Source organism: Astatotilapia calliptera, chromosome 7 (assembly GCF_964374335.1).
Source record: "Astatotilapia calliptera chromosome 7, fAstCal68.1, whole genome shotgun sequence".
In the NCBI taxonomy this organism is placed as follows: Eukaryota; Metazoa; Chordata; class Actinopteri; order Cichliformes; family Cichlidae; genus Astatotilapia; species Astatotilapia calliptera.
The window spans coordinates 21,119,651-21,408,008 of record NC_137428.1 but is presented as its reverse complement, the minus strand read 5'-3'; the positions used below and the strand labels follow the sequence as shown (position 1 = coordinate 21,408,008).

The 288,358-nt window shown below is 41.0% G+C and overlaps 9 protein-coding genes and 1 long non-coding RNA gene across 19 annotated transcripts in view; 4 read left to right on the top strand and 6 right to left on the bottom strand.

Annotated features, from left to right (window-relative positions):
* The first annotated feature begins 21,476 nt into the window (after positions 1-21,476).
* On the top strand, positions 21,477-81,296 carry ctif (CBP80/20-dependent translation initiation factor). Of its 7 annotated transcripts, none has more exons than XM_026173597.2 (14): positions 21,521-21,677; positions 34,355-34,584; positions 35,842-35,913; positions 37,420-37,542; positions 38,752-38,825; positions 40,389-40,493; positions 40,625-40,703; positions 58,741-58,817; positions 63,503-63,583; positions 66,627-67,200; positions 69,431-69,730; positions 72,400-72,552; positions 78,580-78,633; positions 80,952-81,296. In XM_026173597.2, exons 2-14 carry the CDS (start codon positions 34,417-34,419, stop codon positions 81,171-81,173), a joined length of 2,082 nt encoding a protein of 693 aa, XP_026029382.1. In that variant the 5' UTR covers positions 21,521-21,677; positions 34,355-34,416; the 3' UTR covers positions 81,174-81,296. The 7 variants fall into 7 exon arrangements, with proteins under 7 accessions (XP_026029383.1, XP_026029382.1, XP_026029379.1 ...); XM_026173594.2 differs by having other exon boundaries at positions 34,355-34,593; XM_026173595.2 differs by lacking the exon at positions 21,521-21,677 and adding an exon at positions 21,841-21,858 and having other exon boundaries at positions 34,355-34,593.
* Positions 81,297-115,565: 34,269 nt separating this feature from the next.
* On the top strand, positions 115,566-116,270 carry LOC145429855 (uncharacterized). The gene is made up of 2 exons (XR_013910188.1): positions 115,566-116,036; positions 116,127-116,270. It is a non-coding gene; the product is annotated as an uncharacterized LOC145429855 (long non-coding RNA).
* Positions 116,271-131,706: 15,436 nt separating this feature from the next.
* smad7 (SMAD family member 7) lies at positions 131,707-147,378 on the bottom strand. 2 transcript variants are annotated; one of them, XM_026173593.2, is made up of 4 exons: positions 146,492-147,378; positions 145,586-145,639; positions 142,317-142,388; positions 131,707-132,624 (listed from the first exon to the last, which is right to left on the bottom strand). In XM_026173593.2, the coding sequence occupies exons 1-4, from the start codon at positions 146,955-146,957 to the stop codon at positions 132,086-132,088; spliced, it is 1,131 nt and encodes a 376-aa protein (XP_026029378.1). In that variant the 5' UTR covers positions 146,958-147,378; the 3' UTR covers positions 131,707-132,085. The 2 variants fall into 2 exon arrangements, with proteins under 2 accessions (XP_026029378.1, XP_080160321.1); XM_080304195.1 differs by lacking the exon at positions 142,317-142,388 and having other exon boundaries at positions 146,492-147,106.
* Positions 147,379-157,228: 9,850 nt separating this feature from the next.
* Positions 157,229-217,722, bottom strand: dym (dymeclin). Of its 3 annotated transcripts, none has more exons than XM_080304191.1 (17): positions 217,474-217,716; positions 216,251-216,457; positions 211,717-211,769; positions 211,417-211,510; positions 209,676-209,812; positions 208,844-208,916; positions 205,693-205,818; positions 202,458-202,597; positions 193,288-193,473; positions 192,071-192,249; positions 190,996-191,121; positions 190,766-190,879; positions 189,475-189,569; positions 185,043-185,142; positions 170,691-170,873; positions 167,353-167,466; positions 157,229-158,418 (listed from the first exon to the last, which is right to left on the bottom strand). In XM_080304191.1, the coding sequence occupies exons 2-17, from the start codon at positions 216,388-216,390 to the stop codon at positions 158,269-158,271; spliced, it is 2,010 nt and encodes a 669-aa protein (XP_080160317.1). In that variant the 5' UTR covers positions 216,391-216,457; positions 217,474-217,716; the 3' UTR covers positions 157,229-158,268. The 3 variants fall into 3 exon arrangements, with proteins under 3 accessions (XP_080160317.1, XP_080160318.1, XP_080160319.1); XM_080304192.1 differs by having other exon boundaries at positions 208,844-208,910; positions 217,474-217,715; XM_080304193.1 differs by lacking the exon at positions 170,691-170,873 and having other exon boundaries at positions 217,474-217,722.
* Positions 217,723-220,124: 2,402 nt separating this feature from the next.
* Positions 220,125-235,570, top strand: rad1 (RAD1 homolog (S. pombe)). The gene is made up of 7 exons (XM_026173589.2): positions 220,125-220,245; positions 220,586-220,823; positions 220,937-221,045; positions 221,137-221,294; positions 221,512-221,612; positions 222,564-222,662; positions 223,913-235,570. Exons 2-7 carry the CDS (start codon positions 220,629-220,631, stop codon positions 224,088-224,090), a joined length of 840 nt encoding a protein of 279 aa, XP_026029374.1. The 5' UTR covers positions 220,125-220,245; positions 220,586-220,628; the 3' UTR covers positions 224,091-235,570.
* On the bottom strand, positions 224,691-228,871 carry bxdc2 (brix domain containing 2). The gene is made up of 10 exons (XM_026173588.2): positions 228,722-228,871; positions 227,427-227,538; positions 227,290-227,333; positions 227,136-227,206; positions 226,996-227,045; positions 226,832-226,905; positions 225,811-225,861; positions 225,512-225,613; positions 225,281-225,409; positions 224,691-225,187 (listed from the first exon to the last, which is right to left on the bottom strand). Exons 1-10 carry the CDS (start codon positions 228,869-228,871, stop codon positions 224,942-224,944), a joined length of 1,029 nt encoding a protein of 342 aa, XP_026029373.1. The 3' UTR covers positions 224,691-224,941.
* dnajc21 (DnaJ heat shock protein family (Hsp40) member C21) lies at positions 235,430-251,731 on the top strand. Its single transcript, XM_026173587.2, has 12 exons — positions 235,430-235,570; positions 236,087-236,180; positions 236,311-236,434; positions 237,990-238,121; positions 238,270-238,574; positions 238,661-238,812; positions 242,734-242,827; positions 242,991-243,146; positions 243,462-243,510; positions 243,610-243,743; positions 250,264-250,348; positions 251,192-251,731. Exons 1-12 carry the CDS (start codon positions 235,474-235,476, stop codon positions 251,351-251,353), a joined length of 1,584 nt encoding a protein of 527 aa, XP_026029372.2. The 5' UTR covers positions 235,430-235,473; the 3' UTR covers positions 251,354-251,731.
* Positions 251,732-255,391: 3,660 nt separating this feature from the next.
* LOC113027328 (alanine--glyoxylate aminotransferase 2, mitochondrial-like) lies at positions 255,392-274,146 on the bottom strand. The gene is given in 14 exon segments (XM_080304194.1): positions 255,392-255,714; positions 258,444-258,542; positions 259,349-259,498; positions 261,127-261,215; positions 262,066-262,198; positions 262,468-262,560; positions 262,758-262,858; positions 264,519-264,662; positions 265,158-265,166; positions 269,888-269,996; positions 270,074-270,197; positions 270,302-270,492; positions 273,637-273,725; positions 273,827-274,146. Coding segments are annotated over 14 exon segments (1,452 nt in total). The 5' UTR covers positions 273,846-274,146; the 3' UTR covers positions 255,392-255,612.
* Positions 274,147-280,028: 5,882 nt separating this feature from the next.
* LOC113025630 (alanine--glyoxylate aminotransferase 2, mitochondrial-like) overlaps positions 280,029-288,358 on the bottom strand; it is a 17,725-nt gene continuing 9,395 nt past the window's right edge. Inside the window, exons 12-14 of the mRNA XM_026173585.2 lie at positions 288,238-288,358; positions 281,335-281,433; positions 280,029-280,629 (exon numbers count right to left, since the gene is read on the bottom strand). The exon at positions 288,238-288,358 is cut by the window's right edge and continues 29 nt beyond it. Coding sequence (XP_026029370.2) covers positions 280,528-280,629; positions 281,335-281,433; positions 288,238-288,358 — 322 coding nt within the window. The 3' untranslated portion in view covers positions 280,029-280,527. The remainder of the gene's footprint in view (positions 280,630-281,334; positions 281,434-288,237) is intronic.
* LOC145429999 (uncharacterized) lies at positions 281,440-288,229 on the bottom strand. Its single transcript, XM_080304189.1, has 2 exons — positions 285,141-288,229; positions 281,440-284,961 (listed from the first exon to the last, which is right to left on the bottom strand). The coding sequence occupies exons 1-2, from the start codon at positions 285,334-285,336 to the stop codon at positions 284,369-284,371; spliced, it is 789 nt and encodes a 262-aa protein (XP_080160315.1). The 5' UTR covers positions 285,337-288,229; the 3' UTR covers positions 281,440-284,368.

Sequence of the window (288,358 nt, the reverse complement as noted above, 5' to 3'; positions counted from 1 at the left end):
TTAAACAATGAACTTTTTCTTAAGAGTGTACAAAAACACATAAATTCTATATGTTCAGTAATGAAGAAACACATGTACGATTGTATAGTATAGGAAAATGTAGGTTCTTATTTTTTGGAGGGTTTTCCATTTTTGTGCAGCAAAGTGTAGATCGGTATGAGCAAGAGGTACAGCCTGTTTTTGTATAAACATGAAGATTTTCCTCTTAAATTTTCTTGACTGATATATATGAGTCTTATAAGTGAGACTAGATGGCGACTGTCTCGTAAACCCGGTCACTAAAATGTGTTCCCTGACCATTTGACGAGAGGTAGCAGAAGATTGCTTTATGTTGCTACAGGAAATTGGTCAAAGACAGGTACACAGCACTAGTAGATCGCCAAAGTCACTTGTAGTTTGTATTTGCCGATTTGCCTGCAAATGCTTGCCAACTTAGCTTGCTAAGCAGTGAAACTGTAAAGCGTTTGACACAAAATGGAAACAGAGACAATTTGGCTTTACAGTAAAAGCTGCACATTTTGAAACATGTCGGTTTCAGCGGTAAGGCACAATTTTCACTTAGAAGGTAAATGTCCTGCATTTCAGCTTTGCATCTTACTAACCACTTAGTGATTAGTTAGCCTGAGTTTAAAGACAAACTTCAGGCGACTGCAGCAACCTGCTGGCAACCAAGAGGTTTTTGATCCAGCTCACCCCTTTGTGACAGATTTCGCCCAGCAACAACCAGCAACTATTTGCCAACTGTTTGAAGAATACGCATGGACACTGTCAGGGCTAAAGACTCATGTTGATTCTTTACTTGCACAAGTGCAGAGTTATGTACCTCAGTCCAAAATAATACTAGGAGGTCTAATTGCTTGCGTTGCTTATTGAAGAGAAGGTGACTGGAGTCTGTGCGTTTAAAGTAGTAAAGGATCTTAAAAATACTGGCATACAGATATGCTAATAAAGATCCTAGTTTAGTTCATTTGCAATTAGAATTCAAATGAAACCAGCGAGAAAGGTTAGAGGGAAGTGAGACAGGCTGCAATACATAGCATACACGTACACATTTTTCTAAGTAGGTGAAAGACAAAAGGATTGAGCACCAGTGGCTCAGTTTTTAACAGTGTACTGTATTTTAAGTTAATGTAGTGGAGTCAAAAGTTCATATTAAAATGTACTAGAGTGGAGTACCTTTAAATTGTTGCTAAAAGTACAGCAGCTGCTGTAAGTAGACATAACGTGGTTACTGTCACGGTCAAAAAAGAATTGGTTGATGGAAGAGAACAATAGCTTTGGTTCAACTTGTTTTAATGCCGCGAGAATGAAGTTCAGCTTTAGGATAATAACCCACACACATTCACAAGATGTCTTACTAAATGTGGCATCACATTTTCAGTGCCATGTACACGGAAAGAGCAGATAAAAAATCAACAGTTTATTTTAAGAGCAAACAAAGAAAGAGCCTAGCAGCGAGAAAGGACAGGGAGATCAAACAACACAAAGGAGAAAACACCACCTACAGCAACTTCACAAGTGATTGTATTAAACTCTCCTTTCATACCTTTTCGACATGTTTAAAAGATCATGTCAGGTTAGCAACAGATGTGTCCCATTCTGTTCTCATCATAACAGACTGAGTCTGATTGATTTATTTTTTAACATAATCTGTTTGTAATAATCTCTGTTGCCACGACTTTTTTCTTCATTATCTTTTAACTTTACTTTTCTTGCTTTGAGCTGTTGTAACAAGTAAATTTCCCCAGCGTGGGATCAATAAAGTCTTATCTCATCTTATCTTAACATAATTTTTGCTACAGCTATGCCAGGCTTTGGATGGCACTTTTGAAACTCACTGATACCCACTTTGCAGTAACTCACTGATAACTGCGTCAACGCGCTGACTGTCTTACTCATGGCAGAAACGTGGCAAACACCTACTGAGACATAAATAATGATTTGATACTGAACCATTAGAAGCTGAGTGGGCCTAATGACAAATGCAGGAGGGAAATTTTGCTGCAGTTGGTGGGCCTTCTACATCATTCATTGTGAGCCCCGCTCCTCAAACTCTACTAAAATCAATTGAACCAAAACTGTTTATGCATTCACTCCTTATACTCAGTGGCACATTACGTTCTGCAATGCAAATAAGGGTGCTGGTAATGAAGCTTATACAGTGTGAAAAGGCCAATTATTCTAGTATGTGGTGGCTGGGACAAGAGTGTGCTTAGGCTCCCTCCAGGCTAAAGACAGAACCTAGTAAACACCTCATCACCTGATGAGACACACACACACACACACACACACACACACACATATATATATAGTGCAGAAGAGCCTCATGACTATTGTGAAACGTGCAAAGACACCCCGCAATAAAAGGCGCACATAAACGAGTGCAGGGGGATGCATTAAAAAGCATATGTAGATGATTGCATGTAAACATAAACAGAAAACTACATCCAAGAGGTATAAGAAGGTGCACATGCATCAGATCAGCATCGAAACACTGTATACAGAAAATAATAATAAGTATCTGCATATTTGCAAGCGCAACCTTGCCAGTGGATGAGATGGGAGGAGAGGACAGGGAGTGGAAAAACGTGAGGTGAAGATCACGGCTTTGTGGGTTTTTTTTAATAATTATTATTTCAAGCATTTGCTGCTCACTTGTTGTTTGTTTCATGCATATGCTTACAAAATGTGTGTTTGTGTGTGTGTGTAGCGTAAGAACAACATAGAACTGAGAAAAGTGAAGCATGGCGGAAATAAGAGCAAATCGAGGAGACGGGGAAAAGGGGGCAGACGGCAGAGGAGAAAACAGGAGAGGCGTGCAGCAGGAGGCCACTTGTGTCACCAGTTGCAGAGGGTCATGGAGGGGGAGGTGAAAATTAAAACACGCAGGCGGCGTCTTGCACCTCAGCCCATGCCCTCGTTGGTGTCAGTGGCCTGTAGATGAATGTGTGTGTGTGCAGGATGGGTTCTTGGGGTGGGGGTGGGGGAATGGGTTAATGGGTGAGGGATATCTCAGAGGTGCAGAAATGCGCAGGTGAGTCACAGGTGTAGCCGCACGCTGCATATTTCAAGAGTCTCATCACAGTGCAGTAGGGGCACCTGAGCGTGGGGCGCGCCATGTGCCTCCCTGCTCGTCAGACAAATTATTCTGATGTCTCATTGTGTAGAGCAGGGAGTGTGGATTAGAAGAGGCGAGACCTGTTAGTTGGGTTGACAGAAAAGTGTGCGAAGTAAAGTAGTTAGTCATACTCGGAATGGTTTCGGAGAAGAAGCCGCATTTACCTGTTAATGTGCCAGTGCTGTGTTCTTAAAGCGGGGATGGGAGACGTGTTTGGAGTTCAAATGACCTATAATATTCTATAGGATGTACATAATAGTAAATGGTGAACGGGTGTGTTACTAGATGGATTTGTATAAGCAAGATTGTCACTGTGCTGGTATAGTTTCTATTTTAGGTACATAAGTTCACAGCCAGTGTAGGTACACAGTACATGGTTGGTGTAGTCATGAAGGTAAATAATGTTAGTGCGTAATGCTCTATATTTTCTCACCCTCAGTGGTTGCCAACTTGAGTAAGTAGCCAGCCAGTTAGCGAAAAGTTTTCAGCCCACAGGTGGAGGCTATTCCCTCAGCAGTGATGGCAATGTCAGTGCTATTTAGCTAGCTAACAGGTACACATTTATGCTTTCACGCACGGGGTCTTTAATTTAAAAAAGTAATATACTACATATTACTGGTTACTTTTCTTAAAAGTAATGTAGTACATTACTTAATTACTTGCTGGGTTAAGTTACATTACTTTCTTGTTACTCTATAAAATGACCTGGAACAACTGTCTTATAATTCGTAATAACTAGTTAGCAATACAAACCATCCATCCATTCGCTTATCCTTTTCAGGGTTGCGGGGGAGCCTATCCCAACTATCTTAGGGCAAGAGGCAGGGTACACCCTGGACAGGTCACCAGTCTGTCGCAGGGCTAACACATAGACAAAGACAACCATTTGCACTCACATTTGTTCCCACATTCACACCTATGGGCAATTTAGAGTTTCCAATTAACCTGTCCCCCCTACCTGCATGTCTTTGGACTTTGGGAGGAAGCCGGAGGACCTGGGGAGAACCCACACAAACACGGGGAGAACATGCAAACTCCACACAGAAAGACTGTGCCACCGCGCAGCCCAGCAATACAAACCTTAGGCTATAATCCCAAACACCAACATAAGTCCCTATTTTGACGAGGACACATACATTTTTATATATGACCCGCTCATCACAGCTTTTGTTACCTGAAGAAGTTTGGACTCTGGCTGCTATGATGAGGTCGGCATTCACTTAGCTTTAAAATCACAATGAGATTTTAGCTAGCTTGGTGTTAGCATCCTGTCTATACCGATGCTTTGCAAAGAGTGAAAGTTGTGTCAGCAGTACAATCCAGTTGTTGCTGTCCTGGACATTTGCATTTCACCATCACGTTTGTCCTGCACACAGACTGAAATCAGCTGATTGCAGCGCAGTTGCACAAAAACAAAAAAGCACGTCTCTGTTTGATATTTTTCAGCGTGCAGACAACTGAAGAGGTTTTGTGACGCAAGTGACGACATAATTGTAATTTAAATGTAATTACATAATTTAGTATAATACGTTACTTTATCGCGTTAATGAAAAATGGTTGTGGGGAAAGTTTTAGGAGTTTATTGGTACAAACTTTGTTTTTCTTCCTTTTTTTCACAGAAAGAAAGATCTTTATCATTATTGGTATTGTCATTTCCAAAAAGTGCGAAACTTGCTGTGTTTGATTTAGGACGCTAACGCTAACCTATCAAAATTCCCACAATAGACAAGAAAGCACATGTGTATAATCTTCAAACGGAAGTATGCAAATTCAGACACAGCACTTCCCTGCACCAGATTAGCTACCCACACGCTTTTTGACTCTCACTGGGTTGTGGTGGTGATTTAAATTTTACGTAGCATGTGGATTGTGTTTGTAGCACAGGTCTAGCGCTGCTGGAGTGTACCGGATTGCCTAGCATTCTCCACCACATTTTTTCTCCATGAAAGGAAATAATTTCTTTTTCTTTTGGCCTGTCAAAATGAAATTCACTGCTGAGTCAGAATAACACGCAAGAAAATGGTCCACCTTAAGTGAGTAGTAGTGATTTTTTTTTGTCAATAATTAACTAGAAAAAGAAAAGGCAGCAAAAAAAAAAAAAAGAAATAAAAAAAACTTTATGTATTTGTTTGGGGTTTTTGTCGGGGGATGTGGTTAACACAATAAAAGTTCATTTAAGCTAATATGTTATATACAGTTATTTATGGCTTTGACATCTGGTTAATAATTTAGATTTTACTGAAGCTGGTGAGAAAACCAAATAACTTCATGATCTATTAATGAAGCCAGTGTAAATTTTTATCATGCACTTAGTTAATGGAATTACCTCTTGAGTACCTCTAAATCTTGAGTAATAAAAGACAGTGTATTCAGTGCATTAGCTGGGCTAGTGATTGAGATATTTTTGGTCACCTTACCTGTTTTGTTATTAACACTCATACACGATTGTTACACAGCCATTACCCCGGTACTCTTAATATGCAAAACCGACTTGATTGGGTTATGGTACAAAAACAACAGGTTTATGAAAATGCAGGGTCTTTGTTGTTGTTGCAACAATAATAAACATGCAGCTGAGGTTATGGGAGAGTCATGGGTAAAAGACATGTTGATTACAGGGTTAAAATGGAAAACAAACAGCTGTCTGCATGTTCGCTGTTTTTGAGCCACTTACCTAACTCAGTCTTCGGTGGCTGTGTGACCTCGTGTCAATATTTGCACAATGAAAGTTAACTATAATAAAATACTTTATAGTTTCAAAAATAAAAATAATAAGGTATTACTGACCAGTATGATCATGATCACAATGATTTTAGTTAATGATTGTTCTGTTTTAAGAATTGTTTAGTTGTGCCATAGAATATCTTCATTTTCTACCTAAGACATCAGCAGGGTAAAAAGCTTAAAATGCTAAACATAGCATTTTAAGTTCTTGTTGCAGACAAATCTCAGTACAGCATAAAAATGAAACTTATTTTTGGCGGGTTACAATCTTCCCTTTTAGTGGCTTACATATTTTTGATCATGCATATTTTGTATGATAGTTAGGTATATCCTGTATTTTTGTATATGACGCACAAAAAAATTGCAATGCTGAAATCTGTATACCTGGAATAAGTATAAACACCATAATGGACAAAATGAGAAAATATAAATGAGTGATTTTCAAGTAAAAAGTTAAACTCTGAAAGGTTTTATGCTCAAAAAAGCAAGAAAGTAAAACTGTGAAATTCACTTCCACATATAAGAACAATAGAAACCGATTTCTGCCTTCAGTTATGTAAATAATGCAAGAAACTAAAAACATTATGTTATGAAATTATTACTGAGGAACTTCCTCCCTGTCTCTCTGACTGCGCGCCTGTTTTTTTTTTTTTTCTTTGTGTATCTGTTTCATTCACATCCTATTGCTGACCTATGTGACTCAGCATGGGTTTTTGTGGTCGTATAATCGGGATGCCCTAGCACATAAACCATAATCATCTTCCTTTCCATTTCTCAACATTAAAGGCTGCTCGTTTTTTTCTACCATGTAATAATAGGGAGCCTTCAATTCATGCCTTACAACGGCTTGTAACTTTGTACAAATCACATGCCCATCAGAAAGCTGGCGCTTCCCCGCTGGTGTTTATTTCCCTCGGTTCCTCAAAAAAATAAAAACGCTTAAACAAATTCTAAAAGATTTTTACCAATTGTTTTTTTTCAAAGTCAGTGATGTAAAATAGGCTTAAAAATCAGGTGAAACTGAAACTGCATTAACCTTGAGAACAGCATGAAAGAGAGAAACAAAGACTGTCAAGGGCAGCGTTACAGACAGGGGGGGTGACAGGAGACGAATCTCTGAGAAACTCTCCAAATAAAGCATTGAAATGGGAGGAGGGAGTAATCTCTCTGCCTCACCAGGCACTACACACACACACAGAAATACACACGCATGCACACAGACGCGTTTCCATGCAAACAACTTGGCCATGCCGGGCGGTTAGGTGGGAGGATGTAAGGGAGAGGGCTACACCCTTATGCGAAGCTTTGTTGTGTGACACATAGACAGCCCACCCTAGCATTCCCACCCCTATATTTGGCCTTGAATACAATTGCAGGTTTGAGAGTGACAAATCGGATTGGGTCAGGCAGACTCAGCTGAGGAAAAGGACGAAATTACATGAGTAGAAGGGGAAACCACTATAGCGGAGTGGTTGTTTTGCCATAGCATTAAAGAAACAAAAGGCACTATTAGTTCAATTTCAGTTTTAAGAAATTCAGATTTCATTAAAAGAATTTAAGAAATAGGGATTTGACTCTTGCTCATTGTGTGGATAGTTTTCATAAGGTGTAAAGAGGAGAGAGTTTTTCTGTCTTTATTGATCTATAGATTGGCTGTTTTTCCTGACCAGTCCACACACTGCATGCCAGGAACCACATTGCTCATCTGCAGAAAAGGGCAAAGTGTAAACATAAATAACAAGTATTAAAATAAAAGTTTCAGTTTTAACAGCTGTGGGCTTATGGTTGACTTTTCACACAATTTGTCTGAATCATCCCGAGTGCAATTTTCCTCATGCAGCAGTCGTGCAGGTGCTGTTTTTAAAAATGTATTTAATTTGATTTTTGATGCGTACCTTTGACTGTCTGGTTATGCAACCCACCCCCAGTATCACCTTCAAAATTTTTCCAAATTTCACAACTCTGTTTCTGCCTAAGATTCAAATTATTAGAACCTTTTTCTTTTTCCCATCTTTGCTTCAATCGTTAATAATTTCTCTGATCCTACCTCATTTTTGTCAAGCAAAAATATGAAACTAAACTTCATGTTCTTGTGTGTGCATAAATAGCATCTTCCCGTTTATTCTAATCAGGGCTGCAAAGGAGGCTGAGGTATATGTGAGTATTAAATACTTAAATTAAACACCAGTAATTGAGGTAGCACGTGAGTTTAAAATAAAATAACTAAAATAACACAAGAGTCGAACATACTTTTGCCATGTACTCAAAAGATAGCAATAATCCTGTTAAAGGGAGTTTTTCCTTCCCACAGTCACCAAGTGCAAGGGTTGCATTTATTGTAAGGTCTTTACCTTACAGTATCAAGTGACTTGAGGCAACTGCTGGTGTGATTTGGTGCTATATAAATAAAAATGAATTGATGGAAATGATAAAACACAAACGTAGACCTGAAGAAAATAAAAACCAGCCCTACAAGCTGAAAAGATCCATCAGTGTAACAGCCATGTTAGTCTTATCCATGTGCATATGTACTGTACAGTATGTGTGTGCTTGTGCTATGTGACTGTGTTTGTAATTATGAGTGTGAGTGTGTGTGTGTCTGTGTGTGTGTTGGTGTAATTACACAGTAGTGGACTGGTGGTGGGACAGTAAATCAACTGTAGAATGAGTTGGATTGGTCCGCTCTGCCGGCAGCACTCCTCACCCTAACCGGTCATCAGGGAGGGATACACTCTTAGAATAAATACTGTGTGCCTACAGAATGTGTGTGTGTGTGTGTGTGTGTGTGTGTGTGTGTGTGTGTGTGTGTGTGTGTGTGTGTGTGTGTGTGTGTGTGTGTGTGTGTGTGTGCAAGCGTGGATGTCTATATCCATCTGTGCACACAGCACATTTTCTGCTTGTTCCTGTCCACATGTGTGCACATGTTTGCTAGGGATGAAACTGTGTGCACGATGCAGTGCAGAGCATGGGCGTGTCTGTGTACGAGTGTAAATGCACGCGCACAATTTTTTGGTGGTGTGTCAGCAGAGTTCCTCACCCAAACAGTTCATGAAAAAAGAGGGACTCTTGACTGCTGCCTTTTCACCACAGCAGCCACTCGGCCAGCAGCCACACAGTTAGCTGCTATTAAAAACATTCCCCACAAACCCAGAGTGAAAGAAATATTTCAGTGCGTCACTCACAATCTAAAAACATTTCTCAAATTTTATTAGATGATCCTGCCAAAGGAAGTGGTATTAGTAATGGTGGACTTAGGGTTTTTTAGTGCGTGTGTGTGTGTGTGTGTGTGTGTGTGTGTGTGTGTATGTGTGTGTGTGTGTGTGTGTGTGTGTGTGTGTGTGTGTGTGTGTGTGTGTGTGTGTGTATGTGTGTGCATGAGTGTGTAATCTTTAAGTTGGGCAGTTTTAGCTTTCTTTGCCCGGGTTCTGAGATGAACAACGTTTAGGTTTAAAGCAGCAACAATACAACGCACTACTGTTGTGAAAACTCCCTATTCATTTTTTGTAATTAAGTAAAAGTTCTTTGAAAGTATCATCAGAAACATGACCTGGAGCTAAAGGTAACAGAAATATTAGACGTCCAGGGAACGAGAAATTAAAAAAAAAATCTATTAGAAATTATCACCAGTATTTAGTTTGCCAAAACAAACTTCTGGATATATATATATGAAAGGTAAAGGGTAAAGAAAAGTAAAGAAAAGAGAACATGGAAGATACAATATGATTACAGATGGCTTTGGATCAAAGACTTCTGACAGTGTTGTGTAGAGGGGGGAACCATTAGATGATGCAATATTAACTCATTAAGATAACATGTAATGCACTTTATCACCTTTTTCAACTACAATTATGTCCACAAAGTTAAACTTTGTCAATATCTGTTTTATCCAGTAAGATATAGCTATCTCATATTGTTTTGCTGCAAAATGAAATTATCAAGTATATCAACACTGTCATTAAAACCTGCCACAAACTTTGCCAAGAGACAGAGTCAGTCTGCTCTCAGTCTGCAATTGATTGGAGTCAAGTTGGCAATTGCATGCAACCTGTTTCTGATAATACAGCAATTAAGTGTAATGAAGGGTCAAAAATCACAAATATGGTGCTGTCTACATCGCCAGAAATATACATTTAACAGAAATTTACATTTACCTATTACATTCCTGTTTTATAGGATATAACCAAAATACAACCAGCTCAAGTTGTGCACATTAACAGTTCAGAAAGGTAGCAACATATTGGTAATCTGTCTGAATTTGTAAATTAGCAGTCCAAAAGTTGCACAAAGTCACTGAGAGCAATTCCAGACAGGCCAAGTCAGACAATAGCTGTTGGTTGAAAGGCTGCTTCCTATCAGGCAACCTTGCAGCCCTCTAGTATTTTCTGATTGATTTAATAAAACATCGATATTTGGTTACACCGTGCAAAATATCACAATACTTTGGTGTATTGTTTTTTCCCGCCACTCCCAGTGTTTTGGCTGAATCTGGATTCCACAAAACACATTTTTTTGCGGGATGGTCGAGTGATTGAGCCACACCAAACAGTTTTCTTATGAACTCTGTCACTCTGGGGAAAACAGTGCTTGGTGACTGAAATCTTTGCAACTGTTTACATTGAATGAACTTGTGATCTTGTTGCTTTTGAAATGATTACTTTGTGGTCTGAGACCACTCACAGTCAGTTGCTATCTTCAAAGCAACTTTGGCTCTTCAACACAGTGATAAAATGGCAAAAAATACAAACAAACAAAACCAAAACCATAATCAGTGAACTTTTGGTTTGCAATAGAAAATTGTCAAGTTAGCGATTACATGCAATCTGTTTGTGATGATACAGTGATTAACTGTGACGAATCAGCAAAAATCATAAATTTCTTGCCATCTGTTGCAAATCTGCTGCTGTCTACGTACATGGAAATTCACACAAAGCAAAACTTGCATTCAGAGTCCAGCCGGAACCTCAGAGATTTGAAACAAATTCAGAAATTCCCCCACAAATAATAACGTAGTCATTCCACTGCAAAATGGCATAGGCATTTAGCCAGAACATAACCAGTTTGCTACCAGTTGAATCAATTTTCCTACTGTAGAGAGACACGTCTCAGACAAGTTGAGCTTTCAGACAATCAGCATTTATAAATTAGATGGAAATTTACAAACCTTTAAAAACCCGTCTGAGAATGACTGCAGTCAATCTGAGTTGGACTGCAATTGTTTGGAGACAGGTTTCTTTTCCCCAGGTGACCTGTGCATTCACCTTCCAGCTGAAAGTGGTCGCCGAGATGTTGAGAGTGTTGCACCCTCAACCTCTGGGTAGCCACAACTATTTGCAGTTCATGCAATCACTGGGCAATGACTTGGCAACCACAGATTTTTCCCAGGTGCAAGGAGGTTGTTGTCCTATTTTTACTCTTGTGTGAACGAGGCATCAAATATATTTTAAATGCTCCATACAGTGAAAAGTCAATGTGGCCTCATTTAAACATGATGACTGAGTTTCTTTATCTATGTGTGTATTCGTGATGATGTTAAAACTGCCAATTCTGCCAGCACACAGAACGTGACTGACTAAAAAACTCAGAAATCTGAGATGCAGGCACGTTCCAACATGAGTCACAACCACACACACACAAACACAGACTGTCCAGATTATTGGAACTAGTGATTATTGGCAATAAACACCAATCAGCTTGCTTGCACGGTATGTCGGTGTATATGTAGATTTTCCTTTACGAAGCATGAATGTGAAACTTGGACACAGCATGCCATTTGTTCATGATGAAAAAAAAAAACCCCACACACCATTCTTCCTTCACATATGACCCATTAAGCACCATCCTTTGAAGCATGGGGGTGGTTTACTGAAGATATTTCTACACACAACAAACGTTAGTAGTTCTGATCATATCACATCTTTAGCCATTGCTACAGTGCAAAGCCCCTAACCTCTCCCCACCATGAAGACCACAGGCCAACCACACGTAAAAATACAAATACACATATACACACACGTACAAAGAGACACCCATACTCTATGTTCTGCCTCTCTAGGCCAGTCATCCGCAAAATATGGCTTCGGTTCCAAAACTGGCTCACAGACCATCTCAGTCAGGCTGCTATACAACTTACTATTCCACTTATGTGTGCTGACTAACCTTTGCTATCCAGAACTCTACATCACTGTGCGGATTCTGAGTGACGGATAAACGTCTGTCCTCTTTTCTGCATATTTCAACATCAGCGATGATGTTCAAAGTGTGGCATCATCGCTGATGTTGAAATATGCAGAAAATATATATACTAACATACATTAATATTCATAGCTTCTGCAATATTTAACTTGTGTTATTAATACAGCCCTAAAACTGTGACTAAATCTCAACCATGTTTTACAGATGGCTGCAAACACTCTCTGTTGTACCTCTCTCCTGACCTTTATCGTACACATTGATGATCATTTGAGCCAAAATTTTCAAATTTGGATTCATCATAAGACCTGTTGCCACTGGTTTTCTGTGCAGCTCTTCTGTACTTTGGCATACCTCGGCCTTTTCTTACTGCTTTCCTTCCTTAAGAATGGCTTCTTGACAGCCACTCTTCGACAGACCATCTCTGATGATGCTTTAGTGAACTAATGAACCTGCTGATGGATGTCTCAGGTGCTGTGTCAGGTCTTTGCTAGATTTTTTTCTTATTGCCTAATTAATTCTAATTCTAATTAATTCTAATTTGATTCTCCACATTTCCAGTTTCCTCATTTTTTTTAAAAAGCACACTGCACACCATGCAGTCAAATTGGAACATCTAATTATACAGTTTAACACTGGTTCTTTGCTAAGTTGAGAGTTAATGTATAGATGGTCAAAGAAGAACTGGCAGATCTTCAGAAAACCTGAAGAACTACTTAAAAATATTACAAGAACGTGAGAAAATGAGGGGTAGCTCGAAACTTTTGCACATTACTATTTACAACTAAAAGGTTGTGTGTCTTTATTAACCAATCTTGCATATGCTGGTTCTCAGATTATGCTGTTCAAAGGGATTTTATTGCTAGCTGAAACAAAACACTAATCAGTGCACACACTGTAAAGAAAAGAAAATCCCTCAGTGTTAAACTCCTTGACTCAAATCTGAATTTAATTGCCTTTTAAAGACACACGTAGGCTTGTATGTGTTGCACTGACGCAGGTAAGGTTTCAAAAATAACTCTCACTTTGGTAACTAATGGCATGCAAACGAATGCCATAGCAACTCTATGATTTAACAGCTCACCTGGCTGAGTTCAACCCGCAAGTGAACCATCTGATGGAAGTGCTTGATCTATAACTTTTATTTCTCTTGTAAATAGAAAATATTCAGCCCACTTCAAGTGTCAAGTGCTATAAAACGCTTCGTTTCTGCCCATATAAAGCGAGTGTCAGAACAAATAAAACACAGGTACTGTGAAAGCATAATGTCATGTTTAAGGCAGCGACTGAGTGGGAATCACAGGATCCAACAGCTTTAAAGATGCAAAATTATTGAACAAACACTGATATTTCAATGCTTATATTTTAGTACTGGAATTAAATTTCCTGTCATTCGCTTTGTCTGTTATTTGTTACGGTAATTATTATAACAGTAATGTTGTCTGTACACTCTGGTGAATGGAGTATTAATCAGTATGCATTATGTATTATCTATATTTTATATAGTACTTGTGATCATACACACACACACACAGGAAAGTGAGGAGTTTTAATTAAAAAAAAAAAAAGTCCAGAGGAGCCAGCAGTCTCTAAGCCTTGTGTGGGATGTAGTTTGGCCGGGCATGAACGCAGTATAACCAGACACCCTCCTTTTATTTTCCCCCCTTCCAGACAAGACACACACAAACACACACACACACACACAGATGTTGTGCTTCATAATTTTAACACCCCTCTCTGACCTGAAGGCATCTCTTGTTAGCACTGTGTGTACTGTACAGTTCAGACAAGGTCAGTAAGTGGGCTGAGGTTTCTTTTTTAACACCCCTAGTTGGAGTCCTCCTGCTCAACACACACACACAAGAGGAAAAAGAGTGAATGTCAAACAATGTAGCTACATCATGCAGAGAAATATGCATGGGAAAGTAAGTTACTGTAAAGCTGCTGTTATAAAAGCTACTTTTTTATCAAAATCAGGAGACAGCGTAGCAGACCTCGCTCATATCTGCAAACAAGGGGGGAAGAGAGAGGGTGAGAGAGTCTCAACATTGGCAAAAAGCTCATCCTGATGAGTTTCTACATTTTGGGAAATCTCAAGGTTGAGATTAGGCCAAATCATTAAATACGTCTTGGTCTCAGGAAGTTGTCATGTGCACATTTAAACCGGAGTATTTCAATACTTGGCTGTAATTGCAATTCGTCGCCTTTTTTTCTCTTTTTTTAAAACTTTAATTTTGTCTTCAAATGGATTCAATTACCCCAGCACTTACTCATGTCCAGACAGTGTAATGCCGCTACATAAACCATAAATGACAGAGACCAGAATAGAATAAAGTGACCGTGCATTGACACGAGGGGAGATGGTATAATGAAAAATCCCCCGAAAAGTGACGCAAATGAAGAGAAACGCAGGAAACATGTCATCGGGATCTGTCACGAATGCTCAGCTTAAAAGTTGGATTTAATAGTTTTAAACAAACCCATTACTGTGCCTGGTAGTGTCTGGGTTTTTTTTAAGTGGGTACATGAGAATAGGTCTGGGATGTTTTTATGGCTGGAAGTGCTGATATTTTTCCTCTTGAAAGCTAGCACGGAGCAATTATGCTATTCCCCCCTCGCCTCAAGACCGTGTTTTTCTTATTACTTTGATGTTTGCACCTTACAGATTGAGCAACTTTGCACATGTATCGGCATTTATCTGCTCCTCTGAGACTACACAACAACCTTGAGTAAAGAGGATACCGCCCCACCCCACACACACATACATACACACACATACACACACACACACACACACACACACAGAACAAACAAACTATTTTTGAAGGTCAAAAGTATGTTTCTTCCTCCCTGCCATCTTCCAAAAACAACCCATCCTCTGGTACCCTCCCACATCTCCTTAACACCCCCATCTAAACTCCTATTCCTCCCCCCCTCTATCCATACCTGTCACTCTCCCTCCAACCCCTGCTGCTTGTTGCATCTCTCACCTCCCCTGTTCCCCTCTCCTCCCCATTTTCTCTGTCTGGCTCTTCCACTTTCTCCTTCCACCTGCTACCCTATCCACCCCATCTCCTTCTCTGCATGCCTGTCCCCTACCTATTGCTGTCCCCGCGGCTCCCTCCGTTCCCCTCCCTCTCCGTCCTTCTCTGCTTTCTGACACTCTATGTGTCGTTGATGAACTTCCTTCTGTGTTCCATCTGCCCCTTTCCCACCTCTCCCACTCCCTTCCAGCAGACCCACCTACTCAACGGGTGCTCACCATACATGCGGGCGTGTACACACACACACATGCACGGCCCAGAGCTGTCAACGTGCTCCTCGGACACTCCGAGTTGTACTGCAGATTAACAGCAGGGGGAGTGCCAGGCTTCAGAGGACAGAATAGAGGGGAGAAGAGAGAGCAGAGCTGCCCCCTCTGCTGCTACACCTGCGGGAGGCATGATGAAGGGATGATATACAGAACACATGCACAGAGTTGTTCATTTGCAGCTTGAATAATCTCTGTTTATAGCTGATAACATTTTTTTTATTAAAAGCTGTTTTGATTGTTGTTTATGTAAAATGCCAAAAAAAGAATTCAGTGGTTTTCACCTTGTACTGTAACTAGTAGAAAACAGTGTATTTTGTATGATGCCATGGATTCTTCGGCTCCAGAATGAATTGCATTGTCAAGAAAATAACCAGCAGATAATTAAATCTTCTTCTTCTTTCAGTTGCTGCCTTTAGAGGTCGCCACAGTGGATCCAGATAAATAAAATCAACAATTGCTGATTGCAACTCAGTATTTATGAATTTGGTCTATTGGTGATTAGATCTCTAAAATAAGTATATAGTGAGGTATCAAACTCCTTCTAACCATATTTTTTTTAAAGTGCTTTGGAAAAAAATTGAAATTATGTTTATATTATTTTGCCACATAGTTGAGTACATGCCTGCCTGACACAATCTGTGTGTGTGTGTGTGTGTGTATCAAAAATACCACAGGATTGTTTATTGCAGGAATCATTTGAGATTTCATTAATATATTCCATCATTTACTTTCCGCCTCCATGTAGGTTACAGTAAATCTGTGACTTACTGCACATTTTAATAGCACTGCTCACACCACGGTCCTATGATCTGTCTGCTGCCCCCACCTGCTGGTTATAACGCTATCGTGTTTTTGTTACTCAACAAATTGAACCCCAGCCAATCGTGTGTGTGTGTGTGTGTGTGTGTGTGTGTGTGTGTGTGTGTGTGTGTGTGTGTGTGTGTGTTTTATTTGTCCGAGTATTCATGTGATTTTGTGTTTGCGTGCCCGCGTGTGTGTGTTTTACACAAAGAGATGTTCAGTCACTTCCACCCACTCTCTCCATCTAGTTCACAGTGATCTTTCTCCCACACCTATCTCCTGCAGCCATTCAACCCAACAATAACAGAGCAGAGCTGCAGAAGACCACTGCATCAGGGCTGCTGGCCTGATGAACCTCACAGACTGACAGGCACAAATAATCAGCTGCCCTTTAAAGAAAAAAAAAACATATATACAGTACTAACAGTTTCCTGGCTGGTGTTGTTTATATCACACCGTTGCTCTCAGAAGCCGCAGGAGGGGAGCGTCTGTGACCTTAAGAGATGTGGGGCCTGTACTGTCTAATTCCATGTTTATGGTTTTGCCTTTTATAACACACACAGACGGAGCTGCCCAGGCCACAAGCACACGGAAATATCATCATGCGCCCTCTCTGCTGCTAATTGGTGCCTTGCTACAATCCCTCTGGGGAGGATTCAGCTTTGTGCTGGGCGACCTGAGGAGCAGCTCCAGCTGCAGATTTTGCTTCTCATTCTCCCACTTAGCTAAATGTTCTGCACGACTATCAAACCCACTTCAAAATACATCTTACGAGAAACGTTTATCACAGTAAAAAGATTTAAAAGATAAACCCAAAATATACCTCCATGGCTGGAACGTAACAAAGCAAATAATTAATTCATGTTCATTCACAGCTACTGGTTAATTTAAACCCTTCCAATCTGCTATTTTCAGTGTTAAAGTGATGCAGACAAACTGATACGTGATCATTTTATTATTTTTAATTTAATCTAAATAATTAAATGCATATGCTTTTGTGCATTGCCATATGTTAACAGGATTTGAAATTTTTTATTCTGCACTTTGTAGCATTGCTAGGACTCACTCCACTAGTATGTAATTATACAGTGTTTGAACTGATCTGTACTCACACGCTGTTAGTGCGGCCTAAAAATAAATATAACATTACACGTGTTCAAAAATACATACAAATGATTTATCTCTTCTCTCTGTGTTCAATAAAAACAATGTTTGACTTTTTGTTCGTATTGACTTCACTGACTGACTTTCTTTTTCGAACAATTAAATTATATACCAATTTGACACTATGGTTTCCTTGGCAACAGTGCAAATTACTTTGACCAGCATTAAAAAAAAAAGCCTCAACAAAAGCCTTAAATCAAATGTTCAGTATATTCATTGATTTAACACAGACGCGGGGCTGAATTAGGTTAGATGCATAATAGAAAAAGTTTTCTCACATTCTCAGTTAGCAGACTACAGATTTCATGATGCCACTTCAAAGGTTTTGCTTTATTTTTTTCCTGAAGCACACATCTCAACGAGAAAGCTCCGGGTTTTAGCACACGTGAGAAGAAACCAGACAAAATGGTACATGTGCACGAGAGAAGCCTGCTCAACGGCATGGGTGGGAATGGAAGCCTGAATTGGCTGGAGTGCTGTGGCTGATGCTGAGAGGACAACAAAGTAATTATGGGACAGTTAAGGATATGCATAGCACTGAGAGAGTGAGTGAGAAGAAACCAGAGACTAAGAAAAGGAAGTAGCAGAAGAAGAAAGGGTCAGGAGGGGTGTAATGACCTGCTGCAATCTCCATCACGCCAATTAATTAGCCTCTGACTAGCAGCCATCTGGAACAGAGAGGGCACTTTTTCACTCGGCTGTCTGTCTACCTATCCACGCTCAGATTCATACATCCTCATTTTAACACTTTATCTATTTTTGTATTGCTTATTCTTCCATCTGTCTGTTTCCCGTATGTCTAACTATATGCAGATCTAACTGACAGTCAGACTGTTTTGGCTCTCTCCTCCAACTGTGTACCATATTGACTAAAGACCCTGATGAATCCCAGTTGTACGGGTACATATTCATAAAATGTACACATCTAACGTCACACTCAAACACACACAAAACCCTGACAAAGGAGTAGCCGACTGCTCCAGCTGCACTTTCTTCTTTTTCCACAAGGGGTCATGATTACACTAAAAAGACTCTTTCCAGTGTTTTTAGCCCTTCTCTGCAGTCATTTGTGTCTGTGTGCAGGTGCAACCAGACTGTGGGATTCTTTTGTATTTGGATGGTTTTTGCCTGGTGGTACAACAAAAGCAGATTCACATAAGATAATCAATTATGATTCCACATTCAAGCTGCATTCACACCTAAGATCCCCATAAATCAATGCTGATTGCTCAACCAATAGCAACAAGCATTCCACTGTGAAAGAGGAGCAAACATTTAGAAAGAGATGAGTAGTTCACTTTTGTTCACACACGTTTTACATCTGAGACTGGAATTTTGAAAAGGTTATGAGCACTGCAACAACAAATACAAGTAGCACAACAAACCCCCAAAAAGCTAAATAAAGACAACTTTTCAGACAATAAATAAAAGAATGTTGGTTTCTGTGACAGTCTCTCTGCGTGTCTGTTATTAAATGTGTAAGCTAGAGAGAAGACATTCAAAACAGCTTTAGTTTTTGGGATACACCTTTCAGTGATAGAAGAAAGTACAGCAGTCATTTAAATTCTCTAAAGCCTCCCTTAAGTGAAACGGATCCTTGTATAAAAATACTTCTTTATTGAGTAAAATAAATAAAAAGGTGTCAGACACCCTGAAATTGGTACAGAATCTTTAACAGGTAAAGTCACTATATTGGCTATAAGAGATATTCAATAGTAGGGTATTGTGATTAACCTCACGCCATTAAAACACATGAAGTTCTAATTTGATCCATTTCTATGAGCCACAATCAACACAACTTCATGAAACGGCCAAAATTATCTTTTGAATATTTTTATAGGATTTGAAAAACTGATAGTTAAGAGCCTGATCAGCTGCTAGCTGCAGTTCTTCTGTTCTGTTTTGGACTAAGCAGCTGATTTATTGACAACCAGAATAACTGCAGTGTTACACTATAATACTTTGCACTGACAATAACTCTCAGGACTATCATACGACTCCTGTTCAGGTAATGAACAAATGGTGCCACTCTCTTTTGTGACACCATAATAAAAAATTTCACCAGCTTTTAAAATCACTAATACTAATGCACTAGTTTGTTAAACTGTAATAGAAATGTATCTGCACTGAGTTTATTCAGTTTGTGGTTACATTAAACGTGTATTCTGATCTCATTTAATTTATTTATGCGCTTCTAACAAGTTGAGAAACAAAAGGGGAGTTTAGAGTATTATAATGCTTATTTACTCTTCCTTTGTTGCTTTGGTGTCTTATGTAACTGTTTTTGTTGGAGGGCTGCAAAGTTTCAAAGTCCACTTCAAATTGAGTAATTCTCTCTGGCCGAAAACCGTGCCGCTCGATAGCCTGAAACACCTTTTTCTGCAGGGCTAGACTTTCTTCAGTGCTTATCTTCCTCACCGTGTGATACATTTGCATGATGCTTACCTAACAACCAAAAAGGAGAAAGCAGCAGCCTAACGGTCCCTTCTCTAACTAAAAGCTGTTCTGTTGCTCGCTGCAAGAGCAAATACAAGAGTCTTCACCCACTTCCTGCAACTGCAGAGCTAAAGTCCCTGTTTATTATATTCATTTAATGGCACCGTCCCCAAAGCAAAAGGAAAACCCTTAGTGAAGACACTATGACGAGCGAATGAGCCTAATGTCACCTTTAGCTTTGATCATTTGCCCCTGGGGCCATTTGGAACTTGTAAGGCTAAAAATCATAGTCTGTGTTGGTTAAAATCACCCGGCCTTTTTTTAACATTCCCAGAAAATGCATGTTAACAAAAGAGAACATATTTTGCCAAATTTCTCAGTTTGGATCTTGACTCAAGTATAACAGAATCCTTCTTTCGTCTTGTTTCATTTCCAGCTCTCTGAAAGTTTAACCAAAAATTCATCAGGGTGGCTTTTTGGGTATGCTGTTGATAGACGAACAAACAACTCTGAGGAACAAAAGTTCAGCATGCAAGTACTTACAGAAATGGTTAAGCCATTATCTGAAAGCATTGTGCACTGTGTAACAAAACAGCTTTTACAGGAGTCTCTTCTGTCCCCAATCCAATTCTGGTTGAGCATGTAGGGTTGAACTTAGAACTATATAAACTGTGCGATTATCAGTTTGGGTTTTTTTTGGAGGGCAGTAATTTTAGGTGTCCGCACTGGGCCACCCGAACTAATTACAGAACAGAATTTCTTTTGGAACAGGCAAGTATTGGATTCACAAAGCAAAACAACCCACCACAGAAGAATTCAGCATGCCCAGAACTATCCCTTGCTCTTTGATTGAATCCAGCACACAACTATAAAGTACAATAGGTGACCAGTGACTTATTTTTGTGTGGGTAACTGACCACTGAGAGCAGGGGGGGGGGGGGGGGGGGGGGGGGGGGGGGTGTAGCCTAGAGGAGAGTGAAATTTAGTGTTATGTAAAAAAGTAACTGGAATTTATTTTGAACAGTGTAGCATGTAAACCTTTTTTAGTGGACCGTGCTAAATAAATAATGATGTGCATAATATGGCCAATTTAAAAGATTTTTTGTATTATTAACTAAAAAACACATCTGAAAAAAACCCAGAATGCTATTTGTATTTTTATTAACAGAATTAGGTAGTAGCAGTGACTTACCCCTGTTAGATGTGTGTATATTTTTGGATAATCAGTTACCCTGGTTAAAATAATTCTGTAAAAGTAATTATATAATAATTAAAACATTTATAGGACATTTATAGGAGGTTAATGCCACTGGGGGGAAATGAATAAATGAATAAATAAAAATTAAAAATTATAAAAATTTGGTCTATTGAAAGTTCATGTTAGTTGTAAATAATTATCTGAAAATTCTGACTTAATAACTCAAAGGATTCGAGATGTTATTTCCAGATTTAACATAAGATAACATGACATAACAATTTGAAACTTTGACGTAATAACCCACAATCTTAACTTACTTGATCTTTAACTTACTTTTTTGCAGTGTTGGAACCTAGCTTCAATTGTTATATCTAAGGGCTGTAATAATTTAAGGTTTATATGTTTTCGGTAAGTAGCACAGAGATTCACTGGGTATGGAAATTGTGGATAACGATTAATGCGCTAGTAATAAACCCGTAACAATCTGTTACTTAACTACACTCTATTTCCCACAGTGCTCCGCTCTTGAGTGCACGTGTCAATGATGCCAGCAGACCGGACTGAACGTCACATTCCTGCATTCCCTTTTTCCTCAGTGTGGGACGTCGGAGTTGCCACTGGATAGCTAACCCTCTTTCCCCCTCGCTTTCTTTTAGAGAAACACACCCATGACACGGCGGATTTAATCTCTGGAGGCGATCCAAGGTTCGCCAGGAGTTCGCATTTCACTTCGGGTGAGGATTTACTTCGTTTTAAGACAACAGAAGGTGTTTTTCGGTTGGAGCGTTTCAACCGTTGTAACGAGATAACAGTTTTAAGAGATGCGCTGGATTTGCTGCGAGTTGTCTCAGTGAGTGACCTGGTTATGCTGGGATTGGTTAAGCCTCCACCAGCAGACCTGTTGATACGACAGAGGTGACGGAGACTTGTTTGAATTTGTAATTTATAGCCTTTCGGTTACTGCTCCTAAGGGCTAACGCTAGCCGGCTGGTTAGCCGCAAATCTTGCGTCACCATTGTTACCGGCGATACGCGGGCACACGCAGACACACAGACACACACAACAGGGCGTGGAAGTGCCCCCAGATGTGGCTTTGTTACCTTAACAGGAACAATGCTGTGCAGCTGTTTTCAAAACCTCTGACATAAACGAACCGTCATGTATCGCTTCACTGACCCCGGTACACACGGTACTAGCATCACAGACAGCATGGGCGTGGTTCTAAGTGCTAAATTTAAAAAAAGAAAGCTTAAGCTATAGTGGCACAGGTTGTTAGTCTTTCTTCGGTTTCTGTAACGTTGCGTCATACTTGCTTGACAGGAATCATGGGAACAGTCGCTTAAAGCGTTAAAGTCAATCAGCTGTGCTGAGCTAGCTGCAGAGCAGCACACTGTCTCAGCTGTTGGCCCTCACAACAAAGAGTGGATCATCACAGCTGCGACTGTGGCAGGACAGAGGCAGATCAACATTTCTGTCAGATTTGGAACGTCTGTCTAAATATATTTTAACATAAACTTTAGCTCATACTCCAATGATGAATGTGTTACATGTTATTCATTAATCATGCAGTCCTTAATGAGAAAACTTGGCAGACTTAATATTTTGATCACTAGCCGACCTGACTGTTGCTCTTTAGCTCATACTTCGGTGAAGTTTGCGCATGGCATTCCTGGGATTCCAGCTGTTTAGGGACTGATTGGATCAGAGTGACTTTACTGATTTAAGGAATGTTTGCATGCTGCTACAAGTCAAAAAGCAGAGACCAAGGTAACCTTTTTTAATGCAGACTTAGAAGCTAGACCTATTTTGCATGATTGCATTATACAGGTGGTATTATTAATAGAGAATTTAAAAAAAGATTGTCTGCAGTGATGAAAGCATGTCTCTGCAGTGTATTTACCTTGTCACATTACTGTGATCACTCAGGAGACATATGCTGTTTCATTAGAATGCCAAGTGGTCAGTCATGCTCAGCCACTTTCTCATTCTGTACATGTACATGTAAAGTCCACCCATTTGGTAACATTTAGCTGTTGTGAAGATAGTTCAGTCAATTATGATTTGGCCATGATCTGATAGTACATGAGCAAAGACATACTTGGTTGAGATTTGCCTACAGTTGCAGGGAATTCAAGGATATGTATGAAATTGAACTTTGATAATATGCCTATATTACTATCATCAAATAGCTGATCAAGAAAAAGAAAGATCTGATACACTATGTGCCCCACATATGCTCAATAAAGGATACTGTGGATTCTTAATACACATTGCTACAGTTAGGAAATATTAGAAATATCCATCCATTTGCTTTTTCACTTTGTGATATGTTGTGTAGTTAGATTGCTCTCACATTAATATAAAACTGAGTTTTGCTGATGTGTAAATGTGGCCTGAAAAAAAGTTTCATTCATACTAATCTAAGAGTCAGTGCATCATCATCACCCCTGTGATCTGCCATCATGGCGCATGTGAATCCTGCATTGACGTGATGAACGATCGTTATTGTGAACTCTGTCCTGGGAGACCATACAGGGACAAAAAAAGAGAAAAGACAATAATGAAAGGCTGATCTCACCAGTGATGCCAGGGTTAATTTCCATAGCAGCAGGTAACTCTTACCTCTGTGTTGTATGTCAACGTAAGCATTAGAAAAGAGCTGGTGTTTAGGTCATGATGTAGACCCGGTTCCCTGTATGTGCGTGTAGCGCTTTGAAGAATGTGGAGGAGGCACAAATATAGCAGCAATCTTACGGAGAGAGTGGGAGCTGCCTGCACAAAACTGGATCATCCTGAGTCAGGCTGTAAAGCAGAAATCTAGCCTTGTTTCAGTGGGGGCTGCTCCTCATTACATTGCTTCTCTGGAACGGATGAGTGAGTGGGAAATGAGAAAGTGAGGATAGAGTGATTACACGGTTGATGAATCAGAGAAACATACAGCAGTTCTGTGAGAGATGACGGAGCTCCAACATGTTATATACTATGGTTTTTGCAGTAAGCCATTGTGTTGCTACTAGTTGTGTTGTTTGTGTGGTTGATCTCTTTGTCATCATCTCAGCCCTGACCAATAATAGCCACAGCTCTGTTGAACACTCACCTTTGTGCCTGTCTTTTGACTTTTGGTTGCTGTTCACCTTTAAGGTCTCAGGACTGTTATCTACCCTCCATACATGTTAGGAAGCCTGTGAGCAGGTCAGCATGCCCTCATTTGTTTGTCACACCTCCACGCTCGTGTGTCCGGACAGAAGAGCATAGCAATGTGGAGCTTCAATCCCAGCAGTTCTGTAGTACTGCACATGCCCAGTCCATTCCCATTTGGTCAGTACAGGGACAAAGAGGGACAAAAGAGGACAATGAGGCTATTGTTTTAAGTATACACACAAACCATTGTACCTCCCCTCTCGTGTGACATGTGCACACACTGTTAGTCTCTTCCACTGGATTCAGGTCGTTCTAATCACACACTTGTACACATAAGAGGGAAAAAATGGAATATTTTTATATTTTGTTTTATGTAACTTGTATTGCAGTGTGAAAGAACAGGTAGTATTTTATGACTTGAATAGCTCTGCTAGGAGAGTTGATCTTTGTAGAATGACTGTGTGATTTTGCAGTGGAGCGCATCTTTGTAGAAAAAAAATCTATATTTATAAAGTGCCAAAAAAGAATGACCTCTTAAGCTGATTTACATCAGTTGTTCTTTAGAGAACTTTCATGCAGTCGTTTTCAACACAACAATTCGTGGAGGAGAAACTCTTCCAGCGCTAGGGAGATGAATGAGGGCAGGATGTCAGACAAATGAACGGCATTGAGCATCCAGTTAATTTTCAGAGTTAACTGTGGGGATTAATTGCTATCAGTGTGCTCTGAAGCCATCAGCAAAGATCATCATCATCAAGTATAACTGAAGCTGAATGTCTAACCTTGAGGCTCCCTATCGCACATAAATTTATGTTTTTATATTGTTATGACTGTAACTTTTAGCTATGTAAAGGGATATTCCCCTTGTTTAGCCCTGACAATTCCCTTGTATCCATGTCATCTTTAGTAGTAACAATAATAGATCTACAAAGGCAGTTTTCTCGATTGTTGCCACCTGTTGCTCTGGTAACAGGATTTCTGCTTCTGTTTTGGTGCTGTACTTCCCGATGCCTGTCAGGGGTATCCTGAGGTTGACTACTTACCTACGTTGCAAACTTGACCAACAAGCCACCCCTCTCAGGCTTACGGAGGTTTGAGAATGCCCTTTTTTTTTGCCTTTGTATGAAAACCATAAGATGGACAAATATAGGGGATGCACTCTCTAAAGTGTGACGAATGTCTGAAAAGAAAATGAAATAGAATTTCCAGTTTCACTACCGAGACGCATTATGCAGAAAAAGTGTCGCGGGAGAAATTGTGATTGATTGGTGCCAGCCACATAATGCTTATTATTATCCCTCGGCTTTGTCAGAGAGTGGCACGCAATGTGAACAGTGACACTTTTTCAACTGCATTTTGTAGGCGATATATTTAAAGTGTTCATGTTTGCTAGGTAAGAAGACGCGCTCATCCTGGTACTACCGGTTCCAGTGAATGCAAAATAAGATGCAGTATTAAAAGGATTTATTTGTCATTTACTTATAAAATAAATGAAGCACGTTGTGGAGTCCTGTATTATGATAGAAAATTGTCCATTTGTCATTACATACTGGCAGAGGTGTAAAAAATCTTTGAATCTCTGTGTCTTCAGTGACTGTTAATGTTTCATATGCACACAGGTGTTATTAGTACCCTTTGCTGACTGTAAAGCCCTTGATCCTAAGCAAAGTATGTGGTTGCTCCATTTAACCTATTTGCATACATCTATTACAGCAAGTATGTCTGCTGAATGATTAGAGTCAAAGAAGGCACGCAGCTCTTCTGCTCTCAAGAATAGACTACTCCAAATTATATTTAAGCTCAAGTGTGAGTTTCTTAAGCTGCCAGTCAGTAGTAGACCAGATTAGACGTATTACCAGCTCTCACTGCATGGGGTGAGAACATTGACTTGGATTCCCACTGGGTAGACGGGGTCTCATGTTCTGCTCTGTTTGGCTTGTGAGGATTATGGTTCTTACTGATTGGTTGTTGTGTAACCATATCAAAGGTTGCAAATCACCGAATGGTTTAGGCTTGTTTTTCTGTATTCACACAGTAGAAGCTGTGTTCTTTCCATTACAGCTGATTTCTTTTTAGTGAGTAAAATCCACGAAGAGAGTGACGCACATCACGTGAAAGAGTCCAAAAAGTCTGTTCCGCACTCTGACGCTTAAATTGAGTTTGTGCTTATGTGTTAAATTTTCATTGTAGGTACACTGAAACCAAAACCCCCCCTCCCCCAGCCACAAAAACCTACACCGAAACCTGGTGTGGTCCTCGACAGAAATGGAAGACTGGTTGGCCCGTTCAGTACCATTATTTCTTCCTTTTTGTGGATTTTCCATCTTCTTTTTCTGCTGCCAGTTTTAGAATTGACTGGAACAACTCGAAGTTAAAAGCTCCATCATGGTGGTAAAGCATGGTACAGGTACAGCATGCACAGGTATAAATGCTGGGAAAGGCATCAGCCACTAGGCTATGTCATAGGCTCAACATAGATCCAGGGCACAAGTCATATTTAAGCTTTAGGAACAATAATTCAGTTTGTTCAATATCTCATTCAGTAGGCCTGGCAGTGTGTTAATTCAGCACATCAACAGGCTAACTTGTGCAGTGCATTCTCCAGAAGTTTAAGATAGTTACTAATTATATGTATGGTTTTCCAGAAAAGTTCCACTTTCCCTACAATTTAAAAAAAAATACGAGCCTGTGCATATGTTTTCATTTCATAAAATTACATTTTTGGATATGCCCATGCTTCAATGTTCCTTTTGGACCACAATTAACTTCTAAACTAGTTGTGACAGTACTCTTTCATTATTCAGACATTAATTAGACACATTGATTAGAATGTCTACAGCAAAATTGATTTTTTGTGTGTGTTTATACACCACTCCTGTTGTAAGTTTGCATATATTTGTCCATTAATTGACAAATATATGCACTCTGATTTTGGAGATACATCCAATCACGGACATGCATAGTGATGAAAGTATATCTATCGGTCCTGAAACAAAGACACAGTGTGCAGTCCAGTGCCACGCTGTGTCTGTCTGGCCAGTTTAGTATCAACATGAACACTGCTTCACTTTGGGCATCGATGCAGCTGACCTCATAGTCTGCTTTGCATTTTATAGGGTTAATGTTTCTCTGCTTGCCTGGAGGGTCACTGCCTGAGGTAACCAAGCTTCTCACCACACATTGTTACTAGGGCTGCCACAAACGATTATTTTGATAGTCGACTAGTCACCGATTATTTTTGCGATTAGTCGACTAATCAGATCATCATCCATTGGACGTAAAGCGTACAGCTTATTGCACCAGCAGCATCTGCTCTTATATAACTATCATTAGCTTACAGCTTTAAGTGTTTCAGGTCTGTGGTAACTAAAAATAAAGACAAGATGATAGTTTATTAAATTTTAATGAAATCTGCAGATTGTTTTGGTGAAGTTTAATAAACTCCTTGCTATCTAAAATATAACAGGACACTGGAGTAAATTCTCGAGCATCTCACACTTCTGATAATCAGCTGTCTGCTTGATGTTTATTCAGCTGTGTAAAAACTATAACTTTAATCTCAGCCAAACCGATTTACTCAGGAACAAATAAAATACTGAAAAAAGCCAAACAATAACATTTTTAAGTTATCTAAGTGACTTATATATGTTTAACCTGAGTAGCGAAAGACGGCGGTGGGTTTGAAAACGATTTGCCGGGAGTCCGGTGTTCTCACGGCGCTAGTGAGCCTAGCCCCCGGCTAGCTATCGAGCTAGTGGGTAACAGACGTCTCCGAAATCGTCTGAGCGCTTTTGAAAATATGTGGTGTCTTGATAAACTGAGCAGATATTTGAGGTTTACACAGCTACATTCTCGCCTGAAAATATGTTAAACATTTATTTTGTGACCCAGAAAGAATAATAAGAGTAATATTAAAACTAACCAGCTGCCGCCATTGTTGGAAACTGAGCAGGGCTGCGCTATGAATTCTGGGACACAGCTTCTTCTTCGTCGGAGTTTAACGGCAGCTGGCATCCTTGTACATGCAGTGCTGCCATCTTCTGTTTCAGTCCGTTATTACACTCTTAAATCCTACTACTTATTCCTGCGTCTTTTGGGATCTTACAAAGCTTCAAACGACGCGTCGACTATTAAATCAGTCGTCGACGATTTTGATAGTCGACGTAATCGTGACTAGTCGACTAATCGTGGCAGCCCTAATTGTTACTCCACTATTCATGCTGGAAAGGCTTTGTAATAAGTAATAATGTGTGTATTTTTTGGCTGATAACAAGCTGTGAGACTCTAAAACATAGAGCGGCTCAGGTAAATTGTCCCTAACCCTAACCGGAACCTGCCAGAACCACTCGGCTAATGACAATGGATAGTAATAAATTACGTGGCTTGTCTAGATTCAACTGAAAGGTTAGGAGGAGACTTTGATGTCTGCAATTGTTGTGTACTGATATGCAATTTCTTAAGCGGCTTAAGTTTAGCAGTGAAGTTTGAGGGGAAGCTGGACAGGATGGCAGGCAGTTCTTTGTTGTAACAGCTGTTAGGATTGGGGCAAAAGAGCGAAAAGATGGAGACAGGAAAGAGCAGAGGAGTTAGAGCATTGTGGGTCAGGGGACTGAAAAATGTAGTTTGAGAAGACAGAAAAGGAGAATAGAGAAAAGAGGAGAGAGTGTGTTATACTGTGATGATTCTACAAGCAAATTAATACTACATAAACAGGTAGTATAAAAAAACTCCACAGTGCAACAACCACTGCAAAAATTGCTTGAAATCTGGAGACATGGGTCAGGATATTTTATACTTTCTTACATGGTGCACACAGCTGGAATAAGTGGATTCACATGTGTTTGCACTACTGGAGATACGCTCTGTGGTGCCGGTGAGGGAGTTTGCAGGAAGCAGGACACATGAAGCCTGCTCGCTAGAGGTGAGTGTGCTGGACCGTTAACTGGACTGTTTGCACACTGGCGCAATCCAACATTACACAAACTTGTAGTAAAAAGCTGGAAAGTTTTAGACCGGCTAATGCTAAGCTTCATTGTGTTGAACACTTATCTGCTTATATGCACCTCGAATGCTTATGCACGTTTGTCTGCAAACCATTTTATACTACTTATCTTGGTCCAGGTCATATGACCCTGCTGGTCGATGCACATGCTTTTTTTGGAATGCAGTCTAAAATTTTCGCCACCCTGTAGTTCTTATCTATTTTAGAATAGCTATAGTAAGTAATTTAAACAAATAGTTGACAGTACCTGGGGTTGATGACAACTGGTGTGTTGAGTTTTTATCTAACCAAATTCCCTGCGCCAGGAGGGGAAGACATTGTTGCAAATCAGTGACTGTTTCTGTCTTGCTCGATACTTTTCTCTTCCCATCATTCTTTTACAGGTCAACCTTGGTTTCATCTATACAAAGAATTTCTTTTATCAGAAAGATCATAGCTCTTTTAGATGTTTTCTGGCACCAGTGGTTTGCACCTTGTTGCAAATCCTCTGTTTTTACGTTTTTGCATCTCTGACAGTGATACATCTATCTATTTTAGAGCATTCATGACTTGGCAAGAAGCTGAGAAGTTGTTTTTCTTAGGCAAGGAAAGAATCCTTCAATCATCTGCTGTAATTACCTTCTGTAGCCTTTCAGGCTTATTGGTTTTGCTAAGCTGGCCTGTGTCTTCCCTTTCTCAGGCAATTTACCACATTGTTGATTTGGCTACGTTTTTGCAATCTCTCTGATGGGTTTAGTTTGCTTTTTTTTCACTCGCTTCAACATTTTTTTAGACGTTCATTGGGAGTTCTTGTGAAAAGATATGAAACTACCATGGCCATGAAACTGCTTGTCAGTCAATTGTTCAATGGCTAAACAGTCAACACGCTATTTTTGTAAATCTCCTCGAATTAAAGCTAAAAGTCTGCACTTCAATCACATCTTGATTGTTTGGTCAAAAATCCCCTGTGAAAAAAGTACAAAAATTATGTCATTGTCCAAAAGTTCATACATTAAATATTTCAGACAAACAGGTCAGGATACAAGGATGACGTAAGGAAAAAGTCACATTGGATGTTGTGTTAAAAATAGGCATTAGTGCCCACCCTGTAACTGTATGGATCTTCTCTACTCCCAAGTTGAAGATGTTTGTAAAGTATGCGTGTATCATAGGAGTCAGGTTAGGCGTGGATACAAAATGCAGCTTATTTAAATGTCAGAAATCTTCTCATTTCATGTGAGCGTAGATAGAAAGGCTGGACGATCATTACTAGTAAGTTAAAATGCAAGCAGGACTTCAGAATGATTTCATCATTGTCTGCATCTTTTTGTTATTTGAGAGCTCATATCGCTGATTGATCTTAGCGTGTATGGGGAAGATGAGACCTGTGTTTGGTGAATCTGAGCTGCCTTGCAATGCTATTTGTGTCCCTGACCTTGCAGAGTCAGTTCCTCTGTTTAGTCAAAGCTCTAAGATGGGCTACCAGCCTGCAGAGCATCTTTATTTGTTATTCCTCACATATACACCAAATACAGTAGTATCCTTTTCTTTGTGAAGAGCAGGTCCTTGCTTTAATATCCTATCCTTTTCCTGCAGCCTATAAGTACAATAATAGTTTGGCTTTTTTTTACTGTTATACGTGATTGTGTTTTATGACTAAACACTTATTTTTCCCTCATGAGAAAAAATTTATTTTTAGTCAATGTAGCCATGAAACAAATCAGAACTGCAGATTTAGAGTGCTGTGTTATATCTCCTGTGATATGCAGAACAAGCTTTATATCCTGAAGTTAATGCCATTGAGATGGACCTGGTGATTTACTCATCCCCTACAGAAAGCACATAAAGGCTGTAATAGCACTGTAGAAATTGTCATAGATAGCAAGGCAAAAAAACCCAGAAGCTATGTGTATTTTGCATCAATCAAAGGGTCAATAATTGCTGGCAGCTGTTTACCCTTAGGCAGTAATCCCACACTACATATCAAGGACAACAGTAGGACAACTGACTGGATTGTAGCCACTATCGATATGCATCTATCAACATACTGCATTCACACTATTATTGATTGCAGCTCTACTTATTCAAACTGTGTTAAAAGTATTATAAGTCAACACTTTTAACTTCAGAGCTCGAGTGAATAAACACAGTGCTGTAAAAAAAATTAGTTTTGATTTCTTTTGTAATTTTTATGTTTCAGATTATCAAATTTTAATATTAGACAAAGATAAGTGAAAAAAAATACTAAATGCAATTTTCCAATTATGATTTTTTTTAATCAAGAGAGAGAAGATATCCAAATCTTCCTCGCTTTGTGTGTGCCCTAAACCAGCGGTCCCCAACCTTTTTTGCGCCACAGACCGGTTTATGTCAGACAATTTTTTCACGGACCAGACTTTAAGTTGTCGCGAATAAATACAACAAAATAAAACCAGTACCGGTAACAAAAAAGGAAATGCATTCATAACACAGGGGAAAAGACCCAGGGAAAAAAATGACGATGAAAACTGCTAAAATCTCTGAAAACCATAAATTTCACACCCGAGGTTCAACTCTCGCGGCCCGGTACCAAATGACTCACGGACCGGTACCTGTCCGTGGCCAGTGTGTTGGGGGCCGCTGCCCTAAACCTAATAACTAGTTGCACCACCCTTGACAGCAAGAACTGCAGTTGAGTATTTGTAATAACTGGCACTGAGTGTTTCACATCCTCGTGGAGGAATTTTGGTCCACTCTTCTTTGCAGAATAGTTTTAATTCGCTCACACTGCTGGGTTTTCAAGCATGAATGGCCTGTTTAAGGCCATGCCATTATCGGATTTAAGCCCAGACTTTGATTAGGCATCTCTTATATAAGTTTATTATATATAAGTTAATTTACCATTAATTTTTAATGTCTGAAGTGAGTTTGCACTGTCCATGGTTCGTATACAGTGGGTCCATGTAAAATAGTGGTTTACACATTCGATTAACACATGACACATGAAAGGTTGCTGGTAGAGCAGTGGGAGACACAAATCCCTTTGGGGTTCCATGAGTAAGGGCGTCTGGCATAAAAATCTGCTAGGTCAGATATGCAGAGATACCCGCTGTGGCAACCAGCAGGGAGTATCCAAAAGTAGCAGGTTGTTACCGGTTTGGCTGAGGACATAGTGAGGGGTACAACTTGGATTGATTGGATTGTCAGATAAATTTGTTGCCTTTTTGGGCTGCATATGAGTATGAAAAGTGTTAGTTTCAGTCTTAAAATACACCAAATACCATGAAGATAACAAATGTCTCTTGAGTCAGCAATGGCAACGAAAAGGGACAGCGCAGGGAAAACTTGTAAACCTCTGTAGAACTTTACTAAAGCCAACAGTGCACCCTTTTATGGTGTGCAAGTTTGCAAACAATCTCATCATAAATGTCACAATATATTTCCAAAGCTGGATTGAACTACTAGAAAAAAAGCCCTCCATTGGTTAAAGCCACAGAATTGTTTGTCCTTCCTTAAAATGGGGTCTCAAGTCCATGTACCAAGCATGACTGCGATAGCTGTGACCCTACATCCTGTTAGGCAGCTTTCTCAGTGATTATGATTGGCAATAATTGCAGCAAGTGACATAAGATCCAGTATCGCTAAAAATTAATTAAGGAAGAACTATGCTTGATTAAAGCAAACAAATTTTACTCAGACATATGGTTTAAAAGTTAAAGGCACCAAAATGGACCCCCTTTTTAAACCCTTTAGTTGTACTGCACTGCTGGCAAGGCAGACACCATTGTTTAACAGGTTCTTGCTTTCCATATGCCCCAGCTCTCTTCCTACACTCATAAAAAGCATCCTGTCAACTTGTGCATAATCCTGCTAACAAACAAAAAGACAAACCAGAAAGCAGTAGTGAAAACAGAGTTACCTCGGCAGAGGTAACAAGTAGTGAATCACTGCATCTATACGGAGATTGGAGAAAATATGAAAGCATGCAAACATATATGTAGATATATGCATGGGTGTGCCAGGGGATGCTTGTACTTGTACATGTGTGCATGCATTCATAAACTTGCAGGTCCCGTGTTGCTGAGCACACACTTGGTTTGAGTGTGCATATTTCTGTAACCTACTAATTGCAAATCACCAGGCTAATCAAAGCCCTGGCATTAATGTATGGTGGATTATATTATTGACACGTATGGATTACAGTGCTGACTGTGAGTCAGATGTATAACATGTTGACCTGCTAGTGTTTGTGGAGATTCAGGTTACTGTCTCTCAACAACAGTTCAGAACCTGAGGTCTGATCTTCTAGTGGAGGATGTTGATGTTATTTGCTGACTGTTCTAAATTTGTTTAGAGTTGTTGTTATGCTAGCTTAATTTAGAAATGATCCTGCCTTTGTTGTACGTCTGTTTGAAAAACATTGCCCTTCATGCAGTGCAGAAATTAGTAAGATCAAATTTGATCTTGGAAAAAGAGATTGCAGAATATGTTTAGGAAATACCACTCCCCATTACTCTGGCATTAGGCAGCACTGTTGCATCATAGCCAAAACAAAGCCTTTAGACTTTATGTGGCTGACTTGTTGGCTGCAAACGCACAGGACTCCCCAGCGAGTCCCAAGGGCTCAGCAGATACCATTCTGCTTGCTCCAGCCATAAATCCTCTTTGCATGGCTGGTGATCAAGCCGTGATGTAAAGGAGCTTAGTAGCAATAGACAGACAGCCAGGAAGCTGCTTCCCTGTTGGCCGGGGGTCAGGTGATCACACAAAAACACTGACAGGAGACAGAGGGAGAGAGACGGCGAGGTAAAGGTGGGAAAACAAACTGACATTGAGAGGTGTGTGAATGGTGACAGCCAACAGGGTTTGTGGAGCAACTTTTCAAAAGTTGGATTGATAAGCTGAGTGCCTGCCTGGGCCTGCTGTAGCTCCACCTGAACACAAGTTTTCTATCTTGTGTGTTGGACAGTTTGTTGGAAGCAGGCAGTGCATGTATGGGTGTTTGCTGACAGCAGGGAGGCTGTGTACCTTCTTCAAATGTCAGGGAGTTGAGGTGGAAAAGGTAAGAAAAATGTGTTTAGCTGTTCCTGAGCTGCAAGCAGTGATTATTTTAGGTAAATCTCCCAGGGATATATTTGATCAAGTGACTCAACAGTTTGTCTGTATTGGGTCGTTGGACTGATGTCCACGCACCTCTTTGACAGTCAGTGTCTCGATATTGAAACATTTCTTATAATGACTATATAATGACTGTCAAAAAGTTGAGCTTCACTTACTCTTGTACATTTCTTAAACTTCCTTTCCCCACAGGTCACTTTCCTTCCTCCCTCCCTCCCCTTCCTCCCCCTCCACCCATCACTGCACCCGTTGCCATGGAGAGCTCTTCGGTGGCGTCTGCGTCGTCCGAGGCTGGGAGCACACGCTCGCAGGAGATAGAAGAGCTGGAGCGCTTTATCGACAGCTATGTGCTGGAGTATCAAGTGCAAGGGCTTCTGGGAGACAAGGCAGATGGAGACTTGGACTTGGACAGTAGCTGCAAGGTACCCCAGGTCAGAGCTATATCACATCAGCAATACTGTATTTGATTATTCCAGGCCTTGGTGGTGTCTGTGGATTTTTTTTTTATCTTCCCAAAAAAGACTGGAAGGTTTCTCTCTGTGTCAGCTGCCATTAGTGTTGTAATGAATACTGTGTAAATAGAGAGAAAGTGGAAGGGCATTCGTCAGAGATGTACCACGAAGATAGATTATTGGGTTAGGGTGGTATTTTGAGGTTAATGTCAGAGCGTTCATTGTTATGAAGGTAGCTGTCTTTTTACCTAGTTAGATTACCATGGTAACTAATGCCAAACACATAATATGGCCCGGAGCAGGTTATGTTCTGAGTTTCAGTTCGCAAATGACTGTGTGAGAGCCACATTCTCACAGGCTCTTACATTTTTGGTATGCTCTATGTGCCATATAGATTCTCTGATGAAGATATATGTTTATTCACAGTTTTCTGCAGGATCACTCTCATTTTATTTGTATGAACAGTGATTTGGCATTTAATGATTTAGGTTCTTTATAGATTGGTATCATCTAATACTGTCTCTGATTGGCCGGTTTTGCACTGAAGAAAAGTAAAATAACACATCTAATCTCAGACATTTGAAACAGAAATTTAGAAGTTCAACTTCAAATAGTGACTTGACTGATTCAGGACGGTGATTTAACTACAACATGACATAGAAGCTCAGTAGTCTTGCTCTTATATGCGAACACAACAGAATCTAACCAGTTGGCATCCAGCTGAATAGAGTTCCCCATTGCAAAGAGACACATCTCAGATGATCTCATTGAAAGAGAAAGATCGATTCCAACATGTTGGCAATCCGTCTGCATTTATGAATTAGATATATTCAATTAGTCAATTATTTGCAGGCCTTGCTTTCCACCAGGGTGACCTTGGCATGTGCCATTTGATCAACCAATGTACGGCCAATCACTGGACAACCACAGATTATTGGTTAATTAGTAGCTGTCCCTATTTTTATTGTAGTGTGACAGAACCATAATGCAAAGAAAGCATGGCAGTGTTGAACTTACATTGTAGTTCACCTTTAGCTGCTTCAGCTGCCTTGACCTAGTTTATTGGCTGCTACACAAACTATACACCAGGCTTTAAGATTTGGTCAGAAACATAATTTTGAGTCCGTTTTAAAAGCAGAACTTCAAAGTAAATTTGAATATGCTTTAATAAGACTTTAAATATGCCGTAATTGTTAACCTACCTACTTTGTTTTCTCTCTTCTTCAGTGGACAGATGACTGCAATGATAAGAAAGATGGTTGCTGGACATCATCACAAGGACGAGGCACATCTAAGCCAGTGAGTGTTTGTCTGTTCACAGCTCTATCTTTGCTAAATAGAGGTGGGGATCACCAGATACCCTGTGATATGAAATTATCACAATATATGACTCACAATACAATATTATTGCAATTTTTAACATTTTGCAAGATGCTGACCATTGCAATAACATATAGTGGGACTTGTCATGTTTTGTCCACCGCAAATGACATTACACTTTGTCAACATCTGTTTTATCCAGTAAGATGAGATAAGTTGCCTCACTTCAATTTTTTTGTTTGCTGGAAAATGAGCATATCGACACTGTCGCTAGCATGTGCTATAACTGTTGCTATAAGATGGAATCAGTTTGCTAACAGTCTGATATGAGTGATTGAATGGGGTCAAGTTGGCAATTACATGCAATCTGTTTCTGATAATATAACAATCAACAGTGATAAATTGTGAAAAATCACATATCTGTTTCTGTTTACCTAGACAGAAATTCACATTTACCTATTACAGTTGTATTCAGCAACCAGCTGGTAACCAGTTGAGTATCCTTAAGTTGTGCTCATTGACAATGACTTATTCAGACTGATGGCAACACATCTGTCTGCATTTGAAAAAACCAGATTATTTGCAGACCTTTGACAGTCTCTCTAAGTCTGATTGCTCTCAGTCCAAGTCAGACTGCAACTGCTTGCAGACAGGTAGCCTCCTATCAGTCAATTGCCTTTATGCTTACCATTATGCTGAACATAATGTAATGCTGCTGTTGTGTTAATATAAAGATGTTAAATCACTAACAACCAAAATAATTTGGATGCCTAAAACAATAATACAAAAGCTTTAGTCATTGTAACACATCTCCTAGGCAAGGTCAGATGTATACCGTTGCACATAGTAGTTGCTGATCTGAAAATAGTCCTAATTTTACCCAGTGCACCCTTTCAGTCTGCTCGAGCTGCATATTGACTTACTCTCTGGTCACTGGATCACCACAATGATTAAATCACATGTTTTCCTTCTCTCTGTTCTGTACATGCTCGTCCGTTTTCTGGGCTCTGTCAGCTCTTCAGTGTATGATTGAAAGAGCTCTGTAACACCAACCTTTAGTCATTCATCTACACTTTCTACATTGAACGCATGTTCATAGTGACTGTCATGGGACACTATGACGCTAGAGCCAGTAATTAAAAAAATACTAAGTGAGTTACCAGCTAGTTAGTCTGTTAAATCTGAGTCTGTGTGTGTCGCTCTGGTGCGTTCTCACAATGCAGATTTTGGTGATTTTTTATTGTTGTATTGTTGCTCTCCAGAGTTGACTTTTTAGCAGCATGGATTAGAATGATCTAACAAAATAAAGCAGGGTAGCTGAGGTCAATCTTTTTCCATTTTCCATGTTCAGCAGGTTTTGACATTGACTATCTAGAGCAATGGTCTAATATATATACACACACAAAGCATGAGCAAAAAGGAGGAAAAATGGAAAACCAAAAACAAAGACCATAATTTCTTTCGTTAACTCTCTCAACTCCACAGGATGAATGGGAACACAGCAGTAATGGCAGCACAGGTTCCAGGCCCAGTTCAGGGTCCAGACCTGGATCTGGCTCACGATCTGGCAGCAGGGGGCACAACAACCAGTACAAAGGTTCTGCCAAGGTACAGAAACACATGGGTTTGTCTGCTTTTGAGTTGGATTAACTTTCTGAAAGTGCCTCACTAACATGACTTTAATCAAGATGAAAGTAAATGGAAAAAAACCCTGATACCATGGTCATTTGTGCGTTCAAGCTGTCAGAACAGATTTAGATGCTTCAATGCTCCAATTTATCCTCTTTAAGGAATTTCTCCTCCTGAGAAGCCAGGTTTGTTCTCATTTGTCAGCTGGTCCAGCAAAATGAAGGCACATTAGTTACATTAGTTACTTACAGAGCAGACACCACCTTCAGTGAGTTGTATGCCTACAAAACATTAGACCAGGAACACGGGGAGCTTTGAACAGAGATCACTGCATTACACAGTACATGATAATGTAATGCCCATGACCATTTGTTTCTCTGCCACAGCAGTTAATTTTTCAGTTCCATCATGGTAAAGACTGAAAAGGTCCTGAGCCAAATTATGAAACCTTGTAGAGAGATAGAGCGTTAAAAAAGCAGGGGCAAAGGAAGAGCCAGTAAAGCTTTGGTTTACCTCAGCAGAGGAAAAGTTTGGAGGCTTCCTCATGTCCTGTTGGTTAATGTTAACATAAAATCCAGATAGGCTTAGTTTGTGCCACAGGACAAAGTCGTTTAATGAAAACACGTTAACATACATGGATTCCTTTCTTTTCTTTTCTTTTTTTTACTGATTTCAAATCATTCACTCATTCAAATCACTGATTTCATGTTTCCACAGTTTCTGATTAAAACTTCCACATAGTTCTGGCATATTGATATACAGTCACAGCTGTTGGTCATGTTAGCCACATTAGCTGCTCAAAATCCTGAGAGAAACAATTTCCCTTTTGTTAGGGATATAACAGTAGTCAACTGGGTCTCGGTTTCAACAGCAGAATGCTTCAGAATTTTAGGCTCTAAACACTGCTAACAATGAGGGAATGTAAAGCAGGAAGCTGCTCATTCTCTACACAAGGCCTTGCTTGTTGAGGATTTTGCTTCTGGTTATGGTTGGTTATGGAGTTAAGTCACAGAAACGTCTAGGCTACAAATGAAGTCTTTCTAGAATACCTTTGGAGGAACAAATGATTTGGAGGATGCTTGTGAAAGGTTACATACAAGTTGAGTAATGTGGACATGGGATTGGTGAGAAGTATTTTGTAGTCATGCTGAAAATATTTTTTCTTCTTTTTCCTTGTGTGTTATCTAGAATGGCAACAGAGAGGGATCCTTTGACATCCTGGGGACAGACATATGGGCTGCTAACACAATGGACTCACATGGGTAGGTACCTTTCTGTTTCACACACCTGTCTGCTGGATATAGCTTTTGGATGGTCATGTGACAGACAGTAGACAGCACAGTCTCGTAGCAATTGTTTGTTCCTCTCTTTGGTACATTTTGTAATTTTGTTTGGTTACTCTTTTCACTTCTTTAAGATTTCCTCTCCACTTGTGGTCAGCGGTTGCAGTTTAGCACTTGAGCTCCATTAGTGTCCTGTTTTTAACCTGTTTTATCTTTGTAGTCCAAGACAGTAGTTTCAACATTCAGCTTGACCTTTAGCAAATCTGTTCAGCTGTCGTTCCAAACTAAGTATCTCTTCACTCAACCTTAATCACGAGGGAGAAAAAAAACCACATTTAAACTACATCTGAGCTACCGGAGGCTCGACTGTTTAGCCCCAGTGCTCTAAATCCTGTTACTCTTTATAAATGACGTCTCTGCGTGAATCAGCTTCTGTGTCCAAGAGGTTTTTCAAACAAGAGCTAGACGTGAGACTTAAGAGCAGAGGGGGGAAAGTCAAAACGTTAGAGAAAGGAAATGAGCGAAACATAAATCAGTTAAAAGTGGAGGCAGGACTGGTTGCCATGGTAACATCTGCACAGCAGCGACTTCCGTCCACGCTGGCACAACGGAGCATGCAGTGAGTGATGCAGCCAGCATGGTGGGATGATGTAAGCAGTTTTTTCCTCACGCAGGTGGAGACGTGTTACAGGGTTAAATGTTTTACTAAAACACACTGATTCATTCAAGTATGCATTCCTGATAAAAGCTGTGTGTGTGTGTGTGTGTGTGTGTGTGTGTGTGTGTGTGTGTGTGTGTGTGTGTGTGTGTGTGTGTGTGTGTGTGAGAAATATGGAAACATAGTGTATTATATATTGTATATCAGATGATATAATAAGAAAAACTAAGGGTCTCATTAGCAATGGTACCCTGCAAGTAGATTATAAATTATACAGTATAAAACATGCAGAAATGTGTAAATCATTTTATACACATATAGAGCCAGAGATATAGATGCATAAACAATTCACATATTTATACATCTGCATTCACACCAGGCATTAAAAAATTACATACATTACGGTAATCAATGACAACCTGAAATATTAAGAAAAGCAAGCCATTCATTATATAAAATCTCATGTCCCCCCCCAAGGGAACTGGTTCTTGAACACCAGTTGCTTTCGTAAGTAGAAGCTTGTGAAGTTTTATCTGGATTTAGTGAAAGTATAATTAAAGCCTTTTGAAAAGCCAAAAATAATTTGAAGGATAACTTTAAAGGATGGTGATGTAACAAGAAATCAAGAAATATCACAATGTCTCTCTATATCTTCAAAATAAAAAGGCAAATAAATCATTTCTAAGGGATTTGATTAAAAAGAAAATGTCCCACATCATTTATAAAATGAGTTTTTGCAACTTTGTAGCAGTTTTCATGCAAGTGATCCAAATAAAGTCCAGATTATCCCACACAAGACCTGCTAAAGATCTGCATTTCCCCTCATATGCACTTATGCAGAGACTCTCCATGACTCTAACTGTTACTTTGTCTCCTCCTTGTAGAGGTGCAGGCTGGGACGTGCAGCCAGAGAAGCTGGATTTTAGCCATTTTCACAGAAAACACTTCAGAGGAACGCCAAAGCATCTGCCACACATTGACAGAGAAGGGTAAACTATACATTTATTTATGTTCAGTTATTTTGTCTCACTGGTGGAACTCAGAACAGTTTTGATTGCTCTATACCACCTTAATTTATAGCATCATACAACCTCCTGATCTCACCCTTTCTCTCTTACAGGATAATCAAAAACAAGTTTGAAGAAGATGATGGTATAGACATGAACGACATAGAAAGGTTCCTACCCCATCTTCGCTCGGTAAGTCTCTGATTTTTTTCTTGTGTGAAACTAAGCCATCCCAGTTTAGTACTGCAGTGAACAGGTGTGAGAAAGCCATTCACAGGTCACAACTTTAAGAAGCTTTAGCAATACTGTGTGATTTGCTGTTAGAGAGTGACCCCTGGTGGTTAGGTGAAGGAATAACGTGCACCAAATGGAGTTCAGAGTCAAGAGTGCTGGAGTCCGGTTTTTGATTAAATTACTATTAAACATAATTACAGGAATGATCTTTCTTGTACTAAAGGAGCAATTTGTATTGTTAATTTCTTTTTTTTTTAAAGAAAAAAAAGGAACTTAAGGGTGCAAGATGAGTCTGTGTTATATGTATTTTCTGAGACTTGTTGATTGAAAATAAAAACTTTAGTGACATCCGCTGGTCAGATGCAGGAGTGAGCTGTAACTGTGAATAATGATGTTATATGTCCCTCTAGTGGGCAAATGTTTGCATAACATATATGCATAGATGCCCAAATGATTCACACAGAAGAGATGTGGGTTGTTGGTTTCTGAGGCAGTCGCTGTTTTAGTCAGCGTCTGATTATCTCTAACAGACTCGTGCAAAACTTAATGAGTAGGTTCACATTTTCTCCAAGTGTGTCTCAAAACAATACTTGTACCGTGATAGAAGTTATAATACTTTCTCATTTCAGTCCACAAAATACAAAAATGTATGCCTCAGTATTTCTGTGTACGTGCATTCTTTAGTTTAGTTGAAGTCCCCATGCAGTGTTTTCTCGCTTTGTAATAAGACAAAAAGGCAAATGTTGTACAAACTATACTGTCAGGTCAGTGTACAAACAACAACATAAGTTGACCCAGAGTCTTCAAGCAACTTAAAGAAGTCCAGACGCTTTTCTTTCCAAGCTCCTTAGACTACCATGACCTGGATGGCTGAGAACCTTCACAGACATATTGACCCAGAGTGTTTTCCAGATCACCAAGAACCCAATAATTTGAAAAACAAGAATGAAAAGAATGAAAATATAAATAAAATCTATGAGTGTTCAAAAGAGTCAAATAAAAGAGCAATAGAAAACATTTACAGTGAGCTGTAATAAAGCATATAATAGAGCAGAAAAAGAGCGTCCTCTAGAGATTTAAGAAATTGCCAGAACCTCCGTGACACAGAGGAAAAATGCGGAGATAAAAGATTTTTTTAAAAGAACTTCTTCAATATATTACAGATATATTGTGGACTTTAAAAACAAATAGTAAAATTTTAAAATCTATTTGAAATATCACAGATAGTGATGTGCTATTTTCATTGTACTGGTTAAACATTGATCAGCTGCATTTTAAATCATCTGCAACACAGAGAGAGAGAGAGAGACAGAGGTTTGAGGTAAAGTTGCAGCAGTCCAGCTGAAATCCTTTAGCTGCTAAACTGGCTTTAACTTAGTGATTGGTTCTCAGTTGGTAAAAGCTTCGTTTAACAGCATCCTTGATTTGATCGTTAAAACTCAAATAACTCTCCATATAAACACCATGATTTTCAACTGCAGTTTGGAAGATAAGTATCTTATCTTGATGTTTGTGGAGCGTGGGATGCCAAATCAAATAATAAGTAAAGTGAAGTCATTTTGTTGAAGTGTTTGTTTTTTTTGCCTGCATAACAGTGATAGTGAATTTTGTATCTATGAACAATAGAGCAAGAGAGGTAGCGTGTACAATTTAAGTAAAAAAGGACCTAAAACGGATCCTTGAGGGATGCCGCAGTTAATGGAAGTTAGGAATGGCGAGCAGTTTGGACTCTAAAGGTGCCATCAAATAAGGAAATCCAGTTTAAAAATATTTAGTTTAGATCATTGTCTAAATGCAGTAAAGTCCAGAAGAGCCAAAATCAGCAGATAAAAAGATATCATTATAAACTCTTAACAGGGCAAAATCTGCATCTTTCTTAAATTAGACTGAAATCTCTTAAACATATTAAAAGTATTCAAGTATGAAAAACTATGAAAAAACTTGAGAAAGGCAACTTTTTCTAAAATCTTGACAGGGAAAGTAACCTTATATATATTATAGGGTTATTCTGAGTTCCTGAACTATTGAGGAGGTTTAGCATCTTCTCTAAATGGGATCTAAGTGCCTCTTACTTACATTACTTGCAGTCTAAAGGGCAACAGCCGTGTTTCTGAACGTGACGTGTCTCGCATCAACAGAGTAAAAGTCATCTTGCAGCTGGAATGCTTCTCTGTATAAGGTATTGAGCATTGTGTTTTCCAACATGATTTGTGATTCATTGAGGTGACGAGAGTTCACATTAGGTCACTCCTGTCACCTTCCTCTCTTCCTCCCCTGCTTTCTGAGCCAAAATATCCTCCGTCTTTCATGGTGTTTAAGCTACAGTGTCTTCCTCTTTCCTTCCCCTCTTGGCCTTTGAGCTGAGCTGCGCCGCTCACGCAGCTTGGGCTAAGATGGATCTAGGTGAGCGATCGAGATGGCTTCCTCACTGTATCATTTCTGAGCCAAGATTGTCGTTTCCGTTCATTCAGTAAGGGCCAAAAGATAGATGGGGTCATCAGCGTTTCTGTGCTGCGATCGGGATCAGAGACGCAGAGCTGGGAATTGAGTGCCACATTTTCTGTTTTGTTTTCCCTGACATTTCTCAGCTGTTTCTGGCAATTCTCATCTTCTCCCAGTTACTCTTTCACGTTCCGATTGTGTGAATATCGAGCCCTGGCAAGCTGATCGCAAAACCATGCCCTGTGGGGTCATGCAGCTATAAAGCAAGGCCACTGATGCCCAGTTGTTTGTCATACTAACAAGGCCATTCACTGACACTCTCTTTGGTCTTGAATAGCCCTCAAGATAACAGGAAGGGTACTTAAGTCTTCCACAAGAGACCACAGTGTAAAATAAAACAAAATCAATGTAAACCTTGGTTGGAATGATAAGCACAGGGGTTTGTGTTTGAAAGTATGTACATCTTTTTGTGGCTCGTTAGATGACTAGAATTTTTGTAGTTAACTGATAACCAGCATTATTACATTAAATTACAAACTGCATACCCCACTGCGCATGGTTTTGTTACTAATAGAAAGGGAGTCGTGTTTCTTCAGTATTGTCATCGCTTTTATTGTCATGAATCTCTATTAAATAAATATATATTCTCAGCATCCTGGCTCTGTATTTATGTTTGCAGGGATCTCTCTTTTCTGCTGGTAACTTGCTGCACTTAAGCAGTGATCCTTGGTCGTAGACATGGACAGCTGAATATCCCATAGACTAGTAGTTATTCCGGTTGTACAGTACTTTTCCACTGGAAGCCTCCCTGATGAGCACGTGCATGTTGTTGCAGACAAGTCTTCCTGGTCACAATAAACTGGCAGACATGCAGACATCCTCATGGGGTATCTTGTTCACCTTCTGAGGAAAAAAGCATTTAAGCTTATGCCTTGACATGCTCACAAATAATGAAACTCTAAAAAAAACATCTGTATTAGATGCCCATTCTCCTTTACGTAATATTTAGTCATCAGGGGATTTTTATTTATTTCTTTTGTCTTTGAATAGTTTCATTTTGTGCCGTTATATACGTATTTTTTCCAACATAAACATTTTTGCACCCATGGCCTTGCAGCCTGCTGACAAACCAATTTCTGACAATTCAGATTTTCATTCTAAAAACTATAATTGGCAGCATATACATTTAAAAGCTTTTCTTCAATGCAACATTTTATTCTCATAATAAAATCTTTTAAACTTCACACTTCCTGTACACCAATCTTTACCTGATATAAGCTTCTTTTCTACTTCTACTTACTCAGTTTTGCTCGACTTGACTTGGTTTTCCGTTTGGCAGTAGTATGGGCTACCAGGTACTTTTTCAGTACCTACCTGGGTGGGGTTCAAAGCCAGTTGAGTCATGCCAAAAATGTGATGTCAACAGACAGAAGGGCACCGAGTGACATCACTGCATGAGCCATGAGAGCGACTCCTACACTAGAATCAAACCCACCATTTTTCCAACCCTGCCAATTTAGTTTGGCCAATTTTGTGTTTTCCTCAGTAAGAACTCGCTAACAGATCACAACCACACCAATCACAGTGTTGTTGATCACAGTGTTGTGTGTTTGCTAATGTGAAAACTGACTATTTTCCTGTGCTACTATGCGCATGCATGAAAAGAATGGGCTCGTAATCTGACATTGGTGATGCTGCCCAGCCAGTCACCAAGCGAGGATGCTGAAAAGTATCTGATTCCTGTCCCTGGTCGGTTGATCAGTGTGTCTTTATATATAATATCAAATATTGTGATTTGGAAGCGCACTTTTAGAGGGCATCTTCAACCAAATCTCCAAAACAAGAGAAAACTGGACTAGGGTAATGCAATATGGGGTTCTTCCTTTGCCCACACTCTACCAAAGCTGTTCTCACATACAAAAACTGGACAATGTCATGAGAATCAGGTCTAAACATAGTCTGAAGTTGTTTTTTTCTCACATGCAGCACACACAAGGTTCCACCTCCTTTGTGGAAGAAACAATTAAACCACTGATTCATAACTATTTTGGCTTAACGGGCACTTAAGAAAAAGCTGTGAGTAGACATTGCTCCTTATTATTTGTCAGTTGTTGATAGTTGTGCCATAGAAACATCACTCCTCTCAACTTCTTAGATGGTAAAATTAGCCTTGGGGGCCCACTTGGGGCTAAGATATATCAGTTTTAATTAAGAGGCAATAGAATTGCATCAAGATTAAAGGTGAAAATATAAATATGTATCACAACTTTGGTTCCCACATTCCGATCCGATTACTCCTATTATGACTCTATATATTTATCATGTGAACCCTTTGCTGCTAAACTGCCCTATTGTATAATAACTGCCTCCACGGATGGAAGGATAAATAGATAGAAAGAAATCATCAGGTATTTTTCCACTCATAATGTACTGGACTTTTCCAGAGTCATCACTTCCTGCTACTGCACGGCAGGACTACATCATCCAAAGTCCCCGTCTGCAATCCACGCTTCCTTCCAACATTCACTTCCCCTTTTTCCAGGAGCCACAATGCGCTTACAAATAGCCCTCGGACGTGGAAAACCTCTCATTTGTGCGAGGGCGTGTGAGCAACCCAGTGAGAAAGGGCTTCCTCCCTTTGCTTTAAGGTTCTGCTGCACCTCCACTGGCCTCTGTGGAATGTCATCCTGCAGTCACAATGACCTGCCTTCACGTGCAATTTCAGGTTGTAACGACAGAAGCATCCAGGGGTCAGGGAGCAAGTATTTGATTCATGCCACGTATCCAATGGATGCTGGGAAACATGAAAGGCTGTATAAAAAGAATACTTGTAATCGCCCTCACGTACAAATTCCTTCACACAAAAGCAAATAAATAAGACAGAGACAGTTAAAATAAAACAGGTATAGACAAAACATGGATGTGGCCACCGTGTCATGGACTATCATTTAATTGTTTGCCCTAAAGTATACCCTCCTTTTTCATCCTTATTGCTTGTAATGAGTACCATGTTTACCAATTGAAGATGCTCGAAACCAGCAACTGAGACCATAAACTCGTCAACAAAGTGTTTCCTGAGGTCACCGGTCAAGTGATCAGTAGGGTCATTTTCCCATTTAATGCTAACCAATCTGACTTATTCTTGCAACAACATGGCTAGCCCCCCTACTGGCCATTTGAAAGAATGCAAGCCACTTTCACATTCAGTTGACTTTTCGGACCCAGAGCCAAATTCCATACCCTAATATAGAATTTATGCAGTTGTTGTACTGTGTTGTCTTGTGACTTTTATTCTCTGTTGTTCCATATTTAATTGTGTGTAAGAAAGCAAAGTGTAAAAGTATGTGGGCGATTGTGGCTCAAGAGTTGGGAGTTCGCCTTGAAATCGGAAGGTTGCCGGTTTGAGCCCCGGCTAGGACAGTCTCGGTCGTTGTGTCCTTGGGCAAGACACTTCACCCGTTGCCTACTGGTGGTGGTCAGAGGGCCCGGTGGCGCCAGTGTCCGGCAGCCTCGCCAGTGCGCCCCAGGGTGGCTGTGGCTACAATGTAGCTTGCCATCACCAGTGTGTGAATGTGTGGATGACTGGATATGTAAAGTGCTTTGGGGTCCTTAGGGACTAGTAAAGCGCTATATAAATACAGGCCATTTATTCCTTTGGCAAAGTTTAAACATTTTCTCAGGACATGTCTACTTTTGTATGTATAGTTGTTCAACTGTTTGTTAATACAAACATTTAATCAACATGGGAGCAACTCAGTGCATTTAGGCATGTAGACACAATTGAGAGGTCCTGCCGAAGTTTAAACCGAGCCTCAGAACAGGGAAGACAGGTTATTTAAGTAAGTCTGAACATGGTGTGTTAGTTGGTCCCAGAGGGGCTGGTCTGAGTTTTTCAAAACTGCTGATTTGCTGGGATTTTCCCACGCAACCATCTCTAGTGTTTACAGAGAATAGTCTGACAAAGAGAAAATATCCAGTGACCAGCAGTTCTCTAGGCAAAAATGCCTTGTTAATGTCAGAGGTCTGACGAGAATGGCCAGACTTCGTCGGCCTGATAGGAAGGCAACAGTAACTCAAATAAACACTTGTTAAAATCAAGACATGCAGAAGAGCATTGCTGAATGCACAAAATGTCAAACCTTGAAGCAAATGGGCAACAGCAGTAGAAGATCACCCCGCAGGAGACTCTTGTCAGCTAAGAACAGAAACTGAGGCTACAGTTCACACAGGCTCACCAAAATTGGACAATAAATGGATCCATATTCCCTCATATCAACTGTTGAGGCTGGTGGTGGCAGTGTAATTGTTTGGGCAATGCTTTTTTTCTTCTTTTTTCCTTGTAGCACTTGAGCACTGTTTTAATGACACAGACTGGCCGAGTATTATTACTGAACGTGTCCACGTCTTTATGACCACTGTGTGCCCATCTTCTGATGGCCGCTTCCACCAGTTTAATGCATCATGTCACAAAGCTCAGATACTCAAACTGGTTTCTTGACCATGTTGAGGAGTTCACACTACTTAAAAGGCCTCATGTCAATATTTACCAGCATCTCTGAGAAACCTTGTTGAGCCTGTGCCATGAAGAATTAAGTTCTGAAGGCAAAAGCGGTTCAACCTGATACTAGCAAGTAGGGTATCCAATGAGTATATACTGTACTGTATTGTACAGCAGTGGGTTCACATGATAAATATGTGGTGTCATGTTTTAATATTAAGGGGTTTTTTGTGTTTGGTTCAGTAAAAAAGAAAAAAGAAAGTATTTTGCTTCTCAAAGAAAGAAGCAATAAAATAAAAATAAAGGGCACCAGATAATGAGGAGAGCACTTGGGTGCAACCCGGGAGAAAAGGAGAGTGCAGCTAGTCACTGAGAAGACATCCGGTCTCTGGTCTGTGAACAAAGCCGTCCAAACGGAGAACAAAGCAGGAATCTGGAGCTGGGATATTACAGACTGGTTGGCCCCTCAGTGTGGAAGTGTACGTGCCGCAGAGCAGGACTCCGGTTATAGAATGACACTGGGGGCGGGGTGGGTTTCTTTGGTGGTCTGTGTGTCAGCTGTCAATTTGTCTGAGACGTGCAGGTCATACGCACTCATTTGCTGTTCTTTCCTGTAGTTTTAACTTAAGCTAACCTTAAACCTGTCTCCTTCATGGCATTTTTACTATCTGTTACCTCTTCTCGCTTTGTTTCCTCCAGTTTGCCTTTTCCTACTTATGACCACTACCCTTATGCTCTGCCTCCACCCTCCTTATGGTGTCCTTCACTCGTCCCCTCCATCCTTCAAATCTTGGTAGGCAGCAGAACAATATCCATAGGGTCATGGTGACCGGCAGCCCCCCTTCACGTGGTTACTTCCTGCTATTGTCTCTGGTCCTACTACCGATTGGCTCCTACACTCTATTAACCGCACACATACTGGATTAATCATCATTGTACTCTGTTCTGCTCTGGGCTCTGGCTTGGGAGAAAGACTGGAGCCATGCTTACACGCATGCATGAAAGCACAATACCATGGGAAATGTATGACCACTCACACAGAGGTATTCAATACGTCACCAGTGACTTGACCTGTTTTATCACATATGAGTGGCAGAAAGAATATGGAGTGGTGTATGCAAAAGCATAAAATATATCGTAGTGGAACGCCAAAAATTAATTGGTTCATTGATTTTAATCCCTTTTAATCAAATTTTATGGTCTTTTTTTAAAGAAACGGTGTAGCACACTCTCCATGAGTTTAGGTTTTTGTCACAGTAATTATTCCTACTCTTCATAGAGACCTTTCTCCGAGAAGTAATTTGACAGGAATTCCCAAAGCTTCACAAGTGTACTTAGTACAGTCTTCACTGAATATGTTTGCTTGTTGAACTTTAGAAGATGCATACTTTCTTGTAGACACTTAGTTAGGCTGATATGTCAGTCAATATTAGCTATTTGCCAATCTATTAGTATAAACATTTATAATTGCTAATAAATAAAACTTTAAAATTTCAAGTTTAGAAGGGGGAAATGCACTTTATCCATGTTTTGAATGTTGAGCTTGCATAGTTTATCCACCAGAGGGCAGTCTGCAAAGTATTTAGGTCATTAACATACCTGCGGACTAGCTGAGCCAATCAGAGTCAGGCAGAGTGTAAATAAATAATCCAGTCCAATAAGGACTCATGTAACAAATGGTAGAGAAATCTGTTTGTGTTTGAAAGAAAAAAATATACAACTTGATGTATCAGATTCTTAATTATTAACTATTGTTATCAGTATGGGCCGTAAAAATTAGTTGGGCTCTAGTATAAAGAGAATTGCCAAAGTTTTAATGATTTGTGTGTGTGTGTGTGTGTGTGTGTGTGTGTGTGTGTGTGTGTGTGTGTGTGTGTGTGTGTGTCGAAGCAATACTATAATACTTACATTGCCACGCACCTTTAGTTTCTCGTGATTAACGCATTATGTCTTTTTTTGGACGCACCTACCCCCTCGGCAGCTGCTCACAATAGGCTCTGATGAATCAAGCGTGTCAGTATGTGTAGTAATCTTTGCAATTGAGCTCACAATCATCAGACATGTGGCTCTTTTGACAGCTTGCTGTTTTACGTCAGAATTTTTTGTCCTACTGTGGTCCTCTGAGAAATAGGCTCAGCCAATTAGCGGTAACGTGGCCTTTAAAGGTTTCCTCGGGGTAAGTCTAGGGAGAGCTTTCATCTAATGCTTGTTACTTTCAGATCATCCTGGATAAACGCAGACACCAACCATATTCTTATACACAGCAGAAGTCCACTCATAAAGGCAGTGTTGTTTTAAGACAGACTTAAAAATGCCATACCTGCACTTTAATCATAATAAATTGCATTCCTGTGCGCTTATTCCTAAGGAATGAGGTAATCTTAAGTTTGTGATTACGGATTGTAAAGTTTCACTGTAAGAAGCAGCAAAATGTCTTCATAAAAATGTATATATGCTATTTGCAGGTCTTTATAAATATACTAAAAGAAACATCACACAGACACACACACAGAGTATTGGGATGTAGAGAGAACATATGATTGAAGCCTTTTTTCATTATTCTGAGAGCTGCCAAGAGCACAGCTATATGCACTTAAAACCCGCTGCAGCAGCAGTTAATTTCTATAGGGTACTACAGTTTTTCTCCCTTTTTCAGTCTCCGACACTTTGATCCTGCAGTGTTCTCCATATCCTCCAGTAGCAAGACCCCTGAGTTCTTTGATGTACCTGTCTCAGCATCTGTGGCGCTGGCCTCTGATCACTTATTAAATGAGACATGAATGTCAGGACCTCACATCTTTGCCTCTTATCACAGATCATCCTGTATACACGACCGTGGCAGCTCTAAATCTCCTCTGTCTGTACTGTTAGCATGCATCAGCTACAGACTAAGTTACATGAAAGGCAATGCGTATCATGAAACATGAAGGAAATCCTGTACTAGAGGGGTTTTATAGATTCTGAATACTAGCGTGACAAGATGGTCCGATAAAAAAGATCCAGGATCAGCATGTTACTGCTAATTTATCTCTTCCTGCTACTTAAATCTAACGGTAGAAATGCCATCTTTCATCATATAAAGTTAGTAAGTTAAAGTAATAAGAGTGCTAATAGTTTGCTTTTCGTGAATAATTTATAAAATGAAATCACTTAGTGCTGTAAAAGTCACACTGTGTGTAAAATTTCATATAGTACTGTGCAAAAGTCACCCTATATTTCTTTATACTTACATATGTTTCAGTAAATCCTAATTTTCCTATGAAAGGATACATGGAAATACAGTAAATAGGACAAAACAGTTTGTACAATTTTAGCTAACTTGAAAGTCAAAATTTGGTATGGCCTCCTTTATTCTTCAAAGCTCTTCTTTGGATGTTGGCTGCCTTTTGTTCCTTTTGTCAAGGTGATCCCACACTGCTTAATATTGTTGAGGTCTGGGCTCTGGGGAGGCCAATCCTGGTGTGCTTTTACCAATGTTTGGGATAATTGTCATAATACTTATTGTAATTTTCTTGGTGAACTCCATCTTTTGATGAGATCCCCAACATCACTGCCTGAAACACAACCCCAAGTTGGATACATGACTCCATCAGCATAGCTGCTGATTCTCAGTCCAGTTCTTGTTTCTCTTTCTTAACAATGGCTTCTGGACAGCCACCCTTCCACTGAGACCATTTCTGTTGAGGCTTTGGCAAACAGTAGATGGATGAACTGAAGAGCCAGATGCATCTCTCGGTTCTCCTATTTCTTAAGCATATGACTCAGATAATGTTCATCTGATGTAGTTTTTAAGCCTGCTAGTAACAAAGTTAAACAAAGAAACTGTTTAAAATCTACCCCCCACCCCACCCCACAAAAGACAAAAGACAAAAACTTCCAACTCTAATTTCCTTACAGACACAGAAAGGAGCGTTATTTGTTTGGTTTGGCCTGTGAATGAAACGTTGAGGAACGTTTTTGTATTTTCATTTTACGTGCCTGCTGTCTTGTATTGACAGCGGCTTTTGCTCTCAACAACCTGTCCTGTAATGCCACCCTTGGGTCAGCTTTAAATTTATTGCTTTTGGCTGAAAGCCCTTGCAACATAAATAAACTAAGAGAAACAATGGAGCGACTCAATAAGCATCATACCAGAATTGTTACAAAGCAGAAGGGAAAGGAAGACATGCATTTCATTTTCTATGCTATAGCAGACAAAGTTCTATAATCTTTATTCTCCATTTCCATTCTCCACATTTCCACCCTGTTAACATTTCTCATTTCCTTACTTTCCTTCCTTGCAACTTATACTCCTTCCATACTCATAATTGTTATGAATGGATCAACAATGGCATTTGACCTGGTACGTGACTGTTTAGGCAACTCTTTAGAAAAACTGAATCCTCTCAAATGCTACTAAGTATTAGTGGGGCCAGACCAGTGAAACTGCATGATAAATGTGTGAAATTGGAGAAACTGACATTTTTATATAGCAGACAGTTTAAAAACAGACACTTTTCTGTCATTTAATTATTTATCTGTTACTTAATTACTTTTGTGTAGTATAAGGAGAGTCTTTATCAATAGGAAAAGATGTAAAACGCATGAAAATATTGTTCAAAGTTCAAAATTTATAGTCACATTTTACAGTCACGTTTTTGGAATTTTCAGTTCAATTCAATTCAGTTTTATCCATACAGCACCAAAACACAACAACAATTGCCTCAAGGCGTTTTATTTTGTAAGGTAGCCCCTAAACTCGTTTTTTTTTAACATATTAACTGACTTTGCACTTTATTTCAGCTACATGAAATGCTAGTAGTTGTTTAGCGTGTTATTAAGCACTAATTATCTGGACATCTGCGAGCTTTGACTTTAAACTTTGCTAGCTTGCTACCATTAGCTAATAACTAGCTAATAGCTAATAACACTCCACACTTTCATCCAAATATGGCAGCTTCTGGCTCCAAAATGACAAAATAATATGGTGGCAGCTAAAATGCTAACATCAAAACTCCAGTATGTGTAGTTCAATTTTAGATAGGTTGATCTTTTTTTCTTTTTTTTTACCTCTATTACTAACATTGACAGGAATGTCGACAGGAAAGTATTAGCAAGGGGGAATGATGCAGGACATGAGAGCTATAATAGCATCCCATGTTTCACTGGTACCTAAACAAAATAGGTTTCTAAACAGGTTTTCCTTTTTTTTTCAATTTATAATTGAGCTGGATGGAGAAAAAACAAGCACTATCCACTAACTATAATTAATGACTACTGTGTGCCAAAGTCAGAACAAATGCGTGGCAGAGGTGCTGCTCATGTTTCAGACTGCTCCTGGTGCAGATGAACACCTGAAGGTAACAGTCTGAAGGAATCTGCGTGGTTGTTTTAGGCAGTCCTGTAACCATGTCAGCCTGTGTCTAAAGAAAATTCCAAGATGCTAATGATGACAAAGAGTTCACAACCCAACTCCAGAGTGAATTATTTACTGTGATTTATGTGCTAACCTGTGAATGTCCTTGGCATGCTACAGGACCAGACTTCCCCTGAAGGCGGACGCGCAACACCCAACCGCAAAACACAATACACGCATAAAAGAGACACCACAGTCAGGCCTGTAAAATTCAAGCTGATTTATATTTCAGCTGTTGGCACGCTGTTTGACATCTGAGACTCGATGTTGTTTTAAACTTGGAAAAACTTGAGTTTGATGGTTTACATCACCATGCTGTTTACTTTTCTACAAAATAAGGCTGCGTACTACACATGCATATCCACAACTGAAGTCTAAAACTGAAGACTGCAGGAACGATCATTGTTAGCTATTAAAATGCGTGTGTTGTGCCAGCTCTGGCTTGTTAAGGCTTCGGTTAAAACAAGTGATGAATGTTTTAAAAGGAAGCTCTGCCTTCACATTAGCAGGACTCGAGCCCTCATCACTGCCAGCCCCTTTATTGCCGACTACTTCAAGCATATAAAATCCAAATTAAAAATATTCCTCAAATTTAGCTGTCATGAGTCTGAATCCTCATTATTAGCCCTAATTGTTCAATGGACGATAAAATTAAGAGTCTGAATAAAAGACTATTGACAGTGGTGATGAAAGGGGTTAATCCTTCTTTCGTCATTTTTTGTAGCACAGCTCGTCATTCATCTCCACCAGTGTATCGTAATCTTTGAAGAGCTACATTTGTTTTAAAAAACATACAGATGTGATCAGATCCACAGATAAAAATCAGTCTCATTTTCTATCAGCTCTTGCGCAGGCAGTCCCTCCCCTCCATCCTTGTCACGTCCACAGGGCTAGCACGGCCTGCCTCGAGGTGAGAGGTCTTCTGGCTGGGGACCAGGACAGTATGGGTCCTCACTTTGATCTGCCTTAAACTGGCTGCTACCTGCAGATAGCATATTCACACATGCAGCTGCTTGAGAGGCCATTCTACATTTCTCGTTTCCTGTCTCTCGATCACGCCTCTCTTATCTGATAGAAACTACTCACATTTTTTTCTATTTTTCTATTAATAGCGCTTTCTAATGAGATCTAACTAGCAATAGGAAATGCAGCAAGTAGAGAGTTTAAGAAATATGTGGTGGTGGTGGGGTGTGTGTGTGTGCGCGCGTGCACTCACTGTCATCTGGTTACCATTTGAGGGCAGAATTATAGCTAATGATATCCTAGAGGAGAACTACAGTAGCTAAACATGCAACAGTTTCTCCGTTTTCCTCCCTCTCAGATCATTCCAGTGGTAAGAAGAGTTAAATTATGAGGGAACAAAGGCAGAGTCTATAATATGGGTTAGTTTGTTAGAGGCTAAAAGCATGTGTTTATTTACATTTCCAGACTCTTTGCATCTCAGATTTCCATCAGAATTCAACTATAATAATTTTGGGCTCTTCAGTTTTTCTTTTGAGTGTTTTTAGATGATGTCTGAGTTTGCAGTGCGATGCTGTACAGGTATGTTCTGTACTCTGTGTGTACTCACAGTCCTTGGAGGAAGTTTATGAAAGGCTGGCATAAGTCATTACAGGACTAAAGAACCGCTGACAAACATTTTTTGTAACACAGTTTTCTTTTCACTTTATCTCACTCTTCTGTAATATATGGAAACCAAAGCTTGGAGCTCTAAAAAGTTCTCTCTCGTGTTACTTCTAAACCAGAGTGGTCATACATATACCAACCAGAATTGGCTTGCCAGGGTATCCAGTCTAGTGCACTGACTGGATCACTTCGCAGTGTGCCAAAAAAAAACTACAGGGGAGGATGTTTTTTTTTGTTTTGTGCACTAGAACGTATTGTGTTAGAAGTTGTTAAGAATGCATCATGTCACACGTGGTTGTCTGAACATTTAAATTCATCCAAACCGCAGGTATGAGTCATTATCAGTTTTACGGCAGTCTTACCAAAGCAAGCCAAGGAGCCATGCTGGTGCATGTCATTATAATGACAGCAGACTGAATTAAAAAAAAAAAAAAACAACAACAACAATTGAGACCAATTCTTAAATTGATCTAACTTCTCGACGTCTCAGGCTGTTTATGATCTATTGTGTAAATGGATGATTCGTTAAATGTATTCCTAACATTAAAATAACGGCAGAAATGTACTGATATTTTAGTTATTTTGCATTGAATTAAAAAGTCTAAGAGTCCTGTTTCATGTCAAGGTAAACTAAAAAAAATGGGAACAAAATATTAAAAATGCTCATGTGATCATTATCAAAAGGCATTATTGTCATTATACGGTCGATATTATCAAGTCATGAGACAAAAAAATCTTTGAGATTTAATATCGACCGTATTTTTTGTCATTCTTTTATGTAGAAGAAGAAAATGATGATACAGTATTATACAGCATCGACCAAAGACTGCACAGCACTCTGCCTCATGCACCTTTTTTTAAAATCCTGTCCTGTCTGGTAGCTTTTGCAATCAGAATTATGATCTGAATGCACTGTTGTGCCAAACGAGCCAGGTTCAGCTCTATAAATTCTGATTAGGCTCCTCTTGTTCAGGGTTTATCTGACTATTTCTTCATTTCTGGTCATTGTATTTAAAGTTATTATATTATATGTGGTATACATTATGTCAATGTCTAAGGCAGGACAGGATAGAGTACAAATAGAAATACACAACGTGTCGCCAACTGCTGCACCTGTAAGGAAAAAAAACATACAACACCTGGGACACAGAAATTCGAAAGTGTGTGTGTGTGTGTGTGTGTGTGTGTGTGTGTGTGTGTGTGTGTGTGTGTGTGTGTGTGTGTGTGTCACACAATGTACTTGAAAATGAGGGTGGGAGACCTGAAACCAGGAGTACCAAGCCTCCTGCACTCACTCTTATTGCACACTGCATGTGCTAGTCCTGCCTGTAACCATGGTAACAGCGCATAATGATGATGTTTGACTGACAGGGCTGATGTTTAATGGATGGCAGACAGTCTTATGTCCTTTTCACAAGAAGTGAACTGTGTAAGTAAGACATCCAACACAGTGTGCATTGGAAATATCCATGTTAGAACTAACTGTAAAAACATACTCATGTTTCTTATTTGTTTGATTATACTTTGTCGCTTCCAATGCAGGGCACCTTGTGCTATTTATTAAAACCCTGGGAAGTGTTAAGTCTTGATTTAAACTAAAGAACATTAATAACTGTTCCTCGTCCCTCAATGAATTATTGTTTGTTTTCATATCTCTGCTGTTTTCACCTGCACAAAAGTGAGGATATCCTGCTTTCCTCTTTCCTATCACATTTTAAACAGAACATATTTGAGTTCAGTTATTGGTACAATAAAAAAAGAGGCTTATAATAGCTTTTGTCTCTCTCTTATCCATTTTTATGCAGTTTTAGACACTTGGCTTCTTTTTAATACATTTGTATGATGATTGCTGGTGCTCAACTTCTAATGATTCCAGAGTGCATAAACACACACACACACACACACACACACACACACACACACACACACACACACACACACACACACACACACACACAATGTACTGGTCATTATTGAGTAAATTACTGAGTGTGTCTGTTTGCAGTGAATGACATGAGGCAGTGGATTTTCGCCATAGCCATCCTATTACTGTACAGTTTGTCAAAGTCATGCCTGCGAAAAACTAATCGCAATCAATAACTCTCACTCAGCTATTACTGTGGTAATAGTTCAGTCATCCTTTGGAAATGAAAAGGATGTTTGAAATCCTTGTTTGAAGCAGCCGATCAAAGAGATCTTCAAGGACAATTCTACATACTATAGGTGGATCAAACAGTTCCAGGAACTCCCTGAGGATCACTGCCCAGCAGGGAGCTCCGAAGAGAGATGGCTTATGCCTTAAAGGGATTTTTTTTTTTCTGTTTTTATTTGCATGGCCAATGAGAACTCTACAGTGATGCAACAGCTATTCAGTTCAGTTTTAGGTTACTCATATAGCACCAAATTATAACAACGGTCTCATCAGGACTCTTTGCATTATAAGGTAAAGACCATACAGCACTAGAGAGAAAACCTCAACAATCAGACCTCCTCTAATGAGCAAGCACCAGTGGCGACAGTGGGAAGGAAAAAACCCATTTTAACAGGAAGAAATCGTCAACAGAACCAGGCTCGGGGAAGGGCAGTAATACACCACAGCCGGTTGGGGCGAGCTGGTGGTTGGCAAAGGAACAACAGCAGCAATGACAGGATAGAAGATATCGCCAATAGAGTGTGTATGTTATATACTCTTAATGTCCAACAGGATATTAGGATATTTTTTCTTTTTATTCTTCTTCTTGGGGCAGCACAGTTGTACAGTGATAAGCATTGTGGCCTCACAGTAAGTGGGTTTGAATCAAATGGTGGACTGGTGCCTTTCTGAGTGCAGTTTGCATGTTCTCCCTGTGCCTGTGTGGGTTCTCTCAGCGTATTTCAGCTTCCTCCCACAGTCCAAAAACATGCAAACAAGGTTAACTGGTGATTGGCTGTAGGTGTAAATGTGAGCGTGAATGGTTGTCTGTGTTAGCCATCTGTGACAAGATCGATGGATGTTCTCCTATTTGTAACACCTAAATAGAAAAGCTTTTAACAGAAAAATATTTATGCCAAAATGTGACACTTCATTTGAAATGTAGCATATTCTAGTTTCTAAAATAGTCCCTATTTAGCATGTGGCTAAAACAAAACCCAACCCTAAATTTAGATTGGTTGCTGATGAACCAACAGATGCTAAGAGGCCTTTAAGTCCCATGGCTATGGCCCTTCCAAGGGTAAGAGAGCTGCCATTTTACAGTGCGGAGCTGCCTACCTGAAATGCTTTTTGTGGCACAGACTCACAGCCTAGCTTTTCACACACAGCATGAGTGTGGTCTTTTTCTTTCTTCTAATCCTGTTTCTTTATTTTCTTCCTACATCACCATCTCTGTGAATACTTCAAGTATCAGGCTGAGAGAAAATTGCGAGCTTCATTTCATGAATGAAATTTTCAGTGTATTTCCTCCAGCACATATAGGCTCCACTCCCGGTCCATTTTCCCCCAATTTTGTTCAATTTTAAAACCAGAAGTTGTTTGCACAGCTGATGCGGTACTGAGATTTTTAAAAATGGGCGCTGGTCTTGTGAAAAAAATATGCTTGTGTCTTATCATGTGCTAGTGAGTATGTACCTTGAAGGACAGTTTGAAAAAGATCCTGAAAACAGGTTTCTATGAACTTCGATACTTCCTCATTTCAGAAGTATCACAAGCACAAACGTGGGGGGGGGACTTCCTCCATGACTTACAAGTACTGTGGAAAAAGTTCCAGCAGTCACACAAGCCTGAATAAAAATTGTTGGTCAACTATTACTGTGAGAATTCTTGTAGCAGTACTTTAGTCATCCTGTGGAAAGGAACAAGATGTTCAACACTCTTCACTCTCTTAAAATCAAAATCATCATCAAGGACAGTTCTAACTGTAGCTGTAGACATTTGTGCACATACTAGCAACTCAAGTGTGTTTTAATGGATTATTGTTGAAGTCATGTGTATATTCTTTATGCTAGTTTTGAAAGCAGCGATGCTTACTCTTACTCTTTGATTTGTCTTGTTACAGGTCTTCCCACCCCTTCCTAACGAGGCTGAGATTGCACACACCAAAAAGCTCTTCCGACGCAGGAGGAACGACCGACGGTAAGCCTACACACACACACACACCTACCTCAGTAAGAGGAAACATTTTTCTGTGTTGGTGTCAGTGCAGTCAGGCCCATAGCCCTGACATCTCTCCCCATCCAAAGAAAAGTTGAGACAGTAATGCAGGTTCCACACTCCACTGCAGATGGGGAATAAAGAAAATGCACGGAGGAGACAAGTTTCTCCTCCATTTTCAAGTTGATTAGGTCTCTATAATAAAAAAGTGCCAGCTTTTTAGTCACTCGTTTTTGTGCCTACAATGTTCAAGTAATCTCAAGTCCAAACTAGGTTTCACACTGGCACATCTACTTTAATTGTATACAATGAAATCCAATTTCACCCAAGTCTGACTTCATTGAAACCAGGTCCTTAAAAGAAGAAAAGAAAAAAAAAAATCGCTCTCTCTCTCACTCTCTGCCCTGATGTCACTGGAAAACTGTTCTTCAGTTGCTAAGCGACCAGCGAAGAGAAAATATTGTGATTGTATTTGTGGTTTAAAAAGAGGAAATTGTCTCTAATTCAAATGGAAAAAAAGCACTTTTATCCTTGTTTTTAAGCTCAGAGGATAATTACTTTTGTCCAGAGCTTTTGTATTTATGTTTGATGGCCGCAGCAGCGAAGGCTTGGCAGAAAGAAAAGAACAAAAATATGGACCAACATCAGTTTGCTTGGGTTTTGGTCTATTTGTTTTTAAATGGGAAATATTAACACAAGACCATCCTGTTTTCTCGTGCACTCTGCTCCCAGGCAGTCTTACAGCTTACATGTTAGGGGAAGTTTTACATAGAGAAACTGCTGGCCTGTGTCTGGTTTATGCACAATTGTCAGGAATTTACACAACTCTCGTCTCATAAATTTGAATCTGCCGCCAACATTTGCATTCAGCCATCTGCGCCTGAATCCAACTGAAAAGGAATAACATTAAACGCGAAGAGGGATCTTGACAAGAAAACCTTGTCACAACCTTCTGTTAAATTTACATTCATTTACATTTAACCACAATGAATTACTTGGCAAACAGGTTTCTGCTGAATGACTTGTTGATGGTGGACTCTGGAAGTGTATTCACATTTTCAAACCATAAATTTCTTTCAGTGATGAGTGCATGCTGTCAAAGGTGCCACCAGGCTACCACTAGTGCTGTGCAATCAAATTTTGGTATTGATCCAATACCATTATCAATACATGGCCAGTATTACCAATACTGATATTTTTAACCTGCAAAGGCAGCTTGTGTAAGGGAGACCAGGGTATCATACTGTATGAGATGAATTACCTTCAATTCTGAACACATTTTTGTGACCACTAAACCACTGTGATTTTCACTTTCCATACAAAGTATCGATCCTATCATGCTACTATGGGTCTGATGCCAGTGATGCTAGCTACCACCCTAAGGCATCACAGTCACACAGGCCTAGAGGCAGCCCTCTGGAAACATCTAGTTGATAGGGAAAGAAGTACACTCCCCTTTTCACAGTTTCCCTACCACTAGCTGAGTAAGTGGGGGGCGTTTGCAGACAAGTCAACATCTTCCATGCAGATTACAGGTGATTACGGGAATCTGCTAATAACCAAAGCAATCACAAAGAGCTTTTGAGGGCAGCACTTATGCCTCTTTGCTATCAATTTTACCTAGTGACAGCTGGCAACCTCTGCATACTACTCACCAACCAGACACATTTTTCCCTAACGACCTATCGTTGTCAGGGGTCTTTCCCCTAGTGACCGAGGGTTGCTGACCCGGTTGTGTTACTGGGAACTAAACTGTCTGTAAATCTTTTTTGGCCTGACCTACTTCGGAAGTTGATTAAAAATGAATGATAAACTATGGTTTCTTTCGCCCCTCATAAATCATCTTAATTCACTGTAGTTTAACTCCATATTTTCCCCCTGGTCCTCAGTAAACAACTGCTTTACACTAAAAAGAAGCATCACACAGAAAGCAAAATGAAGCTAAGGATGAAACATGTCAAATGAGGGATGAGGCAGAGGATAAAAAGCTGGGCGGACATGAAATGGGGATCAGTAGAGCTGGAAAAGCAGGGAGCAAAAAGGAAAAAGCCGTGATTGTTCTCACAAGCCAAACATGAAAGCAAATTATTATTTTTTTTAAACAATGCAATTATTAATGAAAAAGAAAAGCTGGGAGTTGAGAGAAGAAGAGTGTGGAGTAGAGTTAAAGTGGAATGGCTAAAAGTAGGTGCAGATTTTATATGTAGAGGGTCAGGAGAATGAAAAAAAAAGTGATATGATTGGGTCATGCCAACAGAGCTACCTATTACAAAGCTAAAAGCCTTTCTACCGACATGTGGTTAGTAAGCAAAGCCAGTTAACAAAGTGAAAGGTCTTTATAAAGCTTAACATGTCTGCTCATCAAATGCATTTACCACATTTGCTTCTTTGTAAAACATGCTAATCTTTTCCTGTAATTGTGCAACTAAACACCAGCAGTCACTGTAAATGCAAACGTTGTATTTAGTGATTTATTTTGTCTAATGTCTCAACACAGCTGAGGTAGGAGAAGGAGAAAAAAAACATGAGCAAACGTGCTAAAAGCAGAAGATGTTGAAATATGGAAATAACTATTGATCATTTGACTATTTGTCCGAGGCATGCAGGCTGCGCTGAACAAAGCTCAAGAAAGAGAAACAGAGTGGGACTGAGAGATTGAGTAAAGGAAAAGTGTAGGCTGGCTGTGGCAGGAAGGAAAAGAAAGGGGAGGTAGTGCATGTGTTTCTACTTTAGTAGGCACGTCAAGCAGGGCTGAAATTAGTTGTGATTTACTGGAATGTGCTGCTTACCGCTTTCTGCTTCAAAACAGAAAAAGGGGGCAAAGAAAGAGCATAGCAGATCCTTTCTTCATCATACCTTAAAGTCTTTCTTTAAAAAAAACCCCATTCTATTAATTAACAAGAAGCTTTTTACACATATTGACTTAATTTTGTCTTTGTTGGAAGAAGTGCACTTTCTCCACAGCATCACTTTAACTGTACTCATGACTAAACAAACAACAAACACTAATCGAGGATGATAAACATCCCATTTACAACACATCATAGCTGAAACCTGTTAAGTGTCATTGGAGCTGTTGAACTGAGAGTTGAAACGATTTAAAAACAGTTTGTGTGGGACTAAATGTCACCGCAATGACTAACAGTTCCGCTATCTTTATGATTTTTATGCTCTCAAATATGAGTAAACATCTGGGGCCAGAGGCATGAAATTGTGCACCAACAAAAAAATACAAAAAGAGAAAACCAGAAATGCACACTTTCTGTTAGATTTATGAAGATGAAAGTAGGCCTGGTTCCGTTTTTATACATCTCAGTTCTAGTACGAGCCTTATGTGCCCTGCTGAACTCACGATTTCATATCAGGGCTTATCCCCGCTCAGTGACTCATTAAGCCTGTGAAGTAAATGCATTGTGTGGCACTTGGCGATGTCTTTGAAGAGCTGTCATTACAAAACGACTGCGATTATTTATAGCACCTGTTTTATCGCGTGTATGCACACACTCACCGGCCACACGCTCGACGCAAATATCTAATCAGCCAATCACATGAAATCATCTCAAACTGGTTTCCTGAAAATGACAATGAGTTCACTGCACTCAGATGGCATGCACAGACTCCAGCAACTGTGTGATGCCGTCATGCCAATATGAGCCAAAGTCTCTGAGGAATGTTTCCAGCAACTTATTGAATCTGTGTCATAAAGAATTAAGGGAAAATGCAAAAGGGGTTACACCCAATACTAGCAAGTTTTAAATAATAAAGTGACCTGTGAGTGTATATGACATGTCATTTTAAGCCAACATCAGGTAAATGAGCCATACTGAATAATTGATAACCCTCCTATTAACCATAGCCAATATTTTGAGGGTTTTCCTTTTGTTTTGTTAACTAAATAGTCAAAATTATTTAATGTGAGTGATTCTCAAATTTAGAGTGATGGAAACTGCAAAATTATTTTTAAAAAAAATCATCAACATAGAATGCATTATACAGAAAATGGTGTGTGACAGACATCTGAAAGAGGTCTGCTGCTTCTTCTGCATCCACCATGAAACGCCTGCTTTACTGACTGTAATCAATAAAAGCTCTGCATGCATGTATGCACACACGCTCAATATGCTTTGGACTTTTAAATCTCAAGACTTAGCAATGCAAATATTCAGTCAAGCAGTCGAAACCCATCTCCCCACAGTCCATTAGGCCAGCGTGTTGTGTTCTTTATGAAGCTTTGGCCCCGTTATTGACTCGTCTGGCCTCCGGGCGTCTTTCCCCTGGGCCGATCAATTGTCCAGTCTGGGTCAGCCGGTGGTTCCATGAATTCTCCATCCACATAACCGTGCACGGCAACAGTCGTGATTGATCATCAGCATCCTGCCTCCTCCAATGATCATGTCTGGCCATTAATTTCACCTTTTTAGTTACCTTAGCATTCTTTCTGTAGTTTTGTGCCTGTTGATTTTATGACCATTATCAACCTGTAGTTTTTGTTTGTTTCCCTCTTTGCCGCTTTGCTTTTCCTTCTCTTAAAACCTTCCGTTTCCTCCTTTTACGCTCTCAATTAAATCCCCCCTGCTGTTTTCTACAAACTGCTGCCACTGTACTCAACTCTTCATCCATCCTTCCAATCACCTGCACTGTGGCATCCCCATCTCTCTTGTCTGTAGAGCATTTGATCAGTTCACCCGAGACCAGTTAACCGTACTTCTGCCTACTGGCCCAGGGGGAAAGCGTCAAGTCTGCGCCAGGTTAGTGACAACATAAGAAAGATGCTCAGAACAAGACCTGAGTACAAAACGGTGGAAAGTGCATTTGATTGATTCTACTCAAGACACCCAGAGGTCAGATAATGGTGTGGTACTCACCCCCCCCCCCCCCCCTTCAATCAAACACACAAATGGCTCCATATAATGAGGAGGTGGAGCCCGCCAGGCAACATCAAACACTAATTTAAACCGGTTAATACCTTCATATTACCAAACTCATCATCCTCAGACAAAAAAAAGAAGTAATTTCTCATTTCATTAGAAGCTCGGTCACGCCAGAGTCAGGTCTGTTTCCAAGTAACAAGACAGTGCGAGATGAAATTTCATCAGTGGCCCCATCCCTAATGCAAACATCTCTTTGGCATTAATATGACTGATGGGCGGTCAATCTGAGCAACGCTCTCTCTACCGCAGAGCTCACAGTCATTAAATATGATTTACATTTTATTTCATTCTCACTTTCACCCCTCATCACCAACACCAGTAGATCAGAATGGATTAGTGTTGAGCCTGAACTAACAGCTACTGTAAATATCTAATGAATCAAATCAGAGTATATATGTGTGTGTGTGTGTGTGTGTGTGTGTGTGTGTGTGTGTGTGTGTGTGTGTGTGTGTGTGTGTGTGTGTGTGTGTGTGTCAAAGACAGACGTGTCATATTCCTCAGCTCTCTTGTCTTGCAGTGAGCAGCTTAGCAAATTAAACATCATCATTAGCACTGAAGTCCTAATCCGTAAGGCATCTGATTCTTTAGTCTTAAACCTACAGTAAATACCCCTCAGGTGTAAACTCTCTCAAAAATAGAACTGCAGGACCATCTGTTTACAGCTCAGCCTAATCAAAAATGTAAAAAATAACTTGGACACCAAAGCGGGGACTGTTAAATTGGTCGCTCACAATGACCATAAGCCAGATAATTTAGTGATTAAAATAAAGCACTGGTTAAAAAAATAAATATATTTTTTTTAAATACAGGAAAAGTTACAGGGTAATTTTTTGATGCAAAAGAAAATCATTCCTGTGAAAGAGGCGCTGTCGTTCTTTACAGAGGGAACCGCTTCAATTAGCAGTGCGATTACAAACACGTCAGGCCAACGCAGATCAGGCTGAGACGGAATATTTATGAAGTGATGAAGGTAGGCTCTTTGGCAGAGGAGACTCACAAGATGAACTGTCTTCCAACCTCCCAGAGAGTGGAGGAGGGAGGCCGGGCGAGACATAAACCACATGAACACACGCACAAAAACAATAAATACGTTCACACAAACACTCCTTTACCGAGAGAGCTGCCAGACAGGAAAAAAAGCTAATTGTTTTTTTTATTACTGATGGAATCAATTATTTGTAGAAAAAAATTCCTTAAATATCATGCGCAAAACTCTCTCCCCAAACCATGAATATTTCAGTTTACATTGCTTTAAAACAGAGAAAGCCGATCCTCACAGGACAACCTTGATCCAGCAAATGTTGGACAACTAAGCCTTAAATCCAACATAAAGTCTGTTGTACTTTGTAATTTATTTAGTAACTTAACAGGCTATGCCTATCAGCGTGCCACTACCAGTTAATTGAACCATTTAAGTCAGGGGTGTCAAACACGGCCCGGGGGCCAGAATTGGCCCAACAGAGACTCCAATCTGGCCCACTGGATGGTTCTGAAAAATTAGAAGGACGGTGTCAATTTTAGACATTTAACTTCGTAGGTTTTACAGAGTTTGCTGCTGACAGACCTCCTCCACAGCCATTTATACGACTTAAGTATTTAAGTAATAGATTAAAAAAAATTCAGTGAGAGAAATATTTCTGGGGTTTATTGCTTTTTTTTAAAAAAAACAATGGTTTCAAAGTTAAAAAAGGACATTTTCTGTGAATTAACAAAAACTTTCTGTTCTGTAACTTTGCACATTTATTAACTACATTTTAAGCCCAAAGAGTCACGCTGATAGATTTCTTTCAACTACAGAAGTGTAGAAAAACTAAATATAAATAAATAATATCATGAAATATCTGAGCGATTCAATGTGTAGTTAATCGTCTATACATGGACAGACAGGTGAGTGGTGTGACCCACCATGTACGCAAAATGAGTTTGACGTTCCAGATTTAAGCTATTATTTAAATTGTCCTTATGCAGCACTTATACTGTAACTGAACACTCTTAGTGCTTTATACAACTTGCCTCATTCACACGAGCATCATTTTTATCCTTTTTTTGTTTTGTTTTTTTAAACGCTAGTGCTTTCTATCTAACATTCATACTCCAAAGGATACATCTGAGTGCAGCTTGGTTTTAGTCTGTTGCCAAAGGATATTTGACGTGCAGACGGGAGCAGCCAGGGATCAAACCACCGACTTTCTGATTAGTAGATGACCCGCTGTACCTCCTGAGCTACAGCCGCCCCACCCCTCCACCATGACGTTTCATTGTATACGTTTTACTGGGTTCATGTACAATAGTTAAACAACCGTATAGATGCTAATTTATAATATTTGGCAACTAGCTACTGTTCATTTGCAAGTAAAGTTTGTAACCACCTACACCAATATGCTAAACATACTGATTTCATTTCCTTCATTTACAGATCACATCAGTCAAAAATTAACATTAAATTGCCTACATGGATACAGTTAGGTATATCTAAACAAATGCTTGCTAGCTGCTGCTACCCTTTGAGCTAGTTCACTGGCTGAGGCAAATAATAGGTTGCCTTCTCAGTGCCAGGGTGACTAATCCCTTGGACCATATGTCAGCGGCTTGTCAAGCCCAGAGCCAGTGCAGCAAAAGGACACAGCAATGCAGGACAGGAAAACACAGACACACTGTGCGTCCACATGTAAGCAGGCACTGGGCTTTTGATTTTCTAGATGTAGTTCAGTAGTGGTGGGTTAGTGCTTTTGTGTAGAGGTTCTCACAAGAATAATGTTTGATCTTTGTGAGAAGGTGCGTCACAGTGTCACAGAGCCGTTTAAGATATAAGGCGGCTGCCATTTCATTACACTGCACCTAAAACTTGCCCTCATTTCAGGAAACAGCAGCGGCCTCACGGCGGCGGAGGTGGCGGAGGAGGGAAGAACCAGCCTCAGTCACCGCAGCAGCAGAGGGATCAAAACCAGCAGCAGTCCCCAAACCAGCAACAGCAGAGTTCAGCAGAACAGGGAGATAACAGAAACACTTGTGCCGGTCGACCCCCACGCCAATATCAAGGAGGACATGGGCAGCGCCAAGGAGGGCCCTTACATCACGGATACAGCCAGAACCGGCGTTGGCACAACAATCAGAAAGGTCAGGGGCATGGACAGACAAACACTACCGGTGATAAAGGAGTACCCCCAAGAACAACCAAAGACAAAGAGACTGAGAATGTAAAACTGGGTGACGAGCACATGAGACCTCTTCTAGACTGCAGCAGCAAGAGTCTCAGTGAGTCACCCAAATCTGACTCGACGGCAAACACGACCGCTTTCGCCGATCTGACGGCTTACAAGGAATTTCCCAACACACCGCAAAGTGGAAAGGCAAGCGAGGGCCAGTCGGAGCAGCCCAAAATCTGCCTTCTGCAGTCGTCAAAGGAGAGGCTGAGGAGGAGACTAAAGGACAAGGTACTGAAAAGCTGCTTAGTGACTGTCAGTCAGTATTAAAACAACAAGAACCGATGTGTATATACACACACAAACACAGTCACACGACACCATTTGCTCTCATGATTACCTTAATTAAGTTCAAAAACATGGGTGCACTGTCATTATGTACACACATGGAGAAACACTTTCCTCCCTGCCTTGCTTGTCTGTTCATTTTTACAGCATTCAGGTTGAAACACACACCCAGACTGGCAGGGAGGGGAGCACATGTTCTCACTAAGGAGGTGAAGGAACTAAACCAGCATTAGCTTAACAGTTTTTGATGTTTTCCACTGTGCCCCAAACTGATGAGTTGGCCAACTGTAGCTGCCCCCCTACCCCCCCCCCCCCTTTTTTTTTCTCCTTACAGCTAATTCATTACCACCAGGAGACCATTGATTTGACAACACGGGACTTCCCAAGATGCAGCAAGGCAGGAATTAGTAAATATACCCTCTGTGATGCCAGTGAATCAGTGAAACCAGTCTAGAAGGGAACTTTTGGTTGATGGGATGCACCGAGAAATACATCTAATGTTTGCATCATCGTTGTTTGCAATAACGTTTTTTCCTAACTGGTGACAAAACCTGGTGTATTCGCAACATTTTGCAAAACCTTGACTGGGTTACAAGTCACGCGCTTTCAGCAGGGCTACACAATCTGTTGCTTGGCAGTAGTCTGATTGCAGACGATTTTAAATCACATATATTTTGCTACAACTCTGCGTGCACACGGCGAGATGAGCAGGGAACAGGTGGAAGGTGAATTTATTCATCTAATACGAGCAGCAGCAGGGCCTCCCGCTAGATCAGACTCAATTTTTTACTTTTTTTTTTTCCCCAATACTCGAGCCACCTGAAATCGAGTGAAATGAAACGGCCACCTTGCTGCTCATGCTGGCCTCCTCGCATCAGTTTCTGCCAGGATTCCTCTGTGGCGAGAGGGATGGGGCAGGTGGGCCCGTCCTATTTCTGGTCACCAGTTTAGGAGGTGCATCTCTGCAACCCTTTCCCTGCTTTGTTAGAATGGTAGCTGAGCAAGGGAAACACATTATAATTGTGCCATGAGTCACCACCTTTTAAATGATAACGAACCCACTGCCTGCTTTGTTCTTTTCCCTCCTTTCACTCATACTCCTACACTTTTTTTCCCAGTGGCATTGACAGTTAACAATGGAAAACAATGTGTAACAATACAGTTAATAATACAGTTAATAGGTACAAAGGCTCAATGTAAGAAAAATGGATATACCTGTGATTTATCTCTATTTTTCTAATCAGCTTAATTATAAACATAGTTATAAACTTGCCTTTGAACCAGAACGTTATTGGAAAAGGATATAGGAAAACTGGAAATACAGTATCAGTCATACCTGCCTTGGCTCACTCTATGTCTACTGAGCCAACATAGCAATAATCGGAGCCAGGGTGGCTATCCACTTAAAATGACACCCCAGATAGTGCTCTATGTGAAAAATCTTGAGTGGTTATGAATGTAAATTAGAGTTTCTGTGACAATTTCTGTGGGAGTGTCAAGGACATTGCATGATAGAAGAGGAATGTTTCAGCAAAAAAAAAAAAAAAAAATCATCATATGACAGCTTATAAAGAAGAAAATGTTGAAAGCTGTGGCCCGTGTACGTCACTGAACTTAACTGCTGACCCTTTTTCCACTGACCAAGTCAGTCAACCCAGTACAAGAAGTGTCTGTACCCAAACATGGAACTGTCAGAGGTTATTGGGATGTGTTTCAACAAGAAATGTAACAATGACTGGCACTGAAGCCAGGACTTTTTCTCCGCTGTGAGAGAACTTAGTAAAACAGAAAAAACCCAAAACAGAAAAGTTCAATGGTGTTTAATTTCACATGAGAGATCATTACTAGTCAGAGTAATGCATCACTGTGAAACTGTACCATTTTTGAAGCATTTGCTATTTAAGCTACAAATGAGCTTTAATATGTCTGTCCACATATTCAGGACTTTAACTAGAGCAACTGTTCCCTAAGGAAAGAAACATGACGTATAAACTTCCTAAACATTCTCATTAACTCAACTTGCTTTGTCATTCATCGCAACTCATGTGTCAGATTAGCTGACATTTATTTCTCTGTAGGAACATCTGATTTGTGTTGAAATCTACTGTGCTCTGAATCTAATATCATTATCCTCACCAACCACTTACATGCATTATCCCGTCTTTCCCCTCAGGAGGAAGCATGCGTGCAGCAGTCGGGCCCCGGATCACGGAATATGGACCGACTAGTGGCGCTTCTCAACAGCATGAGGAGCAACAGCAGTGGAGTAGAGCAACAGCTGGCGTCCTTCATGGAGGAGGCGCAGTCCTCAGCCCGTTCGGAGGAAACCCTCGCTCAGGTGGTCGGCGCGATCTACTCCAAGGCCGTGTCGGACAGGAGCTTCGCGGCAACAGCTGCGAGGCTCTGCGACAAGATGGCGCTGTTCATGGTGGAGGGGACCAAGTTTAGATCGCTGCTGCTCAACATGCTGCAGGTGAGATGACAACAACGGCGTCCAAAGCTTATCCTGGCTCCTTAATGTTTTCTCTAAATACTGAAGCAGGTGTAATTTATTTATTTATTTATTTTTTTGGGGGGGGGGATTTTTTTAAATAGTAACTTTTACTGAAAAAACGTTGTGTGCTAAACTGTTCTTAAAAAAACAACAGTGTTTGCAGCCATGTGCAATGAACTTGAGAGCCTGTTGCCTTTTGAAATAGCTGCTTTGAAGATGGGGATGAGGTCTGTGACCACTTGCAGTTAGTTAGTGTTTTTAAAACAACGTTGTTGCATCAAAAAAGGCAGATGGAGTCAGTCAGTAAGTCTGCAAGTGAATGGGGTGGCATTGGCAATTGTATCCAATCTGTTTGTGAGAACATGAGTAACTATGATAAACTGGTCAAAATGATAAATCTGGTAAATCTGAATTTAGATATTTTAAATCCATGTCACACTGTTGAGCTTCCAGCTAAACCATTTTTGCAGTTAATCATTAAAAATTAAGCAGAAAACAGTTTCATATTTAATTGTTTGTAGAGCAACAAAACCTCTAGTCTGAATCATTTTTTATATATTTTGGGAATAGACTAAACACTTTTAATTGATTAACCAAAACAGCATTTTCAGATGAAGCAATAATGACCCAGAAAATCTTTTGTCCAGTCTATTGCTTTAATGTTTGAATCCCCCTGACTGTACCTGCCATTTTATGCCTTGAAATGCATGAGTTATTGTAAACAAGAAGTTTAAATGAGCATTAAACATCATATTTTATACTCTATGTTTTAACACAGAGGTAGGCAACTCCAGGCCTCGAGTGTCGGTGTCCTGCAGGTTTTAGATCGCACCCTGGGTTAACACACCTGAATCAAATGATTAGTTCATTACCAGGCCTCTGGAGAACTTCAAGAAATGCTGAGGAGTCGTTTAGCCCTTTAAATCAGCTGTGATGGATCATGGACACATCTAAAACCTCCAGGACACCGGCACTCGAGGCCTGGAGTTGCCTACCCCCGTTTTAACATAATAATCTGTCATTTCAGCAGCTACTTTCAAGCTTTGCTTTTTTGAGAACGTTCAGGTGGAAGCCCACTGTGTGTGTTTGTGTGTGAGACGCCGTAAATGTCAGTGGGCACAGCAGCTAATCTAAACACCCAGGGGGGAAGAAAGAAACCCGTTCCCCCTTTTTCCTCTCCGTGTCTTCACTTAACTGCACCGTTCCAGTCTCGCACCCTCCGTGAAAACATCCCCTTCGCCGTTGCATACTTCACTCCCCCTTCCTCCTCATCCCTCATGAGCTCTGTATTCCAGAGCTGCCCCATCTTATCACCCTCCCCTCACCTAGAATGACACAGGCCACTGCCTCACTACTTCATCCTGCATAGTTCCCAAGTGCATCTCTCACCCGCCAAACTTTTCCTTTCGCCCTTCGCAAACTCCTGAGAGCAGCAGACAAACTAGAAGTAGACATACAACACATCCTTGATGCCGGCAAGGACTAAATGTTAACCCATCCGCTTCTATGCCCCCCCCCCCTGTACTCCTACGCTCTTCTTTTTCCTCCTCCCTTGAGCTTTAGTGTTTTTCCACCTCTTCCTTTAGATGCTAAACTTGTTTTTATCCCAAATCCAGCAGCAGTGAATCTTGCCTTGATCCTTTTACACCCCACCCCCTTTTTTTTTATTCACCCCCTCTTCATCTCAGCTGTCAGGTCCCTTCTTTTCTTTTATTCCTCACTTTAAAATCCACTTCCTAGCTAGCCAGCCAGCATGCCCCCCCTCCCCCCTTGTCTTTGACATTTTGACTTTTTTTTTTTTTTGCTTTAAAACATTTTAAATGTCATAAGTGGGCTCATGAAAGCTTTAATTAATGATGCTGCTTTCAGGCCCCTGGATCTCAGTATGGGGTGGAATTACTGTGCGTCTGCTGTGGCTTTGCTTGAACATAGTCAGACTTTCTCATAATGAAATATTTAACACAGCTCAGAAGTCCCAGGGGCCCCTTTTTGTCTATTACTGTTGACACCTTTTGATATTATAATATGATATGATAATTTGCTGAATCATTTTAGTTTAATTTTGAGCGCGTGTTGCGCTTGTTTTTAAATGGGCGGAGCTTCCTGCCAAACCTCTTTACGTCTCCGTTGTTTGTGCACAGGCAGACTTTTAGTGTAGCCGTTCAGCAGCCCAACAGGCAGCAGAGCGAGCGGCTCTGATTGTTGATAAAGTTTCACTTTAATCTGCTGAATAACATCTTTACAAGTGCACATTAAGCATTAACACATATTAACCCCGGCACTTTAACAGCACCACACAGTTCACCACACTTCACTTTCAAACTAAATTAACACACTCGCATCCACTTCTGGCAGTTAAAAGAAATTTGGGAATTTTTTTAATGCATTTTCAAGCTGCTTTTTGGCTTCAAGTACGTTGAGGAACAAGGTTAATATATGTGCCACCTACCAAAAAATCCCATTAGAGAGATGGAAAAGTTGTTAATAATGATTAATGGTTCTGCCAGGAAGATGGTTAACCATCTTCACTTATGAATTTAACACCTACCTACCCACTGCCTACTTGTACTACACAGCTACTGAAGCTGGATAACCGGGAATGTTTCAGTGTGTTTTCTAAACTAACCAAGCATCCTTTTTCCACTCAGAGGGATTTTTCCTGTCGCGAGGAGCTCCAGCAGTCAGATGTGGAGCGGTGGTTGGGTTTCATCACCTTCTTGTGCGAAGTGTTTGGTACCATGAGGAGCTCCGGCGAGCCGTTCAGGGTGCTGGTGTGTCCCATCTACACTTGTCTACGAGAGGTTTGTATCTGTTTTCTTTTAGGTCACTAGCCAAAATTATCAACCCCTTTCACGCTTTTCGAATAAAAGAAAGTGCCCGGCTGCGTCTCTGTATCGTGCTTGCTCAGTTCAATACATGCACTGAATCAGAGTTTCCTGTTTTTGGCCAGACTCAGTCTAGACTCTTGAAACCACAGCTCTGTTTGGTTAGTGGTGCAAAAACAGCCAGGACACCATCAGTTCCAGTAAAATTTTGTGACCCCAGGTTCACTTCTCATCAGCTGGTCTTGCTCACTTAGACACGCTCTCTCGGTCTCCATGGAAACCATTAAGGGAAGCCGCAGCAGACGCACGGCGATACAGAAGTGGTTAATGACAAATGAAATACTGAAAGGGGAAGCAAGCGAGGTGAGGGAGGTGAGGGGAAGTGGGGGAGACTGTGGCTCAGGTTGACTGTCAACTCATGGCACAACAGGTAAAAAAGAAACCAGCAGAGAGGAAGCTTGGTTTTAATACAGGGTCTGAACGAGAGAGGAAAAACAAGGTCAGGTGTAGGAACTAGTCTGAACACTGTCCAAAAATACACATCCACAAAATAGCATCACTGCTTGGTTAGGTACACCTGTTCAACTGCTCCTTAACGCAAGTATTTAAATCAACGAATCACATGGCAACACTAAGTCAAATAACTGAATAAGGCTGTGAGGGTTAGTGTGTATTCCCTTCAATGATCGCAGTAGGCATTAACTCACAGAGGCAGACTCCACTTCTTTTGCTAGCGGCAATTTTTCTAATTCTTCATCCCACATTTAGCGGTGAGTTGAACAAACGTCCACCGCAGACACGCATTTCGGACCACATAGAATAACATGGCATTCACAGAGGGATGATGAACATGAGAATCAAAACAATTGGGATTTATAAGAAATCCATTTTAAAAAGACGGAGAATTAAAAATTGCTGTATGTGTGACAAAGTTTCATTCAGATAGGCCCACCCAATAAGGAGGAGATGGGGCAAAGACAGTCATACGTACACTACAGTCGTTATAGTAAGATTCTTTATGATATTTCCTTTGTTGTTTGTATCTTCTTAATGTGATTTTACATTAACAAATTCTATCATCTGCTGCACCACATGCAGCTGTGAGATGAAGTTCTATTTGTTGTCGGATCAGCAGAAGGAGAGTGAGGTTTGGTTGCATGAGTGAGAGGAGATAGAAGTGAACTCTATACGGAACAAAAGGATTCGTGTAATGACACTTCAAACCTCCCCGCATCTGATTTGAAAACATATCGTCCAGCCCTCAGGGAGACAAGTAATTTTTTGGCATCACTGGAGAACATTTCCTCATATTGAAATTCAAGTGGGGTAATTGGAGACCTCTGCACCCCCTTTTTTTGTTCTGTTTTTCCAGGCATTAGAAAATCTAGCCAGTGAGATCTTAGCCAAGCCCCAGATCAAGTGATGTAGTACAAAAGGAGCAACAGCCCAACAGTCGGAGCTGGTTAAACAGAGGACCTCCTCGCAGGCAAAGAGGCGTCAGCCTCCCAGCATCTATGCTGGATATTTGGTGACATTATTTTTAACTCCTACACAGTGCGTGCATTTTTCTGGTGAGGGTGGAGGGCTGGATTCTGAAATTCAGCTTTTGTTTCACTTCCATATTTCTAGTGTAGTTTGAACACACCTGGCGTCTCATTAACAAACAAAACAATCGCAAACAGTTTAAGCCATCCACACCCTGTCTGAGGGTATGCCCAGGGCTTTATCTCAGGCTTGTTAAAAGGCTCAACAGCATGACCAAGGGTGTGGACTAACCAGTCAGCAATACACACAAACACGCCTCTATAATCTACATCAGCAGTATGAAGGGAGCCCCGAGAAGACTAGAGGTCAGAAGGCGCCTGTGAACAACTTAAACACTAATAATGAGGATATATGGTGTGTGTGTGTGTGTGTGTGTGTGTGTGTGTGTGTGTGTGTGTGTGTGTGTGTGTGTTTTTTCAAGCCCACATAAACGGTCTAATAATCAGTTTCCTAGAGACAGTCTTCGTGACTTTGATCTGGCCGCTGTTTTGATTGTCCTGTTGTAACATGCGATTGTCAGATTCTTGCTACAAGCTATGTGCAATAGGTGTTTGCATATGCACACGCACACCCGCCTTATACATGCGGTCTAAGTGTTTGCATATGCATACATATGTCCCTGCAGAGGAGACACTTCTCCAGTAAACGTAGCCTGCACAACAGGATCAGGTAACAGCAAAGGTGTGTTAGTGTTTGGGCTTAAATGCCAGCTCCTATAGCCAGAGCAAATTAATGAGTGCTGATCCCATCCATTAATAACTGACAGGCTGCTATAGCTCCAATCAAATGGAAGATTTGCCCCACACAGAACAAACTAAAAGACATAATCCTCAAGTAAAATTAAATTTAAAGCACACCTTAAAACGAATGACTTTTTTCCAATTGACACATCCTGCCATTACAGAGCAATATTTGCATTTGTTTGAGTCCTACTTTTGACTGAAGCTCCAGGACCTGCTGTCCTGTTTTAGCTCAGTTGATCTGTGACTGCTCACCAACTAGCTGCTTTTTTTGCTAGATTAAGTGACCCGTTCTACAGCTGTGCATGCGTTGTAGCACAATTAAAATGACACGTTCATCTATCTTTTTGTCTCTTGGGCTTACTTCTTTTTTAATATGTTGCCATGGTAACAAAGGTTGGCAAAAACCCTTCAGGTCAGAACTTAATAAAAATCATATAAAAGATTTTTGACTTGGACCTTTAGCCTTGAGTTAAAGCAACATTCTTTGTGTACCAGTAATCATACACACTACCAATTATTGAATCACTTGAGTTCAACTCTGTTATTTTCAAATGAAGGGGAAAAACTGTGATGCAGTGTGGCTCATGATTCTACCCCAAAAGATCATCATGTCATCATGTGACCCATAGAAGTTGCCATCAGGATATTGGTTTGCAGTCACTCCTGGTAGACAGCATGTACATACCCTCCGGTGGTGACATCAGGACCTATTTATATGGTATCTTGGCTTCCCTCTTAGAAAGCTACCAGTAGCTGTTTACTAACTTGTTCAGTGGATTTTAACTTTTTCCCCCATTAAGATTTGACAACCTCTGTATTCTTAATGACAAGTTGACACGTCAGTATGTATTAATAAAGACGTGGTTAGACGATCATTAGAATAGTTTCCGCTCACTTCTGATGCACACTCAGTCATTTTGTTCTATGACAGAAACCACTCAGTTCAGAAGACAGCTTTCAGGGTTTTCAAGGGGGGGAAAGTTTAACAGTCTTACATTGTTAAACTCTGTATTATTGTAGGTGTTTACCTTACAGTATAAAGTGCCTTGAGGCAACTGTTGTTGGGATTTGGTGCTACATAAATAAAACTGAATTAAATTAAATTATAACAGATACCAGACAAATATGGGGCTGGTCCTGAAGCGTGAATTCCAGTTTTGTCTACTACGTCAGAATCCTTCGAGTTTGTGTGTTTTTAATAAAGCATGTTTCGCTCTGCTTCATCCCGTGCTGCAGTTATTGAAGATACAACCTTGAAGATACACTAATGCAGCGGCCCCCAACCCCCGGGCCTCGGACCGGTACCGGTCCGTGAGTCGTTTGGTACCGGGCCGCGAGAGTTGAGGCTCAGGTGTGAAATGTATGGTTTTCAGGGTTTTTATCGGTTTTCAGTGTTATTTTGTTATCGTTTTTATCGTTAACTCGGTTTTCCTGGGTCTTTTCACGTGTGTTATGAATAAATCTTCTTTTTTTCGGTACCGGTACTAGTTTTATTTTGTTGTATTTATCCGCGACACCTTAAAGGCCGGTCCGTGAAAATATTGTCGGGCATGAACCGGTCCGTGGCGCAAAAAAGGTTGGGGACCGCTGCACTAATGCACATGTGAAGTCCAAACTCATTTAAGTCACTCACAGAGCCGTGTTTGGATTTATTTCTTCTCTTCAGTGCTGTGAAACAATCAAAGGGAAAAAAAATAAGACGGCTGTATTTTCTAATCCTGATGTCTTTTAAATAAAAATACTGTAAATGGAAGTCGCACAGAATCCCGGGTTTTCCCATGGCAGTAAGATTAGTTTCTTGATGATATAACCAACCAGACATCCGAGTGTTTTCAGCTTCAGCCGGAGAGACTGAGTGTTAAGCTGTCTCTCAAAAACTTTTTTTTTTTTTAAATGCTGATTTTTCAGCTGGAACACACCATGTGTTACGGTGCAGCAGTGACAGGAGAGAGAAGAGAGGAAAAGCTTATTGCAACGGATAGGAAAGCCGATGATAGATGAGTATAGATTAGATCGTTATAAGTGTATTGAACAAAACTTCCTCCCTCGGTTCCCCGGGGAACTCATTATGAGCTAATCCCGCTTGTCACATAGTTCTCCTGCTCTGGAAAAGGACGGGACTTGAGTTTCCACATCAAACAGCCACACTGTCACCACACCCATCTGAGCATACTGAGGAGCTGACGTCTGAGCAACTGTTGGACCTAAATGATAGGTGGAATACCATTAAGCTTACAGTGTGGAAATAAGAGGCCTGCTCACAGTGAATGTGGAGCATAGCATCAAATGGTGGAGGATTACTTTTTTTTTTTTAAATGTTTTTACCTCTGAGGAGTCAGACATTTGAATGACTGGTTTTGATCACAGCGTCTTTCCTAAAGCATGCATTTAAACAGGGTTTGGTTTGTCTGCTCAGTTTTAAAATGAAAACACAGTGATCGTGTTATTTAGCTCTGAAATACTGAAGTTGGGTTACTTGAGTGGGTTGGAGTCTCTATGATGCATTCTATCTAGTACTCACATATTATATCATTGCCGTTTTTATAGTGAACTTATTCATACAAAATTGTTTGTTTTAATCATTGAATAGCTTCAGAGCAACATGAGCCTTTATGGAGAGTCAGTCTGCCATTTTTTTTAAACTTCCAGTTTTAAGATGCACCAATTCCTGTGTGAAATATCGGGATTTGGCAACTTCATGCTGCTCTCTGCCCATCAGCTGGTTGCTAATTATGTCTGTCTGCAGTCTGGTAGCATGCAGTGGGTTTAAAAAGCTTTTCTTTTCTGTTTTTTTTTAAGAGTGAGCCAACACTGCTAAGCTGTGGGACAGTATGTTAGGTAATACAGATTCAGGTGATAAACCATATAAGAGATTGAACATTTTTATATACAGTTGGCATTGAAAAACAAATTGGATTTATGGGTCGTTCTCCTGAACAAGGTGATGTCCTGTTTATTCCCTCCGTGATCTCACTTATTTTTTCCTTTACTCTGTCGCTGGACGGCGCATTGATACGTGACAGTATTTTCCTCATTTTCAAAACACGCTCCCCCCTTCCTCCATGGTACTTCCTTCCCTCCATCAGTTTAATCAAAGCAGAGCTTTGTAAACAGTGTTATGAAGACTAAGGCAGCATTAGAGTTGAGCATTTAGCCAAAGTCGCTTCTGCTGTAAACTGAACCTAGAAGCTCGTATTCTGGCATAATGTTATTCTACCTCTCTCTGCCTGCATTGTTTCAGGGGAGTATTTGTATGCCCATCTGTGCATGCGGGCCGGCATTGGTGTGTGTGTGTGTGTGTGTGTGTGTGGTAGTGGGTGGGAGGGGGCTAGCATGTTTACCCAATCCACTGTTTGTTTTTGGCCACGCTGTGTGTTTACGTGTGTGTGCTACTGCGTGTGTATGTACATTGTGCGTAAAGGAAGGCATGATGTGTGATGTTTGCTGGCAGCCTGGAAGCTCAGTGTGTTGTCTTCCAGGATTTAAAATGTTAATGTCAAAAATATTTACAATCAGGATTAGGTCCCTCCCCGTTTCTTTGTGAACTCATGAACACATTTTTCTGTTCTCTTCATCAAGTGGTTTAAATCAGTTTTTGTATGTATACAGTGCATCTTCCATCATTTCTACTGTGCTACTTCTGGAGTTGTGTTGTGCTAGTTTGCGCAGCCCTTTGCTTTGTAAGTCTTACAGTGTCTGTTCTTGTCCTTTGCAGCTGCTAGAGTCGACGGATGTTAAGGAAGACGCAGTCCTCTGCTGCTCCATGGAGGTATCAATGCATAATTACTTAAAGTCAAGTCTTCATACTCAAAAGTCAAACTGGCCCCTACAAACACAAGTGCTCGCCTATACAGACACCACAGACTGTATAGAGATTGACAGACCACGTGACTTTCGCGCATTGCATTGTAGGTACGACTGGCAGCAAAATCAAAACACTGCATCAAGCGTTAGCATTTCCAGCACCGGTAATCATTAATTCTGCGGTTTTAATCCCTACTTGCATTTTATTTGCCCCTAAAACAGTTATGTACAAAACGACGGAGAACACGGCAGGTCCGTACAAAGACAGACTTGACGAAAAGGCAAACCAAGAAAAAAAAAAAGTACAAGGAAAAAAATCAAAGGAGTGAAAAGGTTAGACCTATACGAGCATACAGAGTGGAGTAAGGACGTTAGCGTGCTGCCCAACTTTTTATCACGCACATATTTATTATTATATGGTCCTAAGTGTGGGTGCATACACTCACAAAATGTTTGGTAACTTCAGATCGCTGCAACAAGCCCAGGTCCAGTTTACTTTGGTGATTTGGACTATTCCATTTCACAGCTGTTGTTAATTTTTTTTTTCTCTTTATCTCCCGTACAGGCAAACACAATCTATTTGTCTTTTCAGGTTGTAGTATTACACTACATTTTCAGATCCAGTAGAAATAAAATAAGTGTTTCGTAATTCATTCAATTTATTGTCTTTATTTATAACTGGCATTATTGTTTCATTCTATTATAGGATCTTACAAGAAACAGGCAAAATTGTAAAAATCCACTATGCTTTATTAGCTGCTTCGGTGAAAAACAAATCAACAATGCAAAAAATAATAATAATAACCATTGCAAAACAACTTACTTGAAAACAGTTATTCATCACTTGATTGCTTCAATACAACACTTTGGGCACATATATGCGGGACTTTTCGCGGCTGTTTTTATATCGCTCTCTCACTTAACCGATCAAATCTCGCTGTGGTAGCAGCTTTAAACTCGGTATGACCCAGGTTGATAGAGGGGGCCCAGTCTGGATCGCCACAGTGAACAAAGCAGCATAGTGCAACGAATTCAATTCAAATCAATATAAGACTTATTTGTAACCCTCATCAACAATTATGTTATGATAAATTACGTAATAACTACAACAGAAGCCATCAGTCGGCTCTTTGTTACTTCGGAAACATGGCTTGAACAATTTCTCTTCCACGACAGAATCCGATAAAAAAACGATCTCCTTACCCGTCGGCTTCCCATGGCTGTCATGCGACCGGCTATTGCAGTTAATAATGCCATTCTTTGTTTCTTTTTATCGTTGTGTGACTGTTTTCTTATGAAAGCCTGCGTGCCCTAGTACCGCTTGCCACTCGTACCTACAATCCTTTGCGGTTTTACCCCGGAAATTACATCACATTTTCGATCTCTATACAAAAGATGGATATAGTCAGTCATTGGTTTCTGGATTTGCATATTGAAGCCTTAATTTGAGCATTTTTGCTGCGTAGTGTTTCTAAAACTGGGAAGCAAAACTATATGCTTATCAGTAGCATTATCAGTCGAAGCATAACTAAATTGTACTCTGCAGATGGATTTAACATCACGAAAGACTTGAAAGTAGCGACCACAATCATAAATTTATTAGGAAAGAATTTACTCAGGTCATAAATGTGGTATGCAGATGGCCCGTTTTCCCATAGACTTCTATACATTTGAACTTCTTGTTGCAACAAGACTAGTCGCCCCCTGCTGGCCATAAAAGAACACAGTTAAAGTACCTAATTGGCTTTGCAGTGGGTTTTTTAGACCAGAGGCTGTGTGTTTTTTAAACGAAGCTAGCAGGATGTAAACGTAAAAACACAGAAATTTAGCCCCCTGGAACAACTATCTTGCAAACTATATCAGGGGTCTTGTTATCAGGGGTGGGTGGGGTGGGGGCGAATACAGTCTGCATCACCCATAGAGCCACAGCCTCCACATTTAATGGGAAATCTGCCAGGCAGCAATAAATCCTTTAAACGGCAGAAAGTAATACCTAGAACTAAAAGGACAGAAAGGGCTAAGGCAGGTGAGCTCTGATTGGAAAAGAGTTCCCAGATGCTCGCAAACACAATGTTTGCAGTCTTGATTACATACTGGCAGCCTCGGCATGCACACATCTCCATGGCCAGAGGGTGTGTGAACCTCTGCTTGTCTGACTGTATCCACAATAACAAGGTGCCAGACATTGTGTCTTGTTCTCAGTTAAGGACGCACACACGCACTCTTTTCTCTGACCTCCTACCTCTTTACTCCCCCACCCTCCCTTCCTTGTCTCTCCACCAGCTGCAGAGCACAGGCCGACTGCTGGAAGAGCAGCTCCCCGAGATGATGACAGAGCTCTTAGCAGCTGTCAGAGACAAGATGCTTTGTCCCGCCGAATCTCCGCTGACTCGCTCTCTGCTCATGGAGGTCATCGAACTGCATGCGCACCGTTGGAGCCCCCTGGAGGCTCTCACTACCCAGTACTACAACCGTACCATCCAAAAGCTCACCACCACTGCCTAGGTGCCAGCTCCCACAGGAGAAGAGGAGATGTGTCCTCCTCACCCCAACACAACAGATGTTTTCTGGTTATGCATTGTAATAATCTCTGTTGCCTAAAGAAGTAAATGTCGCTATTGAGCTTAACTGTAAATTCCATTATTAAAAAACAAAACGGATAAGAAAAGGTGACCACTACCACAGACAAATCATGTAAGAGCCTCCTAACAGGTAACCCAAAAAGCCAACACTACATGTGCCACATTTGGCACACATTTGAGAAGATGGTAACTGATAGGTAGTCAGTGTGGGTGTGTTCGGCCACATGGAGCCTGAGAGCTTGGCTGGCTGCTGGATAAAGGAGGGAAGAGACAAGAGAGGGGTCACGTAGCAGAGAGGAGGAGAGGGCAGCGGTCTGTCCGTGGGGAATAGAGAGATCTGTGCCCAGAGATGAATAGAGGACGGAGAGCGAAGGGGCGGGTGGGGGTCTGTGTCAGTCTCTTCATTGTGTTCGTTTGCCACACCTCCCCTCCTCCCCTTCCCTCTTCTGTCTCTCCGTTAGCCCCCAGGGTCTGTGTGGCTGATAAAAGAGAGGAGGAGGCAGGGAGCAGACACAGTGCTGTCTGTCTGGGCTGTCTGCCCTGCCAGGCCAGGGACCAGGTCAAAGGGCCTCGCTGTGGAGCCCCCCCACAGCTCCTCCCTGCCTTTGTCTCCCCGACACCCCCCACCCAGCAGGAAGCCCTTTTGAGGAGATGAGACAGCGGGCCTGCTGGGCCAGGCTGGGTTGGGGATAAAGATCAGGCTGGCTAGAGTAGGGTGACAGATGGCTGCTTGAGCCCCTGTGAGACGACACACTCCGAGCACACCCCACTGGCACCCCAACTCCCTGTTCCCCAAGCTCAGGCCCACACAGCCAATAGAAGCAGTAGAAATATTGCAGAGGGTGGGGTGAGGGGGGAGCAGCATTAGGAAATTAAATCAGACACTGCTGTCTGATAATTCCTTTGTTTTTGTCTTGCTACGGAATGTCTCTTCTGCTGTTAAGCCGTGCACGTCTATGCTTTGTTAACCACATCATCATCATCATTATATTTTTTTTATCATTTATTGTTTTTGGTTATCAATGTTTCATTTTGAAGTCCTGTTTCAATGGTAATATGTATGAGATATTATAGTCATAGGCCTTATTGCACAGGATCGATTTGTTTTGCACCGTTTTGAGGCGATTTGCTTTGAAAACTCAGAAAAAACAGAAGTAGGAAGTTTGAATTGGAATCAGCGTTGCAGAGTAACGGCGAATTCAAGTAGAGAGAGATCTGAGTTGAGCATAGTGAGGGATTGGAGGATGTTTTAATGGACTAGTGGCCTTGTCAATTGCCCTTTTTTTCTCTCCGTTGTTTAGGGCACAGCAGCGAGCGTGCTGAGGACTTTATCGCATCGTTGTGTTGTTGAAGGAAATATATATAAATATAAAACAACTGAAAAAGTGATGTGACAACTAAAAGAAAAAAATAAGCATGGCACACAATGAAGCAGAAGTACAATGCTTCTTTACAATTTCCTCCTACGCAAGCCATTCTTTGCAGTGGATGTTTTTGCAAGTGTTTAATATCGACTGTAGTTTGGTCTTGATTTTTTTTTCCTTTTGGAGAGAAATGACAACTATTAACCTGTGTATTTGAAGATGACAATGACGACAAGAAAAATCTTAACTGTTTGACCTCATATTAGCTAGTCATGTGTGACCCTTATTCCAGCTAACGTGTGTACTGCAATAGTCATACCAAGCCAATCACGTTTATTTGGGGGTTTTTTGTTTTTGTTTTTTTAAATGGGCTCTCTATATATAATCTGCATACGATATAATTACAAGTATTACAAAAAAACCTCTTAAATTTGGGGAATAATGCAGCAGTGATGTTACACATAGGAATACCGTGGTTGTGTGGCTACAAGTTAGCTCATCCTTTTTCATCAGGAAGTAGCTGTTTGGGAGTAATCACACACACACACATATATATGCTTAGTTCCCACTGATTCTCTGTGGGCTGTTTTTATATTATTATTATTTTCTGTGTCTTGCATCAAGAATTAAGATCCTGTGTGGTAGAAACACACCCCAGAAGATTAGTTAGATGAGATGGGTGACAATTTTTTTTTCTTTTTTAAGCTCAGATGTTTTTTGAAGACGCATCCCAATCATCTGTACGTGTGTGTGTCTGCTTAAGAAGTGATCTGTTTTATTGTTTTGTCTTTTGTTGTTGTCTTATTTTGTTTTTAGGTTTGTATTTAAATTATATTTAGCTCATTTATATATATATATATATATATTAAAAATAAACTTTTTTTTCTTCTGGTGGGTTTTTAACACATCTGAAGCAGTGATACCTAGCTTGCTGGCAAGTGTGTAAGTTTGGAATTTCTGGAGTTTCCTTTGTGAAAAAAGAAAAGGCCATCAGTCAGTATCCATTATGCAAAGAGCGGTTCCCTCTCTCAGCAGATTGGGGCAGGTGGGGATTGCCCCCATCATCTGTGGCACCCCCTCCCCCCACCTCCAACCCCTTGTGCCCTTAGACCCCTGCGCTCGGGTCACGTGACTCACTCGACGACTGAATGAGATGCACCCTCATTTGGATTTTCTCGTGAATCTTGACAAAACGAGCGGCCCGGCCGACGCGCGGACGAGCTTTTGGGATTGACGACGGTGGGTCATCTGTGATGAGCTTTTGTTTTTGTTTTTCTAAGCAGCTGAAAAAATAAACTAATAGGAAAGAAAAGATGTGCTGGAACAAACTCTGGTGTGTGTTGGGGGTTTTTTTTCCTTCTTTTCTGTCTCGTCAATTTCTCAGTGCAGTCACATGGAAGCTGGCGTGGTATCACTAGACAAAAAAAAAAGAAAAGTCATTCAGACATGACAAAAGAAACAATGGCACACACGTGGTTGGCTCCGTCGTCAGCAGACAGACTGCGTAACTAATCGTGGCGCCGCAGTGGGTCATTTTACTAACAATTCATACGTGTGCACGCTGCAGCTCATTTACATCGTCACACATTAAGCCGAACACACTTTAGAAATTAACAGCGCCGTCTGTGTTGGTGTGCACGACTGCCACGCAGCGACCTTCATCAGTGACTCGCCTTTGCTGAGCCCCCCAACATATGCCTGGGGGCTCCACGACTTTGGCGTCCCGATGGGCGCTCTTAATGCAGGGGTTACCTCCCTGCTGAGGGCCCCGTCCCTCAAACCTATTGGATGTCCTCCAGCCCTTATCCACAGCGATCAACATAATCTCACGTGATTATTCTGAACACGTAAACACATGTGAAAGGCTGAAACGTTAGATTTCTTTGTTTTATTTCACGCAGAATCACAACACAAACAGGGCCAGTAAGGATGTTATAGATGTTCTAATCTGGCAAACAGGGAAGTGAAAACACACCAACAGCAGATGCAAGAGGGGATAGAAATGAAATACTAAAATGAGTGAATGCTCATATCATACAGGGGATGATTAATGAATAACTGACACTGATGGCCGGCACCGGTCACACTTAATTCAGCTTGGTACAGTAAGAACAGGCAGAAACACTGTAACTTTAAAGAATGAAGATTGTGTCTCTTCCTTTGTCTGTCACTGGGCCCAACACTGACTGATGAGTGAAAGAAAGGTCTGTAATCCAGAATTCGAGATGACATCTGCCCATTTTCCTATTGCTCCATAACTATTCCATAACTATTAACTCTGGGCTGGAGGTGGAAAGAAGGCTGGGTAATTACAATTTTGGTTTGCAAAGATTAAAACAACATAATTGGGGACAAAACTCTTACTGCTTTTGGGGGCTGAAGCCTATCCCAGCTGTCATACGGCGAGAGGCGGGGTACACCCTTGACAGGTTGCCAGTCTATCACAGAGCTAACACAGACACTGACACCCACATCCACACCTAGAGTCAGTTTAGTTTCACCAATTAGCCTAACCACATGCATATCTGTGGGAGGAAGCCATATTACCTGGAGAGGACCCACTCAGAAAGGCCCTAGGCTGGAGTCAAACCCGAGCCCTTCCTGTGCGGTGACGGTGCTAATCACCACACCATCCTAGATGCTAGATAAGCTATATGGAGCAAAAAAAAAAAAGAAACACCCACACTTTTCTACTTCTAAAAATGTGCATATAATTAACATAATTCTGCTTTTGTTATTCACTATTCTGTTTTCCATTGTCTCATTCCGACGTATTTTTGGTTGTCAAAATCAAACTGGTTAACAACGGATCATACGTTTTGGATCAAACCGAACCATTAATCACCTTGTTTGAGAAAACCATTGGCAGGTCCTTTTAGTGTCTAAACAACCATTAGTTAAAGCCCATAAATAGAGCACACGAATAAATATAATCAAGCCTCGGGGCACCGTATGATGACTCGAGCTTTGCCGACTTTGTGCTGGCACTGAAGAATGAATGGATCCGTGTGCGTGTGTGTGCGCAGGGTGACTCACACCAGCATCATCCATTGTGTGAGCCAGACAAAAAGCTGGCTGCATCTCTGCTGGCCTCGATGACGAACCAAAGCCGAGGAGGGAGGACACTCACTTTAAGATGACGGTTTACGAGCGCAGACGCACTCCCACAAACTTCAACACACAAGTGCCAGCACAGCTCTTTGTGGCTGCGTCTTGTATTTTTATTTATTTATTTATTTTTTAAGTTGTCTGATGGCTCACACACTGTATTTTTTTAGACCCTTGGTGGGGTTTTTGTGTGTGCGTGCCCTCCCGTCTGCACAGCATGCGCGTTTTTGTGTTTGATCGGCGCACAGGCAAAGCCGGAGGAGAGCACTCCAGATTGTTTTCTGTGTAGTCCGAGGGCTGCAGAGGTCAAACATTGTGTAAAACAAAGTAGATTTGAAACGCGCAGAAGCATCCCCAGATGTTTTTTTTTCCTCTACTGTATGCTTTGCTGTGGGAGAAATCAATAACTGTGGGCTACCAAGTGGTTTTAGCTCGCTCTCTTGACCTTTTCCAACTCAGCAGCAGCTACTGCGCAGCAGTTTATTCCACTCTCCCAAAAAAAACTGACTCCATCTCAACTATAATTGGATTCAGACATTTTTAACTGTGTCAACATATTCTGGAGCTAAAGTAGATACCGAGACGTTTAATGATTAATCATATCATCACTTTGTGGCTGCTGCCAAATTAAATCCTACAGTCATATCCACCTACAAATCTCTGCTGTGTGCTCTGTAAAAATACTACTCGTCCTTCACTATACACTCACCAGCCACTTCATTAGATACACCTTTCTAGTACTTTCTAGGACACCTTTTACCTTCAGATCTGCTTTAATTCTTCTTGGCATAAATTCAACAAGGTGCTGGAAACATTCTTCAGCGATTTTGGTCCATATTGATTTGAAAGCATCACAACAGCTGCTACAAATTTGTCAGCTACACCTCCATGATGCGAACTGTCTGTTTCACCACAATTCGAAACAGAAAATTCTCTCTGTTACACTGAGATCTGGTGACTGTGGTGTCCATTTGAGTACAGCAGACTCAAATGGACTCACTGCATTTGGATGCTGGAGACTGGTTGTGGTCTTAAGTTGATGCTCAAGAAAGTACTGATCACCAGCAGCCTGGCCTACTGAGGCAGTATGGAGTCATGCTTTCATGTTGTTTATGTTAAATTCTGATCCCACCATGCAAATGTTGCAACAAAAATCACGATTCATCAGACCAGGCAACCTATTGCCAATCTTCTGTTGTCCAGTAACAGTCCACGGGAACGTTAGCCTCAGTTTCCTGTTGTTAGCTGACAGCAGTAGCGCACGCTGTGGCGTTCTGCTACTGTAGCCCATCTGCTTCCAGGTTCATTGTGCATTCAGATGCTCTTCTGCACACATTAATTGCAATGAGTGGTTATTTGAGTTACTGTTGCTTTCCTATCAGGTCAAAACACTCTGGCCATTCTTCTCTGATGTGTTTTTCACAGCATTCTCTGTAAATGCTAGAGATCGTTGTGTGGGAAAATACCAGTCCGACCAGCCTGTCCTGCACCATCAACCATGCCACTTCAATCTTTCTTTCTCATTCTGAGGCTCAGTTTGAACTTCAGCAGGTCATCGTTACTATGTCTGCAGGCCTGCAATAAGAAGCTGCCATGTGTGCCACACACACACACACACACACGTTTAATAGTAAAATGGTGTTTTTTGAGAAAAAGTAAAAGTAAAAGGTGATCTCAGGCAGAGCGGAAACTGAAAAGCCATAATACTGTTTCCTGTACAGGCTGTGGAGGAAATGATGTCATGACCTGCTCACTTCCTGAATGAACTCTTTCAGTGGCTCTTCTGGTGAAGAACCTGCCGACTCAGCAAAATAAACAAAATATAGGTTTCTTTGGCTCTAAATGAAGTACATCCACAACTCACTGACTCATTTGCACCAGGCTGAGATATTGGATCTATTCTGAGAAAAGAACTGGAAGTCTGCTCAAATCCACAAAGCTGCTTTGAGCTAAACACTAAAATCCTCATGCCAACATGCTTACAACACTAATAATATATCAGCCAGCCAGCACTGACCTTCCTGACTGCCTTCATATTTACTTTTTTTTTTGGCAAACAGCATTTATCACTGGCAGTGACTGATATTTATCCATTTTGTCACATCAACTAAATGGTAAATGGCCTGTATTTGTATAGCACTTTACTTAGTCCCTAAGGACCCCAAAGCGCTTTACACTACATCCACCCATTCACACACACATTCACACACAGGTGATGGCAAGCTACATAATAGCCACAGCTACCCTGAGGAGCACTGACAGAGGCGAGGCTACTGGACTCTGGCGCCACCGGGCCCTCTGACCACCACCAGTAGGCAACAGGTGAAGTGTCCTACCCAAGGACACAATGGCCGAGACTGTCAGAGCTGGGGCTCAAACCGGCAACCTTCCGATTACAAGATGAACTGCCAACTCTTGAGCCACATTTAAAGACAGCATGAAGAAGAGTTGAAATTGTTTTTATTTCAAGTAATTGAGATGTTCGTGTATCATTGGCAAAAAAAAGGATAATCTTTCGGGCTCCTCACAGCTCCATCATGAACACCCACTATCCTTCCTCTGAACATCTCCAAACCATCTTCAGACCATGCATCAAAGCAGCTCTCACTACCATCTTGTGAACCTTCCCTTTCACTCTTGCTGCTGTCATCCTGTCACAAATCACCCCCAACCCTCATCTCCACCCAATCCGACCTGGCTGCACTCTCTTCTCCACCTCTCTTGTGCACAGTCTGTAGCTTTGGATGGTTGACCCAAGGTGTTTAAACTCATCCACCTTCTCTACCTCTGCTCCTTGCATCTTCACTGTTACACCTGTCTCCCTCTCATTCACATACATGCATTCTGTCTTGCTTCAACTACCTTTCATTCCTCTTCTCTCCAGTGCATACCTCCACCTCTCCAGACTCTCTTCTACCCACTTCCTACAGGGAGTGGGAGTCAGAAGTTGGCACGCTGCATCCATAAACTGCACATGTACAACAAATATTAGCTAATTAAGTAACGGACTAATAAAATATAGGATTTCAATCAACAAAACTACAGTACAAGCGAACGACTCATTTAAACACAAATAAATAAATAAAATCACACTCCCCGGAGCTGTCGTAAAGCAGGAGGCCAGGCAGTAAACATGTTTTAACGCTGTGATGTTGGGCAGTTTAAATGAACTGTAGTTTTTGCCATTACCAGAATGCCTTCATGTTTTTTTCTTTTTTCCATCCAACATGTCTTTTTCATGTTGGACTATCAGGCTAAAATTTCCCCATCGGCATTCATTTGAGGATGCGATTAACTGTCACCTAAAGTGTGGGAGCAACTGGGATTGTGATAGACTGGCGCTGTTATTACAATTCATCCTAAAACTAATTTCCTGGCAGTGCCTCCAACAGATTCGACAACCTCTTGGTGGAGGAAAAGTCAGGGAATAACCCAGATAGTTGCACTTCACCCCATCAGGATCAGGAATTTCCATTAGTAGCAAACAAGTCATCGCAGTCCGTCCAGTAATTGTCGAGCTATCACAGATCGGACCAGAGTGGTTAACCAAACACCCAACAGGCTTATGTCCCAACAGCCAGACCGCAAGATGACTAATAAACACAAGACTCTGCATCATGGAAAATCCACCATCACAATCATTCTACAGAAAGTATGAAAAATAAGAAAAACACAAAGAGGGACTTAGCAATTTTAAGGATGTGCTCTGCAATACGATGAACACACATCAGCAGCCTGAGTAAGTGTGGTATGGCAATTTGAGCTCAGTGAAAAGTATAACAATGTACACAGATTAACACTGTTTTTGTTGCAGACATGTGAATCGCACGCTGTAAAGCATTTCATTCACACAAGCTTAGAGCAGCTTGCTTTTAGGGGAAGTGTGACGTCTTTGTTGTTCAGGAGCATCTGTGCCCTCACAGTGGCCTGGCTGAAAACGGAGCTGCAGCAGGCTTCTCTCACTTGCTGCCAGAGAGAGCTGATGCGACCGGTGTCAACAGATGGACTTTCATACTGGGAGAGGAGTGGTGAAGAAACACGAGGTAGAGCGGATTTTTTATTTATTTATTTTATGGAATAAACTCGCAGACTAGATAAAGATTTGCAGCAGAGCAGAGAAAATAAATGGTGGGGAATGATCAGATCATTCTATCCTTCTCTCTCTTTATCTCGCTTACAATGGTCATCTCAGCTAAATGCTTCAATTTATAAGAAGTGGCATGTGTGTGCACACGAGTGTGTGCGTGTGTGTTCGCATGTCCGTGTGACATTTCCTAACCTGACCAGACCAGCCACCCAGAAGTGTCACAAGCCGGCGTGAGCAAAGCTTCCACTGTGAGCTGCACTCAGTAACCGACCACTCGAGCAGAAATCAACACAAACACACACACACACACGTGCACACTATAATTAGAGATGGTGAAGGGACACGGATAGCGTCTGCAGAACCTCTCCTGCTCACCAGAGCAGAAGTGAACACACAAACCTTGTGCACACACGCACACACACACAAACACACACTATAGCCATTGGACGTCGATGGAAGTGTCCACAGACAAGCAGTGGGAAGTAACACCTGATGTCTTTGTTGCCAGGCTCCCGCCTAGCGACTGTCAATGTGGGAACCTGCTGCGACAAGCACGACCCTGTTGCTAGGCAACCCGAACTTATGCGACAGATAGTGGCAAAGTCGTACAGCAAGAGCAAAACTGAACGATACGGGGGGGGGGGAAGAAAAAGAAAAAGCGGTGTTGGATTCAGACCTCCATGAAAAGCATAAAAATGTTTTTTTTTAAAAAGGTCTGTGGACAGCTTATCAAAGAAGGCACTGAAGCACAACAGCAAGAAGTTTCAACTTGAGTGTGTCTTCAAGAAAACCGGTGCAGCTGTCTGCCTTTTCCTACTTTTTACAGACCTGCTTCCCTGCGTGCCAGCAGTCCTTTGATTTGTGAGGTGGCATGCAGGGCGAGGCGTGTTCCTAGTATACTGTGTGTGTAAACACACACATAAAAGAGCTCTGCGCACAGCCAAGGGATCACATGAACTCTTGTACAAGGTACTGCTCTGTCCATGGACATGCAGGCTCTACCTCAGCCTGCTCTGGCACCCCCCCCCCCCCCCCCCCACCCTCAACACACACATACACACTCCCACACATTTCAAGTCAAGCCAAGTGTGTTTTATTGATATAACACAATTTCACAACTCACAAGTTTGCCTTTAGAGACTGCACAATACGTGTAACACCCACTGTTGTTAGGCCCGTGAGTGATATAAGGAAAAACTCCCCACCAGAAACCCTTTAACATGAAAAAATGAACTAACTACTAACATATTCCTAAAAAACAAACATAGCCCGAGTATACCTCTTCCACACAAATGCCCCAATGCACAACCCTACATGTTTGCTTTGCAGAAAGTGCATGCACTACCCCAGATTTCATCCTCTAAAACACAATAATATCCCACAGTACTGGCAGCATTTTGAGTTTCTGCACAGCAAATGCATGCCCGCAGAGCTTTTGCATGAATTCACTTATTTATGATACAGACGCACATGGGAAAAATAGTCAGTTGCTTTCCTTCTATACTGATTCAATCTCTTTGTGAGACTACAACAATACAATGTGATAAAATGGCGATAAATATTCCCATCTATTTTATATCAGTTGCAGCTTAGCCTGGCAACCAGTGGTGTTGAGTCTTCTTTTGAGAAGAGATGCATAGCTGACAGGTTGCACTCATCAGTGCAGACTGACTGACAATCTCTCTGTTTAGAAATAGATGCAATTATGTGCAAACCCCTCACTAATCTGTTTCAGTTTGACTGCAGTCGGTCCTAGTCAGACCACGATTGTTTGGAGTCACGTTGCCTCACATGCTACAAACTTTACCAGAGTCATTTAGACAGCCGTTAGCACAGGATTCTCCTTATGGGGACCTGATATGTTTAATATGCTGCTGAGAATATAGCCCAGAAGAAGCGTATAGTATAGCTTTTATTTTGGAAAGAGCCATTTCTCTGTAATAAACTCTCTTTTCCAAAGATGAGTGATTTCTCAATCAGATATATTATTTTTTATTACTTTGTTGTTTCAGCAACATTAAATTTAAAAACTGTACTTTTGAGTTAAAATATATATTTATAATTTTAATAAATGACAAATTAAAAAAGCATGAACATTTTTTTTTGTATCGAAAAAATATCGAACCGTGACACCAAAGTATCGAACCGAACCGTGAATTTTGTGTATAGTTGCACCCCTAAGAAAGAAAGATAGATAGATGATATATATATATATATACCAGGGTTCTAACTGGTCAATGTGTAACATTTACATGTATTAAGACACAAAATTTTAATATTCAAAGTCAGAATTTTTCATAGTTATTCACATAGATGACATGATCTCAACCGCATGAGACTGTGAGGGTTTATCAGGGTTTGGCCAAGTGTAAAAGCCCTTTCCAAATACAGAAAAAAAAGGTTGAGCTACTATTGCCTAATTGAGATTGTTAGTCAGTCCCCCTCTGTGAGCCAGGTATGTCACAGAGCCCACTCCAATGAACTCACAGACCCCTGCAAACTGTTCATAAAACATTACTAAAAATAACCTCCTTTATCTCCTTTTCCCTCCGGCAGACCTCCAGTCTCTTCCTGTTAAAAGGGAACTATCCTTTCCTGCTATTGCTAAGTGCTGTTCATAAAGAAAGGTCTGACCACCGGGGTTCTGCCTAATACTGTAGGGTTTTTACCTGGCAACATAGCGCCTTGAGATTTCTGGTGCTGTGAATAGGCACTGTATAAATAAAACTGAAATTGAAAAGAAAATTGAGTTCTTTTGCCAAGTTGCCAAATGGAACTTCAGTATCTCAAGTACACTCAGAAGTTGTTTTCCACAGCACGTCCACATCAATGAGTTTGACATCTGCAGATGTCTTTCATTTGTGTTCGTTTCTCTTTCTACCACTCCCATTGCTGTCATCACAAAGACAACAACTACTGCCAACAGGTTAGCTTGGTTTTCAACTACAGTTGGGTGCACATTCAGGCATGCTCTGGTTTGCACACCAGCTCAGCTCAGACAACCTGTAAGGCTGTCAATCTAATGCTGAAGCTTGGGTTCAAAACTGCTCCAAGGCCATTTATTGGATATCTTTCTCCCAGCTTTCCTGTTGTCTCTCTCTAGCTACACAAAAACGGTAACTGTGAGGATAGTCACTAACATGTCAGGAGCTAAACGAGTTAGAAAACCTGACGTGCCCAATAATGGGCAAGGATGATTCACAGGGTTATGCATTGCCCCCCCCCTAAATATAACTGTTAGCATCCAAACTCCTTTAGTATTGGCGGTGTGAGAATATTTGTGATGTGTGAGTCAGAGTGAATTCGGCTGCTGAGTGTCGTACACCCACGAGATCCGGCAGTCGCTGTAGACTCTGTTTCTAAATGATGCTGTGTTTCAGGGTGTTACACAGGCTTTTTTTTTCCTCTGTCTTTTTTTGGATGAGTGATCAATTTAGTGAAAGTTGAATCACAGTATCTCAACAGTACTCGTTCAACCACATCCCCTTTCTCTGTTAACCGTTATGTCTTGATTTTGTTGAGCACACGCAGTACAGTACAACCCACACACAGCCTACATATCTAGGAAGACACGCTATGGCCCCTGAGATACCAGAGTGAGTCTTTGCAATGTGTCCAGCACAAAAAACAGCAACAAAAATAACAAATTACTTCTGCGTGTTCAGTGGATATTGGTTTTCATAGTCAGCCTCAATTAATTTGATCATTTCTAAGAAAAACAAAAGAAGGGGGGATAGCTAGGATGCTTGCTTTCAAATAGGAAGATGTAACACTTTTCTTGTTTTAGTCCTTTAACTGCACCAGTCAAAAAAATAAGGGATCACTTAATCACAGTGTAACACAAAATCAGTTAAACTTCAGGGATATCAAAGGCAACCCTTCCTCTTACTGATTTTTCTCTACATTTACTTTTTGCTAATGTCTGAGGCTGAAAACGGCTGAAATGCAAACTCCAAATGAGTTGATGCCCCAAGTAGAGGAGTTGAAATATCTCTGGGGCTCAGGAACTTGTCATGAGTGAGGGGAGTGTGAAGCAGGAGACTGACAACGAAGAGGGAGCTGAGAACGAACCCGCTTAGATTACTGCCTCATATCAAGATATCTGGCAAAAAATTTATGGATTGACCTGCAGCCCGCTAAGGTTGCACAGCTAGTCCGACTCCTTCACGATGCCACAGCCACACATGCAGTCACAAGAAGGTTTTCTGTGTCTCCCAGCACAATCTCAAGAGTGTATCAGAAATGGGCTGTTACACAAGGACACCTGGACAGGGCTGTAGACGGGCATCAACCCAGCGACACGGCCGGTATCTGCTCTTTTGTGCAAAGAGGAAACTGAGGAGCACTGTCAGAGCCCTAAAAAATGACCTCCGGTGGCTGCTCGTCGTGCATGTTTCCGACCAAACTGTCAGAAAGTGAGAGACGCCTCCAAGGTTCGCACTAAGAGCTGCCTGACCATTCCACAGTAGGGGTGGGACAGACTACTGATAAGCCAGTCTGATCAAACTGGTCAGAAATAGGTTTCATCAAACTCAGCACTCTGAATATATTCTCCCGCAGACTGACACAGCAAAGCCAGCACTACATGGTAAAAATCGAATGAGAGAACAAACTCTCGAGGGGAACATTGCAGACAGTGTGGAGAGGGAGCTAATTACAAAGCTAATTCTTTTAATTGACACATTTTTAAATGAGTAATAATGACAACGTGCGCACACATTGACACCAAAATGGAGCGAATAAAAAAGTAATTTGTGCTTTATGCATCTTCAGAGAGATTTTTGCATTCTCTTTAATTCATCACAGAGTTGAGATACGATTATTACTGTGGGCACTGTAACATGTTAGCATTGTACTGTCAGTTAGCCAGCCTGTTTCTCCTTCTAAAATGTGACAGATTCATACCGTCAAACTGAGACTGTGCAAAACATGACAGTAATTTCCAACAACGCAGCGAGCTGAGCTGTGGCTGAGGGCCAGCAGGAGAACGGGGATCACGATCATAGAGCTCGGCTAATTCATCTAATTAACAGCACTGCTGCAAACGTATCAGCACATCACAGCATTTTTAGTTTACTTGTCCTAGTTTCCCTTTGAAGTATGCAAAACAAACAGTTAAAAGTGAATTAATAACCACAAGACAATTGGCCAGTGGGTGAGTTATTCATTTCTTCTTTTGTCTGTTTCCATTCCAGCAGGTTAATGGCTCTGAAGTCTTTCATCTTACTGGAGACGCAACACTAAAAGATGTTTTCTTTTTCTTTACTCCCTCATTTTTGTCCTCATCCCCTCTCTTTGTATCTTTGTGGTTTTTGTTCTGTTACACAGCAATAACATGATTTACACATAAATTATAAAATGGCCCACATGGTTATGAAGGTTATAAAAACTTTTAACAAGCATGACTGACATGCATACGTAATGACAAATAGAAGAAAAGTCGTCATAACAGAATGCTCAAAAGCAGCTAAGCCAATAAACTGTGCTTCTGTGCAAATCATCGTCTCCCAAAGTCTCTTTGACTGAGGTGATGAGTGCAAAGTTGCCTTTTCCCAGTGGGAAATGCGCCAAGTTCAAATACACTGGAATTTCCCTTTTTTTTTTTCTTTTAACAAGTTTCTGTTGATCTCATACCACAAATCAGCTGGCAATGAGGAAAGTATAGACGCAGCTATTCGGTAGAAGAGCAAGTGGAGCTGTAGTTTGGTGCACGTTAACAAAATAATCACTATTAACCATCAACAAGGTCCGTCAGGACAAAAGAGACACTGTGGAAGAGAGCCAGAGGTTAATAATAACTAATGATTAACTGCACACAGAGTGAAGAAGAAACACTCAGTGCATCGTGGGAAGCCCCCAGCAGCCTAGGCCTATTGCAGCATAACTAAGGGTCATCTGAGCCAGCCTTAAATATAAGCTTTATCACAAAGGAAACTTTTTAGCCTGATCTTAAAAGTAGAGAGGGTGTCTGTCTCCTGAATCCAAACTGGGAGCTGCTTCCACAGAAGTGTGGCCTGAAAGCTGAAGGCTCTGCTTCCCATTCTACTTTTAAATACCCTGGGAACCCCGACTAAGCCTGCAGTACAAGGGCAAAGTGCTATTGGGGCGATATGGTACTATGAGCTAATAGAAGCTTATGCCACACAGGTAAAAATCAGCTATACAGGACCTCTGAGTCTATTAGAGGGTTTGCGGGATGACTGGGCTCTCAGAGACTTGGACAGTTTTCCAGACATGGCTAAGCCTAGTCCCAGACTAAAAGAAAAAATTCAATACAGAACTCCATTGAATAAAGGTTATGGTCTACAACAAGACTTAATCCATGTCTGGGAAACTGAGTACATGTTTGATCTGTCACCCTCCTGTGTTTTAAAGCTTATGTTGCATTTCCATGTAGCTTAACTCATAAAGGCTTGTGATTGCGATTTTTCCTCATTTATTTTGCACTCATCCAGTTGTCTGACAAAACAAAACATCAAAAATAATAACAATATCACAACCTAAACACTGTCTGATGAACCTGCCACATATTCTCTGCAGACGCAGGTCCAGAAAGTAGCGCTAGTCATGTGTTTCCCACACCACTTTCAGTCCAGGAGGGTCACAGTAGGAATGTTGATCTTCCATTTCAGTCTGATCTGATCAGTTTGACAAAGACGAATAAAATGGTTTCTCTTTTTCCCTTTCCTCCTGCACTAAGGCAGAGCAGACAGTTTGGTGTAATTCAGCCTGATTTTTATTCATCTTGTTTTCAGCACAGGGTCACTTGGCAGTGAAGAAATACTTCTTTTTTTTCCCTCCCTAAAACATAAGTGTATTTTCATTACCCAAGAAAAGGAACTGAGAGCAAACGAAATAACCTTTTCAGATTGTTAACCTGGCAAACGGTTTTACTCTAAAGCAGCGTTAAAATGAAATTTGTAGCGACGTGAAAATGAATTTCCTTTACAGCGACTTTATGACTCCCAGAGGTAAGAATCTATATTATTGCTTCTTTATGACAATAACAGGCACGCCCAGTACTCTTTATCCAGCAGTCACACTTTCATTAAATGTGTACATTTTTTGACACTGAGCCACGAGCGATATGCCAATACAATATATATGATAATTACAATGTGTGGGTTGCAGCAGCTCTTACCTATTTAAAGTCATTCATTATCACTCTGTTTCATATCTGAGCAGCTGTGTGTGTGTGTGTGTGTGTGTGTGTGTGTGTGTGTGTGTGTGTGTGTGTGTGTGTGTGTGTGTGTGTGTGTGTGTGTCTAGCCTCTACCCTACGCTAAACCCTGTAGATGGATGTAACAGCGCTGTGTGTGCCTTTGTGTGTGTCTGCACTTCAGACACGAGGCCCACAAACAAAGGACCATTCATCGTCCCATTTGGGCGATTGCGAGGGCCCTACTTGGAGACACTGGGGCTGACACTGAGATTCGTGCCACTGGGCGACACAATAGCAACATTATGTGGTGTCAGAACAGCTACACACACTTCTTGGAAGAATGATTCAAGGCTCCAAGCTCTGAATCCCAAACACACACACACACACACGTAAACAAAGCATGTGGGATATGTTTGTGAATCAGTTGCGCGTGCGATTCAAACTCTCAGAAACAAAGTAAGGCCGGGATTTGGTTTCTCAGGAGCAGTAGCCATTTACATTGATGAGTTTAAACATTCTGAAAAATGCTGCAGCTATCAAGTTTGTTCCTCTTACAAAAACTGGTGACAGGAAGCACTGATTTTCATGGCAATGACCTCCATACGACACTTTGTCTGCGCATTTTTTCTAGTCATCGTGAGTTTGTAATGGTCAGACACTGTAGGACATAATTATTGTACATCATTGTGACATCAGCATGCGTCTCCACAGACAGATTAAGACTGACTCTTCACTACAAAACATGACCATTATGTTTAGCATGTCCTGCGGCATGTGTTTTCTAGTCTTACATTATAGCCCTACATTATACATTGAGTGCACCTCTTGCACGTGTACATGTGAAAGTAGAGGTCTAAGCAAAAGGCAAGATTGTGAGCTGAGGCAAGTAAAAGTAGGCAGAAACACGGGGAATGAAGAGTTAAATGGAAAACAAAGCACAGAAAACACGACACGGGCAGGTCTGATTAATAAATAACCTCAGTCGTGATCTTCATGAGCTTCGGTGAGTCAAAAGCCGTCCTCGTGGCAGTTTAATGCGCGCTTACTTTGTGTTTTTACAGCGCAGTGTAACTTATGTGGGGAGTGACTGCTTGGCGAGCAATTAAGCTCTAGTTTGTCTTAACACTCACGTCAAAGCCAAGGGAAACACTAGAGTGTCAAAATTAACATACAGGTGTAAAAAGCTGTTTGGCCCTTTTTATTAGGTCCACAGCCTTGGCTGATCCACCCGTGTTAACACACAGGCTCGTACACTGCAAACTAACCGGCACAGGCCAAGGTCTATTTGAGTGTGCTTTCACGAACCTTTTAAAGTACACATATAACAACATTTCTGACTTCAAATGAAAATTGCTGAAAAATAAATGTAAATAAAGTGCCAGCGTTTTTTATTTTTCTGTGAAGGGTGCCATACTTTTGTGTTCTTATTCAAAATGTTAACTATGAAGCTATTTTTATAAGCATCTCCTTTAAATTTGATTTGCACTCTCGCACTGGTTTATATTTTAATCAAGCTCCATTACTTGGAAATACAAATCCACCCTTTAGGATTTGGAAAGGTTGCCACATGTGTCCTTGGAATATGAGAAAAGAGACCTGGAAATGCGGAACAGTATAGCCCTTCTCCACTTTCAGGAACAAGAGATTCTGCTTCTAGAAAATTAGGGATTCAGGTTTTTGCAGGTTGACTGAATTTGTGCATCATTATATTTGGATGAGAAACATTGGTCCCTTTAACGGCAGAGACAGACATAATGGACGATGGACCGCACCAGTCTACAGTCAACTTTAAAGTCTCCTTGCATTATCACCCCTCTCCTGTTTCATGTTGACAAGCAAAGCAAGAAGACCAAAAAAACCAAATGTGATGCACAAAATGAGACACACACTAGACGAACTGTTAACTTCTTCAACCCACTCCCATTCATCTTTCCCTCACACACAACACACATTCACTCACCCTTTGTTCCAGCTCTCCCTCTCCTATCTTTTTTCTTTTCCAACCCTCTCCTCCGCCTCCTCCTCCCTCGCTGCCTCTCTCTATTCAACCTCTTTCCTCTCAGTCACTGCCTTTGACCTCGCTCCAGTATAAAAGCTAACCTTACACGTCAGAGAAAGGTCACTTGCACACAGGGGGAGGGTCACGGTGAGGTTGAATTCAAGCCCTGGGGCGCTGCCTATGTCCCAGAGGACTGTGGGCAATGTGACAAGGATGAGGCGGGAGGGGCTCCCACTTGACCTTAGGGGGTGTTGTTCATCTGCACACATATACAGCTGTATGCAGTCACTGTGCTGAATATACGGATCTAACATCTAGAAGATCATTCAGATACCAAGAATAAAAACCAGCAAAAAAATGAATGGGCTTTGGTTTGAATAAAGGCTTAGATTCACATCAGTGAAAAAACATTAGCACACGTTTCTCGCCCACATGGAATAAATGTGCTCGCTATATCTTCATATTATAAAGCAGCTGGTCATAACTCATTTGGATTATTCTTACTTTCTATATGCCTCACTTTTCACCAGTTGTGCGCATGTGTGCGCATGGGTGTCCAGTGATTGCCTCCTCCAAACTGATCTGTCTTCCTCAGAGGAGGGTGACAGGTCCCTCTGTGTCTCACAATAGAAAGACAACCCCCTCGTACGCACACACTGAGTCACACTTACCATACAGCCAGATGGGCTTGTGTCCCCCATCGCCAGACAAATTAAGTTTGGGCCTCCAGATTAATATTCAGGCAAAGCAGCGGCTCTATATAATTGAATCATGGTGCCATGAGTGTACAACAGGGGCTACTTTAGATGCAGTCACCATGTGCGCACCCACACACACAGACACACACACACACACTCCAACATCAACACTTGGCTGCCAGCTGCGCTCACTATCCTGTCTGCTGGTTGGGGACAAGACATGAATACACAATCACAGCTCTGCATGCACCACACGCTGTTTTATGGTGGGTTTTGTGTTTTTTACCTGTAGGTCTCCGCCTGCTACCTAAAACTCTATTGAAGTACACCTTCTGAAAAATACAGTAGAGACACACAAAGGTTTATATTGTTTTTTTAATGTCGGAAAAATATGTCTGTACTGTCACTAATGAAGTAAGCAGTAAAAGTTTTTTTTAAAGTAGACGGTGGTGTTGATTTTTAAATTTAATTAATTTAAAAAGAGGTGATCATATATATATATATATATTTTATTGTTTTGTTTAAATATTTATTTTAATATTTTCTTATCAATTGGCATAAGTGTGAAGCCTCCACTGACACCACACAATTAGAAATGGCCACGCTAAGAAAGCCTTTAAAATACATACAACTTATCTACATCTATACTTTATACGTTGCTTTTCTAGTGACATCTAACGACATCGCTATGAAATACTGAGGACAAAACAATATCTCATTCTGGTTTTCCATCATGTTTGGATGCTTTGAACGGTGTAACTGTGGCACGGGTATTAAAATGTAAAAAAAGAATTAAAAAACAACTTGATGTTAAGATTGTGTGTTTATGTTACACTAGTGCATCTCAAAAATGTAGATCATCTCGTATTTTAATTCAAAAAGATAATTTTTTATTTTCTAGACTTATTACTTGGCAAGTGAAACATTTTAAGCCATTTTTATTATTTTCTTTGTTTGCTTTTAGCTCATGAGAGGTCAGACATCTAGTATATCAAATTATTAGAATATTTCCTATGACCTGTAAATGGACTGTTTATACAGCGCTTTTCTACTACCAGAGCACTTTATGTAAAATGCCTCGTTCACCCATTCATATAAGCACTTTCTTTCTGTTCTTTCTTCTGTGCTCAAGTGCTTTCTGTCCAATGCTGACAGACATTCATACTCTCGTGGGTGCATCTGAGAGCAACCTGGGGATATTTGGCGTGCAGTCAGGGATCGAACCACCAACCTTTGTAGTCAGTAGATGACCTACTCTACCTCGTGAGCTACAACCACCAGCTCCAGAACAATGCAGAAATGTCCAACTTCTGAATTCACAACTTGGTTGCAACTCATATTAGCATAAATTACTACATCAGTGTGACAAGGAACGGAGTTGATCAGCTGGTGGCTCTGCTGAGGTTCAGCTCATCTGTATTTTGGGGTTTTTGGGAGTTTTTCTCATCATTCTATTGATAATACGTCACAGATTGCTTGTGAGGTTCCGATTAAGTAAGTTCACTGTGAGCAGGTGGAAACACTTAAGCTGCGAAAATAAATCTCTAATCTCTGGGACCTTGATTTCCAAATGAAATGCACAAAAAATGACTTCCATCAGAAAAGAGCAACAATCCAGCTCTCTTTCTTCTTAGCCCATGCAAGATCTCTGGCTTATGACTGACTCGATATTAGTAACGCTACAGTTGTAGCTTCTTTCCTGAACATGTCTGAGCGTGGTTGGTGCACTGACACCAGCCTCAGTTCCCTCATCCATTTGTTGAACCAACTTTTCCGCATTTCCAAAGTTTGAATAATCATTCAACTTAAAAAAAAAAGACTTGAAATGTTCACTAAATGTCGAATGAATATGGAGTACATTTAAATCACGAAGAAAAACGTATTTCTCGCGTGTTCTTTTTGATCAGCTGTGATACTTGCTGTTCATCATTGCTAGCCAAGGATCAGGCTGCTTAGGCTAACTCCACTTATAATGCTTAACAAATTTATTTATACCACCATCCAATATAAGCTTTATGCTTAAGGTTTAAGCTCCACTGATTTTCATACTGACTGTTTTACAAAGAAGGAGAAAATAATAAAATGTGTTATTGTTTTTGATTAAGATGCCAAATTACAGTTATTTATTTGTATTGCTGAGCAGAAAAATTAATTTTAGTGGTTAAATGTTATGCTTGATTAATTTCTGTGGAGTTGTGTCAGCTCAAATTTGGCTATAAAAACATTCATTCAAGTTCTCATTTGCCAAATAAATACTACTTTTAGTTTTAAACAAGGTTTTGATGGATTTCTAAAATATGTTGTGGACTAATAAATTTATTAAGCACTGTATATGACCTGCAGCTTCAGATGATGTGCCTGCATCAAATGCTGCCATCATGTCACCTTAATATTTAAGTATGTATAAATAAATAAACACAAAAGGTAATTTCCTTGAACCTGTGATGGTTCATGCATGTCTATACATGTTGTGCGGGTGGAAGCCATAGGTAAATTTTTTTTAAATAAATAGTAATTAAATATTTAAGGTTCCTTTTGATGAAGATTTCTTTTTGATGAAGCATGCCTCTTGAATTCAAGTTTTATATGGTTACCGTCTTAGCACTTTAACGTAAAAGTATTGTTAGTGCTCCTTTGAGGAGGAGAATTCAATTAATCATTACCTCCAGGAGCTCACTTGGAAGAACGTTTTGGGTTTTTTTAATTAGCAGAAACAATAGTGTGAAATGCAATAATTGATCAGTGGCTTTCTTCCTCCAAAAGACACGCTTTTTGGTCCCACAGGGAAGAGCAACCAGGTGCTTCAGAAAATTAATATTGGATTTCGAAGTGCAGCATGTACCTGTCAAAGCAACGATCTGACCGTGCACATCAGCCAAGCTGCAGTTTGGAGGAAACATGCACAGAAAAAGGGGGGAGATTAAAAACGTTGTGATTTTTAAATTTTTTTTTTTTTAAATCACACTTTTATATACTTTGACAACATAGTTGTTGTTCCCCAAATGCATTTTTCGCACCTTTTTTTTTATTGTTTCAAAAAGGTGACAAAATATCGATCCTAATAATAGATCAAGTGCTAGCCGGCTCAACAAGCTGCTACACTGCCCACAAACACCAACACATACACAGACTCACACCTCCACAGTCTCTTTTGCTTCCTGTTCCTCTCACAGGCTGTCACCCTCACAAGTTTTGGTGCAGAGAGAGGAGGTGACATGGACAAGCGAACACACACACACACACACACACACACACACACACAAAATTCATTTCTCACCACTCTTTTGCAGTTATCCCACACGACCACCTCCTCTTCTTCGCTCCTTTCTGTCTCTCGCTCTCTCTGTTACACACAAGGTTCAGTTGTGGGTTATCTGCCACTGGCCCTGCTCATTAAATTTCATGGCGAATATCCAACATACATCCACTTTTGTCTTCATCATTTCTTTAGGGTTTTGCATCATGTAAAAAACATTATGTGCAAATAAATCTGCATTCATTCCCAGCTCTTTCCAAACACAAAATGATGAAGACTTTCTGCCAGTGAGGCGGTAATAGCACCCAATTTCTGCCTTTTTGTTAATTTCGTGACATCTCTACTGGCAAATATGAGCACAGAGGACATTCGAGAGGACTGAAGGTACCAATTAGAGTCATTTTGGCATGAATACCACCTTTACTCCTCTCACTGTTCCAACCCAGTATCAGCACACAGACATACAGTCTTTAGTTTGCAAAGGCGCTTCCACATACTTTAAGTGATTAAGTCCCTAATGGCAACAAGGCCAGACCGGTACAGTGGTATCTGGCATCCACAGCCGCTTGGATGCTGTGTGAGAACTATCACTTCCAGTGATTAAATCCCAGCACTCATCTTATCTGAAGGCAGCAGGGCAGGTAAAGTGCACTGCAGTGGCAACGGTTAATCTGAGGGAAGTGCTGCGCATTCTCAAAGAGCAACCCGGTTTATAAACACCACTTCCTGTGTGGGTGCCTTGTTGACTGAACCACACTTCACTTTGTTTCTCTCTACACTAAACTGGCTCTGTGGATTTCACAAGGCAAAACATGTTTAGTAAGTTGTAAAGGCTGTACGAGGACAAAGTGTTCACGTGGATGCCAGATACGGTTGGTTTCGTCCCAGTACGTGCAATTGCAATCTACAGCACTTGAGCACAATGTCACATAGCCAGATAGAAAAAAAACGCATCCCACGCAGTGCACTCAGCCAACACTCATCCTAATAAGATATTCACAGCTGTATCCTACAATTTACCATGGTTTATGGCAGCACACTAGTCCAGCTACTGGGGGTAGTGCACCTGCTGGTTTCAGGACAAACAACAATCAGCAGACTCAAAAATTAGAGGACATAGAAGACTGAAGCTTCTTATGGTGCATTCGCACATTCTTTGTGTAAATACATGCGTGTTGAAAAAACTACAAATGTTCGCCCCTGACAGCCAATGAGGACTACGAGTGATAGCTGGAATCACGTTACGCTAACCGTTGATTTCACTCACGTTTCTTCCTGTGCATTAGTTGAGAATGACCGAGCTAAAATCCTGTGTGACTTCCATATACAGACAGAAAAACTGGTGATAGCTAACCAACCAGATATAGCAGTGGTAGCCAAGTAAAGGAAGACGGCCAAGCTAGGCGAATGGCTTCAGCATCAACATCTAAGATCTCTGTCCAGAAGAGCCCAATCCTACGAACAGCAAAGATACTGCACAGGCCTCTGGTGAAGGACCCAAGCTTGAAGGATAAAGACCAGTTTATTCCAGAAGAAGAAGAAGATCCAAAAGTTTTTCACTGAAGCAGAAACATTTTAACCTTCACAATTAGAATAATATTGCATTTATGACACTTGGACTGATGTTAAATATGTTTTGTTTTTTTAAAACAGTGAACTTATTTGATCCGCTCCGATCTTCCTGTAATATTACACTTAGTGTTTTTTGTAATGCATGCTACATATGTGTCGTACTATGATTTAATCATGAGGTGGCCTGTTTTCTGGCTTAAACATCATAATTATCATAGATTGTTAGTATGACTCAAGTAAACACGTGAGAGGAAAAATGTCATTGGGAAATGGTGGAGCCACATTTATGAGTTATTCATAGTAAGAGTCATTTAAGTCTTAAGTCTTAGAGAGTGATGTATAAAACCTAAATGACAGAAAATGTTTAAATTAGGGGAATAATGAAAACACTATTTCAAAAGTCTTTTATGTACACTGCTCAAAAAAAGGCCCACTTTAATCAGAGTATAGCATCGAGTCAGGTAAACTTCCAGGACACTGATGAGTTCGGTTAAGCAGCAGAGGAGGTTGTTAACCAATTTCAGCTGATTTAGTGTTCATGAAATTAACCGGTGCACTAGAGAGGCAACGTGGAGGAAACTGACAGTTTCTCCATCCTCATCTTTTCTGTCAGTTTTTTCACTAGCTTTGCATTTGGCTAGGGTCAGTATCAATACTGGACACAGAGGTTGCACAGGTAGTCCAACTCCTGCAAGACGGCACACCAATACGTGCTATTGCCAGGATTGCTGTCCATCCAGCGCAGTCTTGAGAGCATGGAGCAGATTCCAGGAGACAGGCTGTTACTGTAGGAGAGCTCGATGGGGCGGTGCAAGGTCCTTAACTCATCAGCAGGGCAGGTATTTGTTCTTTTGTGCAAGAAGGAACAGGATAAGCACTGCTCGAGCTACAAAATGACCTCCAGCAAGCCACTGGTGTGAATGTCTCTGACCACACGATGAGACAAAGACTTCATAAGGGTGGCCTGAGGGCCTGACATCCTTCACTGTGCCTTGTGCTCACTGCCCAGCACTGTGAAGCCACACTGACATTTACCAGAAAGTACCAGAATTGGCGAGTTGTGCAATTGCCTTGTGATTGAAACCGATCGCTAAAATTACTTGAGGTCAGTCGCTAAATGTTAAAAAATTCAGTCTAATTGTTCCATTAAATTTGTTTTTCTAAGGCAATACAACACATTAGCTAGTCAAACAGTTCACTTCATATTTTTATTTTTTTAAATCTCCAAGAACAAATGTAATCAATTAAAATATGAACTACTTCAATGCTTATGCACTGACAGAAACGCTGTCTATGAGTTTGCTCGTGTTAGAATCTGCGATCTCATTTAAGAACCAGCTGTATTGTTGTAAAGTGGAGCCTACTTATTTGTTTATTATGCTGATTTTATTAAATTAACTAAATCATGGAACCATCTGAGCCCAACTTGGCGGTGTAGAGGTACGCTCCTTATCAAATTTCCAATTTCATTGTACTACTGTATGTATGACTGTGCAATGACAAAAAAAAAAGAGTTATCTTATCTTAAATAAGTATGTCTAAATGCTTTCTGGAATCTTAACACATGCATCTGTGATTTCCCAATCGTACCCCACATACGACAAGACGTTTTGCCACCTTGTCTCCTGAAATCAACAGTTACTGTCATCTATTAAGGTGTGTTGAACTCACAACATCCACAAACAGAAACAGCGAAGGAGTAAATTGATCTCAACGCCCAAAAAAGACAAAAGCCCAGAGAGCTGCTCTGTTTTCGATAAAGGATGACACACCCTTAAAGCTAAACCTTTAATCGCAGCAAAAGCACTACTAGTGACATGCTTTATGCTTTGTAATACCACACCTTTATTAACCTGTACCACAACATAGCTAATCAGGGAAACCTAGGCCTTTGAACTGCTGAAAACAACATACTGTAAGCTGCAGTGCTGGCAAGATGAAAGTCTCAGCAGCATGAATAATTAGGCCAGCAACACCCAGCTACTCTCTTTTCACAATTTAACACAAGTAGATAGGAGGTCATTGTAAAAGAGGCACAGGACAGTCTGCAGAACTGGAGAGGTGATGACGTCATGGCGACACAAACCAGGAATAGTTCATATCATTGAAGAGCAAGGGAGTGAAGAGCAGGTAAGAGAAGACCTAGATATCGCCGCCAGGCCCTGCAGCCATGTTTTTCAATGTCTGAACCACTTAGCGAATGAGAGAGACACAGAGAGAGAAAGGGCAGAGAGAGAGTGACACACCAGATATTTCATAGCCTAATGCAGCCTGGAAAGTGGCAGTTCTGTTGAAAAGCACACGAAGCCTCCAGGCAGCTTTCTGGACCTTGGTAATCTTCTTCAAATCGCATGCCTAATGCTCACTCACACCCAAACACCCATCTGAAATGTTCCCAAAAAAGAAAAAGAAAAAAAGGCTGACCGGCCGCCTGGATGGCTGGATGGCCGGATAATTGACTGGGTGAGTGAAATCAATGCTGTGAACTGGATGTGCTTTTCAGCTCCACTAACAGCACGCTGGTTCAGTAAGAGTTCAGCATGCCACAGTAAATGGTCTGGGGGGTTTGTGTGGCTCAGCTGGGAGGACACTGAATCACCGCTCTTCACATGAATCCGCTACAAAGGCTGCTCTGCTGGCGCATGTCACCGAAAAGGACTTTAGAGACGAAGAGGCGGAGTTCATGTTACACCGTCCATCATTTTGACTCAAATGAAACGTGAATAATCACTAACCATAAGGTTATTTTTCATTGTTATCATTCGCTGGAAGCAGCAGCCACTAACACACAGCTGTCACTGTGCCCGAACAGGCAAACTTATATAATGAAATTATACAATTAATTAAGACAGTACAATTAAAATATGAGTAAACCATTTACAAGCAATTACCTCAACAATAACAGTGCAAGTAGAAGTGCATTAAACTGTAGCTGCATAAGCCAGTAACACAGACAGAGACACACACACACAGCAAAAATGCACAATTAATAAAGTGCAAAATACAAAAACAACCAAAATCTCTGAATTTATGCACCAATAAAACCTAAAACATCAGTAAAATTTGTTTGGGCAAAATATTTAAAAAAAGAATAGGGGCAGTGATAGGCAAAACATGTGCAGCCTGAAGAAACTGCCTCCAGGTCATTTAAAAATCACCTTAAATGTATTCACCCAAACCAGCTTCTTAACTTTCAGTTGATTTTGCAGCTGATTCCAGGAGCTGCAAATGTGAATGCTCTTTTGCCAAATTTAGTGCAAACCTTTGGGCCAGACAGAAGGAACGAGTCGCAGGACCAGAGAAAATTATTTCCTACACTTAATAAGGGTATTCTGATAATGTCAAACGCATCCTTGTAAATAAATACATCTACTTCTCATTAACTGTTTTATTTAACTGAAGATTAAAAGCTGAAAAGCACACGATCTGAGAGAGGTATCTTAGTATGATTTTTTTCTAGAGCAATTTCTTTGCTTAAAAAGCTTTTCATCTGAATGGAAACTGTTGCATGTCAATGGCATACAATGAAGCTGTAGTTGGAAAAGAAAAAACATGCACAGCTAAAAAAAATAATGCCCCTCCAGATTTCTGCTGCATTTAGGAATAACTTGTTTTTTACCTGATACATGGTTTCCTGTGAGTTCCACCTTCATGCGTCATTTTCTTCTCTGAGATAATGAAATGAATTAATATATTAAGGGGGATTTATAATGAATATTGTTTAATACATAGGGATATTAATAACTGTATGCCTGTATGTGACAATGTGATTAGCCCACATATTAAGGAGGAATGAAAGTACATGCAGGTATATATGCACATATAGGAAGATATCACCATCTGTTGCTTTGGCTTGCTCTTAGCAGCACTTGAGATTTTTTTTTTTTTAAATCATTCAAATAAACCTAAAATAATAAATAATATAAAAAATATCCAAGTAACAGACAGTTTAAAAGATGGAGGTAAGCTTCAAAAATAGTGTTTTGGTTGATGCCATATTGGGGGTTTTTGGCATCGGAAGTAGCCTTATGAGCTAGAACTAGCTAGCCTGGTTTGCAAAACTCACAGGCACATATTGGCTAATTAGCAAGCTAATAAATTACTAGAACTTCACTCACCAAAGCTGAAGCACAGACTTCTTGAATAGTCTGTACCACATAGCAGGTCATGATATTAGCCATATAATCTAGATAACGGCTAGAAAGAGACTCTGATTGGAAAACATGTCAGTGAAAGTGGCCACACCCCTAACGCAATTATCAAAGTGGATGATTTTTATTTTTTTTAAAGAAAAAAGAAATCCCCACACTCACAGCTGCAATGAGAGAGGGGTAATAGCCATATAAGCTTAACGTGTTTTTGAACCAGGGTGTAAATATGCTGTAAAGTTGGCCATTTTAATATTTTAATATAGTGTAAGGGGTCTGACTCGCTTTTGGGTCCAACGTGAAGTGGCACCTAGGGGAGCTGCAGTTGGCTTAATTTTCCATCCCTTCACTTGGAACTCAGTGTCTCCTTGCTTTTAGGCAGCACCGATGACCACCAGTTATAGGAAAAGTCATACTAAATATAGCGATAATGAGGTGATGATCACTGCTGTGGGTGAGTGGGATGTGAAGCACTCAACCTGTGTTGACATGCATTTCCACATTTATGTATATATGATCTTTCCTTGTTGATGAAGCTTATAGTTAGTGTGAGAACAGGTGACCCTGAGCCCTCTCTTAGTTGTGCTTAAATAGCCTTAGGCTGCTGGAGAGTTTCCCATGCACTGAGCATCAGCCATTTTCACTTTCTATGTGTTTATACAGCACTACTGCATTTAACCATTAGTAATTATTAAACTCTGGAACTTTCTCCCACAGTGTGTCTTTTGTTCTGTCTCATTCCCCTCACCTCCACCTGGTCACAGTGGATGGCCACCCTTTCCTGAGCCTGGTTCTGCCCGAGGCTTCTTCCTGTTAAAAGAGAGTTTTTTCCTTCCCGCCATTACCAAGTGCTTTCTCATTGGGTGCCGTTTGTTTATTGGGGTTTCTTTCTAATATTGTAGAGTTTTCAGCTTACAATATAAAACTCCTTGAGGCGACTATTGTTGTGAATTGATGCTGTATGAATAAAACTGAAATGACTTTAATATATTTATGCCTCTGTGTTCAAAAATTCCTACCCAACAAATAAAGATCCAAACAGTTGCATGTCTGGGTGCTGAGTGGGAACACCGGCTCAGTCATGTATAAAATATGACCATGTTGAGCACTGCAATGTTCTCCCTGCACTTGGCCTCCTCTTCACATGTCAGGGCCTTTCCTCTCCGTCACATGGGCTCACTCATCATCTGCAACTATCACCGAGCGGGCAGGCTTCCACTCTTGCGCCCAGGGTACCTCCAAGACAGGCGCAATGTTTAAATCAGTCCCCAGGAAAAACTGGATCTCTTCCACTGTTTAATTCCACAGACTTTGAGGCATGCAGTTGCTAGGCAACAGTAGAAATGTGTGCCCTTCTCTGATATCCATGTTGGTTTCATTTCTGCATATGCCAGCTTTGACTCAGATCTAAGTTAAGGAGATAATTGTCATTTATAAAAATACACCCCCAAAGCATTAGGCGAGATTTCGCAAACAAACAGCTTCAAATGAAACTGTGTGTAGTTTTGATTTTCCATGTTTTTATTTATTGTACAAAGGGAGAACGCTTACACTAAAGTGTTTGAGTTGTGGCTGAAAAAGGGAGTTTTAATGAGTTCTGACTCAGAATACTGAGTTATTCAAATATACTCAACAAACACACTCAGCTTCTTGGTATGCTAACATGCGAAGAGCAAACAAAGTTTCACTGTGTCACGGCATCTGGAACAGCGAGAAATATTTAGCTTCAGAAAAGAAACAGCATATTTTGGCATCTCTTTAAACTAGTACATAGACACATAAAAAAAAAAATCAATATTTTGTTGTGTAGCTTGTCCTTATCTTTACTGAACGAACCTTTGCTTGTAACAGACACACATCACAGAAAGCGTGTTTCAGTTCCGATGAAACAATCAGTGCACGTCTTTGTGTTTTTGTGACTGTGAAGCTAAAGAAAAACTGCATGGGATTGTGTGGCTTTTGTGTCTGCTGCTATAAAACCCTCTACTGAACATCTCCATCCCCGGGGTGTTATGTTTGTGCATGAGAGGCCATTAGAGGTGGAAACTGGAATTGAAATGACTGTGTGTGTCTGCTTTTCTTTGTTGTGTGCATTTTTCCATCTCTCTATACACTAGTATGGTATCCAATACAAAGTAAATATGGGGCCAGTATTGCTGATACTGATATTGACTCGGACGATCGAAACAAAGTATCGATCCCATCACACTACTATCAATGCTATCGATTTTTGGATCAATCTGCTCACCTCTACTACACACATGCTACACACAGACCTTCGGCACAAATGCTTGGTGGGACATAGTCAACTTGTTTTGATTAGCAGGCTTTTTTATTAGTTATGTCTTCAGTAATCCGACTTATCCAGGAATGTAGAAGTACTGATCTTCTTCCAGGTTGGACTCTTTAATGACATTTAGGCTTTTCTCTAATCCACACAGGCTCAAATATATACAAACGCTTATCATAACAAGTGCTGAAGGTCTACGGTGCATTAGTGATCACGACTGTTTAAGGGTTTTTTTCTTCCTTTTAGGTCTCCGTCCACTTCAAAAAGAATCAAAGAATGTCTCTCTGTTGTCTTTCCAAATATTTGATAAAGCTTCACACACACAGGTAGACCTTGGACCCTTGGAGAAATTCCTCGGCCAACAGAGGCGATTTCATTACATGAACAGGATTTGCTGTGTGTTTGTGCGTGTTCATTCTGCTTTGAGGGAGAGACTGCACCAAGCCGAGGAAATACAGTGCCTTCTCATCAGTGCTGCTTTGCTAATCTCACCATGTCTGCCTTTGCTATTTAAGTTTTCATGCGCTGTGTTTGAGACATCAGTGGTTTCAGATGGTTGTTTGCAGCCAGCTGCGCTCTGTACACTCTGCTCCCACTATCTCAGTGTTTTCATCTCCTTCTCAAACAGATTTCATCTGTTTGGGCTCTTGCTTGCTTTGTGCTCTCTGTCAGCGAGACCCCAAGCAGAGAGCATCTTCTGCGTCTCCCTTTTTCTTTTTTCTTTCTGGTCCCCACAGGTAACAATGAAAATGTTTATGTACAATTATAAACTCGCAGGCCACTTTGTTAGGTACACTTTGCTAGTACTTGGTTGGACCTGCTTTTGCCTTCAGAACTGCCTTCATTCTTTGTGGCATAGACTCAAAATTACAAAGGAAATAAGCAGCCTAAAGAACAACTCCCACAGAGGGACAAAAAAAAAATCCTGAACATGAAACAGGAGAAGGAGAGTCTCTCTGTCAAGCTCACTGAAAACGGTCAGAAAGATGAGGCCTTCACAAACACATGCAGCTCTCTGGAGGACACCTTAAGGTACTAGGAGAGAGAAGGTGGAGCAAGACAAGAGAGTTTTGGAGGACGAAAACAGCTCAACAGCTCCTGGAAGTCAAGGAAGACACCAAAGTAGCCAAGGGAAGAAAAGAAAAAAGTAGAAAAGAAAGATCTGTATGGAGAGCATAAGGAGTCAAGGATAAATGCAAAGATAAAGAAAGTCGGGCAAAGAGAAGTGCAAAAAGCACTGGAAGAAGAGAAAAAGTGAATAGAAGAGGCAAATAAAGCAGCTGAAGCTGCACAGAAAGACACGGGAGTGAGAAAAAAAGCATTAGAACAGACGAAAACAGAAATAGGAAAAACAAAAATGTCGGAGCGACCCAGGACCCTGAGCAGTTATGAATTATTTTGTTATATGTATAGGTGATACTGTGCTGCTGTTCTGTGTCCACATTTCTGTATAGGCAGGTGTGTGTGTGTGTGTGTGTGTGTGTGTGTGTGTGTGTGTGTGTGTGTGTGTGTGTGTGTGTTTGGCTGTAGGATGGATGTCAAGCACCTGCAGGCCTGGTGGGTGTGTCCCTGCTAGGGGACTGGCCACACCCAAAGCTCCTGCCACACACATGCTGCTGGTCAGGGCTCGTCGGGGGAGCTACTTAGGAGAGTCTTGGAGCTCCCACCGGCGCGGGACCACTGTGTGAGACTCCACGTTAGTCATCCAGTTGAGCTTAGTGTGTGTGTGTATGCCCGCGGTTGTATGTGTCCTGACGGCTGCTTCTATTGTATCCCCAGGAGAAGTGTGGAGCGCCAGACAGCAGCCAGCACGAGGAGTGCTGAGACACGGACTTTTCATGGAGAGACACGACACGGGAGTCAGGGGAGAGCACGGGGATTTATTGTTGTTTTTTCCATACACTGTAAATAAATGCACTGTTTACATACAGAGCTCCGCGCCTGGGTCCTCCTTCTCTACATCCAAACCGTGACGAAAAAAGAAACTGAAAGAGACAAAATTAGGATTCAACAGTCAGAACTGGAAAAATTTTGGTAAAAAAAAAACAAACAAAAAACGATACTACTGAAAAAGAAAGAAGAAATAGACATGAAACTGCTGAGAATGAAAGAAGCAAAGAAACATCTGAAAAAAGAAAAAGAGGCAAAGAAACTGAAAGAGCAGATGAGAAGGAGAAGAACTGGAGTGGCATCTGGAGGTGCTTTGGTGCAGCTCAACTTCCTCTTCCTCCTCCTTCACCTTACCTCTTTATATCCCCTCCACTCCCATTCTCTCTAGCTTAATTATCACCTTTTCATGTCCGTTCATTATCTTAATCAGTCTTCCACACCCTTTCCCTCTTTCACCCTCCTATGACCCTTTGGTCATTGGGATTTCTCTCTAACACTGTAGGGTCTTTTACCATCCCATTCCCTCTACCCATACTCTGCTACACCCTCTTTCAAAGAGCATTATAATAATTGCCCATCCATGCATCCACAGATGAACATAAACAGACCTCAGCTTGTAGGTGGATTTAAACCAAACACCTTTTAACTTTTAGGTGACAAAGCCAACCACTACAACTCCACGTTGGCCTCTGTTAATAATAATAATAATCATCATTATTATAAATCATTCAAGAAAACCAAATCATATTCCTGCCTGGTTGCTGCATCTATGATTAAAGAACATTTTCTTTCACATGGTTATCAGACTCTTTTAGGATTCTTAGAATACCTCCACAACTCCAGTAAGTGTTGTTAAATGAGATATAAAAATGTTTTAGGAGACCCTGAACTTCCTTTTACTGTTAAAACATCAATAACAGTAACTGAAAATGGAAACCAAAAATGTTCCCAGTAAATATTCCCATTGCTCCATGTCTGCTACACTGGAAATTCTTTGCTTTGTTAGAGTCCAGGAAGAAGTCCATAAAGTCCATAAATCGTAATTATCCAACATCCCCAGATCTTTTTTCTTACAGTTAAGTGGAAGTTTGCACAGTGTTTGGTAAGTAATCAAATTCTCAGTGCTATATTAGAAACCGGGCTGTACTGAAAGAACATAAAACCATAAACATGAAGGGATGCATCACATGACAGAAACACCCATCAAGATAAAGACTTGTTTTTCAAAGCTTTAAAGTTTTATTTATTAATGGTTTCTATAAGAGAGATAATCAGGCAGATTCCTGTTATGGAGTCACAAAATAACTGAGTGACTTTATTGCCTGATCCAAGGTTAAACTTTCTGTAGACGAAACAGGAATTTAATCTTTAACAGTCACAATCGTCAAATGGGATGACGAGAAGCCACACGGGTAATTGCAGATGTTTGAAAATCTGACATATTCTTCTAAAATAATAATAGCTGTTATCTAATTGAAAATGTGGCATGAATTACTTTTTTCCAGTTGATCAGAAGGCCTTAATAACTTAATATGGGGATTCATCTATTAAAGCTGGTAAAACATCAACGAAATATCTTATAAAAGTATGCATGACTACCGTATGGCAAGTTGCAGAAGATTCGATTATTTTTCAGTCGTTCTAGAGCCTAATCTTTAGAGAAAAATTAGACTTGAATACAATTTATTGGGATGATAAAATAAAACAAAATGCTATTTGAGCAGTGACAGCTTCTGGAGCTATCAATTTCACAATATTTGTTTTTTTAAAATCAATGAAATAGAATTCTAAGAACCACACGAGTGTTTATACCCAGAGTGGGTATAGCAGAGCAAGGGCTGTATGTTTAGGGCAAAATTCTGTCACACATACAAATGTTGGTGAGGCGATGTATGTTGAATGTGACACGTGAAAGAAACGCAACATTGCACTGGTGTCACTGGTGCTACCGTGTGAGAAAACCTTCCTTTAGCCAATTTCCTGAAGATCTATTAAGAATTACTCACAGTCAGTACAATGTCTCAGGCAATTTATCACAATTATTTTCTCTTTTATTTCATAATTTCATAGGAAGCCTCTTTTTCGGTCACTGCTTCCTTATGATGATGATCAGTCAGTAAGATGGAGAGTAAGGATCTTTGGTCGTACGTATGCTACCATGTGTGGCTTTGTTTCTGTCACATCAAATAAAATGTGTTTCGTTTGGCATGATAATAATTTTACATCCACTGAATGTTGCTACATTAGAATAAAGCAGCAGAAACTCATCTTTCAGACACTTTAACATCTTTAGCTCTAAAGATGAACAATTATTGGCCACAGGCAGTATCAGGCATCAGACCCAAAAATCACAGTCAATAATACAAGGACATCCAAAAAGTCTTCAAAATTAAAATAGGTTATGTCATAACATCTTATATAAAGTTTCACATGTATGGGAATAAAGGAGGTTTTGTCTGCCTTTTCATAGCCAAGTAAACTTGCTGGCCATGATGGTAACAGCTGAAAGGACTGATGGAGGGTGCGAGAGCTGTATGACCAGCAGAGTCAGACAGTGGTGCTTAAACTGTATCTGTTTTGTCTTGTGTATAACAGTGAGGCTATTATGCCAGGATTAAATACTGAAGGTCCAGACAGATTCAATGAGTGACTCGTAAACCAGGCTTGAAACTTCTTTACTGATATTAAGACTTCTGACCTTCCTCGGCAGAGTTTGAATCGTGGCTGTTGAGTTATCTTGTCATATGCTGTGGGAGTGTCTGGTTGGGCGTGGTCCAGGTTCCTGTCATTTGTCCCTGGGAGTGGAGTTGGCCAGCTCATCACCTGTTGTCAATCTCCGGGGCTCCACCTAGAGGGTTTTTAAGCCAGCACGGCCTGCCACTCCTCGCCAGTTCGTCCTGCTACCATCTGTGGTAAACTCGGCCTCCTCTGAGCTCTGACTCTGTATATCTGGACCTTGGGTTAATATGTTTTTGTTTCCTGTATTCTTCAGATTCTCCACCCATCGCACTCACCAGTAGTGCTGTTTTTGGTCTCCATCCTGTCCTCCCATCTGCTCGGAACCCGAGGATTATATACTCCACTTCTCCTCAGCCTGCCCTTCAGTCTGTATTCTCCATCTCTTCGAAATCTGGACCGGACTCTCCACTCTTGACCCTCTTTGGAATACACCCCTGGCAGCCTTTTCCCCGTTAAATGACTAGGGTCGCCAAGTAAGCCCAAGACTATTCACTGGCACTCCGTACCTTTGTCCCTTACTCGTTTGTTTCCCATTCAGTAACATTTCTCCCCTGTGTTTACAGAAGTTCCCGTTAGAAGTCTCCCCGTGCTCTACGCCGGTTTCTCCGCCCACGGATTTCCTTTAGTTTTCTGCGTATGGTTTTTGTTAAACCCAGTTCCGTTCACGTTTTGTTCTTTTCAATAAATTATACACAGTTCTAAGCAAATTGAGTCTGCTCTTGAGTCCACCGCATTCTCGTCCGTGACATATCTTGTATATTGAGTCAGAATATACAAGAAGAGAGAGAAAGAGGTACCTACCTCTGTTCCCAGATATTTGAAAGACTCCCCTGCTCTACCAGCTGTCCTTGGGGTTATGCATGTCGCAATTTGCCCCTACAACACTGCTCCTCTGTCTTGCCTATTACAAGCTTTAAGGTGTTTTCCATCAGTGACCTCATGTCACCAGGGCCATATCATCTGCACAGTTTAAAAGAGTCATTGTCATTGAACAAATCATGCAATCACACTTCCAAACCCGTTAGAATAAATATAATTATTCTTCTCTGATTCTGACAAAGTGTGCTGAAGAGACAGAGAAATAATATTTCATCAAAGTACCAAAGGAGTACGATAATATCTGCCACAAAGAGACGGCACATGTGGTCTTTAATTAAATGCACAAAAAAAGATTTAAAATAATTTTTTTTTTTAGTTGCAGTAGTGTGACCAAAGTTCAAATGTTAGAAAAAGAAATTAATTTTAAGACATCTGTGGAAGGACTCATGTGATGAATGTGTATGAATGTGAGAGTGAATGAATAGTGGCATTGTAAAGCGCTTTGGGTGCCTTGAAAAGCGCTATATAAATCCAATCCATTATTATTATTATTATTATTATGAAACCAGAAACAGCGCTCACTCATATCGGTAACATTACTCTTCTTTAAAAAAGTCTGACATCACCGTGTTTGTTTTCCTTGTTCACCAGGAATTAGACCAGAAGGTCAACATCAGTTTAATCTGTGTGCTCAGTTTAGTAATAGGTTGGAGACATGGTCAGTCTAGGTTAGCTGTGGATGCAGTTTTCAATGCTGACTTTCTTCTTTTCTACTCAGTGCAAAGGCTGCAAAGTAAAAACATCAAGCCAGTCAGGCCCCTGTTGCTTCTCTACTTGCCTCTGCTGCTGCCACACTGCTGTAAAGCATTTCTTGCTTCATACCATAGAATTATTTATCTTATCTAGCTTTACAAAAACGTCGGCTTCCCTGTAACAATGGCAGAAAGGGCGGAATGAAAAACATTTTCTCAGGCTCTTTGCAGAAGGAGCCATACACATCATCACACATATAAAGCCTGTCAGCACACTTCTCTCTCTCCATCTGCGATTGTTCTCAATAACCCCTGTTGCCCAGATGAATGATGGCAGGTTACTGGATGAAAGCCAGCATCTACTCCACTCCAACTAAAAAGTCTCTCTCCAGCATTTCATTCAGTACTATTCAATATCAGGCATCGCTGCACAACCCAAAGAGTGATGTGTAAAAGAGGTGGGGAGGGTGAGATGAAAGAGCAGCGGGTTGCTCACGAATGATGAGCTCCGTTGGGTGTGACTGTGGCGATTTGGAGCGAGGTGTTTGTCGGTATGCTGTTTGAAACACAATAAAAAATGTGAAGGTTCAGAATTACCTTGTTTGATTATTTTTTTAAAAAGTAAGTTTTAAAAAATCTATAAGTAGAGGATTTGTACAAAGCAACTTCAAAGATCACTCTAAGAAATAACAATGACGTTGCAACCTTGTGATTTAATCTAAGAAACTTTGGGGAGGAACAAAAATATTTATTCTGTTGATAAAAACTATATTTATATATATATAATCCTTGATATTTACCACACAGTGCACACAGCACAACAAACCCACCAGGATTTTCTTCTCTCTCTGGTATCTTTTTATCTTGCTTAAAAAAAACAGACCCTCCCTGGCGGTATTTTTGTTTTTTTCCCTTTATCTTGATCTTCTTTTTGCCAGAGTGTCTCTCCGTCTCTCTCTGCTCCAGTGTGTTTGTTTGGAGAGTACAGCTCGCCCAGTACAACATGGAAGTACGTCAACGTTGCTGGCTCCTTCGTAGATAAGGGCAACAGGAAAAGACCTCTCATAGAGAGCAGAGACAGGAGGGGAGGAGGACGACAAAGGGCCAAAACCACTACGTTGGTGAGGAAGAAAATATAAATGGAGGGAATAGAGGAGGGATCAAGAGGTCATGCACAGTGCAATAGATCAATGACTTATTACATCATAAAGATTTTTTCTTATGTCTCCATTTACTGAATCCTGTCTTTATCATGTCTGGATGTTAAATTGTTGTAAAGTTTTATAATCTCATTAAGTCTCTTTATCAAGGAACTGCTGCTTTATAAAGATACGAGTGGATGCTGTCATGTCACGTGAGTGTTTTGTCTTCAGTTATTTCCCGTTGTGTTGTTGATTTAGGTTCTTCAATTAAGGCTTCAGATGGGTTCGTATTGGAATTCTGGGAATGTTATTGTATGCTGATGACATTATTTAACTTGCTCTAAACAAAAAAGGAACGCCGATTCTGAAGTCTCAAATTTTAATGTGGTACGTGGTTCACGTATGCACACTGGCCACTTTATTAGTTACAACTTGCTGGTACTGGTTTGGACCAACATTTGCCTATAGAACTTGATTCTTCATCGCATAGATTTAACAAACTTGCTCAGAAATTTTGGGCCATCTTGACATGACAGCATCACACAGTTCCTGCAGACCTTTTGGCTGTACATCTATGATGAAAATATCACCATTCAGTACCTTTCAGCATTGCTATATTGGACCAAGACCCGGTGACTATGGAGGCCCTTTGATTACAATACGATTTAAATGCAGATCAACTGATATTTAGGGGTGCAAAGGAATTATCCGCCACACCATTACACCACCCCCATCCTGCACAGTTGATAGAAGGCAGGAAGGATACATGCTGTCATGTTGTTTACACAAAATACTGAACCTACCACCCACGTTGAAACTCATCAGACCATGCAACATTTTTCAAACTTCTTTTGCTCAGTTTTGGTGAAACCATGCGAACCGTAGCCACAGTTTCCCGTTCTTAGCTGACAAAGTGGCGTCCGCTGTGGTCTTCAGCTGCTGTAGCCCATCTACTTCCAGGTTTGATGTGTTGCACATTCATGTCGTGCATTCTGCATACCTCGGTTGAAACAAGTTGTTATTTAAGTTACTGTTGACCTCCCCTCAGTTCAAAGTAGTCTGTCCATTCTTCTCTGACCTCTGGCATCAACATGACACTTTTACCCAGAGAGTGTGTTACTTCTCTTCAAGGTGATTGTGAATCGAGAGTATCAAAAACATGATCTCTGAGAAATGTTTTCACAATGTTAGCTCTCACTACTGTGAATGTTGCAAAAGAAAATCTATTTAAATCTGTTATAGTAAGGTGGAGACAGACAGGTCAAACTATAGAAGCAAGGAAGTTTTTTGGCACTCCGAGGCCAATGCAAAGTAGACGGCAAATGTGTCAGTGTAGCACAAAAGAAACCAGATTTCCAACAAGTCTGTAATCAAGCATGCTTGAATAGACAAGCCTTTATCTGCAACACGTATTGTTATGGCATTGAGCGAGGAGATAAAAGCAGAAGGTGTAGCATTCATCCCGATACATTCAGTGTTTCCCTCCCTTTATACGTCTTTATCTCTTCTTCCTGCTTGATTCAGGACTAACGCTTTGATCTGGTTCTTCACATAACAAGGCCCCAGGGTGGACTAACACAGCAGACACAGAACAAATTTAAATATGTGCTTGCGTATACATTTGAGTACATATATCTATTCTTAAACTATGTGTACTTTCTGTGATAAACCTATCCAGTAGGTATAGTGTAACCACAAAGCCATCTGAAACCCTGCCCCATGACTTAAGCTATAATTTGATGGTACCACCATTTTCTATTGTTCATTCAAGCTACTGCTTATTCTGCCAACTTTATTTTAACCAAATAGAAGAGGAGTGTACAACTTGAAGAGAGGGAATCCCACCAACAACTAGTGATTTGGTTATACTACTGATCTCAGTTGTGTGTCCTAGTCCACAATAAAGTTTTTGACCGGTATATGTAAACCATCCAGGCACTTTTAGTATATCCCTGCATGTATATATTCCATTGTTAGTTGGACCTCACAAATACCTTATCTAAGCATGAAGTTGACCGATTTAAGATATAGCTTGTGGGATCATTTTAAGAAAACAGACAATCCCAAGCCGGTGATCTCAAACATACCTAATCATTTGAGACATGCCAGACCCAATCAGTCTAATGCAGGGGTGTCAAACTCCAGGCCTTGAGGGCTGGTGTCCTGCAGGTTTTAGATGTGTCCTTGATCCAACACAGCTGATTCAAATGGCTAAATGACCTCCTCAACATGTCTTGAAGTTCTCCAGAAGCCTGGTAATAAACTAATAATTTGATTCAGGTGTGTTGACCCAGGGTGATATTTAAAACCTGCAGGACACCGGCCCTCGAGGCCTGGAGTTCAACACCTCTGGTCTAATGTTAGCTACTTAGCATTGCTAGTTTTAAGCTCTGTTCGATCACTCTTCATTAATGACTAAACGTACCTGTTCATTATGCTCTCAAGCACTCTGGACCGTAACTGGGCCATCGCAACATTCAAGATTCAAAGCGTTTATTGTCATGTGTACCAAGAAAAAGCATATCTCTGTACAATGACATTCTTTCTCTGCTGTCCACACACAGATGCCGGTTAAAATGTACAATAGATAAAATACAAATAGCATGAATAAATAAATGGAGACAAAAATGAAAAATTGAAGTATTAAATAGATTTATGTGCAAAAGCGGTATGAGCTTAATATGCTGGTTGATATGTGAGATGACCTGATGTGCAAAAATTATTGTTACTGTTAAAATAGGTCAGCTGTTTAATAACATGGCGATCTTTTTTAGTTATTCCATTAAATTTTTGCTGCTCTGCTTGGGTTCATTGTCCTGTTGCATGACTCAGTTTCACCCAAATTTGAGGATGGCCTCACATTGGGCACTCTCAATGACCGCAGACTGCCCAAATCCTGTGCCTTCAAAACAAGCCCAGATCATCACCCTTCCACCAGCACGAGGTGTTTAGACTGATATGCAAACCCATGCCATGCTGCCATGTTCTTTTTAGAGAGAAGAGGCTTTCTCCTGCCAAACCTTCCAAAGCCATACTTGTTCTGTCTTTTTCTAGCTGTACTGTCATGAACTTTCACATTTAATATGCTAACTGAGGCCCGTGGAGACTGAGATGTGGTTTCTGGGGTTTTGCACAGTCTGACCTTGGAGTGATTTGCTTGGAAGTCCACTCCTAGGATGATTGGCATCTGTCTTGAATACTTTCCTCTCCATGGTCTTCCTCACTGTAGGATGATGGGCTTCAAATTGTTTGGAAATGGCCTTATAACCCTTGCCAGATTGATGGGCAGCAACAATCGCTTCTCTAACGTCACTGCTGATGTCTTTCCTCCTTGGCACATGTGTCAACACACACCTGAATGCTCCAGACCAGCAAACTACTACAACTTGTGTTTTCATAAAAGGGCTCACACTTGCTGATGATCAATTGCAATTGATTAGCCGCACTTGGCAGCTACTTAACCTCTTAAGTCCTATGTGTGTACTTCATTTTTCATGTACTATTTCTATAACTAGAACTTCTGCTAAACAAGTGACAATACAATGTAGCATACTATGTGTTGTTGTTCATATGGGGTGTATTTAGCTAATTCTAAGACCTGGTAACAATCAGCTTATTTTTATTATGTTTCTATACAGAAAACATTCCTTAGAATTGAAAGACAAGAGGTGTGCTTTATTTTTACACTGAAAAAATAAAATAAAAAGTCAAGAGTGTGCAATTCTCCAGAAAGGATCACTATAATTTCTCTGCTGAAGCCACTTTATCATAATGTGCTGTTTAGTTACAGTATTTGTGTTTAAATACTGCCTAAAGGTCAGGTCAATTCTGGGTGTTGAGGTTATGGAAATATCATTATCTTGATTTAACACCCAAAACATCTGCAGGGGATTAAAGAGAAATTGCTTTTTAACCTTGATAAAAGTTCTTCTATTTCCTGAATCTAACCACATGCAGCCACCACAGCATCTGCAGTAAAAGTAATCTAATTTATGCAGATTAATATCGTCTGCAACCAGTTTCTCAGAAAGTCCAGTGTGTTGAATAAATGCTGCGATTCACTGTCATAATTCACACTTGATTCTTTAAAAGTATTCCAGGAAGTATTTAAGATACTTCATGTCTCTGTTTACGGTATAGCTGTAAACAGAGACTTTTTATACGTGAATTTTAGAGGCACACAAAAAAAGGAGATACTGAATGTGGGGGGAAGGAGACTGGACGGCTTGTTCTGGCCCAGCCAATATGTCTCTTGCAGAAGGCGGTGTGTTGGTGTGGAGGGATTCCCATTCCTCTGAAGTCTGGCACTCGGTATCTGGTTACTCCTGCAGGTCTGATGATTACCCTCCACTCAAATTCCACAGCCCTCATTTACTCCAATCCACACAGGAATCTTGCAAAGTCAGCTTTACACACAGAACAAAGACACACATAAACACAAGGACCAACAACCCCCGACGGCTCTCCAGTCCAATTTTAAACCAACTTTTAACTCAAAACATTCAAATATAATTACTTTTATGACCCCTTCTCTCATCCCCATTTCCCCTTCCAGTTGTCTCCGTCACAAATTCTCTCAAGAAATGCAACACACAACACAAGAACGCAACAGTCTGGATAATGACTTCGACTGTGGGTGAGGTTTGTGTTGCCACTGCAGTGCTAACCTGGTTGTAAAATGCCATAATACTGCAATCCACATGTAGCAGTTTGTCACCTCGCACCAAACTGTAAGCAGAGCAGCAGCAATGTGGCGGTTTAGCCCTCGACCTTGTCTGCTCCCCTCCTGCTGCAAGGAATGCGGTTGCAGACAGCCGACGAGACACCGACTCAGCTGCGCGTATACCCACAGTTCCGTGTTGCTGCCACAGGACTTGGTGTTCTTTCAGAGAGACCACTTGATTTAAGACATCAGTGTTTGTGTGTTAGTGTGTGAAAAGGTCACACACTCCCTGCAGGACGTGCCTTCACCTTTGTATTTGGCAGTCATCTTGTCGCCAAACACTGCTTCCTTCCTTTTGAAAATAAATTTCCCATTGCTTTATTAAAGTCAGGTCTCTGTCAGGTAGTGTGACATCACAGTGTTGGCCTGTGGGAGAAAGGTCCAAATGGACAGAGGACAGTGCAATTCATAATCAAGAGGCAAGCTTAGGGAATGTCTCTGCTTGGTTAACGTAATTGAAAAAGGAATGGAATACGATATTGTAGTGATCTCAAGCTTGTCCCACGGTGATATTGCGCAGATGAATTATTTCTCATAGGTTATGTTTCGAGTGTTCACTGGCATTTCTCTTGATTTATCTTGGTAATAATAAGCGCACAGCATTCAATACAAATGGGAGAGAAAGGGCATCAGAGAGAGGGATGTATGTGATGATTTAATGTTATGGCCATGTAGAGGGTATAATGTATAAAACAGGGGAATCTATGGAAGAATACAGAAATCCAAACAATCTTTATTTTGCAAAACCATCGCTAAAAGCAGACCTGCTGAGCATTTTGTACTCAAAAGGCAGATTCTGGGCGGAGTGTCACTTAGAAAGATATTAAGACGATGATTCACACAGCTGGGGAAAACAATTTAAATTGTGTTATAATTTTTGTTGTTTGCCAGTTTGATCTCTGGCAATTGCATGGCTTTTGCAGGTCTGCACTTTAAAGTCAATTTCATTTAGCGCTCTGCTCTGCCAGAAAGACGTTGCAGCTGCTTAAGTAAATGAAATCAGATACGGTGTGAGGCTTGCAATATTTGTGAAAAGCCAACAGACAGTTGAAGACGAGTCATCCTGTTTCTTTCGTCATTAAGCCTGTGATGCCTAAATCTGAAACGGCACCGGTTTTCACAGTATACCAGCTGGTTTTTGTTTTAGTTGTTCTCCATAATGTAGTACTTTGTGTTTAAGTTTTACAATGTATGCCCTAGAACACAAATCCCTATTTTTTGGTGCTTCTTTTCTCCATTTTCCAGTCATTAAAAGAATAGTTAGAACAGAAACATATTAATTAATTGAGAAAATAATATGTTAACTGCAAATCAAGGTAACAGCTAGCTACAGCCCTGTCTCAATGCAAATCTGGTGCTAATAACTTCCTAAAAATGATTGATTTTTATCTGCAATAACTGTGCAGTGATACAGAAAGAACATTTCTACTTGTGTGTGGTACAAATGTTTAACCTCCTAGGACCTGGCGTCCACATATGTGGACATCACATTTTGGGTTATTTAGACCAAAATACTCAATTTTGCTCTACAAGGGCCTGATATCCACTTACATTATACTGGTACTGTTCTATCAAAATTGTAAACGCATATCCTCATATGTGGCTCTTATTTTTCTTAAAAACAAAAATAAGGTAAAAAAATAAATAAATCTGGTAATTCTTTGTTTTTACATTTATCGGGCCCCAATCAGCCCAAATATCAAAGAGAAATTAAAAATGCATACTGTGGAAGAGTTCGGGTCTTAGGAAGTTAAAAATGAAAATGTGCTTACTGTTATCATTTTGAGGTATAACTCAGTTCCGTCTTTATTAGGTACACATGCTTGACTCCTTCTGACTCCGTCTGAGCTGGTCTGAATAGTTCAGAAACTGCCGATACTGGGATTTTCCCACAAAACCGTCTCTAGGGTTTACAGAGAATTGTATGAAAAAGAGGAACTATCTAGTAAGTGGCAGTTATCTTGGCGAAAATGTCTTGTTGATGTCAGACAGTTTCAAATGAAAGACAACAGCAACTCAGATAATCACTTATTATACCCAAGGTATGCAGAAGAGCATCTCTGAATGCACAACACAGTGGGCAACAGCAGAAGACCACATCAGGCGCCACTCCATTCAGCAAAGAACAGGAAACTGAGGCTATGATTCACATGACTCACCCAAACTGAACAACAGAAGGCGGTTTTGTCCGGTGGTCTTGATTTCTGCTGCAACATTCAGTTGTTTGGGTGAGAATTTGGGATAAACGATATCAAAGCACAGATCAACAGTTTTGGGCTGCTGGTTGTGGTGTAATGGATCTTTGCACACTTTAGGCCCCGTAATACCAACTGACTATCTTTTAAATGTCACATCCTACCCTGGTATTGTTGCTGACAACCTGTAAGAACAACCACAGTGTACAAATCTTCTTATGGCTATTTACAGCAGGATAATGGAGCATGTCACAAAGCTCAAAATTTGTTTCTTGAATGAAAATAAGTTCAGCTGTGAAGACAAATGAGGATCCAACTTGAGAACTTACGATGTTTAATAGTCTACATTGTGTACATTGTGCTTTTCTCTCAGCTACATTGGTGTGAGGTGAGGTGATTTCTGTGCTGTCCTTTGTCGTAACTGCGTTTTGCCATTTAAAAGACAGAGTTTCAAAACCTTCCCTCAGAAACCTTCAAGAGATCCTGCTTTTGTGTATTCCTGTGCTCTACATGCAGGCATATGTGACTGCACAGTCAAACAGAGGACGCAAGTAAGCACTGGTTTAGAAACTCACAAATTCCAATTACAGCCAGTTTGTCTGTAAGAACCAGATCAATGTTGGCTCAAAATTCATCACACTAAAGTGCTGTGCTCAAAACATTTTTCTAATTACAATCGGGGAGCTGTGTTCCTGCTAATGTCAGCTAATTTTAGTTACAGTAATAGCGAAGTCTTTTAATTTACTGCACTTCAGTGTTCACTGACCACCCAGAAAGATTTCATAGCGAGAGAGCATGCTATTTACATGTAACAGGGCTTCAGTGTGCATGTGTGTTTGCATGCCTTTCAGCCCATCTGTACTTGTGTTTGTTTTTTGTGTTTTCTTTAGTACGTGCAGGTCAGGAAAGACAAGAGGGCGGCCATACTGGGGTTAAAGCAGCATATGAAAGCCAGAACTGACTGTCATCTTCTTTAAACCCCCTATTGAACTCCCAGCATGTAAACATGGCTAAACTGTGCACGCCCCACCACCTCCGTCACCCCCAATCCCAAGCCCTGGGCCCCCCTTGGGGCACAGGCTGTCTTATCTCCCCACCAGGGAAGATAAGACTGGCACTGGGCTTTGTGCTTCTCCCCCACAAGCAGGCACATGTGCACAAATATATGACAGCATATACACACGAGCACAAACACAGGCAGAGGTGAGCAAATAGCATGCGACACACGCCAGGCAAATGCAAGGACAAAGCATGCAGGAACTATTCATCCATAAATACTGCACACCAGCATTTACACGGTGTCACATGACTCATATTCAAGAAATAATTGGCTTAACAATCCAGAGGATGTCTGCATATGATTGAGTGCTAGATTCTGATTTGAAAAATAATCCTTGACACAAAAAGGTCAGGGTATAGTCACACACCTGCAACAGAACAATGCAGCCACCCCTAACCCCACCTATGGAAGCGCCAACCAGGGGCGCATTATTTTCAGCGTGTTGGAAGTGCTCCTTTCAGATTGTCCTCCACGGTGACACAAATGCACCATGTAATTTCAGGGTTTTATTGATTTCTCTTCCTGAGGTCTTCTCCTAATCGCTACACCTTGACCTCAGCAGGAAATGTCATGAGGTCAAGGAAAGATGCAACAAAGAATGTATAAGGGAAAAGATAAATGTGGTGCTCGGTTTACTTTATAATGTAACAGTGGATTTTGTTGACTTGGCTCACATGAAACAGAACGACTGGCGATCCAGTGTAACTGCCAATTAATTAAAGCTTTGTGGCAAAAATGAACAGAATTTATATTAATCCTAAACACTAGCAAAATAGCAATAGTTAAACTGAGGGCACAACTAATGCAAACTGAACCATGATAAACAACGTTGATATAGGTATATATATATATATATATATATGTTAGGTAAAGTAATTGCTTCATAATAAACTCATTTTATTACAGCAGCATACAGTTCATAGTTCACTCGTGGGTTTTACAAGCCTGTAGATGAAGGTTTAAAACATATGAAGGGATTGTGGCAAGAAATAGAAACATTACCATGCAAGTGATTATCACCACCTGTCAGTTATGTTGATTTTCTTTAAATGGCAGTTGTGAAATACAGAGCGGTATTATCTCACCTCCTTTTACAAGGAGTATCCATTGCGTGTCCTACACTAAAGGAGGTTATAAAGGAAGCACTTGGTATTTTAATTTGAATTGGCCAGCTGTCATTATGAAGCTACTTCCAGGTCAGTTAGGAACCTTCTTAAGCAATAAACAACTATTGGACCTGCAACCCTGGTGAGTGAGGAGGCAGCTTCAATTAAAAAAAAACAAAAACTAATTTACAAGCTTCAGCTTGCAACAACTATCGCCTTTGTGACAGAGCAGAACTTCAAGCTATAAATCACCCAGATCAATGGGATTCACTCAGCTGTTGAGAAGCAGGTAGACGAAGTAATACATGCACAAGGACAGAAAAAAACTGAAGGACAGGAGGCCCACATATAGCACATGTCACAAATATGGATACTGACTGAATTAGCTGCTAACCCAGTGGTTCAATAGCAATAGAAGAAAGACACTGCCAAAGGTGGCGAGAATCCAGAAGAATAGAGGTACTATTGGTTGAGATAGTGAAGTGACCCTGATAGAAAAATATTATAACTTGCCACCATGGCTGTAACCAAAGTCACCAATGTCTGAACTTTGTTTTTCTAATACAACACTGTATAAATTGTCCCAACACCACTTGTGACGCTCTGGATGGTTTTTACTTTACTCTATGGGAATTGGCCTGCAGTACGTGTGTTTAAGAGATTTGGTTGATGCATGACTATTGGTTTGTTTAGGTATGAGCAGTGAATCAGGGGCACAGCAGGGCCAGAGCCATTCAGTAAGTACCTTTTTTCCTTGTGACATTTTAATTTCATGTGAAAGAATTATTTTGTATTTTTAGATTTCGTTTTATTTCATTTTTTTATACTCACAGTTCACCATCACACAGGTGCTCCTGCAAAATAGGGAATCTCTGCAGGTGCTACACCTTTAAAATATGATGCATTAAGTGAAAAAATTCTGGATTTCACTCATTTCTAGAAATGAGTGAAGAGAAGAAAGACAGAAAGCCTTCTTTCTCTCCTTTTCTTTTCATCCTGCCAGCAAGCCTTAAATGCAAAATTCCCCCAGCAGAGTTTACAAGATGTTCAAAAAGCAGAATAAAGCACCAATAAAGCCATTTGGGGGGGGGGGGACGAGAGACTATGTTTTTTACTCACCTGCGGTGTTACGTTGTTACACAAAATACTGCATTAATTGTTGATTGTTGATACATTATGTTACTTAAGAGTACTCTCTGGACAAACTAATTTGTTACCCTAGTCATTACATTACTGTTGTTTTATTCAGAAGCTTTGTAAGTTAATTACTTGTTAACAATAAAAACCCACAGTCCATTCAGTCCCACACAGTGACACCAATGCCCATCCTAATGAACACACACACACACACACACACACACACACACACACAAGTTTCCTTTTAGTGTTTAAATATAAACACAAAGCTAAATTGAAAAACCAGTCCAAAGAAACTTCAGAGTTACTGCCACTGTAATTCTACTGTGCAAACATGTACGGATAGAAATGGAGGCTACGTTACTACAGGCTACCTGTGTTACCTATTGAAGTTCAGTGTCTGGCTCCTGGGCTGGGGTTGGCATACACTCAGGGTTCTTTGCTGTGTGTGCAGGCACTTGCAAAGCACAGACATTGTGCTAGGAGTATTGTTTCTGTCCTAATGCAGTTTGCACTTTAACACTAGGCTCTTGTTCTTTGGTGCAATGGAAATAAAAGCAAAGTCCATATCGACACTCCTCAAAAGTTATAGACCACTCTACCAACTTCCTCCTTCCTGAAATTAGCTCATTGTAGTGGAAGTGCACAGGAAGAAATAGACATGCTTGACTTTTTAAATTTTTATCATTATTATTATTATTATTTCTATCCACCCATCTGGCAGATATCTGAAGAACTTAAGTAACATAAGAAATGCCATAACTGCAATGGGATTACTGAACTCAGTATAATAATGTGGTACATTTCTGCATTACCAAAATATTTAATGGCAGTAACATGCCATTCCCAACGCTGCTTACCTGATGCTGATAGCCACTTCTTCTTGTGGCTGGAGCTTAAGTGGTCAGTATCCAGGTGATAGTCTTGTCCCATGGTGACTTTGGGGAACTTTGTTTACAGAAGTATCCAGCCATAGCAAACAGTTAGTCTAGCTAAAACATGGTATTTGATGTTATTTATACCATTGGAAGTCTAAGGAGCTTAACCCTGGAAATTTGGCTAATGGCAAACTAGTAAGCTAACACAACGGGCGGTTTTTTAAAACGTTTGCTACACCACATTTTGATGTGCTAAAGGTAAATAAATTGGTACAAGGCGTGACCGGCTGTTTCTTAGTTCACTTCGGACTTACTTCAGCTAGCATTAACCACTGACAGTTTCACAGTAGCATAACTGTCATTTGACAGTCAAAAGGTATATTGTATATTAACGCCAAATTTTTATCAATAAATGCTACTCGTTTGCTCAACTGGGATTAGCTGCCATTTACTGCATCATACCACTAGGGGCACCGCTTCACCAATTCCACTAATTTATAATACAACACCTCATTCTCAAAAAGAGCTAGAAAAAAGTCTTTATTATTGTGTTTATTTGGCTGAATATTCTTTCCTTAGAAGATGTTGAAGGCAACGTTTTTGCTGTTTTTTCCTAAAACAGACTCATTTAAACATACTGAGTCAAATACTGTGGAACTAAAGCACTCGTGTTTTTCCTAGAAGCGATTCACACAAACAGCTTACTTTAGCTGTGTACGTGTACATGCTGACGAGAGATTCTGGAGAAAACTGCAATACTTTTAATGGAATTATTGAATCGGGGTCACCCTGTCTGGAGAAGTCATGGGTCATGGATATAAGGACACACAACCACACACAGCTCCGAGCCGCTTTAGCTGTATTAGCAGGGTTGGGGATTATTGTTTCGAAGGACACACACAACACACACACAGATAGCCATGAGATTTAAGGGTCCCATCATGTGGAAATAGATTTTGATTTAAGTGACTGTCTCTGTGTGAAGGTTTCTTTGTGGGTTTTGAAGGAGATACAAAGATATAAAGTTGTGTAGGTGTTGAGCACAGTCTTTAATAAGAAAGAATATAAATATGCATCCATCCTTGTGTTTCAGCCACAATCACTTGCTGATATATCTTTTTCAATGTGGCTTTATGTTTGTGATTCTTAGTCTTATGGTGTAGTATATCACTAGCAAAAAATTTGCATTTTTCAGTCTTTTTCTTTTTTAAAGGTTCAAATAGACAAGCAAAATGCAGCAATAAGAAACATATAAGCACATAAATTCCCCACTAATTATGCTGGACAAGATCTATTTGAAAGGTCTGATATTTCAGACACTTCTAAAGGGTTTCATCAAATAAGGAGGACATGAAGAAAAACATACAGACATCTTTCTGTCTCCACTGCAAAGTTGCTATCAGTAAATATGATTTTTGTCTCTGGTATTCTCTATGAAATGCCATGTGTTCTTTAGCAGAGTGCAGGATGGGGTGGTTAGAGGGGATTGGATGGCGTGGAAAGTGGGTCTTGTGAATGTAGGTCTTTGAAACAGTGTGTGTGTGGGTAAAGCAGGCTTACAGTAGTAATCCTCTTCACAGACACCCATCTGACTAGCAACAGGACGGGACCCAGACAGACACACACTCATGCCTCACGCATATACGTGTTTGTTAGAAGGAAATCTGTTTTGGTTTGCCCTGTTTTGAGAAATAGGCTGTTAATGTGCCAACATCTCCAAGTGCATGCTCGATACACCCCTCTGATATCTGGAGATGTCTAAGTGAAGTTGTAATCTTCCAGTAAAGTTTTAATTTCCTTAGGTGTGGCACCAAATTCTTCTGCGATTGTTTTAATGCTGCATTCTTTTTGTTTTTATCAGCCCTTTAAATAAAGTTGCGCCTCCAGGAAACCGGACCCTCTGTTGACTTTATTGGTTCCTGAAGTTTGTCATTAGGGCTTCCTGGCTGTGATGTCATCAGTTTCTTAATGACAGAGAGGAAGAGGGACATTCATCCCCCAAATAACGCAGGAAAAACAGACAATTTTAAAAGGCATAATGAGCCCGTTGGAGCACGGACAGTGAGCTATGGCTCTGTCACTGTCTGACTCATTTCGTCTGGGGAGGGAAATGCTTTTAAGATCCGTGGCACAACATCAAAGTCCCTCAGTAATATAAAGTTAAGCCACTGTTGACTTTGGGTGTAATGAAGACCGAATCAAATTAGATGGGTTTTAAAGAATTGACATGTGGATCCATTCAAATAATCTTATTTGAATTATGCACTGAAAGGAAACATGGATGAATGAATGAGACCACCACAACTCCAAAGTAAGACCGGACAAGAAATATTATTTGTATTTGTTTTTTTATTATTATTTTGGCATTTCTTTGTTTTGCATTTATATTAAGCAAAGTGCATCTTATTTTTTTTCTCATCAACACATTGCACAATACATAAATAATGATGCATATAAAACGTCTTCATATTTACAATTAATAATATATTTATATATAACATAAAATACATTTTTTTCGCTTCTTTAATTAAATCCTAGTCATTTATTAAACAAAAGTCCCGTCAGAATTTTAGACTTTCTTCTTCTTTTAAATCCTTTTTTTTTTCCCGTGGAGAGAAGGGAAAAAAAAAACAAAAAACAAGGAACGTGGGTGTAGTCCGTTTGTGAGGGCTGTTGAAGAAGAGGGGGAAGGCTGCTGCTGCTGCTGCTGCTATCGGGTGTTAAAGATGACTTCCAGCCAGCATGGGCAACTACTGATGAACTGTCTGGTGTAGCACTGTCCCCAGCCTTTCACAAAGCTTATCTGCACTGTGAAGCCTGTGCGAGGCTGCTGCGTGAACTCGTGATCGTTGGGCCTCTGCAAGCTGCCGGCCTTGTCATAGTCAAAAGCTTTAATGGAAAATCCAGGGAACACCTTGTGCACCAGTAGCGTGCGCGAGTCCGGGTTATCCAGTGTGGCCGACTTAATGAAGATGGGATAGCAGCTGCGGTTGTAGACCCACACCCCGTCCGGCTCGCGCGTCAGCTGGATACCATAGCCGATCTTGGCCCGCACCATCTGCACCAGCGGGGACTTGTTTTCGGAGCAGAGCTGGCCCAGGCAGAAGCCGTTCCCCTGAGGTAGATCATAGAAGATGTCCAGAGAGGGTTCCTGGACCGAGTAGAGGCGCCCGACACGAGTCTTCTCCTCCCAGTATGCCACCACGCACCAGTGAGCCCGCTCGCCAGACTCCTGCAATGCAAGGGAATCTGAAAGGAGAAAAGAGTCAAGAGAAGGAGAGGGTTAGATTCGAGAAAACACAATGACACTGAAACATTAGGCAATAAAATACTCGAAAGGAGAGGAGAGTAAAGAGACATAAAACCAGAAAAGAACAGTGTTTTATAAACATGCCAGCTAGTAAAAGTAGATCAAGAGGTAAAGAAAAAGTCAACTATGTCGAGGAAAAACACTCCCAAAACGTATTAAAACGTTACTACTTCAGAACAGTTTCTTCCTCATTCCTTGTTTGGGAAATGGGGAATTTGCTTTTGTCAAGAGCCAAAGCTAAACTGTCATCCTCGATTTCTGCCACACAGGAAAACCATGTTGGAATTCCTGGACTTCAGACAAGAAAAGCAACTCTGAGACACTGGCAGGCAAGCGTCCACACGCAGTACAATATTTATCTAGGCATTAAATGCTTATCTTCTGTCTGGCTCGCTGTATTTTTGTTGCGGCGTGGCCAACAATGTGCTGACGTCAACCGACTGTCCGATCGTCTCCCCGTCTCTCTCTCGATGGCAACGAGCTTCCCCCCACTGGAGGAAATGATAGGAAACCGTCTTCGAATTTATGCGTGACGGAGATTAACCTGAGCTAAAACCGTGTTTAGCTGACGAGCAAGGCGGGCTGTTAACTCTCAAAAACCTCCCAGTTGTCTGAATCGTTGACAAGCTAGGCCTCTGCAGTCTAAAGTTTCTCTTGAGCGTAAAAAAAAGTGTAGCGTTGGCCACGCTCCAGTTTCCAAACTCCCCCCCCCTCCACCACCCTTTAGAGTGCCTCCTGCGCCATGCCTCGCGCCCCCTCGCCACCCTCCCAACCCTTCATATCTCTATTCCACAGAAATCTGGCTCCCAGCTACTCCCAGAGAGAAGAGTGGGAGCCAGTCAGGCGCAAGGGAAATAGAGGGAGACAGAGAAGAGAGGGCGAGAGGAAAAGAAAGAGGGGGTGGGCAGGGGAGGGAAGGCTTTTCACATATTTTGACTGTTACTTTTGCAACTTTGCTTCCTCTCGTGGTTTTTTTAGGAGCCTCCTGCGCCTTTTGGGGGGGGTCATCGTATAATCGCCTCAACTTCTATCTAATTGTTCGGCCATCTTTTATACTTTCCGTCTTCCTCACACACACACACACACACACACACACATTTACAAAATGAGACATGCAAAGGTTAAAAAACTGTTTGCAAAGGGAAACAGATATGAAAAAAATGGACAGAGCCCCTCTCAGTGGCAACCATCCTTCCCATTCAACTCCACAGCCACCCCCCCTCTTTCTTTAATCTGGCAGCGGCTGTGAATGTAACCGGTAATTTGGAAGGTCCCGTCTGAGAAAAACTGCAACATTAATGTGGCAGGATCTGTGCTGGCCCAAGCCGACTTACCCCAGCCTGTCATTAGCCTTCATTAGAGGAGAAAAAAAAAAGGGGGAGACAAAGACAACACCGGGGGAAGAGACAGAAACAGGAGGAGAGAGAAGGGAGCACCAAAAAAAAAGGAGCATGCCTTCCATAAAACAAGAGCGGCTGAGCTCTTTGAAGTTGGTCTGAGCCGAGCCTCGGGGAGTTTATCGTAAATCCATCCTCGTGGGGTGCTGGGGGAAACTAAGTACCTAGCTCTCTACCTCAGGCCAAACTGGAGGAAACGAAAGGTTCATCTTTGAGATAAGAGACAGAAAGTGTCATCTGTATCTCAGGCCGGTGTCACACAGTCTTGCACGTACAGGGGCTGATGGGCAAAGAGGACCGAGTGGACTGGACTTTCTTAACAGCTGACAGCGGGCCTGCTGGCAGAGCTCACCTGTGGGGCCCTTGTGTGTTTGTTATTGCTGAGAGAGACAGGGCCTGGCGTCAGAGGTCATTAGAGCGGCTGCCTGTCTGAGCCTGTCATTGCAGCCTGAAAACACCCTGCTATTCAGGACTACATTAACTGCTTTTCACCCCCACCCTCTCCTTCCCCCATCTCCCTAGTCATCCTCCCCTCTCAGAAGCTCGCTCAGACTGCAGGTAAGCGAGAACCGCAGAGGAGAAAAGAGATGAAAGGATAAAACGTACGCAAGGCAGACAAACGAAAAGGGAACTTATAATAGACAGGCCAGGTAGCAAAGCAGCACGGAAAGTAGGATTCAAATCCTTTTATAGCTTAAAGCTGCACCACTGTATTTTTAAAAGAACACTACAAGTGCCGTCGTGCTGGACAGTTAAGTTAAGGCCTGATCCAAGCTCTAATAAACAGTGCATGCCACTCATAATCCAGCTCAAATGGCCCTCGCAGGTAAACAAACACCAACTTTCACTGTTCACCAAAGCAGCAGAGCCGAAACCAGCCAAGATCCTTAGGGTGCCGCCTCAGGAAGAGTATGTTCGCAGGTTGTCCTGACAGCAGATGAGCTTACACCTCATACTGATGAACATTAAATGAACAGACACATACACATATATTAATAGAGGTGAAAGACACACTCTTTATCTGTGGGCCCCCATATCGATGCGCTTTGAGCGTGAGGTGAGACTCAATTTAAACTGATTTCAATTTTTAACACATTTTTTGCGAGGTGTCTGCCAGTCTGCCTCCTCGCGTTACCGTCTGACACTATTTCAGGTGCGTCTGGTGTAGGTGCGTGCGAAGCTGTGCTGTCAGAGCGCCTGTCCTAGCGTGTTTCCATCAGATACGGTCTCTGAAATGCTCCGAAGGCTGTCTTATTCTCTCGTCTGTGCATCCGTCTGCCCGTCCAAGTCTTAGCCCCGGCCTACCCCCACCTGCTCGTCTGCACCCTGTCCTTTCAGGCTACTCCATCACTGGAGATAAGCTGGCTAGCTAGCAACCCTCAGGCCATCTGTCACCCCAGCCCTTTATGTTCTGCCCCTGTCTGCTGCTCTGTCCCATGGGGTCCACATGTAACCCCCCACCCCTCTATCCCCAAATAGAAAAACAGTTTTCATGCTAGTTTACTAAGAAGAATGCCAAAATGATGCTGCAGGATGTATGGGCTAACGTGACTACTGGTTATGAGCAAATCAGCATATTTCTAGCTGTATTTTTTTTCTTCATTTTTGGTATTTAATGCACCATCAGCTTGGAGATAAGTCCGCTGCAGCATATGAGGAAATTATAAATACATGTTGTTAAATAATGTTGTTTAATGGTCCCCAGGCTTAAAGAGCGGACGCCACGCTAGCTGAGACATTTGGACTGAGTTTGAAGGGAGGAGGGGTGGAGTGGGGGTGGCAGACTAGGTGCTTCTCTTACACAGTCTGCAAAGGTTAATCATTACCTCTGTCTGACTCCACACACACACACACACACACACACACACACACACACACACACACACAAAAAGTTGTTTCTATTCATAGAAGTCAGCACTGTCACAGAATTACACATTAACGCCATCATGGACACACACACAAAAAACCCTCCAACCTTCTGTTCTGAACTATACTTTCAACATCTGCAAATAGTGAGGAGGCTCCTGAGAACCGTCTCGCATCGATCCCTGAGAGCTATGTGTGTATGTGTGTGTGTGTGTTTGTGCTTGTCTCAACTCAGACGTGTAATGACCCTGTCGTCATCACACACACACAGAGTGCAGCTGAAAACAGGAATGAGGAAGACATAAAGGATACAACACCACTGGGGTGGGGGAAAGGGCCCTTCACGGTGCCTTATTTTCCAAGTCAACACCCTCTCTCAAGCAGGGGGAAAGTCTATCCCAGAGGTCAAGGGTCAACCTTGAGGCATTCCTTTTGCTCTCTCTGCCATGACGTATATGCTCAACCCTGTGTGTTTGTGTGTGTGTGCGCCTGAAAGCCTGGCATTTCTCACTCTGTATTCACAAAGAAATGTAGTCTCATTGATTTTAGTGTAATCAACAGCAAACTTTCCGCCTTCTCACAACTACTACTGGCTGATCAGCTCACTTTTTTCACCGCAAGAATGAAATGAAACAGCTTTTATTTGTCACTAGCAGGTTGCCCTGCAGCGAGATGGAACCCCCCCCGACAGAAATGTCAGCTGTTCTGCGTGTTACCGTTGTCTCACATTAGCACAGACCACAGATTATAGACAGTATACAGTCTGGCTGGTGTTTCTCAAGTGCTGAAAGACAACGACCAAGTCTACACTTGTTTGTGATTGATTACTTGTTGTGCAGCAGAGCATGCAGCCGTTAACAAAAAAAAAGCCATTAACTTGGGCTAAATTATGTTATTTATCAACTCAATTGCACTGTTTCTTCAAAGAATACAAACTCAAGCTAAAAACAAAGAACGCGAAAGAAGATGAGAAAATGAAAATCCTGCAAGTCACCTGCATTACCCACAATGCATCTTGACAGTTCTTGGTAAGTCCACACTGATGCTACGTCAAGTGATATAAGCCATTTATAGAAGTGGCATGGGGGGGGGTGCAAATGTGCAAAAATGACTAATACGGCCATCTTCACCGTGCATCAAGCAGTGAAACTACTTTTACTGCTTTAAGTGTCCCATTGTGTCTGTCGAATGCCACCATTTGCAAATTGAGAGTGAAGAAGAAGAAATGATGCACCAAAAGGCAGAGTAGGAGAAAAAGAAAGAAAGAAAAGAAGACAACTGAAAGGCGGTGGGTTTAGTAGCAGACAGAGGAAGTGGTGCTTCAGAGTGGCAGGTTGGGTACGATGCAAAGTCTTACTCCCCGCCCCCTAGCTCAGGAAACATAAATAAGCCCCGATGGCAGGAAAACCACCAAGGGGAGTGGCACGGTTTCGCTATCACCAGATCTGACTCCTTGCAGAAACACAGATAGAGAGAATGAGTTGCAGACACGCCATCTCTAACATGAACCATCCAGCCACAACGGAGGGGGGAGAGAGATAAGGAGAAGAAATGTTGCATGTCCCCCCCCCCCCAAATGTCTCCATCTATGGTATAATTTTCTCTTGAGTGGACGTTCCTGCCGTAATTACACGATCCGCATGTCTTGAAGTCGCTCAGGCGTGGTGTTCTCCGCGGCTTGTGACAAAACACAGGGCCGTTTCGTAATGAAACGGGGCGGCCGGCGGCTTCCATCTGGATCCACATTATCACTAAATTGCAGCACAATACTTTTTTCCACTCAAGGACACCCTTGTTTCCGTGTTACACCTCCTCCCTGCTCCTGCTGAGTTATTATTCCAACACTTCATCAAGCTGACCCCAACACACACACACAGCCACTCCCTGCAGCCCAGATTTCCCAGGGTGACAGGACAAATAAACACCAGCTAGTTGGCTACAAGGTGCCAGGCAGACTGCAGTGATGTCATTGGCTCACTTTTTGCAAACGCACAGGTCGAGAGATTACCCGCAGGATCTGTATCTCAGGAGCCATTTATACACACAGACACAGACAGATGGACAGACAATAACCTGCATTGTTGTGGCACAGAAAAACCAAAAAACACACCGTGGGAACTAAACAGCTAGCAGAGCCAGTTGCATGTGATCAGAGGTTTTTGTTGCATTCTTACTCTGTTATTAATCGTCATACACCTCTACGCGTCTGCGAGCGAGCATGCATGTGCGTGCGCTTTTGTGTGTGTGGGTGAGGGTGGTTGTGCCAGTGCTCAGGATAGAGATGTGGCTACCGACGGGGTTTGGGCCTGTCACCAAGATGAAGAGAGGCAGAGCGAGAGGGAGAGACAAATACACACCCCTCCACTCTGAGTACACAAAAGACAAACCGACTACATGAATGAGCAGGCGGGAGGGTGGAGACGGCAGTACTTTGTGTCACACTAGAAATTTCACACACACACACACACACACACACACACGCAGGTTTACAGGCATGTGTCTCCACTTATTTCCATTCCTGTTTTTATCCAGTTAAAGACGGCTTCTATCCCTTCCTTCCTCTTTCCACTTCGCACGCTCTGCCTCTCTCTTTCTTTCCCTCGCCTCCCTCCTTCATTCATATCTTCATACATTGAGGTAATGTCAAAATCCACTTCCACAGAGTGACTGCAAACCAAAACAATGTTCATCTTGTTCTGGGCTTCCCTCCAGCTTTGGCTCATGGCCAAATCTGCATGGGCCTCTTTTCAATCAACGGGCTCAGCAAAGGTAGGTAAATGTTTTCAACTGCAAGCGATGCTGCGAGAGGACAGGGAGCGTGTGAAGCTTCGCAAAAACTAGACACGCTTTCCTCTTCTTCCCCTTCTCTTTCCACCCCCCACCCCGCACCTCTCTATCCTCTGCTGTCTGTGTGCGCTGTTTTTTCGATTTGTGCAGCATAATGACACAGGGTGGGGAACAGAGGACAGCCAAAACCAAAATTAAGTCCCTTGCCAAGAGGCGGTTTGGCTGCCGCGCAAGGAGAGGAAGTGGGGAGTAATGAGAGATCCTGGCCCGGCACGGGGCGGCCCAGCTCTGCTCGGCTCAACTCGTTGGCTAACGCACAGCCTCCAAAATTACAGAGAAGAGAGCGAGGAGCCGGCCACCTCTCTCTCTGCCTCTCTCCCTCTCCACCCAAAGCCGCCATCTTCTTTCCCTCTCCATTCCTTCCTCTTACTGTTCAGGCAAAGGAGAAATTTAAAAGAAGAAGAAGATCTAACCAAAAAGGAATGAAGGTACAACCAAAACAGAAACCCTGTTACGGTCAGAAAAGTGCGAATTTGCTCTACCGTAATGGGTGCCGCACGCGTTTCTCTCATGGTTTAAGGAAAACAAATTTTCAGTTACTCTCTCTCTCTCTCCCTCCTTCGGTGCACTCCACTGTTTGTTTTCTGTCAAGATGAGGCCTCAGCTGCCTCCCTGTCCGCTCGCCTTTTCCTCAAAGACATGAGGTCATATCCTGCGCAGCCCTTTCCTCTCCCTGCTAACCCAAACAAGGCAGGAATGCTGAGGGAGACTGAGGGTGCTCTGTTTCTGAGCTGAGCTCCTAATTGCTGGAGGTTCTTTTGCAAAAAAAAAAAAAAAAAGTAAGATGCCGTCTTAGGTATTTAATACTTCATACCAAACATACAGGCCTTATCTCGCCCTCGGTTTGCACCAAAAATGGGCCGTTTCTCTGGGACCTTCAGCATGACAGCAGAACTAGTTTGATTTAATGAGCCAAGGTGCCAGGACTAAATTTAATCTCTGATGAAGGTTAAACCTCCAGCCGATTCACTGGATGACTAATTGACTGACTACAGGGCTGGCCGACTGTCTGTCGAGTGAGGTGACTGGTTGGTGGTATAAGAATACAACTGGACCTAAATTTAACCTGCACTGGGAGGAAGCGCCTGTGTGACAGTCGGCCATGCGCCAGGGCTCACACCAAGTCATTCTATCTGCCCGCCTGTGTGTATGTGTGAAAAACTGTATGTGTGTGCGTGTGTGCATGCGTACATGTCACCACAGCAAGACAGGATCCTGTTACACATAGGCACTCCGGGTCAGTCCCCAATGGCACCAACAGGCATGCCACCGACACACAAACAACACTATACATCCCAGAGAGTGGGAACATCAACAGTGGTGGCCGGTAACTTGACTTTAAAGAAGGCTTTAACAATAAAGTGCAGAAAGCCGACAGTTAATGTCTGATCCAGACTTCCATATCTTCAAATTCACAAGTCACGAATCCAAAAACTCACAACCAACAACATATTGCAAGCCACTTTAAACTTAACAAAATGAATGATTGGCAATGTGAATGCTACCTGATCTGCTCATAAACTCAACTGAATGCACTATATGGCTTTTAACGAGTTACTTAACACCCTACAGATTCATAACTCAGAGTCCAGCACCCTCTTAACCCTGGCCTGCTCTCCATTTCAAAATCTCTCTTTTTGATCTCTGTCTTCTGTTCTTGGTTCAATCCAAACCCCTGATCCAAGCCCTCACTCCCAGCTCAAACAGAGATCAGCACCCCGACACCCAGCTCCAGGCCTCCAGCCATCGACCCCTCCTCCTCTCCTTTTCCCTCCTCTCTACTCTGTTTCAAGCTGATGACGTGAGCCAGCGAGAGGAGCTTTGGAGCTGGTAGCCTGGCAGGCAGCCTAGTTTGCATTTGCGCTTGTCGCTGTCACAGCTCACTTAACTCCTTCCTGCCTGGATGGCTTTTCCTGCAGAGAAAGAGCCTCCTCTTTCCCGACTCTGATGTCCTTTGGTCAAGCTTGTGCTCTCGCCTCAGGTGCAGTTGCGCATTAGATCTACAGCTTGAGCCTTCTCCTACAGACAACGAACACTTAATTACTGCATTATAACGCCAAAGCAGAGAAGAAGTGGCACAGCTCTTGCTCACTCCCAAGTCTTTCCCACTCTCCTTCCCTGAGAGCCGCCCTCCTCTCCCTCTCTGTAAATATGTCTGGAGAAGAACATAAAAAGGGCAGAGTGAGTGAATTAGAAGGTCAGCAGCGGGCCTCTGGGAGAGCCATGTTTCTTTTGTCAGAGCCCCAGAGGGAGGGAGCAAAGAGGGAAGCAGGGAATGAAGGAAGGGAGGGAGTGAGAGGACGAATGGATTAGCCATTTTTTTTCTTGGCTTGCCAGGGAAATCATGAGGGCAGAGCACTGGAGCCACCCCGCCTGGCCTTTTCTACCTCTAATGCTTTTTACTGAGGAGACACATTCACTGAAACGCTGCCATGTCACCCTCGCCAGGAAAGAAAACAGGGGTAGGAGGAGGGGTGGCATGTATACTTCACTGAGGGAGGGGAAAAAGAAAGGGAGGGGAGTACGAGGAGGCCTGTTAAGACTCCACTTCTTGGGTTTCACCGCTTGAACTGGGCCTAAAATGTGTCTTTAGTTAATGCACACTGGGCCTACTTTAGTGTCCATCTGATGGTCTGGCAGAGGAGGCGGAGGAGAGTAGAGACTGATTTTTAGGTTCTCTGTTCCTCTAACACACACACAGGCAGACAAGCAGGCTAACCCCACCACTAAACAAAGGAGGGGGCTGGAACGGGCAGCGAACACCAACTGACATAAAACAGGCTTTAAAGGCCCGGTAATGAGAACCATCTGAGGCCAAGGAAAGCAGAGAAAAGCACAGAGCAATCTCAAGGCAAGCGGCGAACAAACTCTTTCTCTCTCGCGAACACCCATCTTAGTCTGGAGCCTGCGGATGGGGGGCAACGGGCAGGGAAGGCGGCGCTGCCAGAGGGAGATTATGCGGGAAATGCCGAAGAAGCTTGAAATACATCCTGCCAGGGAGGTTGAAGAAAGAAAGACGCCTGTGTCTCACTCTTATCCCCACAGAGCCCGGAGGAGGATCTAACAAATACGTCCCCTGTACGCGCAAACACACCCAAACAAACACTCATGTCTGTCGAAGCCAGCTTTTTTTGCTCACATTTTTCCTCCCTCAATACCACACACACAGAACATATTCTTCTCCAAACAACGCTTGAGCGTGTTTGTCTTCCATTACAACACAACACGGAAAGGGGATGAGAGGGAACGGGGAAGGAAAAGGAGAAGAGTGGAGCGTTGTTCAAAGAGCCAGGAGGGAGGAATTTATGTGGATGTGGGAGAAATACGCCGCCCTCCTTCAACGGCTTTTTTTATTACAGAGGGGAAGCAGGGGCCCCCACAATCACCGCCTCCATCATCGCAAGTATGGAGGGAATACGTGTGGTTGTTGGGAAGAATCAATAGAAGAGGAAAAGGAAGACATAAGTGGAATGGATTGGGAGAAAAAGAGCAGAAAAATGGGTAATAGTAGGAATATTTACCTGAAAGCCCCACAGGGGCCGAGTAAGTCGTTCCTCCAGTTTCACTGGATGAAGGTCCAGAGTCTGGAGAATCTAATGGAGAAAGAAGAGTTTGAATCAGTGTGTGTGCATTTACATGGCAGTGAGAGGAGACAGCACAGCAGCAGCTGCGAGGCCGTCAATCACTCTGGTGAAATCAATGCCTAATGAAGATGCTGACGACGAAGCTCGCACCCTCACACATACGCACAGGAGACTTACAGCGGAGCGCTTCTCACACCCCTGATAATCCCCCATAATCCACTGCTTCAGGAGGAACGTTAGCCCGGCTTCCCCTGCACAGACGAGCTGCTGATCCGAAAAGAGGTGTATTCTTTCTGCTAACGACTGAGCGGAGGGTTCAATCTGGGCACGATAAACCCCGCTCAATAACCCAACATTACACGACCGCTCTGGGTCTGAGTAGACCGGGCTTGTGTAAAAGATCTGAATGTCAAACCGACATCGGAGTCTTCACGCCGAAAAGCAAACAGAGCTGTCAAAGATGCAAAAACAAGCCTCGAAATCATTTAGTGGGCTCAAAAAAGGCTCAAAAAAAGTTGCTTATTCTAAATGTTCTTCATGGTGAACCAGCAGATGCGCGCAATAGAGAGAAAACTAGACCCGCTCTCTCCTTCGCTTTGCATTTGAATGCTAAACTCCCACTAAGACTTGTAATGTAGACTAGTTTCAACACGACACCTGAATGGAGCTTCAACAAAACCACAGCATGTGCTGGGCGAGGGCTAGGACCAATGCAGACTGCTGCTGGTAGCTTGGGATTTATTAATGATATATTCCTTTTGCGTCAACAATGCTCACCACCACAGTATGGAGCGGTGGTCAGCGCCACTCTCACTGAAGTGTAAGGTCAGTGAAGTTTTCCCAACTCCAAAGCACCCGCTCTGACTGCTCAACAAGGCGCCAAAAGGCGTTATATTTATTTGCACCTACAGAAGTAATCCACGTATGGCAAGGAGTGCTATTGTGTTTCTGCTGAAAGCAGCTGACAGAGAGCCAACCAGAGCGGTTTCACTGCTCCCTTCCCACCCCGGCCCGTCCAAACGCAGCCCATGCTGCTGCGGTCACGGTAACGAGATGCACGGGCATAACCCGAGCCTGCCTCGCTTTCACCGGCTGCCAATGGCCTTGCCCTGGTCTCCCGGGCAACAGTTCACAGCTGACCACAGGGCTGAGGTGGGGGGGCATCAGAGAGAAGGAACTAAACAGTGTGTGATTTATATTCCCCAGAGCTGAAACAAGGTAGCGTTTTATGTCTGGCCTGCTTTCATATTGACCGCCACTGCTGGAGTGGGCAGGCACCATGACACGCATACCCCCCCCCCCCCCCCCCGACCCACCCACCCACTTCCTGCTTGCTGGAATCATAAAACCATCATCATAAAATTCATGGCCCTTCCGCTCCGTGCAAATTATTTAGCAACGTCCAATCGCCCTCCATGCAGATTTCTCTGAATGTCATGAGGATTTACCACATCCTCAGATAAACCAAACACACAGAGAATTCTACAGAAAACTGTAATAACGTCCAGATACATGAACCAGCTGATGACTGACAGTTCCCTGAGGCGGTAGGGAAAAACCCCTGGCTTTTTTTTGTTTTTACTTTTTTGCATGATAAGCTTATTTGTCCCGTGTGCATACAAGTGTGTGTGTGCACTCTCCACCACGCTGCAGTGTTTTATTAATACTTCTTTCACCTACTCTGCCAATAAGGAGACGCGCAGACAGACACGGGTTGTCTCCAAGTAACCACAACCGCAGCTACGCGGCCTTAACGCAACCGAACGAGGAAAGAGAGCAGCAGGTACGCTCCGCAGAGGCGTGAAACTGACACATCTGCTTGCACGCACACACTTTCTGTGGGTTTTTCTTTTCTTTTCTGTTTTTGTTTTTTTTTTTTTGGGGGGGGGGGGGGGGATTTAATTCCCATTCAGGCTGGTATGAGTTGTATAATCATTTCCTTTGTGTGTATCCAGCCTTCTTTTCCTATTTACATTCTTGTTTCCTTTCATCAGGGTAAAGTCTCCAACTGAACTCGTACGGAGACGCCACTGCAACTCCACAGGGCAGACTTCACATCAGCTGAGTGTTAAGCACTGAGGACTGAGCTGCGGCTTTTTTGTTTTGTTTTGTTTTTTTCCTTTCCAACACTTTAGATCAACCCTACTTATATTTAACTTTTTGAAAAACGCTCTTTAAGGACAACATCACTGCTAAAGAGGTGATGACAAAGACGGAGGGAAGGAGGAGGGGGGCTTTGAAGAACCGCAGCTGCAGCTGCAATGACTTCCTATTGTTTCCACTCACTCAAAGCCACTTTCTCCTCTTCTCCTGACTAACTGGCTGGCTGGTCGCCTAACTGGTCATTGTTTAACTCCTGCACTTGTAGACAGCAAGATGATGAGCAAATGAGCAAAAAAACAACACAAAACACAGAGGACGGGATGGGAAATTATGTAGATCTCACACTATTCTAGCTACAGTGTGAAGTTTAACACACTGAAAACTGACTTTGCCTTGTTTGACATAACTTGATGCCACTTTCCTGAACAGAGGAAGAGAATGACAGCAGAAGCCATGTGTGGAGCGAAGTGCACAATTAACACGGCTGCAACAGTTACGCTTTAGATGTGGAAGAAATTACAACAAAGCCTCTCTTCTGTTCTGCAAGACATCAAACCGGGAAATGGGGACAGTGACACCCCCAGCTATACACACACAGACACACACTAGAGACACACAAGCCCTCACCCTCATTCTGTTGATTAATTCAGCTGATAAAGACTGGCTGGCTCCAGAGACGCCGCTGTCTGTCTGTTTCTCCCTGCGCTGCGATTCACAAGAGATAGACGAACACACAAACAACCCCCCCCCCCCCCTTTAGCCGCACACACACACACACACACACAGGAACACACAGGCTGCCCCCGGTGATGTGCCAGTCAGTCAGTCTATAGCTGGTGTCTCAACTTTGTACTGCCTTGCCCTGGCTGTCAGCCATGCTGGAAATGGCTAGCCAGTCAGCCAGACGTGCCACTCCACTGCTATCATAAATCACAACATAACATGGAGCCATTTCCTACACACACACACGCACTGGAGAGGCACATACAACACAAACATTCATAAATGCAACATAGCCTTTTAGATGGAAATGTTATGCAAAAACAAATGCGCTTCTGGCAATAACATGAATGCATATATTTATGCATGAATAGCAAGCTCACCTGGTGGTTTAAGATAGTCCATGGGATAGCGGGAATATGGTGGAGGAGGAGACTCTGTATGGAGAAAAAAAATGAGTACATGAGGAAAAAAAAGGGAAAACAAGGGAGAGATCGAAACTTTATGATAAGATTTGTCATTTTTCAGGGGGGAAAGATTTGTGTCTGTCAGCTCCGCCTGGAGAGGCAGGCTGAGAGGCCGGCTGGGCGGCTATTGCCTTTCATTGGCAGGCAGATAAACAGGGGGGGGCCGCCTGGCGCCAGAAGGGCCACTATCAGCGTCTAGGACAAACTGAGATACGGGCCTCTTTTGGCCCGGGACGCCAAGCAAACGCGCGCACTCAATCGAGCGAGCGCGTGCACGCCCATACACACAGAGACCCTGGAAAAACTTCACCGTGGAAAGACTGGAAGACTGTAAAGCCCTGTGCACTTCGGAAATGCCATCTATGAAAGATTTAAATAGCAGAAAGGCTTTGTTGTTGTTTGGAAAGCGCATATTTGAAGTGCCAAAAATAAAATAAAGCATGTTCTTTATGTTTGTATACGTTAGGATACATGTTACCGTTTTTACAACACGGCCAATCAATCAATTATTATTTTAGTCAAATGACATGCCAAACTCGGATTTAATGGCGCCACACTTCCGAAAAGATGGGAAGGTGTTGGGGGGGAGGGGGGGGGGGGTCTCAGCACGCTAGTTTGACCTTATGGAAACTCAACACAACTGTGCCAACAGAGGTGATGTCATTTGAATTAGGCTAATTAGCTCTTTAGGTAATTCTGACATGATGTCACAGCATCTGAACTTGAACTTGCTCTGAAATAAGGCCAGAGAATTCAAAATACTTGCTGCCAATAAACAGATAAATAAACAAACGTGTCTATTTTCATAAAAATCCAACTCACCGAGTTCACAGAGCCTGCTCATGTGGTGGGGATTGCAGCAAACAAGCTCTGGGTTGATTTTCCCGTAGGATTCACAGCAAGACAGCCTCTTCAACTCCGAGGAATGCCTGAGGTCCGGCCACCTGAACACTTTGTAGAGCAGCATGGGGAGAGAGTAAGACTGTTGACCCACTTTGGCGTCCACTTTGCTGGACAGGAGCAAGCAGGGGCTGCGGGCACCCCCTTTGGACTCCACTGCCTGCAAAAGCACCTCCAATTGTTTCTCTTTGATCTTTTTCAGTATCGAGTGGGTCAACGCCTTCAATTCAGCCTCCGACCCTGCGTTGGACTTGGCCACCTTTGTCGTTTTGCCCATGCAGCAGCCCCCGGAGCCATGCGTCCCTCTATCCGTTTCCCCGTCGCCCTCCACGGGCGCACGGCTCCTCCAGAGTCGCCGGACGAGCCCCGATCGTTTGGTCCTAAACATGCGGGACGAAAAGAGGGTTTCCCGGCTAAAAAACGAGCATTGTGTCCGCAAATCATGAAGATTCCGGGATCCGAGTCCAGGCGGTGATAAGCAGCCTGAGAAAAGACGGTGGAAAAACTGTGGTCTGGACAAGCAGAGGAAATCTGTAGCATACGCCAGTCTCTTTCGCCGTCTTCTGCAAACCAGATCACCAAAAAAAGCAGACAGGGTTCACGGGACAGTTAACTTTTCCTCCGGGGATAAGTCACCATCACCTTCGGGAATTTAAGACTTGTGTCTGATGACGAAAACCTAGCAGAATGTGATCGTTAAAGCGAATGGGGGAGCAACCCTGCTGCGCAGAGCCTAAATGTGTTACAATTTTCACTTGGTGATGTGCAACCCAGAGCAGTGAGCTGACCCCTTAAAAATTCTCCAGGCAGCTTTTTCAGCAAATAAACACTGCCTTAGAAAAGAAGAACGAAAAAAGCTTTCTGCCAGTTCGCAGTAGCTTTAATGGAAATTACAGAACGTGGGGCCTAATTAAGCCTAAAATGTTATAGCAATTATCCCATGAAAACCGAAGCTCGCTGCCGTGTGTCTTCAAGAGCATTAATCCACAAAAATCCGTGATCCAAACTGCACAGAGTGCGGTTCTCCACCGGGCATGCGGAGGCTTTATTTATTTATTTGTTTGTTTATCCGCTATCGTCCAAATATGCCAATCGTCTGCAGAGGATGTGGTCTGCCCGGGTTGAGATGAGCCAGGGAGCAAAAATCCAGGTCTGAATCTCTCACCCAAGTTGAGTTGCGTTTCTAAAGCCCGGAGAGAGAGAGAACACTCGTCCAGCAGCCGAGCGTTTCGACCTGTTTCAACACACAGGCGAACCTTTTTCTTTTTTTTCTGAGCGTTAAAATAATCCCAAGCTCGTATCTCACGCGAAGTTTCCGTGGAAGAGAGAGCGAGCCGCCGACTGCGATCTCGAGGGGGAGTATGAGGCTGTCTGTAAATGAGGCGGATGGTTTGGGTGCCCTTGCTCCGTCTCCAGTCTCCAGTGCGCATTGACGCGCCCGGTCACGTGTGTGTCTAGACACCCTGTCGCTTAAAAGAAATGTGATTGTGTGTTGCGCAAACAACAGATCAAGCAGAGCCTGCGGCGCACTCACACACACACACACACACACAAAACCTTTGAAAGGAGGAAAGTTTGGGGGCAAAAAGTTGCCAGAAGGGTAAAGTTGAGAAACTGTGACATGATATAAAGTCTTACAAGAAATTTCTCTCGTCACTGTTTAATGCTGAATAATTGACAGAGCGATAGTGACGTAAATTTGGCCCCTTAGTGTCATATAAACGTTTTTTTTTTTAAGTTTACTTGATGATTGTAAACTCAAATGTCCTTTTCGAGCTCCAACCACGTCTAATAGCTCTGTTATCTCAGCTTTACTAACACTGGCTTCATATTAAAGCAGCTCTGTTGCTGATGTGTGCGTGTGTGTCATTTAAGCTAGAAACACTCTGATTTCCACCTTTTTCTTCTGGTAATATAACATTTGTGCATTTGTCATCATGATTACTCAGGATGGTTTGGCTTGGGAGGGGGCTGCGTGGGATAGTCCCAAGGGCGACACTTCAACCACTCACCGGATATGTCGGGTCGTAGATGGAGCTGGTTCGGATTAGGGATTTTTTTTAACGTATAAAAAATGTGCCTGAAAGACTTAACACAAGGAGAGAGAGAGAGAGAGAGAGAGAGAGAGGCCAGTATGTCCCAAGTCAGACGGGAGCGCGCTGCTGCCGCCCTCTGGACGTTTGGTTTCCAGGTGGGACGAGCATCACCAGTTTTCTGCCTTTTAATCATCAACACGGCGGTTTCCACCCTCTTTTATTCATCCAGCGCTCTTGCCCATCACTTTCCCGACTTGCCTGACAACAGATGGGATGTGCCCACATGACTGCTGTCTTTATTATCGGCCGAATCCATATTTATTATGACAGGCGCAGCGGTTTGATTCTTACCGTTTCGATCTGTTTTGCCGTATTGTGTGTCGCTGAAGAGACAAAACACAAACAACGTCATTTAAGTGTGACAGCTTATTTATCTCTATACGCACATATACATGATCTGTTCTCTCAATAAACTCACTTTTTATTCAAATAAATAAATAAATGATTCGCACTTTGAACCCAAAGTGTCCGAGGCCTTCAGATAGGATCTCCTAGCATGTACCAAACCCTTTGCAATGTGCGCATGAATAATATGCATGTATGTGTGTGTGTGTGTCACCTACATGGCTTAATGTGTTTACCTCCACAGAGACAAGTCCAGAGGAGGTGACAGGGGTGCTCCCGGGGGCAGATGGGAGGGGTGTCTGATAATGATGATTGCAGAGATGTGCGGGGCTGGGGGGGCAGAGGTGTGCATTGTGGTCGATGGATGGGGGTCGGGCTACCCGCATTGTCCCAGGATCACCCACTGGCGCCGAGCAGGAGGAGACTCAACAGCCCAAACAACACAGGGGACTGCGCCTCTTTTTTTGTTGTTAAAGAAGTCTGGAAGCAATCAGTCAGGGGAAAGGGTCTGTCAGAGGTATTGTGGAAGTCGCTGCAGACGCACGTTGTTCCCTCCCCTCTCCCCCTCTCTCCCTCTCCACTTCTCCCTGCCCTTCCTTTTGTGTGTGTTACTGACTATTCCCCAGACTCCAGGAAGTAGCCAATTTTATCTAACCAGTTTCCATTTCAGTCTGGATTCAGTCTGTCTGCAATAAGGTGCAGGACAAGGATTCATTAATATTTTTTCCCTCCCTGCGTGATAACGTTTTCATGTATTTTTAAACCACACCTGACATGACAATAACTGAAGTAAATACTGATGGTGTATTTACATGCTTGGTGGAGTCCTGTAATTTGGTGTTGCGAACACTATATTTGTGGAACCTACCCCCCCACCCCCACCCAACTAGCAGGTCAAGGTCTTTTTTATTGGATTTTGACAGTATGACAGTACAGCCATTAAAACGACATGCACTCACTGGACTCTGTACATACTGATAGAACCACTTTGGACTCCTTTTTGCTTTCAGAACTGTTTTTATTCTTCGTACAACAGATTCAACAAGATGCTGGCAATATTCCTCTAGGAGTTTGGTTTATACTGATATGATAGCATCACACAATTGCTGCAGACTTGTTGGCTGCACATCCACGATGTGAAACCACATCCCAAAGCTGCTCTATTGGATTGAGATTTGGTGTTTGTGGAGGCCATCTGAGTACAGTGAACTCGCTGACTTGTTCAACAAACCAGTGTAAGGTGATTTGTACAGTGACTCCATGTGAACTGTAGGCTCAGTTTCCTGTTCTTGGCCTACAGGAGTGGCAGCCGGTGTGGTCTTCTGCTGCTCTAACCCATCTGCTTCAAAATTCGAAGCTTTGTGATTCCAGAGATACTCTTCTGCATAACTTATGCATACTTCTGCTTATTTGAGTCACTGTTGCCTTCCTATGAGTTTAATTAGTTTGCCCATTATCCTGTTGCTCATTTGTTATTTTCTCTTGAAATTTCCAATGAAATTCCCAGTAGATCATCAGTTTCTGAAATACTCAGACCAGCCTGTCTGGCACCAACAACAATGCCACGTTCAAAGACACTGAAAACACATTTCTTCTCCATTCTGACTTTCTGTCACACTGTTCAAATGGTGAATGGCAAAGTTTTAAAAAATGAGGTCATTTGTTAAAACCAATTCCGATAAGAGCTCATATCCCTGATATTTTATCTCATCATTACAGCTCTAGCTTTTAGCGCAGCAGTCCCATCCACCTGGTGTTCAAACCCTTTGTTTGCAGGGGGCAGCCAATCAGGAGAAAGCTGGCTTAAAGAGAAAGGAATTAAAACTGCTCATTTCAGAACGTAGATGACCCAGGGGGCTGTACCAGCATCCAGTATAAAATGAATTATTATTCTGAACTGGGCAAAAGCTACTCCAGCAGAGTCCAAGAGCAAAAATGGAGCTGGAAGTGCTTTCTGGTTGACAACTGGAGTGTGGTGCTAATGTTCTCACATCCTAAGGCTACAGCAGGGTTAGTTTCATGCCCCCCCTTCACAGTCTTTGTGCTGAGCTAGCTTCTAGCTTTAGCCTTATGTATTCATAAGGCATATATACAGCAGTCTTGCTCATCTAAGTCTCAACAAAAAGTGAATAAATGTATTTCTAAAAGCTGCTGAGCTGTTGCTTTAACAGCCTCGTTAAGCTCAATCAAGTGACCCTGCAGAGGTGATTCAAATGAGGGCGTGCAGTCGGCTAAAACAGCATTACACAGCAAGAGGGATGATTAATATTCTAGACAGCAGCCCTAGCCTTCACTATAATTTATTGACACAGTGACTGGTTTCAGACGAGTGGGGGTCACACATATGCAATTAAACAGGCTTATTATGTGTGAATGAGAATGTTAAGAATAGGGTGAAGACTGCATGCAGGCAGGCAGCCAGTCGCTGGTGAGATAAGAATGATAGAAATAAGGCAACTTTAATTAAATAGATAAGAGAAAACGTAAAAAAATTCACAACTTGCACATCCGATGTCACAACAGGAAGGATTGAAAACACCCACACTGGTAAATGACGCAGCCTCTTTAAAAAAAAAAAAAAAAATCATGCTGTGAAAAAGCATAAAAAAAGGAGGGAAAAAACTTATTCATCGTGTGTTGAGAAAAAATGTACCATTATCAGCATGTCCAGTGGGGTTTGCTCTATAATGAATGAGAGAAAGCTTCAGTCTTGTCCTCAGACATGCGGTATGACCCACATTTTATCCCAGAATGCTAATGTTAGCTACAGACCTACCAACCTGCCCCAGACTCCTTTTAGCCAACTGAATGTTCAATGAGTGAGTTACTCTCCTGCGGTAAAAATGTCAAACAGTCTAATGCAACAGCCTGGCGATAAATTTTACCTTCATAAAGGTTGTGATCTTCAGTTTTGGCTAAAATGATTAAAAGTATTACTTCTAGAGCAATCCAAATATTGCTAATATCGATACCAGCGCTGGTATCGGTATCGGATCGATACTAGCACAATAGGATCAATATTTTCTATCCTCAAAATTCAGTATGTAACCCACTGAATAGTGTTAAATAAATTCTTATCCTTTTGGAAATGAAAAAACTTAATCTTTTTGTGTCACCTGCCAGGTCTAGTAGATTTATAGCCTGTAGCACATTTAAACAACAGAAGTTGACAAAGAGCTTTAGGTACAGGCACATTTTTAATTCTTGATCCACAAAAAAATTCAGTTTGAAAATCTCAAAAATCATGAGACGCTGCTCTCCCCTACATAAGCTAACTTTATAGGTTAAAAGTATTGGTATCGGTATTGGTATTGGTAATTCTGGCCCTGTATTTACTTGGTATGGGATAAATACCAAAATTGGTGGTGTGCAGTATCGCACAGCACTAATTCACCTTGATGCATTGTTATATCAGTCTGTTAAGTTAATGTTGGGTAAAACCTGAGGACTGGCGTGAAAGTTCAGAACTTCATCTTTAGCTGAAAGTTGCTCAGTATGTAGCTCGTGCCCTGCAGCCAGTGGTCAGTCAACACAAAGAAACCCCTCAATTCAATATCAATAACTTTTAATCAATCCAGACTTTTAAGTTGGATCAAAGTGAGCCTGACACATTGAGATGCAACAATGTTATTTTACACCCAATTACACGTGCAAAGTGCACTGAATCTCAAAGAGTTATTATAGATGTTATATAAGATTCACGTTTTCATTTAGGAAGCATTTTCTCTTGTCCAACGGGCTTTGGTCTTTTCAGTATGAGATGAACTAATTTGTAAGGTGTTGTTTGATAAACCTCTCACAGAGAGCATATACTTTCAGATTTCTTTAGTCTGGTTTGGGTTAAGGGATTACATCTTTGTCATGTTAAAGCTGGAGGCCTCAGTGACCTAGTTCTCTTTAAAGGCCACTGGCATGAAACTATTTTGATGATCTCCATGCATTTAACTGTCCTACATGGAAGAGTGCCCTGGCTCAATTGTGATACTGATGCCAGTCAGTGTTTTTTGTCCCTTGAAGTAATTGCGTGATGTTTATGGACGAACTGTTTGTGGGGGATGAGTCTTTCACAGAAGCTACATGGTATCGCCCACTTATGCTTAATTCATAGCACCGCATTTGTGCCTGCTTGCAGAGGTATTTACCTACAATAGAAAGGGGCTTTCAACCAATGAAAATGTTCCCATGCAGAATCCCAACTGCACGTTGCTTGATGTGTATGATGCTGTGAGTTGGCTGAATGCAGACTGGCACACTAATGAGAAGAGAGCAACAGTGGAGCCAAGCACAAAAAACCCCCCAAAACATTAAAGACCCAAGAATACAGCATGAAAGATACAGAGAGTGGCTCTCGCAGCTGGTTAATGGACCAACAGCAGCGCAAATTTGAGTAGGCCACAGACCGGGTTATGTCACATATACTATCACATGGGCCATCTGACAACAGACGCTCACTGCAGGTAGACGAGCTGTCCAAAGCTGCTAGTGTGCTGGTAGTGGGCTACCACTGCTGAACATTGATTTCCCCATTGTGCTTCATGGAAAATATGGCCTTAAATCTGCATACGTCATCTGCTATAGCTACTGAAATCTAGTGAGGTGCTAATGTTTTGTATCAGAAAGACAACTCTGCAAAGAAATGTCAGCTTTTCACGAAGGACATGGTCCAACCACAGTTTTAACTTTAGAAAAAAAGAAGACGGTATTCATATAGAAATGCTAGAAAAGAAAAATGTTACAGTTTCCTTGAGTAGGCAGAACGTTAGCATGCTCTCCAGGCTAACGTTAACATGCTAACAGAAGCGGCTAAAAAAACCAGAGCTAATGATAAAATTTGATAAAACAGAATAACTAAAATGATTACAATCATTCCTGAAGGGATCACAGAGGTTTATAGAGAATGTTGTGGCATTACATACACTAAATGTTCAATATATAGAGCTTATTAAATTCTATTTCTTCTATAGTTCTTTATCATCGTCACCTCCAGTTATTGTTCTTCATCCTGCAATCACAAAAACAAGACTGCACAAAAGCCTTGAGCTACCCCTCATTTCTTTATAGTTTGTGTCTGATGAGCCAGACTCCTTTTAACCAACTGAATTTTCAGTGACTTGTGTTTTCCTCTATGTTCTCTTAAAAGACTTGACTAATAGTTCTCCGGACTTTCTGCAGGTCTTTCTGAGTTTTGCTTTGGACATTTGCTGCTTTATCACCTATTTTCAGTTTAGTCCTTGAATTTCACAGACTGTTAACAATGACATATGAATCATTTAAACAAACAAAAAGACACAAAAGTAAAGCGGTGAATCAGTTTTATGTCTACACATCGTGCATAACATCGTTATGCACTTTATTAACACAGTTTGCCAGGCATAAAATAATATTTTTGCACCAACAAGGTGATTTGCAAATATCTATTATAGAAAATTTGGCAATCTTAAAAAATATATTTAAAAAAACAGAACTAATTGAGGATTAAAGAAGAAGTGGGAGTCCTAAAAAAAACATATACATCAGATAAACAGAATCTGAAGGCGATTTCCTTAAAAAAATGGTAAAAAAAAAAAAAAAAAAAAAAAAAGAAATACAGCAAGATTAAAATTTCATGTCCTATTCAAGGGATCTGACACAGGACTGAGAGATGGATCTGCCCCGTCAGTTGAGCCATCTAATATTTGCTAAAGTCTCATCAGAAGTGGTCTCAGTAGGAGGCTGCCAGTCAAGGAGCCATTCTTAAGGAAGGGGGGGAAAAGGTAGAAAAGGCTGAGGTAGCCCAAACTACACAAGAACTGGACTGAAAATCAGTGCCAACAGGTCTGATGAAGTGATGAATCAGAGTTTGAAATTTTTGGGTCATGTCGTCATCAGTATGTATTAAGGTTGTCTCGAGAGAAGTATGCGTCTGCAGCCATCTGTAAAACACAGTGGAGGTACTATATCACAGTTTGGGGTTGCATTTCCGCTGGTGATGTTAGGATCTCATCAAAGCTGTATTATGACTTATCGACACATAAAAAGCACCATGAGATTTTGATACACCACGCAACACTGTCTGGAAAGTGTCTTGGGAACAGCGTTACTTACTTTATGACTTTGCATAAATAGACTGATGACTGATGACTTGTACAAATTAAGCCATGTCATTTATAAGATGAAAAACAGAAAACACTTTCAGTGTAAGGTATGATTAAAGGAAAAAAACTAAGAGAAGTTTCTCAAGGCCAGCTGGTCAGGGCTTGTTGACTTCCTCCAAACCTTCCGTGCTCACAAAAACGAGGTTAACTGATGCAGACATCAAGATCATGATAATACGCCTGTCTCATCTTTATATCTCACTGATATTTTCCACTTATGGGCCGGCCCACAGATGCAATGCTTTAATTCCAACCAAGCTTTGGTGGTTTATTTTTACGTGTCAACGAGAGCGAAGAGTGAGCCAGCGACGTTATTGTGACAATGTATCTCACTGGTGTAAACTGTGGTTTGGTGATAACCGATGGTTCTAGAAGCACACTCCACTGGGTAGTCAACACGATCTCACCTAGACCTTGAGGAAAAGTACCAACATCTGGGGAGAAAAAAAAAAGATGCACACACACAAACAACAACAACAACAAAACTATACATCCCCAAATCCCTGGCTCCATCTATCTTCCTGCTGTCACCTGAAATGGGATCCGAGGGTAAGGTGACCCCTGCGCCATAAAGGAACAAGGGGAGCCATGTCACTTTGTAAAAAAACCTCCGCTCAACCATCTGGCACAGAGATAATAGAGCTGGAGGCAGGTGAGAGTCAGTGCAGAGGGAGAGGGCTTCAGTCTCCTTGAGCGTGCAGTTTCATTGTAACCTACCAATGAACCCGTCCTGAAAATGAGCCATTCTTTACATCGAATTGCATCCATTATATTGTCCCTGAGAACAAGAGAATTTCAGGCATGAAAACCAATACAATAGAGACGAAAGGCATGAAATTCTCTTGGGAAGTGGGAGCTCCAGCGACACAGTGGGTGCCATTGTGCCGTAAACTTTTGCACCCCCCCCCCTCGCCTGACTCCCGACGTGGTTTTCCGCCTCTGTTTCTGCTGCTTTAGCAGCGATGATAAAAACAGGCGAAAATAAGACACACGGTAAAGTCTGCTCATAGCGTAACAGTCCAGTCTTCAGGATGATCTTTCTTTTGTGCCGCAAAGATGCAAGAGAAGACTGTGGCTGAAATGTGCCGGGCAAGCAGCAATGAAATCCAAGGCTAAACATACACACACACACAGATATATATTTATCATTGAAGGTATGAAGCAGCAACCTTGGTAAATATTTTAATAACTTAGGTCAATATAACTGAGAGAAAAGGCCAGCCACTGGGTATCAAGAGAAATCTAAGAGGTCTTAGAAAAAGAAATCTAAATCTTGCGCACACAGGCTTCACACATCTTTTTCTAATCCTTCTTTCTACAATGCTTAAAAGGTCACTCTGATATCAAAAGAAATTACACCTCCTCAGACTTCGTTTCCATCTTCAGTCTGACATTTTCTCCTATTCATCTGTTTTTTTGGGGGGTGGGATTTGTCCCACCCGCCCCGAGTCAGTCACTGAAGATGTGTGTGTTCTGAAAAAGTAATTTTAATTTAACACTGAAGTGCAGAAATACCATTATAGTGGTTTCGCAGGTGTTATGAGAGCAGTGTTCGATCGGAATAGGGTGAAGCCGGCAATCGCACGCGTTCTGTTTGTGATGATATGACAATTCGCTGAATACAACCAGAGGCCAACCAATTAAGCGAAGCTCCCCGTTGCACACTTACTGATGCAGACCGACTCAGATTGTTTGATTGCAGACTGATTGGCTAATGTGTCATCAACGTTCATCAATTATTTGCAAACCTTCGCTAATCTGTCTGAGAGCGATTGGAATCAGCCCAAGTCAAACCAGGATTGTTTGGATGGTTGCTGTCATATTTTTATCCCAATGCAACTGAGCCATAAAGCATTGTGCAACTGGGCAAGGCCGGAGGACATTTCAATCCACTCGATAAAAATCAAGACAGGCTGCTCAGCTTGTGGTCGATAAACACTTTACATTTGTCAGGCTGACAGAGTCATAAACAAGGCTTTCAGTCCAAAGTTGCATAACCTTAAAACAATTAAGACAAACGTGATAAACGTCACATGAATGCTGCAGTATTTCACTGCTAAATAACAGCGTGACACTCAGGCTGGTTTGATTTCATATTTTTATTTAAACTTCTATTTTCAAGGTAAACATTGCCACAAAAAGGACAGCTGTCATCATATTATATGCATTTATATATAAAGCCAGTTTTCCCGTCTGGGAATAATCAAAGTATAGTACCATTGCTTTTCTCTTTCGGTAATAGTAGTCATTTCAGCACTACTGCACTTTACATTTTGGGATGGTGAATATATATAAAAACAATATACATGAAAATAAATAACAATAAGTCCCTACTTAAACATGAAGTAATGTAACCGGTTAAGGAGACAACGGTAATTATGCACAACAGGACAGGAGGTTTAATGGCCGTCCCCGGTTTAAGTATTTGCCTTGGGTTAGCATCAGGAAAAAAATGCTAATGACAAAAACAGGGTATGGAATAAATGAGCTGCAAGCAACAACGAAATCAGACGAATTAAAGAGTGATGCAGAGTGCTTATATCATCCGGGGACTGAAATTTAATTAAGCTGTACTTGAACGTGGGGGGTGGGGAGGGATATTAAACAGCCGGCAACACTGTAACTCCTGCATACTGATGATGACAACAGAGTTTTCTCTCTCTTCATTTCTTCAATTCAAAAGCGCGAATGTGTCAAAAGCTGTTGTACACTGAGAACAATGTACGCCAAAAGAAAAGAAAAAGTTTATGAGATAATCGCGTGTAAAATCAACAATAATAGGACATTTGAAGATGAGTGGCAGGTGTTGAGTCACAGCAGGTTTTTAGTATTCAGTGCAGAAGTAAATGGATGTTCATCAGAGCAGTGTAACATGTGTCTGCATGTTTTAAGTGACCTATTGGGAGAACGAGGTTGTGCTGCATGAAAAAGAAACACCATCCTCTACAAGGTTGAGGCACTTTCAAAGCAGCGTGAACATACTATAAAGGGTAATGCATACACACCTACCCAGAACACACACACACACACACACACACACACACCCACCCACACCCACGTGCCGTCAGTTCCTTTTTCTGTACTGAACGGAGATGGAGACGCGCAATCTGCTGCAACGTGTCCTTCAGCCGGAGTCCATGCTGAACAGCTCGATCCCGTGTGGGCTCCAGTGGAGGCCGACTCCAGAGTTGAAGACCAGCGACCACACGTAGGGGATGAAGAAGTCCTCTGGCTGGTCCTCCTCCACATACTTGAACTTGAGCTCTGGGAATTTCTATTCACAGAAAACACCGGGCGAGAGAAAAGTAGGATGAGCAAGTCATAAAAAAGAAAATGCTGATGCAGAAATGTTTCCGCACAGAGTCTTTTCAAAGAAGATATTTTAACTTATCAGATCGGTAGTTTTTACGCAGTATGAACTCGACGCTGAAACTGCAGTTCCTCCAGTGGTCAGTGGACGCTCACTTTACATTCTCATGTTAAAAGCTACTTTCAGCTGCTCTGTTTTTCATGAGGGGGGTTCTTATATAGTGCCTTTATACTCTATTGCAGCATTCAGATGCTTTATAATACATGTATGTAGTTTATAGTTTGTCACATTCACCCATGCATTCATGCAAATACTTGTTTCTACATCTAATCTAACATTCACAATCTGAAGAATGCATTGGGAGCAACTCAGACTTCAGTATCTTGTAAAAGGCTTCTTTGACATGCAGACTGGAGAAGCCAGGTCACCAAAATTCCAATTAGCAGATGACCTGCTCTACCTCTTAAACCACATGGCGCAACATTATCCCTATAAATTCCCAGTAAGTAAACATGTTCAGAGCCTGGTAAGAAATAAATGTTTTTGGAAATAGCTAGCTCTATTATTAGCACTAATTAAAAGTTAACTGTGTTGGTGAATGTAGCTTGCTAACTGATCTCACTCTTGTCCAAATATGGTCACTTTTGTCTCCAAAAAAACCGAAGACGCTGAGCTGAATTGCTTCATAAACCAACAGGTGGGGTCACGGTGGCTACATCTATCTTTTATATGCAGTTTATGCTTTAAAAAAAACAAGACCTGAAGCAGCGTATTAGAGCTGCGCTACAATAACGTGGTATTTGTTGTTTTTTTTCTTCTGTGGATTGCCAAACACAGCTCACTGAAATAAAGTCCTTTTTTTTGGAGCTGGCTGTTGAATGAATGAATTACTTTCACATGAAGCAGAAAAGCTGTGCTACTCAAATCACTGTTAGTACCGTGAAATATGAGGAAGACCTCTTTGAAACCTTGACACTTCGCAGCAGTTTGTGAAGTGGGAAGAAGTTTTGCAAGCGTTCCTGGTTTGGTCAGGAAAAGTCTTCTTTTTATTTTTCCTATAAAGAGGAAACATTATCTGCACTTGGGGGAACTTCTCCACTTTGGGCTGACATGCTGTCTTTAGAAATAGCACAAAAATAAAATTCAATTGCAGCTCTGTTTAGTTTCATATCATCTATTTTTATATCATATCATCAGTGCACCCCAGGGCAGCTGTGGCTACAACGTAGCTTGCCATTGCCAGTGTGTGAATGTGTGTGTGAATGGGTGAATGACTGAATGTAGTGTAAAGCGCTTTGGGGTCCTTAGGGACTGAGTAAAGCGCTATATAAATGCAGGCCATTTACCATTTTTAATTGGTGCCCTTTTTAACCTCTCACCATAATAAAAAGTAAAACTGAACCTTTCAACCTTTCAATGAAAACGAATTTTAAGAATTTAAAAGTCACAAATTAACAGATCGATATCTGACAAATTGAATGTTTTGTGTAATCAGTTATCATCTTGAACACCAGCTTTTTCTTCTGGAAGCCCACCAACCAGACCAGACCAGACCAGACCAAAGCATGCATGAGCCAGCCCACCTGACAGCAGGTAGGCAGCCGGGGAAGCACATCAATAATACATAATGGTACCTCATTATATCCTCCTGTCTGCACATGCATGTATGTGCACACACGCAGCCAGTAATCAGTCTGTGGTGAAAGACAGATGCTGTGAGCCTTTATTTGATGGTCTGAGTCCAGTCTTTTCAATCCTGATTGGCTCCATTCAAGGCCTCACTATCGGTATCACAATGACACAGACCGAGGGGCTGTGGGGTCACAGGCCATATGCCAGGTTACTGAGGCTAAACTGTACACACACACACCACTCCCATTGTTGATGGCCAGACACAATGCAGGAACTGTATTATCTGAGTGGCATGGGTGTGTAGGTGACTCCCTCGTAGCATAACGACTCATCCGGCGTTCACATGACCTTGTTGGTGACAGTTGCTCCACACATTCAGGCCTTTACTTGTAAGCTTAGAGGAAGAAATACAGCCTTTAATTTTTCATTTTGATTGAAAATAGTTTTCTTCAGCAGTGTCGTGTTTACAAGCATGAACAGACGGCAGCCGAGCAGATTAATACCCTGCAGCAACCACCGTGATATATGAAAACATATGAAGCACAACCAGTTGTGCTATTAGGCAATTAGGTTAATCAAAGCATAAACCAGCAGACACAGCTATGTCAACATAGGTTTGAAACAACACATGTTACAGCATCAGCATTAACCTATTCTTACTCGTAAAGCATTATGTGTACATGCGCAATCAATGTTAACACCTCTAAAACGAATCCTCTATATGAGCAAAATATGGCATAAGCGCCTTTTTTCATAGAAACCAGACACACATAAGACACTGAGGCTACTTTGGTAAACGCTTGCTTAAACACTCTGAATATAAGTAGTTCTCCATCATGAGCCCTGAACACAGCAGTCACAGTTTAAAGAAAAAGGTAAAAAAACTCAGAGCTAAAGCACAAGCACACAAATGGTATTTACTCTAGCATTACTATACGGATTTGCATGCTTTATATCTGTATAAATACAGATATGAGTGGCTTCACTTCAGTATTAAACCCATAATTTATCATTTTCATGGCCTCATTGAAAGAATCTAAATTATTATTCATGGGAAACGCAGAAACATCACCAATCATATTATAATTAGATCTTTACAAATCTCTGGCGTGCTTTTAGTATTAACACGCTAACATTATCACTACTTCAAAAATGGGTGCCACTGATGCAAAGGAATTCCTCTGTAATTATAGGAATAGCTCGGCATCCAATCTGTGTTTCTTGATATGGATGCGAGGATCAATACCAGACTCGTGCTTGTACTTTAAATCTAAAATTATAGTTAGCCATCTAGCTTAGATTAGAGTTTGTCCCAAGCTCAATAATAAACACTTACAGAGGAGAAGTTGCTGTTTTACAGTGATATCTCTGGTGGACAATCGCAATAACTCGACATGAATCTGGCACAAACAAAGCCCTAAATATGTCTTACTATAACACACAAATCTCCACCTGTGTGTTTGTTTGTTTCTTCGGCTGCCAACTCCTCCTACGCAATCAGGAGTTGAGCAACAAAACTTGGCACACAGGTACGTCTTAGGCCCCTGAAAGCACTTATCTATATCATATCAGATATGACATCCCATCTTGCCTAGTAACCACCTAGCAATAGGCTAGAATTACAGTTTTTAGCATGCAGGCATCTATAAAAAGCATCCTTACACTCCTATAGTTTAATTTCGACACCGTGGGAACTTAAAGTCCCGCACGCTCACATGACCAATTTCCCTAAATTTCACAAAGCCAGAAGAGGGAAAAATGACCCAGAATCCCAACGGCCGCCTTCTTCTTCTTACATCTATGTTCGAGAGCCCCACCAGGGTAATTGCCTTGCATATTGCAAGGCAATGGCAAGTGCCTCACAGCAAAAATGTTGCTTTCAGGCTTGAGTGAATTCTGGGGAAAAAATAACATAAAAATAAAATCAGAGCATCTCCAGACTGCCACATCCAGTAACTAATATTATCTCTGTCCCTTATTCTGTTCATACTGTCCCAGCACATATCTCCTCTGTCTCTCTGCTGACTTCCCCTCCCCTCCCCTTCTCTGTTTTGTTCTCAGTCTGACTGCTGGCTGGGGCCCACTTGGCCCGGGCTCATATCAGTTAGTTATGGGTCCTGGCGGGTCAGGCCCTCGCCCCTGAACACAGACTGGCTGGCTGGCCTCATATCTTTACTTAGGACGCTGTGTTCCCTTTCCTCCACTGTGCTTTCGCTGACAGCGCTCGGCGGCCAGACACAGAAGAATGCGGCGAGGGAGCAAATAAGAACTTGATACACACAAACACACACATTTACATGCAGGTACACGCACAAACACTGAAAAGTCAGGTTTCGAAACGCTTTACAAATCCTTGACAAAAGTCGTGGGTTTTATATTCACATTCTGCTTTTTAGAGCCGTCCTTTGGGAAAGTTTAGTTCGTTTCATGGGTGTGTGATGTATCTGGAAGAACACCTTTAGTAATGTTAACTTTAGCAAGCACACTAGTTTGCTAACATAGCTCATGAGACTAGCTTGCATTTTGATCGTCCAAATATAAACAGGTTACATTATATCAATATTTTATTATGATATAAACTTTATATACATTTTTAAAAAAACGATCAGTGGTGGAATTTAACTCTCGTTTGTCTCAAATAGTACGTTTGAGTTAAAAGTCAAAGTACTTATTTCAATCTCACATCACTTTATGCCTCTGTGACTTTCTCACAGAAAAATATTAATATACTGCGATCACCACAACTGTCTGAAAGCTTTAGCTAGTAATATTTATGGGCAATGTCCCATAGTGACAGCTGAAAATAAACTAAAAGGATATGATTCTTTTGTATGTTTCAGATAAAATGAAGGGTAAACTGATGTAGTAAATATCCTTCTGCTGATTAAATTTTTCTTTTTGGCAACATCATAATTTTCTTGACAGGGAAAGATATCCGAGGTGACACCAGATAGACTCCTAAGTAGGGCTGGGTATCGTCACTGATTTCTAGAATCGATTCAATTCCGATTCACAAGGTCCCGAATCGATTCGATCCACGATTCGATTTAATTCGATTCGATTCGATTTGAATCTGGGAAATTTTGACAGTCAGAAATATTATAATTCAGATCAGTACATTTACATATTTTTGTATCTATTAAAAGGAAGCTGACACACGCAAGACTTTATCAAAGGTGTGAGCATCACAGCAGAGGCCTTTGTGTCAAAGTAGCTGAAGATAAAACACAGAAAAACATGAAGGTGATTTTCCTGGCCTGGGATTTTATAAAAATAATCTGCAGTACATCAAAAACGAAAGAAAACCATTAATCAACACATGAACATTACCTCTGAAGTTACAGCGGTTTTATTAGAGACACGGCTAAGCGTTTTGCATTTTGCTTAATTTTAAAAAGTTTAAATTTGTTCAATATTGAACGGCAGAAATTAGGTTTACTTTTCGGAAGTAAGTAAAAGGGAAAAAAAACGTCGGCCGACAGCCTGTAAACAACGGTAGACTTGTGCGTAACAAGCAAGCGAATAATGCAGAAAAGAGAGAGAGAGAGAGCTGTGCATGAAGTGTGATTTTTATCCTGAAAAGTCAGCAAAAGTCAGAGGGAATTCATGACGATGTTTATGTGAAGCGTAGTTTGGATCTTCTTTTGCTGCTGGTTCGGTCAATATTGTTTGGAGAGAGATAAAACTAACAGCGCAAAAAGGGCGTAAACACACAGCGCGGATCAGAATCAGCGATCTGTCGGCTTTCAGCCCCGACCGTCAGCTGAGAAAGGCGACATCTCACTGATTCTGATCCGCGCTGTGTGTTTACGTCTTTGTGCAGAAGCCGTGTACCTGCTCTCATTTACTGTCTTAGCTGTTTGGTGGTTGTTGAAATTTTGTGAGGTTTCACCAGAGATTCTGGCATTTCGGGCAAAATAAATTAATATTAAAAAATCGATTCAGGATTTTAATGAATCGATTTTACGTTACCCAAGCCAGAATCGATTTTAATCGATAAATCGATTATAAAAACCCACCCCTACTCCTAAGTCTTACTCTAAATGCTCAAACTGTATAAGACAGTTATTACAGATGATCAAATATGGCAAAAAGCCAGAATCAATAATCAATCAATAAATAAACAATAGCTCAACCTACAGATCTTGATGATTTTTTTTCTACATTTGCTCAAATCATGTTCAAGTATTGAGATCTGACAGGAGAGAACTGGTATATTTAAGAAATCATCAGGGTGACCTTTCTTTCGACAGTGTTGAGCTGTTTTCATACATGAATTTCGGACATTTTCGGTGAAACTGGGTCAGTAGATTTTCCACAGCTATCCAATCCACCTCAGACATGCGTGCATTACTGGAAATACTTTGCAGGCTTTAAGCGAAGGAGCCTCCTGGACAGGGTGAGAAGAAGCCGGGACGCATGACGGCGACTCACTAGCAGTGAATGCACTGGAAAAATATCTGTACCAGAGAGCTCGCAGACTAAAAGAGCAGCCAATCTCCGACCTAGAGAGCGGTGGACGTTTATCACACTGCGCTTCATTCGGTGAGCACTACAAAAGTTCAGGGCTGCAATGCATTTGTGAAAACTGCTTAATACTATTAACGCTTTGCAAAGTCCCGATTGCCCTAAGTTTGAGCTCTGAAGGCGGACTGTATTACACAAGTTAGGCATGGGCTTTCTGAATTTACTGCACACATCTGAAAGAGGATTTCTACATAGAAATGTATAGAAACTGTGTTGTCAGTGTGTGGGAAAGTAGTAATGGCTGCCATCAGGCCTCTTAAGCCCCAGGTACTGACTGACTAACAGCTGGTAACCCCCCTCCCCCTCCGTCTCTTCCTGAGAAGCCAGAGAGTCTGTAGGCTATCGCTGCTCAAAGAGGCAGATTTCAGCAGGAGAGGCTAAACAACACATTCCGCAGGCACTGCCTATAAGCACCACTCAGCCTCACACACCCTGAAACAACACACACACAAAGAATGAGAGGCAGGCAGCTGAGTGTTGAGGGTCATCCAAGGGGTACTTACCACCTTCAATCCTTTCTTTCAGTTAGCGCCTAATTTGCATGTCTACATTTTGCCCCGTTAAAAATCTGCATCCTCACTTATATGTTTCTATTTCAATAGATTAACTAGTGTCCATACTATCTTTATGTCAGTGGTTTACCTGACAAGTGTCTGCAGTTCCCAACCAACCAATTTTGAAGTTATTATATTGGCGATACGTACAGGCTGATACAGATTAACACTAAATGTGGATATTTTTTTTTTATTTAAAAAAAAATAATCTAAAAACGTAATTTTAAAGATCATTTTGCAACTAAAAATGTCCAAACATTTGCATGCAATAACAGTAAATTGTGTCTTAAGCATCAGTTATTTCAGTGGAGGACAGCTGGAGACCCGATGGGGTAGTAGTCAGTCCTGTTATGCCAAACACTTCTTGGAGGTCTGCTTGAAGACAGCTGTCTGGGTGCATGGCTAGCTGATACATTCGTCTGCACTCACCGCGTGCAAACCATCTGATGATAAAATTGATTTTGGTGGGATCCAAGCGGACACTAGCAGACCCACAGACATGGGAAGTATCATCTCCACCTAAGCCTCTGTTTTATGCTTGTTAACTCGCCTCCTGTCAACATAAATGGCTGAATTCTCACTGCGACTGCATAACTGAGCTGAAAAATAAATAACCACAAAAAAAGACGATATCTGAAAATAATGTCACCTTACTGATGATTTTATCAGTGTGCAAGAAGAACCATAGAATACAGTTTGGGAATGAAGTTTTATAGATATCCTTCCCCAGCTGCACTGCAACACCACAGTGGTGCTTTCAGCTTTCAGCAAGTGTTAACAAAATGTTCTGATTTTGGTTGTTAGTGTAGATATGGGTGCAACTTTAAGATTTAAAAATTGATGCACTCATTTACATGCAATGTTCACATGACCCGAGGGCAAGAAAAACTCCACAAAAAAAAAAAACCTCCACCAAAAAAAAAAAAAACAAAAAAAACTCCACAAAAAATTTTTTTTTTTTTTAGAAAGAGCGAGGAACAATCGCGTTTCCCGAACATTTCATTCATGTCGGCGCTCTCCGTGGAGCCACAACTGATTGAGACACCGATACTGCTTCATCGGAGTAATTGCCGACGTATCGACGATTCCACACAACATTAATCTAACCTATAGATTTTTACATTGGGGGGAAGCTGAATGAGCTCATAGGATGACGGGAGGCGAGAGGTGGAGAGACAGCTGTTTGTTTGAGAGATGGTGCCATCAAATGGTAGGGACTTTTCCCGGAAGACACATTGCCCAGATATACTTTTCACTTCACATCACCCTGTGGAGCTGGAAAGCACTCTGATGTGGAGTCAGCGTGAGACTCAAAAACACTTTTGCACAAAAACGTAGACTGCCATTTAGTCAGATGGTCATCAGCAGACATACACAAATGCAGGAGATGACACACACACACTCATGACCCACATTGACTTGTGCCACAGGTACAGCACTCTCGCTGAAGGACATGAGGGTTATCCACATGGCTCGGTGGGTAATTCTGTGAATTCATGGTCGCTACATTAGTGCTCTGATGAGCTCGCTGTGAGCACGGCAGAGAGAGAGAACATGGACTCATGGCCGCGCACCATCCCTCTTCCACAGACAAATGGCTTGCAGCCAACAGTCAAGTATATGGAACATGAAACACATGATAAAACATGCAATTAAGAGCTTCCGAGCTGCTGTGGAGACCGCTGGTTACATATTTCCTTACTGATTAATGGAGGAGCATTGGAAAGGGAAAGGGTTAGAGAACCCGCCAGGAGTGTTGGGTAACGAGGCATGGTGGCAGATTTATGTCTCCTTCGTCCCCTCCCCCCAATCTGATGTACCCATGACAAAGTGCCGTTAGCCGTCCCCCCATCCCATCTCCTTGAAATGTCATTACATGTTCACATGTAGCAGGTAAGCAGAAATGGAACGAAGATGGGCATTAATGTTAATGAGAACTGGGCTTTGGCCTTTTGTGTCCACTCCCAAAGGCCTCCTTCCATCATTCCATTGCCCGAGTCCATATCCCAATCCCAAACATCTCGATTGTTCAACTGGACTCTCTTCACATGCATAGAAATTTACCACTTCTTCTTCTTCTCTTTTTTAACCTTTTAGCAAAGCCCACATTTTATGACTCCTGCTTTCCACGCTCTTCCACTTTGTCTGTTGCCCCGCTGCCTGTGTGTCTGTGTGAGTGAATTACCTTCAGTCTGTCTTTTGGCAGTGCCTGGGCTCCTTTCATGATGACCTCCTGAACTCTCTCAACAGACAGGTCACTTCCAGCCTGCTCCAGACGCTGACTGAAGAAACCAATAACCTAAAGGTCAAACAGGAGGAAACAGCCAATCACAAACTTGCCATAGGGTCTTTTAGCTTGCCTTAAAGTGCTTTGAGGTGACCGTTGTTGTAATTTGGTGCTATAGAAATAAAGTTTAATTGGACTGAATACAGTTGGAGTATTTAGGGGTAAACACAGAATTTAAATACAAATTACCACCAATACAGTGTCCTCAGTTTTTCATGTTTTGCCAGGAAAATGGGAAATAGGTGCAGTTATTTATTGAAATGTGCAAACATACATGGGAATATAGTATATAAGACAAAAGCACAGTTTGTATAATTCTTACAAGCTTGAAAATCAATATGTTGGTGCAAAAACTGTTATTTTATGCTTGTGAAACTACGCTATATCAGGCATTTTTTGTAGATTTAACTAAGGAAATGTGGGGGAATTGTGACAGGCTGCTAGTAACAGATTGTCTAAAGATATAATAAAAAAAAAGGTTCTTTGCCAAGTTGTCTTCAAGCGTAGACACAAAATTAAGATGTCTCTTTTTGAATGGTCATTGTTAAGTGTCTTAACAAAACATATGTGATAAAGCAGGCAGTGTCCAAAGCAAAATCCACTTTTTATCCAATAAAATAGAAGAAAATATAACTCGCTGATGAAATTTAACTCTTGTTGATTATCTCCTCAAAAATAAATGGTTATTTTAAAATATTTCTCGTCAGGTTTTGTGTTAATGCAGTTATTGATATCTTTGTTCCATTTTGTTCTACTTGTAAGTATAAATCAGCTGGTAGCATTAGCAAAAAATAAATAAATAAAAAATCAATATTCACTCTTGTCTGTGTTTCCTAATACACACACGGGACCTTGTTCTCATTGAGCTTTAATGTCAAGTCCCAGCTCCATCACGACCCTCTCCAACTCTTCTAATCCCTGTTTGGAGCTGTCACATTAATATTTCAGCAGCCACACCCGATATGATGACACCGGGTGCAATATGAAGATCTAGGAACAAAATGGCATCATGCTACACGCGTAGGCCTGAGAGACCTCAGCTGTGTAAACAACAACACTGGTCAGTGTTCCAAAGGTGGTTTGAACATGACGTTAGAGGAATCTGTGCTGAACCTACAGTACGTCGACAGCTCGGTTTCATTTAAGGCAAAATATTGCCGCTTCCATAAACGGCCATTTAAACACGTGCATGGGCTGCCATGTTTCCTAGCAACAGTAACTCGCTTCTGTAAATGCTTCTTTATAAGGATACAGCACAGCACACACTATTCAGATAAACCAGCCACATTAAGGCACCTACCAAATATTATGTAGGACCAGAAAAAACAACTCGGATCTGCAGTATCAGCTACCGTGACATGAGCAGCAGATCCTTTAAGTCTTGTAAGTTGCAAGGTGGGGCCTACGTGGATCAGACTTGTTTTTCTAGCACATCCCAGATATGCTCAGTCAGATCGAGAACTGGGGAATTTGGAGACAGAGTTAGTACCTTGAAGTCTGTTGTTGTATTCTTTAAATCTTAAACAAGCACTGCGGTGGGGCAGGGGTGCGTTAGCCTGCTGAAATGGGTTACTGCCACCAGGGGATACTTTTGCTTACTTTTCTGAAAAGGTGTATGTAGTGTGCAACGTGTTAAAGTATGCAGTAGGTGTACATTCCACATGCCAGGGCTCAACCTCTTGCAGCGCATCATGGTCCAGATCATCACACACGCTTTCCATAATGCTCTTTTGGTGCCATTTCACCCCAGGTAAAGGTTGCCAATACATGCACGGGTCTCCTTAAAGCTTTTAACTGTAAACATAGATCTGCACGTCTGTGACTTTGCCTCAAACTGGAGCGGACATTGTGCGCAGATGCCCCGGGCACCTTCTCAGTTCAGAGTGCCACGTTAGCGCGACACTTCGAATAAACTGCAATCGTCCTTTCGATGGATGAGTCAGTCAGCTGACCTAAACCTAAGTTTCATTGATTGAGGGCTAAAAGGCAGAGAGACTTACAAACAAGCAGCAATATATGCTCTTCTAATAAATCACATTTTTGTTCATATTTTTTTTAAAGCAAAAAAAGATGCAGCCGTGGACCACCCAGCATTTGGCACATATCCACGTGTTCCAAACCTCAGGCTTCAAGCATTAAAATAATCATTGTATTTATGATAGTGTATGTTTATCAAATTACACTTAAGCCTGTTAGAAGACAGACAAAAAGTGGCTATAATTGGAAGAATGAGTAGATTTAATTTTGGACTGGACTGGCTTGACTGGTGCCATTACAATGAGATGTTTAAAGAGTTGCAGCTGATCATAAATCGAGATGATTTGCAAAGCTGGGTGAATTCTGCTTATTGTCAGCGGAAAAAAACTTAGAAAATGTCAAAAACTTTTCATTTTAAATATGTAGTTCACTGGAATTAAAAATTATTCAATGCTTTCTGGGTTTAACCTCAAAGAAGAAATCTAAGAAAGTATTTTTTGTGTTTCCACTGCTCTTCTAAGTTTTTCCCTGAAGAAATGTTTGGTGTTCCTTAATTACAAAAAAAAAAAGAACTATTACAAATTCCTTTTAAAGCTCTTTTTTGTCAGAGCAACATTAAAAAATGCTTCTACAGGCAGTTTTGTTTCTCAGTGTGGGCTGTTTTAAAGATTTCAAGCACACCAGAGTTCATGCACTATGTGTGTCTACATCTATCTAATACTAATCTCTTCATTAACTCAGAAGGCCTCCCCCATATGGGCTTATTTTAGAAGAGCAAAAAAGCCGCCTCGCATCCTGAATAGCCTCGGGGAAACTGACTTAACCGAGGGATTCTACCTAGGCATGCCTCCCTCATACTTATGGATAACTGTAAAAGCCTGTGGCAATGTATGCAGCAACCCCCATCCTCTGCACACACACACTCATACCCACCAAAGCTTCCTTTCCCTTCTCTACGTGACTGTGAATGACAGATTTCTCGCGTCCCTTCTTACTTATACACCACGCATACTCATTGAATGTTTGAGATGTAATGTGCAGATACTTGACACCAGTGGACTGATTAATTCAATCATACTACTTAAGTCTTTCATTCTTTATTGCCTGACTGCAATCTTCTGGCCCGGCTTTTTCAACATTTCTGAGCAGACAAAGAGGACACTGCAGAAAAAACTGTCAGGCTTCTCTTAATTCACTTGTGATGCTTTGTGCGATTCCTAGTTTAAAAAAACCAAACAACAACCCTCAAACAGGCTGACCGTGTCGAGGTTCTGCATGATGTCCTGGAAGGACGGGTGCGTCCTGAACTGCTCAAAGAGCTCCCTCTTGTAGAGCAGTGCGTACACCAGGTTAGGGTTGTGGTGTAGAGAGTTGCACAGGCAAGAGTTGATGATTTCCAGCATCATGCGGATGACTTCCTCAATCACACTCAGGTCCTGGGCCTGGAGGGAGAGGGAGGATGTAAAGGTTAATTGGTTTCCCACTAGACTGGTTCCACTTATTATATTGTTTTTAAATGATTGTTTTCTGATAGAACGATCAGCAGGGGGTAACAGACAGATGGCAGAAATGGCAGCAGGGATCAGAGGAAGGACAAAAAAGTAAAGCATGAATGTCAGCCAAGGTCTTAGCAAGTGACAGAAGGGTGATCTTTTAAACCAGATATCAGGTCGTGTTGGCCTGTGTTTCCTTGTGTGGCAAAGACGGCAACTCAGTGACACGTGACAGTCAAAGACTATAAGAAGGACGGACAAAAAGATAAAGAGTTTTAAAGCGCCTGACATGATGGCGTTGTTTTCAGCGTTGTTTCAAACTAAGTAGGCTTCTCAACACATAAACCCAAAAAGTTCATAAATAAGGATTTCCCGATGTGAACATCAACACAAGAGATTGTTGGAGAAATGAACTGAAATCCCAAAGCAGCATCAAAAACAAGTTTGACATTTTAGAAAAATATGCACAGTTGCGCTTTGGTGAAGACAAGATTGATAACATGTAATATCTATGAAGGTTCAGACGACCTCCTCCCAGCTAGGAAAAGGATCTTTCTTCTCTCACTGTGTGACTCCAACTAGCTGTGGCGGCCAAATGGTCGCTCGGAGATCGAGCATGTTGCACCCTCGACCTCCAGTCTCCAAACAATGCCGGTCGGATTCTCAGACAGGTTTGCAAAATGACTGTTATTTAATTTACTAACGGAGCCAATTCGCTAACGTGTTGCAATCAGTCTGAGTCGGTCTCCCACAATGAGTGTAACTAGTCTGGGACACGTCTTTTTATAATTGTGGACTTGATTTTACCGGTTGTCAGCAGGTTCCCGTCATATTCCTAAGTAAAAGCTAAACTCTCTTATTTTGTTGTTAAATTAGCATCGTGCAGCACATACGTCACCATTTGAGAAAGAACTCTTGTTTCAGATCTACCAGCTTCTGACTGGATTCTCAATGTAGGTTGTCAATTCTGTTTAATTTGCATTTCTGCGCATGTAAACAGCATTAACCAGTGCATTATCATAAACTGACAGCATGTAATTGTCAACTTGTCCACATATCATCCCCATTTCGTGACTGCATTTTATTGCAGTTTTATGGCAGCTGACTGCAAGTGGTTGCAGACCTGGTCCCCATCTTTGAAGCAACAGTTTCAAAGCCAATAAGATTCCAGGTTCTTTGACTTATAGTTGATTTAATTGTGGTTGTTCCCACTATTACTGTGACTGCAGCAATATGATGTTCAATTTTAGTAGCTCCTTTTGCTCAAGAGCGGTGAAACGCTATTTTTGTCCTTCCAAAGAAACAGTTCAACAAATAACCCCCTTTACAAAGGCAATCTGTTATTTTTACATTTTTGTTTTTGTGCAGATTAAACAAGAGACACAATCTGTGAGCTTGAGAGATGCGGGTGCAACAGAAATATTTTGTTGGCTTTGGAGACGGTCCAACTACCGCCTCCGTGTTTTCAGCCTTTATGATAATCTAGATAAGCTAGGAGAGCTAGCTGCTGACTAAAGCGTCACAGTGATCACATACGTATGACATTGGTATTAATCTTAACATCCAACCATAAAAGTAAATAAAAAAAATTATATTTTATTATCCCTGCATTCAAAATGTTCATAATTAAGTGTACAAATGAAAAAGTCCTTAATTTTGTACTTAGCGCGAGTAGTGTGAAGCACTCGGCCACTCTTTTTACTTTCAATAGCTTCAGTTATTAATTAGATGAACAATCTTTTTAATAACTTGCAATTAAAGCAGTCAGTAGGAGAATCCTTTCTACATAGTGAGAAAGGTTTTCAGTGTCGCTGATGTTTTTAAATGATGATAAAGATGTCTGCACCTGTCAACCTTTAAAGTTCGGTTTCATTTACCTTATCAGCGTGTTTATGCTACAGAAACCTTGGACCTTAATCTGCGTGGTGGTAACTCGTAAAACATGCGCCTACTTGTAGCCTTTAATGATATTGAAAATGGCTTTCATCATTAACGGAAGTCTATGCAGCTAGAGGAGTTTGGTTTCATCACACAACCTGCTTTTAATGGAAAAAGGCATGCTTTAAGAAATCTGGTTTATTGTTCTTTAGTTACTTCATTCACAACAATCAGTCTACAAGAGAGACAGACAGACGCCACCGTGATGAGATAACGTCTTTTTGGCGTGTTCAATGGTGGCGCACAACAAGAAAACAGTAGAGAGCGTGGGAAAATGAATAATCTACAGAGAGATAAAAACTTTGGTCAACAGAGTTCATGACTGATTTCCCATGGTGTGACAGCTGTGGGCAGAGCGTTACAAAATCTACCGTCTACGTTTGATGATATTGCAAGATAAGCTCCATAAATGAGAAACCAGAAAAATATAACTCAATAGCACCGTGACTCATCTCAATTAAACCAAGCACTACTAACCACGAGTATCAGTTTCTCTTCACTCCCAAAAAGACAAAAATATGGTCTCTGCTTTACAAATACTTAAATTTACTGCTTAAAAAGAAATTCTAAAAATCTGCTCAGCGACTTCTTTTTTTTTAACATATACAGTATACAGCATCTATGTTAGGCCAAACAGAGTCAAAGAGCCGCCTGTGTAAGCAGCTCAGAAGAAGCAGCTAGAACAACAAAATGCAAACTAAGAGAATGCAGGAGTCAGGGACATCCAAAGCAGCTTAGCTTAATGCAATGGACTTCTAATGAAATCAGTCCATCGGTAGTCTGACCACAACTGTAACACGCGACGTAGATTATCTGACAGGTTTTAGTTCGGATCCTGGATCTTTAAAGATCCTTGCATGCCTCCAAGCAGATATGAATAAATATGTGTGCTCCATTTTGAACATTCTTCATTTTGCAGTGTTGTCTGAATATATAAAAAGTATTATAATTACTATTACTATATGTAAGAATAACATGACATAAAATTTCAATGAAAAGATCTCCCAGTGCCTAGTAAAAACTACCCAAACCAAGATATGTCTGCAAAAACCAGCAGATGGGTGAGAGGAGAAAGAGGTGTGCCTTATACCAAAGTGTTTATGAATTCAGTGTGTAATAATGCTCAGTAGTGTGCATTTATCACAAGATGTTTACTCAGCTAAAGTTTGCCCGTCTTGTTTTAGTTGTGCCACAGCAAAAATGTAATTAATGATATAATGCTGATAATATGACCTCAGTCCTTTATGTGGATGTAGAAACTATGACAGTGACAGTGAAACGCAGGCAGTTATGCTGAATACAGTCCTTACTATTCACAACTGTCAAAATGTCTCGTGTGAAATGCGTCATTTTAAGTGGTTTTCATACGTGAACTTTGGGCAATTTTGGGCGACCTGCATTAGGATATTTTCCACAGCTGTCCTTTCTCACATGTAGCACATACAGTAGCAGGAAATAGGCAGTTTCAGTCACGTTTGTACTATTAGGAAATGCTGCGTATTGTAGGTAAAGTATGCAGCATATCACCAAAACCCAACACCATCCAGCCTTTAAGAAGGAATCTGTTGGGTTAAAGCAGCACACGTTTGTGTTCTCACATGTACCTCTGTCGGCAATGGTGCATAAATATATGAATGCTATGACAAAAACATATTTAACGTCACTTTTCCAAACATTTAACTGACCAGTTCAGCCTGTCGGTCTGAAAACCTTTAATCATTGTCTTTGCTTTACAGGAAGCCTCGCCTTAGACAGTTACTCATTAGAAACTTCCTCTGGGTTTGCACGCTGCCACATTTCAGCTTGAAGTAAAATTCCTGTAACGTTCATTAGAATAGGCAGCAGAGATGGCAAAGCTTTCTGATAAAGAAAAAGAAAAAAAAGATTTATTTATATTTCACAAGGTCTCATTCTTGAGCCGGGCACAACGTGAGCTTTTATATTCGCCACAGCACACTTATGCTTAGTGATTCATTTGCATCACTGTTCTGCTGATGACCTGTTTTGACCAAGAATTTGCAATATCTGATTCGAAACAGCAACATGGTGAGACTCCTGCTGCGAGCTGATTGGCCACCGAGTCTACCTCCAATCTGGGCAAATCATCTGTAACAGAACTGCATGTGGTAGCATTTTATATTCCATCTTCGGTGCCCTGCTTTGAGAGAAGTTCTTATCTTATAAATAACTTTGCTTGCTGTGATGCTTTTTTTTTAATGCACATAATCAGTCCCTGAAAAAAAGCCGGGGGATTAAGATAACAGTAAATAGCTGTGTTCTTTTGTGCACTGAAAAAGGTTACTTTAGAAATATAATGGGTTACAGATTATTGGTTGCGCTGCTGAAAATGTAATTACTAGGGCAACCCTTTAAAATTAATTCAGAATGATGTATCTTATTATTTTTTGTTTACGGTGTGATTACTTTTCTACCAAATGTATTTTTTAAACCAGGCAAATCCAGCTGCTGCAGGTTACAGAGGTGTTACAAACAAGCTTCACAGTGAACGGCGATGCTGGAATCTGTGTCAGAAGTGTCGGAAATGCTGAAGTCCAGCACTGAAAGGCATTCTTGTCCAGTGATGTGGCCGACTATCACAGGTGGGGTCGCAGGCATGGAAACGGGTTGCTCAAAGCAATGTGCATCGATTTGACTGGAAGAGAACCAAGGAAAAAGAAGGCTCGGACGTGACCCAAAGGCTGCAGCAGGGGTAGCCTAGATTTGAGTCCACTCCAGACCACTTCCTGCATGTCATCCCCCCGCCACCCGCTCCTTCTCCCTGCTTTCCTGTCTGCGCTCTACACTTTGCTGTCAAATAAAGACTGTAAACCTTGTAAGCCATCCTATTCTCCAACAGCTTTGCTGACCTGTGTAGCTCTCTGACAGAAGCCACTCAAGCCCAGCAAAATGATGAAGAAGGATTGAACAGTTCTAGATTTATGATCTTTATCGAAAACAATGCATTCAGATTTTGTGAACACCATCAATGCAACTGGTAACGAAACTCTAGTTATTTCGACACACATCCAATAACATTGCTGCACTGATTTCCACAAGCATGATGGTTGAAGGTGTTGAGCTTTAACCGGCAGACGTGGAGAGGCAATAGGAAGGCAGGAGAGCCAGCTCTAATGAGGATTGATTGTGCGTCTGGAAGCAGAGGTGGCTCTCTGAGCTCGACTCCACTGCCTAGCTATACTTGCTCCACTCTTTTCCACAGTGGCAGGCCATAATTAGACAGAAAGCAGGGACAGATAAGAGAGAAAACTGAGTAGGAGGATGTGGAGGCAGGAGGAGGAGGACAGCAACAAAAATGGTAGCATAGATGATAAGAGAGTATGGGGGGTAGGGGGGCTAGCTGATGGAGAAAACGGACGTGACGAAGAGGAGACAAAAGCAGGAGAGGGAGGCAGAGTAGGAGTGAAGGATGCCTGGTGTGTTTGTTCTCCAGCTCTGCACCAAGCTTAATGAGATTAGTCTGGCAGGGAAAAAATGCCACACTGGGGAATTCAGGTCACATGAAAATAGGCTAGCTAGACGTCTGCCTGGCCTTGTGTGTATGTTTGTCAAGTGGATGAGATTAAGAGGTCCACGGTCTGGTTGAAACCCAGACAGGATTTAAATATCTTGGCGGCGACTCCTCTTCCACTTCCCACTCTGTCCTTTTGCACTTTTTTTCTCTTCAAACTGCATCCTCAGCCAGAAAAAACAAACAAAAAAACCCCCCAAAAAACACTTGACATGTGTTTGTTTGACAGCATATTCTTCCTACCTCTCCCTCCTCTTTTTGCCTTATTCTCTCTTAGTCATACATCGTTTTCCAACCTTGTGCCTTGTCGTTTGGTCACAGCCACTCATGCCGCTATTTCTCGTCTTCTCTCCACCCAGGAAAACATAGGTGAGTCATATCATTAGCCTCAATGATCCCGTCCTGTTTTACTTGCATCACCATTCACAGAAACCCTATTGGAAAGCAAAGCGTTTATATGCACCCTTCACCCTTCCCCAACTCTGTGCAATTCTGCTGTTAATTCTTAAACATACCGAGTGTAAATGTGTCGCATCTGCAGGCGTGGTGACCTCTGCTGTGTCTGACAACTGACAGTTTGTAGATGCAAGCAGTGACTAGAAAGCCAGAGCCCGTCCTTTCTATCATACCCACACATGTTTTTAAGCGAGCGTTTGTGAGTGCGGACAGGGTGTTTAGAGACATAGACATGAAAATCCCTGTAAAGTAGGAGCTGGCATCATTAAACCAATAGCTTAGTGATTCCCTGGCCGGCCCTGCTGCTCACTGTAGGCTGTTGCACGGCAGACAAACCAGACATATTAAGAAAGAGCACTGATGAAGACAAGGGCATGAGGATACAAACAGAAAGAGTGAAAAGCCACACCTACAGGTTGAATAAAGCACAGTGGAGGAAAAGGATGAAGAGTTGGAAAAAAAGCCACGTGGACAGACAGAGAGGGTCAGACTGGCTGAGCAGCAGCAGCAGCCTGCCCTTGTCTTTTGGGAGCTTTTTTTTTTTTTTTTTTTTTTAAATAGGTCATTGTCTGACCCGCATTATGGTACCACAGCCATGTCATAATCACACCATTTTGAAGAGCATTGTGCTCAGGTCAGCTTCTCATTACCCCATAGCTTCACATACCCACAAAACATCCTTTGTTGGATGCACACAGAGAAAAAGAGAAAAAAGTGTGTGTGTGGCGACAAAGTTGGACCCTAAAGAAAAACAGCAGCATCAACACAATGTGATTATGCTGGATGCTCTCTGCATCACCGTCTCGTGTGTGACGGCAGGATCCCGTGTATTGGCGTCCATATACCTTATCCTGATTAAATAGGCACACTACTTTTCTGAGACTTGGCTAGCGCTAACAGCGGGGCGGCTTGGGTGGGGAATGAAGGCAGTACTGTGGGTCATGTGGGTCATGACGTGAGTGATAATGATAAAAAAAAAAGATGACGCCAACTGCTGCAACAGCACTCTGGGAGATAGGTAGGCAGTGCTAATTGATCTGCTACGAGCTGTGCTCTGTTTTGCTGTGCCTCGATCGCGAAAGGACCACGATGCAGCAGGGCTGCCCTAATTACCATTTGGAAGCAGCGGATCATTAGGACCCCAGAGCACCTGCTGCCTGCAGGGGTGGCAGTCCTACTGCCTGAGAATAGCAGCTGAAAGAGGCAGTGATAGATGACAAAAGAGAAGAGGATGGCACATATATGGAGAGACGGGCTAACAGAATAATAGTAAACTAATAACTGGGCCTAACACCGTTGTTACTGGGCAGGTGAGGGGGTGAGGGAGGGGTAACTCCTGAAAGATCAGAGACCAAATTGTGGAGTCAGTGTGTAAGCTAACTCTCACCTCTCAGCAGGAAAGCACCTTAATGAGAGGAATGCAAGGAAACAGATTTATGAGACAGAGAAGAGAAGATAATGAGCTACTTATTGCATGGCAGAGAGGTTAAGAGGTTACTTGTTACATGTGATTAGTTTATTCTATGTTCAATTTCACTAGAGGCTTAGCTACTCAGCCTGGAGCCTGAAGTTGAGTTCATTTGGAGCAGTTAAAGACCACCACTCTAAAAGATCTCATTTATCTTGGTCTCCTATAGGCAAACTCTTAATTGGAGTTCAGTTAAAAAAAAAATATGCTGGTGTCCTACGTTTATATTTCCTTAAACTATGACACAACCCAGCTCATGCTAAGATGATTTTAAGAAGTCCATCCGAGTAACAGATTTGGAACTTAAAGATTCGCATGAGGAAGTCCTCTCGAAAATGAGCAACATATATTTATTCTATCTTTCATAACTTTCCAGGAATGTACACTTGATTAATTGGCCTATAAAAGATCAGCAAATAGTACTGATAGTTTACTTAGTTGTTGTTAGATTGAAATAATCTGTTATAATCTGTTCTGGATTTATAGAAGAGTGCTCAGATCTTTGTTTGTATGTGTGACTTACACATATGGTGACAAACAACCTTGTGATGAACTGCTGAATTTTATTTTATTTTATTTTATTTTATTTGATAGTTTTCATTTATTTTTGCTACCTGGTTTTAATTGAGTAATTTTTGTAACTGTGAGACACTTGCTGCTGCCCATCTTGGCCAGGTCTCTCTTGTAAAATAGGTTTTTAATCTCAATGGTGATCTTCCTGGTTAAATTTAAAAAAAAAAAAAAAAGGCCTTTTCTTGTTTTAATCGAACTATAACACCTGTCTGAATAAAGCCTTATAAACAGCAGAATGCATTTCATAACATGGGGCGGTGGGGAGGTCTTTATCAGCAGGAAAAGCTGTAAAACCTATAAAAATACAGTTTAAAAAATATCAAGTTTTCCCGTCACATTAGCCAAAGTGATTAAGTGGTCTGGATTGGAGTCGTCACTGAGCTGGGATTCTGAATTGAAAGTAAGAAACAATCATCTATGTTTAACCCGTCTCATCTGGTCAACTTTAAGCTCGAGTGTGCTGTGTGGTTTAAGGTTGCTAGGATGTGAAGAGGTCTCACTTTCTCAGTCTTCTCCCTGGTGCAACAATTTATAACGTGAGAGTCCTCTGTGACCTCATCATCTTATTACCAGTTTATAAATAATCCTTTGGGGTCAACCTTTGCTGATAGCAGCATGCCTGAACTAGTGTAATAAATGGTTCATGAATTGTCTTTTTTGTGTGCAACAATACTGTGCAAAAGTCTTGAACCACCCTTTCATTTCTTTATGTTTTGCTGGGAAAAAGAGAAATAAGTACAGTGATTTTTTCAAACATGTACACACACATGGAAATACAGTTTAAAAGAAAAAAACTGAGTTTGTGCAATTCTAACAAGCTTAAAAGTCAGTATAAATAAGCTCCTATGACCGTCTTTAATCTTCAACACAGCCTGAACTCTTTTAGACAAGCTTTCTTCTAATTTGTAGACACTTCCTGTTTTACCTCCTCCACACATACTAAAAATGATTTGAAGCAAAAAGCTGAAATTTGGATGAATGATGCTGCAGATTTTCAGTTTTCAGAGCTGAACTATTGCTCATTAACACTTTAAAAATGATGACAGCCCGGCTACAATATAAAGAAATGAGGGGTGACGTTTGAACAGTATTGTATATAAGCTTGTAACTTTTATTGTGTGTTAATTCAATTTTAATATTAATGTTTATGAATACTAATTGACTAAAGTAACACCCTAAAATATGAAACTACACATTTTCATCCCTTTGTTTACATTCGGGCTACAAATCTTTTTCCATCTACACGTGAACTATGTTTGAATCATCAAACAACCTACAACACACTTAACGCAGTAGAACATCGTAAACAAGCGAATAAAAAAAGAAAATGTGCAGTGAGGCCACTTCAAATAAACTAAACAATAACTGTCAGCACAAACATTAATGCTGCTTGACTGATTACAACTACTCACTCACATAAACATCGCAGACTGTATAATAGCTTGCTTCAGAAGCACAATTTCTAGTTAACAGCTTGCATCACTGAATGATTCTGGACTTTGCACAAAAAAAAATCATTTTGTAGCTTCCTAAGAAATCCGCACATTCCTGAAAGCCCTGATAATAAACAGAAGGCATAATGTTTATTATCTGTTGATATATCCCCGGGCTCTGCTTTCCTCTTAAACAAGAGGAATGGTGCTACAAAGCTAATGCATGTGTCTACTCCAGCTATTAAAAAGAGATCACAGAATGTGACTCAACCAGGACACATAAACACATAGACAGGGTGGTCCACCATGCTCCTGGCAGTGTCTGTGCGCATGTAAGTGTGTGTGTGTGTGTGTGTGTGTGTGTGTGTGTGTGTGTGTGTGTGTGTGTGTGTGCGCTTGTAGTCTTTTCCCAGAAATGTACAACAGTAAACAGACTAAGAGGCAGGGAAGTAACATTACCATTACTGGCTGGGAGCATAAACAGTGACAAACAATGCAACACATACTTCCATCTTTTTATGTTTGTTTGCATGTACAACCGCAAACTGCATGTCCTCGGCATATCTCAGTGGATGAGACAGGAAAATAAGAATAAAAATGCAGACTCAGAGGTAACCATAGGATCCCACGAGAGATGCCCTTCTTGGTCTGGGAGCCTCTGGATGTTCCCCCCGGGGGTGGGGGTGGGGGCTCAAGGGCCCCAACCCCTCGCTCTGTCTTCCCTGATACTAACCAGACGCAGCCGCGCAAACACATTCAGGGACAGGGGGCATGTTCTGTGTGTGTATATACCAGAGAGAGAGACAGCAACCAAGAGGCAGACATCTACAGGGAGAAGGGGGGTACAGAAGAGGAGACGGAGGGAAAGATGAGACATTAACACAGAAGCAGACTGCACCCAGCTTTAACTCTCAGCTTAGGGCAGTTTGACAACGTTTTCATATCCGCCTCTCGGTCTCTCCCTCGTAAAGAGAGCGATTATACGTCCAGGACGATCCCACATTAAACAAACATTAGTTCTCTCTCCACAGCCAGGCTCGGCCAAATTGCATTGTTTCCAGATGCCTGTCACAAAAACACGCTTTAACCCACCCCAGGGCCCTCTCCTCCCCTTGTCAGCTCTCTCCTCTGTCTCTCCTTACAGCTACCTCAGCCTCCACACCTCCCCAAGTTAAGGCGAGGGTTTGTGAGTAACACCAGGGCAGGCTGCTTTCAATTACGCCGCCACATCCGCTACTACCGCAGGAGCAGATGAGAGCCGGCGATGGAGGAAACAAAGGAGCCGGCATAATGAGACAGCAGCCCTTCCTTCAGATGTCACATCTCTCAAAACCAATGACGGGCTTTAGCTGGCGTGTAAGGTCATGTTAAGTGGCCAGACATGGAAAATTAGGAAGGAATTTCAACTTAACATTAAAACTATTAAAAGAAAAAATGGCTATACTTTATACTTGTTCATATACAATTTAAGGCCTCAGAGCAGCTTTGTGTCAGTTTCATATATTATTTTCTGCATAAACCAATGTGAAGCCTAAACCTGGGCATAATGAGTATCTTAGGGATGCTTAGGTGTTGCTCTGACAAAAATCAGCTACTTACAGCGACTACTTTCTGAGATTTTATTAACAAGTTGCTAACAAGCAGCAAACTGCTGCTCATCGGGTCTACATTTTAAACTCCCCATCTATGCCAACCTCAAATCAAAGAGAATTAACAATAAAAAAAAAGCTCTAGCAGTGCAGAGCCTAAAGGTATATTTACATTTCAGAGACCCCTCATTATTCTGTTTCTGCTCTATACAGCTGTACAACAGTGCTTTAAGCTAAATGCCACCTTCAGCATGTAAACAAGCTAAGCTGGCATGATGCAGACCATGTTAAACATTTTAGTTTAGCATACTAGCATTTACCGACAGGCACGAGAATAGACTGATGGGAATGTCCTTCCTTTTGCTTGGTAATAAAAGACCCAATAGCACACTCAATCCAACACTTTAAATCTTACTCACAAATGCCAACATTTTGGAGGGAAACAACAAGCCAAGGAGTCTGAAAATAAGAACATGGTAAGCCATACACTATTACTTGGCATATGTTTGTCAAAAGACAGCCCATGGAGCTTCCGTCTGATAAGTAGACAATACTCAGTGTGGCACATATCCAAAGTTACATGGCAATATGTGAAGAAATAAATAAACAGACGCTACTAAAGTTGCTTTAATTTCTGAAAACACATTGTCAAACATCTGCTTTTCAATTTCACCTGTGCTACTTGAAGGTGAAAGAGAGATGTAAGACAACAGCAGGCTGGAAAGCCCTTCTTTCCAACAAATCTCCTCCACTGCTCAAAAACACCTATGACTAAGATATTCACCACTCAAAACAAGGGGAAGGCTAATTGTGTAGTTTTGTTCGAGCTTGTGCTCAAGACAAAATTTCACTCGACTTATGTCTCACCTCGAGTGTGTATATATATATGTGTGTGTGTCCAAATATACAACATGTTCCCTTTCGTTACAGCACACTGTGTGGACACGGAGACGTGGATAGTAGACATGGGAACCAATGCCACAGCCAGTTAGTATAGTCTAAGCTCAAGGATAACGACAATATCAGAAAAGCTGACCAGTTCTGTCTTTAAAGTCTATGACCCAGAGAATGTGTCAGACACTTCAAGGAAAACACTCATTCAAAATTCCCATGAAATAATCGAGCTGAAAATCTGCCATGTACCCTTGAGCACTAAAGTGAGTCTCTATCAAAAGAGTGCTGTTGTGTAGATGACCTTATTTTTTGACCTCGTACTCCCATGCATGAGCATGTCTTTGACTTTTTTGAATTTTTCGCTTCTATTATATTAACTTTAAGGCCATTTTCTCATAACCGCTGTACTCACAATTTTTTTCTTTTTTTAAGAAAATGCAATCGTGGCAAACCGATCTCTTTATTTCTCCATTTGATTTTCAGTCATATAAAATGTCCACTTATGCATGTTTGTAAATAAAAAAAGAGCATTACAATAGACCCTGAAGGAAGGAGGCATCCAAACAAGGGTGGATAATTATGCTTTATACATGTGTGTTACATACTGTAGATGTCTGCTTGTAAAGGGGCCTCATCAGACAGTCACTACACGGTTGAAGAAGCACTCACATACGCTCATGTTTCCTCAACACCTTAGGGTATTTATGGGGACCTTGTCCAAACTCGCACTAACAAACACACACACACACACACAAATGTGTTTGCATACGCACGCTTATCTAGGACCAAGCAAATCTAATGAGACAGCCAGACCAAAAGGCAGACAAACATACCCGAGGGCAGCGGCGTCTACATGCAAATACAGACGACATATGTTTGTCAATAGCCAACAAAATGCTCTCGTCAGGTGTGACTGTCATATCAACATATTTAAAAAGACAAATTTGCTGTCAGTCAATACCGTATTTAATTTTTTTAAACTGTCTGTTTTGTTGTTTTTCTGTCAAAAGAATAATGTGCAAAATAACTAGCTAGCTAGTTACTGCCTTTCTTTTCGCTTTGTTCCACAGAAACTGTAAAGTTGCTTTATGGTGCTGGATTATGCCAAATCATTCTTTATTTTTAACCAGTCGTGTCTACGTTGTTTTATAAATGTTCAACGCCTCAAAAACATCAGGTGGAATTAGACAAAAAAAATAAAAATAAAAAAATAAAATCTGGAACACAGAAATACATCAAATAAAACCAACTCAAGTGTAGAAGTAGCCAATGCTCTTGTTTGTATTCATTTAAAACGTAATTATTAAAACTCAAAGGCTATGATAATGCTCATTTTTCACCATTATTGAATGTTAAGATCAAACGGTCAGTGGAGTCATTTTGATGATTAATCGGACTGATCAGAACATAACAGTCCAACATTTGTTAACACTTATTTGCTTTCTTGCCAAGATTTAAATGAGAAAATGAGGACCACTCATCTCTGCAGGCTAAAACAGCCAGCGTACAGTTAGCTTGGGCAATAACCAAGAAATAATTAACATATTATTATTGTGTTCCTTTAATGCGCGGAACAACCACAGAGTAAAAGAAATGCCATCCTTTGGTTTTATGGGCATCAGGAGTAATTTATGGATGTTTAGCGCATCCATGCTAAGCCCTCAGTCTAAGGAGAATATTCACCACTGCAGTAAAAGCTCTCTGCCTGGTTCCTGGTTCCACGTTTCAATAAATTCAAGTTTTACTTTGAAGATGAACAGTCCCCATTTTGTGTCACACTTTTCACAGTTTCACTACCACTTAGCAAGCAGTCGCCAAGCGTTTGCAGACACGTTGACATGTTCTTTACTGCTGCAGCACTGCATAACTCTTTACAACCAGTTTCACTTAGCAACTTCCACCGGCATCCCCTCACCAACCAGTTAAGGACTACACACAGTTACATAGCAACCGGTGATTGCCTATTTTCTAAATTTCTTTAAAAAATAGATAACTTGCGTCCTTTGGAAAGACTTATTTATCATTGACTTGAAAAAAACAAAATAAAAATCAGCTGTTTTTTAAAACTAAAGGATGCAAATATGCTGCTTTAAATGCAAACCGATCAACTCAGCTAAACTGCCACGGATGCCCACATCTAATTACTATTCACAGTCCAAGCAGAGACATAATTTGGCAAATATGATTAAACTTAGTGCAGACTGGGACCGACTGTTTGTGTTTGTAAGTTTTACTCACATAGTCTGGCAACGCTGCGCTCTCTCCTTGTCTGCCTCTCAGAGACTGTGTTGCCTGCTCCAAAACCTTGTTGTGCTTTTTGGAAAGCAAAGCAAACAAACTGCAGGGGAGACACAGAGACACGGAAAAGGAATGAGTGTGCCTGTGACAGATGAATAACAAAACAACTCAAGTGGCATTTTATACTTAACAATGACCTTTCATTACCTCTGCTAAGAACAGAAACTTCTATTCAGAACAGTTTATTAATTTAAAAGCAGACCTGCTTGATTTGTAAATGAAGTCTTTTAAAATGAATGAATATTATTTCATATTTCATCACACAGGGAACTACCAGGAGATTCATTTAACCACAACTCATGTTTTCTTTTCTAAATGCGACATTTTATTTGTGTACATCTCTACATGGAAATGGGCGTCCCCCTTTTAGCCTGACATGTCTGCCTCTTATTTTATGCGTTTGTCTAAACCGCTGCTGTTATGGGACCGCATGATGGCACGACACAGACAAACATCAGTCTGCTTGACTGCACCTGGGGTGTAGTAACAGTTTGGGTCAATGCATGCACAGACCCACAGAGAGTAACCATTACTGCTCTGCTCATGCAACAGTAAACTCATTCATAGCTGAAAAGAGACAATATTCTAAAATGCATTTTTTAAGAGGCATCCTGCTGATTATCAGTGTTATTAAAAGTATTAGTTTTGGTTGTGAATTGGAGATGGACCCTCTGTCTCTCATACTGGGCCTCCCCAGCCGGCGATTAATATCCAAGAATAATAGGAGATTGTACTGTGTTCTCACCTATGCGGCAAGGAAGAATATACTACTCCAATGGATTTATGAAAAAGTACCAACTATTAAAGGTTGGCAAAGAGTAGTGTTGGATTTAGTGCCACTGGAATATCTTACATGTATACTGCATTCAAAAACAGATCAATTCTTTAAGGTGTGGGAACCATACTTGAACTATGTGGAACCTGATGTTTCTAATATTATGTTACAAGGATTCTCTTGAGTGTTTAAACTGTAATGGAACTGAGCTGTTTTTTTGTTTTTGTTTTTTTGTGTTTAGTTATCAGTTTGTTGTTTGTTTTATGTGTGTTTGTCTGTTTGTTTATTTTTTGGTTTTGAATTGTACACTGTATTATGTTATGTAATTATGTACTATTTGTGAAAATAAAAAGTTAAAAAGAAAAAAAGTATTAGTGACCTTATCTTGTAATTACAACTTTGTAATCTCCTCTGTGGGTGCTCAGGGGTGCTAAATCTTTAATTTGTGTGTTAATCAAGAAGATTTTAAAAAAAATCTGAATAAATTAAAATCAATGACATCAACAAGCTAAAGAGGCACAAACAGAGCTCTGATAAGCCCTTGGAGCTACAACTACCCACCTGTCAGCACAGCACAGCACAGCGCACACATGCACACTCACACTCTAAATCCCCTAGCACTCATTATCCGGGATAATTGGTGAAACAGAGCTATGTGAGCAGCTACACGGAGGTCTACTTATCATCTTCAGACCTAAAGTCAAAGCCTCTATTAGCCACAACTACTCAAGGACCTCTTGTACTATCTACGCTCGTTTCCCACCACATTTTAAACGAGAGACCACCGAGTGAGCTCCACCTGGGACGGTGCCCACAATAACACACTGTCACAAGCTGGCCTGTCTCATCAGTGACACAAAAGATTTCAACAGTACTGGCATGATCCCCAAATCAGTTATGAGGCCGAAGTAATGACAGACACACTAAAGACCTAAAGACGTCCTGTTCCCAGCACTGCAGAGGTTTCGTTATGGACACACACTGTGCTCGATTGTGATTAAACATTTGTATATATGACACAGCGTTCATTTTAAATACCCATCTGGAGGCTTGGATTCTTTTCTAAATCTAAAATTGAAATGTAGGAACGCTCATTTATAGTTTCACCATTTTATTTTAGGGCTTTATTAAAATCAGCTCATATGGTTTCAAAATAAACACAGTAAACATTTTCCTCATGCCTTTATGGTCTCAGTCACTTGTTTATTTCATACAACATGATGCTCATTTGGTATACGCATCCTCAGGACCTTCTATCACTGTGCCATTGAGAGCATCCTCACTGGATGCATCACCACCTGGTATGGCAACAGCACCGCCTACAACTGCAAAGCTCTCCAGCGAGTAGTGCGGTGCTCTGAACGGATAATTGGAGGTGAGCTTCCCTCCCTCCAAGACATCTACAGGAAGCGGTGCCTGAGGAAAGCGGGGAGGATCATCAAGGACTCCAGTCACCCCAGCCATAAACTGTTCAGACTGCTTCCATCAGGAAGGAGGTTCTGCAGCATCCGGTCCCGTACCAGCAGACTGAGAGACAGCTTCTTCCACCAGGCCATCAGACTGCTGAACACGTCATAGACACCTCAGCTTCACTACTGGAACTTCAACATTATGCACTCCATACTGTATATAAATGCCACTTGTTTTGCACATATTCAACTCTGTATATTTTATATATTTTATTATTATTATTATTATTTTATTTTATTTTTTTACTATTTAATTTGTAAAAATGTGTATACACACACACACACACACACACACACACACGTAGGAAAATATTTAGTATACACATCCAGAAATGCATACACTATTATATATTGTACATATATTTATTAGTTTCAGGTTGGCCATTCTTGTATTTTGCTCGTTTGTGTTGTTGTGTTTGCACATCTCTGTTGCTTGTGGGGCTCGCACACAAGAATTTCACTCGCATGTGCTGTGCCAGTGTGCCTGCACATGTGATGTGACAATAAAAAGTGATTTGATTTGATTTGATTTGATTTGATACAGTGGTGCCTTGTTTATCACAATAGTTACGTTCCAAAAATAACCCGCGATAGGTGAAATCCACAAAGTAGCCAACTTTATTTTTTACAGTTATTATAAATGTTTTATGGCTGTAAAATCCCTCACTACACACTTTATACACTTTTCTCCGACAGGCTCGAACACACTTTTCCACACGTTTAAACCTTCATAGAAAAATAAGTCCAGTATCATAGAATGAAAGCAAAGGCACCCGCGGTTGCCTTTGACGGTGCAAAATGTTTTTGGCTAGCAATGGAAGACTTATGTAAATTTGACAAGCTGAACGCATTCTGTACTGTACAGAAGACTCGGCACGAGATTGACTGACAATGGTCTACAGCCAACCAGAAGGCAGAACACAATGTGCTGTAAAATTCTGTTACATTCTGGCACACACCTTGTTGCATAACAATCCACAAACCTTTCACAGCAGAGATAAAAGTAAAACCTTTCCCCCAAATTTAAAATATGAATAAAATGAGCGTGGATCGCTTTTAAAATGACAACAAATTTAGCTGTACTGGTTTATTTAGACACAATTCCAGCTTCTTATTTGTGAATATTAAATCTCATGTATACATTTTTTAAATAAACAAAACAATGAATTGATTAATATTATAAAACAACTGGCAGATTGAAGATGCTCATTACCTGCAGCATTACAGTGACCTAAATTGCATTTGTTGAGTCTGCCGACACACGAGCAGGGATAGAGGAACAATTTGGCAGAAAGGAAATATTGATGGAGAGCAGGGAAAACGTTAAATTAGTAAGGAAAGATGTGTGGGGGTTGTGGTTAGGGCAAATCAACCCACTGCCGCCTTAAAATAAACAGCACCAGCCGCGATTCTCTCAGAGAGTCAATTATGGAGCAGAGTTCAGCGCTGCCACTCTGACATTAGGAAATTCCTGGCAGGAAATTCCCTTTATCTAGCAGCCAGCCAGTTTAGCCCAGCCCGAGCCATCGCAGTCATCACCATTATCATTATCATCAGACATGGAGTCGGTTCTTCTACATCACTTCTGGACAGACACGTAGAAATACAGAGACGCTGTTCCTCTCTGACTCAAAACACCAAAGTCACAGATATGGATAGAGACACAGGCAGGGAGATAAGACGATCCTTGAGTGTGCGTGAGTCTGTGCACGTCTTAAGGGAAGGAAACATTCCCTTTCTGTTGTCTGCAGTTAACAGACAAGAATGACTTGATATCTGTATCTGTGTGTGTGGTTTGGACCCCATCCTCTTCTTCTGTCTCCACATGGGCCAAACACTTTCCCCTTAATTTCCCCCTTCTTACATAACGATGTCATTTGCACAATCTTACCACTCACTAAATAATCTATTTTTTTTAGCCTCTTTTGCTGCAACTACTGTCAAGTTACTATAATGACAAATATTATGTGCTGCCTCAACATGAATCTGCAAAAAAAATCTACTGAGTGTTGTGCGAACGTGCTTTTTTTCTGCTTTTCAATCATCTCATACAAGTATTCTACAGACATCTCATCATCTGTCATGCCCCACTTGCTTTATTATTTGTACACCTTAGTTAATTGCTTACCTTATGATCCGCTGGGCAGCGTACTGGTGGAGACATCGAAACTGTGCTGACATGTTGGCGAGTGCAGCGAGACAGTTGGTGTGCAGGTATTTATCCTGGAGAAGACGCACACACAAGCAAGCAGACAATACTGGCATAAAGATCAAACTGAAAATTGCTTTTAACTCAAACACTCCAATCATGCCAAATGCCATGTGTGTTAAAATACATAATAAGTACTGTGAAAAAGTCTAAACCCACCCCGACTGCATCATGTTTTGCCAGGAAAATGGGAAATAAGTGCAGCGATTTACTGCAATATGTGCAAGAATACATGGAAAAACATTATGTAAAACATTTGTATTTAGCTTGTAAGTCAATATTTGTTATTCTTATTAACCTTATCCTGAACCCCCTCAGGCAAGTTTTCTTGTAATTTTGTTAACTAGTCTTCAGGCTTCTTGAAGGTTTGCCCTTCAGCTTTGGCTTTTTCACAGCCAAAGCTGTTCTTTGGGTGTTAGCTACCTTTTGGTATGTCAGGCATGATTTTACTGAATTGGCAGCGTGTGTGTTTCAGTAAAATGTATCTATAATATCTGTCTTATAAAGTCTTATTAGGGCAAAATATATTTCACAATATTAACAAATGATTAAACTTCTTATAGAAAACGACTGCCTGGTTTTTTTTAATTTAATATGAAGCAGCATTTGGGATGACATACCAATACTAGAAAACTATTGCCCACTACATCATCTGAGCTGGGAATGCACTGAACATCAGGTCTGTGTTAGGACTGAATTTGCAATGACAGACAGTAAGAAAAAATGATGCAATACATATTTCAGTAAACCACAGCCTAATTTTGGGTAAAGACATTATGATCTCTGATTCCTTGTATCCCCGCCAGCACTGGGGAATTAGATGAAAAGTTAGTGTAAGGTCAGCTATTGAAACTGCACCAAATAATCATTTCAGGGACTGAGAATAATGTGCTAAGCTCTGAATGCACAACTATGTAAAATGTGACATCAAGAGAAAGGGAAAGTACATTTAGACTGAGAAACATTTTGCATGACAATTTTCACAAAGGGAAACAATCTGAAATACAAAGTATACGGTATAACACCTCATTAATGTCACATCCTTGTGCTCTTTCTCTCATTTGCTTCGATGAACAGGGGTCTCATTTAAAAAAAAAAAAAATTAATTGAATTTTTTTTTTTCAAAAAAAAAAAGTCTTTTGCACAGGACTGTAACATATGCCTCTTTCACAAATGTACAAACGTCTTCATCACCGTGTGTTAATTTTACCCTTGTCCGGGTCATGTTGAACTGGATGGTGCGAATCACCACCAGGATGAGCAAACTGCCGAGAGAAATCTCTGTTAGCGATCTCTCTGTGTACCATGTGACGTTCTTTAATATCTGTGAGATGGAGAGGGACAGAAGTTAGACGAACCAGGTGAAAAACGTCAGGAATCATTGACTATTACCACCAAGAGAGACGGTTAACAGCTGAGACGTAAAGTGCGTCTACCTACCACCTCATGGATGGACCGGTTGAAAGCATCGTCCTCTGTCAGGATGAGGAGAATGATAAGGGCCATGTAGACGTGATGAGAATTTCTTTCCTCTACGTGGTAAAGGATCTCGAGTATGGGCAACACCTGAGACAAACAGCGGGAAAAGAAAAGGAGTCAAACATGTATTCGGGGTTGACATCTGCAAGGCTTCTGACTTTGTGTGGATTTCTCATGCCATGGCTGTATAAGAAGGACATGTTCAAGACTACGGCGGCACTAAGTCATTTTACTTTTGAGCTGGCCAACAGATGAGGTGTGAGCCACAGCTCTGAAAAACAACTCTAGTGACACTTCTTATTCTTCATGGATCATCTAACCAGAGACAAACCACACATACAAAACTGGGCAAAAATCCAAACAGTCTTGGAAAAGAAGCCATTAAACAGCTCAAAATTACCATAAAACATAATGTATACACATTCCAAAAAGGGGTTATTCACATTATTCTATTTAACCCAATTTACTAATAGTGCCAGAGGCGAACAAGTTAGCAGTTAGTAATAAACATACGCAGTAGCACTGTTAGCTCATTACACTGTCACGCAGCATTGCTTCATTGTTGAGCAAAGAGCCTAGCCTCAATAGTAGCCTCCCTACTTCTGAACGAGTTTCAAAATGTGACTGAAGATTAAATTTATGAGGATTTCCAAACAAGTCTTGGAAACAACCTCATAGAGTTCTTCTGTTGTGGTTTGTTCCTCGTCTTAGCTAACAAGGCAAAAAAAAGTTATACTACTTCCATGTTAAATCATTTGTAAATTGATCTGAGATGCCAAAGATTGATTTCCAGTCACTAAATATCTTTGAATTTATTATCTTATAAGGAACAGCTGGCACGGTCCCACGCAGAAAATCAACAGCAATCCCCGCACTAATCTCGCCTGTTCACCGAGCCACGGCATCGGTCCTGAATGACGAAACTTCACGGCCGTACTGAATGTGTGTGTGGAAGGACTGCATGATGTGTTTTATTAAGCAAGTGTGTTATTTGTTTCCAAAATGTCAGATTCAGATTCACTTCAATCCGACCCACCAGATTGTCCATGTCAGTTCTCGACAGCACGTACGTCCTCATGTTGGTGTTCTGGTGAAGCAGGGTGTACAGCAGTAACGTGGCCTGGTCGGAGCGCTGCTGCTCACACAGAGCAGTGTACAGACTGTTGAAATTGATCTGGAAAGTGTGAGGTTGCTCTACAGGCAGCGATGATGTGTCTGCATGGACAATGGTAAATATTATCAGGATTAGTATTCACTGCCTTCTTTCACATAACTCAAACAAACAACTGTCCCAAATATGTTTTGGAACATCATAAACATTATGTGACACAGCGCAGAAAAAGAGGCAGACCGAAAACAGTAAAAACCAAAATTCTGTTTGTAAGTATGTGCAGTTATATATTTATATAAAAACTATTAAGAGGAGGCGGCTAGTCTGTGATATTACTTTCACTCTGACCTAAATGTACACCTCTTGTACTGAAGTTTGTGTCCCAGTGGCAGGTGGGTAACACATTGGACTTAACACTTTGCCAATTGTCAGCAATTTACAACAACTAACCTGCGTTAGTAGTAAAATTTTTAATGAAATACATCCCTTTAGAGTGAAGGTTTAAGATTTTTAAGGATTTGAAGTGGGCCGTAGCACTCTTGACTTTGGGAATGTAAGCAATACAGAGAAAAGCATTTAGGAAAAAAACAAAACAACCAAAATAATGCACTCCAATATCACTCTGTTCTGTTTCAGTTTACATATTGAAAAAGAGCAGTGGGAAGAAAAGCACACCTTTTTAATGCCACCCCTTCACCGTAAGTTACCAGTTAATATTTATCCAGCTTTCGTACTGATATGAATCTCAATAACAACATGACAATAACACAGAACATATACAGCTACTACGTAAAATACACATTTTTATCATGTTATCTTGTTTTTTACAACTCCATAAATCCATCTTTAGCTCGGAGGGATAACTCCATGGAGACTGTGGCTGATGTTTCTTAGAAACCTAATGGAGGTCTTAAATAAGAAGTTTAATCATTTACGAACGCACTACAACTGACGGAGTATCTATGTGCGTCACTACTAAACCACGATAATTCAAAGAACAGACACAGTTTGACTTCTTCAAATCAGAGATTCGTAGAAAATAAAAAGATAAATAATGAAATCTGTTTTTTTCTTGATATGTTCGTCTAATCTGATTTTCGCATGCTGTGTTACACACGCCTTGTTTATCTAGTACATATTACCTTGTGTGTTTCTGAAACAAGTAATAGCCTGGCGGTAGGGGTTGGGCCATTCAGGCCCATCTGTCAGATTGGCTAATACCAGCAGTAACAGAAGACTCTGATTGGACAAAGGTAAAGGGTCATGTTCCTGGTCTATCCCAGCTCTGCTGCCAGCTCCACCCAATGTGAAGACACTCCACAGACCGCCTGCAAAGAGCAAGACACAATCTTTTTCACCAAGGGTTTTTTCTCTTTTATTAAGTTTTATTTAAAACTGTAAGAAAAGAAATGTGGAATTTAGAGACACAATTAGAGGTACAAGAAAGCTTATGTACAGATAGACAGATAAATACGTTGTTGTTTTTGCTCATAATGCATAAAAACCAATAAAAAAAAAAAACCCAAAAACAGACACACAAAAAAACAACCAACCATACTGTCATATGAGAAAGCATGGATATACTTCCTATAAATGGCAACAAAGAGTATCTGGATTAGTTGTAACTCGCCGAGTGGTTTTATATATTAAATATGAATTTCTATAAATTGAAGCTGGTTCATAAAAAAAAAGAAAAAAGGCAAAAAAAAAAAGGCAAACACAAGTGAAGTGAGCTCAGAGTAAAGGTCAAGCTTCTTTAGCTTGAACACAGAAGATGACTGAACTCATCACAACAGCATAAAAAAGTATTTTCTTTCATACACAGTTGAGTTAATAAAGACCTGCAGTACATTAGACAACATAGAATAACTGCAAAAAATGGTGTGAAACAATGGAAAAGGTTGCTTCAGACAAGAGAGAGGTCGATGAAAAGATACAACTCAATTCACGGAACATCTGAAGTAGGATCAAAGAGTACTCGCACAGAGGGGATGAGACACGGCAGAAGCACTCATAAGCTTAAACCAAGAAAACCAAGCTTAAACGTACAAAAGAACATGCTCAGGGAGTTGCATTCACACCAGTCTATAGCATAAACTCTATGTGGAGAAAGCTAGGGGAAGATCTGCAACAGAGCGTTTAAACGGCCCTCCAAGAGCACTGAACCAAATCCCACAGAGCGCCCTCGATTAGCCCCGAAAAAAGAGACATTAGCTGGTCGACGCTTTGTATAGATGAACAAACGCTTTGCTGAATGACAGAAACTAGTCAATCCAAACCCCAGATGCTTCGTTATCTTTTTAAGTTGATGTGGAAGTTTATTGGCAAACATTACTGGTGTTTTGGTAAGATTATCTGCTTTTGGTGTCTGTCACCTGAACATTGAGCTGCTTTGCATACTATATTGCCATTCAGTATGTGTCTGCTGTTCAGTGATGATCAGATTAGAGTACAGCGGGTTCCTACAGCTTCCTGTGGAGTCTAAAAGAAAACGTGTGTGTACCACGACTTGTATTTGAAATGAAAGTCACTGTGAAACTACGTAAACATGAGAAATTAAAAGCAACTTCATTCATTGTAAGAACATGAATCATATTTGAGGATCGACTGGACTGAAAACTTTAGTCCTCTGTTTCTACAGAAAATTGAAGTAAGATTCAGTTGGAAGAGCAGTTAGCTTGTACATGGAAATCTTATCAAAGAAATCATTTGACAATTGAGTCCTTTTCAGCCTTAAAAACAGATTTACACTTCAGTGGGGAAAAAAGAAAAGTATTCACAGCCAGACTGATGTAATCAAGGCCAAATAGGCACAATGGAGTCACGCACAATGGTTTGCAGCACCTGAAATTTGAAACAACACAGACGGCGCCACAGCACAAACGGAAAGTGGAACTACTGGGTTAGGGTTTTTTTGTCCCCCCCTCTTTCTTGTTGGGTGATGAGAGAGAGATGAGAGAATTTCTTGTAGAGCAAGCGAAGTGCTGGTGTTTTCAAGCATCAAGAGAAAGCTCAAGAAACATGAACAGCAAGGTACACAGATGACAGTCTCTGGCTCCTCCACGTCTAGCCAAACAGAATGCGTGAACCAAGTGTTAGAGTGCAGTTGTGAGCCCACAATGATCCAACTAGTGAGCTCAAGAACAAGCCAAGCAGATCTGTTGCCATCTAGAGCCGAAGGCTGGAAGAGCGTAACAAACGTCTGGCTGAAGTTACACATGGAGCCATGTTAATTAGCTGCCCTGAGCCCTGATATGACGCCTGTTTAAGCCGGCATCCCATCATATTATAAAAAAAATAACTGAAGAAAATTAAAGAGGCATTCTCATGTATCCTGTTTGGACTGATGGGAAACAAAAGCGTCCAAGACAAAAAGAACGTTTCTGACTGAAGAAGCCTGAAACTAATTTGTCTTAAATGACTTTGCATTCTGAAAAAGGAGCTTTTCAAACACGTTTCCCCCCCTTATTTTTCTCCTTATGTTTACATGTTGGTTCACTAATGACTAGCCAAGAGCTACTCCAACGTTTGTGTTTAGGAATGTGAACCCAATTCCATAGAGGAGGGGACGAAGCTTGTTTATATGTGGGTGAAAGAACATCAGCAAAGTGCTTTGACAACAACAAGAAAAAAAAATAACCCCGAGAGATGAATTACATAATTTGCACTGGTCACTCTGTCTCTCCCTTACACACAAACACGCACACACACGCACATGATAAGCTTTCATTTCTGCTGGCCAGAATGAGACACGAGTGTGAGAGAAAACAAGATCAAGCGAGAGAAGGCCAAGCTGTGACGGAGCCCCGTACATCTCTTCACTGGCACCACAGTGACTAGCCCAGCAGTTTCAGAGAGACCGGTCTGGCAGCCACATTTCCTGCACTATATCTGATGCACGCACACACACACACACACACACACACACACACACACACACACACACACACACACACACACACAGCTCTATTTTACCTTAGTGGGTGCTGTTTGTTAGCCATCTGGCCTGGTTCCCTCTGCCTGTCTGCCTGCCCACCACATAAACCCAATAATGCTACCCTGCTTAGGCTGCTCAGGACCTGGCCAGCTGCCCAGTGGAAAAAGAGGAGGAGGAGGAGGACACCAGGAGGAGGAAGGGGAAAGTGAGGAAAAGAGAAGGTCACACACTCTCTCACAGAGGCTACTACGCAGAAATGAGAATCTGGGCTTTAGGACTTGGGGGGTGCTGAAAGGTGCTACATGCAAACCATGCCCCCAGAAAACCTTACTTTACTTGCAGGATGAGCATGTTACCAAAACAACCTCTTCATTATCTGCACTTCTCCTCACAATGTGCACCCACAGTCTATAGAAACTCAAAGCCAGACCACACTGCAAGTTTCTGCAACAGAACATGCGGTGCTGTTGCTTTACTTGGCCTTAGTCTTGCATAATGACTACTGCCATCAGACACGCGAATACTGGCGCACAGAGTATTTAAATCAAAACATTAGGTGGGCTGAAAACCCTCTAAGTCCAGATCACCTAGATGAATTGATATTGACCTCGACTCTCACTTTATTTCTTCTGATGCAGTTCATAATGCAGGTTGTAGTAATGGAGTGAACATAGTTATATTTAAAAATTTCAGTCCTAATTAAGCTGGCTTGTACTCCTTAACATCTGACGACTGTCATTTTTCAGCTGCAGTAATTCCAGCAATAGAAGCAGGCTTATTAAAAAAAACAAAAAAACATACAAGAGTTCAAATCTCTATGAAACGAGTGAAATTTTTGCTTTTCTAATTCAGGAGCAACGTGAACATGTAAACACCTCAGTGGAGACACTAGAGAAGGGAGCTGGAGTTGGAAAGGATTCCACATAGTTACGGCTAAAAACACAGCGCAGACAGACACTGGTCAACAGAGACAGACACAGTGTGCTACTTACTTATTTACTTGCATAACAGTGAATGAAATATGACTTCAGGGCTTTAGCCCAATGTTTTGGCCAAGCACGCAGATACACTGATACAAACACATGCACGCACACACACATGCGCGCATGTGGATATGTCAAACCTCTGATGATTATCTTAAAAAAATGCATGTGGGGAAACATGTTGTGCAGACGATAAATAAACACACTTCTTCACAAAAAATATGCTCAAAGCGCATTTATCCAAATGCAATCCAAAACCATGGTAACATAAACATATCCGACATATGAGAACATTCCACAGATTTTGTAACCGTCATAATGATAATACAAAGTTCTGCCACAACAAATCCTCCACTCCTAATAGCAAAATGAGAGCAGTCTCCAGTCCAAGCTAGAAATGTATCATTTTCTGTTAAGTGCGCTATGCCAATAATGTCACATACACGTACACATAGCGTGTCTGTGTGGCTGCTGCTAACTCAATATTAATTATGTAGACTGCAGATAACAAACTGCAGAATCAGAAAGCTGTTTGTGTCATTACATATTTAACAAAAACAAAGCCAAAAATGCAGAAGACGGAATGTGGAAGTAGAAGTACACTCCATGATTCAGTAGCTTGTAGAGGCACCTTTAGCAACAATAACTTGTATGATAAAGTGTATGACTTTATCAGTCTCGTACATGAATGTGGGGGGTTTCGAGACACTCTTCTTTACAGTGCTACTTCAGTTCAGTTGAGGTCTGCGGGCATTCATTTTTGCACAGCTATCTTAAGGTCTCACCACAGCACTTCAATCAGGTTGAAGTCTGGACTTTGACTGGGCCACTGAAACATGTTTACTGTCTTCTTTTTCAGCCATTCTGCTGTAGCTTTGCTGCTGTGCTATATTGTTGCATGACCCAATTTGGGCCAAGCTTCAAAGATAGCTTCACATTTGAATCTAGAATAGTTTGGTACGCAGAGGAGTTTATGGTTGACTCAATGCCTGCAAGGTACAAAACAAGCCCAAATCATCACGCCCCCACCACCGTGCCTTACAGTTGGTGTGAGGTGTTTGTGTTGATATGCTGGATGTTTGACCAAACATGGTGCTGTGCATTATAGCCAAACATTTCCATTTTGATTTGTCTGTCCAGGGGAATTTGTTACAGAAGTCTTGTGGTTTGTTCAGATGCAACTTTGCAAACCTAAGCTCTGCTGATATGACTGTTCTTATGACAGTCCTGAAGTCTTCTTCTAGTTGGACTGTTATGAACTTGCTAAGTCCTGAAGAGTCTGAGATGTAGTTGTTTTTTTGTTTTTTTTTAAAAAATATTTCTCTGCCCTTGCACAGTCTGACCTCAGGGTACATTTGCTGGGACATCCACTCTTAGGAAGTTTGGCAACTGTCTTAACAGTTTTCCACTTGTGAAAAATCCAGTTATTCTGAAATAGTTTTATAACCCTTCCCTGATTGAAGGGCAAAGACAATTGCTTCTCTTAGATCATTGCTGAATTCATTCCTCCTTGGTCCAGATGAACAAGCGGATAGATCTCTTCCTTTTATAGAGGTGGTCACACTTGCAGCTGATCAGTTAAACAAGTGCCTTTGATTATCAGCACCTGGAGGCTAATTACCAATTGAATTCCTATGGAAGCAGAGGGAGGGGAGTGAAGAGGAGGGGAGGAAAAGCTCCTGAGTTGCCAGTCTGGGTGATAATCCCCCCTGCAGACGCTTGCTCAGACTGAGACAGCAGAGTGTGTGACAGACATCCTACCCCTTAGACATTAAAATGCCAAAGAAACTCAAGAACTGCTTTGCTTTGCCAAGGTCAGTGTCTATTTCTTGGAAAAAATCTGTCCACGATTCAAGTGTTTAGGCATGGCAAGTATAAAAAAACAAAACAGGTAGTGTCATAATGCGTTACTGTAATCTGATTACTTTTTTCAAGTAACGAGTAAAGTAAGGGATTACTATTGCAAAAACGGTAATTAGATTACCGTTACTTTCCCGTAGGAACGCTGCGTTACTGCGTTACTGCGTTACTAAAACCGTGATTTTTTGCGAGAATGTCTCATGACAGTGACAGTGACATAAGTTAGTGACAACAGCTGTGTGCAGATCAACAATGGATCACATATAGATTGTGGGAGAGAGTATGAGTGTGCAGCGTTTAAAGCGTGGAAGTACTGACCTTACTTTGAGTTTGATTCCATAAAATGTGACAAAAACATTAGCGTCCATCGTGCATGGGAAGAAAACTTATTTTTACAGCGGAAAAAACCCCTAAACTTCCGAGCAAGCACGGAGTGCAAAATGATGTAATGGGAAATTCACAGAGAAACTCGCGGATTCTTCCACTGACCGCGGCACACCTGCACCAGGGTAAACCTCCGCCTACCGCAGTCCTGCTTTACAGGTGAAAATAGAGCAACAGGACAGCTGAGTCTTTGACTTTATTTATTTTCTGCTGTGTTTTACTTGCATCTATTTGAAAGAGTGAGTGTAAACACAAAAAATATTTTATTTTATGGGCTGGAATGTGCAGAAAATAGGTTTAAATCTTAAACTAATTTATTCAAGTCAGAGAATGTTGCATATAATTACATTTTTGCTTGATGCATAAAGTTAAAAGATTAAAACTGATAAAACAAGTTAAAAAAAAGAGACTTTTCCATTTGATTACATTTTGTATGATGGATTATGCAAAAAAAGTAGAATTGGGCTGAAAGATCTATCGCTTTATCACCTCTTCAGGTTGTAAATCGTGTTTTTAAAAAGTAACTAACTAACTAAGTAATTAATTACTTTTGAAAATAAGTAATCAGTAAAGTAACGGATTACTTTTTTGGGGAAGTAATCAGTAATTAGTTACTGATTACTTTTTTCAAGTAACTTGACCAACACTGGTCATAACTAGTCCAGACCAAACTGTGTGTGTGTTTAGGGGTTACATCTCTAAATGAACTCCTCACACATTCTTTCCTTTCTTTAAGAAATAAAACAACTGTGAATAGCATAACCACTGTGTGGAAAAACTGCACAGAAACAGTTTGTGCGTTTGCTGATATTTGTTGAGCTATTAGAAATATTGCCTTCCACTTCAAAAATGTTTCTCCACATTTGTAGTGCTAGCTATTTGCTGAAATACCATTACCACAATTTACACACATCTGCGCCAAAAACGCCATTTTGGATCGTTCGCAGTCACTTTAACCCCCTGAGTGATCTCTTCCTTTACAATAACCCTCAGTGATGGATACATCAATAAGATTGTGTTATTGTTTCCTTTATTAGGTTCCAACTGGTTTATTGTTGGAAACGCACTCATTCACAGGAAACAATAACTCTCCTCAAATGTCTTAAACCTAAAGTAATGAGCACGTTTCAAAAATGCAAGGAGTAGAAAGTACAGATGTAACAAATAAAAGTAAAATGTGGTCAGAAAGCTAAACGCTCCAGTAAAGCGCAGATAGACGAAGATTCTACTCAAGTACAGGAACAAAGCATGTGTATCCTTCTCACCCATGAAATCTTTCTGTGACATCCTTTAGTACACGGCCACATTAATACAGATGAATAATACTGCTCTTTGCCTCAGCTGTATTTTGTCCTCTGTGCTACTTAGTTCAGTAGACTGAGATGATAAAATGAAATCGGCTCAACATAAATGCCATCATTCAACTCAGAGCACTATTTTGCATAAATATAGCTTTGCATGGCTCAACAGTTGTAGTCTAGTTTAATATCATCAGTTATTTTCGACTGATGACTTTATATAATCGTTTTCGCAAGCTGAGCAATCCCAACCACGAGGGGCAAACTGCCCTTCAGTTGTGAAACTGGTCTAATTCTCCTAACTAGCCAAACGTTTGCTAGTATAACGAAGTTCAAGAAAGTCATCTGATAGTTACTGTTTTCAGAATAACACCCACTTGTATATTCTGTCAGTGCCAAATGCCTCCATGCATACGAGACACAGAGACAGAGAAAGAAAACAAGTGTTGTTTCTGAGCTCTGAGCATAAGAGGGCTTGTGTCTTTGTTGGTCTGCGTGTGTGTGTATAAGGGAGGCGGCTGCAGACAGACAGGCTCTAGAGGATTACAGAACAGGACAGGGCACCATAACTCATCGAGCTGATCACTGGCCACAGACAGACAGGCTGGCTTGAATGGTGATGGCTCACTGATAGGAATCTGCCACCAACAACCGACAAAGACCGTTTATCCGTGGGGGAAACCCGGCCCTGTTCTCACACTGAAACAGGCACACACAGTGCACATTACCAGCTAAAAATGCACACAACAAAAATCCGCTCATTTTTTTGTCATTCATTTCAGCAGCGTTGCTCTCACTTTTATTTCTCAGATGCGTCAGGTCAGTTTATATTTTATAAAATCCCCCACACCCCAACATAACTGTAATGTATAAATCTTACGGCGTGTGGATGTGTTAATCCAACAGTTTGATTTTGATGTGTTGCTAGTGGCAACATCACTAGAACAAAAGACAAAAATGGGTGAGGAACACAAGGAGTCGTTATGGAGACAGAAAAGTAGGCACCCAGTTAAATTCACACAGGAAAACCCCAACCAGCCAGTGAATTCAATTTGGCATGTTATTGAGAAATTATTATATTTGAATTTTTTTGCAGTGTGTGTATGTGTGAGAAACAATATGAGACGGGGAAAAATATGAGTCTTTGGATGTGACTAGACACATCGGTGCTTCATTTTAGGCAACAATTTGGAAGGAAAAAACAGGTGACTGCATCTGAAAAGCTCACCACAGTCCCCTAATGCAATAATACAGTAATCTAAGGGCGTTTTCACACCTGCAGTGTGTCCGTTTAAATCAAAGTAATTAGTTTTCCCCTCTTGGTGGGGTTCATTTGTGTAGGTGTGAACACAGTAGAGCTAAAAAACCTCTCATAGCCTCGTATCCTTTGTATTCTCAGTGTGGGAAGGTACCATAGATGTGCAAAGGTCTGTGCAGGCTAGCAACTAGCCATGAACTGAACATAAATTCTCTGAGTTCTCCAGTAGTCCAGAACACAGCACTCCACCACAGATACATGCGGCCAGTGAGCAGACTGAACATTGTCACGTAGTTTTCAGTGACACATTTTGATTCATCTGAAAACAAATCAGACCACGGGGAAAAGCTACAAGTAAACAAACTAAAGGTGTGAAAATGACCAAAGTTCCAAAGTTTTACAGAAATGTACAAAGTAAACTGTTTAAATATTCACACTTTGACTACGAATTAAAAATAAAGATATTTCAATAAAAACATAAACACACAAAAAGTGGGATCTGCCTTCTTATCTGGGTAGCAATCTGATTAGTAAATACAATAATAATTAAGCTTTCCCTTTTTTTATCGTGTGTTGATGAGTGTGCTCGTACTTGCCACCCCTGACGCCAGACCATAAAGCAAGCCGCCCTCAGCTTTTGGTTCGAAAATGTGGGTTGAAGGAGGAGGACACTTCTCTTGCCTTATGAAGTTGTAGAGCAGGGTCTTCACCAGTCGACTGGTTAAACACATGCTGTGGAAAAGGGATGATAACGGTTTTAAAAAGACAAAACTGGACATTCGGACTCAATGTGAGACATAAATGCACATTTATACCTCAGCGCATATGAAAAGTCAAAGGAAATTGGGCTTGTTATTTTATTTGACTTTATCCTCCCTTTTTTCTTGCATCACAAAGAGTATGGAGTAGTAGCTGCATTCGTACTGGGTTCATCATTTGTCTCTATATTCACTGCTTAGATTAGGCCTTAAAAGTAAAGCACACATAAAGAATAAAGCCCTACAGTTGTGGTCTTAGCTTTATTTCAATTCTTTAAAATTAGATCATGTGTGAATAATTGAAGGGCTGAACAATAAAGGTTTTGAATAATATAAGGAGGCACGGAGACAATCACTCTCATCTTTAGCACTTTAGTTTTCTTTATTAGATATATAATAAGTGAAGCCTTCCGCAAAAGTTCTGAGAATAAAAGCACTGGGGTTATTTGGTCATGTTTAAAAGTGTTCCTTACCTGCTAAAGACAAGAAATGCTAATTTTAGAAACAGAATAGGAACAGATTGTGAGGATTTTCTCCAGAGAGAGAGGAAAAAAAATCAGCTCTTTTGCAAAGTCAGCCTTAGCACCTTCCTAGTCGCTGATCACGCCATATTCTTCACAGTGCAGCAGAAAGCAAAACGCACATATGTGCATGCAGGTGCGTGTCTACAGCCACGTCTAACAACCCGCTCTCCATTTACACGTGTCTATGTTGGGCATCAATCTTAGTCAGTTTTCCCTTCTTTACACGTAAGCTGTAATTTCTTGTGGATCTAATATCACTGTTTGTGCTTTACTTTCTGGAAACACTAAATCTTATTAGATGGCCTTCAAAGCTGTTTTGTCACTTGAAAACCTTTCATCACTTCAATCCACTGAGCCAAAGTGCTCGCTTTGGTTGTGTTAGTCTAAACTGCAACTATTGGACTCAAACAAAATGCATCAAAATACAGCAGTTATCTAAATTTAATAACATTCAAGAAAACCATTTCCATGTACAGGCTTGCATTAACATTTATTATAATAAACAGGCTAATGTTTCGCTCTCACACTGCTGTGGCTGTGATTGGCTAAATTAGTTTTGTTTTCTTCTTTTGGTATCAGTTAAATGGGACAAGGACAACCAACAGGTTAATTTTATGTGAGTAGATTATTTGACTGAAAAACAAAAATATTATGGGGCTGTATTTATAAAAAATACAAAAAGCCCTATTATATTTATTTACAGGTTCAGACATTTTAGCTCCCCTCCCAAAAAATGCAATCTATTGATCAGCTGATTTGGCATAAACATTAGTTATGGACTGCAACTTATAGTATGGCACAGCAGCCTGAGGGCTCTTGGCTAACACCTTGTGAATCCTGCAGAAGTCAAGCCGTTAACCACCGCATAAATATTTCAATGCAACTATTTTTCCCCTGTCACAATTACATGTATTATAACCATTTATTCCTCTGCCCAAACAGGATCTTCAAGCTTCAATGATACAATACAATAAGTTCCCCATAGCTCTGGACAGTGACAAGCATCAATGCTAGTGGAACGATATTAGCCATGCTGCATGCAAACACCCTGTTGTTCTGTGGAATTATCATCAAAAACAAAAATAAATCACTGAGTCTCGTTTTCTCAGATGTGCCTGAAGACTTGTGCAGGTCTGCAGCCAACAACAGAACATTTGGTGTTTTTGCTCATTGCTTAGACGTTTTAGAGTCAGACAAGCCACTCTAGCAAGTGAACAAAAATGGCAGACTGTGAAGCAGCAGCTCATTGTTTATTTTAAGGTTTGCCAAACTGGCTGCTTTGTAGGCGTTCTGCACATGCACTGCGCAGTCATGTAGATACACTCAGTGACTATTTTAATAGATATACCTATTCAGCTGCTTATTAATTAAAAATATTCAATTTAATTTGCATATAGCCACAAATCACAGTCACCGCAAGGGATGTTTTATAATGAGGTAACGACTCTACAATATTAGAGAGAAAAAAAAACAAAAAACAGATGCAAGCACTAGGTGACAGTGGGAAGGAAAAACTCTCTTTTCACAGGAAGAAACCCCTGGCAGAACCAAGCTCAGGGAGGGGCAGTCATCTGCTGCCACTGGCTGGAGGTGAAGGGAGGAAGACAGACATATATACTATGTCCTGAAACCAGCCAATGATGTGACAGTAACTCATTTAGGCATGTTTAAATCAACCTGCTATCTCAAGGGTTTACAGAAGATGGTATAAAAAGAGAGCAAATATGCAGTTGGCAGCAGTTCACAGGGTCAAAAGGCCTTAAGGCAGGGTGTCCAACTCCAGGCCTCAAGGGCCGGTGCCTGCAGGTTTTATCACACTGGAACAACACACCTGAATCAAATAATGAGTTCATTACCAGCCTCTGGAGAACTTCAAGACATGTTGAGGAGGTCATTTAGCCTTTTAAATCAGCTGTCTCAAACCTGCAGGCAACCGGCCCTTGGGGCTTGGAGTTGGACACCCCTACCTTAAGGGGAATGGTCAAATTGCTTTAAGAAGGCAACAGTAACTCAAATTGCAACATTTTGTGGAAGAGCATCTCTGAACATGCAACCTGCTGAACCTTGAAGCAGGTGGGGCAGCAGAAGAGCACACCGGGGGTCACTCCTGTCAGGTTATGTTGCATGGACTTCGCAAAATTGTTGGATAACAGAAGAAAAACTTTGCAGCATTCAGATGGTAGGGTCAGAATTTGGTATAAACACCATGAAAGGATGGATCCATCCTGCCTTGCATCATCAGTTCAAGGTACTGATGGTGCAATGCTGTTGGGGAGATTTTCTAGAGACACTGCGACTACCTGAGGATTGTTGCTGACCATGTCCATCCTTTTATGACCACAGGGTACCCAGATTTAATTTGTGCCACTAAGAATTCAAGCAGGTCAAGCAAGCCAAAAGGGGGACCAGTTTGATATAACTAATAAAGTGGCTTGTGAGCACATAATCACGTACAAAACACTTCCATTTCTACCTTTTCTGTTAATATGGGCACTTCAAGTTAAGTGTAGTCTTCAGTGGAGTGTGAGCGAGTGTGTTTCCTCACCATCGTCCCTTCATGATGTGCTGGTATATAATTCCATCTCTGAGGATGTCTTTGTAGAAGAGCTGATAGGAGAAGAATACCAGCAGCACGGTCACTGCCTCAAACAGGATGCTATAGGTGATGTCACTAAAGAAAACAATGTAACACAAAGAGTTCATGTAAATAAACAAACTCAATTTTATAGCTAAACATCTGCATAAAATAATATCTATAAGCATTTCATGCATGCTTTCAAACAGAATAGATTGATATGCTCTCTTGGCTGCATTGATGTCAACATCTCTTCATAAAAGGATGACAGAGCACTGCAGTTAGCTGAAGGTGGCAGCACTACATATCATGCCTTGATGGTTCTTTTCAGACCTGTTTTATGACTAAAAACATCTTTTTTGTAAACAGTTTATCCATTTATATCAAAAAATCCAGACTCTACAGTACATTTCCTACCTTGCTAAAATGCCAATTCTTAGCACACTACAGGTCACGGAGTTATAAAATGATGTTCATATGTACGCGCCCTTAGTTCAGTTTTCAGCCTTCTTCCTATTAATCAGTGACGAAAAATGATTTTTTTAGTTTGTCTGTTAGATTTCTGCCAATAAACTCCATTGTTTATTGGCTGAAAACGGACAAAACTTTTAACTTGGAAACTATGATTTTACTAGTGTGGCATATATTGTCAACATATAGAAATAGCTGTATCAAGATTATCATGTCACATTTGACCTCTGATCTCTCCTTCACTATCAATAGATTGATCTGAAGGTGATAATAATGCTACATAGAGCCATCTAAAACTATGTTTCTTATTGCCATTGTTTGTATCGATAACCTATAACTATCACATTACATTGTACCTCTGACCTTTTCATCAGGGTCGAATAAGGTCAACTTTTCATTTGAAGCTTTATCTTTAAAATTGTCTGTTTGTATTGGCAACATTTGGGAAATGATACTGGTATATGGGGATTGTAAATATCACATTACAGTTTGCATCCAAATATCACGTCACATTTGACCTCTGATCAAACGTTTACATTTCACATCTGCCTTTATTTTACGTTGACCCCAAGATTTGCTGTATCTTTAAAGAAAGTATTGGCAAAAGAAAGAAAATGAGCTGCTTAGTTAGTTAGAAACACAGGGTGGGCCATTTATATGGATACATCGTAATAACATGTGAATGGTTGGTGATATTAAAGTCCTGTTTGTGGCACATTAGTATATGTGAGGGGGCAAACTCCTCAAGATGGGTGGTGACCATGGTGGCCATTTAGAAGTCGGCCATCTTGGATACAACTTTTGGTTTTTCAATAGGAAGAGGACCATGTGACACATCGAACTTATTGGTAATGTCACAAGAAAAACAATGGTGTGCTTGGTTTCAGCGTAACTTTATTCTTTCATGAGTTATTTACAAGTTTCTCTTTGTTCACAGCCATTGACATGTCGAAGAGGTAAACACGTGAGGAGCGGATCGAAATCGTGTTGATATCTGGTGAACGCACGTCACATGGCCCTCTTCCTATTGAAAAAACAAAAGTTGTATCCAAGATGGCCGACTTCTAAATGGCCACCATGGTCACCACCCATCTTGAGGAGTTTGCCCCCTCACATATACTAATGTGCCACAAACAGGACTTTAATATCACCAACCACTCCCATGTTATTATGGTGTATCCATATAAATGGCCCACCCTGTATACTACAGTGTATATACTGTAGTGTAATATTATACAAGAAGCTCAGGTTGTTCCTGTTCAGCCATTTAAAAATCAGAACCTACAATCCGTGACCTACTCTTACATAATATTTCTGTAATTAATTTAAGTAAACATTTGTCATACTACTAATATCCAATTCAGGGCTGAGGGGAGCTGGAGCCTATGTCACCCGGACAGATCAGCTCTCACAGTTTGCATAGAAACAGTGCATTGTGCATGATAAAGGCCCAGTCATGTCAAAACATTGTCTTTTGAATCCAGTACATACTTAGAAGCTCTGTGTGAAGTCTGCACATGCACACTGCACTCTTTAAGCCAGTTTTACGGGCTACTTAAATTTCTGTTTTGAAATTAATTCCATTACTGCGTGCTGTTTTTTAGCTTTGCAAAGTACTTTGTCACCAATCAGCTACTGTTTTAGTTGGATACCTGTGAATGGAAAAATAACCACTCTCGTACTCGTGAGACAAAGCCACAAAAAAGGCACAGGAGTCTGCTTGGGACTTGGGGGAAGCTAACTAAAAGAATGGTGGGTTTCCCATCCAAGCCAGGAGCACGTAGAGGGGAAATGGGCTAACAGCCACAAAGTGGTGAAGGGAAGAAAAACAGAGAGCGATTTTAAGCTTGGAACAATGAATAATGTTGGAATGTTGAATGCATTTACACAGGAGCCACAGTTTGATGTTTGGAGACAAGAGAAGAAAAGGAGAGCGAAAGGTGAAGAGGTGCAGAGAAAATAGAGGCAGACGGTGAGAGAAGGTATCCGGAACGACGCACAGAACAAGTGGAAGATGCTGTGACAAGAAGACGTCAATCATGATTCGACAAATTTATTTTGAAAAGCTCGAGGAGATTGCTTTTCTAAACATATTGCGTGTACTTTTTAAAAAATCATTCACTTATTGATAAGTAAACACAGAGGATGTTTGTGTTCACACCGCCCAGCGGGACTAAAGCCTGATACAATTTTTCAAACATTATGTTCCCTCCACTCCCACTCCCTGGAAATGCTCCTAAACTTTCATTCCAAGCTTTTTCTCTTCCCCCAAACAACCAACACTTTCGCTCTTTCGGATCGCCGTGTTGCCAACATCAGAGTTCCAGCATGTCAGTATGCCGTGTTCCTTAATGGATTTCATCTTCTCTTGGTTAGTGACTCAAGACAAGAATAAGCAAGCGCAGCACGCAAACAGAACAACACATACAAACTGCTTTTCATTAGCTCCTAAGTCACTAACATGCTACTCATATTAACAGGGGGAAACAAGTGATCACGGACTATTACAAGTCCAATCACTCAGGCAATGTTTTCAAACATTTAGGCTGTAAGCATCTTTCTCACCGTTTCAGAATAGCTCTGACATGCCCGACCTTTTTAGAGTGTTTAATTCACCTTTTTCCTCACGCAAAAGACGGGAGAGACTTACAGCAGCGGCACTTCAACGATCAGGTGAACAAGGTTGGACAGCAGCTCCTCAAGAAGGTCTTCACTTCCTGTTTCTCCACAAGGGATTGATAAAGTAAATATATGAAAAACACTGAATATAAGACAGTATCAGGTTAGTTGTCGCAACTCTGCTCGACTAATCTGCCACTAATCCAATCCTTAGTTCCCACAGGTCGCTCTGTGTTTTCATGTCCATTAAACAGAGGAAATAACACAGTACTATTTAATAAGGATATCACACAGAATCCATTTCATACTTTCGTCATGATTATAATTGCAAAAGATGAACAAATGATGACAAACCGGTAGAACAACAAAGTCTAAAACTGTTTAATGTTAAATCATATTTTCCAGCAGTTTAGCACAATAATTCCTAATGACATAATTAATTATATTAGTGTGTCCTGAACTCACATAAGCAGCAAGAAACTGATGGAAGGATAAACCATTTTGCAAAGACCAATCAATTCAACTTCATTCAATTTAAGAGACATTCAGAATTGGCTTAAGTATGAAAGGAAGTCTCGTACATTTGACAGTTATTATATGAGACATCTAAAACTAGGCCATAACCTCTGTTACTCACTTCCAAGAACTCACTTGGAAACCAAAAACGTAAAGAATGCTGAAGATTTCCTAACAGATAACGTGACGTTTTGCGTAAGGTGCACTCAAGTGCAAAAAACTCAAGAAATTTTCAACATTGCTACTGATTCTAAGAGAGCACCTTTTTTTTTTTTAGCAAAATCTTTTCAAGCTGACTCTTTTGTGTAGTCTGTGGCCCTGCCTGTGAAAAAGATACTGGAGCTCACCTCCGCAGGATCCTGGTGCCCTCTCCTGGTAGGAGAACTGCTGGTGCAGCTCAGCTTCACTCATCTCCCTGATGAAGACCTTGAGCAGACAGCGAATCATGAACAGTGCATTGTGGGCCTGCCAGATAAAAAGCTGGCTGTGGAAGAGAAAAACAAAACCAAGACATCTCATGGGCATGCTTCTGGGTGGTTAAAAGATGGATTTGCATTTCATTTAACAAAAAATTACTAGTGGCAACTTTTCAGCTAAAAATCAGGGCTCTCAGATGACTGAGAGTGAGCCAATAGCAAGTCTTTGCACAGCCTATGGGTGTAACAATAAAAGTATGTATGGCTGAATATTATGCTCATCTGCTACTAGTAAAAGTGATAAATAAGCTCTAAATAGGCATAAAAACTTTGCGAACTCGTAATCTAAGCGTTTCTTGATTAACTCTAACTCCAGCAATGTCGATGAAGCTCAGTCTTTGACACAGTTTTGTCTTTTATACAGCTTTAAACACACTGAACATTTTAAAAGTGTTTCATGTGTATGAGGGCTTTTATTTTTGAAAACTAATCTTTCGCTTCCTGCTTTCCTCAGGTGCCTTGTAGAGCTTGTAGTGGCTTCTGTAAGAACAGACCTGGCACTACTTTAACATCTGTGGAGCGCAGTGACACTTCTGGGCTGATTCTGAAACATCTGGTAAAAATCCATTGATTGTATCCAAACTTAAATGCAAAGTAGCTCTGACTGAAGTATTATCACTGTGACACGACCACAAAGAAGCTGGGGGTGAAGAATTTTTGCATTATGCTCAAAACTAGGCCATAACTTCTCTGATATGCCATTTACAGCTGACATTAAAATGACATGTTTACCTGGATAGTTATCTACACACAATGTGCAAAGGCATCTGAAGGCAGCCAGATCACACCGTTATCAAACCCTAGAAATATGTAAATGCAATCCTTACAGCATGAGCAGATCCTTAAGTGGGGAAAAAACAGTCTGCCCAACATCTGGAAAGCTCTGCTAGTAGGGGAAAACCTCTTTTTTGACAAAGGAAAATTAACTAGAGGAACTTTAGCTGCTTTGTCTCCCTTCATCTGTGATGTGGCACATTTAAGAGGGATTCTATGCCCAACCTAAGGCTCTGGGTTTTGAGAAAGAAGTGTAACTTAACAGGAAGCAACATACTTAATCCCCTTTTTAAAACCTTTTTAAAAGGAATAAACTAAACATATTTTGCATTTAATTATTCCGTTACATGTACCTAGTAACTCCCCAAAACTGCATAAGTTTGAGAAACAAACACGAAAGAAACCACCCACTGCAAGTTTCACAACCACTAAAGACCAATACTGAGGTGTATGTCAGTCTCTGCAATTAACTATTTGCACACACCAATTATGTCACACCAAGAAAATGTGGATTTGTGGGACAGACCTGCTATGAAATGTGAGAAAAAGAGAAGAGGAGCAATAACTCCAACTTCTAATGCTGCTCAGCACAGAAGGAAGAGTTCCCACCCAAAACATTTGGTGACTTGGGCAGAGTCGGTCTCTGTGGAAATGGAGCTTTGGCTGTGAGCGCTGATTATTGCCACATACGTATGTTGATAGTTATACCTCTGCAGTTTTTCTCATGGGAAAGTGCAACTACTTCAGCGTTCCTCTCTCTCTCTCTCAAACAATAAGTGGCCTGCACTGAATCCATCACTGACAGTCAGTACTTCCCCTCTGAGGTTCTCATACTCACTCTTGGCATTCTGTAGAGATTTTCAGCTCTTTGGTTCTTCCCAGGAAAATTCTCACCAGAGCGCCAAAGTTCCCCGTTCTCGGATTGTTTTCAACTTTTGGGGGGGGGAGACAAAACTTTATTATTAAAAGCTTTACATAAACTACAGAAACCTCAAAATATGATAATTTAGCATTCAGTAACTTAAATGTTATGATTAAAATTCAAACTCTTGAGAAGTCAGTTTTCTTTGGGACTACTCAGACATATTCTTCCATAAACACGTATTATGTGAAATTATTTATGTAGTAGCTAACATACTGAGGATCTTGGCCAGGGGTATGACAGCTTCTTCCAGTAACTTAGAGTCTCCACTGTGAAACAAAAAAAAAAAAACAGAAGAGAACAAGTCAGGTTAAAATGGACAGAAGGAGCTGACTGCTTGAGTAACCTTCCCTCTGCTGGAAACTCAAGGTACTACACAACAATAAGATGCAAGTCAACAGGGACAAAAAGAACAAAGTTAAACAAATGTCTGAATAATACATACAACATGCAAAGATACAGAGCATGACTCAGTTATAAATCATGGTTTAGTTAAAGGCACTGGTCGCTCATCTTCTTGTTCTTTTGGATGCTCCCATTGGGGGTCACCAGAGTGGATCATCCTGCTTCCATCTGACCTAAACCAAACACCCTCCTCTGCATGTCCTTCTCCACATCCATGAACCTCCTCTGTGATCTTCCTCTTTTCCTCCTGCCTGGCAGCTCTATATTCAGCATCCTTTGCCAAAGATGTCCACTCTCTGTCCTCTGCACATGTCCAAACCTACAAAACTTAACTTCCCTCCCTGATTTTGTTTACAAAATGCTCAACCTGCGCTGTCCCTCTGTTATACTCATCTCCAACCCTGTCCATCCAGGTCACTACCAATGAAAACCTCCATGCACTGCTACAGCTTTACATTCTCACAGTAGCTCGGTGCTTGGAGAGAAATCCTCCTAGCGCGAATAAACGTACCTGTTTGGAGGCAGAACCTACAGAGAACGGGGCTCTAATGTGATTGGTCACTTTGATGGACACTTCAGGTTACTGTGTTAAACTGAGTTACGATGTAGAACCGAAAGAAACACTGTATTTGTTTACAATATGAAAAATAAGAACGCTTTCCCGATCTTACATAGCTTCTATCATTTAAAAAAAAAAAAAAATCATCATAACGAGAGGCACACATAATTTCTAAGAAGAAGATCAAATTGTTTTATAAAATGTGAACAAATATAAAATAGTTTATTGTTGCTACCAGTTGTACACATCTGGCTACAGGGCTCCACTGTAATAGTTCATCCAGATAATATTTCAGGTTCTTTGAACAGACAGTCTGTGGGGTGGATAGGAGAGTAAGATGTGACAGGCTGTTGTTGGTAGGTAGCTCATTTGTCTGAACTAGTGTCTAACAAACAGTTCAGGTCGTTGCTATGATGCTGTGGAAATCTAAAGGCTCTTATAACTATATTACACAGCATGCTTGTAACCGCTATGTGCAAGGTGTCTAATTTTTTTATGCATTGTGGTTATCTCTGTGCCGCTAACCACATGATTAACTTTAGTCATGTCTGTTGTATCCCAAAAGGTTGATTCTGTTCATCTGGATGTTGCGTTTTCAGTGGGAGAAACGTTCCGTCACTCATCCAAGTGACTTCTTCAGTCTCAGCTGACTGCAGGTTTCCCCAATCTTATAAACAGTACATTTGCATAATGCCTGAAACCAGCACCAATGAATGAACAATGGGCTGGGAGGTGAGTTCCTTGATCATTAGTAGGCAAATTCTCATGACCATTGATCAACAACTACTGATCAAAGCACTGATCAAATGTTTCTCCCACTAAAAACGCTACGTCCAGATGAACAGAATCAACTTTTTGGGATTTACTTACCTGGATGATTGAGCATCTGCTTTCTGTTGTCACAATGTTCTAGAAATCATTTTAAGTTTTGTTTGGTAAGTTTATATATTTGTTTGTTTAAATCCTAAAGTTCATAAAGAGACTAGCAAAAACAATATTAAAGAGCCATTTCTCCTCTGTACTTAAACACTGTAGAATTCCAGGCCATGTTTGAAGCACTCCCATCTAGTCACGTATGTGCAGTTACACCTGTTTGCTGCAGACAGAACAACCTTTTGTTGACAGGTTTAAATGTTTGTATTTTGGCCAAGCTTACAATTGCCAGATTCTGATGCAAAATTCCTTTCCTGATCATTGTATGACATTTTTGTTTTTAATTTTTTAAATCATAGACGATATGTAATACTGTACAACAGATTAATGGGACAGCAGTGCAGAGGCTTCAGAACTTGCCTTAGAATTCTCTGGTTTAAAATATTTCTTTAACATTACCGGGACAGTTGTCTGTATTTTCACTGCTGCACAGCAAACAGTGACTGTTGATGATTAATTTGACAACTTTATTTGTTTACAATTTGAAAAATAAAGTTTAAAACATCGTTCCGTCGCTCAGTGTAACCCAGTAAACTGAAGAGTCCATCAAAGTGACCAGTCACAGGACCCCAGGACCCCCATCCTCCTTTCGGCTCTGCCTTCAGACAGTGAAAGTATAGTAAGTAGCAGAGAGTTACTCACGAGACTGTAAAACTGTGGCAGCACGTCCAAAGCAGACACTCTTGTGTGCACGATGGCTTTTTTGGTGTGCGCAGCTGCTGAGTTTAACGTGCAGGCGCTTCCATTTCACTCAGATAAACAGTTGTCAATACAGGTGAAGAACAGAAGAAGAGGCAGAGTTTTCTCAGATTATTAGTAATTAAATCATTAGTGGTTTATCTTCCTAATACTTTGAGAAATCTGTCTGTTCTTCTGCTGTATTGACAACCATTCCTGTGAGCAGCTTTAGAGTTGGTGGGAACCTGATTAAGTGTGGTGCCAGACTTGACCATCTTTTACATTAACAATACCCCATACTATTACTCTTAAATGTAACCATGACAACAGCAAACACTTATCCTGACCTACACCTAATTTTACTTTACACCATTTCCTGTTTCTGTGCTATTTTAGCTAGCTGCTGGCTTCAACTACTTATTTATCATGGCACAAAGACAGTGACACTGGCCATCATTCAACTTTCAGAACAAGAGGAAATTGTGCAAAAAGATGTGTGTCCACAAACAATCAGTTTGAAGGTCTCTTGTTTGATCACGTCTCACCATGTGACTTTTTGCGTTTTAAATAATTAAAGATTTATTTCTTTTTGTTTAAAGGCCAAGTGCCTTACACAACTACAGGGTTATAAGCCTTTGAACAAATAACAGAAGTAGAGCCATTAGGGACAGCCAAACCCACTGTTGCAATACTGGAGAAGAATGACACGCATAAAACGCTGCATGAAAGTGCTACATATGTAACCAAGCCATTAGAAAAAGCAACAATGTTCCACTTTCTGAACCTGCAAGTGCTCAATGGGTTCACATGACTTTCATCATTAAAGGGTGAACATGAGGTTTCTTAAAATGTCATACAACAAAATTTGTTAAGAAATCTCTGTGTGTCCTTCTGTAGCAGACACAGCACTCCAAGAGCACTAGTTATTATAAATTACCATTCAGTAGTTTGATTCAATATAGCAGCAACCTGATATTTTAGCTATTTGTGTTTATCTTATTGAGCAGCAATTAGAGTGTAAGGGCAAATACACACAGGAAGAAACTAACACCAGAAATTTCAATGTTCAAACGGACGACTTGAAGTGATGATTACTCATGACCGACCCCCACTGTCCAAGTATACAGCAAACTGCTGTATACTTGGACAGGGCTCAACTTTTTGCCTTAATACAGACAACACTATTTCTCAGTCTTATTTTAGACAAACACTAAGTATGAATGCAAAATGTTACATGTGCCTTTTGTTTCTGTTACTTGGTAGATACTGTAGCTATATTTATTTTATGAATGGAAAACATCACAACATTAGTAGATTAATATGTAACATCAGTCAATCAGTCATGGTCCACCTGAAAGCGAGAACAAGGTGCCTTTCCTTCTCAGTGCTGTTTACAAAGGAACTAAACGTTAACGGTTAACTGGTCTGATCACAGCCAAGCAGATCAGCAGCCCTGTTAGATCATTGCTCAGGTGATCTCTGCAAACCTCCGGTTTACAGTTTAATCTTAAATCTCGGGTGTAAATCTTAAAAGGACTTTCTAACTAGAAGTCTTTGTTCCCTTGTGGTGGAGGGAACAAACCATTATTAAAAACATCAGGGTATCTAAGGGCTGCAACCCAGGAAAATTCACTTATGTCAATATGAATTTTTCCTCCACTCTGTTTGCCTTCCTGACTTACTGCTTGTTTTGTTGGTTTTGATATGTGAAGGTTTCATCTGAGTGATTTAAAGCGTCACATTGTGTATAAAAGTTATAAAGTACAGTAAAGTGGTGTTTAGATGTCATAGCCTCAATTATTTGACTTAGCTAATAAATTACTAATTAAGTAATTGAAACGAGCAGAGTGATGCCAAGTAAAAGTTATGTGGACACCTCCCCACACCCGATTGTGTTGCGAGGTGGGGCAATTGTTTATTGGGCTGGCTATGGAACATCCTAGATATGTCTGATGGGACTAATGTGCTAGTAGGGTAGGATGTCATCGGGGATTGTAGTTGCCATGGATGGGTGTAATTGGTTTGCAACAATGTTAATGTGAGTGGTCTTTTTAAAGTAACATAAATGCTTGGAGACAAAGCAGAACACTGCAATGACTGTTTGCGGTTTTAATGTGATGGCTGACAGGTGTATTGAATTTCAGGTGTGTGCCTTAACACAGTGTTCCTTTTTACCTGCTGGTGGGACTGATGAAGGTGAAGGAGATGAGCTGGTTCCAGAAAGGGTCATTCTCCGATATGGACTCTGTGCCCACCAGGGCCTTGAGGCTGGGATTATCGGACAGGTCACTGACCTGACTGGTGTTGGCTCCCATCTTTGCTGGCTGTGCTCAGCCAGACTCGCTGCTCTTCACTGCTTTTTCACCAGGCATATGCCAAAACCTGGGACAAAGAAAATGCTTTAATCTTTGGAGGCACAAACAATAAACAACTGGGCTTCAAATTAACTACAGAGTTAGCAAGTTCATTAAGGTTAATGTGAGAATGAATGAGCTTCTGCTTACATTTATACATCTCCTACACTCAGATCTAAATAGGAATAGACAGAGGCCATCCTTGTCGCTTTGGGCTTTAAGAAACAAGGGCACCAGGGGTGCCAGGGATGACTGTGGTTCAGTTGGATAGGTTCGATCCCTGGCTACTGCAGGTTGCATGGGGAAGACACTGAACCCAGAGTTGCATTCACTGGAGTGTAAATGTTTGATTAAAAGCACTTAGACATATAAAATGTGCTTGTATGAATATGTGTGAGTGTGTCTGTGTGTAAAGTTGTGATGACACGTGCTGTATAAAGTGCTCTCAGAGCTTAAGCACAAGAGTGCTATATACGAGTGAGAGCCAGCCTATATACACTCCTGGTTCTTCATGTTCGTGCATTACAAAACCTGTAAAACAGATCTCACCAACTCAAACACAAACTCATCCTTGAAAGCCAAAGTTCACAGCATCACAGCAGGACGACACACACTGAACCAGGACATGGCTTTTGTTTTTTTTCTAACGACACACCTTAGACACACAGGTGTAGTCAGCATAAGTGAAGTGGAGTACAGTATTTACAATATTTGCAGTGCTAAACCATAAAGGACAATTTTTCTTTCTCCAGCAAGAGCTAAAATTACGTTTTCATATTCATTATATTATTTCAACATTTACTTTAAATGACACTATTTAAATATTTTTTTTAAATCTACTTGCACGACGTTAGCTTGACCATACTGATTTCAAGCGCAGGAAATAGCCTGCAGCTTAGCAGTTTTCACAGTAAACAATATAAACTCAAAGTCCCACATAAGAATGAAACAGGCGCTAATAAATTTCTCATTGAGGAGTGCTTTGGTTTAGCCAGTGGTTAATAACGCATATACAGAGAGCAGCCAGCTGACCGCTCAGCTTACCTGTCATAAACGCTTCTCTCAGCTCTCCGCGGCTCTGCCGATTCCCAGGACCGTTCAGGGGCGACTACTGTCTTTTAAAGTGACCTGAAGTTTAGTCCAGTTGATTTATTAAGTACGAATGACAAAGGAAAGGGTCTGAAATTGTTTTGTAATTCAGACAGTTAAGTTTACTCTACATACTCCTTTCCTCCATGTTTTCCACGTAGCCACCCTGTGCGTAATGACGACATATGGGCGTTTACTACATCTTCTTCGTGTGTTCGTCTGGTTGGAAGCTATAGAACTGCTGCCCTCTATTTTTATAACTTCTCTATTTTACATTTTTTTAATAACTAGTGCATGCCCATGCTATCGCATTGTTTCGGCTGTTCGTAAACTAACAGCAAAATATATATTAATAACATAAGATTAAAAAAAATAATAGTGGCAGTACATGTTGTTTATATGTTTAAAAAAAACAACTTTTATTTTAGGCTATTGCTAGGTGATTTTAAGCATATATATTTCGAATTATGGGGTGTCCTGAGGCATCTTGGAAAATTGGCAGCCCGGTCAGCATCATGGTGAACGTGTTTGAATAAGGGGAAGCCAAGTTACACAACAGAACATATGCAGACACAGTAACAAGTCAATAACAGCATTCACTTCACTGGCTTAAATGTGGCTGATCAGTGTAGGGTATATTCCAATACTATAAAGATATTAAATGTTATTAACTATATTTTTCCTTTTTGAGCAATGTGTGACAAAGACAAACGTTTCCCAGCTGCTTCTATGTCTGGAGTAATTCTTGCACTGTACATGCAACACTGTTACTACTGGCAGTACACATAAATGTCAGGTCTAAATTTTTAGTTTATACCTACTTTCGTGTCAAGTTGCTAACATTCTTTCATATTTATTTTAATTATTTCAAAGTTATATGAACAAAACAGCTTTCTTAACAACTCAAATATGAAGAGAACACATTATTCAAAATGAAGAAAAAGCAGCAGAAGCACTTAAGAGGTCTTGTTTATTTTATTCATTATTTATGCTTAAAGTTTAACTTACAAAATCTATGTCCTTCAATACAACAAACAGCTGTATCAATTAATGATTAACAGAAAATATATCAACAAGATGGATGACAAAAATAAAAACAAGCTCCAAATAACAATTGGAAGGTTATAAAATCCAATTAATTCTAAGGTGATTTATAAGTTAATTTATAGTTTCTCTAGAAGAATTAAATATTTACATTGTTTCTGAAGCATTGAATATATTTTGAGGCGTCAGTCTGTCTTCTTATCCGTTGCTATTGTAGATCCATTAGCAGTGGCCTCGCCGTTGCTTTCAGGCTGAAAAACATGAGTGAAATTTTTTTTTAAAACTTCAAATCAAATAACTATGAAACTTATACGTTAAAAATGACACAACACAGAGACCCTTTGAGTGGCTCCTATTAGTTTTACTATCATTTTTAGATATATTCGCTCTATATACCAGAGCTGGGAAATATTTCCATAATTATTTTTAAGTTTCTTAATGAAAACATCACAAAAATTTTCCATTTACTTACCTTGCAAGTCCCATTACTCTTTTCACTAACTTTTTGGTCATTAGCACTGGTCTCCTGCACTGCCTTTTTGCTCCAGAATATATTAATAATGGGTGAAATAAAAGGATAGAGATAAGGCTCCAGGAACCTCTTGTAGACCCACAAGAGGACAGGAATCACAATACAGGGAATGCACACCATAGCTGGTAAAAATGGAAAAACCTACAACAGAGAAAAAATATTGTGAGTTGTAAAAAAAAAAATACATAGTAAGTTTATGGTTGGTTGTTGAGATATTGCTACAAGGTTCCTGTAGAATGATTTACTAACATTTCATGAATTTATTAACATTTATACAATAATTAAAAAACAAACAAACAAACAAACAAAAACGACAAAAACAAAAACCCCACATCAAACAATCCAACATGCACTTTAAAACACGAAAATAAAGCAAAAAACATATTGGTTGAAATGACAGAAATGTGTACATAATTTGAAAAGTAACAGAATCTTGCTTTATAAATAGGTTACACAAATTTAAAAAAGAAATTTATGGCATATTTACAACAATTACTGCCTACGTGAATTTTAAACTCTTCTGGTCTATATACGTTAAAAATGACTGTACTGAGACGTTTATTATTTTGTTTGTTTTATTTATTCTGGCAGCTTGGGTCTTCCACACCGAGCGACCTGTCAGCCATACTGACGTTTTCAAAGCTAACCTGAGCTACCTTAGTTAACGGTGGAAGGAAGCTTTCTTTCACACGACTACACAAATTACTCTGTTCGTGATTTCTGTTGTTGTGTGCTGTAAATTGTTTTTCGATCATTTTTTAACTTGACACAGTTGACACACTATTGGTTTCATGCTCTCTAAGCTCAAATAAAACAGTGAGCTAAAGCTAGCGTCATATCACACCCGGTAGCTTGTTATGAAAAACTGTCACCAAAGTTCAGACAGGAAAATAAAAAGATTTGAACTGTTACACGAGGAAAAAAGAATAAAGACTCTCACCTCTCCCAATCACAAAATGATGTTGTCACGCACTACCGATGGGCAGAGTATGTTTTATGGCGAAATATCTGGAATGTTGCTGACGTAAGACGTACTGTAATCCAACTTCCGTAGAAGAAGAGCGACAGGCGGAAGTTGTTCATCACCGGGCGCCTTTCTTCAAAAACAATCACAAGAACTGCTGCGTAACAGCTTTATAAGAGACACGAAGGTAGTTACAGTTTTTCTGGGGAGAATATTTTAAAAACATTAATGTATAGAAGAATCTAGATAGTACAAATGTAAATTATATTACCGTTAATTCGTGTTTTACGTCGTTTTAAACTCCAAGCGAGCCACAGTAAAAAAAGCTTACAAGCTTAGTACTTCAGTAAAAGCAAAGTGACAGTTCGGTGTGTGTGTGTGTGTTGTAGAATCGACACAAATCACTTTGGCGCATTTACATTCTGTCCGATTTAGAATATAAAAGATACGCCATTCAACAAAGTTTTACCTTCATGCGCATGTGATGTATGATTGGAGCGGCTAATTCGATGTGTTTACCTTTACAGGGACCTCACAGCGGGTATCTGTGCGCCTTTTTTCAGCGCTAAAATGCCTCTCTCCACTCAGTCGCAAGGCGATGACGAACAGTACGTTTTAGTGGCGAATTTGGACAATGCTCGCAATCTCTCCAACATCCTGAAAGCAATCACCTTCAAAGATCACGCCATCTTCACAGCTACAACCAACGGCCTTAAGGTCACAGTGGAGGACTCGAAATGTCTGCAGGCCAATGCCTTCATCCAGGTCTGTTTCTCTTGTATTTTGTCAGTGAACATACTTAAATGAGCAGGTATGTTTACTTTGTGTTTAATCCTATAATACTGATACCTTAGTGAAGTTGTACTCATGTCTCCCAGGCTGAGATCTTCCAAGAGTTCACCATAAGAGAAGATCTGGTGGCTTTTCAGATCAACCTCACTGTTCTCCTTGATTGCCTCAATATATTTGGTGGAACCACAACACCAGGTAAAATTCATAAAAATAAACGAATTTTAAAAAAAACCCCACCTGAGATGGGACTCAACATGCTTTTTATCTGTTTCTTGTGATGCTGCAGGTGTATCAACAGCCTTGCGGATGTGCTACAGGGGGTATGGGTACCCTCTGACGTTGTTCCTGGAGGAAGGTGGTGTAGTGACCGTGTGCAAGATTAACACGCAAGAACCAGAAGAACCGATTGACTTTGAGTTCTGCAGCACTAATGTCACGAACAAGGTTAATTTCACTTTTTCTGTTATTAAAACTGGAATATTAAATATACAAAAAAATCAGATGGGAAACAATAAACCAATGCAAACGAATCAGTTCAGAAATTACAGTTTCTCTGGTTTCCTTACTTTACAAATCCAACGGGCATAACACTATTTGCAGGTGTTAGAAAAACAGGAAACACAACTCAGTAACAACTGATGTATCCCTGGCTCTTTTGTAGGTGATCTTGCAGTCAGAGAGTTTGAAGGAAGCCTTCTCTGAACTGGACATGACTAGTGAAGTGCTACAGATTACCATGTCCCCCAGCCAACCATACTTCAGGTGTGCTGTCCTTACTGTACTTTTTCTACAGTGTCGTGCTGGTTTATGATTACGTTGCTGACCTTAAAAAAAAATCACTGTGTTTAAAATGACTGTAAAGTCCTTTACACACCAAGAGAATTGGGGGGGGGGGGGACAGATGAAATTCAGAATTTAGTACACAACATATGTAAACACTGAAATGGTAGAAACAGAGACTCTAGGTTCAGAGCAACAGGGAGAATTTTGCGGTTTCATTCAGAAGTTGAAGCTGAATCACGACCGCTTATGTACCGTACATCTTTCCAGATGTCATTAGGGTAGTTTGAATTCTTGTGGGCAGAGTTAGGATCACATCTGAGGGGGCAGAGAAGTCATTTTGTAGAACTGATTGTGTTTCTGTATTGAAATTGTGTTGTTTACTTTTGCTGCATCACCAGTTTTCAGTACCGGTGTGTGTTTTAAGCTACAAGTAGACTTTTGCTACCAAATGCAGTGGTTTGATTGGCAGATCTCTTTATTCTCGTTCTGAAAATTGAAAAATATCGGAGTCCGAAAAACATTTTCAACGCAAAAAATCTTCAAATTAATTCTTTTTATAAGTCTGGTGTGTAAAGCTCTTAAAAGAAAAATCACTGACGATATCCACTGGGAAAAGTATTTGGGATTAGACATAATCCACTTCTGGGAAACTAAGTCTTCTTAACGGTAAAGTTGAGGCATGTTTTATGCTGGATTGTATCGATCTGATTGAAGCTAACACTAAATATAATGTATAGCTAAGCTAAAGGTAGGCACAGTGACTTTCTTCAAGGATTTGTTGTAACAAAATAGATCTTTTTCCTGTCATTCATTATCAGTGTGCTGAGGTAGTTTGCAGTCTAACTTTGCCCCCTCTGCATTATTTTTGAAAGTGCTGCTCTTTTTACCTTTCATTTATATTATTATTATTTGATTTGTTGATTTTCTAAGGTTGTCAACGTTTGGGAATGCTGGAAATGCTCATTATGATTACTCCAAAGACTCGGACATGATGGAGCTGTTTAAGTGCACCGAGACACAAACGAACAGGTTAGCACACGAACACATGCGCAGATTATTTAGACTGTAGAGAACACAAACTAGCCATAGGTGGACTGGGAGGACAGGAAGCACCAACACAGCGACTAAAACCAAATGTCATACACAGTAGAGAATGACATAGCAGAAAATGTGTGATCTTTATCTCGCTGTAAAGTCAGTCACGACTGTCTGTGACTGACTTTACTCTCATTTTCAGTCTTGACCCTTTTACATGCCTGTTCACGCATGGTTGCCAGGCAGGTAACTCTGATCATAATGTGAAAAAGCTGAAGATGTTGACATGAATAAATCCAAATATTAAAAAGTTATAACCAAATATACACATCTTTCCTTTGAGAGTCATAAAATTAGTATATCTGTTCAGTCACTGTGTCAAATATACCCTTGGACAACAAAGTTGATCAGATTCTCCAGCATCAGTCGGGTAATGCCAACAAACTAGACTGTAAATGATGACCTCCAGCAATGGTAGAAGTCATTTTTAATGAAACATAAGAAATGCTGGAATATATTTGTATTAAACTGTTGTTTAGCATTTTATTTTCTTTAAATCTAGTTTGTTTTATTTGATTGTAATTCTGAGCATTTTGTGGCTTATGTTTTGGGAAAATAATAATAACCAAAGGGCAGTGATAATATTTTTTATTATTAACAAACTAAGCTTTGAAAATATTGACACTCACTTGTGTGCACACACTAATAACTAGTGCCAGTGTCCTTAACCTAAGTATGAACTCGGATAGGTATACACTCACCTTGTAGGCGCTCTAGAAATTCCTGGAATTGGAAATACTTCACTCAAGTAGACTCCCATGGTTTGACCTTGTGTTGTATACTTGTGTGCAAACTGTAATTGCCAGCATGGCTCCTAACCAGAGGTCTGGCCACAGGACGTTGCAGCACCTGCATGCAGGTGTTTAGGATTATAATCATTTCCCCGGTGACTCTTCGTCCCCTTTACATCTCCTTAAAAGCAGACTTGTTATAACTTATGTAATAGAGCTTGTTAACTGGATACATTTGACTTGTAACTGAATAAAAAGCACAGAAAAATAATGACATTTACAACTGCAACTGGATATGCTGACACTAATGAGTCAGCACTCCTGGATCCAGTGTTAAGTGTTTTCTTGGTCTTTCTATCGTATCATGTTAAAAATCTCTGCAAGAGAAATAGTTTAGGCATAGTTTCAGCGTATCCCCGTGTAATGCTTTGTTTGTATTCTGTCTGCAAACAGATACAAGATGTCCCTCCTGAAGCCGTCCACCAAAGCCTTGGCTTTGTCCTGTAAAGTCTCCGTCAGGACAGACAACCGGGGCTTCCTCTCTCTGCAGTACCTGGTCAGGAACGACGACGGACAGATCTGCTTCGTAGAATATTACTGCTGTCCCGATGAGGAGGTGGAAGAGAACTGAGAACACCAGATTCAAATCTGACTTGTAATAAGCACCTTAACTACACACCGGAGTCCAGTTTGCCAGAGGAGGCAGGTATGGAGAAAATGCCGGACTTGTAATGGGCACAGTGGAGTAAACAGAAAATGAACTGATTCATCATTTGCCAGATTTGAGAGATGTTCTTATGCTCTCTATGATTACGCCACACGTCATAATCGTAGCTCGATGTGCTGCAGGAGTATACAGAGGCATGTTCGATGTGTGTTCAAGTACTCTATTGATTACTATGGTGACTCAGCTGTTTTCAGTCATAAGTCTCACAATTTGTGAATGTTACTCCTGAATTTGAGTCTACTTGTTAAATGCAGCTCTCTTTATATTTGCATATCAGAGCTCGTCTTTTGACATATGCTTCCAGATGGCTGACAGCCTGTAAAACAGGACACATTAGACCCAGCTCACTGATCTAAAACAACTAGACAGTGATCTAAAACAACACCTATTCTACCTATTTTGAATAGGTGTGATTTCTCTTAAGCTGTGGACACACTTCCTCCAAGTCTATGCTGACACTATTCCAAAAGCCTTTTATGGAGTATACATCACAGGATACAGAGATCAAGTTGGTATTTTATTTCTATGACATAGAAAAGAGTTTTTACTCCAACTCAATAAACATTACATCAAGAAAAACTTGTTTATTAGAAAAAGAAGAAAGGAGTTCATAAACTGGGGCAACAAAACATGATGCATATTTTCCCAAGGACTGTTTCTAATACTGTACTTGAGTCCTGACTGTGTGGTGACATTCCCATATTTTTACTGAATAATGGCAGCAGCATTCACTCAGCTTATTGCAGTCCATCCAGTTACCTGCGTGCCATCTGCATCCTTTGTCTTTTGAAAGCTTTTTGTTTTTTCTTCACCACTTTCGTCTCAGGCGCTTCCGTCTGAATGTCAGCGGGCTTTTCCTCAGCCGGTGTCAGGAAGACATCCGCTGTAACGTCACTTTCCAGGTCCTCCTTCGCAGACGTCTTCTTTCCTTTCTGCATCTCCTTTACCATCTGCTTCTCTCGCACTTTGGCTGCCGCTGCCAGTCGCATCTCTCTCCGGTGCTGCAGGAGCATACAGAGAGATGTTCGATGTAAGAACATTAGTATATCAGGAACATTAATTGTAACTTCAGCTATCGTGCAATGGATTTTTACCATGTTAGGAGAACGGAAGTCTGGGTTTTCATAGAGCGTAGGCCCCCCAAAGCTCCCCTGAAAGATCTTCATGAGGTTAAGAACAAAGCGAGGCCCAATCTCCACTAGAGAGCCATCTTCCTCAATGATCTGAACACAGCCAGAGGAAAATAAGAAATATTTCATTCGGAATCTGCTCAAGCCAGGGATAAAATATCAAATGAAATTTAGAAAAGTATGGCAGAAGAGTACCTGGTAGTTTCGAAACCAAATCCTGTTGTCTGCAATGGTGAAGGTGAAAACATGGTCCACAAAAGGCTGACTCTTAGGATGGTAGCGTGGGGTGGAAAAGGTCTACAACAGAAAAAATGAATGAGTTCAGTCAGAAAATACAATTTGTTCAACTCTTCAAGAAAAAAATGTTTAAAAAAAAAAAAAAAAAATCACATCTGCTCCGTTCTTACAGTAAAAACATGATATGTAATCGGACTTTAGACTGAAAGTGTCAAAAACTGCAATCAGTTTACATTCACGCTGTCCTGGAAACGCACCTGGATGAAGAGCTCTTTCAGTAAAGCATAGTGAGGCTCCTTATCGAATTTCTGTTGAAGAAAATTAAAGAGTAAAAATAAAAACTTCAGCTCTTGCTCAGGCGTTTTTTCTTAAATTCAACTTAAACACAAAAAAACTTTCACTATTCAGATCACAGGCCGAGAATTTTATATCAGAGCGAAGACATTGTGCAGAGTTTTGTGACGCTATTTGTAGGGATGGGAATTGAGAACCAGTTTATGTAGAAAACCGATTCCCAGAAGTCCAATTCCTTGGAATTGTTATTCTGCCTTTCTATCGATCGCTCATATTGGTTCCTGCACGGTTCACCTGTCCGAGGAGGAAAGTGGCGACGCAGTCTGGAGCGTGGATATGGACACTTACTTTTATTGCACAAAAGACTGAGATAAATGGTTAAGTGGAAAACTGGACAGAAAAAACTGCATTATGCTGCTAACACAACTTCGGCACTTGTGTGGTCTGCTTTGTATTCTCCAAGAGAAAGATCTTAGTGTTCTCATTAGGGACTTGTGTTAGTGTGTGGGGTTGTAGCCTCAGGTTTATATTGTTAAATAGTGTGTTTCAGCTAAGTTATAGAGTAACATGAAAGTAATGTAACGAGTACTGTAAGGAATTATTTTTCCAGGGAGTAATTAAGTAACGTGTTCTGTGTAATATGTCTAACATGTTCTGTGTAACCTGCTCAAACATTTAACCCACAGCATGCAGTTAATTTGCATGAAGGTAATTTCTATATTGCTTCTTAGCAACTGTGGTGACTTTCAAAACGGACCCAATGACAATCGATAAGTAATCGAATCGATAAATGATATTGATCTTGGAATCGCTAAATTCTTACCAATTCCCATCCCTATTTCCTTGACTACACTAAACCATAAATATCTGATGTGGTGTTGATGAGACTCATAGTGCAACAAATTCGGAATAAAGACATACTGATTATAAACTAACAGCAAGTCTAATTTATTACTCCCGGCTTTATGACCCAGTTCTACTCACAGGATCAAACGAGAGCAGCGGCCTGGATCCTTTGAGGCAGTTTCCTGTCAGTTTGAGTTCGGCCAGTGTGTGAACTGTCAAAGAGGAGGGGCAATGCAATTATTTTTCCCAACGTATAACAAATGATTGCTGCATTTGAGGGCTTTGGTGGCGAAATAACTTACTGTTCTGGACTAGGAACTTTGCAGAAGGGCCATGGGGGCTGTTTGAAATCCTACAGGACAAGAACATGATTGAACTTAGTTCAGATTGGCTCTCCTATGAGTCTGATGTACACGAGATGTAATACCAATGAAATTCTCACCACATGTAGAGGTCCTGCTTCTTCTTGGCCTCAAAATAGAGGCACTTGTTGCAGTTTTTGATCTCACAAACCTGCCAAACAAATGACTTTATTCTCCTGGATGCTTTACATATGTTATGCAAGAGTAAACTAAGATGTTAAACAGCAAACTTACCTCGTTTATGACAAACAGCTTATCCTTTCTGTCCATTTTTGTGTCTAAGCACAAGATTTGTGGGTTAGTAAGGTAAGACAGATAACACAGGTGTTTGTGTGAAGCAATGCTGTAGGTCAGTGCTACATGACACTAACCTGCCTTTGCATGAGGCATCATGGTCCTCAGGTCCTGCATCAGGTGTCTGGTTCTGAAGTTGATCCCTCTGGAGGAGAAAATCAGAACTCTTTCCTTGTTGGTCCATTTGCCCTGTTAAAAACAGTTTAGCTCAGAACATTGAACTAAAACAAATACCAGTTTGCAATTTCAGTCTTAAAATGCAACAAAAGCAAAGAAACAGCGTTCTTCTACTACGGTTCAGAACAGATATGGGTCTGCCCGGGAGTTTTTCCCTGTCTGCGGAAGGCCGTTGGTCCATTGTTTACCTCAGCTGTCAATTCTAGGTAAGAGGGATCCACATTTATTCAATCTGGAAGAGACCGTCAAACTTTGTGGAAGTAGTACAGGTCAGTGACCTTTGACCTCCATACTGAGGTGAGTTATTGAGGATATGCTGAACCTTTCTGTTGGTAAAAGCTGCTGTTTTGATGCTTTGTGAATAAACCCTCCGATGTAAGCAAACTGCTTATTACAGCAAAACCTTTTTGGGACACTGAGTCTACTTTATAGCCAAGTGCTGTTGTTGTTTAGCCAGTGACTATGAGTAACAGCAACAACATCAGGAACAAATTAGCATGTTGTTTCCATGTACAAAAGCACTGGCTTGAGGTGAGGATAACGAGGATGACGTTTTCTTAAAATGCTGGTGAGCTTCTCTCTTTTCCTTTGCATTTTTGTTTCTTTGATGAAGGGGACCCCTTCTCCACAACCATAAAACACAAGCATAATCCTTCAAGTCTTGAGTCTGAAGACGAAGGCACGAATTTAAATTAGCCTCATAGTTCGAGTTCTACGAGTTCTCTTCCTTTGGTGTTTTACACATGTAGCCAAGCTTCAGCCTCACATGTAAAATGCGAGTAGGTGGAAATGTCCTTCCCGGCCACTGTATTTAAATAAGCTGGGGGAACATGGCCGCCGCCAAAAAAAAATCACGAGCCATTTATGTATTTTTAATGGGTTAACGATGCGTTTATTAAAACGCATCAATTTGTTGAAAGGAACGTAATAACACACTATCATATTTTTGAGCACAACATTCTTTCTTTTTACTATTAATTAGCCTTAAATACCGACTGTACGTTTAAGAAGGCAGTTTGGTTCATATCTGTGTCGATATCAGATTGGGAATGTTAGGATATAACGAATTCCTCTATCTGATGCTACACACTGAGTAGGTTATAGATAAGTAAGTAAAGTAGCGCGTAGTTGGTAAACTGAAGTTGGCTCACCAGCTAAAATAGTTCAGTGGACAATAACACGCTATAACTCTGACCTGAGAGATCGGTGCTGGCACCGTGATCTCATGTTCCTTCTCTCTTCCCACTTCCTCTAGGTCTTTGCCTTCATCTGGTACCAGTTTTCCTTTTTTCGGCTTGAAATCAACGGAATCCTGGCCGGCACGTTTTCTCTTGAACGGCGACATGTTTGCACGCACACGGAAGTCTCCTAAAACTTATCCGAAGAAAAAAATATAACATAAAACAAAAGTTAGAGTGACCTCTAGTGTCCTGGAGATGGTACCCCCAACGTCTTTTTTCCGATGGAGGCTCTAGAAGAAAGAAAGAAAGATCCCCTTTTTCAACCCTGGCATTGGAAAAAAAATATTCATTTATTCGTTCATTTATTATGTAACTCCTGCCTGCCATAGAGACAGGAGTGGCATGATGCCAATTCCTGCCTCCACCTGCCTGCCTAACCCATTCTATGGCTGTGTCCCAATTCAGGGTCTGCACGCTTGAAGTACGCGCACTACGCATACTACGTACGGTGCGTACTATAAGTACGAGAAGTGCGGAAGTGAGAGGCTTGTGAAATGGGACGGTATACGCTTCGTCGCGCTGTTCAGGTTGCCTAGCAACCATGATACTAACCGCGAGACACGTTACATACAGCATTGTTTGACAGAAATGAAGGAGAAAAATGTTTTGTTGGTCATTCATTTTTGTCATGACATCACTTTGATTAGTTGAGTATCTGAGGCTGAGACCACAGGACTGTAAAACATGATAGTTGGGCGTCATTTCTGTGCTGAACAGTCATGTAAGATTAGTTAGTAAATAACAATTAGTTAATGTTGTTCATGAGACTAAAATCATCTCACTGTGGTAATGTAAATATAATATGGCCTATATAATAGATTAGATTATTATGATACACACACACACACACACACACACACACACACACACACACACACACACACACACACACACACACACACACATATATATGCCAAAGCGCTCCCAGGCGGAGGATAGTCCTCCCCCAACTGCTATCAGGGCAGGAGACGTTCACACCTGTGCGTCCAAACGGCAAATGAATCGCGCATGAGCGAAGTCGCTGCTCCCGCACTGACTGTAACGCAGTCAATTCTTCTTTTACTGTTATGCTGTTTTGTGGATCACAAGGTTTAAAACTACTTATAAACACACACTCTCACACACAAAGTAACTCCACCAGAGTGCCAATTTCGGGTCACTTTTGCCGGTCCAGGCCCGGATAAAGGAGCAGGGTTGGAATTGTGACATTAAAAAACAATAATTGCTAAAAGAAATTTAATTTGTAGTTCCAAATAAATTCTAACTGCATTTAGGACGTTTTTACTCACTTTATGTCTCTTCCACGATGTTATTTCTCTCTCCAACAACGTAGGTTACAATTACATTAGCATGATCAATTATGCAAATTAGGTGATGGCGTCATTTGGCGACTTCTAGCGACTTTTAGGACAACCAATAGTGATTTTCCTTACTGAGGAGTTGGCAACACTGGCGTGCAGACCTTGAATTTGGACACAGCCTATTTGTTAAGTAGCTCCAGGATGAACCCTGGGTTCCCTGTACTAAAAAGGTCAATCAGTTACCGGGTTACATCGCCATGGTAACTCATTCTGAACCTTAAGTGATCGTCTGCCAAAAAGTTCTTTCCGGTATTCGCCAAAAAAGTGATGACTCGTATTTTAATTGCTGTAATTGACTTGTTGGCCTATAACATGTGAAGCATGTGCCAAATGTTTCCCTTATGATCGCTATTAGGTCATCTTGAGCCACAAACAACATTCTTGCTACAAGGTAGAAAATGAAATTAGTTTTTGGTAAGGTTAATTTTATATGACCATTAAAGAGTCTTGTTGACATTCAAAATGTCTTTGAGGGGGCTGTATCAGAAATGGCAACAAATTAGCGTTATAGTTCTATAAAGATATTTCAGGTGCCCAAAAAGGACTTGATTGGTTATAATGTAGGTACAATAATAAGTCATGTTTTTAAATAGACTAGAATAGAAGAGAATAATCCTTTAATTGTCCCACAAGGGGAAATTTGGATGTAACAGCAGCAAGAAAGACACATATACAAACAAACAGTGCCCAAGACACAGAACAGAAACATACACAATTTTTACATATTTACATGAGAGGCAATGGTTACCAAAAACAGAGTACTGTACCGTTATTAAATTAAATAAAATTAAATAAAGATAAGAGGCAAACCCAGGTTATAGTGTGAATCGGTTGATAAAATAGTGCAAGTTACAGCACTGATGTAAACATCTGTGTTTGTTGGGAACGTTTTGATTGTACACTCTGACAGCTGCAGGGAGGAAGGACCTGCGGAAACGCTCCTTCATGCATCTAGGATGCAGCAGTCTGTCTCTGACGGAGCTCTGCAGTTCAGCAACATTTACATGCATGGGGTGGGAGACTCTGTTCATCAGAGATGTTATTTTGGCCAGAGTCCTTCTGTCTGTTTAAGATAAGATAAGATAAGATAAGACTTTATTGATCCCACAACGGGGAAATTTTTGCATCACCTCAGCTCAGGTACAGATATCAGAAGGAAATACAAAAATACAAATAAGTACAATCAATGAAAAAAAGTAAGATAATGCACTATATACAGTGGTAGCATACACAGTATGTGATTATGGATATAATTGGAAATATGGAAGACATAAACTATATAGCTTGATATAGCTATTGTACCACTACTATTCCTATTTATAGACATGTACACACACACATGTACACACTAAATATACATATGTATACATATACAGACATATATACCTGCACATGTCCGTACACATGGAAGGTCCATTATGCATTACCAATACAAGCAAACATCTTACATGTAAAAAACACTTTCTGGCACAACGCCAGATTAGAGATGAACAGGTATGAACTCTCCACCGACTGAACTCTTGATCAATGTCACAATTCCTAAATGATAAAGTTGTGATACTGATAAATTTGTTAACTCGCACAATTGGCATTTTTCCCAGCTTTTCTTCCTGCCTTGAAGTCAGCTACACTTTACCAATATGTAGCTCTTTTCCCGTCTTACTGTCCAAAACACTGAAAGCACTCACAAATTCATACAGCAATACACTTTATTTACTGTTATATTGTTTTTATGTTCCCATTTCCTGTGTTGTAAAGCACTTTGTGATTTTTATCTGTGAAAAGCGCTATATAAATAAATTTTACTTACTTACTAGCACTTTTAACACAAAACAGTACAGTTTTTTTTCTCTCATGTCGCCGATTTAGTAGCTGTGTTATTTTGATTCTCTGTTAATGTAATAATCAGTGTGATTGCCAAATCACCCCTTGAATGTGAACGTGCTCACACCTACAGTGGGGAAATGTGATTCCCTGCTGAAATTGTAAGTTTGCTCATTGCCAAAGAAATGAAGATTCTCTCATTTTTCTCATGTTTTGCTAGTTTCATTTTTAAATGAAAGAGGGATAATATCAATTTATAATCCAGAAAAAAGCATCTCTCCACCACCATGGGCAAAACCAAAGAGCTGCCAAAGGATGTAAGGGACAGATTGGAGGCCTGCACAAGGCTTGACTGAGCTCTAAACCATCAGCAAGAAGCTTAGAGAGAAAGGGAAAATTGTTGCAAATATTTGGAAATGGAAGAAATATAAAATAATCATTGGTCACCCTCGGTCTAGTACTCCATGAAAGATCTTCCCTCATAGGATGAAGATAATCATGAGGAAAGTAGTAGATCAGTCTAAAACTATACAGGAGGCTCTGAAGGCAGTTGGGACCACCATCACTAAGAAGACCTTTGATAACACACTATGCTGCAGTGCATTGACGTCTTGCAGCACCACCAAGGTCCCCGTGCTCGATAAGGCAAATGTTAAAGCCCATCTAGTTGCCAGTGAACATCTAAATGAAGCAGAGAAGACTTGGGAGAAAGTACTGTGGTCAAAAGAAACTAAAAATCATGCATGGCATCAACCCAACCCGAACACTATTCCCACAGTCAAGCATGGAGGTGAAAACGTCATGCTTTCGGACTCCTTTTCTGCTAAGTACAAGACAGCTTCACCACACCAAAGGTCCAATTTTCCTATTGAACATCTGTGGAAGGAGCTGAAGCTTCCAGTTGCCAAGTGGCAGCCAAGAAACCACAAGGATTTAGAGAGAAGGGCCAAAATCCCTCCTGATCTGGTTGCCAACCTGGTGACCAACTATAAGAAACGTCTTACCGCTTTACTAGCCAAAAAGTGTTTCTTCCTCACCAAATACTGTAAAAGTACAGGTACATACCTTTTATGTAATGTGTGTGTGTGTGTGTTTTATATTTTCTGGTTTTATCTTTTGTGTCTCTCCATTAAAACTACCGTGAAGATTAGAGACTGTTTCTTTAGAGACATTTCTTTGTAAACGAGCAAACTAATTCTGCAAGGGATTGAATAATCATTTCCCCCAGAACTTGCTCAGTTGACCAAGTGAGTTGGTAACCAGCTATGTGTGACCGCTTATCCTGATCACCAATGTTAGGGTACAGGATGCTGATAACGGCTGGTTATTTTTGAAATACAGTATGACAAGACGCTTATGTTGCTGCCACGGTTTCCAGGCTGCCTGCACCACACAAAGTCCTCATCTTCATCTCTGCTGTCACACAACATATATCCTAACCCTTGCAGCCATGCACCCATAGGTCTTTTTTCTTTCCTTTTATTATTCCCTTATTAATGTCATCATGAGCCCTGATGTCTTTTCTTTTCTGGGCACTGATGATGACAATACCCAGTGGGATGTTTTCCTATATGAAGAAGAATAGCATTCAAGTCATTGTTACCACTTCCTAATCTGCTTATAATTACCTGCTCCTTCCTGTTGGTGGAAACAATACTGCAGACACGCAAAGGGTTGCGTGTGGAGAAACATACACAAAAGGCATTAATCAGAACAAAGTAGATTAGGAAAAAAAATAAAAATAAAAAGACCTCTGCAATTATTACTGCATTGTCCCAAACAGAGATTTATGTAACCATGGACTAAATCCAAAACCCGCTGACACAAGCCGCTGTTTTACTTGTTTTTGAACATTATATATAGGTTTTATTTTTCATCTTTGACCTCCATAAACACGAGATGAAGGCAGATTTAAAATACGTAAGGTCCTCTTTAATTTTTTATTGTAACATGACTCAAGTTTAGTTCTAAGTAGGTTTTCATGTGCTCACAATGACTAAGGTGGAGCACGGTGGGTGAGTGAATGATTGATTATAAAAGAATAAAACACAGAGGTGTGGCAGTTTGGGTGTCTTGTAAATTACCTTTGTTTTCAGCGAGGTACATACTAAATTTAGGTCTTTAGTAGTTATTTCAACAAGCATCAAGCTTTCTTGTTAGCACTAGAGGGCGCCATGAGCTCGTGAAGACAGGGATGTGGAGGAACGAGTAGTGAAAGATTGACTGTGACAGTAAAACACATGTATTTCTCTCGTATTAGCTTCCCTTTATTGCCTCTTTGTAAAATCCAGGAGATAATTTAACCCTGGAGAACCCATGGGGTCAAATTTGACCCCATCGTTTCCCTAGTAAACCAATGGGGTCGGATCTGACCCCATTGGTTCCTCAGGGTTAAGAAGTACAAGTGTTAAAAGTACAAAGGTGGGTAGACATCGCCTCTCTTTTCTTTTACTCTCCAGGCATTTGTGTGTCACTGGTACACGCCATTAACACTGCTTTTTGTCTTCCAGATGGCTTCTTTCTACTGAAGGGAAGTTTAAATGTCTTGAACCTGCAATGCAAAGCACTGTGAGATAGCATTTGTTATGATTTGACACTAATAATTGAACTAGAATGTAAATGTAAAGTTAAAGAGTCAAACTTTGAAAATGGAACTTGAAACTACCACAGATTTTAAGTTTGGGGTTTTGTTAAAAGACAGAAAATCAGGGCTCATGCACAGGATATTAAGGAAATTGAAACCAAATGTAAGGATGCACACACAAAAAAGACACTTTGTTTCAAATGAAGTTTTTGATACAGACTGATTAAAAGGAAATTAGTTAACTGATGGATAAATGCATGAGAGGAAGTGTAGTGATACCTTCTGATCTGTAACCACGGAAAGTTAAAGTGATGTGCTTCCAGTTTGTGAAGAGAGAGCAGCAAAACTGGCAACCCCCAAGGGAAAATGGGGGGGGGGGGGGGGGGGGATTAAAACATATGCTGAAAGGCTAATCTAACCTGCAGCATTTGCTAATGTGATGAACGGAAAGGACTTGATTTGAATGCTTCACGTATTTTTCACCAGAAGTCGGATTTTAATTTTAATTTTATTTATTGTATTTATTTTTAACATTAATTAACAACTTCTGAGTCTGGAAAAAAAAATCACAGATCAAGTTTGAACTATAGAGGGCAACAAAGATCAGCCACACCTTTGAATTTACTGGTATTTGAAAGAAGCAAAGAAGAAATCTCGCGAGATTTAGCGGCTTCAGCTCAGACAGTCCCCCACACAGTGGTGTGTATTACGGTGTCAAGACGCGTTTAAAAGTAACTTCAGATATAGAAGGTGTTTGTAAGTGACAGAAACAGTAAACATGTAAGGGCTAACATCACACTACTGTCGCTACCGCTAAATAAGTCTGGCTTTTTCAGAGATACAGCGGGTGTGCTAGCCGGTCGCTAGTCGAATGCTACCGTTAACCTCACCTGGGACAACGTGATCATTGATTCTGTTTATTTGATTGCTCTTAAAAATGAAGTGTCACTATGAAGTGTTGGGTGTGAAACGTGACGCGGGAGACGATGATTTGAAGAAAGCTTATCGTAAATTGGCCTTGAAGTGGCATCCTGGTGAGTGGTAGTAACCTGTCAGTATAATAATGGTACTGAGACGTTAGCATCTTCTAAGATATACGTGTATAACATTTAGCATTGTGGGAGTGGATTTAATGTTGAGTTATCGTAGAATCTAATTTTTGAATACTTAAAAAACTGTAGTTACAATTTAAGCCGTTTAGTCTTAGTTGGTTTTCGGGGAGGGTTTGCCCTTTTCAGTTTATTTGTAGTCCTGTTTAGTTAGGCTGTTGGGTCAGGGACAGCATTTAAATAGTTATCACAACATTTACAACAGGAAAAGATGTCAGTTCAGAACTGTGACATCGCTGTGAGTGTTTTTCTGACATCACTGCAGGAATTCACTGCTATAGACTGTGTTGTGTTTGTCGGATTTCTCATCTCTTTATTTGTTTCTTGCACCAACATGTCACCATCATGATTTGCTGCTTCATGGGGTTATCAATAAGTCTTTTAGGCAAGGGAGTCCCTCTAATACAAAGTGTTTGTTTTTTTTCCTTCTGAAACTTTCAGATAAAAACTTGGACAATGCAGAGGAAGCAGCAGAGCAGTTCAAGTTGATTCAGGCAGCTTATGACGTCCTGAGTGACCCACAGGAGAGAGCTTGGTTCGTACAAACACGGCAGTCCGAATAATGCGACCCTCAGATTCCAGAGCCTTGCTCATAGTCTGAGCTGTACTGGTTTGTGCAGACTTGATAAATTGTATTGGTGCTTCTGGCTGTTCCTGTGTTACAGGTATGACAATCACAGGGAGGCTTTGCTGAAAGGAGGGCTCAGTGGGGATTATGAAGACGACAGCATTGACCTGCTGCAGTACTTCACGGTCACATGTTACTCAGGCTACGGAGATGACGAGAAGGTATATGTGGGTTTGATCGCGTGTGCAAAGGGTGGTGTTGCCTCAAGCCATCAGATTATTTAACACAATTTAGTTTTTTTGACCAGAAATATAAAAATGCGTATTGAAAAAAGTAGGAAATTCAATAAGGCAAAAAACACTACCGGCCAACATGATGTAATTTTTTTTCTCTGTGCTGCATCTGTTGGTGGGCGTGAAAAGAAATTGTTTTAAAGCTGTCATTATACTCTACTGCAGACATGGTGTCTACTGGAGTCCATGTGGACCCTAGTGTTTACCGCTCAACAAACATCACGTCACTCTTACCCAAGCAGACCGTTGCAGACTCGTGGATATTGAAAGTATATTCAAGGCTTAAGTTTGTGAGGCTTACCAGGAGCGTAAACCATGTGAGATAAACTCGATAGGATGTGCGATAACCATGGCTGTAATAAAAATGCCCTGGAACTCAAAACAAATCCCACATAAGTTGTTTGGGGCCATTTGGAAGAGAAACTCAACTCTGGAGCTGTGGCACCACTCACACCTGAGATAACAGCTTTTCTTCAAATTCTTTAATTGTCTTCGTTTTTGCAACTTTGTACTTTTGTGTTACTCACAGCAACAACTCCACCTCATTGTTAGTCCATTGAAAAAACGCGGGGCTTTTCCTCAGCATTTTGCTGCGACGTTTCAAAGAGCCGGCAAGTAAATAAACGGTAGACAGGAATGAGGTAGGTTGAATCGTCTTGCGTTTCACGTATATGCAGTACTGGAACGTAAGCGTTTTCGGCCGTTTCAATGTGGACGCACAACTCTGTGAAAACGACCGAAAACGATGTGTGGTCGCGCAGCGTTTTCAGACAAAAACACAGTTTTCAAATTCATCCAGGCTAGCGTGGACGTAGCCAAAGTGTGGAGAGAGTAGTAAAGTGAATTAATAAAAGAAACCAAGGTAAAGCAAGCATTAAAATTTCTACCAAGGCTTTTTATTTATATATTTTTTGTCTCAATTTCCAAAATATATATTTGACAAAGAACCACTGGAGCTGAATGCAGCTGTATGTGCAGTCTTGGAGGTTACGCTGTTGTCTAAAATGAAACTGATGTGTGCTCGGTCCAAATCAAGTTGGGGTTCACTATCAAAGTAGATCCTACTTGAAGACTACAAATTCGTTTTTTGGTCGATCGTGGTATCAGCTGATTGTCGTTTGTTAGAATCAAAGATCACAGCTGTAAATTTTAATGATGGAGATTTATCTGAGATCCTTTATCTTCCCATCTTCAATGTGCTTCAGTGGACCGCTCATTAATGGCTGTTGAAGGTGTCTGATGAGCGAGACTGACCCCTAGTGGAATATTTGTGCTATGACAATGAACTAGAGGGTCAGGGTAGACTCTGAAGTATATTGCTGTACCATCTCAGCCTACACAGCATGCCCCTGCCTTGACCCTGAACCCAGCTACTGCATCAGCATTCGCTGATCGTTCTGGCAGCGCTGCCCTGAGGGACTGTGGGAAAGAAAATTCTTTGTGTCTCTCAGATTTTTTCTTTTACTGTTTCCTTTCTCCCTAGGGCTTTTACACCGTTTACAGGAATCTTTTTGAGTCCATTGTTAAGGAGGAGATGGAACACAGCAAGGTGGAAGATGAGGAAGAGGAAGAGGAGTTTCCTCCCTTCGGGGACTCGCAGAGTGATTACGATACCGTAAGGCTTTAAAACACACGTCAGCAGCTGTTTCAAACAGAAAGCAGTTTTTTTTTGTTTTCCTTTAGCTTCTACTTCCCGTGCGTAAAACAAACAAAGATCTGTGTTCTGCTCTTCAAGTCTTGCTTTCTCTGTGTTTGCATCGCAGGTAGTGCATGTGTTTTATGGCTACTGGCAAAGCTTCTGCACTCGCAAAAACTTTGCTTGGAAGGAGGAGTACGATACGAGGCAGGCCTCCAACCGCTGGGAGAAGAGGGCCATGGAGAAGGAGAACAAAAAGACTCGAGAAAAAGCTCGAAAGGAGCGCAACGATCTGGTGCGACAGCTGGTGGCCTTTGTGCGTAAGCGCGACCGCCGCGTGCAGGCCCACAGGAAACTGGTGGAGGAGCAGAATGCCGAGAAGATTAAGAAAGTGGAGGAGCTGAGACGGCAGCAGAAGCTCAAACAGGCCAAGTGAGTAAAAGATGAGTAGCTGGGGACAGATTTGAGTTTTTGTTTTTAAAATTTCTTCCTGACACTGCTCTGTATGTCCATCCAAGACTGGCAGAGGAGTATAAGGAGCAGAGCTGGGCGGCCATGTCTGAACTCGAGAAGGAGCTGCAGCAGATAGAAGCTCAGTACGGAAAAGAGTTTGGAGATGCATCTGAAAGTGAGGAAGAGGAGCTGGAGAAGAACAGCGAAGAAGGCGGAGGTAAGGGTTACCTTCTCTCATGTCACACTTGTGTCCCCATTATATGTCATACGCCGTCGGTAACGTCACCACACAGCAACAAGTATTAATGCTCATCGCTGCAGTATTCTGCTGAACGATAGGTGTCGTTACTCAGACAACACCTTCGTGTCAGCTCTGGTGTGGGAGCAGTTAAGTCTGATCTTTTAGAACTATAGCAACTTCTGTATAATGTGTCAGTCTCTGACCTTCTGCACTGATAAATCATTACAAACCGACACAATCACGCACTCATGCCTGCAACTCAGCGGCAAGGGCGCAACACGCTAGGTTTCAAAAATCGAGAGGTTCACGACCGGCAGAAACTGCGGCTTGCGACAGCAGACATGACGTCAATTTGACATCAACTTTGTCGTGCCGAACGGCAGCTATAAAGGGGCCCTCAGAAGGTCAGCTCCATAGCTACACAACATGCGGTCCCTCAAATATGTAAACAGTGATGACACATTTACTGGTAAACAGTAGACCAATTAAAACCTGGATTTATCCCATCTGTTTATAGGCTTTCTAACTTTCCAACCTTCAACAGCACATCAGAGACGGACACATCCATATACAGATGAACTGGACATGCTACTCCCATAACTGCACTTGACTAGGAGTTCTAAGTGATGTAACACAGCTACCTTAACTATGAAGGTTGAGGCGCAGTCTGCAGGGAAAAAGCTGTGTTGGTCGTGTGGGCGTAAAGTTTTCAGTAAATGCAGTGTTGGATGAACTGATGCTGGATGCAGATACTGAAAAAAAGAAGTTTTTTATTATTGTTCTTGTTGGGTTTTTTTTACATCTGAGACACGAGCATATATCGAGTCCATGTCTGAGAAAACAGTCACGGATTTTGCAACATACTGGAAGCATTTCCTTGTTTGCTTTATGTTTTTTATATTTTAAATGATATATGGCAAGTAGTACAATAATGAATGGTCTTCTCAAAGCTGCTTGTATCAAAAAGTAAATAATTGTAGGAATGTAAACAGTTACTGTAGCCAATGTCATTAAAGTTAGTGCAGTTCAGTGACATGCAATACATCTTTTTTTTTTTTTTATGAGTTAGAGAAATCCAAGGCTGGGCTGTAGATCAGCGCATGGCCTCGAAAGGTCATAGAGCGAATTTTTTATGAGGACCTTTGCATTATCTGACGACATTGTATCGCTTGGAATAATGTTTGTATTACGGCCGACCCTGAAGAAAGGCTAATCGTGCATTGAAACAGCGGCGCAGCTGGTGGTGAATTCAGCGGGAGTCGGTGCACCTTCCGCTGCGGCTGCATAAAACGGAAGTAGAGAGTTCACCGAATGCCGGCGAGGCTGATCATCTGTGATCATGAGTGCCGACTCGGGGTGACTCAGTCGCAGCGGCCGTAGCCTTAAACTGTGTCATGTTTGTTTCTGATTTATGATTAATGGCTGTGATGTGTTCATTTTTATTGGTGTGACACTGTCTGCATGCAGCTGTTGCATGTTCAGTTGAGCCCAACCAATTTATTGGCAGGCCGATATTATCAGCTGATATTAGATATTAACCATGTTATGATTGTGTTGATATTGCACAGTTTGTCCACTAGAGGCCACTCTGAAACTTCCCTGTTTTTAGGCACGCAATTGGAATGCCACAAACACAAGAATCAGTTGACCCGAGCCCAGTAGAGCATAAAAGAGTAAATAAATAATTACAGATGTTTGGTGTGGCTGACAGGGAAAAAAATCGACTGTTATATCAGAATATCAGATTTTTAAATTGCCAATTGTGAGTTTTTCGGTTGTGCTCATTGCTGGCTTTGATCGTTTACTGTCGAGTCCTGAACAGATATTCCAATAGTTGAGCATATGACAAGCATCTGAATATTAGCAGCCTTCAAGATGCCTCCTGCATGGAGAAACTAGTCGCATGCATTGACTTTGGCCCATTCTTCCACACAAACATCTTTAAAATCCTGAAGGCTCCGTGAGCCCCGTCTACAAATTCTGAGCTTTAGCTCTTTCCATAGATTTTTAAATTGGATTCAGGTCAGGTGGTTGGCTGGGCCATTCTAGCCGCTTTATTTTCTTTCTCTGAAACCAGTTGAGTCTCCTTGGCTGTGTGTTTGGGATTATTGTCTCGCTGAAACGTCGACCCTCGTTTCATCTTCATCATCCTGCTAGATGGCAGCAGATTATTATCAAGAATGTCCCGGTACATTTTTTTCATTCATCCGTTCTTCAATTAGATGAAGCGTTCCAGTGCCACATGCTGAAAAACAGCCCCACACTGTGATGTTCCCACCTCCAAACTACACTGTTGGTATGGTGTTTTTGGGGTGATATGCAGGGCCTTTTGACTTCCAAACATGGTGTGTTATGGCATCCAAAGGGTTCAATGTTGGTCTCATCTGACCAGACTGTACTCTCCCAGTATTTGTGGTGCTTGGCTCTTGGACAACTCTTCTAAGCCTGGTCCATCTTGCGGGGAACATCTGTCCATGGTCGGTTCATGATGAAATTGTGTTCTTTCCACCTCTGGATTATAACCCCAACAGTGCCCACTGGAACCTTCAAAACATACTGCTATCAGTATGTTTTGTGAGAGCTCACTGGTTTTACGCATCATGAGATGTTTCTTGTTTCATTACCTTGGTAATGAGACATCTTTTTTATAAGCCATCAGTTGGGACTGAACAGCTGATAATAATTTGCACTAAGTGGCAAGATTGCTTTGTAATTGCTGATAGATTTCAGCTTCAGTTATGACTTTCCACACCTTATTGCTCCTTCCTTTCTTCCCTGTGTCTTTTCTCATTATTACAAAAAACTTGAATCAAACCTCCAATTATTTGCATGTGTGAATTGGATGGGTTGTTACTAACATATGGTGAAAATTTCATGTCAATAGCACCTTTAGAAATGTATTTACTTAGAAAACTGTTGATGCATTGAATACTTTTTGCCACCACAGGCAGCTGATTCAGTGGCCGATTGGCTGTCTGTGAGCAAAGTGGGACAACCACCATCCCATGTAGGATCAAGTTCAGGAGCCTTTGTGTGCTAGATCTCCTCCTTTTATAAAATCTCTGATAATAAGCATATCCAGTCACAACTTTCCTCAGTTTTCTGGCATGAACAGCAGGAACTGAACACTGTCTGAGTCTTGTCCTGTTCTTTGGAATAAGCTGCCTGCAAACCTGAGGTCAATCAAATCTGTGCATACACTCAGAAACAGACGGAACCACTTTTATTATCACAGGCTTGCTGTTAATAACTTACACACATTATGTGTGTGTGTTTTTTGTATTTTACTTTTTGTGTTTTCATCTTAAACTCTTGCAGGTTTGTATGTTTTTAGATTTTTGTCTTAAGCATATTGAGTTTAAATAAATGTGCTAATAAATACAATTGGTGCTGATATTATATCAACATTAATGCTGTGGTTCATATTAAATGGGAAGTCCGAAATCCCAAGTTCCCACTCAAAAATCCCTGACTTTTATAATCCAAGATGGCAGCAGCAAGTGTAGAATTTTAATCTGTACTGTGCTGTTGTGATTTGTGACTCCCTAAACGAGCCATAAAGAGAACCAACTATGTTCTTTCCATGAACGAGCTGCAGCGCCTTTTTTTTAATGAAGGAAAACAGAAGAAAGCTGCTGTCAGTGATGACTGAGAGGGTCTACTTTGATAGGAGAATGGTTTAAAAAAAAAAAAAATCAAACAGAAAAAACTCTGCCTGTTTTTCTGGCTATGACTAGGGCTATAACTGGAACATGGTCAGCTCTGGTTCCTCGACTTTCAGGGTAAAAGGAATGCAGCATTAATCCAACTTTTAAGGATTTAAAGCTTGTGTACAGTAAAGCCTCCTGTTTGCTGGCTGTCTCTCTACACTAAATGCATGTAAATGTTCAATCACAGAGGCCGAGCAGCCGGATGGAGACGAGCTGACGATTGACGATTACGATGATCTGTACTGCCCAGCGTGCGACAAATCCTTCAAGTCAGATAAAGCGTGAGTGTGAAACGTTACCTTTTCAGCACTGCACTCAAAAAGGTTGCAACTTTTCTTTGTTTTATATATATCTCAGATGAGTTTGAACAGCGTCATCACTGTTATCTGTGTGCATCACGCTTTTTATATTTTTTCTCCCCCTTTCTTCACCACCTCTTCACAGCATGAAAAACCACGAGAAGTCTAAAAAGCATCGGGAGATGGTGGCTTTGCTAAGGCAACAGCTGGAGGAGGAAGACGATGCACTTGGTTTGCATCTGGAGGGAAGTGAGAATGAAAATGAGGGGGAAGAGGAGGAAGAGGAAAAGCCAAGGCAAAAGTATATATTTAATTTTGTATTTTTTTATGTCTTTTTTCCTTCTCAAAACTTGATTTTTACTGTTCTGCTACCCTGATTGGCAAGCATAATGTAATCAGAAATCCATTAGGAAATGTAAAAATCAGGCAGTGTGGAGAAAATGCAAAGGAGAGGTAATACAAATATGAATGCACAAATAAGTGAAAACAATCCATTTAGTGGCGCTTGGCTCCCATTTAGTCCATTTAATAGCATACTAATTGTTTAACTTCTTGGTGATGCACCGTATTAAAAAGGTTGAGTTGTTTTTATTGAGCTCTCTTTCTACTCCTGTAGGCTGTCCAAAAAACAGAAGCGGAAAAGAAAACAGCAGAAAGCGGCCCCAGTGCGTACCATCATCACCATCATCGCTTGTGTTGTTCTTGCCTGGTTTTGTGAATTGAATCTTTCTGAAGACTTCTGCCCTCTCTTTCCAATGCCATAGCAAAGTGCTCCAGGGGAGGAAGACGAGGAAGAACCAGCACTGACCACCTGTGAGGAAGATGCCTCCAAGAAGTCAGCAGCAGACCCCACGGAGCCTGAGAAGCAGGATGATCTACCTCCCACAGAGGTCAAGAGGTCAGTTCGGTTTCTTATCTGTCTCTAGGTCTGTCTTCTGGTCAAGTGTTGCTTTTGTTTTGTTGTTTTCTCTCTCTCTCTCTCTGTCTCTCTCTCTGTCTCTCTCTTTTTTCTGTCTTGCTGAAGTTGAAGCATGCTGAGAACCTGAGCTAAGATGGTATACACTGCATGGCTGTTCATTTTTGTTGTTTGTGTATTTTTTTCACCAAAAGCTTGTATTAACGGGAAATTCGGATTGCTGCGTAAAGTCGGTTCTAGCACATCCCAAAGATTCTCTGTGAGATCTGGACATGTTTCATGTGCCAGATTAATCCTGGCGTTCCCATCTTGTAGTATAGCTGTGCCATCAGGGAAAGGAAAAATGTAATGGTGGGAAAAAATGTGGTCATTCAGTTTATTAAGGTAGTCAGCTGACCTCACTGCTGAAGCTAGACCCGACCAACTGAAGCAAGACGCTAGGCATGATGGGTGCATCACTTCATCCGCCTCTGGGGGTTTATGCTCCAGTGGGAAATCTGCACCCTTAACCTGACGTAGTTAGATGATGTGACCTTGGAACTACACGTTGAGTCAACACAGCCAACAACTACTCATTCCTCCTGTGCATGTCCGGCTACTTGTTTTGTTTTTGTCCCAGAAAAACAACTGACGACAACAAAGAGTGGAAAAAAATTCTCAGAATTTTATTTTTTTTGATCTGCTGGCAAAACCACACGCTAATTAACACATAATGCATAAGAACAAATATAGCCCCTGTTACGGCCCTAGCTGGGCCTCCTGATACTGCCCTTGTGTGGGTGTGGTGTTTTTCTCCGCCTCCTCCTCTTTTGCTCCACCCCCCGTCTCTCTCTTGCTCTTCTCTCTCCCCAGGACACAGCTGCTGCTCATTGGACTCATTTACCACCTGGGCCCAGTCAGCAATCACCTCTCGGAGGTCATATAAGCTGGGGATGAGCTGTGAACAGGGTGTGGGGTGTTCTCTGGTGTCGTGTGTGTGGTTAACCTGCTCAAAGTGTGGAGTTGTGGAAACAGCATAGCTGCTTTGCGTGAGTAGTGTGGGCTTGTGAGCCTTGGCAGCAGCAAAGCCAACTGCTGTTAGTGACAGGGTGAGCTTGTGGGCCCCTGGAAGTACCTCCTCGTGGTGTGGAGTTTTTGTTTGGCAGCAGCAAAGCCAGCTGCTGTTAGTGACAGGGTGAGCTTGTGGGCCCCTGGAAGTACCTCCTCGTGGTGTGGAGTTTTTGTTTGGTTGTTGTGTTCTTTGTTGTTGCAACCCTTTTTCTCTTTTTCCAAGTGTTATTGGTAAAACGGCGTTGCCGGCTCTTTATGTTAAGATGATCTATAATAAAGACTATTTTATTTACTGAAAACACTGGTCTGTTTTCCTTTCATTCTGTTCTGGACTCATTTGTTACTAGTCCCCTCACTCACATGCCTAGACCCTTTCGGGGGGAACGTAACAAAGTGGGGGCTCGTCCGGGATATGAATGGAAGGAACAACAATTGAGTTTTAGTGAGTTGTTTGCCGGTGGCTTGTTTAGTTGTATGGTATCTGCTGCGCTCTCTCTCCAGTTAGCAAAGGGGAGTGTCTAGCTGAGCGTAAGCTCCTCCTTCAGGCACTCATTTTTTATTTTTCCTTTATTATTTTCGGAGTAATCCCGGGTGGGGATTAGTTCCCTGTCGGGGGTAGGCTTGTCGGTGCTTTGTGCACTTGACGCTTAGCCTTTAAAGTTGCCTCGAGCCTGGTACACTCCAGAAGCTAACTAGGCTAAGATTTTAGTAGGCAGGTCTGGGGAGAGGGTTGGCGGTATTTTTATTTATTGGTTAACCTGTGGCCACGCTTTTCCCGCCTGTTTCTCATTTGTGTATTGGAGGTGGTGCTTCTTTGTTGTTATTGTTAGCCTCAGGTAGTTTTTGTTTTAGAGTCAATGGCTACCTTTGATATTGCAGTGTTTAAGGGTGAGCGTCGTGCAGCGTCTCAGCCCGTTCTGCAGGCGCCAGCTCAAGCTGTAGGTCCATTGGTGTCGACACCTGTTGATCAGGGGCTGCCTGAGGACAAACCCATGACAGTGCTTCGCTTCGAACCCCTCTCCATTGAATCAAGTGAAGGCTCGAGGCTGGATGCTAAACTCCGTGTCCGTCTGGCTCGTCTCCAGCTGGAGAAGGAGCAGCGTGAGAGAGAGTTCCAGCTGAAAAGGGAGCTAGAGCTTAGGCGTTTGGACGCGGAACTGGCTAGGGCTAGGGAGGTTGAGCTGATGAAGGTGGAGGTGGAGGCAGAGACAGCTGTGAGGTTGCGACAGCTGGAACTCCGGCAGGTTTCCCTTCCTCCGACTGCCTCCATTCGTCAGGCAGACACCCCGTTTGACGTAGGGAAAAACAGTCGTCTGGTTCCGATGTTCCGTGACACTGAGGTCAACAGCTACTTCGAGTCGTTTGAACAAATAGCCACGGCCTTGCACTGGCCACGGGATTCGTGGGCCATTTTGCTCCAATGTAAGCTGGCGGGTAAGGCTCAAGAAGTTTGTTCCTCGTTGTCAGCTGAGGACAGCTTGGACTATGACAAGTTGAAAAGTGCTATCCTGCTGGCTTATGGGCTGGTCCCAGAAGCCTATAGGCAGTGTTTCCGTGGGTTGAGAAGAGGTCAGGGTCAGTCCTATCTTGATTTCGCCAGGGAAAAAGGTGTTCTTTTCGATCGGTGGTGTGCGGCCTGCAAAGCCACTGACCTGGCTTCGATCCGGGAACTAATGCTCATAGAGGAATTTAAGAACTGCATTGCTGAGCGCATCGCGGTATATATTAATGAACAGGTTTCCTCGCTACAGCAGGCTGCGACGCTGGCTGATGAGTTCGCGCTCGTCCATAAAACCAGTGTCAGTAGGTATGACCGGCGCGATGCCCCAGTGAAGGTTAGTGATGTGCCAGCTACACAGTACCGAAAGGGTGAGGTACTTGTGTCCCATTCCAGTGTGAAACGAAAGTGTTTTTTTTGTTTAAAGTCTGGCCATTTAATAGCAAATTGTGGAGCCTACAAACAGAAACAGTCAGTCTTGAGAGTTAGGAGTGTGCCAGCTAACAAAGCCGATACAGGCGTGGTTTCAAGAGCCAAAACAAAGCTCTGTTTCTTCTGCCACAAACCTGGCCACCTGGTTGCTCACTGTTTGAAAGCAAACTCAAAGCAAAATCGATCTGCTTTCAAAAGAGTGAACTGTGGTTCACAAACCGACAAAGTTGCCAGTCCTAGGCAACAGTTGGAGCATAATTGCTCAGTGGTGTCATTTGGTCACTGTCAGAGATCAACTAATTGTAATCTGCCACCTGATGACGGTCTCTCGGGTCCAGCTGACCTACAGTGTGATAGATTGTGTGTGACACAACCATTTCAACCTGCACCTCTGGCTAACCAGCATGCCTTTTGCCATGACCTAGCGAAGAAGCGTCAGAGAAGTGTTGCTGTAAGGCCTTCTAGCTGCCTGATGGGTTCTCCATATGTGATGGCTCAAAAAACATTTGGCTGTCATTTGGGACACTATGTTGAGGGACTTGAGCCAACCCCGTGCAGTGTTTTCAACCCATCAAAAAGGTCTTGGCAGATTCGGCAGGGTATGCCTAACCGTTATTATGGTGGATGGTAGGTGATATGTTTAAAAGCTGGGTAGGACGTTCTATGACAAACCACTGGTTTGTATTTATGGGAGGGGGTGTTACGGCCCTAGCTGGGCCTCCTGATACTGCCCTTGTGTGGGTGTGGTGTTTTTCTCCGCCTCCTCCTCTTTTGCTCCACCCCCCGTCTCTCTCTTGCTCTTCTCTCTCCCCAGGACACAGCTGCTGCTCATTGGACTCATTTACCACCTGGGCCCAGTCAGCAATCACCTCTCGGAGGTCATATAAGCTGGGGATGAGCTGTGAACAGGGTGTGGGGTGTTCTCTGGTGTCGTGTGTGTGGTTAACCTGCTCAAAGTGTGGAGTTGTGGAAACAGCATAGCTGCTTTGCGTGAGTAGTGTGGGCTTGTGAGCCTTGGCAGCAGCAAAGCCAACTGCTGTTAGTGACAGGGTGAGCTTGTGGGCCCCTGGAAGTACCTCCTCGTGGTGTGGAGTTTTTGTTTGGCAGCAGCAAAGCCAGCTGCTGTTAGTGACAGGGTGAGCTTGTGGGCCCCTGGAAGTACCTCCTCGTGGTGTGGAGTTTTTGTTTGGTTGTTGTGTTCTTTGTTGTTGCAACCCTTTTTCTCTTTTTCCAAGTGTTATTGGTAAAACGGCGTTGCCGGCTCTTTATGTTAAGATGATCTATAATAAAGACTATTTTATTTACTGAAAACACTGGTCTGTTTTCCTTTCATTCTGTTCTGGACTCATTTGTTACTAGTCCCCTCACTCACATGCCTAGACCCTTTCGGGGGGAACGTAACAGCCCCCTTACTTAAATGTAGCCCCCTTACTCTAATGCACCAATCAATCTGACAAAGGGTAAATCTAGACTTGGACCACATGACTTTTTTCCATTGAGTCCAGTGTTAATCCTCCCTGGCAAACTGAAGCCTTTTGTGTCCTTTAGCCTCACTGATAAATGGTTTTCTTAAGGTTACACAGCTGTTCAGTCCCTGTCCCTTGAGTAAACTTCATATTGTAGGAGTGAAAATGCTCTCACTTTTAGCACTACCCTTCCAGGTTTTGATATCGCACAGGCAGCTCTTAATTCAATTTGAGTTGTTTCAACAATCTTCTGAGTTGTTTTTACTTCTTGGCCGCTCCCTTATTTCCCCAAGCCATCGCCACAGCAACGGCCAGATCATAAAACATGGGGATCTTGAACAACTTGGTCCAGCAAGAATTAAGAAGCTGCTAAAGCTGTTAAATGACCTGCTACCAGCCGAAACATTAATCACTGCAGTAATCACCCAGAGTAAGGCTCTCACTTTTTTGGCCTGGCAGGGTGTAAAATTAATACCCGTTTAACACATATATATATCTACATGGCTGAATATATGAGCTCTCAGTCTTACATGCACAATCTCTTGTTAATGTTTATGTCAAATTTTTGATTAGCTGCAGATTGTTTCTAAATGGCTCGTTAAATCTGCGGTGTTGTTCCTGTTCCCGAGGTTCTTGAGTCAGATTCCTATAGTGCTTTTATACTTACAAGACTGTCCTTAAACTTTATCCTGAGCACTTTATTTGATATGTGTGTGTTTGAGTGAGTGAGATAGGTGGTGTAATAGTTAACGAAGCAAGGAACTCTGAGTTAGTTTGAAAGCTGCCACGAGTACCTGTTAAGTCTATTAAAAGTGAGGGGACAGCATGACCCAAAATATTTATCACGATATACATTTGAAAATTTGCGATAATGATATAACTGACGGTATAATTGACACTAGACAAAATACTTTACAACTCCTCAACTTTATTAGTGCAAAAAAACAAAAACATCAATGTATTTTCACTTAAACACGCAGCTGTTTTTTATGTGCATTAAAGTTATATAACAAATGTAACAGTGCAAATTCCTTGCTGACAGTTTAACCAAAAAGGCATTTCCAGTGGAAATTGGCCGACATATTCTCAGCATAACCATGTATAATATCCACAAAACTTAAAAAGGGGTTATACACACACAATACGGTAATATTATGTTGAAGCACAGTACGTATCACTCCGCGAGGTGCCTGCCGTAATGCTACGACAATCCATCAAGCAGTGCGGCTTCGTAGCTTAGCAAAGTCGTACTGAAACATTTGAGAGATTTTCGAGCGCCGTGTACATAAAATCGTTTCGAGGTCAATAACACAACCAGAATTCATACATAAGGCACACGGGATTATAAGGGGCACTGTCGATTGTCAGAAAATCAAAGGATTGATTTTAAGTGTGCCGTATTTTCCAAAAAACACGGTAATAACGACGGCCCGCTAGCATGCGCTACCAAAAATAGTGCTTTGTTGTGTATCTGACGGACGAAAGCCAAACCAGTTCCACACTGAAGTTGCAGCATTTTTACAAACCACTTCTGGTTCATCAGTTTCATTCAACGATCCACTTTCGCTGTTCTCATTCTGCGTCGCCGCCGTCATACTTTTTCCGCCATGCGCGTATGTAAACAAAGGCACGATAGGTTTCATTTTCCTATCATTGCCCAACATTACCGGTATTACCGTGAACGGTATGATATAGCCCAGCCCTGACAGCATGTCACCATGGCCCAAAATCTTTCCAAATGATGGACAAAATGAACAGAACAATGAATTGAGTTGTGTTCCTTCAAGAGTACTTTCCTTTACAATAATGTGCATGTTGTAGCAATGTGACAGTTAGTGTTTGTTCTTTCATTCTGGGTTAAAGAAATGGGCGAAAAGAAATGGAGAGAAAAAAATAATATAATAATAATCTCTGTCATTTGTATTGAGGATGTGTGGGGCTCAGCTTGGTGCGATAGAGGAGGGAACCAACCAATTCCTAGGTGAAATTGTGCAGCGTAATAACATTTTTTATTATTTTTTTAAATGTATCCTTGATGTGAATGTTACCTCTGCAGCACTGGGAAGACGAAGGGAAAGAAGGGAGGAGGAAAAGACAAACCAAAGAACGTCAAGCAGCACACAGGAGAACAGTTTCCTGAGGTTTGTAAAATCCAGAATTCAGATGATTATTTAAAAATATTTCTTGTACTGTGTAAAAGTCTTGAGCCGCCCCACATTTCTTTATACTTTGCTTTCAAGGAGACAGATTTTCTGAAGGTCTTTCAGAGTTTTTCTTTAGACATTTTTTCACTCATTTTCAGTCCAGTCCTTGAACCTGAACCTTCAGACATTTTTTTTGTTTGTTAATGTTCTAGAAAAATATGAACCATTCCAACAAAAAAAGAAAGTATGCACCTAACTCACGCAATAAAGCAGTGTTGGATTGACACTGCAGAGATAAATTGGCAAAGAATCTATTTTAAACGGCGTCCTTAGGCACTTTTGCAACAGTGTCTAAAGATGTTGCAATCTACAAAAAACAGATGACAGCTTGACAGGCAAAAAGACCCCTGGATTTTTGGAAACAAAGTGATTCCCCAAAGAGCTGGAAATATCTCATATCTCAGCATGGATTGGACTGTGTTCTTAAAAGCTTTTTAGGAAACAGGGCTAGTGGAAGATCAAAGTAGTAGCACCGTATCGCCTATCTTAAAAATTCAGCAAAGAGATGATCTGATGCATCTGAACCTTGAGTTGATTCAGCTACTCTTCACTGAAGACTTTTTTTACTTATATGCTTTATTTCCTTGTATGTTTGCATTATTTCCTAATTTAAAGAAATAAAATGTGGCTCAAGACTTTTGTACAATATTGTTAATTAAATCCTAATTATTATGTGAGAACTGTGGCGAGACATGCTTCACCCTGTCTCATTAGTTCAAATGCAGCACTTGTTAGAAAACAATCGTCACTTTCATCACTTATCTCCATTTCCACCTCCAGAAGGAAGTGAACCTCCGTTGTGTCACTTGCAATAACGAGTTCTCCACAAGAAACAAGCTGTTTGACCATCTGAAGTCCAGCGGCCACGCTACAGCCCTCTCCGGAAATACTCCTCAGAGCTCCATGAGCAAGAGCAAGAAAGACAAGAAGAAGAACAGATAACACATCCTGACCTGGACTTTTGAACTTGAAAGAGCAGGGACACTTAAAGGCTTAAAAAACAAAACAAACAAACCTCTAAAGGGGTCTAAAGTGGACAGCACTGGCTGACTCGTAGCTTTGTTTTTTGTTTTTTTAATTACACTATAATGTTCAGTAATACAGTTGTGTCAAAAAGTGAATCGTCCAGAATGGAATGAATAAAACTTTCCGAGCAGCCTTTCATAACTTATGACAGTCTTCATACTGAAACCAGTTGAGAGAAAGAGTTTTTGATGTGTATGTGATACTTCTATCTCCCATATTAAATCTGTACATCTCCAGGAAACCTCTGTCCTTGTTTGTCTATAGTGGTATTACTAATAAAGATGATGCTTCAGATTGGTATACCACCCTGAAATCATTACCTCGACCAAGGTGGTTATGTTTTTGTTAGTGTGTCTGTTAAAATTGGTCTTACATCCACCAAGGTCTTCAAGGCTAACTTTTGACAAAAAGCCTTCTAACTCAAAAATAATGAGTCTTATAAATGTTAAACACAGAAAATACCATATACACCATTTAAAATATCATGGTGCATTTGACCTCTAAATCCTCCTTCAAGGGCAAAATGATGATGATGATGATGATGCTAATGCACATACCTGGGCCCTATTTCAGGAAGCCGGTTTAGAAAACTCAGAGTGAAAAACGATACTCAGGGTTGAGTAACCCCGAACTGTCCAACTCGGAATATTCTGTTTCAGAAAGGCTGATAACAATTAGTTCAGTCAACGCGGAGTTGCTTTAACCCCAAGTTAAGCGCGCGCACGAGGATACATAAAGCCCTGATTAGTGGAGCACAGATCAAGCGAGTCACCATGGAGACGGAGGGAAAGAAGGCGCGGTCAATGTATTTTACAGCGCTTGAGGCCGAAATTCTGATGGCAGTATATGCCGATAACATGCAAATTCCGCGGAAAAAAAGTAACACAGCCTCAGCTGCAAAAGACAGGGAGCATGCATGGCAAAACATAGCCGACAGAGTCAATGCGTGAGTGTTAATTTAAACACTGATCTAGGGATTTCCACCCATTTATCACGTTATTTTATTATATTTTATTTTATTTTTTATTTCATACATTTTATTTTGTGACGTGATGTGAGCGCAGGTGCAACCCAACAGGCCCCAAACGTTCCTGGCAGCAAGTAAAAATGAAATATAAAAATATAGTCCAAACAGGTAAGGTGTAATTGTATTATGAGCCATAGTGCTTGGTCTGTTTGTCCTATGTAAATCAATTGCAGTTAGAGGCTACATTAATTTCCTTTCTGTAAGCACTTATTGAAATTATCTGAGCACATTACAAGTACATATTTGCTTACTCTGTATGCTCAAATGTGACCCGTTATAGCCAACAGAAAAAAAGCGGAGGCCCGAAAAACAGGTGGGGGTCCTCCACCACCACCACTCACAGAGGCTGAGCAGTTGGCTTCCACATTTGTGATAATGTTGGCAGCATCACATATGATCTTCACAGTGCAGAGAACACAAATTAGCATCCATTACTATAATAAATAATTTGTTAGTTTGACATGCTACAGGGAACTATGTACCTGTACATTAATGCTGTGGAAAGACTTCCTGTTCACATAGTCTCCTTCATTTACTGAAGGAGCAATGATTGGAATGTGAGTGCCATCTATACAGCCAATCACGCCTGGGAACCCTGAAAATAAATGTAAAATGTAAGTAGTAGTTCAAGTATCACCACATCATGAATTAAGTTTCGTTCATCCTGATACCTGCAATTTTGTGGCATCCCTCTTTGATAAATCTTGTGGGTCTATGACCAGGGAACACCACAAACGAGTACAGGAGACGTTTCAGTGCAACTGTAACATTCCTGACTGCCCGACAGACGGTAGCCTTGGAAACGTGCTCAGCGTCACCAATATTATACAGAAAGCTCCCGTTTGCAAAAAACCGAAGTGCAATACAAATAATATGTACAGAACTGAGAGGATGTCCGCGATGTGTCACATGAGCAATATTAGGCCTGAGGATGTTATTCAAATGAATTATAGATTGTGCTGAAAAACGGTAACGTTCACACAGGAAATCATCAGGAAATGATAAAATGTCCAAACGCGCTCTAATCACTCTCTCCCGGCGGAGAGCTCTGCGGAGAATTTGGGCTTCAACATCTACTGGCTCTTCAAGGAAGGAGCACGCCATGTCTGACACTTCCTACAGTCAGGTTTCTGACAAAGAGGCGGAGAAGGTCAGGGTTAGTTGAAGTAAACCTGCTAGGGGGCAGGTTAGCTTCACGGAGTGTGTCGTCATAGTAACTCACTCAGAATTAATCTAAACTCGCTTTGTGAAACCGAAAACCCAGAGTTTTGGTTAACTCAGGGTGTACTTACTCAGAGTTTGCACTAAACCGGCTTTCTGAAATAGGGCCCTGGTCATACATGTGATGGTAAATGGCCTGTATTTGTATAGCGCTTTTACTAGTCCCTAAGGACCCCAAAGCGCTTTACACATCCAGTCATCCACCCATTCACACACACAGTCACACACTGGTGATGGCAAGCTACATTGTAGCCACAGCCACCCTGGGGCGCACTGACAGAGGCGAGGCTGCCGGACACTGGCGCCACCAGGCCCTCTGACCACCCCCAGTAGGCAACGGGTGAAGTGTCTTGCCCAAGGACACAACGACTAGGGCTCGAACTGGCAACCTTCCGATTACAAGGCAAACTCCAAACTCTTGAGCCACGATCGCCCATGATCCATGATGTAGAAGATCATCAGTTCAGGCCACTACCTCCATCACTCCATGGTCCAGTTCTTATGTTTCTGTGTCCATTGTTGGTGCTTTTGATGATGGACAGAGGTCAGATGGGCACATGACCAGTCTGCACATATGCAGTCCCATACACAGCAAACTATGATGCACTTGTATCTGTCAGAACCAACATGAACTTTTTTGGCAGTTTGTGCTATGTTAACCCATCTGTGGAATCTTTGTTCCCTGCATGCATCAGTGAGCTGGGCCACCTGTGACCCTGTCATTGGTTCATCACTGTTTCTACCTTGGACCACTTTTGATCAATACTGATCAGTGCAGAAATGGTCTGACCCAGTCGCCATCACAATTTGGCCCCTGTCAAACCTGCTCAAATCTTGATACTTGCCCATTGTTCATGCTTCATCTTTGAGGACAAAATGTTCATCTGCTCCCTGGTATAGCTCATCTGCAAACAGGTGCCACAATGAGGAGATAATCGGTGTTATCGACTTCACGTCTCAGCGGTCAGAATCTTAGGCCTGATCAGTGATCAGGCAATGATATATGGGGATTCTAAATATGTTACATTGGACCTCTTACCTCTTCTTCAGGGTCAAACGTTTAAAAATATTTTTGTTTTAACCATTAAAACTATGCTACAAATGAAACTGCTTCTGTTTCTATCGGCACCATTTCAGAAATGATTCTGGCACATGGGGATCATAAATATCACATTATAGGCTCCAACCAAACATGTCACATTTGACCTCTGACCTCACTTTAACATTTCACAATCCCACATCTGCCTTTCGTTCAAGCTGACCCTAAAAGGTGTTAGATCTTTAAAGAAAGCATCAGAAAGAGAAAAAGGAATGAGGTAATACCTATTATCCATGACCTACTGCTACATAATGTCTCTGTAATCAATGTAAACATCTGTCATGTTGCCCGTATCTGATTTTTACTGCCATATAAACTTCTTACAGTATGTTTTAGATAATGAAATGAGTATATACATGAAATACAACACTATTCTCTTATAAGTAAATACTGCTCATGGTGGAGGTTTGCACTCTCGGAGTGCTTCTTGCTTCCATTAATGCCTCTGGGAATCGTGTGTAACAGCGAACAGCTTGTTGGATGTGTCTAAAAAAAAGAATAAAAATCATGCATTCATTTCATCGTATGTTTGCAGTTTTATCGGGAAGACAAAAACAAAATGAAACTGTAATTCTGTGGTCGGTTCATCTCAAATATTTTTACAGGCTGATCACAAAAATGTTTATTCATTCAATCTGAAGTGAGCAAAATGACATCGAAGTTAGAGAAACAGTAAAAATCAGTGACTATAAAAGACTGATTTCAGTGGAGCCATTTTTATATAATTTGAAACATTCAGACAATACATTTTTAATTGTTTTTTTTTAAAAGGAGAAGTCCCTTGCTGAATGGTTTTCCATTCCAGTTCACTCCTCGGCATTGACCTGCTCATTTTCTGTCCGTGTAGCCCGAGATTGCTTTATTAAACACCGCCAGGAAGAAATCTACATCCTCCCTCGTGATGCACATGGGGGGTTGTATGCGGAAGGTCTAAAGTGGTGCGAGAAAGGAAAAAAGAAGGTGAGAGTGGAGCTCATGGAGCGAAATAATCTATTTTTCTTTTCTTATCCTGAAGGCAGAGCGGGCGCATAAATTAATATCTAAGCCGGGAAAGGCATTTGCTTTTAAATCGAGACCCCCCCTCTTTCTGTTGAACAATCGCTTGTAATAGGTGAAAAAGTTTAAAATGAGGTCCCTGTTATCTTCACTGTATCACGCATGAATAGCTGTGCATTAATTGAAAAGAAAAAATTACTTTTACAGAAAAGGATGCCTTTTAAACTCAAGGACAAGGCAGTTGAAAAGCTTTAAGCATCGAAACAAATTGTAAAGAGGCTTTCACATTGATTCATTGTTGATCTGGGAATAAATCTAAAAAGTTACGCTCTGGCTTTTTCCCCTAGAACAATACAAGGTTAGCAATTGTGGCAGTGACATTTTGATTCCCGACTGAATGGAGTTTTCAAAAAATGTGCACCATATAATGTTTTTCATCCAGTGTAATATTTCATAATGAGTAACATAAAACGCCTACAGTATTTTCCGCAGCCAGTCAAAGCACTCTGCCGGGGACGTGCTGTATGAAATAAAACTTTCTCTTCAACAATGACATTTGATCAGAGATGGAGGTGAAATAAAGTTTTTGATGAACTGGGTACTCTTTTTCTGCTATTAATATTACTATTAACATTTTTTTTTTTTTTTAAAAGCTTCAATTTATAAGAAAGTGAATAAGAGACTTGCTGTCAAGCACAGTAATTAGGTTAGACCACCAAAAAACTTCCAAAAAGGTTGGGATGCTGTCAAATAAATGAATAAATAACAGAATACAATGACTTACAATCTACATTCACTGATCTTTTGGCCTCTTTCTGGAAGACAGCTGTGCTCTCCCTCCCTTTCTCTCTCAGGTTTCTCACACCTGATTGCCACAGATGAAGGCATTCAGATCATTTGTGGAACTTCAGATTTACCTCCAGCAGCAAGAGCTAAATGCTGTTCAGCCACTGGATTCTGACGGCACTAACTCAGCATGCACACGCATGCTGAGTTAGTGCCGTTTTGTTTTTTTTGTTTTTTGAGTGCTCTTGGAGGTTAGGAGTGGCAAACTTGTGGGACTTGTTTTGTAAAGTGTTTTGTTCATTAGTGGAAGCTTATTGGGTTTCTCTGTTATTGCTGTTTTGAGGCCAGCCGTTAGCTTAGATGTTATCTTTTTGGCTTCAACCCGGAGATTAGTGTAGTGCATTTGGTTTTTTAGCCTTGGAGACGCTGATGCAATTTTTTCCCTCCTATTCATTTTAAAATGTGTAGGGTCATTGTAAATGGTTAATTACAAAAAGTTAAATAATTTCCTTTGATGCACAGCAAAGTTTTTGGAAGCTCAGTCTGTGGTTTGCACCGCAGAGACTTTTTGTTGTAATGTATGTCTCAGAGTTTGCAGGCAGGGAGATTGTAACACCATGTTTTTTGATAGTCCTGTTCAAGACTGAGTGTGCCGTCGCACAGACTGTTCAAAGTTTTAGCCTTGAATCTTTCGCTTGTTGAATTTTTTAAAGAAAACAAACCTAAGTTTGACCGAAAAATCCTTGCTAATAACTGCTTTAAAGCACATTCTGAAGGGCGGGGCACAGAAAAGCAGAAGCTGGTGCACCACCATTCTTTTGTGAAGTCTAGTAAGTCAAATCACTTCTTGAAGAACAAAGACTTGTGCTGGTTTGACGAGTTTAGATGAGTGAACTTCCTCAAGGGCAAAACAGAGATTCTCCATCATGATTTAGTTATTTTTTGTCCCATATTTATAGTTTTATAGCTGATTTTTACACTTTTACATTTACATTTCCTAACTCTGTATTGGGTTCTTAAACTAAGAACACCCCATGATTCTGTTTCTTGTAAAACAATCTTTTCAGCAATAACTCTCTGATGACTCTCACATAGTTGTGGAGGGATTTTGACCCACTCGTCTTTACCTTTTTCAGTTCATTGTGGTTTGTACAGCTCAAGTTCTCATCAGTGTTTTAGTGAGGTTGTGACCTGGACTTTGACTGTGTGTTTTCAGCACCTTGAGTATCATAAGCCAATTTGGGCCAGGCTTTAGCTTCCAGACAGATGACCTCACATTTGACTCTGAAATGCTCTGGTCTGGTATAGAGATGAGTTCAAGGGCGACTTGGTGACTGCGAGACGGTCCTGTGGCTGGAAAACGAACTCAAATCATCACCCCTCCACCACTGTGCTGGACAGTTGGTTAGATTGGTTTGTACTTGTATGCTGTGTATTGTGGCCAAACGCCTCCACTTTGGCGAAATCTCCCAAGGAGATGCCTTGTGATTTTTAGATGCATCGCTGCAAACCTAATCGGTGCTGTCATGTTCTTTCTCCTGGCAACCCTACAGGCTTTTTGTAATTGTGCTGCCATGAACTTCAACATGCTGACTGAAGCCTGCACCGTCTGTAACTTTGGTTTCTTTGTAGTGTCGTCGAGTATTGCTCTTGGGAAGATTGTGGCATTGTGGCTGAATGTTCCACGCCAGCCTGACGAATCCTCTGCTTTTATAGACAAGTTTACACTTAACACTGATCAGTAAATAAAGTGAATCTGATTAGTAGCGGTAAGGGTGATTTTGTTTTTCGCATGGAGTCATGTAAACTTTTTTTCTTTTTCCACCACATGACTAAACTGACACAAGGATAGGTCAGCTCATGGTGACTCCGCCTACCTGTCCGTACACTCCTCCTTTGCCTATCAGGACTCCCATGTCCTTGATGTCCTCAAGGATCTCACTCATTGCTTCAGGAGGCAGCGGCTCTCTGCTGCCCTGTGGTTCAAAAAGAAGATATGAAAGGACACAAGGATGTGCTATCTTGTATTACTAATATTACTCATCTACTTCTATAGCACCTTAAAGCAAGCGCCATGTCTTCTGTGGTCTAATATGTTAATGTTTCCTCAGTCAGAAAGCTTAGTTAAAGTATTAAATGGCATTTTTGACTTCCACATTTCCTCCTGTTTAACAATACATCACGAAAGGTGGCGCATATGAATAGGATCAGCGTGCACAAACCTCATTCAGAAAATGAAAAATGTAAGTTAAAAACAGAATAGTTATTATTTTATTCCCAGTAGTTCACAGAAACAGTTACTTTTCCAGCCTTTCGTTCCCACAACCACCACATACCAACTTTCTGAGAACCGCTGCTGCCATCAAAATCAAAGTAAGATAAGATTTATTTGAGGTAGTAGTAAAATGTTTAAGCATTTGATGCGTTTCATTTTGAATAAAATGTGCATCTTTTCTGTCTTTCAGTCTTTCTGTTTTTACACAGTATCCCAACGTTTTTGGACTTTAGAGTTTTTACTTACAGGCAACATGACAGAAATGTTAAATCAGCCTTTGGACATAACCAAATATGTAAACTGAAGAGTCAGACTGATTTTTATTCAGTGTGGGTTTTGGGAAGGAATAGTTTGGCTAATCTTCTCTGCTAACAGCTGCTGCTGGTCCACTGTAGTATTTTTAAAAACAAACTGAATTTGCTCTGCTCACATATTTAAGCGCAGATGACAGCTGCTGCTACTCCTAATGGTGTATGAGAGATGAGTCACTTGTTTAGAACGCACTACCTTGTCTTTAACCATTTCCACGCCGATCTGGAGGGCTTTTCCACAGACATCACCGATAATCTCATATTTGTCTCTGAGTTCAGCCATTTGCGTCATCAGATAGGTGCCCACATGAAGACTGTTGTGCTGTGTGCTATCCTCTCTGATAGTCTGAAAAGAAATGAATTCCACATAAAATGTGCAGCATTTTGTTCTACTTCATTTTTTCCCCATTCGAGTTGCTAAAAAGGAAAATTATGCAGTACAATCATTTGAACTTAACAAGGTAACAACATTCAGTTCAGTTTTGCATGTTAGGAAAAAAAAATTTCAGTCAGTGCTTGTTGTTTATTTTCAAAAACAAATACACTGAAAAAAACCCAAATCTGTGGCCATGCCACGCTCTACATCATGCTACAGCTACGTGGTGGAAAATGTGAAAGGATTCCTTCTCAAGGTTTGGAAAAATTGCCCCTTTTTTGCTTTTTAATCAGCTTACACCTGGAGAAATGTGATCTGGAGTCTTTGGCATCTTTAATCATATAGTCAAATACTTTTAATAAGGAGGGGAAATGACCAGCTATTAAACCACTTCAGAAAAGCAACAAGCCCCACAATTTTTACTGACAGTAGGACCACAGCTTGCCCATCGTCTGTTGGATTGGACAACACTCTGTGTCGTAAAGCTCAGATCCCCTAAAGCTGGTTTCTTTAACATGACAATGAGTTCACTGTACTCAAATGGCCTCCACAGTCCTCAGCTCATTAAAGAACCTTTGGGATGTGCTGAAGCAGATTTGCATCACGACAAATCTGCAGAAACTGTACGGTTCTAAATAGCTATTAGGTTAAACCTTGGCATATCTCAGTAAGGTGTGCAGTGTATTCACCAAAAATGAGGAACCTGAAGAAGTGAAGGACAAAAGAAAAAGTGGCTGGCCTAAAAAATATGATGAACAGTATCTGACAAAACCTGGGAGATGGATATGGCCTTTCAGTTCATCATCTGCTGTTTACCAAAGCATCATCAGAAATGGTCCCAGTGGACGGGTAGCTGTCTGCGATGAATCCAAATGGGAAATTTTTGGGTCTAATTATTGTCACTATGTATGAAGGAGATAAAACAGTGCGTAACAGAGAGTCTACAGTCATCTGTAAAGCACGGTGGAGGCTCTGTAATGGTTTGGGGCTGCATTTGAATCAGTGGTGTTGTCAAAACTGATGGAATTGTAAACACAGAAAAGTGGATCAAATTTTGATCCACTATGCAGTCCCATCTGGAAAATATATGATTGGTAGATTTGTACAAAGAAAAATGTTAACCACTCAAATCAGTTTGCAAACATAAATGTTTTTAAGCTACTTCCAAGTTGCTCAAAAATATATTTGTACTACCAGATTAATATTTTCTTTAGTTGTTAGTCCCCTCGTCAACTCTCCACTGCCGAAGCAAACATTGTGTTTCTTAAAAGTAAAAATGGCACCGCATATAAAATGGTACTCAGCAGTATATTTTATGATGTATAATGTGCTGCAGCTTTTATCTGGTTCACTGTGTTGTGTGATAAGCTTTATCTGCTTTGTTAGCAAAGGTAGAAACAAATAAAAAAAGATGTATAAATCACTATACTTCCCCACTCGTGCGTGATTTACAGAGGTGTGCGTAGTAGCAGGGAAAAAAAACTAAACATGTAATCTATCTTCATTCACTGGGCAAAAGGACAAGTTATAAACTTGCCTGACTGTTTTATTAAGAACTTCTCAAACTCGTCTATGGAAATAAGAAGATCGGTTCTTACATCGAGAACTGATGAAGCAATGGCACACGCCAAGGGATTTCCTCCGAATGTGTTGAAGTGGGAGGCTTTCACAAAGGAAGCAGCAATTTCTGGAAAAAAACACACACGCACACACATGAATAAACAAGCTCACACCTCCGCTCTGCTGCTTGTAATCAAAACTTCAGCCTCAGAATACAAATGTCTCAGAATACATGCATTGCAAATGATTTGTGTAAGTATCAAGGGGTTTCATGTTAATTTTTGGACAGTGGGGTCTTTAAGAGCATAAATCGTGCATCTAAAAGTTGACCAGTACGTGAAAGCTGTTTCTACCATGAACGCACAGCAGCCTATTATTACACACCCACTCACAGAAATAAACATACATTTTCAAGGCTAGCGCTGTATTGGTAATTACCACGTGAGTCAGTGTTTGCTCTTATATCGTTTATGCTTTATGTCAATGGATTTTGCATGACGTTCTGAGGAAAAAAAGTCTGTGTTTGCATTTGAAATTGAAAATTGCTGGGATCACATAAATTTAATTAGGGCAGCGAAAAAAATACATAAAAAAGAGGTTAAGAGCGATCGTGGCTCAAGAGTTGGCAGTTCGTCTTGTAATCGGAAGGTTGCCGGTTCGAGCCCCGGCTTGGACAGTCTTGGTCATTGTGTCCTTGGGCAAGACACTTCACCCGTTGCCTACAGGTGGTGGTCAGAGGGCCCGGTGGTGCCAGTGTCCGGCAGCCTCGCCTCTGTCAGTGCGCCCCAGGGTGGCTGTGCCTATAATGTAGCTTGCCATCACCTGTGTGTGAATGTGTGTGTGACTGGGTGAATGACTGAATGTAGTGTGAAGCACTTTGGGGTCCTTAGGGACTAAGTAAAGCGCTATACAAATACAGGCCATTTACCATACATGCTAATTGAATTTAGGACTTGCGCATCTTAATGTAATCTCACCTGGTGTGGTAACAACAGCTCCCACTGGGAATCCATTGCCAATACCCTTTGCCATTGTAACCATGTCAGGAATGACATCATGACCTTGGAAACCCCAAAAGTGGCTTCCCGTTCGGCCAAATCCAGTCTAGACCTGTAATGTGCAAATGCCTTTTATATTAAAATTCTATATATCGCTCACTAATAATTAGATTATTATAATACACAATTGGATTATATAATTACATAATACATTAGTTATCCACAGTTTACTCAAAGAAACCAAGAGTTTCTAAAAGAAATTCCATTGAATTGCGTTTAGCTCGCTTTTATAATTACTGCATTGGCTTAGCCTTGCAATACTGTTTGGTTTTTGCTTTATTTCGTCTTTGAGAAAAACATAACACCTTCGTGGTGTCTGACCTCATCAGCAATGCAGATTCCTCCTCTCTGTCTTACAAGTTTGTAAGCTTCCTTGAGATAGTTTTTCGGGTACTGTACAGCTCCTCCCATGCCCTGTACACACCAAACACGCTTATATTCCTTTGCTAACATATTCAAAAAAATATCAAAAATAGAAGCAGTCATGCAGAAAAAACCCTGAGTGGTAGCATAACAAATATATTTAGTAAAATGAATGTTGTTTGTCCGTTACTATCACACGGAGTCAAAAATAAATCCAGCCATAGCCATGGATAAAAAGAATATAGTACCTGAATAGGCTCTCCAAAGAAAGCTGCAATTTGACTTGGAACGCTGGTAGCAAATGTCTCTTCTAACTGTTCAATGTAATGTTTATTTGCTATGCAAGCACCTGTGGGACCAGAGACAACAGTTTTCTAAAAGTAACAGTATACAAATGTCTATATGTTTTCAAAAAGTGTTTATTGCACCACAAGAACTTGCCTTTTCTTCATGTTTCAGACAGAATCATTTCTCATGCAGGTGTGTTAGCACGCTGAATTTGCGGGTACACTCTAGGTGAAACTCAGGCTTACAAATTTCCTCAGAATGATTAACCATTACAACAAGTGAATGATTAGCAGTTTGAACTGCAGGGGCATAAACACTTCTTTCGCTGACCTTTCTTTCTCTGACCACTCTTATTAAAGGTCTAAATTTACCTGGCAAAACAAACAATTTAACCAAAATTCACACTTATCAAGGCCATAAATGACATGGTGATTTTGGGTAATTCTTCTTTTCCAGGGTGGAATGATTGCACAGAATGCATAATAAATAATGGGTTTAAAAAACGTCTTTCAACTTGACAAGGCCAAGGTCTGTTAAGGTCCTGTTAGGGATCATGATTGACTACAGCTGGTAGTAAAAAGGATTTGTTTGACAGCACTTACTGGATTGACCAGTACTCAGAACAATAGGAAAGTCCAAGGAACTCAGTCAAGATCTAAGAGCTTTACACAATTTGGGGAGGTCTTGTGGAGCTATTTCTAAACATCTGCAGATTTTAAGCAAGTAGATGCAATTTGAAAGTGCGTCCCCTTTAACGAGGTCTGGAAAAATCCCCAGATTTGAGGAAATCGGTTAGGATGTTCAAGACCAACACAGGAACCAGAAAGCCTGCTATGAACTGGAAACAGCTGGAACACCAGCATCACTGTCCACAATGACGTGAGTTGTGCATCACTATGGACGGAGGAGAAAACAATCCCCTGCTCCAAAATCAACACCTTCACCTGAATATATCAACACCTGAAATTTGCAGTTGAACTTGGCAAGCCAAATGCCTTATTGTTGCCAAAAACTATTTGGCAACAATAAGGTAATATTTGAAGAGTAAAGGGGAGGCTCTCAAACCTAAGAACTGTATACCAGCTGTCAAGCATGGTGGTGGTAGCATCATGCTCTGGGGTTGTTTTGGTGTTAGAGGTACAGGTAAATTACATAAAGTGGTTGGAATAATGATGAAGGAGGACTACTCCCAAATTCTTCAACTTCATGTCGAAGCTTCGGCACAATTGAATTTTCTGGAATGGCCTTTCCAAAGCCCTAACATCAACGTTACCAACAAATTTAGATTAAAATTTAGATTAAATGCTCAATGATGGCTTCCAAACTGAGGTGCAACTTCAAGGGAACTTTAACTCTTCCCCATTTGAAATCCTACTAGGAGTAATGCTTGAAGCTCTTTTCTCAACTGAGTGGTTTCTGTCATATTTCAGGCCTGCTTAGAGAACAAAGTAACTGGGTTTGCACCAGAAGTTAAATATATAAATACATTCTGACTTATGCACCCAATTCTTTTGTTTTTTTTAAGTCAGCAGATGTTAACTTTTGACCACAACCATTCATCCTTTACATCCTTTTAGTGTTATAAACATCACGATTGTAAGCACACAATTCACGCACATGCAAGCTATTATTAGTGCAGACCATGGAGATGAATGTTCCTGTTTATGAGAGCGACAATAAAGATAATTGATGTGTGATAAGCCAGGGGTGTGTGTGTGTACCTTGAGCACAGCTACACTGTCTGATGGACTGCACAGGGGAGTCCCTGCAGTAGCTTCCTCCCCAAGGACCTCTAAACACATCAGGGCACATGGTCTGTTTATTGGGCAGAAACCAAGTCAGCTGGGTCAGTCTGACAGTTAATGGTTAACACAGAACAAAGATAACATCATAAAACCTGGAATGCTGCCCATAAGATTATTTGCAATGCCTGCTCAAGTAGTACCCGCACCAACAACAAACCCTTACCGCTAGACGGCACATCCGCATCGGTTTTTGAGAATTCAGGAAACATACTGAGAAAGGTTGTAATGAACCACTATGGTGGCATACATGTAAACACAGCTTTTCCTGAGGGTGCCACGCACCAGCATTTATTTGTTCTTCTTCACAGTATACACTGTGGACATGAACTATAAGTCTAACATAAGCCACATGCAAAAATATTCCGAGGACACAGCAATTGTGGGATGTATTAGGAACGTACAGGTGGAAGAATACAGGAACCTGGTCAGTGCCTTCTGTAACTGGATTAAGGAGAACTGCCGCATCATGAATACAATCAAAACTTGACGAGAGAATTGAGCGTAAAAGCGGAGCAGTCAATTTACTGGTCAGTTTATAGTCCTACCGTCACCTATGGTTACAAGCTCTGGGAAGTGAAGTAATGAGGTCATAGGTACGCAATGGCCATGGAAAATTTAAAGAAACTAATATTTCTTTAAACGGATGGAACCGGCTTCCTCGCCCTCTTGGTCATTGTTTGGTCATTGGAGTAGAGCTCCACATCATAAGAAGCCAGTTGAGGTGTTTCGGATATGTCCTACCGGGACAAGGCCCTGGGGGGAGACCTAGGACTCGCTGGAGAGATTACATCTCTTGGATGAGCTGTTAGAGAAGTCTGGGTGTATATGGTTAGACTGCTGCCATTGTGACACAAAATCGAATAAGCGGTAGGACATGGATGGCCGGCCGGCCGGACATCAAAGTGGCGTAGTCATACAAATATCTTGGTGTGCAACTTGATGACAAACTGGATTGATCTATCAACTCTGATGCCCTCAATAAAAAAGGGCAGCATGGACTCTTTCTCTGCAAACACTAATTCTTTATTGAGTGTAATAAAATGCTGCACTTGTTTTATCATGCAGTTGTTTGGCAGTGTTGGCAGCTTTGCCGGTTTTTGTTGGGGTAACAACATCACTTATAAAAACTGTAAGAAGCTGTATAAGAGGGTTAAAAAAAGCTAGCTCAGTGTTGGGTGGGGCTTTGGGAGCTGTGTTTGAGATGTCTGCGACTAGTGAGCACCCCCCACCCCCTCCCATTTAGACTGGATCCATCGATCCATCCTTCCTTCCATCCTCTCTTTTTGTTCTTCTTTTCGACTGTTAATGGGTTTTGTCGAGGATCAGTTGCCGCTCCTGATCCTTTGATTCTGACCTGGTGAAAATACGCAACTTAAGACAGACTTTTTCATTTCAACAGCTTCTTTATTATCCCATTTACAAGGTGGAATAAATACAGCGCAAAAGCCTCCTGCAGATTTGAAGGGCAGTCTCTCGATCTCTTACATATATACTTTTTCAAAGTTGCTCATTCAGCGCCTACTTTTCCCGTTATTTATTACTCTGTGTTCCTGTACCCTTCATACACAGTGATGATCAAAATGGTGCTACACTAGGATTCGGTCTCTTTCACTACACTTGTCTTCATCCTATCCATCCTAGTGTGAGTGGTTATATACAGAGGCTTGACATACAACAAGTTCATCACCTAGTTCTACATTTTGTCTATAATTACCAAGACTGTGGTTAATGCTGCTCTTTTGCACCCTTTCCTTTAATGCTGCTTCTTACTAACTATTTTTCTCCTCCAGTTTCACAGGGGGCTGCTAGCAGTATAATACTATCCACAGTTCCACAGTTTATTACATTTAAAAAGCTACACTTGAATAATCTGCTTTTCTAATAAAGTCACGACAAGATTAAAAATGTGAATTTTGCAGAGATACCATGGTGCAACAGGTCCAGAAGCCTAAATTTTGTCCCGTAATGTATTCAAATAAAATTAAAAGGGGACGTAATGAATGAACATAATGACAATTAATCAGTTATATTTCCTGTGGCAAAGGGGATGAATTTGAATGCACATCTACATCTTTGTGTGGCTTCATATTAGAGTATATCAATGCTAACCTTGAAAAAGGGTAATGTGATAAAAAGCAAAGCCAACTCCGTGATGAAGGACAAAGAAAAATATTGTCTTGTCTCATGAACATAATATAATGCAAATTCCAACAGTCAACCAATGTTCATCAACTGATGCCCATCCACTCAACATTAAACATTAGCATAATATTGCTTCTCCTGCTTATATCCTCCTGAGAACCAAGCAAAAAAGAATCTCCCCATTGAACTTTTTTTGTGATTTCCTTTCTCTCTGGAGCTAAAAGAGGCCACCCAGACAAGGACTTAGGGGTAGGACAGCTCAAATAAGTCAAAAGATATAGACCATTACAGATGACATAAATGAATAGGCTGGTTCTCAGGAGGATATGGATGAATGGCCAATGGCACAGCCTCTAGTATGTTTATGCTGTGCAGCTAAATGTAAAACTAGAAAGGCGGGACAGATTTCTATCTATCTATATCTCTATCTATCTATATATATCTATATATATATATATATAGATATATATATATATATATATATATATAGACGAGGAACCATCATGGAAGGACAGGCCCCTGCACGGTATGTACCACCGGCAGATAGAGGAGGTGGCTGATATCCAGAAATCCTACCAGTGGCTGGACAAAGCTGGACTGAAAGACAGCACAGAGGCACTAATCATGGCAGCACAAGAACAAGCTCTGAGTACAAGATCCATAGAGGCTGGGGTCTATCACACCAGGCAAGACCCCAGGTGCAGGCTGTGTAAAGATGCCCCAGAGACAATCCAGCACATTACAGCAGGGTGCAAGATGCTAGCAGGCAAGGCATACATGGAACGCCATAACCAAGTGGCCGGCATAGTGTACAGGAACACCTGTGCCGAGTATAACCTGGAAGTCCCGAGGTCAAAATGGGAGATGCCCCCAAGGGTGGTGGAGAATGACCGAGCTAAGATCCTGTGGGACTTCCAGATACAGACGGACAAAATGGTGGTGGCTAACCAACCAGACATAGTGGTGGTAGACAAACAGAAGAAGATGACCGTAGTGATTGATGTAGCGGTTCCGAATGACAGCAATATCAGGAAGAAGGAACACGAGAAGCTGGAGAAATACCAAGGGCTCAGAGAAGAGCTCGAGAGGATGTGGAGGGTGAAGGTAACGGTGGTCCCCGTGGTAATCGGAGCACTAGGTGCGGTGACTCCCAAGCTAGGCGAGTGGCTCCAGCAGATCCCGGGAATAACATCGGAGATCTCTGTCCAGAAGAGCGCAGTCCTGGGAACAGCTAAGATACTGCGCAGGACCCTCAAGCTCCCAGGCCTCTGGTAGAGGACCCGAGCTTGAAGGATAAACCGCCCGCAGGGGCATGCTGGGTGTTTTATATATATATATATATATATATATATATATATATATATATATATATATATATATATATATGTATATATATATTAGGGGTGCAACGATATTCGTATCGATATTGAACCGTTCGATACAGTGCTTTCGGTTTGGTACGCATATGTATCGAACAATACAACATTTGTAATTTATTTTATCAACTTTCCTTCTGACGATGCTGTCTGTGTTGAGCGCTCAGTGAATCTGCGTTCGACTACTCCGCCTAGGCTGCACTGTCGAGCGCAGATCCACTGAGCGCTCCACACAGACAGCATCGTCAGAAGGAAGAGCGCAGGGCACCTCCCCCACCCTCATTCAGATCTGGCGTTTGGAATTATTTTGGTTTTCATGTGACGTATGACCCTGAAGGTAAGCGAGTCATGGACTAAAGTAAAACAGTATGTTGGATGTGCCATGCAATGCTCAATTACATGGGTGGGAACTAGTGTGTTAGCGCAGTTAGCTCGTTAACGTGTTGGCCGTCTAGCCCCATGCACGGGGCGATCGGCGGTAGCTCGTTAACGGAGATTTACCGTGTTGTGGTGTTAAGGTCATTTCAACGAGATTAACCTGAAAGCACTAGTGGGAACACAACGAATATGACTGCACATTTACGCCGACATCATCCTAGTGCAAAGACAAAAACAACAAGCATGCTACTAACTTTAGCCGAGTCATTTAGACAGCTGTTAGCACATGATTCTCCTTATGCTGCTGAGAATATAGCCCAGAAGAAGCGGATAGTATAGCTTTTATTTTGGAAAGAGACATTTCTCTGTAATAAACTCTCTTTTCCAAAGATGAGTGATTCCTCAATCAGATACAGGGCTTGCAATATCGCTAGCCTGACGTCCCGGAGCTAGCGATTTTTTCAGTCGGGCTACCAAAATCTATCTCTTCCCTGCCCGTCGGGCTATTGTAGGAAAAATATATGTCAATGCTTTTGCATTCTTTCAGAAATGTAGCTGGGTAATTATGTCATTGGCATCGGTGAGCCACTGTCAATATGTGACATATTGAAATCGCGTTTGAATTTGCGCTTGTTTTTTGCTTTCACTTTGCAATCGTGCGAACTGTGTATAGAGAGCGACAACACTGATCTGTGAGTGATGATAATTTGCGCACCAATTCCTCTGACATCGTCTTATTAATCGTTAGCTTACTATGCAAACATGACAAGTGAAATCTCCCGCAGCAAGCTTAAACATGTGAGAGGTTGATCGCGCAGAGAATCGCTGAGCTTATGTGAGTGCGTGTGTAAAAGCAGCAGTATATATATTTTAGTTCTGCTGAGCCAAATAAGACAGGTCAGGGTGAAGAAGTGACAGCCAAAGAAAAGCTTACCACAAAACGGAGAAGTTATGACAAATCAGACTATAAGGCAAAAAGAAAGTGCAGCTTTATGGTTTCATGGACAAAATAATTTCTGTGGCTGCAATATGACGAGCTAAATAACCAGGGCTGCACATAAGTGGTCCGCAGGTGCGCATTCGCTGTCAAAATAAAAAACACGCACAAGGGTTAGGGTTAAATTTAAAAACTGTACTTTTGAGTTAAAATATATATTTATAATTTTAATAAATGACAAATTAAAAAGGCATGAACATTTTTTTTGTATCGAAAAAATATCGAACCGTGACACCAAAGTATCGAACCGAACCGAACCGTGAATTTTGTGTATCGTTGCACCCCTAATATATATATATATATATATATATATATATATATATATATATATATATATATATATATATATATATAAGATCCATCATGATTATAGACAAATTAAGCTTGGTTACAATGAGATGTTTACCTGAAGGTGATTATATCAAAGTTGCCAGTGTGGAGGCGAGCCATCAGCATCGCAAGCTCATTGGCTTCCGAGCCGCTGTTGGTCAGATAAATCACCTGGATGAGAAACCAGAGAGGACACATTTTAACAACAGCCTTCATACTAATTAGATTCATGGACTGTAGCAGAGCACCTTAAGAGGATCAGGTAAGTAGGGGGCCAGTTTGTCACAATACTCATGCAGTTCAGGATGGATGTAGATGTTAGTAGTATGCCACAGTTTCTTCAGCTGCTTCTGTATCGCAGCTGTCACTTTTCTATGCAAACAAAGGTCAAAGTGGAAAGAACTGAATGAGCCAATTTTGTATAAACAACTGAAATCAGAACAAAAACCATACACGGTGAAGAAGAACGGCCTTACGGGTGGCAGTGGCCCACACTGACGGTCGCCACACCGGCAAATAAATCCAAATATCGCTTCCCATCCACATCCCACAGCCACTGCATGTAGCCCTGGTGGATGAACACGGGCTTCTTTAAGTAAGTTATCTTCGTGGTCATGGGGTTGCAGTTCTGCTTGCGGATCTCCATCATCTGCTCTTTGGACATACCCTAAAAATACGCAGAAGAGATGTTACAGAGTGGGAAGGTCGTAACTTTTTTATTAGTGTTAGCACAGTAGTACATTTAAAGCATAAAAGAAGGACTTCCTGATTTCTTTGTCTATAAAGCTGGTTTTACATACTTTGGCGGTTGTTATTGGAAGACATTGGACAGAGTTTATTAACGCAAAAGCGTCACGACCATGTGAGATAACAGTTGCAAAACTTTACATGTGTGTAGTAAAAATGGAAAATTCAAAGATGGGTGTGGTCTGCCTTATGATTCTGAGTAAGGGTGCAATAAGGTCCAGGGTGCCTTGACACTTTACTATCCTTGTATGTAACATGTAATATCCTAGACAATGGCAGCAGCTCGGGGGTGAACTTGATCCCAAAACTAGTGAAGCCAAAGAATCATTCAAAGATTTAAACATTGACTTTGGTGCACTAATAATCAGCCGGCTTGGGGCAGATACTTTAACTGTTTAGTAAGTACTCGTATGTAACATTACAATTAGATTTGGGTTATTGACAAAATCCTCTATAATATCCAGAAAGGTACATTATGGATGGAGTCAGACAAAGTGGAAAACTATCGCATGGCCAGAATTTTTAATTCTGTTTGCAACTCAAGGACACAAAGGCCAAAACAGTGTCGGACCATCATTCATCGCACCATACAAGAAGCAGTATCAGTGATTGGAATTGGAGTCCCACTGGTGACTTGCACATTTGCGAAGGAACCATTATTGCTGAACTATGAGGATCCAAAACCCTATGTCAGGTAAGAATCAGAAAATCACAATTAGTGTCGTTGATTCCAAAATGCACACAGAGTTGTTGAAAACAGAAGCAATGCAACTTTTTTCAAGTATTGTTGCTGGCATAAAATTATCTTTTGTCTTCAGAAAAGTCTTCATTCTCTGTGGCATGGATTCAACACCACCAGCCCCAGAGGAGTGCTATTGTTCCTATGGCTACTTCACTACTGTTGATGTGTCTCTCAGGTAAATCTCACAACTGATCAAAAGAGTTGATACTTGTGTCAGTCAGAAGTACAGATCTCTTGCTTATCTAAATAATGTCCAGCACAGCATTGGTATTTTCAGTAAAACCACTTCAGACTTATTTCAGATACGTATAAAAGAACAAGGCCAGTCGGACACTGTCAGCAGTGAGATTCAGTTGAACCAAATAGAAAAGCATCTTCTGTGTCTTGTATCACAAGAATACTATACATATAAAATGTAAAGTGATTTAATGTAACTCTTCCCTTCATTGGCTTCCTGTTAAACCCAGAATTGAATTCAAAATCCTGCTCCTCACATACAAGGTCTTAAATAATCAGGCCCCATCTTATCTTAATGACCTTATAGTACCATATCACCCTATTAAAGCACTTCGCTCTCACATTATAGGCTTCCTTGTTGTTCCTAGAGTACTTAAAAGTAGAATGGGAGGGAGAGCCTTTAGTTTTCAGCCCCCTCTTCTGTGGAACCAGCTTCCAGTTTGGATTTGGGAGACAGACACTATCTCTATTTTTAAGATTAGGCTTAAAATTTTCCTTTTTGGTAAAGTATATAGTTAGGGCTGGACCAGGTGACCCTGAATCCTCTCTTTCTTACATTGCAAAAGGTGTATGCGACTATGCTACTATCCTGTCTTTCTTCTCCCACCCCAACCGGTCGCGGCAGATGGCCGCCCCTCCCTGAGCCTGGTTCTCCCGGAAGTTTCTTCCTGAGTTTTTCCTTCTCAATGTTCAGTTCAGTTCAGTTCATTTTTATTTCAAACATTTCAAACATGTGCCTTCACAATCATTACAAAATATCATTCCATTATTTGTTTGAAAAGGAGTAGGCTGAAGTATTTACTTATTTGTCCCTACCCCCTCAAGTTTTACCTCTCATTCATTTAATTTTTTTTTGTCTTAAATTAAACAAACAACATATGAAACATATGAAACATATGAAGTAAAACAAAACATAACATACATAAATCAAAACAAGAAATTAGCAAGCCCCACCACAGTATAGTTTCTTTCATATGAAAAATACAGAATGTGTATATTTGCAGATACACAAGTTATGGAAAAACAACAAAACAAAACAAAACAAAAAGTCGTAAAGTGCTTGCTCATAGGGGGTCATATGTTTGTTGGGTTTGTCTCTGTATGTATTATTGTAGGGTCTACCTTACAATAGAAAGCACCTTTAAAAATAAATGAATAAAACTGAATTGAATTGATGTAATATATATTTTTTCCTGTTCAAGACACCAGGCAGGAAGCAGTGCTGATTTCTCAAGGGACTGTATCGTCAGCTCCTAGGCGCTCTAGCAATAATAATTTAATATCAGTAAGATTCACCAGATGGTAGTAAGACCTGTTCTGATGTGTGGGTTAAAGTCTGTGGCACCAGCAGAAACACAGCAATAACAGGTGGAGATGACAGAGTTGAAGATGCTAAGATTTTTATTGAGAGCGACCAGGATGGATGGGAAATGAGTACATCAGAGGGCAGTTTAAAGTTTAAAGTTAGAGAGGAAAGGCTGAGATGGTTTGGACATGTGCAAAAAAGGAATAGGGGAAATACTGGTCATGAAGCTGAAGCTGCCAGGCAGGAGGGAAAGATGAAGACCATATATTTAGGTCTTACTAGGTCATGGACTTGGGCCAAACCTTAAATAGCTTCCAGTGAGGCAAATCCTCCCACTTTCACCTTAAGAAACGATAAGGAATTTTAGGACTTGCCGTGGCATGATTTAGTACGGTATGTACAGACTTCTCTGAACACTTGTTTAGACAGCTGCTGCTGAATGAGAAAGCCATAAGTAGAATCTTCACTGAGACGAGGAAAGACCAAATCAGTGCAGTTCTTACATTATTACACCAACTTTCTTTGTTTGGCTAACAAAGCACTAAATTTGTTAGGCCCAAAGTAAATTTCTAATCTGCTGCTCCACTGTGAACCATCTCAGAGATCATCTGGGAAAGATCAGCTTACCTCATAGAAAAATGTATCTGAATTTCAGGAAAACCTGAGATTGGCTCTGGCCCCGGTCTTTGGGGATTCGTATGTTTCTTTTTATATTTGATGACTTTCTTTTATTTGTGAGAGGGCTTGCAGAAGAACATGAATGTGCCATCACTTCCTACCTTGTATTCCTCTGGTTTGAAACTGCACGGGGGCATCTCTGGGATGTCTACCGTACAATATTTGATGGCTGATTTCTGACGTGCTGCTCCTGTTAAAAAAGAAAAAAGAAACATCAAAATGCATGAAGAAAAGTGAAGAGCATAAGCTTTCGGGTTTCTGAAGCACTCTATGAACCAATCAAACTTTTACCGTGGCATTTCTGTGACATTTGAGGAAAGCCTTTTTGAGTGTCTTATAGCAATTGTATTCTTGGCCCCTTCATTGTAGTCTGGCAATCCTTTCAGATCTTCATTTTATGGTGAATTGTCATTCGATTTCTGAAAAAGCAATTCAGAAAACGGAAAACAGTGCCCTTAAGATCTTCAGAATAATGCAGGTCTAAAATGTGCTCCGTGACCTTTGTTGTTTTCCTGATTTTCTGTATGTTTTAGTTAATAGTTAATCAGGTTAAAACCTGGTTAGTGCTTTACCACATTAACTTCACATTGTGTAACAGAGGAAGCATATCCTTTCTGTTTTTCAAAGACAAGAACATTTAATAACTGGACTGGCACACGTTATACGAGCTAACTAGAATTCCTGCTTTTACTCAGACTCATTTAAAGGCATATTGAAGCTGATGCTAGCAGGATATCTACTGTATATACAGACTGAAGATGGGGACCAATGATTAGTGCCATCAATTCAGTAACAGAGCAAATATAAGATATGGTCACACCCTCCTATTCTTTTCCTACATTTGATCATTTTGGAAATAAAAATGCCATCAGTTTATCCCTTCTTATCTTATAAGCTGTTTTTGTGGCGGGTCCGTAGTGAAGCGTTTCACATATTTCCACTAACAAGCAAAAGATCACAACTTTGATTGATTTGCAGACACAAATCCCTCTGGGAGTTGTAGTTCTAGTCTAAAACAAATCTGAACAAAGCAAGTATGAATGACGGAGCAGCTGAAAGTAGCTTCTAATGAGATTAATGAGATTCTAATGAAATCATGGTTTGTGAGATCACAGTGACCTCTGCCCTTGACCACCAAATACTTAGCAGCTCACTCTTGAATCCAAATGAAATGAAATGTGCCTGACACATTTGGCAGATTTCACTGTAAAAAATCTTATTTGAGCAAAGACCAGCAGAGTTTATGTACAGATAAAAAAACAAACACTTTAACACCTCGGATGATCTGTGCTATACATTTGGAACTTTTTCCCACCTGCAGTGTTGGGGAGTAACGGAATACATGTACCGCCGTTATGTATTTAAAATACAAAATATGAGTAACTGTATTCCGTTACAGTTACCGTTTAAAAAGGTGGTATTCAGAATACAGTTACTTTGTTGAAATAAAGGGTCTTTTCCTGTTTCATATGTTTGGCTATGTCCTCTCTATTTTTGGTTTCCACGCCCCAAACAAAACGCGCATTAAGAGGCTCTAATGCCTGGGTGTCAATCTCGCGGCCCATGTCACCCCTACTTGCGGCCCGCATAATGATGTGAAGAAATATTTTAAAAAATTATTCACAAAAATGATTTAATATGAAGGCAATAGGCAGAGTGTTACAGGCATCGCCCTAAAGAATGTAGCCTCATGGGCAGTGTAGTCCGTGCTGCAGCGAGAATGGACTGCCATACCCGTTATGTGTCTGTGAGCGAGGGAGGGAGAAAAAGGAAAAGTACGAGTTGTCACCGAGCAGAAACGGGAGCTGGAAGCATGTAAATATAATAATAACCACTGCAGCCAAGAAGAGTGCCTGACGAGCCCAGTTGTAAGTAAGCTATTAAGACTCGACTGTACACCATGTTCCTGTTTTCCTCCCAAACAATAAGTTTCGTTGGAGCAGCCTTTCAACGCCTCTGTCTGTCTCTCGCTAGCAAAGTTGACCCAGACAACAAAGTAAAGCTACCAGCCCGACACGGAGCCTGACGTGTTAGCCAGAGGTCCCTTTACTATGGTTCGGAGCCGCGGACCTGTTTTATATACGCGTGAAACAGTTTCCTATACGAGATCGCTGCAAATATATTCAGATTTAAAAATCTAGTTGGTGTTGGTATGGCAAGTAAGCTTCAGTAAAAGTAATAATTCACACAGCAATAGTACATTCATGTAGTTGTAAAAAGCATGATAATATAATAGGTAATCCAAAGTATTCAGAATACATTACTCTCATTGAGTAACGTAACGAAATACGTTACAAAATACATTTTGGGGGCATGTATTCTGTAATCTGTAGTGCAATACATTTTAAAAGTAACCTTCCCAACACAGTAGTCTTGATTTTATATCTGTTTTAGGAGTAATACACATACAGTTGTGGTCAAAAGTTTACATACACTTGTAAAGAATATAATATAATGTCTCTACCGAGTGTCCCGTTATTTCTAAAACTCTGATTTTTCTCTGATAGAGTGATTGGAACAGATACTTCTTTGTCACAAAAAACATTCATGAAGTTTGGTTCTTTAATGACTTTATTATGGGTTAACAGAAAAAAGTGATCACATCTGCTGGGTCAGAAATATACATACAGCAGTGCTAATATTTGGTTACATGTCCCTTAGCCATTTTCACTTCAATTAGGTGCTTTTGGTAGCCATCCACAAGCTTCTAGTTGAATCTTTGACCACTCCTCTTGACAGAATTGGTGCAGTTCAGTTAAATTTGATGGCTTTCTGACATGGACTTGTTTCTTCAGCATTGTCCACGTTTTCAATGGGGTTTAAGTCAGGACTTTGAGAAGGCCATTCTAAAACCCTTATTCTAGCCTGATTTAGCAATTCCTTTACCACTTTTGATGTGTGTTTGGGATCATTGTCCTGTTGGAACACCCAACTGCGCCCAAGACCCAACCTTCATGCTGATGATTTTAGGTTATGTTGAAGAATGTGAAGGTAATCCTCCTTCTTCATTGTCCCATTTACTCTCTGTAAATCACCAGTTCCATTGGCAGCAAAACAGCCCCACAGCATAATACTCCCACCACCATGCTTGATTGTAGGCATGGTGTTCTTGGGGTCAAAGGCCTCACCTTTTCTCCTCCAAACATATCGCTGGGCATTATGGCCAAAAAGCTCGATTTTTGTTTAGTCTGACCACAGAACTTTCCTCCAGAAGGTCTTATCTTTGTCCACATGATCAGCAGCAAACTTCAGTCGAGCCTTAAGGTCCCGCTTTTGGAGCTAGGGCTTCCTTCTTGCACGGCAGCCTCTCAGTCCATGGAGATGCAAAACACGTTTAACTGTGGACAATGACACCTGTGTTCCAGCAGCTTCTAATTCTTGGCAGATCTGCCTTTTGGTGATTCTTGGTTGACTCTTCATCCTCCTGACCAATTTTCTCTCAGCAGCAGGTGATAGCTTGCATTCTCTTCCTGATCTTGGCAGTGATGAAACAGTGCCATGCACTTTATACTTACAAACAATTGTTTGCACTGTTGCTCTTGGGACATGCAGCTGCTTTGAAATGGCCCCAAGTGACTTTCCTGACTTGTTCAAGTCAATAATTCGCTTTTTCAGATCCATGCTGAGCTCCTTTGACTTTCCCATTGTAGCATTTGTGGGCGTTTGTATCCAATGAGCCCTATTTAACCTGTCTAAGAGAAGTCACCAGCTGTAGTCACTCATAATCACTCACAAGAAGTTAAGAGGCCATGCTATGAAGCTCAGTTCACTGACAACTTTCTAAGTCACCAAAATTGCTAATTCATGTTGCTGTATGTATAATTTTGACCCAGCAGATGTGATCACTTTTTTCTGTTAACCCATAATAAAGTCATTAAAGAACCAAACTTCATGAATGTTTTTTGTGACAAAGAAGTATCTGTTCCAATCACTCTATCAGAGAAAAATCAGAGTTTTAGAAATAACGGGACACTCAGTAGATCCATTATGTTATATTCTTTACAAGTGTATGTAAACTTTTGACCACAACTGTATATTGTGTTTGTCCTGCAGCTTGCATTAACAGCAATTTTACACAGATCACGTAGCCCTGAAAGTACTTTTAAGATAAGATAAGATAACCTTTATTAGTCCCACACGTGGGAAATTTGTTTTGTCACAGCAGGAAGTGGATAGTGCAAAAGTTATGACGCAAAAATTAGAATACAATAAGAATAAATACAGTACACAGCTGTACAGAATAGAATAAAATAATATACTATATACAGTAGAATAAAATAGAATAAAAATATACAATAAGATAAAAATAGAATACGAATGCTATATACAACTGAGTAAAAATACAACGATGCCAGAAAGGATTATTGCACTTAGTGTTATTGCACATGTGTGGATGTGTGTGTTTGTTCAGTTAAAGTCTTTGTTGTGGAGTCTGACAGCAGTGGGGAGGAAAGACCTGCGAAATCTCTCCGTCCCACACCGTGGGTGCCGCAGTCTTTTAATAAATCATGAACCAACAAGCAGAGAAGTTTAAGTAGGAAAAAGTCAAGTGTGCTCCTGGTTACATAAAGGCTATCTAATGGATCATCATGACAAACATTTCTTTTGTCCTTGGCTCATCTCCATGGTAACTTACCACTTCCCAGGCGAAATCTGGCCAAACTGGTTAAACAGCTGGACTGTCCTGTTAAAGCTGCACACTGGCCACTTATGCATGAGACCACTTTATACATGTTGAGCAAACACACACACAGCAGCTCTTCTCCCTTCACCGTTTTACGCCAACCTGCAGCTTTGAGCTTTTTCTAAGATGTAGTGTCCCGCAGCGTCTCAAATGGATAACCACTGTTAACCATTTGAGATAGTAGGTTGGTACTGGTTCTTGCCAGATTACGAGTACAGAAGATGCTCTTAGGCAACTGGGACTGTAAGGGTTTGTTTTGCTTTTATTTTTTCTAAATCCTGCTGTTCAGGATCACTTTCTGTTCAGGTCGAGGGGCAACCGTGGCTCAGGGGGTTGGGAAGCGCATAACCGGAAGGTCGCCGGTTCGATCCCTGGGCTCTCTGTCCTGGTCATTGTGTCTCTGTCCTGGTCGTTGTGTCCTTGGGCAAGACACTTTACCCTACCGCCTACTGGTGTTGGCCAGAGGGGCCGATGCCGCAATATGGCAGCCTCGCTTCTGTCAGTCTGCCCCGGGGCAGCTGTGGCTACAACTGTAGCTTGCCTTCACCAGTGTGTGAATGTGAGAGTGAATGAATAGTGGAATTGTAAAGCGCTTTGGGTGCCTTGAAAAGCACTATATAAATCCAATCCATTATTATTATTTTCCTCTACTTTAATATTCTCCTAATTAATAAGTTTTTATTTTACATTTTGAAAGTCACAGCTCTTCCATATGTGAACCCTAATACTCAGCTAAGAGGTTCTCACCCCACATTGCATTCAAGGATAAATTATAGCCGTGTGTAAAGGTTGATCACAGTATGTGGAGGTGAGATTTCAGAAGACTCAGTTGGACTTATTGCAGCATTAGTACCCTGTAGGTTGTCTATTCAAAGCATTTAGGCCAGGATGGACAGAAATGTTTTTTAAAACATTCAAAAATTCGGTTGTAGTTGCTTTTTTATCTCCTGCAGTACGGTGTACAATCCAGACAGACAGACATTTAACATGTTAAAAAGAAGAACAAAATTTGTTCCCCAGGCCAGTATTAAAACAATAGAAGAGAGAATTACACTTAACAATAACTTGCCACTCATGTAATAAAAACACACACATAAACCGATAAACTGCAGGCACTCAGTCCATGAACCTCACAGTCTCATGTTTCTTTTTGTTTCCCTGGATGTCATTGCTCGGTAATCACGGTAACATTTGCCTTGCTTTTTAATGTTCCTTTTCTTTTTCTGTATATTTCCAAGCATTAGATGCCTCAGTCATTTTCATATCAGCTTTGGTGCACACAGAAGCATGGCTTTAGGGACTGTGATCACTTTCTGTTACGGCATGAAGTTGCAGCATATTGTCTCCTCTGTAACACAACAGTTTTAAGCCACAACTGACTGCAGAGAGGACGCTATATATATTAATAAGCACTGTTGTCTTGCCGGTCCCTGGCCTCCTGTGTGAGGTTCCTTTGCATACTCTAGCTTCCTCTCACAGTCCAAGGACATGCATGTTGGTTTAATTGGTGACTCTAAATTGGCTCAGGATGTGAGGTAGATAAAGTGTTTTAAGTATGAAATGTATAAATTCCTTGAAAGCACTATATGAATGTATGGTCTAAAGCACTTTGAGTGGTCAGTAAGACTGAAACAGTGTTATGTAAACATGAGTGCGTCACAGTAGAATAAGATTTTGAAAGTACAGCAGTATTCCAGTTTGCAGAGTGCAGCAGGGTTACATGGAATCGTAATGCTCCTCACAGTGATTCAGTGAACAGTAACAGTTATTTCACTTGTATGCTTGCAATGAAAACAGCTGGACACTATGTCAGTGTTTCCAGAATATCACGTTTTATTGGTCTGTGGAAATAGGATTTTATCCATTTATTTACACTGATAACAAGATAATAAATCCACTGTCAGAAGTAAACATCTACATGCCTAGTAAGATGATTAAGTATAACTTGCTGAATAACCAGATTTGGTTTTGGTTTCTAGCTTTCATTATTATTGTGGTATCATAAGTAATAAGCAAAGCATCGCTTTATAAATGATCATACACAGTTATCAGATCTAAAAGAGCAAAATGAACTAAAAGTTAGTTATCAATTTTATCAGTGAGGCCGTTTAAGTCTTTGTTATAACAAAATCATTAAACATAATTAGAAAATGTCATCTTCTTAATCACTATACAAAGGTAAAAACAGAGATAATGAGGTTATTAAGATTAATACTGAGACTTTTACTACTCATATTGAAAAAAGGTCACCTCTGGCTGACCAGGGTCTCTTTAACACGGAGCAATCCGTCTGACCTTTTCCAGGCTTTCATCTTCTTTCCATGTAGTTGCGGACAGACTTGTCAAAGACTGCCGTGAAGAAATCAACATCTTCCTTTGTGATGCACATGGGGGGTTTGATGCGGAAGGTCTTAAAGAGTGATAAAAGCAGAACAACAGAGATTATGTAGCATCAGTGATTTAGACTGTTAACAGGAAAACACAAGACTTTATCACTCATCCATAATAATGTTATAGGTTTGGAACAGTAGACACCGTTGTATTGAATTATCCATCATTTGGGGGGTGGGGGGCATACAGAAAAGAAAAAAATACTTAGATATAAAAATACATTTTAGGTGAACCAAACGGCTTATACACAGCAATTTCTCTTTTTCAGTTAACATCAAGTTAAGAAGTGAGTCCTGTAGGATTCTGGACTATTAAAACATCATGATTTTTTCTCCTTTACGAAAATAATCAGTTTTCTGCTACCACAAAAATACCTGCAGCATGTTGTTTTCTAAAGCCATAAATAGAAGAACTAAATAGCAGTGTTGACATCACAATGTCTCAGTAAAGCATGATGAGGAGAGCTGGAGGCACAATTACAGACAGAGAAATGAAGAATTCCAAAACCAACATTTTCTGTGATTTAATGTATTATCAAAGTGAGCTACTGCTCAGATGTCTGTTTTAGATCCAAGGTAAAAAAGAAAAAGTAAGCAAAATGACAAGTGTGCTTGAATTTTAGAAAACGATTAGGTTTGTGCTGCAGACACAGCATGTATTGGTGCCACACTGCAGTCTAGCACATACATGAGTATACAGAAGGTTAGAGAGTGGGTGAAATTACCTGTCCATATATTGCTCCTTTCCCAATCAGGACTCCCATGTCCTTGACATCCTCAAAAATCTCAGCCATTGCCTCAGGGGGTAGCGGATCTCGGCTGGCCTACACATAATAGACAAAAAGGATGTGGGTGGATGTTTTGGTAAGCACAGTAATTTATCCAGCTTAATTACCAGGATAATTTTACCAAATGGCTAGTCCTGAGTCACTTTAAACATAGGAGGAGAAATAAATATTTGCCTGATGCACATGGTGCATCACTGATAAATTCTATGAGATGTGGTGTGTGACAGTATACGTCATACGTAACATTATTTATTCTTTAAAATAAGGACAAATTGTTCTTTATTCTTTATATCCCTAATCCGTAATCTTAAACAATAAACATTACACGTAAAAAAATAGTATATGTATGTGTACCACCCAGTGTAAAGTTTATGTCACATCTGTCCTATATTAAGAGCATTAGTACTTACCAAAAATCTTTTTTTTAACATTTCTGTAAAAGTTAATCCACCAGTATGTGCAAGCGCTTTAACCAAAATGATATTTTTAATGTTAACATATAATAAATGTTTTTAATCCACCAATTTTCAATTTTACAGCTTTATTAAAAAAAAGAGAAAAAATAATCAAGAAAATAATTATTTTTTGATTAAGATGCCAAATTACAGTTATTTACTTGGATTCCTGAGCAAAAAAGTAGTTTTTAGTGGTCGGATGTTATGCTTGATTAATTTCTGACTGCCAGTGTGCCAAAATGGTAAACTGCTGAGAACTCGCTGAAAAGGAAAGCGTCTGTATGAAATCACTCCGTGATGCTGCATGGTCTTTGAGACAAGTAGGGCAAGACATAAAGTGTTCTCACAGAGCGGTCAAGTGTGCTTTGGAGGCAGAAAACAAAATCAGAAAACAAAAGCTGACTGAAGCAGATGTCAGACACCTCAAGGTTTGAATTACTAGAGATAGAAAGAAGACCACTGCTGATCTTCAGACAGAGATGAGCTTCTAAATCAGAGTCTGAGAGGCACTCCAGTGTGACCACAAGCAAAGGACTCAATGAATAAGGCTTAAAGGGAAGAATAGCTGTTTAGAAGACCTTATTCAGACTTGCAAACATCTCAGAACACCTCAGAATTGCCAGGAAGCATGAACACTGTACTGCAAATGACTGGACGAAGGAAGTCTAGACACAGAAATCCAAGTTTGGACTTTTTGGTCAACACCAAAAAGTTGCAGGTAGGTGAGGACTGGTGATTCGTGAACAGACTGGCTGAATGACTGAATGGCTGACTGAGCTGAAAGCACACACGGCAACCACAACATCACAAGACACTGAACTTAAATACACAGGCTGAATGATTAGTGATTAGGGACCGGTGAGTGAACAGCTGAGCTTAATCTGACTAATGACACATGGAAGTAACTGGAACAGCAAAACAGGAAATGAGAACGTGTGACAAAATAAACTGAACATGAACAAACTGAGAACACTGGGTGAACCACCCAGGAACACTGACATTAGTGAATCATAAACAAGGTCTATCTCAACATCCCAGAATCCCTTCTGGACTGAAACCGACTGGTTGTGGGTTTATATACCAACAAAAAATGATCCCAAACATCCTTCAAAGCTGTGCAAAGACTCTTTGACCAAGAAACAAGAAAAAGGAAGTACTCGAACTGATGGAGTGGCCAAATCAAGGCCTACAATGGACTCAAAGATAGACTCTACAAAAGTTTCATTTACAGCAGGTCTCTCGGGCTAGTTAGAAATGATCTGAAAGTCAATATCAAAAGAGCCTGTCAAAGTGCACCAAGCTAGCAAGAATGCAAGCTGTTCAATGCCTAAGGGGGCATTAAGTCTTTTGGTTATTATACGTAAGTAAGGACTATGTAGTTGTTTGTTGAATAACTAATATAATTTTTAGTTTTAAGCAAGTTTTGTGTGACAGATTTGTAAAATATTTGTATTTCCTTGTTTCTACACTGTTACAAAAAACATCTTAAATAAACGGTAATATTCCGGCAGCTGGGGCGCCAAAATACTACCGTAAAATAACAGAAAATAACTTCCTCATAAAAATACGTTTTTTCCAGTAATGACAATACAGTTTGTTGTGCTAATTTTACATGGGATTTTGCCTTTTCCAAATGCTTTTAGACATTAAATTAGGAACATGTTAATGTGATTAAACAATGAAATCATCTATAAATAGGAAAAATACTAATGTTAAAAAAACGTTAATATTCCGGCAGCTGGGGCGCCAAAATACTAGCGTAAAATAACAGAAAATAACTTTCTCATGAAAATACAGTTATTTTCAGTAATGAAAATAGAGTTTGTTGCGCTAATTTCACATGGGATTCTGCCTTTTCCAAGTGCTTTTAGACATTAAATTAGGAACATTTTAACGTAACAATGAAATTACCTATAAACAAGGTCAATGAATGTGGCAATATGAATCATAATACGTAAATGTATAAATATACAGTTAGCAGTTGGTTTAAATAATAATGGATTGCATGCCCTGGGACAGACTGACAGAGGCGAGGCTGCCATATCGCACCAGGTGAAGAGTCTGGACCACGGACACAATAGCGGCAACCTTCTGATCACAAGGCGAACTGCCAACTCTTCAGCCACGATCGCCCTAAATAGCAACAATAATAATACTTATGTGATGTAACACAAGCTTATAGGAATTGTTACACCCCGGCCTAGGCAACCGGGGTGCAACGCAGGAAAATAAAAATAAGGAAAATAAAAATAATCCCAAAACGAGATTTAAAGCAAAATACCACATTTATTTACATCACCAAACACCAGACGTCAAACTATTTACAACGGGGGGGAAGATCGCGACCATGACACACTGAAACACAGGGTTTAAATACCTAGAGGGAGCAATCAGGAAAATGGACAACAAGAGGGAAACACAGCTGGGGCAACTCAGAACTGACGAGACAGGGAAACGTAAACTGAAAAGACTAAGATAACACAGACTTTCAAAGTAAAACAGGAAACACATAACAGTCACGCCAAAAACAACACACTGACAACACCGAAACGTAACAGTTCCCCCCACCCAAAAATCAAACATTTAACACCAAGTGAAAAGTTTGATCCAGACAGACGAAGCCGATGAAGGCTGGAGCGGTCCCACTGACCCTCCAGCAGACGACGAAGGCTGGAGCAGTCCCACGGACCCTCCAGCGAAGGCGGATGAAGGCTGGAGCGGTCCCACGGACCCTCCAGCGACGACAAAGGCTGGGGCGGTCCCACGGACCCTCCCCTCAGCGAAGGCAGACGAAGCTGATGAAGGCTGGAGCGGTCCCACTGACCCTCCAGCAGACGACGAAGGCTGGAGCGGTCCCACGGACCCTCCAGCGAAGGCGGATGAAGGCTGGAGCGGTCCCACGGACCCTCCAGCGACGACAAAGGCTGGGGCGGTCCCACGGACCCTCCCCCCAGCGAAGGCGGATGAAGGCAGACGAAGCTGATGGAGGCTGGAGCGGTCCCACGGACCCTCCAGCAGACGACGAAGGCTGGTGCGGTCCCCCGGACCCTCCAGCAGAGGCGGATGAAGGCTGGAGCGGTCCCTCGGACGCTCCAGCGAAGGCGGATGGCTGAAGCGAAGGCAGACGAAGCTGATGACGGCTGGAGCGGCCCCACCGACCCTCCAGCGGACGACGAAGGCTGGAGCGGTCCCACGGACCATCCAGCGAAGGCGGATGAAGGCTGGAGCGGTCCCTCGGACGCTCCAGCGAAGGCGGATGAGCAGCCCACCAGCTGCACACACGGACACGCAGCCCACCAGCTGCACACACGGACACGCAGCCCACCAGCTGCACACACGGACACGCAGCCCACCAGCTGCACACACGGACACGCAGCCCACCAGCTGCAGAAGGCTGGAGCGGTCCCTCGGATCCTCCAGCGAAGACAGAAGGCCGAAGCTGTCCCTCCTTCGGACCCTCCAGCGATCCCGGACGAGCCCCCATATGTTACACCCCGGCCTAGGCAACCGGGGTGCAACGCAGGAAAATAAAAATAAGGAAAATAAAAATAATCCCAAAACGAGATTTAAAGCAAAATACCACATTTATTTACATCACCAAACACCAGACGTCAAACTATTTACAACGGGGGGGAAGATCGCGACCATGACACACTGAAACACAGGGTTTAAATACCTAGAGGGAGCAATCAGGAAAATGGACAACAAGAGGGAAACACAGCTGGGGCAACTCAGAACTGACGAGACAGGGAAACGTAAACTGAAAAGACTAAGATAACACAGACTTTCAAAGTAAAACAGGAAACACATAACAGTCACGCCAAAAACAACACACTGACAACACCGAAACGTAACAGAATCATGTTATATACTTTTCCATAGCATTACATTTGAATTCAACAGTTCGATCTTTCAAATAACGGACAGATATTTGTGAGATCATGATACATTTGTGAATGTATTTTTACAATCTAAATATGCATATGTACAAAAAATATATTTAAAAAAACAAGTAAATTGTGTTTTACTATATTTACAGTGATGTTATGTTATTTTACCTTTGACATGTAAAATCACAGTCTACTTATGTAAATTTCATGATATTCTAGAAAGACAGTACTATTTTTTGGAACAGTGTAGGGTGGTCTAATAATCACAGTATATGGTATAAGACAAGAATGTTGAAATAAATTTAACATGTGTCTGTCTGTCTCTGTGGTTGTATGGTCTACCTGTTGTGTCAAGGGAGTCTTGTATTCCCATTCAGTCTTGTCTCTGCATTTCTTTACCGTTTCCCTGTGTCAAGTTTGTATGTCTTAAGTTTGGGTCTCTGTCTCATGTTGTTTCCTGTTTTTCTTTAATAGTCCTTCATCTTGTGTGTGTGATGTTCCGCATTGCTTCCCTTGGATTGTTAGTGGATTCTGTTCACCACGTTTCCACTCTGCCCTTACCTCATGTGTGTAATTAAGTCTTCAGTTTTCTTTAGTTTCTGATGGCAATCTCCCCTCTACATGTCCAGTATTTCCTATTCAGGGTCCTAGTCTCTGAATAATTAAGTTTCCTGTATTCTGTTTCTCGTAAGTCTAAAAATAAAGCTGCCTTTAAGTTTAGTCCAGTTTCTGAGTCCTACATCTGGGTCCTAACCCGGCCTGCTTCACACAACAGCTCATGACAACATGTACCAAAGTAAGGACACAAATGTCTATGACAAACCTTCTGAAAGAGCATACAGACAGGAATTCTTTTCAGCTTTCAAATGGAGTGAGTGAATGGATTTGAATTCATTTGTTTAACCTTGAATTATGTATGTTGAGAAGACACACACTCTGAGTGACTAAATATGGTTCACAACCTGCAGCCATGTTGCAAAAGAAAAAACATTTAACTAGATGGTTGGTACACAGATAAAAAGTAAATAAATGAATAAAGATGGCAGCAAAAAATAATTAAATAAATAAAAATTTCACTGACTATGTTTTTATATTTGGGATCTTCTGATTCAGAATGAAAAGTTCACCCACTTCATTTCTCATTACACTTTTTCTCCTAATGTTTATTTGTGTGGTTCATTCCAGAAACTGTGACTCGGTTTCTCAAAACTCCAAACGCAAACAAAGAGTTTGCTGCTTTTGTCAAAACCCCACACATCTCTTGCGAAATAAAAACAGCACTCAAAAAAACAAAACATGTCCTCTCTTCTCAAGACGGGTTCCTTCCACAAAAACAATACACACAGATATTACCTGATGTCTTCTCACAGACCATCATCCAAACACTGATGTGATAAATATAAAACAGTATCATCAAAAGTGCTCATGTATGTTTTGGTTTGGTGAGGTCATGCTACGTATTCAAATGATTTTGAGCACCTATATCCAAAAAAAAAAAAGAATAATAAAAAAAAGGACCTATTTAATGTATATGTTGAGCAAATTTACTAATTTCACCATGTATTGCAAGTACAATGAGAAACCCTACACAGATCCCAAAGGGTAAGAAATATATGTGTATTACTGCAATACGTGTTTAGCTGAACTGACCAAAAAAACTTCCTCATAGACTCCCTTTCACTCTTCCTCTTTGTTCTTCCTGTTTCAGCTTCTTGCCTAACACTTGAAGAAATGACTCAAAGCCTCTTTTATACTCTGACACATGATTAAATTGTTCTTCCAGTTGAGTTTGCAAACGTGCAGAAAGAGTTGGACCAATTTCTAAATCAGTGTGTTGCATTTTGAAGGCCAGTGTTCCTACAGGTGAAAGAAAGTGTGCTAAATGATGCACTTTGTGTTCAGAGATTTGCAAGAGTGTGATTTAGAATGACATCTGAGTAAAACAGGTGGGAATGTCAGTAGTAATATGTATGAGCTTTTTAACATGGCCTTCATAAATGGTAAGTAAAACAATACTATTACTGTATTTTATAAATGTGTATCATAGGATATTATAGGATATTCAATCTATTTTCTTTTCTAAAACAAAAGCCTGATTTTTAGGAGCACGTGAGAACGGCGCAGGATATGTTTCTTCAGAAACACACGATTTTATAGGTCAAAGGAGTCCTCTAACAAGCACAAGGTGTGTACAGAATTATGGCTGTTTAAATACATGTTTTTTGTTTTGTTTTGAAATTATGTATTAACTGGGCTTTTTCTCCGATTTGCAATCAGGATTAATAAAATGACCAAAATAACATTCAGACTCTGCGATCACAAGACCAAACCTTACGCCAGGTGTGTATACGAATGTCTGTATACATGTTTCGGAATTTAAAAATGGCACACATGCTGCAGAAAACAGTTAACTGGGGCAATGCTGGCCAACGCCCCCAGGGAGGCACAATGCAAATATGTATTGTATAAACATATGAGCACAAGGATCACAGCACCTTGTCTCGGACCATTTCCACACCGATCTGCAGGCCTTTTCCACGGACATCACCGATGATCTCATACTTGTCTCTGAGTTTCGCGAGCTCTGTCATCAGATAGGTGCCCACACGAAGGCTG

Excerpts from the sequence above, each read along its gene's own strand:
- ctif (XM_026173594.2), top strand. The coding sequence starts at position 34,417 with ATGGAGAGCTCTTCGGTGGCGTCTGCGTCGTCCGAGGCTGGGAGCACA. Across the intron at positions 34,594-35,841 it reads GTAGCTGCAAGGTACCCCAG|TGGACAGATGACTGCAATGA; the intron begins GTCAGAGCTATA and ends TCTCTTCTTCAG. Across the intron at positions 35,914-37,419 it reads GACGAGGCACATCTAAGCCA|GATGAATGGGAACACAGCAG; the intron begins GTGAGTGTTTGT and ends TCAACTCCACAG.
- smad7 (XM_026173593.2), bottom strand. The coding sequence starts at position 146,957 with ATGTTTAGGACCAAACGATCGGGGCTCGTCCGGCGACTCTGGAGGAGC. Across the intron at positions 142,389-145,585 it reads GGACTATCTTAAACCACCAG|ATTCTCCAGACTCTGGACCT; the intron begins GTGAGCTTGCTA and ends TTTCTCCATTAG. Across the intron at positions 132,625-142,316 it reads GGCCCCTGTGGGGCTTTCAG|ATTCCCTTGCATTGCAGGAG; the intron begins GTAAATATTCCT and ends TTCTCCTTTCAG.
- dym (XM_080304191.1), bottom strand. The coding sequence starts at position 216,390 with ATGGGAGCCAACACCAGTCAGGTCAGTGACCTGTCCGATAATCCCAGC. Across the intron at positions 191,122-192,070 it reads GAACTGACATGGACAATCTG|GTGTTGCCCATACTCGAGAT; the intron begins GTGGGTCGGATT and ends TGTTTGTCTCAG. Across the intron at positions 190,880-190,995 it reads ACCGGTCCATCCATGAGGTG|ATATTAAAGAACGTCACATG; the intron begins GTAGGTAGACGC and ends TCCATCTCACAG.
- rad1 (XM_026173589.2), top strand. The coding sequence starts at position 220,629 with ATGCCTCTCTCCACTCAGTCGCAAGGCGATGACGAACAGTACGTTTTA. Across the intron at positions 220,824-220,936 it reads AGGCCAATGCCTTCATCCAG|GCTGAGATCTTCCAAGAGTT; the intron begins GTCTGTTTCTCT and ends CATGTCTCCCAG. Across the intron at positions 221,295-221,511 it reads GCACTAATGTCACGAACAAG|GTGATCTTGCAGTCAGAGAG; the intron begins GTTAATTTCACT and ends GCTCTTTTGTAG.
- bxdc2 (XM_026173588.2), bottom strand. The coding sequence starts at position 228,871 with ATGTCGCCGTTCAAGAGAAAACGTGCCGGCCAGGATTCCGTTGATTTC. Across the intron at positions 227,046-227,135 it reads AAGCAGGACCTCTACATGTG|GATTTCAAACAGCCCCCATG; the intron begins GTGAGAATTTCA and ends CTTGTCCTGTAG. Across the intron at positions 225,188-225,280 it reads ACTTCCGTTCTCCTAACATG|CACCGGAGAGAGATGCGACT; the intron begins GTAAAAATCCAT and ends ATGCTCCTGCAG.
- dnajc21 (XM_026173587.2), top strand. The coding sequence starts at position 235,474 with ATGAAGTGTCACTATGAAGTGTTGGGTGTGAAACGTGACGCGGGAGAC. Across the intron at positions 243,147-243,461 it reads GAGGAAAAGCCAAGGCAAAA|GCTGTCCAAAAAACAGAAGC; the intron begins GTATATATTTAA and ends CTACTCCTGTAG. Across the intron at positions 243,744-250,263 it reads CCTCCCACAGAGGTCAAGAG|CACTGGGAAGACGAAGGGAA; the intron begins GTCAGTTCGGTT and ends TTACCTCTGCAG.
- LOC145429999 (XM_080304189.1), bottom strand. The coding sequence starts at position 285,336 with ATGGGGGCTCGTCCGGGATCGCTGGAGGGTCCGAAGGAGGGACAGCTT. Across the intron at positions 284,962-285,140 it reads GTGTGCAGCTGGTGGGCTGC|CCATCCGCCTTCGCTGGAGC; the intron begins GTGTCCGTGTGT and ends CCTTCGCTTCAG.